The sequence below is a fragment of the Mobula birostris genome, chromosome 14 (assembly GCF_030028105.1).
Source record: "Mobula birostris isolate sMobBir1 chromosome 14, sMobBir1.hap1, whole genome shotgun sequence".
Classification (NCBI taxonomy): Eukaryota; Metazoa; Chordata; class Chondrichthyes; order Myliobatiformes; family Myliobatidae; genus Mobula; species Mobula birostris.
Genome location: NC_092383.1, coordinates 88,047,100 through 88,290,892, shown reverse-complemented (window position 1 = coordinate 88,290,892; position 243,793 = coordinate 88,047,100). Strand labels below are relative to the sequence as shown.

The following is a 243,793-nucleotide window of genomic DNA, read 5'->3' as shown; positions in this document are numbered from 1 at the left end:
AGCTGCATAACACAAAGGGGCAGAAAACGCTGGTGGGAGTTGTGTACAGGCCACCTAACAGTAGTGAGGTTGGGGATGGCATTAAACAGGAAATTAGAAATGTGTGCAATAAAGGAACAGCAGTTATAATGGGTGACTTCAATCTACATATAGATTGGGTGAACCAAATTGGTAAGGGTGCTGAGGAAGAGAATTTCTTGGAATGTATGCGGGATAGTTTTCTGAACGAACATGTCGAGAAACCAACTAGAGAGCAGGCCATTCTAGATTGGATATTGAGCAATGAGGAAGGGTTAATTAGCAATCTTGTCGTGAGAGGCCCCTTGGGTAAGAGTGACCATAATATGGTGGAATTCTTCATTAAGATGGAGAGTGACACAGTTAATTCAGAAACAAAGGTTCTGAACTTAAAGAAGGGTAACTTTGAAGGTATGAGACGTGAATTAGCTAAGATAGACTGGCAAATGATACTTAAAGGGTTGACGGTGGATATGCAATGGCAAGCATTTAAATATCATATAGATGAACTACAACAATTGTTCATCCCAGTTTGGCAAAAGAATAAACCAGGGAAGGTAGTGCACCCGTGGCTGACAAGGGAAATTAGGGATAGTATCAATTCCAAGGAAGAAACATACAAATTAGCCAGAAAAAGCGGCTCACCTGAGGACTGGGAGAAATTCAGAGTCCAGCAGAGGAGGACAAAGGGCTTAATTAGGAAAGGGAAAAAAGATTATGAGAGAAAACTGGCAGGGAACATAAAAACTGACTGTAAAAGCTTTTATAGATATGTGAAAAGAAAAAGATTGGTTAAGACAAATGTAGGTCCCTTACAGTCAGAAACAGGTGAATTGATTATGGGGAACAAGGACATGGCAGACCAATTGAATAACTACTTTGGTTCTGACTTCACTAAGGAGGACATAAATAATCTTCCGGAAATAGTAGAGGACCGAGGGTCTAGTGAGATAGAGGAACTGAGGGAAATACATGTTAGTAGGGAAGTGGTGTTAGGTAAATTGAAGGGATTAAAGGCAGATAAATCCCCAGGGCCAGACGGTCTGCATCCCAGAGTGCTTAAGGAAGTAGCCCAAGAAATAGTGGATGCATTAGTGATAATTTTTCAAAACTCTTTAGATTTTGGACTAGTTCCTGAGGATTGGAGGGTGGCTAATGTAACCCCGCTTTTTAAAAAAGGAGGGAGAGAGAAACCGGGGAATTATAGACTGGTTAGCCTGACATCAGTGGTGGGGAAAATGCTAGAGTGTTATCAAAGATGTGATAACAGCGCATTCGGAAAGCGGTGAAATCATCGGACAAAGTCAGCATGGATTTGTGAAAGGAAAATCATGTCTGACGAATCTCATAGAATTTTTTTGATGATGTAACTAGTAGAGTGGATAGGGGAGAACCAGTGGATGTGATATATTTGGATTTTTAAAAGGCTTTTGACAAGGTCCCACACAGGAGATCAGTGTGCAAACTTAAAGCACACGGTATTGGGGGTATGGTATTGATGTGGATAGAGAATTGGTTGGCAGACAGGAAGCAAAGAGTGGGAATAAACGGGACCTTTTCAGAATGGCAGGCAGTGACTAGTGGGGTACCGCAAGGTTCAGTGCTGGGACCCCAGTTGTTTACAATATATATTAATGACTTAGATGAGGGAATTAAATGCAGCATCTCCAAGTTTGCGGATGACACGAAGCTGGGTGGCAGTGTTAGCTGTGAGGAGGATGCTAAGAGGATGCAGGTTGACTTGGATAGGTTAGGTGAGTGGGCAAATTCATGGCAGATGCAATTTAATGTGGATAAATGTGAAGTTATCCACTTTGGTGGCAAAAACAGGAAAACAGATTATTATCTGAATGGTGGCCGATTAGGAAAAGGGGAGGTGCGACGAGACCTGGGTGTCATTATACACCAGTCATTGAAAGTGGGCATGCAGGTACAGCAGGCAGTGAAAAAGGCGAATGGTATGCTGGCATTCATAGCAAGAGGATTCGAGTACAGGAGCAGGGAGGTACTACTGTAGTTGTACGAGGCTTTGGTGAGACCACACCTGGGGTATTGAGTGCAGTTTTGGTCCCCTAATCTGAGGAAAGACATTCTTGCCATAGAGAAAGTACAAAGAAGGTTCACCAGATTGATTCCTGGGATGGCAGGACTTTCATATGATGAAAGTCTGGATCGACTAGGCTTATACTCGCTGGAATTTAGAAGATTGAGGGGGGATCTGATTGAGATGTATAAAATCCTAAAGGGATTGGACAGGCTAGATGCAGGAAGATTGTTCCCGATGTTGGGAAAGTCCAGAACGAGGGGTCACAGTTTGAGGATAAAGGGGAAGCCTTTTAGGACCGAGATGAGGAAAAACTTCTTCACACAGAGAGTGGTGAATCTGTGGAATTCTCTGCCACAGGAAACAGTTGAGGCCAGTTCATTGGCTATATTTAAGAGGGAGTTAGATATGGCCCTTGTGGCTAAAGGAATCAGGGGGTATGGAGGGAAGGCAGGTACAGGGTTCTGAGTTGGACAATCAGCCATGATCATACTGAATGGTGGTGTATGCTCGAAGGGCCGAATGGCCTACTCCTGCACCTATTTTCTGTTTCTCATCCCTTTTCTCTCTCTCACCTTATCTCCTTGCTTGTCCATTCCCTCTCTGTGGTGCTACTTCTCCCTTTTTCTTTCTTCCATGGCTTTATGCCTCTTTCACCAATCCACCTCCCAGCCCTTGGCTTCACCCTTCCCCCTCCCAGTTTCATCTATCACCTTGTGTTCCTCTCTCCCCTTCCCGCACATTCTAAACCTACTCCTCAGCTTTTTCTCTCTGGACCTGCTGAAGGGTCTCGGCCCAGAACGTCGACAGTTCGCTGTCTTTTCCATAGGAGCTGTCAAGCCTGCTGAGTTCCTCGGGGGGCGGGGGGAAGAGAGAGTGGAGAGAGAGAGTGAGAAAGAATGAGAGAGAGAGAAAGAATGAGAGAGAGAGAGAGAGTGTCGTCATCCCCCGTGCTGGCCTGTTCCTTTTAAACTCGACCGTTCCTCGCAGAGGTTTTTAAGTAGCCTCGCTCCGCTTGAACGGATCGTCTCACAATATCTCGTCGCCAGTGTTTGGTGTTACAACTGTAAAACATTAGCCTAATTGAAAGAATGAGGGAACGTGGGTCGGACTTTGTCTCAGCGAGGCTATCACGTGATATCATGATGACGCCTGCAACTCACGTATTTATACAAAACCCCTAATGAATTATTTAAACAAACAAGAACGTTTAATTAACCAATATACATACAAGATTGCTCAAATGTTATCGAAATATCACATACACAGCATAATGGATAAAAATGTCACCGGGAACGCCCCGAACCCGAGGCAAACTATAAAACTGGCTCGGAGAGGCGAGTTGGGCTCGGAGACTTTATTTGGCTACGAGAGGAGGCGGCTGTCGTTGGTGGAGCGCGGCTCTTGGTTTCGATCTTGCTCTCCGGCTCCGAGAGTGTACATTTGCGATCATGGTGATGACACTGGGCTATTGGGACATCCGCGGGGTAAGGAACAGAAAAAATACGGCAGCTTCTATTGTCCCACGCACACTGAGAACGCCGGAGGAACTCGGCAAGTCAGGCAGCAGCAGCTATGGAGTCTCCATTTCGGGCCGAGACCCTTCATCGGGACTGGAAAAGAAATGGGGGCAGCAATCGAAATAAGAAGTAGGGGGTTGAGGAGGGAGAGTACAAGCAGGCGGGCAGGGGGTGGGGGAAGGTGGACGAATTCGGTGGAGAAAGTGTGGGAAGTTAGAAAAATGCATGTTCATAGTTCGGGGTGACATAGGATACGAAGTTCACCCAGCATTTTGTGTATTCTGCTCAAGGCTTCCAGCATCTGCAGGATCTCTCGGGTGTGCATTGTCCTGGACCACTGCCTGCCGATCTCTTTGGGCTCTTTGTCTTTTCTCGCTCTCACTTCTCGCTTTAGCGCGCCAATTATTTTGTTTTCGTGCAGAACTTTTCCCTAAATCAGCATTTTCCTTCCTTGCTTTTGTTTGGCTAAAACTTGCAATAATGTGTTTTTATTTTAAAAAAAATAAAAGGCGATTGTGGTTTTTCTGCCTTTATCGTTTGAATTTCGGGAGGAATCCTACAAGCTTGCACCCTGAAACAAGAGAAAATCTGCACATGCTAGAGATCGAGGCCACACACACACAAAACGCTGGAGGAACTCGGCAGGCCAGGCAGCATCTATGGAAATGAGTAAACAGTCGACGTTTTGGGGGGAGACCCTTCATCAGGACTGGAGAATAAGAAGGTGGGAGAAGAGAAGGGAGGTGATAGGTGAAACGGGGGTGGGGAGGGGAAGGGGTGAAGACCTTGGAAATTGGTAAAAAAAGATACAGAGCTGGAGAAGGGGAGAAGACAGAAGGCCATGGAAGGAAAAGAAGGGAAGAAACACCAGAGGAAGGTGACAGGCAGGTAGGGAGATGAGGTGAGAGTGGGGAATGGTGAAGGAGAGGTGGGGAGGGGCATTACAGGAAGTTTGGGAAATCCGTGTTCATGCCATCAGGTTGGAGGCTACCCAGCCAGAATATAAGATGTTGCCCCTCCAACCCTGAATGTGGCCTCTTTGCAACAGTAGAGGAGGCTGTGGACCGACATGTCAGAATGGGACCCATACGACATGTAGCCTTTTTGCCAGCTATGTGGAACAGTATATGTTCCAAGGCCAAGTTGTTGTCACTCCCCAACTTTTCGGTGATTCCACTGGTTCTGCTTCCTGCATCTGTGCCAAGCTCCTGGACTTCATCAAGTTTGCCTCCAACTTCCACCCTACCTGAAATTTACCTGGTCCATTTCTGACACTTTCCTCCCCTTTCTCAATCTCTCTGTCTCTGGAGACAGCTTATCTACTCATGTCTATTATAAACCCACTGACTCTCACGGCACCAGGACTATACCACTTCCCACCCTGTTACCTGTAAAAATGCCATCCCCTTCTCTCAATTCCTCCATCTCTGCTACATCTGCTCTCAGGATGAGGCTTTTCATTCTTGAAAAGACGTTCTCCTCCTGCAAAGAAAAGAACTTGCCTTCCTCCACTGTCAATGCCGCCCTCAACAGCATTTCTTCCTGTTTTCGCAGTCTACTCCCACCCCATCCTCCTGCCATCCACCAGGGATAGGGTTCCTGTTGCCCTCACATACCACCCCACCAGCCTCTGTGTCCAGCACATAATTCTCCACAGCTACTGCCATCTCCAACGTGATCCCAGCACCAAGCATATCTTTCCTCCTCCTCTCCCCCCCCCACTTTCTGCTATCCATAGGGTTCACTCCCTACACTGTTCTCCCATCAGTTCGTCCCTCCCCACTGATCTCCCTCCTGGCACTTACCCTTGCAAGCTGAACAAGTGCTACACCTTCTCCTTTACTAGCATTCAGTCCTTCCTGGTGAAGTGATACTTCACCTGTTAGTATGTTGGGGGTCACCTACTGTATCCGGTGCCCCTGGTGTGGCCTCCTGTATATCGATGAGATCTGACATAGATTGGGAGACTGCTGCACCGAGCACCTACACTCAGCCAGAAAAAAGCGGGATCCCCTCGCTAGATGCTGCTTGACCTGCTGAGTTCCGCCAGCATTTTGTGTGTGTGCGTGTTGCAGGTGCTGGAAATCCAGAGCAGAATCTCTTGTGTTATACACACCCCTATTTACCCCCACCCCAATGATTTGCCTTGAGGTGGTGTTAACTTTTCTCTCTGATCTCCTACAACCTATAAAAGTTGGGTTGCACCTGTGAGGAATTTTGTGTGGTTCTTAGAATCGGGTTTATTATCACTGAAATATGTCATGAAGTTTGTTGCTTTGTGGTAGCAGTACAGTGCAGTATGAACATTTACTACAAGTTACAATAAGAAATATTAACATTAAAAAAATTAAACAATGAATAAGTAGTGTAAAGAGAGTAAAGCAGTGATGTAGTGTCCATGAGTTGATGGACTCCACAGAAATCTGTTGGCGGAGAGGAAGAAGTTATTCCTAAACGGTTGAGTGTACCTTCAGGCTCGTGTACCTCCTCCCTGATGGTAGCAATGAGAAGAGGGCATGGTCTAAATGTTGGGGGTCTTTAATGATGAGTGCTGCTGCCTTGTGGCATTGACCTTATTACAGGAGGGTGTGGAGGCTTGGTAAGCCATGCAGAGGAGATCATCAGGATGCTGCCTGGATTGGAGGAGGCTGGACAAACCTGTTTTTTTTTCTGTCTGGTGTGTCTGAGGCAGATGGGTGAACTGTTAGAAGTTTACAAGATTGAGAGACAGAGATGAGGCGGATGGAATCTTTTTGCCAGGGTAGAAATGTCAAACATGCTAGGACATGTAGTTAAGGTAGAAGGGGAAATGTTGATGGGATGTGTGGAGTGAGGCTTTACAGAGAATGGTAGGTGCCTGGAAGGGGCTGCTGAATTGTGGTGAAGGCAGATACGATAGTGGTGTTTGAGGCTTTTTGATCGCTACATGAATATGCAGCCAATGGAGTTGGTATGTTTCATGTGCAGGTAGAGGAACTTGGTTTCCTTCAGCCTTGATTTTCAGTGTAGACCTTGTGGATGGAGACCTGTTCAATGTAGACCTTCTGTTGTTCCAATGTTGTCCACCTTATGGTTGATGACAGAAGCCCATAGAAGAACGGATTTGGAACCTGAAACATTGACAGTTGCATTCCCTCCACCGATGCTGGTGAATTCATTGAGATCCTGCAGCAGAATGTTTGTTTTTAGGCATTCCAGCACTTCCACTTTCTGTGCCCTGCTATTAAAATTCATCAAGTTTTGGTATCTGCCTGTTTGTTCTAACAGTAGCTTTCTGTCCTAACTTGTTCTGTTGTTTTCCATCTCCAACTGCAACGTTTTTTGGCGCGTGCACATGGAAACGTGTAGTGAAATGTGTCGTTTGTGTCAATGGCCAACACAATCTGTGGAACATTCACAAAATGCTGGAGGAACTCAGCAGGCCAGGCAGCAACTGTGGGGTGGTGGGTGGGGAATAAAAAAGTACAGTCGACATCTTGGGCTGAAACCCCTCGACAGGACTAGAGTGTTGGTGGCACCCCACAAATGCCACCGTACTTCTGGTGCCAACGTAGCATGCTCACAACTCACTAACCCTAGCCCTTTGCTCTTCAGAATGTAGCAGGAGACTAGAGTCCTGCAGTTACAGGGGAGAGTATGCTATAAAGTGTCGTGTCAGCCGTTACAATACTGTGCTGCCTCGCCACAAAGTTCTAAAACTTCAGGAGAGCACACTAGTGCAGTTCTGATCGCTTGACTTGTTCACCACAGACAGCGGTGGGAATGGAACCCGGGTCACTGGCGCTCTAAAACGTTGTGCTACTGTGCAACCCAATAATTGTTACCTTGAGTAACTTCGGGATGCACCCCATTACAGATATCCCCTTTGGTCCTTCTGTAACTTGTGCTTGTCTTCTGATGATAGGTCGTCGCCCTGAAGTACTAGCTTTGTTTCTCCCTCTGAGGGAGCTGCTTAGCCTGCTGAGCATTTCCGGCAGGTGTCTGTAACAGAATATGTGCACTGGGGGAGGGGGGTAGGAGTGGGAGTAGTATTGTTCTTACTATCAGCCCTGTGTGCTGAGGGAAGTGGGAGCCATGGTTCTGCTTTTTTAAGGACTGATTTTTGTGCATGAACTGTTCTGAGCACTTCCTCATCTGCTTAACCTGCACTTGTCTTCTGTCTTTTCCCCCCATGACTGCTGTGGCAGTTGGGACCTTCTGATTTTTTTTCTCCTTTTCCATTGTGTTAATTACTACCACGCTAAGGTCTGTGAACAGAAGGGATTGAGACTTGCATTTATATTGCATCTTGATTCTAAAAACACACTTCAGCCAATGTAGTGAAGCTGTTGCTGCAGAGCATGTGTGTGTCTCTTGTAGTTCCATAGTGTGGCTCTTTGCTTTCAATTCATCCACTGTCTTCTGTTTTTGATTCTTTTTCTTCTGATTTTGTTTCACTGAACTGATTCCACAACCTGTGGACTCATTTTCAAGGATGCTACAATTCACGTTCTCTGTATTTTCTTTTTGATTGACTGCCGGTTATACCACCCGCATTTAGGGTCCTCCATCACTATTTCCTCTTGGTCATCTTCTCCATTGGCCCCAGCTGTGGTTCAGGGTCCTTATTTCTGCCTCCACGGTAGGGCGCCAAGTTGTCTTTGGACTCCTGTGTTTCCTCCGCTCTTCAGGGATCTGTACGTCCCGGCTGGAGACTTGGGAATACCGTCACACACAGATATAGAAGGATTTTTCATTGCTGTTTCTGTAGTACTTACGTTTGACCAGTCAGGTTGTTAGTGCTGAGCTGAACCTGGAGGACCGGTGGACCACTCTTAGTCTGGCCTCTACCCTTTGACATGTTTGGCGTGGTGACCCCACCAAGAGCCCTGACTCCAGCTATCACAGCTCTTTGCACCATTGAGGTGCGGTTGTAGTCCTCTTGGCAGATCATTTATTTGCTTTTTTTTTGTATTTGCACAGTTTGTCTTTTGTACATTGGATTGTCACTCTTAGTATGTAGTTTGTCGCTGATTCTATTATACTAATCTGTTCTACTGTGGATGTTTGCATGAAAGTGAATCTCGGTAGTAAATGGTGAGATACGTACTTCGACAATACACTTACTTTAAACTTTGAACTTTGATTCTTTCTCTCTTCCATGGTTTGGTGCTATACATACAAAAAAAAACTTTTTTTTATTTGGAAATTTATTATCTGCTTTTTTGCTCATGGTTTATTTTGTGAAGGCTGCTAGCTTTTTCCTGTAGAACTGGAATTTCCATCTGTTGGAATTTCTGTATGTTAGCGGTACCATCAAATTGAATTGAATTGACTTTATTTCTTACATCCTTCACGTACATGAGTAAAAATCTTTACATTATGTCTCCATCTAAATGTGCAATCATAGTAATTTATAATAAATAGAACAGTGAAGGTAATATAATGTACACTCAAGACAGCATGAGTTCATCAGTCTGATGGCCTGGTGGAAGAAGCTGTCCTGAAGCCTGTTGGCCCTGGCTTTTATGCTACGGTACTGCTTCATGCATGGTAGCAGCTGGAATAGACTGGTTAGGATGGCTTGGGTCTCCAATGATCCTACGGGCCCTTTTTACACACCTGGCCTTGTAAGTGCCCTGAAGCTTACAACTACAGATGCGCTGGGCTGTCCGTACCACTCTCTTCAGAGTCCTGCGATTAAGGGAGGTACAGTTCCCATATCAAGCAGTGATGCAGCCAGTCAGGATGCTCTTAATTGTGCCCCTGTTCTGTTCTGTTCAACAACAGATGGTGCAATCCGGGTCATATTACGATCGAGGGACATGTTTGTAGACAGGATATTGAACTTTTTACTGTTGGACTTCGGCCATATTCCACCGAGATACAACACTGGGCGGCACGGGGGGGTCGTTCCTGCCTGTGGCCATCGAACGTGCAGCTCCTCCCGTGGAGGGTCAGGCACCCTGAGCCAGTAGACTGGTCCTGGACTTTTTTCCATCTGGCATAGTTTGCATTTTGTTGTTTGATTGTCTGTGGTTTTTGTATTGCTATATTTATGCTCTATTCTTGGTTGGTGCGGCTGTAACGAAACCCAATTTCTCTCGGGATCAATAAAGTGTATCTACCTATCTAGAAAGTTCTTAGGATTTAGGGGCCCATAAACGAACTTCCTCAACTGTCTGAGGTGAATGAGGTCCTATTGCGCCTTTTTCACCGCACAGCTGGTGTGTACAGACCCCGTGAGGTCCTCGGTGATGTGGATGCCGAGGAACTTGAAGCTGTTTACCCTCTCAACCCCAGATCCATTGATGTCATTAGGGGTTAGCCTGTCTCCATTCCTCCTGTAATCTGTTACTCTCTGTTCTACTTTTTATCACAATGTTCCAAGAACAAGAAGTATTATTAAGCATGACTTGAATTGTGTCTACAGTGTTGATCAAGAAGATAAAAATATACACTGCTTACATGTCCTGTGAACAGAGAAAAGGAGTCCTTCAAAGTATGGAACATGGTATATTAAAGCACAGTACAGGCCATTGGACCCACAATACTGTACTGACCTTATAACCTACTCTTAAGATCAATCAATTAATCAACTCTTAAGATCCTCCTACATAGCCCTCCATTTTTCTATAGCTCATGTCCCTAATGTGTTTGCCTCAGCCACAATTTGGCAGCACGTTCCATGTACCCCCTCACTCTTGAGTAAAAACAACCTTGCGTCTGCATTCCCACCTTGCTCCCCCCAGCACTATCATAATTTTGTGCTGTGCTATATGATGTGGGTGATATCCATGACCATGATTGTGCTTGGCAAATTTTTCTACAGAAGTGTTTCCACTAGTGGAAGATTGTAGGACCAGAGGGCATAGACTTGGAATACAAGGATGTCCCTTTAGGACCGAGATGAGGAGGAATTTTTTTAGCCAGAGGGTGGTTAATCTGTGGAATTCAGTGCCACAGACAGCTGTGGAGGCCAAGTCATCAGGTATATTTAAAACAGAGGTTGATAGGTTCTTGATTAGTAAGGGTATCAAAGGTTACAGGGAGAAGGCAGGAGAATGGGGTTGAGACAAAGTAAATCTTGATTATTTGATGGTGGAGCAGCCTCACTGGACCAAATTGTCTAATTCTGCTCCTATGTCTTCTATTGAAACATCCTTTGACCTAACTTGTCAATGCCAACCAAGTCATTTCTCTGAGATAGTTACATTTGCCTGCTTTGGCCCATGGAAGGTAGTCAGCTTTATGTGGGCGAGGGTGGGGATTGGTTAATTATCCTTTCTAATAGGATTGGTGATAAAATGATCCTCCTTGGATTACTTACTGTTGCCTTTCTTTGACATAGCTCCTATACGGAAATTCCTGAGAGCACTATATTGCAAGATCGACTCCAGGCTCCTTTCTTGCTGTGCTTTGGGACTTTGGGTTAGAGGGTGCGCTACATTTCTTAAGTATTAATTGTCAATTCTTGTGAATAAATAAGAACACTAGGATGGAGTTGAGTTTATTTTGGGTGTCTATCCATTCCTCTTTTCCTTCAGTCGATCATTTTTTAAAAATTCCCTTTTTAGCTTTTCATTCCTGATGCCCTCCAGCTGAGGAATCAGAATCAGGTTTATTATCACTGGCATGTGCTGTGAAATTTGTTAACTCAGCAGCAGCAGTTCAATGCAATACATAATATAGAAGAAGAAGAAGAAAAAAGTAATAATAATGATAAATAAGTAAATTAATTGCAGTGTATATATATTGAGTAGATTAAAAATCATGCAAAAAAGAGAAATAATATATTTTTAAAAAAATGAGGTAACGTTCACTGGTTCAATGCCCATTTAGGAATCGAAAGGCAGAGGGGAAGAAGCTGTTCCTGAATCGCTGAGCGTGTACCTTCAGGCTTCTGTACCTCCTACCTGTTGGTAACAGTCAGAAAAGGGCATGCCCTGGTTGCTGGAGGTCCTTAATAATAGACACTGGCTTTCTGAGACGCTGCTTCTTGAAAACATCCTGGGCACTTTGTAGGCTAGTACCCAAGATGGAGCTGATTAAATTTACGACCCTTTGCAGCTGCTTCTGCTCCTGTGCAGTAGCCTACCCGCCCTCACCCCCGCCCCCCCATACCAGACAGTGATGCAGCCTGTCAGAGTGCTCTCCACGGTACATCTATAGAAGTTTTTGAGTATACTTCATGTCACATACCGGTGATAATAAACCTGATGCTGATTATGTATTCGTTGACATACCAAATCTCTCCAAGCTCCTAATGAAGTATAGTAGCTGTCTTGCCTTCTTTATAACTGCATCGATATGTTGGGACCAGGTTAGGTCCTTGGAGATCTTGACACCCAGGAACTTGAAACTGCTCACTCTCTCCACCTCTGATCCCTCTGAGGATTAGTATGTGTTCCTTTGTCTTATCCCGAAGTCTTACTGACGTTGAGTGCCAGGGTGTTGATACTAAAAGTTTCTTCAGATACATAAAGTATAAAAGAGAGATGAGAGTGGATATCAGACTGCTGGAAAATGATGCTGGAGAAACAGTAATGGGGGACGAGGAAATGTCAGAAGAACTGAATAACTATTTTGCATCAGTCTTCACTGTGGAAGGCACTAGCAGTATGGTCGTAGTTCCAAGTGTCGGGGCACAAAGTGTGTGAAGTTACCATTACCAGAGAGAAGGTTTTTGGGAAACTGAACAGTCTAAAAGTAGATGAGCTTCCTGGACCAGATGGTGTATACGCCAGGGGTAAGAGGTAGCTGAGGAAATTATGGAGGCATTGGTAATGATCTGTCAAGAATCACTAGATTTCAGGATAGTTCTAGAAGACTGAAAAATTGCAAATATCACTACACTCTTCAAGAAGAGATAGAAGCAGAAGAAAGGAAACTATAGGCCAGTTAGTTCTGACCTCAGTGGTTAGGAAGATGTTGAAGTCAATTGCTGAGGATGAGGTCTCAGGGTACTTGGAGGCACATGGTAAAATAGGCCGTAGTCAGCATGGTTTCCACAAGGGGAAATCTTGCCTAATAAATCTGTTGGAATCATTTGAAGAAATAACAAGCAGGATAGACTAAGGGGAATTGGTTGATGTTGTATACTTGGGTTTTCAGAAGGCCTTTGAGAAGGTGCCACACATGAGGCTGCTTAACAAGCTATGAGCCTGTGGTATTAGGAAAGATTCTAGCATGGATAAAGCAGTAGCAGATTGGCAAGAGACAAAGAGTAGGAATAAAAGCTGCCGGTGACTAGTGGTGTTCTACGGTGGGATTGATTCTTTTTACGTTATATGTCTATGATTTAGATGATGGAATTGATAGCTTTGTAAAGTTTGCAGATGATATAATGATGGGTGGAAGGGCAGGTGGTTTTAGAAACATTTGAAATATAGAAAACCTGCAGCACAATACAGGCCCTTTGGCCTACAAAGCTGTGCCGAACATGTCCTTACCTTAGAACTACCTAGGCTTACCCAGTGCCATCCATTTTTGAGGAAGTAGAGAGGCTGCAGAAGGACTTGGACAGATTTGGAGAATGGGCAAAGAAATGGCAGATGGAAACAGTGTTGGGAAGTGTATGGTCATGCACTTCGGCTGAAGAAATGAAAGGGTTGGCTATTTTCTAAATTGGAGAGAAAATACAAGAAACTGAGGTGCGTAGGGATTTGGGAGTCTTTGTGCAGGATACCCTCAAGGTTAATTTGCAGGTTGAGTCTGTGGTGAGGAAGATAAATGCAACGTTAGCATTCATTTCAAGAGGACTAGAATATAAAAGCAAGGATGCAATGTTGAGACTTTTTAAAGGACTGGTGAGGCCTCACTTGGAGTACTGTGAGCAGTTTTGGGCCCCTTAACTTAGAAAGGATGTGCTGAAACAGGAGAGGGTTCAAAGGAGGTTCACGCAAATGATTCCGGGATTGAATGGCTTGTCACATGAAGAGCGTGTGGTGGCTCTGTAACAGTATTCACTGGAATTCGGAAGAATGAGAGGTGACCTATTTGAAACCCATCGACTGGTGAAAGGTCTTGATAGAGTGGAAGTGGAGAGGATGTTTCCTTGTTTCCTATGATGGGAGAGTCTAAAGGCTGATTTATACTTGTGCGTCAGATCGACGCCTCAGGTACGGCATAGCCGCAAACCCTACACAGTGCCTATGGAGATCCCTATGCCGTAGCCTGACGCACACCTCTCTCAAAATGTAACTACGCATCGCAGCAACGCAGACTGCAACAACTGTGATTGGTCCACCTGGTAGCATCGCATTTCCTCCTACGCTGCAATAGCTTCCCATTGGGCGACTGAGGGGTAGGGAAGGAACTCTGGCTGCAACGCTTTCCATAAAGCTTTATAGACCTCTGAAATTATGGAGGACACATTTCGCTTTTACGAAAAAGGACACTCACTTTAAACTTATTTACGCTGAGAAAGACTACCATGACCATGAAGCCTTGCACGGGCAGGTGTGTGCGCATGTGCGAGATGCCCAAATTGCAGAGCGACGCAGACACACCAACGCAAAGTATAAATGCTCACAATGCGCCTCTTGTGTAGGCTACGGCGTCGAGTTGACGCACAAGTATAAATCAGCCTTAAGACCAGGGACACAGCCTCAGAATAGAAGAGAGTCCTTTTAGAATGGAGATGAGGAATTTCTTTGGCCAGAGAGTGGTGAATCTGGAAATCGCTGCCACAGGCTGCTGTGGAGGCCAAGTCTTTATGTATCTTTAAGGCAGAGGTTGATTGATTCTTGATTGGTCAGGGCATGAAGAAATACGGGGAGAAGGCAGGAGGAGATAGGGGCTGGGAGGAAAAATAGATCAGCCATGATGAAATGGTGGAGCAGACTCGATGGGCAAATGGCCTAATTCTGCTCCTGTGTCTTATGGTCTTGCGTGCTGGTGATATTGATTCTGGTGCGATTATTGACTGGCTGCGTCATGGTCTGGTATGGAAACACCACCAACCTTGAATGGAAAATCCTACAAAAAGTAGTGGAAACAGCCCAGTCCATCATGGATAAATCCCACCCTACCACTGAGTCCATTTCCATAGAGCATAGTCACAGGAAATCAGTATCCCTCAGGGACCCCTCCACCCAGTCCATGCTCTCTTCTTGCTGCTGCCATCAGGAAGAAGTTGCAGGAGCCTCAGGACCCACACCACCAGATTAAGGAACCGTTATTACCCCTCAACCATCAGGCTCTTGAACCGGGGGTGGGGGGGAGTAAACTTCACTCAATTTCACTTGCCCCATCACTGAACTGTTCCCACAACTTATGGACTCACTTTCAAGGACTTTTCATCTCATGTTCTCTCTTTTTTAAAAATTATTGCTTATTTATTTATTATCATTTTTTTTCTTATCTATTTACGCAGTTGGCCTTTGCACACTGGTTGTCCACCCTGTTGGATGCAGTCATTGATTCTATTGTGTTTCTTTAATTTAATGTGTCTGCCCAAAATGAAATGAGTTTCAGGGTTAGGGTTGTATGTGGTGACATATGTACCTTGATAATAATTTCAGTCTGAGTTTTTGAACTTTGTTCTCTCCCCATTGAAGGGACCCTGACCTGAAGCACTAACTCTTTCCCCTTCCCCACAGACACTGCCCTGGTTTTAGGGATAGATTTCCCCACTACTGGGCAGCATTTCTGTTATGGAAATCCATTACTGGCTGGGGAAGTTGAATACAATTGACTCATTAGGTTGGCACAGTGGTGTAGCGGTTAGCTACACAGCCAGTGATAATGTTCAATTCTGGCCACTGTCTGTCAGGCGTTTTTACAACCTCCCTGTGACTGAGCGGTTTTCCTCATGGTGTTCCCATTTCCTCCCACATTCCAAAGACCTGCAGCTTAACTGGTCACATGAGTCTAATTGGATAGAGTAGGCTCCTTCAAGTTCAAAGTCAATTTATTGTCAAAATACATATTTGTCACCATATACTACCTTGACATTAATTTTCTTGCAGGCATTTACTGTAGAACAGAGAAATACAATCAAATCAAACAAATGAGGGGAAAAGAACAAAAGGTTACATAGAAATAAAGCAACACACACAAAGTGCTGGAAGAACTTAGCAGGCCAGGCAGCATCTGTGGCAAAGAGTAAACAGTTGTCCTGAAGAAGGGTCTCGGCCCAAAATGTCGACTGATGAGAGAGGGAGAGAGAGAGGGAGAGAGAGAGAGAGAGAGAGATATATAGATATTCCTGAAGAATAAAGGTTCTGACTCTCCACCCTATCTACAGTACTGTGTAAGGCAGGGGTCCCCAACTAATATATATATATATAGTTGGGGACCCCTGCCTTACACAGTACTGTAGATAGGGTGGAGAGTCAGAATCTTTATTCTTCAGGATAGAATCCTATAGGCCACAGCTTTAAATTGAGGCGTAAAGTTTAAATGAGACTTATCAGCTGTTTTTAAACGGAGTCGCAAATGCCTGTAAACACACTGCAAGAGGCTGTGGTGGAAGCAGATATTGTACAATAGTGGCATTTAAAAGCACTTACATGGGTACATGAATTTGTGGGGAATGGACAGATTTGAAACATTGGCAGGCAGACCGTTTAGTTTTAATTTGGCATAGTTGTCAACAAGCATTGTGGATTAAAATGCCCTGCCCTCAGTTCGAAGGCAAACTCACAAGTGCAAACAGTACTGACACCTACATAGATACCTCTGGAGTTACCACACAGTATAGCAAACCTCTTCACAGCAAAACCTAGCTGTTACATAAATATATAGCAGAGGGTGAGTTTTAAATGGAGTTGGAGCAAAGGATGTTGGGAATGGTGCAGGTGGGACACCACAAGAGGTGTGGGGACAGGTGACAGAGGTGTACCATGGGAAAATGGTGGTGTGGGTGCAGACACCCTCAGCCCTGAGCAGGCAAGGTCATTTGATTCAAAACAATTGGTTTGTTGATCATTACAGAACGTTTCTCTGGTCTTTCCCTCTCTTTTCCCCTGTCCCTTCCCCTTTTCCGAACAGATTCCACTCTCTCTGCCCCCTTCCCACTCTCAGTCCACAATAGAGACCCACATCAGAATCAGGTTTATCATCACTCACGTATGTCATGATTGTTTTTTTTTGTGCAGCGGTTCACTGCAATACATAGAATTACCACAGTACTGTGCAAAAGTCTTAGGCACCCTAGACATATATACATAGTCATAGACATATTTTATTGATCTCGGGGGAAATACCTAGACTTTTGCACAGCATCGTATACCTTTCATAATTTTATTAATGAGCTAATGGGTGGCAGCTGTAAGTGAGGCTCAACCAAAAAGAGTCACTAAAGTTGAGTAATTTTCTACATTACAACCTTTTTGTAACAAAACATACAACACAATGCAGTCCCTTTGTACCAAAAGGTTGGGCTGACCTTTAAACCTTCTCCAAGATCAATTTAACCCTTCCCTCATACATAACCCTCCAGTTTTCTTCCAGCCATGTGCTTACCTAAGAATTTCTTCTATGTCTCTAATATACCCGCCTCTATCACCACTCCCGAGAGTGCATTTTTGCAAACATAACTACCTTTGACATCCCTCCTAATCATCTAATGATCTTAAAAGTATGTCCTCTCCTGTTAGCCATTACAATTAATGACATGTTCTGAATCTGTCACAGCTGGCTCATCCAATCCGCTTGCTCTTGGAATACACCGGGACAGCTTATGAAGAGAAGCTCTATTCCTGTGGAGATGGTAAGTGTGTGCCTATATGTGTGAGGGGGGATGGGGAGAGGGAGACTGACTGCAATCGGATTTCTGCTTAACGATAACTAAAATGTTTCAGGACTCATTTGTGTAGCTTTTTCAGCCACTAGGTTTTGGTTTGTTGTAGAGTGTTGCAGCAAAGAAACTGCCCAAAGAACCAATCCCAGGTATTGAGCACCCATTTACGTTAATCCCATTTTATTTTTTCTGTTAACTTCTTCTCCGCCCCCCCCCCCCCCCCAATACTCCAAAGTGCCACACACAAAATGCTGGAGGAACTCAGCAGGTCAGGTAGCATCAATGGAAACAAACAAACAGTTGACGTTTCAGGCCAAGACCTTTCATCAGGACTGGAAAGGAAGGGGGAAGACTCCAGAACTAAAATGTGGAGGGAGGGGAAGGAGGGCAAGCTAAAAGGTGATGAGAAAAACCAGGTTGGTGAGGGAGGGGGTTGAAGCAAGAAGTTGGGAGGTGGGAAAGGGCTGAAGAAGTAATCTGATAGAGTGGATCATGGCAGAGAGGAAGCAGAAGTTTTTCTGGGAGAGATGCCAGGCAGATGAGTAGAAGAGATGAGGGGCCTGAGTGGGGAAATGAAGAGGGAAGGAAAAGGAAAAATGTAACTGGAAGTTGGAGAAATCGATGTTCAGACCATCAGTTTGGAGGCTACCCAGATGGAATATGAGGTGTGGCTCCTCCATCCTGAGAGTGTCCTCATTGCGGCAGAAGAGGAGGCTATGGACAGACTTGTTGGAACAGGAATGGGAATAGGAATTGAAATGGTTGGCTACTGAGAAATTCTGCTATTTGTCAATGGAGTTGAGGTGCTCGACAAAGCAATCTCCTAATCTTCGTCAGTTTGCACCAATCCCACAAGCCAACAGTGGTGCAGAAATTGACTGCTTAAAATTTTAAGATGTCTGTTTCCACAGGAACTTCAGTATAAATTATACTAATGGTATTGCACATCCAGTGTTATACACTCCGTGTCCACTTTATTAGGCTGGCAAATGCAAATATCTAATCAACTAAATATGCACACATTAATAACGGTCAGTTATTGTTCAGACAAACATCAGAAAGTGGAAGAAATATGACCCAAGTGATGTTAGAGCCGTAGAACACCACAGTACAGAAACGGGCCCTTCAGCCTAACCATTCTGTGCTGAAGTATTTAAAATGCCTAGTCCCATCGGTCCGCACCCAGACCATAGCCCTCCATACCCTTCCCATCCACCTGCCTAACTAAACTTCTCTTAAATGTTGACATCGTAATTGCATTCACCACTTACGCTGGCAGTTCGTTCTACGATCTCGCCATCCTCTGTGCCTCTTGTTCCCTTTAAACACTTCACCTTTCTCCCGTAACCTAGGACTTCTACTTGTGTTCTCACCCAATCTCAGTGGGAAAAAGTCTGCTTGCATTTACCCTATCTATACCCCTCATAATTTTATATACCTCTATCAAATCTCCTCACAATCTTTTATGTTCTAGGAAATAAAGTCCTAACCTATTTGATCTTTTGTTATAACTGGGTCCCCCAGTCCCGGCAGCATCCTCTAAAATTCCAAAAGATTACGGATCTATATCTTTTGTTCTACCACACTCCTCGGTGTCCTACCGTTCACTGTGTAAGACCTCCCCTGGTTGGTCCTACCAAAGTGCATCATCTCACACTTGTCTGCATTAGATTCCATCTGCCATTTTTCAGCCCTTTTTCCAGCTGATCCAGATTCCCCTGCAAGCCTTGATAGCCTTCCTTGCTGTCCACTACACCCCCTCTTGGTGTCATCTGCAAATTTGCTGATCCAGTTGACCACATTATCATCCAGATCGTTGATATAGATGACAAGTAAGAACGAATAGCATCAATCCCTGCGGCACACTACTAGTCACGGGCCTCCAGTTGTAGAGGTGGCTTCTCCTGCGAGGCCAATGTCTAATCCAATTTACTACCTCATTCTGAGCATCAAGTCACTGAACCTTCTTGGCCAATCTTCCAAGTAGACCTTGTCAATTGCCTTGGTGGAGTCCATATACCCAACATTCACTGTTTGCCTTCAGCAACTTTTTTGGTAACATCCTCCAAACTTCTAGGATTGTTCAGACATGACCTACCATGCACAAAGCCGTGATGGTGGAATGATTGGTGCCAGCTGGGGTGTTTTGAGTCTTTCAGAAGTTGCTGATCTTGATCTTGGATTTTTCATGCACAACGGTCTCCAGAGGTTACAGAGAGTGGTGCAAAATAAAAACAGTGAGCGACAGTTCTGTGGGCTGAAGTGTCTTGTTAGTGAGAGGCATCAGAGGAGAATGGACGGTGTTTCAAGCTGACAGGAAGGCAGCAGAAACTCGTAACCATGCGTTACAACAGTGGTGTGCATAAGAGCATTTGTAAATGCACAACAGGTCAAACCTTGAACCTGCAGCTGCAGAAGACTATGAGCATGCACTCAATGGCCACTTTATTAGGCAGAGAAGGTGCCTACCACTGCGTGCAAACATTACCTCCATGACCACCTTGCTGCCTTTGAAACCTGGGAGAGGAGAAGAGCAGCGGGGTATTATTTGTGCATCTTTCCAATTCAGAAATGCAATTTTTAGTATAAATGTTGTTTCCTTTTTCCTCTGTTTGACTTGCTCAGTTACTTGGACAATGGTTTGTAATACATTTTTGGAAACATGACAATGTCTATCTTTTTCTCCAAGCTCCAAATTACGACAAGAGCACCTGGCTTAATGTAAAGACGAAGCTCGGACTTGACTTCCCGAACGTAAGTGACGACACCCGTCCCCACCTTCATTGTCTTTTGTACCTTGGATGCCGGAGGTCCGTCCTGGGGTTGAGGACTGTGTAAGTGGGAGGATCGGGGGGAAAGGAAGCGTCTTTTTTTTAACTTTGTTGTTTTGTCTCTCGTGTTGTGTTATTGTCGTTGCTGCTTGTGTTCTGCTGAACATTGTGGAGATGCTCTGTTACCAGAATAGGTGGTGACACCTGGCAGGCTGCCCTCTTCCCCCTGAACAGCCTTGGGTTGTGTTGGATAACACAAACAACCCATTTCACATGTGATAAATAAATCAATCTCAGTCTAAACTTCTTCAAGCTTCCTTGCATAAACTTGATTGGATTTTAAAAAATTATAATTTTATCTTTGCACCATTTGTTGAAATCAGTTTTGTCCATTGTATGTTGCTCGTCACCACACTGGATTTAGCGATGCACCGTGGTGCTGCTCTGGTGAATTTTCTGGACAACTGTACTCTATTTAATATCCAGGCACACTTTTACTTTAAAACGTTACGCAGTGGTGGAATAAATCTTCTAGTCAAGCTGAGGCATTTTAGGGTATTAGACTGCATCTGGAGAATTGGTGAGCTGATTTGAACCCCTTATCTAAGGAGGGATGTGCTGGCGTTGGAGGAGGTTTACATGAATGATCCCAGGAATGAAAGGGTTAACATTTGAGGAATGTTTGTCTCTGGGCCTGTACTTGCTGGAGTTTAGAAGAATGAAGGGGAATCCCATTGATACCTATCAAATACTGAAAGGTGCAAGTAGAGTGGATGTGGACAGGATGTTTGCTATAGTGGGGAAGTGTGTATGTGTGTGTGTGTGTGTGTATATACCATCTGTGTGTGTGTGTGTGTGTATATATATATATATATATATATATATATATATATATATATTATTGCACATAAAGTAGTGCTAGGTGATGTGGATGTAGTGGTGAGTGGCATCCTGAGGAAAATCACTCAAAAAGGTGTTGACGGCCCAAGGGAAGTAACTGTTTTTGAGTCTGGTGGTCCTGGTGTGGATGCTGCTTAGCTTGATGGGAGTGGGACAAACAGTCCGTGAATGGGTGGGTGGAATCCTCATTCTGTTCCTGGCCCATTTGCGGCACCTTCCTGCTTGTATGTCCCTAGTGGCAGGTAGTCTGGTGCTGGTGATGTGTTCAGCAGTTTTGACTCCACATTGTAGAGCCCTCCTGTCTGTGACAGTGTAGTTTCTTTACCACACAGTGATGCAGCATGTTATGATGCTCTCTACTGTGCACCTGTAGATGGGCATGAGTACTGTTGTGCATAGTCTAGCTCTCTTCAGCCTCCTCAGAAGATGAGAAGCTTTCCCGTGCTTTCCCGATTGTGTAGGATGCACTCTGAGACTATGCTGCAGGTGTACCAAAGTATTTTATGGCAGCTTACATGAAATCAGAGGGTATCTCTGCCATCTGCTCTCTAGAAGCTGGGCAAACGAGGCAGGTTTGAGGAGAGACATGGGACGGAAGTTCAGAGCTTGAAACACTGGTAGCTGAGTTTTGTGGATTGTTAGTGTGCTCAAACAGACAGACTGTTAACTCAGCCATCTCCACCATGGGCACTAGCCTCCCTGCCACGAAGGAATGGTGAACGGTGGTTGCATTACTGTGTGGTAGGGAGGTGCCAGTGCACAGGACCGGGAAAAAGCTGCAGAGGGTTGTAAACTTAGCCAGCTCTATCATGGGCACCAGCCTCCGCATCACTGAGGGCATCTTCAATAGGTAGTATCTCAAGAAGACAGAATCCATCAATAAGGACCAAGACCATCTTGGACGTGCCCTTTTCTTATTGCTACCATCAGCAAGGAGGTACAGGAGCCTGAAAACACACACTCAGCATTTTGGGAACAGCTTCTTCTCCACTGACATCAGATTTCTGAATGGTCTATGAGCGTTACGTCACCATTTTTGCTCTTTTTTTGCAATACTAGTGTGTGGTGTGTATACTGTATGGTATATATGGATATACAGTGCCTACAGTACTATGCAAAAGTCTCGTATAGCTAGGGTCCCTAAGACTTTTGCACAGTACTGTATTTGTCGACATGGAGTGAAGAACCAATTTATAAATTTGTTGGGAGCGAGGGTAGAGTGCCACATGAAGGGTGTGGGACAGGTGGCAGAGAAGGAGTGCTGGGGTGGAGGGTGACTTTGGTGCAAACACACCCAGCCCTAAGATGCCAGGCAAGATCATTTGATTCTAAGCAATTGGTTTATTGATCATTACAGTTGTGTCTCTGGTGCTTTCCGCTCCTTTGCCTGTCCCTGCCCCCTTCCCACTTCCAGTCCACAACAGAGACCCATAGCAGAATTAGTTTTATCATCATTCACATGTCATGAAATTTTTTTTGTGTGGCAGCAGTACAGTACAATACATAAAATTACTACAGTACTGTGCAAAACTCTTAAGCACCCTAGCTGTTTCCTTGTGGCAAAGACTTTTGCACAGTACTGTGTGTGTGTGTGTGGTAATTGATAGTATTTTATGTATTGCAACGTACTGCTGCAAAATATCAATTTTCATGACGTGTCAGTGATACTGAACCTGATTCTGAGCATGCCCGAGCAATGGCACAGTAAAATTGAGTAAAATGTCACATGCTTTTCTGTACACATTCTGAACCCATTCTGACCTTGTGTGCTTCTCTTTTCAGCTTCCTTATTTGATCGATGGAGAAACAAAGATCACGCAGAGTAACGCCATCCTGCGGTACATTGCAAGGAAACACAATCTTGGTAAAATCGGTCTCCTTGGCAATCTCAAACACTTGCTGTCTGACCACTGTTCTAATAGCTCAAATTGGGATTCACCCTAATTCAAATCCCTCTGAGCACTCACTTATTAGAGTTGTAGAGCACTACAGAACAGAAGTGAGCCTTTCAGCCCCTCTAGTCTGTGCTGAACTGTTATTCTCTATAGTTACATCAACCCGGACCTAAGCCCTCCCATCGATGAACTTATTTAAACTTCTCTTAAATGTTAAAATCATAGCTGCATCTTCCACTTCCATTGGCATCTCGTTCCACACTCTCACCACCCTTAGAGTAAAGACATTCCCCCTCAGGTTCCCCTTAAGTGATTCAGCTTTCACCTTTCGACTGTGATTTCTAGTTCTAGTCTCGCCCAACCTCATTGGAAAAGCCTCCCTATCCCTGTCATAATTTTGTATACCTCTATCAAATCTCTCATTCTCCTACACGCCAGGGAGTCAAGTTCTAACCTGTTCAGCCATTCCCTATAACTCAGGTCTTCTTCAAGTCCTGGCAATGTCCTTATAAATTTTAATTTTACTACCCTTATAAACACATGTGCTTACTTTGAAGTTGGGTGAAAGCAGAGCGCGATTTTAGTCCTGGAGTAGGTTATATTTGTATAATGAAGAAAATAAGTGGAAAATCTCTGTTGGAATATGGAGTTCTGTAGAGGAGCTGCACAGTGTGATAACCGCTGCTTCTTGACCTACCCCTTCTCCCTTTTAACACCAATAATAAATAGCCATGGGAAAGTACAGCACAGAAACGTGCCCTTCAGCCCATCTAGTTCATGACATGCCGAAACATTTAAACTGCCTACTCCTGTCGAGCTGCACTGGCACAATAACTCTCATACCCCTACTATCCATTTACCTATTGAAACTTAAACATTGAAAACAAGCTTGCATGCACCAGTTGTGTTGCCAGCTCGTTCCACACTCTTAATCTCTGAGTGAAGAAGTTTTCCCTTTAAATTTTTCACCTTTCACTCTTTACCCACGACCTGGTTGTAGTTCCGCCCAACTCAGTGGAAAACACCTGTTTGCATTTACTCGATCTATACCTCTCATAATTTTGTATATCCCTGTCAAATCTCCTCTCAATCTTCTATGTTCCAAGGATGAGGAGCTTTTTCTTTTAAAGAACGGTACAGAAGAACCTCAGTGGTTCAAGAAACTGGCTCACTACTGCCACCGCCTGGAGTAGTTGGGTATGGACAAGGTGCTGCTCACCACTCCTCCCCAGCCCTCCCTGAAGTAATCATTGTACAGGTCCTCTCCAGGTTTCGGCAGAGTTCCATGCCCCTCCCTCTGACACAGCCCATTCCCCTCCAATTTCTTTCATCCATGGACCTATCGATGAGTCCTCTATCTCGTTGCTTCATCCTCGTTAATAGGCATTTCCCAATCTGGAAATAACTCGGAAAATGTGTAGCTCAGGTGGTTGATGGTCGGCTGAAGTTGTTTCCGATCTTGGCAATACATTTGCAAGTGGATTTCCAAGATCAGGGAATAACTGAACCCAACCATTCCCCTATTTCATTACATCATTATCATCATCATATGACATGGTCAGTCATGGTCCTATGACTATGGAACTGGTTTGAATTGCCACCTTCTGGGCAGTGTCTTTACAAGATGGGTGACCCCAGCCAATATCAATACTCTTCAGAGATTGTCTGCCTGGCATCAGAAGTCGCATAAGCAGGACTCGTACAACCGGTTGCTCATCCCCCATCTGCTCCAGTGGCTTCACGTGACCCTGATCAGGGTGGGGCTGGGCACGTTGCCTGTTGGTGACCTGCAGGATAGTGGAGGGAAGGAGCGGCTTACAGCTGCTTTGGTAGAGATGTCTCTCATTACACCCATTTATGTTTAATCCTCATTAATTGACATTCCACCACTATTTCATTATATCCAGCATTAATCTACTTTCCACTACTTTGTTACATATCTATTCAGTTTTTTCCTCATTATAGTAAAGTCCACTATTTCCTAATTGGTAAGAAATCATCATTACTATACTCAGAGGTACCTTTGTATAGTTAACAGCCTCAAACAACAGCCCAACAATGCAGCCCAGGCACTTGCCACCCTGGGAAGAAGGCGATGCCTGTCCACTTTGTCTATGCCTCAAAATCTTGTGCATGTCTTTCAAGTCGTCTCTCGCCCTCTTTCGCTGCGAAGAGAAAAGCCCTAGCTCGCTCAACCTTTCTACATAAGACTTGTTCTATTAAATCAGACAGCATCTTGGTTTATCTCCCCTGCACCCTCTCTAAAGCTTTCACATCTTTCCTATAACGGAGTGATCAGAATTGAACAGAATATTCCAGGTGTGGTTTCATCAGGGTTTTACAGAGCTGCAACATTACCTCCTGGGTCTTCAACTCAATACCCTGACTGACAAAGATCAACACACGATTCACCTTAACCACTCAGTTGTCTTAGCTCTGAAGGGATCTATAAGTTCCAGGGTTCTTCTGTTCCTCCACACTGCTGCGAGTCCTGTCATTAACCTTGTACTCTACCTTCAAGTTTGACCATCCGACATATTTGGCTACACACTTTCTGACTGAAGTGCCAAATATAGTTCAATAGGTTTCAAATAGTACATTTAATTTAATATACAATATACATCGTGAAATTCTTTTACTTCGCAAACATCCACGAAAACAGAGGAGTGTCCAAAAAGTGTTAGAACCCCAAAGTCCCCCCAGCTCCCCCACCCACGCATAAGCAGCAACAAAGCAACGATTCCCCCCCACCCCCACCAGCATAAAAAGCATTGGCACCCCCCACGAGCACTCAAGCATGCAGCAAAACATCAGTAAAGACACAGGCTTTTAGTACGGCAGACTCTCCCTCCCCCTATTAGGGAAAAAGAGTTGTACCCATTTCAGTGAGAGGGAGACGTAACAAAACAACTCACTAATTTATGGTGTTAAAGCCTGTTGCATCACTTTTTCCAGGCTCTGTGCCTCTGGGCACATGGCCAGCAGCAAACCCACTGTTTCCGATCTTCTTTGTTCTCCCACAGTGCATCAGTCGCCTGCAACGGCACCAGCCTTGAATCCACCCACCTCCAGACCCACGAAAATCCATTGCCCTGAAGGCGCGTTAGTCTTCTAGGCCGTGACCTTGGCATTTCGAAAGCGGCCAGTTGTGAGACCCTGAGAGTGGGTCCCATTCCCGCAAAGAACCGAAGTCAGAGTGTAACTCCAGGTCAGGGGCTTCAAAAGAACCTTGAAAGAGGGGAAAAAAGAGATATCAAAGATAGAAATACAGCTGTTTCCGACAATGCACGCAAAGGAGTCGCCGTTTAGTGCCATCGTCACTCAGCTCTGCCTCTGAACCTCTCAGCCCAGCTTTGCATCTTATCAGTGTCCCATTGTAGCCTACCTTCTACACTATCTACAACACCAGGAAACTCTCCTGAAAGCTCACTAACCTACTTTCCAGTTCCTTATCCAAGTCCTTTATAGAGCAGAGGTCCCAGAATACATTCCTGACCTCCAGCCTGAATACACACTATCTACTGCTGCCCTCTGCCTTCTGTGGGCTAGCTAGTTTTGAATCCATACCGCTAAGTTTCCAAGGGATCCGTAAGTCGTAGGAGTAGAATTGGGCTCTTTGGCCCATTGAGTCTGCTCCACCATTCCATCTTGTTTGATTTATTATCCAGGGACACCTTGAATTTCGAGGTTGTGTCCTCTGTTCCAGGACTCTCCTCTGTTCCAGGACTCCCCCACTGAGAAACAACCTTTCTGGATGAATGTAAGCTGGTGAGGACCTGTCTTTGCTGCAGTCTGGTGTGAACTCCTGGCATTCTTTCACTTGGATCTAAATGTCTGTGTTCTTTTGTGCAGTTGGTGAGACTGACGCAGAGAAAGTTCGTGTCGATCTGATGGAAAACCAAGCGATGGATTTCCGCATGGCTATTGTTCGATTGTGTTACAACCCCGACTATGTGAGTCCGGCACCGGTGCTGATAAGTCAATACATTGCTGTTTTGTTTACGCAGGGCAGAAGGGGAAGCTCAATTGTATTAAATGCATGCCTTCAAAAGTGTAGGGCTGTGCTACAGCGAAAAACTTTGCCATGCTGGGTTTTGAATCAGGAATGTGTCCTGTTTCAAGATTCAAGGTTGTTTAATGTCATTTCCAGTACACAAGTGTAAAGGAAAATGAAATAATTGTTACTCTGGATCAGATGCAGGACAGTAATAAAAAATAAATATAATACAGTGGATTCTGGTTAATTGGGAAACACTGTGACCAGGTCATTTTGGCCCAATTAAGCGGGTGGTCCAATAGGCAAAGTTTTATGGAAATAGTTAAACAGCAGTTTGTCTTTTCTTTTTTTAAAAAAAAAAGTACCTTTTAAACTAAGTAACAAATGATGTATTTAAATGAAAATGTAGCATGGCTAAGGGATTGAAACATCAATGAGTGGTGGTCCCTGGTTGAGAATCCTGCAGCCAACCTCAGGGGCGCTGCCGGCCCCGGGGGGTGCAGCCGGCCTCGGGGGCCGCTGCCGGGGGCTGTGGCCGGCAGCACTGCCAACCAGGAAACAACATCTTCCCGTCAATTTCAATGAAAAACAGAACAAATTAGAATGCTCCCAAAACTACCACAATACTACATAAATCATGAGTATTAGTTCCTCATAGTTATCGACAGAAGAATTCATTTTGTACACACTGACTTGTTCTTTTGATTGACTGAACAGAATCAGTGAAGATAATGGACTGTCTTCAAACAATGCTTTTGACAATTGCATCCTCCAAGTCTTCATTTTAATTGTAACAGTCAAGATTATTACTGATACTTTTAAATTCTTTGTAGTTCTTTTCTAACTTGTTGAAGTAGCGAAAGTGTTTCATTTTCGCTCCCAGCCATTTCTGGTGCCTCCAAGCCTGAATGCTTGAGACCGCGGTGAGCAGAACTGCTCTGAATTGTCTTGCTGTTTATTACTTGCCAACTATCAGCAATAAAAATGCTGCTTTCTTAACACAAACACATAAACAAAGTTATTTAAAAAAACTGTTTGCTCCAAGCACAGTGCAGTGTCTAAGGGCCACTACTGAAGCTCGTTAGGAAATGTTCAGCAACAGGGTAGCCTAATTGAGGCAAGTGGTAGTGTCCCAAATAAAGAAAAGGGAATCCCAGCTATTTTATGTTCTTGTTCTTTAACGGTTGTTCCAAATAAGCAGCTGTCCTGATTGACAAATGGCCCAATTAACCAGAATCCGCTGTACGTGACACAGGAGAATCTGTACATAAAGTGAACGACAGGAAATGAGAAAGTGGTGGTGGGGGGTGTGGGTTAACGGGTGGAGGTGTTGATCAGCCTTGCTGCTTGGTGAAGGTAACCCACACAAACTCAGCAGGCCAGGCAGCATCTATGGGGGGAAGGAGAAAAAAAAAGTACGGTTGATGTTTCGGGCTGAAACCTTTCGGCAGGACTGGAGGAGAAAAAGCTGAGGAGTAGATTTAAAAGGTGGGAGGGAGAGGAGAGAGAACCACCAGGAGGTGATAGGTGAAACCTGGAGGGGGAGGGAGGAAGTAAAGAGCTGGGAAGTTGATTGGTGAGAGAGGGAAAAGGGAATGGGAACTGGAGAAGGGTGGGGTGGAGGGGGGGGATCATTACCAGAAGTTTAAGAGATCGATGTCCGTGCCATGAGGTTGGAGGCAACCCAAATGGAATACAAGGTGTCGTTCCTCCAGCCTAAGTTGCCTCATCACGATAGTGGAGGAGGCCATCGATTGGACGTATTGGAATTGGAATTGGGTGGCTACTGGGAGATCCCACTTGTTCTGGCAGACGGAGCATAGATGCTCAGCGAGGCAGTCTCCCAATCTATGCTGGGTCTTACCGATGTCCAGGAGGCCACACCGGGAGCATCGAACACAGTAAATGACCCCAACAGGTTTGCAGGTGAAGTGTTGCCTCACCTGGAAGGACTGTTTAGGGCCTTGGGTGTTAGGGAGGAGGTGTGGGGGCAGGTGTGGCTCTTGTTCCACTTGAAAGGATAAGTGCCAGGAGGGAGATCAGTGGGGAGAGACGAATGGACAAGGGAGTCACGTCGGGAGTGATTACTGCAGAAAGTGGGAAGAGGGAAAGATGTGCTTGGTGTTGGGATCCCGCTGGATGTGGCAGACGTTTCAGAGAATTATAGGCTGGACAGGCTGGTGGGGTGATAGCTGAGGACAAGAGGAACCCTCTCCCTGGTAGGGTGGCGGGAGAACTCTGACCTTGGTGAAAGTAATTGTCTTTGAATCTGGTGGTCCTGGTGTGGATGCTGCATAGTCCTTCCAATCAGGCAATGTTGTGAGTGGGAAATAAGGACCCTTAATAATGAGGGTTGTTCCGTGGACGATTCTTCCGCACTCAAAAGTAATTAAGTTAACAATTTTGGACATTGTTGCTTTTGAATGACCCTTGTATGATAAGTGCAATTAGAAGAGTTTGTTTTAAATAGGGCTTGGGAAAAGTGCTGGGCCTTTGAAGGAGCTGTGGTTTAAAATGCCTCATTTGCAGTGATCCTATAAATTGATCCTCTTTATCCAAGCATGTGAAATTCAATGGGGATTGAGGTTTCTAATTCGGCAGTAGACAGGAATTGACTAATTGATCATAAACACAGGAGTTTCTGCAGGTGCTGGAAACCCAGAGGAGCGCACACAGCAATACACACACAATGCTGGGGGAACTCAGCAGGCTAGACAGCATCTATGGAAAAGAGTACAGTCCACGTTCCGGGCTGAGACCCGAAGGGTCCTGTTGACCCTTCCGTAGATGCTGCCTGACCTGCTGAGTTCCTCCAGCATTATGTGTGTGTTGACTAGAAGTTTGTATTTGACAAGGTTTGATTGTGAAATTCTGTTTGGCTGCGTTTGGTAGCAGTTCTCGGTCTTGTGTGGTCCTGGGGTTTTGCAGTGTTAGTGGCTGTGTGTTGGCAGTGAGAGAAAGGCCCTAATCCAGCCCTGCCCTCCCCGGCCTCTAAAAGGCATGGAGACACAGGAGTAACAAGCGAACTGGGAGAATTCAGCGGCTCAAGCAGCATCTGTTGAAGAAAGGAACCACTGGTGTTTCGGTTTGAAAACCTACATTGGGGTTCTTTCCTTCCACAGATGCTGCCTGAACAACTGAGTTCCTCTGAGGGGCATCTTCACTTTATCCTGCAGTACCAGTTGCAACAGTAGGTGGCACTCTTCGAGGTCCTTATAGTGACAAAGGGCCACCAGTTTTTGGGACCCAGACGATCCCAACCTGGGATTCACGGATCCCTCTGTTAATGGTAGGGGTCCACGGCATAAAAAAAAAATTGGGAACCCCTGCCTTAACCCATCAGGTCCAGGATAAAAAAAACTAAAAAGGGGAATAAGATGGAGTTGGTACCGAAAGGGGGAGAAAAGAAATTGGATTCTTTATAATAGTAATTGTTTTTCTAAAATCTATAATATGGGCAATTAGTAGCCTAAATTTAACTAATTTATGAGGGAAAGGTTAAGTGAGCTAGGGCTATTTTCATTGGAATGAAGGAGAATGAGAGGTGACTTGATAGACAATGGACAATAGGTGCAGGAGCAGGCCATTCAGCCCTTCGAGCCAGCACCACCATTCACTGTGATCATGGCTGATCATCCACAATCAGTACCCTTTTCCTGCCTTCTCCCCATATCCCTTCACTTCGCTATCTTTAAGAGCCCTATCTAACTCTTTCTTGAAAGAATCCAGAGAATTGGCCTCCACTGCCTTCTGAGGCAGTGGTGTTCATGATAAAGAGGCATAGATAGTGGAGAGTCAGAGACTTTTTCCCGGGGTGGAAATGTCGGACTTCAAGGTGATTGGAGGAATGCATAGGGGGAGATGACTGAGGCAGGTATTTTATATATACAGAGGGTGGTTTACACTTGGAAGTTACAGCCGGGGTGGCGGTAGAGGTAGATATATTAGGGAGATTTCAGAGATTCTTAGATAGGCACTTGGATGAAAGAAAAATTGAGGGCAGTGTGGGAGGGAAGGGTTATATTGATCATGGAGTTGGTTAAGTGGTCAACACAACATCATTGGGCTAAGGGCCTGTACTGAACTGTACTGTTCTATACTCTGTCCTAACTTGTTTTAGTATAAATGAATTGTAATGCAGAAAATTACTCGTACTTTCTCAAGTACACTGGTTGCTAAGCAACACCCTTGGGTAGACTAAAGAGCCAACACTCATCAATGGGTTTGGACAATTATGAGAGGCAGATAAAGGGTAGACAGAATCTTTTCTCCCCCCCAGGGTAGAACACTAAAAGGCGTAGCTTTTATATTGTGTGTGAGAGAGAGAATCAGATTTATAACGTTTTTTATAGACTGGTTGATTTCATCTTGGAATAGGTTAAATGGTAAATGCAACTTCATAGGCTTAAGGGCCTATGCTGTGCTTAGTGTTGTATGTTCTGTTTCATGTCTTTAAGTACCAGAGAGGTCAAATGTACTCCTGAAGCAGCATCTACAGGATATAAGAACCAAATCTATTTGCCGCTGTGAAGGAAAGGGGATCTGGGTTGTTACAACTGGATTATTGTTCCTCTATACCATAATCTTCACTGTTGGTTGATCATTCGCTGCTGTCCGATAGTTTATCACAGTGTTTGGGAGAGACTGTGGAGTTGCAAGTTTTTTTTTTATATATAGTCATGATGCCATTGATTATTTAACTTCTATGAAATGTCCTGGTTACTGCAATAACAAAGGAGCTTCTTGTGGACTACAGGAGGAATGGAGACAAGCTAACCCCTATTGACATCAGTGGAGCTGGGGTTGAGAGGTGAACAGCTTTAAGTTCCTCGGCATACACATCACTGAGGATCTTGTGTGGCCTGTACATAACTGGCTGTGTGGTGAAAAAAGCACAACAGCCTCTTTCACCTCAGACAGTTGAAGATCGGTGGTGCACAAATGGAACAGGTCAAAAGCTTTAAGTTCCTCGGGGTCAATATCACAAATGACCTGACTTGGTCCAACCAAACAGAGTCCACTGCCAAGAAGGCCCACCAGTGCCTTTACTTCCTGAGAAAGCTCAGGGAATTTGGCCTGTCCCCTAAAACCCTCACTAATTTTTATAGATGCACGGTAGAAAGCATTCTTCTAGGGTGCATCACAACCTGGTGTGGTAGTTGTCCTGTCCAAGACCAGAAGAAGCTGCAGAAGATCGTGAGCACAGCCCAGCACATCACACAAACCAATCTTCCGTCCTTGGACTCAGTTTACACCGCACGCTGTCGGAGCAGTGCTGCCAGGATAATCAAGGACATGACCTACCCAGCCAGCACACTTTTCATCCCTCTTCCCCCCAGGAGAAGGCTTAGGAGTTTTAAGACCCGTATGGCCAGATTTGAGAACAGCTTCTTTCCAACTGTGATAAGACTGCTGAGCGGATCCTGACCCGGATCTGGGCCGTACCCTCCAAATATCCGGACCTGCCTCTCAGTTTTTTTGCACTACCTTACTTTCCCTTTTCTGTTTATGATTTATAACTTTAGTTTTTAATTTATGATCGATTTGTACTCCAGGGAGCGGGAAGCGCAGAATCAAATATCGCTGTGTTGATTGTACGCTCTAGTATCAATTGTTTGGTGACAATAAAGTATAAAGATGTTTGGTATGGGCGCCCAAATCCTAAGAACTTTCTACAGGGGCACAATTGAGATCATCCTGACTGGCTGCATCACTGCCTGGTATGGGAACTGTACTTCCCTCAATCACAGGACTCTACAGAGAGTGGTGCGGACAGCCCAGTGCATCTGTAGATGTGAACTTCCCACTGTTCAGGCCATTTACAGAGACAGGTGCGTAAAAAGGGCCTGAGGGATCACTGGGGACCCAAGTCACCCCAATCACAATCTATTCCAGCTGCTACCATCCGGGAAAAGGTACCGCCGCGTTAAAGCCGGGACCAACAGGCTCCGGGATAGCTTCTTCCACCAGGCCATCGGACTGATTAATTCATGCTGATACAACTGTATTTCTATGTTGTATTGACTATCCTGTTGTACATACTATTTATTATAAATTGCACACGTAGACGGATGTAATGTAAAGGTTTTTACTCTTCATATATATGAAGGATGCAAGTAATAAAGTCAATTTGATTTGATAACTGTCTAAGAATGTCCCTCAGGACTTTCATCTCAACCAGCCTATTGGCTGCTTGGTGGTATAATACTCCTTCTTTGCCAGTAAAGTTCTTGTATTGTGTTTTGAGAGGAGCCTTCTGTATAAGTGCAAGTTATTTGACCCTGAGTATTTGGTCTATGGAGAAACACACAAAATGTTGGAGGAACTCAGCAGGTCAGGTAGCATCAATGGAGGGAGATACACAGAAGATGTTATCAGGTCGGCATGCTTCATCAGGACTGAAAGGTCAACCAATAGTTTTCCTCCACAGATGCGGCCTGACCTGCTGAGTGCCCAAGGCTTTCCTCTGTGTTGCTCAAGATTCCCAGCATCTGCAGAAACTTTTTTGAGTCTCTGTGGTCTATTGAGAGGACTGGCTAACGCCATGGTAACACTTGCAGTTGTTAGTATCCCCAGAAGGTGGTGCCATTGCAAGGAATTTTTAAAAATTTTAAAAATTTTTTTAAATTTTTATTTTTTTTTGTTGCAAGGAGTTGTTCCATAAAATAACAATTGAAACTTCCTAGCTGGGTAGTAGAATGTTTCCTCCAGTTGACTATTTCTTTATTTCTTACATCCTTCACACACACATGGGGAGTAAAAATCTTTACATTATGTCTTTATCTGAATGTGTAATGTGCAAATTATTGCAAATTTCTATATGTACAAAGATATACAACAGAACAGTCAATATAGCTTAGAAATATAATTGTATCAGTGTAAATTAATCAGTCTGATGGCCTGGTGGAAGAAGCTGACACGGAGCCTGTTGGTCCTGGCTTTAATGCTGTGGTACTGTTTCCCAGATGGTAGCAGCTAGAGCTGTTTGTGGTCAGGGTGACTCGGGTCCCCAATGATCCTTCGGGCCCTTTTTACACACCTGTTGCTGTAAATGTCCTGAAAAGTGGTAAGTTCACATCTACAGATGCACTGGGCTGTCCGCACTACTCTCTGCTGAGTCCTGTGATTGAGGGAGGTACAGTTCCCATACCAGGCAGTGATGCAGCCAGTCAGGATGCTCTCAGTTGTGCCCCTGTAGTGCTTAGGATCTGGGGACTTGTGCCAAGCTTTTTCAACCGTCTGAGGTGAAAGAGGCGTTGTTGTGCTTTTTCACCAATCAGCCAGTATGTACAGACTAAGAGAGGTCCTCAGTAATGTGTATGCCAAGGAACCTGAAGCTGTTCACCCTCTCATCCCCAGACCCATTCACATCAATAGGGGTTAGCCTGTTTCCATTCCTCCTGTAGTCCACAACCAGCTCCTTTGTTTTTGTGACATTGAGGGAGAGGTTGTTTTCTTGACATCACGGTGTCAGGGTGATGACTTCTCTGTAGGCTGCCTCGTTATTATTTGAGTTAAGGCCAATCAATGTAGTGTCGTCAGCAAATTTAATTAGCAGATTGGAGCTATTAGCAGATGGTGCTATATCTATGTTTCTCTGTTAAACAACACTCCCAACCCAACCACCTGGCTGGTGCTGTTCGGACGAGAGTGTTCTTGGTTATCGGGCAGCAAGTGATACAAATCTTCTCTTTTTTCTTACAAAAAGAACTAAAATGCCGAATAGAGTTGTACTACAGACCCAACCCCCCCCCCCCAACCAATGGCCACTAGTACATTATGGAACTGATGTGAGAGCAGATTAGGGAAAGTTGTAAAAACAACAGGGTTGTTGCAGTGGGTGACTTCAACTTGCCTATTGCAGACTGCGTCCTTCATTTTGCTAAAGACACAATTTGTTGCAAGGATATTAAATCAATGTTGAGATAATCCAACGAGGGGCCATACCGGACCTGATGTTGCATGATGAGATTGGCCAGATGACACAACATTACAGTGGGCGAACAACTGGGGGACAAGGAATTACCACTCCTTGGGTTTTAAAGTAGCTATAAATAAGAATAAGTATGAACCTTGCAAGAAAGTCTTAAATTGGAGTGGGGCAAATTACAAGAGTATTGGGCATGAATTAGGGAGAATAAATTGGGAATGGCTATATTTAAGCCAGTTCACATCTGACACGTGGATTGTAATTAAAGAACAACTGCACAGAGTACAGGACGGGTATGTTTCAGCAAGAAGGGAGAACAGTACTGGCAAGGTAAGAGAACCTTGGATGTTGAGAGAGTTTATGAATTTAATCAAGAAAAGAGAAAAGTATGTAAGGTTTAGGGAGCTAAACTCAAACAGAACCCTTAAGGATTTTATGAAGAGACCAGAAAGTGCTCCGTAAGGGGGTTGGGTAAGCCAAGAAGATTGATGGCAAGTAGGATTAAAGAGAATTCCAAGGCATTTTATTGCAGATACATCGTGCATAGGGAGTGGATAGGACCACTAGAGGATAATGAAGGAAATGTGCTTGGAGGCAGAGGTTGTGGGTGAGGTCCTGAATGAATACTTTGCATCAGTATTTACGGACCTGGAGGATGGGGAGATCCGTGTTGAATGTACTAATTTGCTACGACATTTCATGATAAAGAAGAGGGTAGTGTGGGGTCTCTTGGAGTGGCTAAGTCCTCTGACTCTGATGGGATAGACTTCAGGCTAATGAAGAGTCCATAGATGAGATTGCTGGGGCCTTGACCAATATCTTCTTGTCCTCTCCAGCCACAGGCAAGGTCGTGGAGGACTGTCAAGTGGCGAATGTTCTATTATTCAAGAAGGGAACTAGGGAAAATCCTGGAAACCACAGAACAGTGAATCTCATGTTAGTGCTAGGGATAGCATTTATGAGCATTTGGAAAATCATGGATTGATCAGTCAGTCTACCATTGTGCAGGGCAAGTCGTGTCTTGCCAACTTGAATTTTTCAAGAATGTGAGGAAGGGGATTGAAGGTAAAAATGTAGGTGTTTTCTGCAAAGATTTTAGTAAGGTATTCAATGTTATGGAATGCTCATCCAGAAGGTTAAGATGCATGGGATCCATGGTGAATTGACTGCTTGGATCCAGAATTGGCTTGCTCATAGAAGAGAAGATGGAGGTCGAAGGGAGTTATTCTAGCTGGAGGTCTGAGATTAGCGGTGCTCTGCAAGGATTTGTACTGGAAACTCTGCTGCTTGTAATATACAAGTCTGCAGATGATGCAAAGCTATGTGGTGGTGTGGATGGTGTAGAACAGTGGTCCCCAACCACTGGGCCGCAAGGATGTGCTACCAGGCCGCGAGGAAACGATATGATTTGGTGATATGAAACGATATGAGTCAGCTGCACCTTTCCTCATTCCTTGTCACACACTGTAGAACTTGAACACCACCCCCCCCCCCCCCACCCCGACGGTCGGCAGCCAGTCTGCAAGAATATCGTCAATATTAACCAAAAAAGGTGGGGACCCCTGGTGTAGAAGACTGGCAAAGAATACACGGTTTATGGATCATTTGCAGATGTGAGTGGAAAAATGTTAGATGGAATTTAACCCAGCCAGATGTGAAGTGTTGCACCTAGGTAGGTGAAATGTAAAGGGGCAGTACACTATTAATGTTAACGATTACTAGTGACAATGAGCAGAGGGGTCTTGGAGTCCCAAGTTCTCAGCTCCTTGAAAGTAGCTACATAAGTTGATAGGGTGGTAAAGAAGGCATTTGACATGCTTGCTTTTATTAGTTGAGGAACTGAGTTCGAGTCAGGAAGTGCTGGTAGCTAGAGTTTTACAGAGTCTCTTATCCATTTCTGCTCACCACATTATTTAGGAGAGGGCTTTGGAGAGGAAGCAGACAAAGTTTCCCAGGATTCTGCCTGGATTAGAGGGAATGAGGAGAGGCTGGACAAACTTCGTTTGTTTTCTCTGGAATAGCTGAGGGAAGATCTCATAAAGCTGCAGTTCCCAACCTGGGATCCACTGACCCCTTGATTATGGTGGGGATCCATGGTATAAAAAAAGGGGTGGAAAACCCCTGTCAGAGGTTTAAAAGATTGAGAAGCATAGAAGAAGTAGACAGACAGTATTTTAATCTCAGGGTCAATATGTTTAATGCTTGAGGCATTTAAGGTGAGAGAGGATAAATTCAAAGGAGGTTTTTACATGGAAGTGCTGGGTGCTTGGGATGGTGGCCGATTCAAATATGATAAGGGTATTCAAGATGCTCTTCAGTAGCCACCTGAATGGGTAGGAACCAGATGGTTATGGACATTATGTAGAGAGAAGGGATTAGTTTAGTTGGTTACTTATTTAATTTGTTTGACACAACACTGTGGGCAGCACTGTCTGTTCCTGTGCTGAACTGTTGTATGTTCTATCAAATAATTACTTAAGCTCTTCCTGTGCTACCTTGACGACTGCATTGGTGCTGCTTCATGCACCCATGACGAGCTTGTCAATTTCATCAACTTTGCCTCCATCTTTCACCCTGCACTTAAATTCACTTGGTCCATTTCTGACAGCTCCCTCCCATTTCTTGATCTTTCTTCGCCATCTCTAGAGACAAACTGTAAAACCTACCGATTCCTGCGGCTATCTTGACTATACGTCTTCCCACCTTGAAGCCTGTAAAAACGCTGTTCCATTTTCTCAGTTCCTTCGTCTCCACTGCATCTGTTCCCAGGATGAGGCTTTCCTTGCGAGGACAACAGAGAAAGAGGTTTTCCTTCCTCCACCATTGACGCTGCCCTCACCCGCATCTCCTCCATTTCCCAGATATCTGCCCTCACTCCATCTTCACACCGCCGTAACAGGGATAGAGTTCCTCTTGAACTTTCCTACCACCCCATGAGCCTCCATGTCCAACATATCATTCTCTTCAACTTTGACCATCTCCAGCAGGATCTCACGATGAAACATACCATCACTCTAATGCTTTCTGCTGGCATTGCTTCCTCTGTTATTTCCTGATTTCCCTCTTGGCACATATCCCTGCAAGTGACAGCTGCCCATTCACCACCTCCATTACATCCATTCAGGGGCCCCCAACAGTCCTTCCAGATGAGGCAACATTTCACCTGCGAATCTGTTGAGGTTGTCAATTGTATCTGGTGCTCCTGATGTAGCCCCCTCTACGTTGGTGAGACGCAATGTAAATTGGGGAAATGCTTTGTCAATCACCCCTGCTCCGCCCAGCAAAAGCAGAGTTTCCTGGTGGCCAATAATTTTTGTTCCCATCTCCAGGCCCGTTCTGACACACCGGGTCGTGGCCTCCTCTGGGTGGAGGAGCAGCCCCTCAAATTCCATCTGTGTAGCCTCCAACCTGATCGAATGAGCACTGACACGAGGAAAGGTGCAGATGCTGGAAGTTCAAGCAACACCCAAAAAATACTGGTGAACGCAGCAGGCCAGGCAGCATCTCTAGGAAGAGGTACAGTCGACGTTTCGGGCTGGGACCCTTGATAAACATTGATTTTTTGTTTTTCTTTTTCAATTCCTCCTTCCCTCTGCTTCCATTCCCCAGTCTGGTCTCTTACCTCTCCTCTCCTGCCTGTCACCTCCCCCGGTGCCCCTCCTTCCCTTTCTCCTATGGTTCACTCTCCTTTCCTGTCAGGTTACTTCTTCTCCAGCTCTTTATCTTTCCAACTCATCCTGGCTTCACCTATCACCTTCCAACTTGTCCTCCTTCCCCTCTCTTTTCCCATCTCCCATTTTCTTATTCTGGCATCTTCCCCCTTCCTTTCCACTCTGGGGCTGGGGGGGGGGGCGGGGGGTAATGTTCTCAGCCCGAACGTCGACTATTTTGTTCATTTCCATGGATACTGCCTGAACTGGTGAGTTCCACCATCATTTCGTGTGTGTTGCCCTTCACAATGATGAGACCTCTAGCCTCTCTTCCTTTCTGTTAACACAGTCTGTTACTTGTTCACGGGTTCTCATTGTGAGAGATCCCCTGACGTAAATGAGCAGGAATCAAATGCAAGTTGTGACTTGAACTGGCTCGATCTTTTACAAAATGTACCATCAGAGTTACGACTTTGCAAGTGCAACGAGCAATGAATAAGGTTCAAGGTTCAAATTAATTTGATTACCAAAGCACATTCATGTCGCCATATACCACCTTGAAATTCATTTTCTTGCAGGCATCACAATAGAACAGAAAAAATTACTGTAGAATTAGTGGAAAAACTACACACAAAGACTGACAAACAACCAAAGTGTAAAAGAAGACAAACTGTATAAATACAAATAAAAATAATAAATAATAATGATATTCATCAGTCCTGATGAAGGGTCTTGGCCCAAACTGTTGATTCTTTATTTTCTATAATCGATACTGCCTGACCGCCAGCATTTTGTGTGTTACTCTGATTTACAGCATTTGCAGTATTCCTTGTGCTAATTATTATTGAGAACATGAGTTGTAGAATCCTTGAAAGTGAGTCGGTAGGTTGTGGAATCAGTTTGGTGTTGAGGTGAGTGATGGTACTCTTTCAGGTTTAGGAGCCTGCTGGTTGAAGAGGAATAATTATTCCTGAACCTCTTGGTGTGGAACCTGAAGCTCCTGTACCTCTGGCTGGAAGGGTAATAACTACCAACTTCAAACCCCAAATTTGTTTACTACTTAAAATGCCACTTGATATACAGTACTGTGCAAAAGTCTTAGTAACATGTATGTAGCTAAGGTGCATAAGACTTTGCATAGTACTGTAGTAATTCTATGTATTGCATTGTACTGCTGGCACAAAAGAAACATGATATACAGTTGCAAGAAGTTGTTTGTGAAACCTTTGCAGTTACCTGGTTTTCTGCATTAATTACTCGGATCACATTTTATGAGCGATTATTGCAGAAAACCTGACGATTGCAAAGGGTTCGCAAACTTTTTCTTGCAACTGTATGTGAGTGATCATGATCCTGATTCAGATATGGGTCTGTATGGATTGAGTGGGATGGAGGGAAGGGACTGGGAAGCACCAGAGAGACATTCTGTAATGATCAATAAACCAATTGTTTAGAATCAAATGACCTTGCTGGTTGTCTCAGGATTGGGTGTATCTGCAACTGTGCCAGCCCCCTGCTCTGGCACTCCTTCTCTGCCACCTGTCCCAACCCCTCTCATGATGCCCCACCCTCGCCATTCTCAGTATCCTTTGCTGTGACCAGATTTACAACCTTGCTCTTCTTCACTTTGACACGCACAGGACTGTGCAAGAACCTTCAGCAGCCTAGATACAGCATGTGCCTAAGACTTTTGCACAGTACTGTAAAATGAGATTGAGGAAAACAAATTTTATTGTTGGCTTTTGATCGTGAAACTTGGCCGTCTCTATTATAAGCTACTTGATGACAGTGCAAAGGTGCTATTTGTTGTGAGTACAGAGCATTATAGATTGTGACAGTTTTCTGATGTGATTGATGCAGGAAAAACTGAAGCCTGATTACTTGAAGAATCTGCCAGATGTATTGAAGCAGTTCTCCGATTTCCTGGGGGAAAGGTCATGGTTTGCAGGTGACAAGGTAGGTTTCTGTTTGGGCTGATGTTGCATTAACCATGGTGGGACATGTTCTCACTATTTTCATAGAGTTGTAGAGCTTAGAAAGAGGCCATTCAGCCCATTGTGTTTATGGTGACCATTTTGGCCTCTTGCACTAATCCTGCTCACCTTCAATAAAACTGTGCCATTGATACCTTGCCTGTTTCTGGGGCCTGTCTAAAAGCTTTGGAAATCATGGTAATTGTATTAGATTTCTCCAACAGCTCTGAGGGTGTGTTCCAGGTATTTCCACCACTACCCGTAAGGAGTCTGTACGTTCTCCCAGGTTTCCTCTGGATGCCCTGGTTTCCTCCCACATTGCAGAGACATGCCAGTTGGTAGGTTAATTGGTCATTGTAAGTTGTCCCATGATTAGGCTAGGGTTAAATTGAGGGAATTGCTGGGCAGTGTGACTCGAAGGGTTGGAGCTGCCTATTCTGTACTGGATCTCCAAATAAATAAACTAAATATCGACTGTCATGTGCTTAAAATAAAGAAGTATTTTTAGAGAGAGTTTTGTTTTTCAATATGGTAACAGGCCCTTCCATCCCATGAGCCCACGCTGCCTAGTTACTCATGAGCAATTAACCCTCTAACCTGTAGATCTTTGAACTGTGAGGATACTGGAGCACCTGAGGAAATGCAAGCAGTCATGGGGAGAACGTCCTTAAAGGCACAGTAGTAATTGGCGGTTAGTGTAATGCTATAACAGCACCAGCTACCTGGGTTTAATTTCCACCACCCACATCCCCTGTAAAACTTCTGCCTCCAGGTCTATGCTCTTAGTTTCTGCTATTCCTACCATGGAGGCAAAATGTCTCTCTTTACCTTGTATACTTTGTCCAGGCTTTCTGTAGTGGCTAATCTAGGGCATAGCAAAGTTGTAGAAACTTGGATTCTGTGTTGAAGTAAAATATATAGTTTTATGGCACAGAAACAGGCCATTTGGCCCATCTTGACCATGCTCCTCATGCTTATTTACATTAAACCCATTTATTTAGAGAGACAGCGTGGAATAGGCCCTTCCGGCCCAACGAGCCGCTCTGCCCAACAATCCAACTATCCCAGCAAGTGGCCAAAGCACTACACTTGCCCATTTCCTCCACTCGGCCCTAAACAGTCCTTCCAGGTGAGGCAACACTTCACCTGCGAATCTGCTGCGGCAGTCCGTTGTTCCCAGTGTGGCCTGTACATCGGTAGGCACATTGTAAATTGGGGGACTGCTTCATTGAGCACCTCCGTTCCATCTGCCAAAAGTGGAGCTTGTTTAATTGCTTTCCCATTCTCGTTCTGGCATGTTGGTCCATGGCCTCCTCTTGTGCCAGGATGAGACCGCTCTCAGGATGGAGGAGCAACATCTTTTTCCATCTGGGGGGCCTCCAACCTGATGGCATGGATATCTATTTCTACTTCCAGTTTAAAAAAAAAACACTGTTCCATCCCCTTCCCCTCTTCTATTTCCCCACTCTGGCCTCTTGCCTCTTTTCACTTGCCTATCACCTCTCCTGGGTCCCCTTTTCTCCTATGGTCCAATGTCTTCTATCAAATACCTTCCTCTCCATCCCTTTACCTTTCCTATCCACCTGGCTTCACCATTCACTTTCTAGCTATCCTCCTCACCAACCCCCGCCCAACCCTCTCAACATTTTATTCTGGCATCTTCCCTCTTCCTTTCCACTCCTGATGAAGGATCTCTGGCTGAAACATTGGCTGTTTATTCATTTCCATAGATCCTGCCGGCCCTGAGTTTGTCCAACATTTTCTGTGTGTTGCTTTATATTTAACACTAGCATAATTAGTAGCAAGACAATTTACAATAACCAATTATCTTACTAACCAGAGGATCTTTGGTCTGTTGAAGGAAACCCACATGCTCATGGGAAGGCCGTACAAACTTACAGAGGATGCTGGAATTGAACTCTGAACTCTGACCCCAGCTGTAATAGCATTGTGCTAACCACTACACCTTCTAATCCAAGGCTATTCAAGAATTTGTCTAGATACTGCTTAAATATGGTGGAGATATCTGCCTCCTGGGCGCAGAACATATCAAAATTCCAACCATCCTCTGTGTGAAAGAATTCCTCCTCAGATAGCCTAAAAAATTACTATCTTGTACCTTAGTTTTATCTCTTGTCCTAGAGGTAAAAGATTTTTCAGACCTATTCACCTCATAATTTTATTTACTTTTTTAATCAGAGTATTCCTAGGCCATTTCTGCTTCAGGTAAAAAGAAAATACAACTCCAACTTCTACTTGTGACTGATGTTACGTACCCCATAACTGGGTTGCCAAACCAGCAGAAATGGATCACTCAGTTGGAGTCTGGATTACTAGAACTAAGAAAGTTTTATTAAAGAAACAAGCAACACAGTACTCTAATCAAAAGGATAATAAATGCAACAGTTCAGCAATGATAAACACACATGTACACAGAATTAAGATAACAGGATCAATCAAGCTCTATCGTTGTCTAGGGGTAAATGACCAGTTTCAAAGTGATGCAAAGTTCAGTTCAATTTAGTTCAGTTCAGTTCGCAGACAGTGGGGGGAAGGAGAGAGAGAGCAAAACGGTTGAATATTCAAAACGGCTTCCACACAGACCTTCGCAGTCAGCTTTCGGGCGAGTCCTTTGTGATGTCATCTGAGGTCACTGACCGTGACCCCTCCATTTCCCGATACGATCGTTTCTCTGCGGTGAACCTGGCACCCAGGCAAGGGTGGACACACACCAGGTTCCTGCCGATTGTGCCTTTCTACGCTGTGCGTCTATGGCTTGTCCCGCGACCAGCCGTCCAAAACTTCCCACCGACTTGTGAGAGACGCACCGCTTCCAGGGTCTCGTTACCGCGGGGTGTTGTGTGTGTGTCTTGCCTTAGCGAACCTGTCCCTTTTTATCCCCCGGCTGGGGTATCGCCTGTCCATCACTTCAAACAGTTCAGGGTTCAAAGGGGGAGCCGATCTTGACAGCTCTCCTTCCGTTACTCTCTCCCGTCCCTTCATTAACATCTCCAAATGCTGCTTCATTGTTTTCCTTATCTCTCTCTCTCTCCTGAAGACAGGTGGCAGACCAACTGCTGATCCCACTGGTGCCAGCACAGGACAGCTAACATCTTAATCTATGTGTATTCTCGTCACACTGAAATACCAATCCAGGCAGGCAATGTCCAGGCGGATCTCCTCTGAACTCTCTTCAGCCCAACACCTCTTTCTGACAGTATTGTGACCAGAACTGCACACTATACTCCAATTCGTTGCCTGACCTCTTGACTATTGCTGGCATTTAATATTTTTGGACTTTGCAAGGTCTTACAAGGTTATGTGACCAATATTTTGTGATCATACATTGGTGTTGAGCCACTATTGGAGAAAGAAACTTTAGTCTGTATGCACTGCCTGTCTCTTTAATCAAACAATGTGCAGGTCATTTTAGTTTTTGCTTTCTGTTATCAGATCACTTTTGTGGATTTTGTGATGTACGATCTCCTTGATGAACATCGTGTGTTTGAATCCAAGTGCTTGGATGACCATAAGAACTTGAAGGAATTTATCTCCCGCTTTGAGGTAAGAGCTGTCAGTTAAGGCGAAATATATATATTTTTTTAAGTCTTCCTAGTGCGCAATGAAAATTGAGTCAACCAAAAGCACCAGCATGGACACAATGGGCAGAAGGACCCATTGCTGTGCCGTAACCTGCTTTAATTAATTGCAACAGCTCTTGTATAAACATATAAATGTTTTCCATAACTTTTTTATTTGTTACACATTCGCTGAATATGAGTTTAATTTTATTTTTTAACCTTACTGTAACTTACATCAGAATTGGGGGTTGTGGAACTGTTGAGCTGATGATCATTGAAGACCTTCCAAACAAAATTCCTAGTCATACGTGTGTGAGCATGGAAGTGCAGGGCAGGAGTGAGATGTGAACGAGTATTAAACAGTCACACCAACTCTGGAAGTGACTCTTTCATGGATGAAAACCAGTGCAGAGACAGTCTTTGAGCAATCATGGAGAGGGTTATTAGTTAATTTCAAGGTCTGTGTACATTCCAAAAAGCACAAAATCCTGTGTGGTGTGATATTAAAAGAAGCTAATAAATGAGCCGAAGACCTGGGGGCAGCTTTACAGCACCAGTGTCCTGGGTTCAATTTCTGCCGTGGTCTGCAAGAAGTTTGTACATTCTCCCCGTGACTGTGTGGGTTTCCTCTGGGTGTTCTGGTTTCCTCCCATGTTCCAAAGACATGCAGAGTGGTAGGTTAATTGTTGACAAGGGTGTAAGTAGGCAGCACAGGTTAACTGGGCCAGAAGGGCCTGCTACCATGCTCTATCTCTTAAATAGAATAAATAATATTAAAGGTGTCCGCTGCTGAAAGCCCAGCGGTGGGGTGTGCATCAGGAAGTTTTAGATTCAGACATTTTGACTACATTCAAAAATAGTTCTGGTGTTCAAAGAATGCAGACTTTTCGAAACGGTGATTTTAATCTAGGCCTATTCTTCATTTTTTTAATAACACTATTCCATCAATCATATTTATCCCTCGAATGATATTTTTGTATTCAGTTATGGGATATGGGGAAGAGGCAGAGGTATTAAGTTGAGTCAAAGGTCATTGTGATCTTTGAAGGTAGGATAGTCACAGCAGGTAACACCCTCTTCCTGTTTTCAATTGCTTTTTAATTTTAATTATTGGTTTAGCTGTACATTTTAATCTTGTATTTCCTATTTTTTAGTCATAGCATTTGTATTAATTCTTCCCAAATATATTTTTGCAGGCTTTGGAGAAAGTTGCAGCCTATATGAAATCTGACCGCTATATGAAAGGCCCATTCAATAACAAGATGGCCTTGTGGGGCAACAAGTAGAGAAAGATCTTGGACTTTCTACCAGATCCTTAAAATGTACATGAGTTTTTCAGCTCCAATAAAGAATGAAATGAGATAGTAAAATTTGGGATTATTTGTCTCTGTTCCTTTTTCTAATCTGCACAAAATTATCTCGGACCAATACTTTATTACATTTTTGTCGCCAAGCAATTGATACTAGAGCGTACAATCATCACAGCGATATTTGATTCTGCGCTTCGCGCTCCCTGGAGTACAAATTGATAGTAAATATAATAATTTAAATTATAAATCATAAATAGAAAAGGGAAAGTAAGGTAGTGGTAAAAAAACCGAGGGGCAGGTCTGGATATTTGGAGCGCTGCAAGTACCAGTACTTAAGAGACGTAATGGGATGAAATTAAGAGCAAGTCTGCACCACTTGGATGCTGTTGGGTGTAAACCAGGGCAATCTCTCTACTTTTCAAGTTAAGTAGTGGAAGTACAAACTATTAGGGGTGAGGTAAGAGGGGTGGCATGGTAGCATAGCGGTTAGTGCGTTGCTTTACGGTGCCAGCTAGCGATCAGCGGTTGGGGTTCAATTCCTACCACTGCCTGTAGTGAGTTTATACGTTCTCCCTGTGACTGCTTAGGCTCTCTCTGGTAGCTCCAGCTTCCTCCCACAGTCCAAAGATGTGGATTAGTGAATTGTGAGCATGTTATGCTGGGTCTGGAAGCGTGGCAACGCTTGCAAGTTGCCAGCCACAGTCACTCTATGTTTCAATATACAGTTCATGTGATAAATCAAGCTAACCCTTTTTTAAAAAAAAAAATCTTTTTTTAATAGATATCAAGGCAGCATTTGATTAAGTGTGATATCAAGAACCTCTGGTAAAACACAATGTGGTTGTTAGAGGCCAGTCACACTAGCCTGAAGAGTTCCTCAAAGCACAGTCCTCAGCCATCCGTCTTCCTCTGCCAGTATAATGCCGTCCACTTCAGAGATTTCGTTGATATTCCATTGTATTTCTTTGTGCTCAGACCCCAACTTGAATGAGCACAGCAGCCTACCTTTAAAAGAGTCCTCTTGGAAATCCAAGTCTTTAGCCTGAGGAAGCTTGAGGGAAGCAAAACTGGATTCTCTCCCATTCTATCCCCACCAAACACCCCCTGACTTTAAGCAACAAGCCCTCCTCTACTCCCATGCATGTGCAAATACAAAAAATGCCCCCTTTCCTTAGCTTACTGCCCATTTCAACCGTGTTCCCCCCCCACCTTAGTCAGGAGGGAGGGAACGTCGACTCAGACCATGAGAGGCCTGCATTGGGCATTTTCATGCCTTACAAGGCGCAGATTGGAAGTCTGTGTGGGGCGCCACTCCTCGCACAGACACTAGTGCAGTGTGTGGTTAAGAGCCTTGCTCAAGGACACAAACACGCCGCCACAGCTGAGGCTTGAACTAGCGACCTTCAGATCACTAGACGAACGCCTTAACCACTTGGCTACATGCCCTACACCTTAGTCAAATCATGCAATAAAATCTGGCATACCCTCCCACTCTTAAGATAAATGATTAATAAGGATATATTGCAAGAAAGGCAAGTGAAGTTAGATCAGGTTAGTGAAGGTGTATACCATTTCAGAGTGGCAGGGTCCAATGACACTGTCTCCAGTAATGAGATTGACAAACACAGGAGGGGTGATTTTCCCACTGCCCCCATCCACTTCTGCTGTGGATGGGGTTAAAATGATGAGGCAGCTGAAGATAGTTGGCAGAGGACTGAGGAACTCTTCATGGTAGTGGGACTGACCTCTAACAACCACAGCCATCTTCCTTTGACTTCAGACAATTTGAGTATTTCCCATTGACTTTCATTTACTGAAGCTTCTTTATGCCACGCTCAGTCAAGTGCTGCCTTGTGTAGTAGCAGCCCCTCTTGTCTCATCCCTGATGTTCAGTTCCTTTGGAATATTTTAGGACCAAGGCTGGAGCTGAGTGATTGTGGTGAAATCTGGCATCAGTGAGAAAGTTATTTACCAAATGGCACTACTGGTTAAACTGTCAATACTTGACAGATGATTTGGCATTATTAGGATTGAAATGGGAAATTATTGGGCATTTTTCAGTGTCTCTAATCATTACCAGTGTTGAAAATGTACTGGGATAGCCTAACTAATGGCAAGGTTAGTGACCAGGACTGCACTTGGTGGCCACTTCAGTTCATAAAGGAGTATAATCTGGAGTGGTCTTCTGTTTTAGCCCATCCACTTCAAAGATCAATGTGATGTGCGTTCCGAAATGCTCCTCTGCACACCAGTGTTGTAACTCGTGGTTATTTGAGTTGCCGTCGCTTTCCTGTCAGCATGAACCAGTCTGGCCAATATCCCCTGAACCCTCTCATTACCAAGCCCACACAACCCCCGCTCTCTTGGATGTATTTTTCTTTAACACACCATTGTCTGTAAAGTCTAGATGAAAATCCCAGGAGATCAGTTTCTGAGATTGCCAAACCACCCTTTCTGGCACCAACAATCAGTGCATGGTCAGAGTAACTTTGATCACATTTCTTCCCCATTATGATGCTTGGTCTAAAACACAACTGATTCTCTTGACCATGTATGTCTGCATGCTCTTATGCATTGAGTTGCTGCCACATGATTGGATGATTAAATATTTGCATTAATGAGTATGTGCATAGGTGTACTTAAAGTAGCCACTGAGTATATAATCAAGATGAGGTCTGCTACTGTAGCAATCACTGCATCCATTACTCTGGGAATCATGGAGTGAATCGAATTGGTTGAAGACTTGATTTCTCTGGCAGTTAGGATCTCAGGAAGAAGACGAGACTGATCACCCACTCAATACTAATGGATCAGCATTTCAGCTTCCTTTAGCGTTGTTGATGGAGATGTTGAAGTTCTTGAGCTGCCTTCTCTCATTTAACTGATTAATTGTCCATAAGATACTGGAGTAGAATTGGCCCATCAAGTCCACTCCACCATTTGATCCTGGCTGATTGCTTTCCCTCTCACCCCATTCTCCTGCCTTCTCTCCATAATCCTTGACACTCTTGCTAATCAAGAATCTATCAACCTCTGGTTTAAATGACTTGACCTCTACAGTTATCTGTGGCCATGCTTTCTGCAGATCCACTACACCCTGGCTAAAGAAATGCCTTCTCGTCTCTGTTCCAATGGGATATCCTTCTATTCCGAGGCTGTGTCCTCTGGGCCTAGGCTTTCCCACTTTTGGAAACAACCTTACCTCCACTTTATCTAGGCCTTTCAATAGTTGGTTGGTTTCAATGAGATCCTCCTTTCATGTTTTAAAAGTAAACTGAGTCTGCTTAAGCACTTGTGGGTAGAGAGGGACAGGCTAGTCTGCAGCTTTTAAAGAATGAAACGTTATACCTGACTGAGCTCTTGATGTCTCACTGGATTAAGTCTTCAAAAGCTCAAAGTAAATATGTCACCATATCCAACCCTGAGATTCATTTTCTTGTGGACATACTCAATTAAGCTATAGAGTAATAACCATAACCAAATCCTGACTGGCTACATCACTGCCTGGTATGGGAACTGTACTTCCCTCAATCGCGGGGCTCTGCAGAGAGTGGTGCGGACAGCCCAGCGCATCTGTAGATGTGAACTTCCCACTATTTAGGACATTTACAAAGACAGGTATGTAAAAAGGGCCCGAAAAATCACTGGGGACCCGAGTCACCCCAACCACAAACTGTTCTAGCTGCTACCATCCAGAAAATGGTACCACAGCCTAAAAGCCAGGACCAACCAGCTCGGGGACAGCTTCTTCCACCAGGCCATCAGACTGCTTAATTCATGCTGACACAACTGTATTTCTGTTATATTGACTATTCCGTTGTACATAATATTTATTATAAATTGCACATTTAGACAGAGATGTAATGTAAAGCTTTTTACTCATGAATATTAAGGATGTAAGTAATAAAGTCAATTCAGTTCAATAAAAGACCACCCAACTTGGGTATGCAACCAGAGGCAGAAGAGAACAAACTGTCCAAATACAAAAACAAATAATAAATCAGTAATAAATATCGAGAACATGAGATAAAGATCTTTGAAAGTGATTCCATTGGTTGTGGGAACAGTTCAAAGATGAGGCAAGTGAAGCTGAATGAAATTGTTCCCTTTGGTTTAAGTGCCTGCTGGACTTCACATTGAGCATGTTTTACTTGAGTGGCCTTTGTGGAAACTTATGCTGACGTTTATTCTCCTGTGTACTGAGGTAGTGAAAAACTTTTTTTGCATACTGTTCACACAAATTAATACATTGCAACAATGGATTGAGGCATTAAATCATAAGCACAACAGATTTTGCAGATACTGAAAATCCAGAGTAACACACAAAATGCTGGAGGAACTCAGCAGGTCAGGCAGCATCTATGGAGAAGGGTCTCAACCTGAAACATTGACTGCTTCGTCCTTCCCATAGATGCTGCCTGACCCGCTGTGTACATACATCTATTGATGCTTCTGGACACATCTTCAGTGATGTTCCTGGAATCATCGGGTGTTTCAGGTCTTTCAACATCATACAACCTCCTCCAGGTGACCCAGCCGGGGCTGATCAGACCCCAGCTTGTGTCCAGATGGCTGGCTACTTATGACTCCATGGCTCCCCTCTTTTGAGCCACAGCCATCTTGAGGCCCTCTCTGCCGCATCAGTGGTACTGCAGATGGCTCTCCTCTTCCTCTCTCCCTCGATGCCCAAAATGCTGAAGGCTCTAACTGAAGAACGGGCTACGAATCCCCTACATCCAACCTCCACTGGGAGACACCTTGCAATTGTTGTCATGGCTTGCAGCTTCCTATCAACCCCTCCCTTTGCCGTTGCCTCCAGAATTTAGTTAACATCTTCATCAAACTGCTTCCACAGTGAAGTCATGTTAGCTGCAGGCCATTTGATCCGCCTCCTGTTAGACTTCATGTTAGAAGGATTAATTTGCAACACTTGGAGGTTCCGGGCACTATGGGGTGACTCCGGGCCTGGCCCCTCCTTCGTCTCACCAGGTTGGACACCTGCACGTTGTGCTGCTCCTGCTACTGCCAAACACTTCATCCTCGCTTGGTGGATCTTCAAGCCGTGATCGTTCTTGCAGATTTTGCCACATGCACACTGCTTCCTCATCGTCGTTTGTTCATTGCCTGGGTCTGATGTCGTTGTGTCCATCCGACTGGGGTGCTCATCCTTCCCCTCTCTCAGGCACCCTTGGGGGTATCTTTCCCTTAGATTCATTGTAGCTTTTGTGGGGGTCCTCCTCTCAGAGGACACAGATTGGGTCGCCAGCCTGTTCTGCCCCGGTTGCTGTCTCTCCGGGCTGTCACTCCAGTCGTCACCACTCTTTCCGTGGTTGTCACCTGAGTTCCTCCAGCATTTTGTGCGTGTTGAATTGAGGTAGAACAATAACAGAATGCAGAATAAATTGCAACAGCTGCAGAGAAAGTGCACCACAGGCAGACAATAAAGTGCAAGCAAACAAGAGGTAGATTGTGAGGTCAGGGGTCCATCTTTTCATAGTAGGGAACTGTTCAATTACCTTGTTACAGCCTCCTTTAGGCTGGTGGCATATGCTTTCAGGTTTTTACATCCGACCGATGTGAATGACTGGCCTGGGTGGGATCTTGATTATGTCGACATTGCTTTATTATTGTCACATATACCAAGTTGTAGCGAAAATCTTGTCTTGCATATTGTTCATGCAGATTGAATTATTACACAGTACTTTGAGGTAGAACAAGGTAAAACAATAACTGAACAGAATGAAGTGCGAGATCATAATGAGGTAGATTGCCAGGTCAAGAATCCAGCTTATCGTACAAGGTCTGTTCAAGAGTTTGATAGAAGCTACCATGACTACAGAGGCTCAGCAGGGAAAGTGTCTTCTGTCAGTGGGTGCATTTGGGCTGAACCTCTCATTGCTGATAAAATGCTTGGAACCAATAAACAATGACAAGAAGTAGATAATGCAAAACATTGACTGAAGGTAACTTTATATTTAGTAAATAGTTTATTACTGGGAAAAATACTAGTAGTTATCATCAACGTCCACCGTGAACATTAAAATAAAACAACTAATTTCCCCTCTTCGAAATGTTTTTCTCCCTCTCTCAAGGTTGCAAACCGAGGGGCAACTTCCTGGAGGGGCGGGGCTTACGCGTAAACGTCAGTCGTGCACTGCTGGCACGGCTGGTCACGTCAAGTTAGGGCACGTACGGAGGCGGTGCTCGGCTGCGGTCAGCGGAGTTTTGGTCGCCGCCTTCGAGAACCCTCACTCGGAGCCGGTCGCGGTAGATAGAGGCATGGCAGAGCTTTTGAAGAAAGGATTCCCTGAACCGGTGGAGGGGAAAGGCGTGAAGGAGGGGCTGAAGGCCAAGGAAGTGAAGGAGAACGCCAACGCGGAGAGGGCGCAGAGCGAGGACAAGACCAAGGGGGGCATGGACAAGTTCTCTCTCAACGCCGAGGGTCAGAAGCAGCCGAATCCGGTTGTCTTCAACAACGACAGTGGCGTCGTGGCGTCGCACAAACCGGTAAAGAAGGTGAGTCGCAGGGGAGGGGGAAAGATTAGAGGCAATGATCATCCTGACGATGCCTTGCGGGAGTTGTAGTCTTTCAGCCAGAGTTGTCAGTTAGTCATGTTAGATGAGGACTACAAGTTCCAGGGTGCGTTGCTTGGTGGCGCATGCGTACTCTGTCACGGTCTGTCCTTGGCTTCCCCCTACCCCTCACGCTTGTGGGCTGTGATTATTCTTCCGCCCACCTTTCCCCTACCCACCGCACTCGTTTACCCACCTTCCCCTTCCCAATGTCTGCCTCCAAACACCGATCTCTGCCCACTGTTCTCTGTCTGCCACTACTCCTTACCCCTGCTCACCGCACCCGTTCACTCACCTTCCCCTTTTTACTGCCAACCTCCACCAGCCTACCTCTGCCCACCACTCTCCTCGTCTCCTCGTCACACCCCTCCACACGCCGCATCTGTCTGCCACTTTTCTTCTCCACCCACTACCCCCTCTCTGTCCACCTCACCCCTCCATCCATCCCCGCCACCTCCAACACACTCCTTTCTCTGAACAAAAGGTCACTTTCTGGCGTATTTCACATCCCAGATTTCTTAGCTTGTCTCCTTTCTTGCTCTTTTAGCTGTTAAAGGCACCCTGTAACTTGCTGCTTTGCTTTTGTCTTTCTAAATGAAATAAAACTGGATATTACGATGAGAAATATTGCATAGATTTTTTCTTATTTACCTACTTGATTTTCAGTCCACCTTGAAAAAGTGATGAAAGAATGAAAATTCCCTAGTGCGATATTTCTGTCTGTGTTACATTTGTGTTTTTGTTTGGCTCAGGTTCTCGCCAGTTTTGCTTTATGTAAAAGAAAAAAATAACTGTTGAATTTATTAGCACACTATATGATATTATTTGGCCTTGTTTCAGTTTCATTAATCAGGAATCTTGCAATAATTCTGTCATCTCTTAGCTTGAGAAAAGGTAGTCGTAAATTCAGACAGCACCTGGAAGTTTCAAGTTTAGTTGTCATTCAACCGTACATGAATATAGCCAAATGAAATAGCGTTGCTTGTGGGCCAAGGTGCAAAACGGTCATACACAGTACAAGGCCCATATAACAAATATATATGGTGGCAGTAAACATAACAGTCATATAAAACGTATAAAATATAGAAATGCCCTTTGGCCAAGTGGGTCTCCAACCATCAAGAACCCATTTACAGTAATGTTACAACAGTCCCATTTTATTCTCTGCACATTCCTATCAACCTTTGATTGTACATTCACCTATGCACTACTGACAATTTGCATTGGCCAATTAACTTAACAGTCAGCATCTCTGGGATCTAGCAGGAAGACAGAACATTCAAGGGAAACCTGGGGCAGAGAGAATGTGCATACTCCAAACACCAAGCACCAGAGATTGGATCAAATTGTCCTAGTCAATATAACAAAAGCAAGGCACTGAATGTACTCAGGTCAGGTCATGTCTGTGGGAAGAGAAACAGAGTTCACTTCCTTGAGGTGAATGCTCTTACTGGAGCATTCCAATAATCAGGAGTATCTTATCGGGAGTTTTTATAATTTCCTCAGAATTTTTTAAGCATTGAATAAACTTTTAAAATTTCAAAGTCACTTATAGTTACTATTTTGACTTTTAGAATGCCAGCCTTTATTTATCATTGTAAATATTGACCTTTAAGGCTGAAGTAATTTTTGAAGGATTAGTGATGTTGTATTGGATTTGGGAATAAGGTTTACAGCTGATGATTGAACAGTGAGGAATATTAATTCAATGTGAGTGGTGTTCTGTTGTAGTCACAGCAGCACTTGGTGTGTCCTTTAATGTGAAGGCTGTTTGTACCGAAAGTACTGTGCTCAAAAAGTCTATGAATTCTGTATTAGCACTTAGTGTCCCAGCTATATAATAACCAAAGCAAGGAGAGCATTCCAAACATCGTTCAAATGTGGTATTTCTGGGGGGAGAAAGCTACTGAGAATTAATTAACCTTTAAGCTTGTGATAATTGATAATTTGTTACAACTATTGGATTTTGAATCCTGTACATAAAGGAAGTTGATATTAGTGTTAATGGTTGGTTATAACTTAAAATGCAATTTTAAAAGAGCTATTTAAAATACATATTTATGTTTCAGATAGATAAAGGTTGTCTTCCTGTAGAACTTAAAAGCATTCAAGTTGGTCTGAATTTCTTTTTGATTTCAGTTAACAGTGGTTTAAAAAAAATCTTGCATTTTCAAGTTCAATTTTATTGTCATTCATCACATACAGCCGAATGAATCAGAATCAGGTTTATTATCACCGGGATGTGATGTGAAATTTGTTAACTTAGTAGCAGCTGCAACACATAATCTAGCAGAGAGGAAAAAAATAAATAAAATAAAACATAAGTAAACAAGTAGATCAATTATGTATATTGAATAGATTTTTAAAATGTGCAAAAACAGAAATACTGTATATTTTTTTAAAAAAAGGTGATGTAGTGTCCAAAGCATCAGTGTCCATTCCTCCGGACCAATGTGCACAACACAGTATGTAGAACTGATACACAACATATAAGCTAATGTTATCACAAATAAATTAACAAATAATAAGGTGCATTTTTGACGCAATTCAAAAAAAACAGTATACGCTCCTGGCACTTCATTTGTGATGAGAACTGGGTGGTGACAGGTAATTCAGTACACTCATGTCCTGGAGGAAGAAGCTGATTTCCATTCTAACAGTCGTTCTATTGGTGTATTGATATACTAAAGCCCTCTGAATAAGTTCAGACAATTGGCACCAAAACACACTGATGTATTGGGATGATAGGGCAGGAAGAAAACAGGGTGATCCAGAGAGGAAATTCAACAGCATAGCCATTCAAAAGCTTTAAGTTCCTCAGGGTCAGTATCACAAATGACCTGACTTGGTCCAACCAAGCAGAGTCCACTGCCAAGAAGGCCCATCAGTGCCTTTACTTCCTGAGAAAACTAAAGAAATTTGGCCTGTCCCCTAAAACCCTCACTAATTTTTATAGATGCACCGTAGAAAGCGTTCTTCTAGGGTGCATCACAACCTGATATGGAAGTTGTCCTGTCCAAGACCGGAAGAAGCTGCAGAAGATCGTGAACACGGCGCAGCACATCACACAAACCAATCTTCCGTCCTTGGACTCACTTTACACCGCACGCTGTCAGAGCAGTGCTGCCAGGATAATCAAGGACACGACCCACCCAGCCAACACACTTTTCATCCCTCTTCCCTCCAGGAGAAGGCTCAGGAGCTTGAAGACTCATAGGGCCAGAGTTGGGATCAGCTTCTTTCCAACTGTGATAAGACTGCTGAACGGATCCTGACCCGGATCTGGGCCAACCCCTCCAAATATCTGGACCTGCCTCTCGGTTTTTTTTTTGCATTACCTTACTTTCCGTTTTTCTATTTTCTATTTATGATTTATAATTTAAATTTTTAATATTTACTATTGATTTATAATCCAGGGAGCGGGAAGCGCAGAATCAAATATCGCTGTGATGAATGTACGCCCTAGTATCAATTGTTTGGTGACAATGAAGTATGAAGTATTGTCAGCTGCTGTGGAACAATTATGTTCAAGAGGCTGGAATAGAGGAACACAGAAAGCTGGAGGCACTGCAGGAATATGCAAAAGATTAGTAAATTCTGACCTGTTGATATTTAAAATAAGAAAGAATATATGAAATGTGGCTTAGCCGGTCACAGAGTTAGGTTACTGAACAGATGGTGATAGGACAGTGTTGGATGTTGTCATCAGAATATCAGAAGTACTTGAGAGTTTGAAGAATGGAAAATAGTAGTTGTATTATTTTGCTGTTGCTTACCAATTTCTATCCCTTTTGCGATCCAGTACTGATTAGTTGTACCCTCTTTTCCTAGTTAATGATGTGTGCATTGAGGATTTTCTTGGACCATGCTTTATTTACTCTGCTGTTGGGGCCTCAAGAAGTGAACCAGTCTCAGGTGTTGAACTTGCAGAACTCGAAAAGAAAGTTTGCATGTGTTGTCTGTAGATAATTATTGAGCAAAGATTTAATTACATCAAAAAGTTGGTTACCCTGAATGTTATTTTTAAAGATAGCATGAATTCTGTGTTAACATTTACTGTCTCAGATATTTTAAAATGTACTAACTGAAAAATGCAAGGAGGACATTTTAGCCAAAAACATAAATATATTATTGGGTGGCATTCTGACAGGCTGCATCACTGTCTGGTATGGGGGGGGTGCGGGCTACTGCACAGGACCAAAAGAAGCTGCAGAGGATAGTAAATTTTGTCAGCTCCATCTTGGGTACTAGTCTACAAATTACCCAGGACATCTTCAGGGAGCGGCGTCTCAGAAAGGCAGCATCCATGATTAAGGACCTCCAGCACCCAGGGCATGCCCTTTTCTCACTGTTACCATCAGGTAGGAGGTACAGAAGCCTGAAGGCACACACTCAGTGATTCAGGAACATTCCCCTCTGCCATCCAATTCCTAAATGGACATTGAACCCTTGGACACTACCTCACTTTTTAAATATATATTATTTATGTTTTTTGCACAATTTTTAATCTATTCAATATACATGTACTGTAATTGATCTATTTATTATTATGTTTTTCTTCTATATTATGTATTGCATTGAACCACTGCTGCTAAGTTAACAAATTTCACGTTACATGCCGGTGATAATAAATCTGATTCTGGTAATAGCAGACAGCATGATTATCAATGATCCTCTGCTTATTCTTCGACTTTCGGTTCAGAAATCCTCAGCTGTAGCTTGATGATCTCTTTTAACACATTTCCTCTATGTTCAAAGTATGTATCTGTTACACAACCTTGAGATTTGTCTCCTAACAGACAGCCATAAAATAAAGAAACCCAAACGAACCCATGAGTAAAGAAGACCGTCAAACACCTTAAGTGCAGAGGAAAAGAAAACAAATCATGCAAACAATAAACAAGGAAATATCTCTCTGAACTGAAGTCCACAAAGAGAGTCTGTCCACAGACCCTTAGTTTAACACAGAGCCTAGTAAACATTGTGGAGCAGTGAGCTGAACCAGCCTGTCCCTCACCTTGGGCCCTGACACCCTGACCTTCCTAAATCGTTCTCCAAATATCAGTTGCTTTGATATGCGCGAGCTTGGACTCATGCCACCTCGATTCGGCCTATATCTGACCTTTCCAATTGGGCCCGGTGCTAAAATTAATTGAACCCGCGAGCCTTCCTCGCTTTCGGCGACAGGCCGCGTCGAACTGCCTCCAAGTCCAAAGGGAAGTTGCATGCTATTGTTTGTGATGATCAGATATTAGAAAGTATGATTAACAAAGTATTTAGTTGTTTACTTTGTTTCATTGGCCTCCAGCCAGATGTTGCTGAGATTCACCAGTGCCAGCTTAGTTCCCAGAGATGTGGCGTATTATTGGATTTAGTGTAGCATTGTTTTGCCTCGAGTTGGGTGGGGTGATAAGGGCAGGAGGTGTAATCTTGCCCATGTTAGTTAAGTCTCTCCCCCCCCCACCCCCACCCCCCCACTTTCTTTCCAGTCCTGGTGAAGGGTCTTGACCGGAAACACCAACTGTTTATTTTCTTTCTATAAATGCTCCCTGACGAGTTGAGTTCCTTCAGCATCTTGTGTGTATTGCTTAACATTAATTGTGCCACACATACTGTAGAATTACATACAACAGTACTGCACAAGAACAGGACCTTCGGCCTATGATGTCTTTGGTAAACATGCCAAGTTAACTAAATCTCTTCGGTCTGCATAGGATCCATATCCCCCATTCCCTGATGTTCTAATTGTCTCTAAAACACCACTACCGTGTCTGCTTCCACCAACAGCCCTGTGTAAACACCTTGCAGCAACTTTCAATTTGTTCCTCTAGTGTTTGACATTTTTACTATGGGAGAAGACTTTGACCCTCCATCTATCAAGTCTGCCCACAGAGCGACAAGAATTCCATGTGATAATCCAAATGCAGTTTGACTAATACCTACAGTGTGACTTTCTGGCTCGGTGCCCCGACCGATGGAGGCAAGCATATCATACCTAGAAACATAGAAAATAGGTGCAGGAGTAGGCCATTCAGCCCTTCACCTTTACCACCCAATCTGCTGGTGTTGCCTCTTTCAGAGAGCTCACCCACTCCTCTGTGAGTACGATGCCACTGGTTTATAGAAACCATGAGGATTGCTGAAGAGAAAGAACCTTGCATTTGTAAGCATAAGAATACTGTTTGAAATTTATATACAATGTTATTTCACCATAGTTCACCTTGTAGACAGTTTTAGAAGTGTCAAATGAGTCTCCTTTCCAGTGCCGACATCTAGTCTATTCCAGAGAGTTTGAAATTCACTTCAACAAATTAATAAGGCACTATGGTGATGTTTAATAGAAATCTCAGTATTCTGATCCTATGAGTGGAATAAGGGTCATGCTAACAATAGTTATGAAAACTTCAAGATAAAATTCACTGAGGTAAATGCAATAATAAACTTGGGTTCTCAAAGACAAGTTTTAGATGATTAACCCCAGCCTTTAAAACACTGAATGGTAAACCTTTTACGGACTCAAAAGCATGATTGACGAGCGATATTCTTTACCGCATAACTGAGGTCATCTTGTGCATTCCATTTAATTGTGGTGTAGGAGGAGGACTTTTGAACATATTGGCAAATCAGAGGACCTCCTTGAAGTTCAGCTCTTGGACTTGGAACAGGTGGAGTTGGTTGCTTTGGCAAACTGCCTGTCCCGTGACTTTCTCCAGGAACACTGAAGTACAGACAAAGTACGCATGGTGATTGCACATTATTTTACATAGCTTATCAAGAACTGCAGTTAATACTGTACAGCTTTTAAATAATTAATACATTCGTTAAATTGGTTTGTTAAATTTCAAAAGTGTTATCAGATTATGTATACATTATGCAACCTTGAGATTTAGATTAGATTAGATTATGAGGACACACGGTCCTCTTTTATTGTCATTTAGTAATGCATGCATTAAGAAGTGATACAATTTGTTCCTCCAGAATGATATCACAGAAACACAAGACAAACCAAGACTAAAAAAAAACTGACAAAACCCACATAATTATAACATATAGTTACAACAGTGCAAAGCAATACCATAACTTGATGAACAACAGAGCATGGGCATGGTAAAAATAAGTCTCAACGTCTCTTGAAAGTTCCATCATCTCACGCAGATGGTTGAAGGGAGAAACTCTCCCTGCCATGAGCTTCCAGCGCTGCAAACTTGCCGATGCAGCATCCTGGAAGCACCCGACCACAGTCCAACTCTTGAGTCCGTCCGAACTTGGAGCCTCCGACCAGCCCTCCGACACTGAGCACCATCTCTGCCAAGCGCTTCGACCCCGGCAATAGGCAAAGTGGAGGATTTGGGACCTTCCCCTCTGGAGATTCTCGATTGCACAGTAGCAGCGGCAGCGAAGCAGGCATTTCAGAAGTTTCTCCACATGTTCCTCCGTGCTTCTCACGGCTGTCTCCATCAAATCAGGATGGTGCAGAGCCCCTATTTAACAAATACGATATCAATTCGGATTGGCCGCGCACTGCGTCACGCCGCCATCTTCTCCTCCCCTCCTCCTTGGAGATTTGTCTCCAAGTGAAACAGAACCCCCCCCAGAAAAAATAAAAACACCCAATGTGCAGTGAAAAAAAATCATGCAAATGATAAACACAAGCAAATAGCATTCAGAACTGAAGTCTTGTCCATAGACCCTAAGTTCAGAGCAGCAAACTGAACCAGCCCACCCCTCACCTCACGCCCCAACACACTGACCTTTTCAATCTGGCCTGGCGCTTAAATCGTCCAAACATCAGGTTTATTTGCTTCAGTACGCTCTGGGATCTGGACCTCGCCACCTCAGTTCGGCCTGTTCCTGACGCTTCCGATTCGGTCCAGTGCTTGAGTCATCCAAACATCAGGTTATTCGCTTCGGTACGCTGTGTGATTCAACATTATTGTCACATGTATCAAGGTCAGTGGGGGAAAAAAAACTGTTGCTTATTGTCCATACAGAAAATTTCAAGGCAATGGTGCAAGGTAAACCAGTAACAGAATACAAAATAAAGTGTAACGGATAGGAAGTGCAGGTAGACAATAAGATGCGAGACCATTACAAGGTAGATCGTGAGGTCAGGAGTCTTCTTTGCCTTCCATTACTTTTATTAGTTGTCTGTTTGGAAACATATACTTTTGTTTGGCAATGGACATTCCAGTGTCTGCATATGGTGACACATCGTCAATTCATGCTGTTTATTTTAAATAAAAGACCTTAACAGTCTGCTATGGCGTTGATTTGGAGAATAAATTTAAAGTATAACTCTCAGAGGCAATTGGAGCATGGAAAATCATTTTGACAAGGATGCATAAATGCAAACATTTAAATGCTGAAAATCCAGACGCACACATACATAAATGCTGAAAATCCAGACGCACACATACATGGACATGGACACTCCAGATGCTGCCTGACCTGTTGTATGTGTTACTGCACAGGTGTGTTTGGGTTTCAATCTGTCTATTGTGTTGCTAGGATAATTTCAATGGAAAGTAATAAATGTGGATCAAAGTTTGATAAGAACTGAGGCAGCAATGTTTGCAGTCTTGAATAGGAAACCTGGTCTCTTGCTATTGAATGTCAAAAGCCCAAAATTAAATTGACTAACTTTATTTAAAAATGTGCATTTACAGACAAAAGCAATTTGATTTATACAAGTGATGTGCAAGATTTGTTTCCAGGAAACAAATCATCCCACTCTTCCCTTATTTTCCACTTTGACCTTTTACCACTTCTCACCTGCCTATTACTTACCCCTGGGTCTCCTCCTCCTTCCCTTTCTCCTGTGGTCCACTCTTCTCTCCTATCAGATTCCTCCTTCTCCAGCCTTGGCCTTTCCTATTCCTGGCTTCACCTATCACCTTCCAGCTAGCCTCCTTCCCCAACCTCTCCCCCCCCCCCCCCACCTTTTTATTCTGGTATCTTTCCCCTTCCTTCTCAGTCCTGAAGAAGAGTGTCAGTCCGAAATGTTGACTATTCATTTCCACTGATGCTGCCTGAGCTGCTGAGTTCCTCCAGCATTTTGTGTGTGTTGCTCTGGATTTCCAGCACCTGCAGATTTTCTCATGTTAGTGATTGCAGGATATCTGGTCATTGTGCCACTATCTCTTCTGACTCTATAATGAGTCTTGTGCTTAATCCATACAAAGCAGAGGAACTTGAATTATTTTGGGGATTCGTGTTCCCAGTAGGGACCTTTAAAGTTGCTAATGGCTTATTCACATTGAGAAGCATAGTGTTGATTCAGAAGGAAACCTAGTTCACAATAATAATGAACTTCTGCATGTGGTGCTGGAGGTTTTGAGCTGTCTGTGATGCAGTTAAATAAAGCTGTGATCCTCCTGCGGTAAATCTTTCTTTTACTCTGAAATTCCATTGGGCACTGAGTCGGAATTCCAGCAATATCTATGCTGTAGCTGCAGCATTGGCATCAAACATTACAGCGTAATGCACCAGTTTGATTCTATTTTCTGGTCATCATTTGGATAATTTTATTTTGGTGCAAAATTCAGTGGCAGGTTGCAAACAAAAAAATAATCAAATCTCTGAAAACAGGAAAAAGGTTAGCACCTGAGAGAATCTGATATTTGCACAGTTCTTAAACTGGAGGTTTGAAGATGATATCAATCAGTTCAATGTAATGAATGTGTAATAAGGTGCAGAGTTATGCATTTGCTGGGAGTGCTGCAGTGCAGCCATTCTTGTTATTAAAGGCAAAGGTGATTCAGGAGGGGAAAAGGGTCTTCCACACTCAATTCACTAATGTTTGTGACATTAATGTGGAGGGAAGGAAAATTGTTTTGATTGTTCGTGATTAGGAATTTACTCAGGATTCAAGTGTGGATTAATTCTGTTCAATATTTCATGAATTTACATAAATTTTTATTACGATCACAGTGGGAACATTCTATTGATAAGCTTGATGTTACTGAACAAAGTGGCAAAAGTAATTTTTCCTCTTTGCGGTTGATCTTGTGTAAGAGGAAGGAATTCAAGTGTACCTGCATTGAATGAGTGTTTTGTGTCAAGGTGACCTGGTCAGTAGTATTTAATATTCACAAAGTCCTGCCTGTTGTCAAGTTTGACATGGCATCCTTGCAGTTACAATGAAATTCACTGTATTTACGAAAGTTGAATAAGCTTTGAATTTGAGCTCTAGCCCTTTGATTACCGTGTTACATACAAGTGCAGTGATATGGTTTATCAAATGATGAGGTGATTGCTCTGGTAATCTTCCCTTTATTTCATACAAGGCCTCTCATTTTTTTTTATTTTCTGAAGGCTGACCTCACTGGCAATTGATAATCTTGTCAGTAAACCCATTGCTTGCATTAAGCACTAGAGAGCTGATATAAACATTCACAGCCTCAGTTTCAATAATTCTTCTCGCCCAAGGTTTTGAAGGGCATTTCCCCATAATATGACGGATTTTCAATTCCTGCAGTTCAAACCTGAATCTTTATTGAGCTTGACGTCAAATGGTGACTTCTCATATTGAGGAACAGATGCATCCTTCTCAATTCAGCTCCAGATCTAGAAAACAGAAGGCATTTTATTTATGGGCACCATGGTAGCATCGCTGTTAGTGTAAATTTATTGCAGCAGCAGTTAACTCTGCCACTCTGTAAGGAGTTTGTGCATTCTCCCCTTATCTACTTTTCAAAAACCAATGGGTTAGTTAATTGGTCACAAGGATGTAATTGGGTGATGCAGGCTCGTTAGGATGGTAGAACCTATTACCATGCTCTTGTGTGTGCTTAGCCCCTTGCTCTACTCACTTTATACTTACTTTGATAAGGCTAAGTACAGCTCCAATGCCACATTTAAGTTTGCCGATGGCACCACTGTGGTTGGCCAGATCAAAGGCGATGAGGAATCAGCATACAGGAGAGAGACTGAAAATCAGGCTGAAAGGTGCTACAACAACCACCTTTCACTCAACATCAGCAAAACCAAAGAGCTGATTATTGACTTCAGGAGCAGGAAAACCGCAGGTCCATGAGACAGACATCAGGGGATAAGATGTGGAGGGGGTCTGCAACTTTAAATTCCTTGGCATTATCATTTCAGGATCTTCCTGGAACCAGTACACAAGTGGTACTACAAAGAAGGTATGGCTGCACCTCTACGTTGTTGTGACGTTTGTAAAGGTTCAACATGCTATCTAAAACTTTGACAAACTTCTATGAATGCATGGTGGAGAGACTATTGATTGGTTACAACACAGCTTGGCATGGAAACACCAATATCCTTGAAATTAAAAGCCAGTCCATCACCATTGAGCACATTTACAAGGCTGCTGTCCCAGGAAAACAGCATTCATCGTCAAGGACCCCCGCTCTCCAGGCCATGTTCCCTTGCTGATGCCATCAGGAAGAAGGTACCCTTACCATCAGGTTCAGAAACAGTTATTAACCCTCAAACATCAGGTTCTCAAACCAGAGTGGGTAACTTCACTCATCCCAACACTGAACTGATCCCATAACCTATGGACTCACTTTCAAGGTCTCTACAACTTGTTTCTCAATATTTATTACCTATTTATTCTTATTCTTTTTTTTTTCTTTTTGTCACTTGCACATTGGTTGTTTGTCTTCGTTTCGTTTTATGCAGCTTATCACTGATTCTATTGTGGTTCTTTGAATTTACTGTGATGCCTGCAAAGAGAAAGGAAGATTATGTGGGAGGGAAGGGTTAGATTAGTTTTAGAGTAAGTTAAATGGTTTGCACAACATTGTGGGCCAGAAGGCCTGTACTCCGCTGTACAATTCTGTTATATGTAACAGTCCATCTGTGACTACTGACCCCAGTAGAACACTTCATTATGGAGTTAGAACAAACATTTTTATCTTTGTTTCTGTGTTCAAGCAGTAAGTTTCAGACATGAAAGTCACAATTCCCAGTAGTAACATGTCTCACCTTGAGATTATACATCACAAAAAAAAAATAATGCTTGCAAACAACTGGAAAATATAGGCTCTGATCAAGGGTCTCGGCCCGAAACATTAACTGTACTCTTTTCCATAGATTTTGCCTGGCCTGCTGAGTTCCTCCAACGTTTTGTGTGTGTTGCTTTGGAAAATACAGGATTCAACCCCTTCTTTAATATGCTGTTACTTGGGTGTTTAATGCTATGGTTGTAAAAATACCGCACAAATTAAGAATGAGGTAGCTTCCTTTTTAGAAGGCTTCCAAGACTTTAAATACAAACATGCATTTTAAATCAATTTAAATATTCATGGTTGAAACATAAATATTAAACATCAAAAAATGGTTAAATGAACATTGTACTGTCTAATGTTTTAGATCTCAATAGTAGGACTGGGAATTTATTAGATATTGTTCAACTGTCCATAGTTGATCAACAAGACTGAAATGATTTCCAGTTATCATAACTGAGAAGCCAGACTTGCTATCTTAGGGCACGTATAAATGGTGGACAGTTTGTCTTCAGGGCTTTGTACTTTTTCAGCATGGATGTACACAAAAACATTCTTATTAAAGCCATTAATTCATTGAAAAATCTGCACTAAACTTGACACAGACATTAGACACAGTGCTCCCTGAGAATCGTTATGAAATTGCGTATGTGGAAGTTTAGTGATTTCAAATGTTGACTAAAAATACAGTCTAAAGCAACCAGCACCATGATAATCTTAACTGAATTACAAATTCCAATCTTTATTAAATTAAGTAGAAAAATTTTAATAATGATAAACTAGGATCTGGAGCTTGTGTAGTTTGCATGCTGTGAAAAGATCTGAAAATGGCCTGGCACTAGTTGCTAAAATTAAATTTGAGTAACTTAGGGAGCGCAATGCAGTGTGTTTATTAAATTGTTTCACATCTGTTAAAGTGTGTGATATAGTTGACCTAATCATTAGTTTTCTTTCAGTTTTATTTTTCTCCTTGTATCATATTGATTATTTTGTATCGGATTTGCTCCTGTGTGAAAGGACATCTGGGGGATGAGAAGTGACTTGATAGAGGAGTACAAGATGAGTGGATTACCAAATACTTTTTCCCAGGACGGAAATGGCTAATAATTTTAGGGGGATTGGAGGAAAGTATGGGGGGAGGGGATGTGAGATGTAGTGTTTTTTTTTTAAGAGAGTGGTGGGTCCCTGGAATGCCCTGCCAGGGGTGATGGTAGAGGCAGATACATTAGGAGCATTTAAGAAACACTCGCATAGGTACTGCTATATATGGGTTAGATTAATAGCGGCACAATATTGAGAGCTGAAGGACTGTGCTGGAGTGTTTTGTTCTATGACATGAGATGATACAGAAGAGCAACTTTAATTATGTTAATTATATCACTGTAATGGAACAAACTAGCCATCAAGGACAATGAAGGATTTGATAGCCATATTTTTTTTGTGTGTGAAATGTTATCACTGCAGCAGGCTACACCCTTTTGATAAAGAAATTCTCAAATACTATTTAGTCCAAGGTTAAAAAAATATACAGCAATAGCATTGTGACATTTCAGTCTAAACCTGTTAATCTTTGATTGACATTTATCTGGTGAGTCTATGGATAAAATCCAATGCAAATGTTTGATGGCTTTGTTTCTACATTTCCCTTTTCTTTCCCATATTTCCCTTTATGGTCACATTGTTTTGGATGAAATTTTCTGCTTGAAGTGTGAAAAGGAATATTTTTTTCTTTGTATTCAGCAGACCATGTACTTGTACTCATAGCTCCTTGTGTTCCACTAAACGGTTCACTGAGCAGTTCAATGGAATATGGGGGCCTCCGAGTAGGCGGGCTGGTGCAGGTGGTATTTGGCAAGCTTGACTTCAGTCAGGGCATTAAGAAAAGAAGTTAGGATGTCATGTTTTTAATTTTATTTTTTAATTGAGATACTGCGTGGAGTAGACCCCTCTGGCTCTTCAAGCTGTGCCGCCCAGCAACCCTTCATTTAACCTAGTCTAATCCCGGGACAATTTACAATGATCAATTAACCTACTAACCAGTACGCCTTTGGACTGGGGGGAGAAAACGGAGCACTCAGAGAAATCCCACTCATTCTACAGGGAAGATGTGCAGATTCCTTGCACAGTCATGGGGAGAAGGTACAAACTTCATTCAGGCAGTGGGGAGAAATGAACCTGAGTTGCTGGTACTGTAAAGTGTTGGGCAACCACTACGTTGTGATTGTACAAGATGTTAGTGATACTGGCTCTGAAGCATTATGTACAGAAATCGTTCATCTGGAAAGAATGCAAAGATGTACAAGCACAAACTCAAGAGATTTTGGAGATGTTGGAAATCTTGAGCAACACACAATGTGTTGGAGGTACTTGGCAAGCCAGACAGCATCTATCAAAGGGAATAAACATGAGACCCTTCATCAGAACTGGAAATGGAAGGGGCAGAATAAAGGTGGGGGAGGTGGTGGAGTACAAGATGGCAGGTGATAGACCAGGTGAAGCTAACAGTAGCTGTTTGGAGTTGGAAGGGTGATGAAAGAAGCTAGGAGGTAATAAGTGAAAGGGGTAAAGGGCTGAAGAAGGGGGAATCTGATAGAGGACAGTGGACAGGAGGAGGAGAGGCACCAGAGGTACAGTAGGTGATGGCCAGCTGAGAAAAGAGGGGTGAGAGTGCAGTTGGAATGGAAAAAGAGAGAGGGGGAATAATTACTGGAAATTACAAAAATCCATGTTCATGCCGTCGGGTTGGAGGGTACCCAGATAGAATATGCTCTTCCAACCTGAGATTGGCCTTATTGTGGCACTAAAGGAGCCACTGACTGACATATCAGAATGGGTGTGGAATTAGGAAGATAACTTCCATGTCAAGGTGCAATATATCACATAATTATATAGATTTCAGTAGAGTAATGGGAAGTCAAATTGAAATGGTTTGCCGCTGGGAGATCTTGCCATTTGCGCTGGAGAGAATGAACGTGCTTGACAGAGTGGTGCCACAACCTGCATGTGGCCTCATGGATGTTTTCTTCCCCCTTCTCAGTTTGCTTCGTCGCACCAGCAGTTTGTGTTGTTAAAGATTTATAATGATGCTGCCAGACTCGAGGGCCTGAGTAATAGGGAGTGGTTGGGCAGGCTAGAACGTTATCTTTTGGAGTGTAGGAGATTGAGGGGTGTCTATAAGGTTTATAAATAAAGTTAACACACATCAACACACACAAAATGCTGGAGGAACTTAGCAGTCCAGGCAGCACCAGAGTGGAAATTATAGAAATCAGGTTGGAGGCTATCCAAATAGGATATGGACCCCTCCAGACTGAATGAAGGGTCTCAGCCTGAAACGTCGACTGTTTACTCTTTTCCGTAGATGCTGCCTGGCCTGCTGAGCTCCTCCAGCATTTTGTGTGCATTGCTTGGATTTCCAGCATCTGCAGATTTTCTTGTCTAAGTTAACACACAGTGTGTTTTTCTTAGAGAAGGGGAGCTAAAAATCTAGAGACCATAGGCTTAAGGTGAGAAGCAAAAGGTTTCAAAGGGACCTTTGACCATTCAGAGGGTGGTGCATATATGGAATGAGTTGCCAGATAAAGGGTTAAGACAGGTGTGATAAAGATATTTAAAAGACATCTTGATAAGTGCATGTCAGGAAGGAGTTGGAGCAGGGCTTTCCAACCTGGGGTCTATGCACCCCTTGCTTAATGGTATTGGTCCATGGCATAAGAAAGTTTGGAAATCCCTGGTTTAGAGGGTTAAGGCTAATGGGACAAAATGCTTAGAGAACTTAGCAGGTCGGGCAACATCCAAGGAGGGAAATAACAGTCGAGTTTTCAGGCTGAGACCCTCCATCAGTACTGTAAAGGCATCCGTTAGTCTTGCGAGACCATGGATCTGCGCCTGGAAAGTCTTCACTCTCCAGGGCGCAGGCCTGGGCAAAGTTGTATGGAAGACCAGCGGTTGCCCATGCTGCAAGTCTCCCCTCTCCACGACACCAATGTTGTCCAAGGGAAGGGCATTAGGACCCATACAGCTTGGCACCAGTGTTGTCGCAGAGCAATGTGTGATTAAGTGCCTTGCTCAAGGAATCAGTACTGATGAAAGCTGTTCCTGCCGTTGAGCACACTTACTCAGTGCGCTCTTCCAGGGAAGCAGCATCTGTCAAGGACCCTCACCCCCTAGGCCACGCTCTCTTCTTGCTGCTGCCATCAGGAAGAAGGTGCAGGAGCCTCAGGACCAACGTCATCAGGTTCAGGAGTAGTTATTACCCCTCAACCATATGAAGTAGAAGTAGAGGGGATAACTTCATTTGCCCATCACTAAACTGTTCCTACAACTTATGGACTTCCAAGGACTCTTAATCTCATGTTCTTGTTATTTATTGCTTATTTATTATTATTAATTTTCTTTTGTATTTGCACATTTTGTTGTCTTTTGCACATTGGTTGTTCGTACATCCTGTTAGGTACGATCCTTCAGTGACTATGTTGTGTTGCTTGGATTTATTGAGTATGCCTGCAAGAAAACAAATCTTAGGATTGTATATGGTGACATATTTATTTTGATATTTTACTTCCTACAGCATTTTGTTTGTTGCTCATGATTAGCAGCATTGGCAGAACTTCTTGTGCCCAATGTGTAAAGCAGATGGACATTAGGAAAGATCAGTGCAGAGGGAGTGTGTGAATCATTTGAAAATGCAGGTGGAAGAAAACTTTGGAGTAGATGTCTGAAGGCAGAGTTAAATATCTGGCTAGAGCCATGTAACAGGAACCAAACTGAGCAAGAAGAGGAACTGCTATCTCTTGTTTGTTATACTCTTTAAAAACATTCCTGATTTTTACACTCTGTAGCCAGACGAATTCTTAAAGTGCTCGGTTTCGAATTTGTTGTCATTCCTGGGTAACTTGCTGCAAGTTATTGTATGGTAATCTGTGCAGTATGGTGAGTTATCGTGCATACAAAGTTCAAAGTAAGTTTATTACCAGCATTCAGTACATGTACATCTCAAAATACTACCCTGAGATTCATTTTCTTGTGGGTATTCATAGTAAATACAAAGAAACATAATAGAGTCGATGAAAGACTGCACACAAAAAAAGACAGACAAGCAACCAATGTGCAAAAGACAACAAACTGCAAATATAAAAAAGAAGAGAGTGGAGGGAAAAGTTCCAAAATATTCAACAATAAATAAGCAATAAATATTGAACGTGATTTGTAGTTTCCTTAAAAGTGAGTCCATAGAATCTGTACCATGCTGAGTGTAGTCTATTTTATCATGTACCTCCAAATACCCGAAATTTCATTCTTTACAATCAACTCCAACATCTTTCCAACCACTGAAATCAAGCTAATTGGCCTAAAATTTTCTTTCTTTTGCCTCCCTCCCTTAAAGAGTGGAGTGACATTTGCAATTTTCTAGTCCTCTGGAACCATTCCAGAACCTAGTGATTCTTGAAAGATCATTTACTAATGTGTCCACATTCTGTTTAGCTACTTTCAGAATTCTGGTGACTTATTTACCTTTAGATTTCATAACTTCTCAAGTACCTTCTCTTTAGTATTAACACCTACACTCAATTCTGACCCCCCCCCCCAACACTCTTGCATTTCAGGCATTCTACAGGTGTCTTCAGTGAAGACTGATGCAAAATACTCAAGTTTGCCCTCCATTTCTTTGTCTCCCATTACTACCTCCCCGCGTCATTTTCCTGTGGTCCAATATCCACTTGTCTCTTTTTTTTTACTCTTTATATATCTTTAAAAACTTTTTGTATCGTTTATATTATTAACTAGCTTACCTTCATTTTCATCTTATCTTTCTTTATGGCTTTTTTAGTTGCATTTTGTTAGCCTTTAAAAGCTTCCCAATCCTCTACTTTCCCACTAATTTCCTGCAGTATTATATACCCTCCCTTTTGCTCTTATGCTGCCTTTGACTTCCCTTGTCAGCCAGGGTTGCTCCCTTTAGAATACTTGTCTTTGGGATGTATCTTTCCTGCACCTTCTGAATTTGCCCCTAAAACACCAGCCCTTGCTGTTATGCCGTCATCCCTGCTAGTGTCCCCATCCAATCAAATTTGGCTAGTTCCTTTCTCATTCCTCTAAATCTTTTACTCCACTGTAATACTGATACAATCCGATTTTAGCTTCATAGTTTCTTGGAAGGCAGAATTATTTCAATTTCTCAACAGCCTTTCCTAGTCAGGAGGACTGGGCTAAAGGTGCATGAATTCCTTTCTTTGAGAAACTGAATTAAGTGGGTGAGTCAAGGTTTTAGAATTTTTTTCCAAGTATCTGTTATTTTTAATTTACTGTTATTTTGACCACAATGGTGCTTTTGTAAAGGTTAACGTCTTTGTCCTCCAATGCATGAGAAATTACGAATATTGCTTACTTAACCTGACAATAGGATGCTGCAAGGTTACATCTGATTCTTTTTTTCTTGTACAGTTTCTTCTGCTTTTGTATGGTTGGTAGTTATAAATGAAATTGATGCCAGATTTGCAGAGCTAATGAACCTTGGCAAAGTTGAGTGATTAATCTTAAGATCATTTTAGAGCAGTCAGCATAGGTTTGTTCAAAGTGGAACCCTTTAATTTTTTTCTTGATGCTCTTGAGAAAACTGCTCCACATAGCAAGCAAATTTCAGCAGTGTGGGGAGAACCAACCTGCATGCCTTCACTCTGCAATGCGTTTTGGTTGTTCTGATGTTCCGCATTATTGAATCAGAGTGACACGAATACTTGCATTAGTTTGAGGATAGAAACAGTTGCACAGACGTCACTCATTAATTCAGTTCTTGCCATTGTTGCCTGCTCTGTTAAACTCGGTAATGAACCTCGCAATGTTTGAAATGATTACTGTTATTCAGTTGTTTCGTAGTTGGGTAGGAATATTTGCTGTGACCACAGTAAAAGGATAGGGAATGGGATTTGCTGAATTGCTATTGCTGAGAACCAGCATAGATTCAAAGGCCCAAATGGCCTTTATCTGTCATGTTACTATTTTACAACACTTGTTGCATTTCAATCTTGGACAAGGACTATTCAGAATTCCCAGAACTTGCAGAATGAATGAACCTTGGCACAGATGAGTGATCAATCTTAAAATTATTTTAGAGCAATCAGCATAGATTAGCTTGGAATGCAACTCATTTTTTTTCCCTAAGCACTCTGAGGAGAACTGCTCCTTACAGCAAGCAAATTTCAACTGTTTGGGGAGAACAAACCCATGTGCCTTCAATCCAAGATGAGTGATTTCAGATTTCCCAGTGCTTACCCCTGAGAGAGAGAGTTTTTCAGTGTTACATTGGAAGATTCCAGTGTCCCATTAAGCACTTCCTCCTTGCATTTTTAGCTAGCTTAGTTGATACTTCATTCATCTACCGTGAGGAAGTTGTCAAAATACTTTCTCCATCCATTCTATTTATAGTCCTTCACTCCCTATAATGCCTTGGCAACTGTGACAGCAGTTCATCTTGAGAGAGTGAAATATTTTACAAATTGTGGCATAATTTCTTGTCTTTGCTTGGTACAAAGTCAAAAGAAGTGTGTGTCTTCCATGCAACATCTCTGCTGGACAGAATAACGTGCCTTTTAGCCTTAGAGTCTTACTGATTTGGGCATACTTAATTGTCATTGCACTGAGACCTTGAAGGAACAAATGATATCTGTTGATGTGTAGATGTAAGCTTTTAGCTTATCCTTTCATGATTCCTTTGTGCTGATGTATCCAGTGAAACTCTGATAGTTGGGAACCCTTGGAATTTTGGTGACGTGCAGATTTTCAGGACTATTGGATGTTATTTTAATTCACTCACTGAAACACTTGTTTTCAGACATTGCACAGCAGTATGATAAATTTTCCTGTGAACTCGTTGAGTTTCAGGGGGGCATATGGGAAACAAATCCCAGTGTGATAAAGGGACTGTCCAAATGGGGCCCTGGTGGACCAATATTTTCAAACAACAGAACAGCTGGCTCCCAGAGATTTTTACTGCGTTCGGATGCAGGCCGCACTTCCTCGTACAAGAAATTTTTCTATCAAACTTTTCTGTTCATTTTTTGTTAGTGAAAATTTTGTTAATGTCACGTATTGCAAGCCAGTGATAAGATGGTGAATTTCCTTGGTTGCTGCTGCAGACTGTACCCTAGGAAGACTGTGTCGCTGTGCCCTCCCTTGTCCTCCATCTCCCTCTTTCATTGGATCCCCAAGCAATAATGGTTAGCCTGTTTCACGGGTTTGTTTTTGAGCTTTGAACTTTGGCTGCAATTTAGTTAATGCAGTAAAGTTGGAAGTATGAATGGTAGGCATTTATACTCTGCAAGAAAGAGTCACTGAGACCAACCATCTATGGTCTGTGGATTTGTTCCACCTGTTTCATATGCTCTGCGTTGACCAACTGCAGCTAGTGCTATTTACTTAGAACATAGCACAGTACAGGCCCTCTGACTAACCATGTTGCGTTGACCTTTTAGCCTACTCCAAAATCAAACTAACCCCTCCTATGTAGCCCTCCACTTTTCTGTCATCCATATGTCTATCCAAGAGTCTCTTAAATGTCTCTTAATATATTTTCCTCTACCAACAGCCCTTGCTGCACATTCTATGTGCCCATCATTTTGTGTAAATAAATAAATAAACTTGCCTCAGGTATCCACATCATAATTTTTCTCCAATCACCTTAAAATTATGCTCCCCTTGTATTAGCCATTTCAGCCCGGGGGGGGTGGGGGTGGTAAAAGTCTCTGGTTCTCCATTCATTAATTACAATAGTTTTTTAAAATTGCATTTCCAAATGGAAATATGAACATAATGAACCTTTTAATGTTACTTTTATCTGTGCTTGTGATTTATTTTTCTAACCAAGAGGGTGGTTATTTTAAATGCTTTAGGTAGTTTAGGTAGTTATTAGTGTGGGCACGTGGCCAAGTGGTTAAGGCATTGGACTAGCAACCTGAAGGTCGTGAGTTTGAGCCCCAGCCGAGGCAACGTGTTGTTTCCTTGAGCAAGGCACTTAATCACACATTGCTCTGTGACGACACCGGTGCCAAGCTGTATGGGTCCTAATGCCCTTCCCTTGGACAACATCGGTGTCGTGGAGAGAGGAGACTTGCAGCATGGGCAACTGCTGGTCTTCCATACAACCTTGCCCAGGCCTGCGCCCTGGAGAGTGAAGAATTTCCAGGCGCAGATCCATGGTCTCGCAAGACTAACGGAAGCCTTTAATTTAGGTAGTTATTGAAGTTGTATCGTTTATTTGTTATAGAACTGGAAGATTATGTATGCAAAATGATGGGGCTTTGGATAGTTATTCCTGTTCTTTCCTTTTCACATCACAAGTTTAGTGCTGCAATCATGCCTCAAACACATTGTTTTCTTATGCTTAAAGCAGAGGGTCACAAATCAATTCAAAATCTTAACCAATCTCAGACTATATCAAAGATTGTATATATGTGTATAAGGAGTACAGAATGCTCTGTGGACTGAAGGATTCCGTTCTGTCGTATGTCAATATAAACAAGATTATTGACAACTAATTAATTTGCAGAATTTCTTGCTTCTTGCCTCACCTTGTTTTTCTTTTCCTTTACGAATGATGACATTGATTAGAAATTGGCAGGCTTAGCTGTAATTTTTCGAGTGGAATGATAGGGTTGGATTGTCATTTGCCCCTGCAATGTCCTGTTTCTGCCATTGTCACTTTGCCATTTCCTGATGCTGCCTTGCTTTTGAGATCTTCGGTTGTCCATTAAGGAAATCTTGAGGCGTGACTTCCTTGGCACGGTGCACATGCTCCAATTCTTCCTAGATTTCCTTGAGGGGTGCTTTGAAATACTTTGAAAAGTAAGTTGTGAGATGTCATTGGCTTTGTTGATACCCTCTGGGAAAGGGAGGAGGGGTAAGACATCAGATGGACAAGCATTTGACTCCTGGCGTTCTTCTGCATTGGAATGTGCAGGATAGCAAGTTTTGACTTGCTGGTGTGCACTCTGTAACTGGCTCGCAGTTCCCCATGGAGCTGCCAGGGTGGCTGATGGTGCAATTCAGCCCATTACGTGCGTAACGTGTCTTACTGAGAACATCTTGCAGAATAGAACAATTTGATCTGCATGTGTTGTTTCATGGTAATAAGCGCAATCAACCCAAGCAAAGACAAAGAAGCACATTTTTGTTTGAAATACGCAGCATTCAATATAAGGAAAAAAGGCAATTCAGACTTTAAAAAGGATAGGTTTAAACCTCTGCTCCTAGGCACAGCAGTTGTCCTGGATTTGACTTGGAGAAGCGAGAGAATGGTGATTGTGCTTAAGGATTCAGGCAAGATACTTCTCAAGTGTAGTGAATGAATGTTGGTGCCTGCCAATGACATATTTCTGGCATTGACATTAATTTCTTGCAGACAATATGTCAGAAAGATATATTAACTTAATTTGTCATGTACATCGAAACATTTGCAGTGAACTGGGTTGTTTGCATCAAATCTGTGAGAATTGTGCTGAGTTGCCAGCACTGGAGGCCACGTTTATGGCACTAACGTAGCATGCCCACAACTTTCGAACCTTAACTTTGTGTCTTTGGAATGTGAGAGGAAACTGGAGCACCTGAGGGAAACCTATGCTGTTGCAGGGAGAACATAAACTCCTTTAAAGCAGTGGCGGGTATCAAACCCCGACTGGTGATTGCTTGTGCTGTCAAGTGATGCTTTGCCACCGTGCTGCCCCACAGAAGAAATGTAGGAGTGAGGTGATTGTGTCAAAGGACTTCATTGCTTTGTGTATGCGGGTGACAGTAAAGTTATAGGTATGAACGGCCAGCTCTTATCCTAAGGGTCACTGATTCCAACTGCCTGGTGAATAAATGGTTAGCGGATTTGTTCGAGCTGTTTCTTTCACTCTACATTGATCTAAGTAAATTTTCAGCCACAGCTTCCATGGCAAGGTGTCACTGTGTCCTTGATTTCCTTGAGGGATACTTTGAAATTCTTGCTCCATCCTTCTCTTGAACAGTTGATGTAATCATGTCAGGAAGGTTTGTTTTGGGGGTATTAATCAATCATTCAGAATTGTAAACGCTCTGAAATTTTTTGAAAAGGTAATTGCATTTAATGTCAGAATTGCCAATGCACTGTTTAATTTTCAAAATTTAGTTGTTCTGAACTTCAAAAGCAGCCACACTTTTTTTTAAAAAGTCTGATGTCTCGCACAAATGTAGTTTTCTCTGTAGTATTGATGCAAAATTTAATTGATCCCCAAAGATACCTGAGTACATTGAATGCTGTCATTTGATTTGCTTGTCAAAAGGCTAAATAAACACGCTTGCCAAGTCAGCTCCATGGTCATTAACTGGCAGATAGATTGAGGGGTGGGTAAAGAGAAGTCAGACCTATTCTTCACTCACCAGTGCTGGGCACCTGCGTTTGTTGACTGCTGATTTTGCAACCCTTCTCTCTCTCTCCACCCCCCCCCGCCCCACACACACACACAGTTCCAATAATTTCAGTAGAGGCAAACCTATGAAGTTGAATACAACTGGCAGTCAATGTTTTAGTAACCCAAGATAATTTCTCCTTAGCATCTGGTGGAGTGGGGAGAGGGGAATTGCAAGGTCAGGGACGTTTTAATCCAGTGACATATGCCAATTATAATCCAGATCTTTATTAAATTCCTGATGCAAGGTCAGAATATCTGAAATGTCACCTGTCTCCCTTGGCAGATGCTGCTGAGCAGAATATTTCAGATATTCTTTGTGTACGTTTTGGATTTTTGGTAGTTTTACTAAAAGTATGCCTTCTAGTTCAATGAAAAACTGTGCATAAATGATTATAGCATCTCAGATGCAAAACTGGTCTGTCTTCAATGACAGCGATGTCTTTGCTTTACCATCTGCAGTTAATCACTACTTTGATCCTAGTATTAAAATTACAATGAAACAGATACCATTACAAACACAATGCTGGAGGAACTCTCAGATCAGGCAACATCTATGGCGAGGAATGAAAAGTTGAACTGACGAAGGGTCTTGGGCCGAGACGTCGATGTTCAATCCTCTCCATGGATGCTGTCTGACCTGCTAAGTCCCTCCAGCATTTTGTGTTTGTTCCTGTGGATCTCCAGCATCTGCAAAATCTCTTATGTTTGCCATTCAATGTCTCGGCACTCAGTAAGTATCAATGTATGAAATATCATTGTTTCTTGGGAAGTGCCACTGTATTATGCATTATCAAACATGTTTTGTAATGAAAATGTGCCAGATTTTGTTGGACCTAGTCTGCAACCTTTGATTTTTCACTACCCCCCCCCCCCGCCCACACTCCACATCCAGCCTAAGGCTCTGTCATGTGATTGCAGTGGCTGTGGACAGAACATTAGATGCACCCACAGGCCACCCTGACGCACTTCTGACACTTCATGCTTACAGACCTTGTTACTCTTTCCCAAATATCTGATAATCAGAGTTTTAGAAACAAGTGAAAAAATATTTAGAATTATGAAAATGAATTCAAATTACATTGGCTAAATCTATTTTAAGTAAATCATTTGTTAAAGTAAAAAAAAATTGCATGGCATTTATAATGGTGGTTGGGAACCTTTTGCTGAATGAAGTTAACACAAAATGCTGGAGGAACTCATCAGGTCAGGCAGCATCGATGGAAAGAAATAGAGAGTTGAAGTTTCATGCCAAGATTCTTCATTTCTTTCCAAAGATGTTGCCTTGGCCTGCTGAGTTCCTCCAGCATTTTATGTGTGCTACTCTGAAACTGCAGCATCTGCAGAACGTCTTGTGTTGATGAGTGAGGCTTAGCAAGGTGAACCAACAGTGGGCGAATTGGCCAAATAGAAAGCTTACTTGACCCCTTCCTTAGTTTGGTGGGTTGTGGAATGCAGTTGGACTGGTTGGTACACTCTGGGGAAAGGGAGGAGGGAGAAAGACATGGTCAGATGGACAAGTATCTGGCTTCTAGTGCTCTTCTGCAACGGAATGTGCAGAATTGCAAGTTTGGAACTTGCTGAGCTGCACTCTGTAACTGGCTAGCAATTCCCCATGGCTGGGCTGACGGTGCAATTAAGCCCATTTGCTGCGTCTTAGAGAGAGCAGCTGGCAGAATAGACAATTTGACCTGCACATAGTGTTTCGTGGTAATATGCACGATCACCTCAAACAAAGAAAAGGAGCACATTTTTGTCTGAAAGACACAAGCTCAATGGGGGGGGGGGTGGGGAGGGAAGAGAAAGAGAGCAAACAATGCAATTCAGACTTAAAGGATAGATTTAAACCTCTGGATCTTGCCATAACTGTTGTCCTACATGAAGAAAGAGAATGTTGATTGTGATTAAAGCTTCAAGCAAGGTGGATTCCTCTCAAGTGTAGTGAATGTTAGGTGAATGCCAATGACAAATTTGTTTTCCATTTTATGACATTAAAATTGTGTTTTTTTTTTGCAGACCTGTATTTCACAAAGATAGATTAGCTTTATTTGTCACGTGTACATCAAAACACACAGTGAAATGCATCCTTTGCATCAAATCAAATCGGTAAGGCTTGTGCTATGCAGCCCGCAAGTGTCACCATAGCCTGGCTACAACTTGCCAACCTTAACTCGTACGTCTTTGGAATGTAGAAGAAAACTGCTTACAGAAGTGGCGGAAATCAAACCCCAACCAGTGATCCCTGGCACAGTAAAGCAATGTGTTAACCTTTTCTCTACTGTGCCAAGAAAAAAATATAGGAGTGTGTGTAGGGTTTTGTGGATGCTGGTGACTTAAGTTAAGCCAGTTGTAATCCTTGAAAACAACTCACGTGGTGATTTTTCTTTGCAAAATACAAAGTTGTGTTATCTGCATGTGCATCAAGAAATGAGTTGAAAATAGTTTTTCATAAATTCCACAAGAGCAAATTTTATTCTGTGCAACTAATTTTGGGCTGTGATTTGTGAACAAGGGCGAATGAATTCCTGTTATCAGGACCCCTGTACTTTAAAAATTCCCATCATTTAAGGTTTTACATCAAATTTGTGCACTTCCTTCTAGAGTGCAGACACATTCATAATCTTCCTTTATAGCTATCACGTAAAATGTTAACCCATTATCGTTTAAATTGGTGAGTGGAGGAAGTGTTTTGTAATAGTGGAAAACCTTCAAGTTGTTCCAAGTTAAATTGTTATTGTAGTTCCTGATAAACTACCTTTTATTCAAGAGCAAAATAATTTGTTCTGCTGTGCTAGTCCATCCTGTTTGTCTTGCTTATTCATCCTTTTGCTCCCCCTTGCCCTTTTCCACATCTTTTATTTTGCAGAATCATTCAAAGTTTGCAGCAACGCAGAGGCCATTTGGCTTGTATTGCCTGTGCTGTTAAATTTTAATTTTGGGAGATTAATTACTCAGTGCTGGAAAAAGTTCAACAGCAAGGGTTCTTACTTATTTTAACCCCTTACTGATGTGTACACCAATAATCATTTTTGCATCCATTTGTTATTTTTGTGACTTTACTGCCTGACATAATATCTTTGCATAGTTATGGAGGCCCTCTCTCACTGCATATGCACTCAGTGGCCAGTTTATTAGGTACAGGAGTGGATGTCAGTTTGGTCTTCTGCTGTATCCCATCCACTTCTAGGTTCAATGCGTTGTGCATTCAGAAATGCTCTTCTACGCACCACTATTGTAACGTGTGGTTATTTGAGCTATTGACATTTTCCTGTCAGTTTGAACCAGTCTGCCCATTCTCCTCAGACCTCTCTCATTAGAAAGGCATTGTCACTCACAGATCCTCTGCTCACTGGGTATTTTTTTATTTTAATTTTTTGCACCATTCTCTGTAAACTAGAGACTGTTATGTGTGAAAATTCTAGGAGAACAGCAGTTTCTGAGATTCTCAAACCACCCTGTCTGGCACCAACAATCATTCCACAGTCAAAGTCACTTAGATCACATATCTTCCCCATTCTGATGATTGTTTATCTGAACAACAACTGAGCCTCTTGACCACATCTGCATGCTTTTATGCATTGAGTTGCTGCCACATGATTGGCTGGTTAGATATTTGCATGGACGAGCAGGTGTTCAAGTGCACCTAATAAAGTGGCCATTCCTCTCCATCCTAACTCAATACTAATCCCACTTGCCTGCTGTTTACCCTCTGTACTTTGCTCTTTCAAGTGCCCGCGGGTGCCTCTTAAATGTTGGTACTGCTCCTCCTCCAAAACCACTTCTGGCAACTCATTGCAGATACCAACTACTGTGTGAAAACATTACCCCTCAGATCCCCTTTAACTCTGCTCCCTCTCAACTTAAACTTCATGCCCTACAATTGGAAATAGACACTGACCAGCTATCTTCTGTCTCTCATAATTTTGTATACCTCAATCATGTTTTTGTCAACCTCCTTTGCCTCACGGAAAATGTGCTTAGTCTCTCCAATCTCTTCTCGTTACTCAATCCAGGCAACATCCATATGAATTTTTTTGACACCCTCTAATATTCACATCCTCCTTGTACTGAATTTTGATGTTTGGTACTGAGCACTTGGCAGTGACTTGAAATACTCTTCACAGTTCAAAACCATCTTGCCTTGTATGAAGGAATAAACTTCCTGATCCTCAAATGTAGCTGCACTCTTCCTTGCTTTTGCTTTGTGCTTTTCCCTAAATTGTTGTACACAGGATCACTATTGGCAAGAACAGAACAAGTATTAACAGCTTAGCAAAAGAAAGATCAAAATATGTGTGTTTAGGCAGTGTGGTATAGTAGTTACAATGCCGAGTAAGTATATTTGGGGTTGATTGCAAGGATGACAGAACGGTGATAATTTCCCTTGTATTTCTTCTGGTTATCCCCATTTCATTCCACTTTATCATGGTTTTGTGTTCCTTCCCTTGCTGGTGAAGTACTTCTCTTTATTATTTGACTATACAGTATATGTAGTGGTGTCTGTATATACCACTAAAATTGTTCTTGTGAAGGGTAAAATTTTCAATGATTCTGTAACTTGTGTTCTCAGTAGTACTTATTTTTTTTAAATTACAGTTTACCTTTTGTACGTTGGTTAGTTGTCAGTTTGTTCATAGTTTTCATAAATTCCAGAATTATAGAAATTATATTTCTATAATTTCCTGTAAATGCCTGCAAAAAGGATATGGTATTGTAGTGACATATTTTGCTAATAAAGTTACTTTGACTCTGAATGGGTTTAAAGTCGAACCTAGTGTAGCTGCTTAATTCAAGTTTTGTTTCTTCCTGCGTCATTTAGTAACCTCATCTGACTGATCCTATATGGTCCATTATGCTCTTTGACCTACTTCATTGTTGATTTCCAGGGAATTATTTCGTACGATCATCCAGAGTCTGCAGAATTTGAATGGAAACTTTAACCTCTCCCGTGAAAGGGGAACCAAGTGCCAATCTTTCTAACAGCCTTGCAAACAGAATGTTTCTGGTTTAGAAGTAGTTATCTGATTTGCACAAGCTGCCCTTTTACTTCTGCAATCAGGAAACAATATCTTGAGAGCCAGGAGGTCAGGGTTGGGGGGAGGAGGGGAGACAATGTTTCTAAAAGCTGAAGCAACACACACAAAGTGCTGGAGAAACTCAGAAGGTCAGGCAGCATCTTTTGGAGAGGAATAAACATTTGACGTTTTGGGCCGAGACCCTTAACCAGAACCGGTAAAGGGGGCAGAGGCTAGAATTAGGTGGGTTGAGGGGAAGGAGTACAAGTTGGAAGGTGATAGGTGAGACCAGGTAAGGGGCAAGGTGCGCGGAGGAGAGGAGAAGAAGCGGAGAGGTGATAGGTGGAAGAAGTGCTGAAGAAGGAATCTGATAGAGATTAGCTGACCATGAAAGAAAAGGAATGAGAAGGGGCCAGAGGGGGATGATGAGCAGGTGAGGACAAAGGAAAGGGTAAAAGAGGAGGCTACCCAGATAGAATAGGAGGTATTGCTCCTCCAACTTGATTCCGGTTTCAGCATCTGAATGGGACGATGTGAGCTAATGTTTGCCTATTAATTATTTACAACGTGATTGCCTTGGAATCAAAGTGTAATACAGTGTAGAAATAGGGGCCGTGGACAATTCTGATTTGACGGAGAATGGACGTGAAAGCACAGAGGAACATCTGGAGAAATTTCTGAAACGTTTGTTCGCTGCTGTCGCTACTGCATGGTCAGGAATCTTTCGGAGGGTAGGCCTCAAAATCCCCGGCTTTGCCTGCTGTTGGCGACTGAGGTTGAGATCGAATCGTTTGGACAGAGATGGCGCTCAGTACTCGGTGTCGGAGAGCTGATCAGAGCTCGAAGTTTTCGGATGACTCAGAGTCGGACTGTGGGCAGCATGGCAGGGAGAGTTTTTCTTCCTTCTCTTGTTTGCGTGAGATGTGGGACATTTGAGAGACTTTGAACTTTTACTGTGCTCATGGACTTTTTCATCAGGTTTATGGTATTGTTGCACTGTTGTAACTATATGTTATAATTATGTGTTTTTGTCAGTTTTTTCAGTCTTGGTTTGTCCTGTGTTTTGTGATATCACACCGGAGGAAATATTGTATCATTTCTTCATGCATGCATTACTGAATGACAATAAGAGGACTACGTGTCTTCATAATCTGAAAAAACAGGACCCTCAGGCCAACCTGTCCATGCTTACCATCTAAAATATTCCTTATGGCCATATCCCTTTAAACCTTCCATTACTGTACCTGGAAAGCACCTTGTAAATGTGGTTGTACCGGCCTCAATCATTTCCTGCTGCTGTCTGTAAGGAGTTTGTACGTTCTCCCTGTGACCATGTGGGTTTCCTCGGGGAGCTCCGGTTTCCTCCCACAGTCCAAAGACATACCGGATGGTCGATTAATTGGTCATTGTAAATTGTCCTGTGATTAGGCTGGGTTAAATAGTTGGGTTGCTGTGTGGCACAGCTGGAAGGGCCTATTCCACACTGCATCTGAGTAAATAAAAGGATTTCCTCTGGCAGCTAGTTCCATGTAGCCTGAAAAAAGTTGTCCCCTCGGGTCCCTTTTATGTCTCAGCTGAAATCTATGCTTTTTAGCATTTGATTCCTTTCCCTGGGAAAAATACCGTGCATTCGCCCTATCCATGTACCTCAATGAGATCACCCTTCAGTTGCTTATGTTCTGCCCAACTGGACATTTGATCTGGTTCTGTGGCTAATAGTGTTGAATGTATACAAGAGCATATCTCTAACTTGCACCATGCAGCTTACTCCTTAACATTTATGTTGGCTTTTTGTATTATGGGCATCCCAGGTAAAGAACGGATGTCCCTCAATTGATTTTTCATGCAAGTTGAAAAATACACAACAATCACTAGGTGTAACCATAACTCTATAATATTGTAATGAATAGTATTAAAATCATTGATTCCATAACCTGTGAACTCCTTTTCAAGGACTCTACAACTCGTGTTCTCAGTATTATATACTTCTTTATTTATTGCACAGTTTGTCTTTTGCATATTGGTTTTTGTGTGTAGTTTTCCATTGATTCTGTTTTTCTGTTCTACTCTGAATGCCTGTAAGAAAATGAATCTCAGTAGTATATGGTGACATATATGTATTTTAATAAATTTGCTTTGAATTTGGAGAAAGAACAGTTATTCAAGGAGAAAGAGAAGAAACTAATTCAGCCATTTTACAAACAAACACTGGAAATAAATGGGGCTGTTATAGAAGTTTGTATGTAGGGGTGTCAGTAAGTTAGCGACATTTATAACCCATAGAATGGCCTTTACCTGAATCTTTAAATGCATCTGTATTTTAAGTACTTCTGTGCCTTTGCAGTTCATTTTTCTTTAAACACGTGCTGTTTTATGCATGCATGGTGACTACTTCCTGAATGTGACCATTTTATTAAATGGATTTCCTTTCACAGATGCTAATTTTTATACAGATTATGGTGTGACATGCTCTATTTTCATCGTGTCTGCCCTCACTTAATGTTAAATTGTCAATAATATTAAAAAGGATAAAATCAAAAGAGACTTGAAACGAATTCCAGCAATGTGCATATAATTCTACTAAAAGCTTAATATTCAAAAACAGAAGCAGCATAAATGATTATTCAGAACTGCATTTTAATTTATTTATGCATTTATTTACTTTTTGAAAAAAGAGCTCTGACTTTTATTATTTTTCAGTGCTGTGGTTACTTACAAGAATTATGTTCCCTCTCTCTGATTCTCCTTCATTATGTGCGGTTTCGTATGACATGGGCGATCATGGTTTACGTGACCACGATTGTTGGCAAATTTTTCTACAGAAGCTGTTTGCCATTGCCGCCTTCTGGGCAGTGTCTTTACAAGATGGGTGACCCCAGCCAATATCAATGCTCTCCAGTGATTGTCTGCGTGCCGTCAGTGGTCACATAACCAGGGCTCATGCTGTGTATCAGCTGCTCTTACGGCCACTCACCAGCTGTTCCCACGGCTTCACGAGATCCTGCTCTGGGGGGGCGGGGGGCGGTGCTAAGCAGGTGCTGCACCTTGCCCAAGGGAAGGAACGCCTCACACCTCCTTTGGTAGAGACGATTCTCCACCCCATTGCCTCTATGATTAGGCTTCCTAGTTAATAGAGATGTATTACAATGCACATTCAGCTTCAGATTAACGTATCTCATTAAAAACAAGCCATCAAGTTTTACAGTTTAGCAAATATCTAACCTCTGATCAATTTTTCAGCTTGTGGGAGTCGGGGTGCAGAAGGCCTGTAGTAATGTAAGAATCTATTTGATGGAATTTTTGCAGCGTATTTTGTTTCATGAAAAGTGCTGCCATGCACCGCTATTTTCAAAGAAAAAATAGAAGAGCACTTTTTAATATGAGCTGCTCTTTGGGTTGTGGGCAATCAAACAGGAACACACTGCAGTTGCGCAAGATATCAGCTGCTGTCTACTTGAGGAAGTTTTGGGTTTCACTTTGACGTTATCATCTCTGTGAATCTTATTAATTATCCATCCTCAGGCAGGTTTTTGGCTGTGATATCGCCTTGGGTATCCAAGATCCTGTGATGGTTTGTGCTTATTGGTTGCTGTATCCAGTAAACTAAAAGCTCAAATTACCAGCCTTATTTCCAGGTAGTGAGAGATACTAAAACTGTGACAAAGCACATGATTATTGTCAACTTCCAGGCTGAATGTTAGAATTATCTGCTAATCTATTATTATCTACTAATAATAACCTGATGAAGGGTCTTGGCCTGAAACATTCACTGTTCATTCCTTTCCATAGATATTGTCTGACCTGCTGAGTTCCTCCAGCATTTAGTGTGGTATTCTGGATTGTCAGCATCTGCAGAATCTCTTGTATTTATTATATGCTAAAAATTACAATTTACTTTGAGTCTCAGCTGTTGTATTAAAGGCTCACTTTTAACATTTAAGAAAAACTTGGACATGGATAAGAGGTGTATGGAAGGATATGGTCCAGATGCAGGTCAGTGGGGCTAGGCAGAAAAATGGTTCAGCACAGCCAAGGAAGGCCAAAAGGCCTGTTTCTGTGCTGTAATGTTCTATGGTTCTATAGTTCCAAGTTTCACGGAAATAGTTAAAAAGTTATTAAAAAGACAAACTGAAGTTTAACTGAGTAACAGATTATGTATTTAAATGAAATGCAGAACAAATTAGAGCACCAATGCTACCATAAAATGTACTATAAAACTGTGTATTAGCTCCTAATAGTTATTGACGGAGGAATCAGAATCAGGTTTTTTATCACCGGCATGTGTCGTGAAATTTCTTAACTTAGCAGCAGCAGTTCAATGCAATACATAATATAGAATAAATTAATTAATTATAGTGTAAGTATATTGAATAGATTAAAAATCATGTAAAAAACAGAAATAATATATATTTAATAAGTGAGGTAGTGTTCAAGGGTTCAATGTCCATTTAGGAATCGGATGGCAGAGGTGAAGAAGCTGTTCCTGAATTGCTGAGTGTGTTCCTTCAGGCTTCTATGCCTCCTACCTGATGGTAACAGTGAGAAAAGGGCATACCCTGGGTGCTGGAGGTCCTTAATGAATGCTGCCTTTCTGAGACACCCCTCCTTGACGATGTCCTGGGTACTTTGTAGGATTACGCCTAAGATGGAGCCAACTAAATTTACAACCCTCTGCAGCTTTTTCGGTTCTGTGCAGTAGCAGCCCCCCCCCCCCGCCATACCAGACAGTGATGCAGCCTGTCAGAATGCTTTCCACGGTACATCTGTAGAAGTTTTTGAGTGTATTTTTTGACATACCAAATCTCTTCAAACTCCTAATGAAGTATAGCTGCTGTCTTGCCTTCTTTATAACTCTATCGATATGTTGGGACCAGGTTAGGTCCTCAGAGGTCTTGAGATCTTGCACCCAGGAACTTGAAACTGCTCACTCTCCACTTCTGATCCTTCTATGAGGCTTGGTTTGTGTTACTTCGTCTTGCCCTTCCTGACGTCCACAATCAGCTCTTTCTTCTTACTGACGTTGAGTGCCAAGTTGTTGCTGTGACACCACTCTACTAGTTGGCATATCTCACTCCCGTATGCTTTCCCATCACCACCTGCCAACAATGGTTGTATCATCAGCAAATTTATAGATGGTATTTGAGCTATGCCTAGCCACACAGTCATGAGTATAGCGAGAGTAGAGTAGTGGGCTAAGCACACATCCCTGAGGTGCACCAGTGTTGATCATCAGCGAGGAGGAGATGTTATCTGAGTAGGAGTTCAGTCTAGTCATGACCAACCTCTAAAAAAGCATTTCATCACTGCAGATGTGAGTGCTACTGGGCGATAGTCATTAAGACTACTCACATTATTCTTCTTAGGCACTGAATTAATTGTTGCCTTTTTGAAGCAAGTGGGAACTTCTGCCCATAGCAGTGAGAGGTTAAAATGTCTTTAAGTACTCCCGCCAGTTGATTGGCACAGGTATTCGGAACATTACCAGGTACTCCATCGGGAACTTCCGCCTTGCGAAGGGTTCACTGTCTTTAAAGACAGCCTAACATCGGCCTTTGAGACAGATCACAGGGTCATTAGGTGCAGCAGGGATCTTCACAGCTATAGTTATATTCTCCCTTTCGAAGCAGGCATAGTAGGCGTTGAGTTCATCTGGTAGTGAAATAGCACTGCCATTCATGCTGTTGGGTTTTGTTTTGTAGGAAGTAATATCTTGCAAACTCTGCCAGAGTTGTTGTACATCCAATGTCACCTCCAACCTCATTCAAAATTGCCTCTTTGCCCTTGAAATAGCCCACCGCAAATCATACCTGGTTTTCTGGTACAGGCCTGGGTTGCCAGACTTGGATGCCATAGATCTAGCCTTCAGCAGACAATGTACCTCCTGGTTCATCCACGGCTTTTGGTCTGGGAATTCATTCATTGTATGCTGCTGTGTATGGGGTGTCCAGGGAGGGGTGCCACCTCTCATGAAAGCTTGTATACATTCTGGGGCAACTGACTCCTTTTTGATTCCCACCAGAAACTCAGCTCTTATCTGTGGCTCCAAGCAGCTGTTTGCATGTGATAGCAGCCACACCCCTATACACCATTTCGACAGGTGGGCTAAACCAGGTGAGGGTAGCTGGTGAAGTAGGGACGTGCATGCGAAGTCACCTCTGACGGAATGGGTGGATGAAATCAACAATGAAATCCAATAGCCAAGAAGGTGGTTCTGCACCACTTCGTGGAGTGCAAAGGACATGATAAGGCACAGAAGACATCATGGTTATCCACTGCAACCAAGGAAGACCCCAGTTTGTGACTAGTCAAATGACACTAGACCCGAACTTCCAAGGTTGAGGGAGTGGAACTGCCCCAGTGCACTTTAAAACTCTCCCATGAGGGTTTCACTGTCATCGTTGGATATGATAGACAACCAACAAACTGACACATTCATTTGATCAACAGTAAATGAACAAAATTGGTGCAGACACGCAGTGCTAATAATGGACTGCCTTCATGCAGTGCCTTGGATGATTGCATCCTCCAAATCTTCATTTTCGTTGCAACATTCAAGATGATTGTAAATACTTTCAAATTCTTTGTAGGTCCTAACTTGTTAAAGTAATGAAATCATTTCATTTTCACTCTTGGCAGTTTCTGGCACTTCCATGTGAATGTTTGAAACTCATTGAGCGAAACAATTCTGAATTGTCTTGCTTCTTATTTCTTGCCATCAGAGGCAAAAATCACTTTTTGAACAGAAACTCATAAGCAACGTTTTGAACTAAGCACGATGTACTATCAAACAGCCACACAGGTTTATGCAGTTGATGCTAGTTAGAAACGGTTTGGCAACAGTCTTCTGACCCATTAAGTGGCATAGTGTCTGTCCCAACTAATCAAAGTGAATCCTGGCTATTTTCTTGATTAGCTTTTGTACTTTAAGAGTAGTCCCAAATAAGCGGCTGCCCCGATTAACCAACGGCCCAATTAACAGGAATTCACTGTACTATCCAAAGTTTGTGAGAGAGACAGGCCATAAGTTAATTATATCACATCCTTAAGTTCCCAGTGTACTTAGTAATAGTACACCAAAAACTGTTTCATTGTGTTGAAGATTGCCTTCAATGTCTTGGAGTTTTTTTTTTGTTTACCTTTTAAATGTGATTATTGTACCTGCATTGACCAGTTCTGTTGGCAGTTCATGCCGTATACACACCACCCTATTGGCTTAAAACACTAGATAGGGGCCCATTGTGTACGTAAGCTAGAAAGATCAAGGTGGTCTGTTTTTCATGGTTTACAAGTAATTCGTGTTTATAGGTAGTAATTATTTTAATATCTAGTTTGACTTAAGAATCCTACCTTCTCTTGTAATAAACTTGTGCTAAAATTGCAGTCCTTAATAGGTCATTGCTTGGAGCAGAATTACTCCTCTACCTCAGAGCAGAATTATTAGTATCACGGCTAAAAAGTTTTCACTGTGTGATTCATGCAAATTGTTTAATGTCAGCAAGGTGGCTGTTGGAATTAAGTGTAAGCCTCCTTCAAAAAGCCTTCAAATGACTCAGCAGGTGTATGTGCATGGTATTCTGAGTTACAAGTCCTGGCTGGAAAGTTTGTTTTCAAAAAGATGACCTTCAAAGATTTTGGTAAGCTCAAGTGCATGCAGACTTTTTTCAATCTGCTCTATTTACCCTTTCATGTTTGCTGTGTGTACTCATGAGTGATGTGGAATGTCCTTACTTCTGCGAACACATTTCTGGTGTCAAATTAGCAATATAATGTGGTTAAGGATATTTGACAAAGGTGATCTCTGTCAGAGAAGAGCATGTTGCCTAAATGATTTTGCAAACGATCTCTTTCTCATTGGTGACATACTTTGGCCTGGCCTTCTGTCACAAGCCATAGGATAACTTTGAATCTGCAAACACGAGAAAATCTGCAGATGCTGGAATTTCAAGCAACACTCACAAAATGCTGGTGGACGCAGCAGGCCAGGCAGCATCTATAGGATGGGTCGAGACCTTCCGTCAGGACTAATGGAAAAAAGAGATAGTAAGAGATTTGAAAGTGGGAGGGGGAGGGGGAGACCCGAAATGATAGGAGAAGACGGGGGGTGTGGGATGGAGCTAAAAGCTGGGAAGTTGATTGGCAAAAGGGATACAAGGCTGGAGAAGGAGGAGTATCATGGGGCGGAAGGCTTTGGAAGAAAGAAAGGAGGAGGGAAGCACCAGAGGAAGATGGAGAACAGGCAAGTAGTTATTGTGAGGGGGGGGGTGAGAGAGAGAGAGAAATAAATAATAAATTAGGGATGGGGTAAGAAGGGAAGGAGAGGCATTAACAGAAGTTAGAGAAATCAATGTTCATGCCATCAGGTTGGAGGCTACCCAGACGGAATATAAGGTGTTGTTCCTCCAACCTGAGTGTGGCTGCATCTCGACAGTAGAGGAGGCCATGGATTGACATATCAGAATGGGAATGGGATGTGGAATTAAAATGTGTGGCCACTGGGAGATCCTGCTTCCTGTGGTGGACAGAGCGTAGGTGTTCAGCGAAGCAGTCTCCCAATCTGCGTCGGGTCTCACCAATATATAGAAGGCCACACCGGGAGCATTGGACGCAGTATATCACCCCAACTGACTCACAGGTGAAGTGTTGCTTCACCTGGAAGGACTGTCTGGGGCCCTGAATGGTGATGAGGGAGGAAGTGTAAAGGCATGTGTAGGACTTGTTCCGCTTACAAGGATAAGTGCCAGGAGGGAGATTGGTGGGAAGGGATAGGGGGGACGAATGGACAAAGGAGTTGCATAGGGAGCGATCCCAGCGGAAAGCAGAAAGTGTGGCGGGGGGAAAGATGTGCTTAGTGGTGGGATCCCGTTGGAGATGGCTGAAGTTACGGAGAATTATATGTTGGACACGGAGGCTGGTGGGGTGGTAGGTGAGGACAAGGGGAACCCTATTCCTAGTGGGGTGGTGGGAGGATGGAGTGAGAACAAATGTGCATGAAATGGGAGAGATGCGTTTGAGGGCAGAGTTGATGGTGGGGGAAGGGAAGCCCCTTTCTTTAAAAAAGGAAGACATCTCCTTTGTCCTGGAATGAAAAGACTCATTCTGAGAGCAGATGCAGCGGAGACGGGGGAATTGAGAGAAGGGGATGGCATTTTTACAAGTAACAGGGTGGGAAGAGGAATAGTCCTGGTAGCTGTGAGAGTCCGTGGGCTTATAGTAGACTTCAGTAGATAAAGCTGTCTCCAGAGATAGAGACAGAAAGATCAAGAAAAGGGAGGGTTGTGTTGGAAATGGACCAGGTAAATTTGAGGGCATGGTGGAAGTTGGAGGCAAAGTCGATGAAGTCAACAAGCTCAGCATACGTGCAGGAAGTAGTGCCAATGCAGTCGTCGATGTAGCGAAGGAAAAGTGGGGGACGGATACCAGTATAGGCTTGGAACATGGACTGTTCCACATAGCCAACAAAAAGGCTTTAAATCACAGCTTTAGGGCCGATACCCTTTGACAGATGTACCCTAGGCAGGGATTGGTTTAATTGGGCATCTTCAACTCAGTTTGGTACAACTTAGTTGGACCATAGGGTCTGCTCCTATGCTGTATGTTCAATTAAAGCAGAGGTTTTCACCTGTGATGACAGATATAGAATAAAAAAATAGCAGAATTTTGCTTCTGAACTTCTGCTGTGAAATATGGATAAAGCCTAATAAAGGTCTTTTTATCATCATAATTCAGGGAGTTGTATTAACCTTGTATCCATTTGAAAGCCCATTAGTATCTTGATAATTTTGGATGTCAGAAGCTTTCAAGAAATTTCACAATCAGTTAATATGAAGGCGCTTTTGTGTATGCCTCTGGAAGGTTATGAGAAATCAAGTCAGGTGACTCAATCTATTTAACACAAAGTTTACTCAACGCTGTGGGTGGGGGTTAGACAATTCAGTTCTTAGGAAGTGCGTTGACTGTGAAACAGAATTTTATGAAAAAATACAACACCAGTGGGGCACTGAAGCAAGAGGGATGTCTCAGAAGCATATTGAGGTACAGTTTCAGTTTTCTTTCACAATTTTAACATTTAATATTTTTAAGGCTCAAGGCAATCTTGAGCAGAAGTTGTCACTTAATTTACAAGGTGACATGCTTTTCACTTGAAAACCTATTGGAGGGATTTGCTTTGAATAGTGTAGATATACATAAATTGTGGCTCTGGTTTCAAATAGGTGGTTGTATAAAAGGTGCAAATATTGTAAGGTATTGAGTTAACATATCCTCATCCCACTACTTAATTAGGTTAAAAACAGTTACTGAATTCTCACGGTGAGATCTCTCAAAATGAAATCAGTCCTTCATATGGAGCTGGGCTTTCTTGGTTTTGGTTCCCAGTCTCCTGTATTAGATTACAGGATGTGGGCCTCATCGGCAAAGCCTCCATTATCATCCATACAAAGTTCTGTTTGAAATGATTATATTGAGGTAATTTCAGAGGATAGGCACAGTTTTGTTGGTATAACCTTGTAATATAGGGTGTTCTGGGGAAGGAGAATAGATATTCTTGCCTAAAGAACTCTGGTGAATCAAGCAAACTTTCAGTAGCACTCCTGTGGTTCCATAGACACATTTTCTTTTGTTCTATGTTAACTGAATAAGTTAATTGAATTTAAATTTTGTAGAATCTGTGGTGGGACATCAGTCATATTTCCGGAAGAGTAGCCCAGTCGTCTGGATTATTAACCTTGTTAATAAAGCCACTGGTGCCTTCACTGGGTCAGCAGCTCCTCATTTCTTAGCAGTACTGTGGCAAGACCTGCCAAGCTACCTCATCTAGTTCTTATTGAGATTTATGTGTTCACACTGAGTGAAATGTGAATTCGATCAGAGATTCTCTTCCACCCCAAAGAATCACTTGAAGAGCACCTGGAGGGCGGGGGGGGGGGGGTGGGGTTGAGAATCTAATATCCTGTGCGATGTGTAGCTTTCAGAGTATGAACATACTAAAAATGTAATTGCAGTTTCTTTTCTCTGTACTACTTTCCTTATCTGCCTCTAGTAATTTATGTACTGCGTGTTAAAATGGATAAATAGGTGACAGGCAATTGAAGAATGAGAGGTTGTGAGTCGTGCATGAAGTTGAACAGGACCTCAGCTTATTAGTGTCATCTTAAGGCAAACCTAAAGTTAGTCATGATTGGAGAACTCATTGAAATGTGATTCAACGGATACTGAATGGTATTTTTAAAAGTGTGTTGGATGTATTGAATCATAAAACTGGTAAGCACATGCGAAGGTGTGCAGGTAACATGGAGGGCTAGGTCAAGACTATTGTCAGATAATTTTTCACAGAGAGGAATGGTTATCCAATTAAGTAGTGATATGATGGGGATGCAAGCTATGAATGCATGCTTAACATTTTAGGAACAGCTTCTTCCCCTCTACCATCAGATTTCTGAATGATCTGTGGATACTATCTCACTATTTTGCTCCCTTTGGGCACTATTTATTTGTATTTCTTGTTGTAACTTAGTTTTCTAAATGTATTGTGTGGTACTGATGCCACAAAGCAAGAAATTGCATGACCTATGCCAGTAATAATAAACCTGATTCTGAGAGGCATTGCTTTCTGGTATTTATCTTATTTAGGTCTGCCACTGCAGATGAATTGAACACAGGTGTAGTCTGTTCCTGCAGTAGCTATGAATAGGGAGGTGTTAGAAGAGAGAGGATAGTGATGGTTAGGGGTAGGGGGTTGCCTTGCGCCTGAATGTGGGAGTGCTGATAACCATTTGTTCAATAGTGAAGATGGTGACTAATGAAAATACAATGCAATTAAAAGCTCCAGTTTTCCTTCCCTATGATGGAGGATTGAACTGTGAGAGGGTGGAACACAGCTCCACCAACACAGAAGGGTCTGTTTGTGAAGGAACTGCAGGCGAATATTCAGTTGGGGGAAAAAGTAAAATCTCTGTCGATTTGATATAATGTACCTTTCAAAGGTTTTGAAAAGAGTGTCTGCATAGCTGGAGACAAACTTGAACCAGGAAGCTGTTAGCAACATCTTGCACGTTAACAGGGTAAAACCTCTGAGGACACTTCATACAGGTGATACTGAGCAAAATCTAACACTGAAACATGGAAGGAAATACTTGCAAGTTAGTGTAAAACTATAGCTCCACCATGGACAGTCCCAAGCCCAGCAGTAAATGGAGCAGAATTGGGCATGGGGCTAGCGACCCCATCCCCTCAAAAATCAGAGAGCGCCACAGGAATGCCAACAGAAGCTCCAAAGACCTCATCCCTGGGAGAGGAAGGACCTTTGCCCAGAAGATGTATGAAGTAGTGTGATGATAGGGCTGGTCAACCTTAAATCCAGGACTGAGGACTGTGGTGAGCTGCTGTTGGCGATTAATGCCCCACTAGGGGCGATGGGTTTAAAAAAGAAATAAACTTATGGTAATTGAGGAAAGATTTAAGGACCATTTTACTTCCTTTTAAAGCAGCATAGGCTTGAAGGAATTATGGAACTTAAGGCTTAGACAAGTGAAGAAACTGCTTTTGGAAGAGCAAAGGAAGTCATCATCATTGTGTGCCATGTTGTATGACATAAATGATTCATGATCTCATGACCAGGATTGTTTGGCAAATTTTTCCTACAGTGGTTTGCCATTACCACCTTCTGGGCAGTATCTTTACAAGACAGGTGACCCCAGACATTATCAATACTCTTCAGAGATTGTCTGCCTGACGTCAGTGGTCGCATAACCAGGACTTGTGATATGCACCAGCTGCTCATATGACCATCCACTACCTGCTCCCATGCCTTCTCGTGACCCTGATTTTGGAAGTGGGGGGGTGTCTAAGCGTGTGCTATACCTTGCCTGAGGGTGACCTGCAGGCTACCAGAAGGATGGAGAACTTTACACCTCCTTTAATAGAGACGTATCTCCACACCGCCACCCAAGCCGAGGAAGTAGGGAATGTATAGGTTGGTAGAATTGGAGCAACATTTAGTGGTGTGTGTATGAAGAAATGTGCTAAATATAGGGAGAATTTAAAGATAAGATTTTGAAAGTTGCTGTATCAAAGTATAAACCAGCAAGGATTGGGGTGATGAGTGAAAAAGGCTTGGTCCAAGTCAGCTCCATCCAAGCTTTGGGTGGGTTTAAGTCTACCTAAGGCAGAATGTGGGCTGCTGACCTGGGTGAATTGGAGAAAGCAGCAGCAGTCGAGATGCGACAGGGTTGTGGCGCTGAAGTTGAAGTCTTGCTGATGGAACAAACGTGGTCATGAACTCATCTTGTGTCAAATGTGATAAGCCAAAGTTCAAAGTCATTAATATTAAACTGTGGACACTTGTGAAGTGAACAAGAGATGAATACCAGCTAAAATTAAATAAATTTAATTGATCTGAGCTCTTGTCACTATTTATACTTAATACTTTTAATAGTCAGAAACAAGTAGTCGCTTCCCTCTTCCATTGACAGTGTGGGTGGACAGGCTGATCCAATGCACAATGAAGGTAAGAATAAAAATCTGGAGGAGGAGAGAGAATCAGTAAGACTTTGGTGCTGCTGTTTTGTTAATACAGTAGTGTAAATTACCAATTAACAAAGAAATGTTTACACTGTAACAACCACCACACTGCTAAATCTGAATTGTGAATAAAGTTTCCTGCTCAAGAACACAGGATGGGTGGGCACAGAATAGCCATGAGCTCATAATTCATATATATAATAGTTTCATGCCCATAATCTTATTTTGTGTGAGGGAAAATATCCTGAGGAGTTTGTGTCCTTTTCTGGGAAAAGGAAATATAAAACTATGGTGTGGTGTTTGATTTGGGCTTTAGCTTGAACCACAAAATCCATCAATAAAGATGTAGAAGCATTTTTCTTTAATTGAAATTTAAGGTTTGGAAGCTGCACCTTTGACTTGCTAGGCTGTTACTGGTGTTTTCCAGGTAGGCAGTGACTTTTGCATTTGTGTAGCTTAAACGTTTTGAATTTATACAGTTTTGTTCAGTTTTGTGGTTCACAATCTCAGCTGGAATGTAAGATATATCAGAGGTAATTCTTGTAACATCTTTGTCTTAATTTGCTAATCCATGACATTTGGCAAGTTGTCACAAGTGCTTGGGACATTTCCAGGTGGGATATAGGCAAAGCAAGTCTTGTAATAGATTTTAATTTGGAATGCACAGTCATCTTCTTTGGCTAGGATTCAGACTGATGTCTGCAGTCTTGCTATTTGAAATAACCACTTCAATTATGTTTTGTATAGAGGCATTCAGTGACCTGCAATATTGAACCAGAAACACATTAAAACATCACCATGACAGTGAGAAATTTAAATAATCTTGAGTTTAAAAAAAACAAATCTATCAATGATGGAGAGCAAGATTAAAATATACATCTATGATTCACTTTTATCCTTCAGGGAAAGAAGTAAGTTGTCCTTCATTTTTCTTCATATGTTACCCCAGACCCACGTTTGATTGAGTAAAATCGTCTCTTACTTCAAGGGCAATTAGAAATTGTCAATAGACACTGACCTCAGTGAAGTCTGTATTTGATGAACAAATAATGAAAGTGAAGTACTTGTTTTAAAATAGTTTGCTTGTGAAAGTAGACTTGGTATATATGTGAATGTGACTTCTGACACCCTTTTCTGGGTTGGTAGTGCTAACTCTGTCCGAAACCTGCGAGGAGCAAGCTGGTAGAAGTAATTGCATTTCAGTATTAACCATAATAGAACTATTGAACTGAGGAGTGAATGAATGTCAGTTCGTCCATTTTATACAGTAAAGCTTTGTGTATTACTGTCTGAAGATGAGTGTGGAGAGGAAGTGTTTCAGCTGCAGCACAGAAATAGGTCCTTCAATCCATCACATTCATGCAATCATTTTGTCCATCTGCTGAAATCCTACTTGGCCACATTAGGACCATTTCCTTCAATGCTTTGTTTATTTACGTGTCTGCTTAAATGCCCCTTAAAAGTAATAATTGCACCTGATTCCACAGCTTTCAGTTATCTACCACTCTGTCTTGGTGGTGGTAGAATAATTTGCAGAAGGATATGATTGAATACAGACAAATAAAGTTGACATTGATGGGGCAGAAAGTTCAGCAGGACGTGAAGGATGGGACGATGTGGCCTAATGGATAAGGGGTCTAATTTTGGTGTTCAGTGGGAGGTTATCAGAAGATTGCAGGTTCAAGTCCTGTCACAGTCGTAATGGATGACTGTGTTGTATCACTAAATAAAATAATTTTTTTTAAAAGTGGAGGACAACGTAGGAAGGAAGGGTTAGATTGATCTTAGAGTAATTTAAATGGTCGACAAAACATTGTGGGCTGAAGGACCTGTACTGTGCTGTAATAGTCATAGTCATACTTTATTGATCTCGGGGGAAATTGGTTTCTACACTGAAATTATGCTTTAACACTCCTCCTCACCTTAAGCATATGCCCTCTTGTTTTTGATGCCTCTTGCATGAGGAGAATATCTTTGGCAATCAGCCCTATATTGCACCTTACATACTTTTGTCCCATTTCCAATCAGCCTGCTTTGTTCCAGGGTTAATAAGCTGCTCGATCCAATCTCTCCTCATAACTAAATCCTCAGATCCGGGCAGCATCCTGGTGAATCTCTGCACTCCAGCGCAATCATATCCGAAAATGTAACAACAGGATTGATACAGCCTAACCAGTATTTTGTAAAAATTGCATCATAATGTCCCAACTCAGATATTCTGTACTGTGACCTGTGAAGTCAAGCAAGCCATGTACCATCTTACAAATCAACTGCTTTGTCTCTTTCGAGGAATGATGGAATTGGACCCCTGGGAATCTTAGTACCCTACCAATTACTCCTAATTCACTTCCCAAAATGTATCACCTCACATTTGCTGGGATTAAATTCCATATGCCAATACTGGGCCCAATTTAACATAATATACACTCATTGTTCATTCTATTAAGTACACCTCATGAAGGGAAATATCTAATTAGCCAATCATATGGCAGCAACTCAATGCATAAAAGCATGCAGACATGGTCAAGAGGTTCAGTTGTTCAGACCAAACATCAGAATGGGGAAAAAATGGGATCTAAGTGACCGTGGAATGATTGTTGGTGCCAGATTTAGTGGTTTGAGTATCTCAAGAATTGCTGATTTCCTGGGATTTTCACACACAGTTAGTCTCTAGAGTTTGTGGAGAATGGTGTGAGAAATATAAACCATTTCTGTGAGTAGCTGTACTCTGGGTGAAGATGCCTTCTTAATAAGATAGGTCAGAAGAAAAAGGGCCAGTCTGTTTCAAGCTGACAGTAGCTCATATAACCATGCACAGTGATGTGGAGAAGAGCATCTCTGAATGCACAACACATTTGACCTTGAAGTGGATGGGCTACATCAGCAGAATACTACACCAGGTTCCAATCCTGCACCTAAAGTGGCTCCTGAATGTATGCCTTGCTGTCACAGACTTCCAATCAGAAAAATTTCCTTTTTTCACTCCCCCCCCCAACCTTCCGTCACCAGGTCAGTTTTGGATACAGTTAGTCAGCTTTCCCTGGAGCCCATTTGCATTAATCATCTGGTCCAGCCTATCCAGGGGAGGAAACTTGTCAAAATTCTTACTGGTCTACAAGACACTATCTACTGTTCTGCTTTCATTGTTGTCCTTTGCAACGACCTCAAAAACCTCAGTTAAATTAACGAGGCGTAATTTTCCCCCCAGAAAGCCATGCTGACTCTCCCTAATCAGTCCCTGCCTTTCCAAATGTACTAAACCTTATGCCTTAAATGTCCTTCAACTTCCCGACCACTAGCTGGGCTCACCGGGCTCTCCTACCCTGACTTACCTTTGTTGTAGTTTCTTTAGTAAAGGAACAAAATGAGGTTTCCTCCAGTTGTCTTGTACTCCATCTGTCTAATAAAGACACAAATATTCCAGTCAGGACTGCACCCCCCCCCCCCCCCCCCCCCAGCTGTGATCTCCTCCCATGTTTCCATGTTCTAACTCAGGAGTCAGCAACCTTTTTACTTCTGTGGGCTGGATTGCATATTAATGGGTGGATGGTAGGCCAGATAAATGCCATAAAAAACCTGAAATATCGGGATTATCCATTTAAATACACCTAGTTATGTTTTGCCTCAAATTAATGAATAATGCATGCTAGAAAATCATTTGTGCTTAACCCAGGGTGCCAATTAGTAATCAAAACTCAGGGTTAGTTGCAATTTATTTCAATCAAGGCATCTTTTGAATCAATTACTGTATAAGGACTCAAAGAATCTTTAAACATAAACCGTATGAACATGATGCATTGAATGGTGGTAAATTAAGTATAATAAATAAAGAAAATTTTAATGCAAACAGTCGATAAATCAGTGTGAAACTTGATGCTGTTTGTTGCTTGAAAGCTTCTCAATATTGGCTGTCAGACTTGTTGATACCAAGAGCAAGACATTATCCAGATGGGCATCAGTCAACTTTGTTCTCAAATGGTTCCTGGTGTGCTTCATTTTTGAAAATAATTGCTCACACAGATAAGTGCTGCCAAACAATGATGCCATCTTTTTTGCATGGTCCATATTCTTTGACAAACTCTCCATCTGTACAAGGCTTCATCTTACCTGCAATACGTTTTGAGACTTCGTAGCTGGCACGGGTATTTCCTTTGTCTTCACTGCTTTCCTTGGCAAAAAATGATGTTTGTTTTCCGAAATTAGCCTTCATTCGCTCAACTTCATCTTTCCTTGTTTGCCCAGTAAACTTGTTAAAATTTACACTATGGCGGATCTCGTAACGTCGCCTGATATTTGCCACGTTCTTCCAGCAACATTTTCTAGGCAAATGAATCAAACTGCTTTCCCAGCTTGCTCGATGAAGAAGTAATCTAGTGTCCAAGTGTCTTGGAAATTTCGGCACTCACTGTCTACCTTCCTGCATTTTGCATTCATTGCCACTGGAATTTTTTTCTTCAATTTTATTTCGAAACACGAGTTATTCACAAGTATCGTAGCACATGTAAATATCTGGATATTTAGCGTGGATCTGTTGTTAGAACACAGTGACGCTGTTTCTGATAACAAATTTGAATATTTGAATGATCCCATCTGAAAATCTGCGTGTGCACGGAGAGCATCTAATACATATAAGGTAGTCTGCCTTCCCATCATTTGTATATACCAGTGTTTGGTTTGGAACAAAACGGAACTTGGGGCCAGTGTAACAAGACGCCATGCATGTCCATCAGTGTGGTTGTGTGAAACACTCAGAATAAGGAAAAATCGCTCGCGGGCCGGATAAGCACAGAATCCCAATATTTGCTGGCGGGCTGGTCAAATACCTTCGCCTACCCCTGTTCTAACCTCCTAAATCAGGATTTCATTTTAAAACTGTTGGGTGGGGGGTATATACACAGTTGTGTATATACTTGGTGCGAGTTACTAAGGATCGGGCCACCAGTTAAACATCTTTGACTTTGTTGACTTTGATTAAAGTAATGTTTTATGAGAATAGATTAGAATTACCTCTTTGCAGTAAATCTGTACTGATGGGAACATGAATTCTAAGAGATGAAGTGACCATTCTGATGTTTGGTAACATTTTGATAATCTTTCTCATGTTAAGATTATTATATTTAAAACTTCATGGTTTGTTTAGTCCAGATAATGGACAAATTGGTCGTTATAATCTGCCTTTTAACAACTGATTTGTGCATGTCTTGGAAATCTGAAATAAAACTAGAGAATGCCAGAAACACTACGGTCTGTGGAAAGAGCAATGCTTAATATTTTGAGTTTGGAACCCTTCATCTAAACTGGCTATTACTGCACTGAAAACAACTTTTGCCAGATCCATTGTTTTTCTACTTCCTTCTGCTCAATAATATTAAATTTCAAATCAAAGAGGCTTAGTTCTGCCAAATTATTTCCAACAATGAGTGCTGGCCCACTAGACTTTTACCTGCTGTAAACTGCATTTCTACACCCCTCACTAGAGAAAGGAAGTTACGCCAGTAAATCCAAATCTGTTCTCTCACAGTTGACATAAAGACTAGATGAGTTTCCGTTATAGAAAGATGGATTGAACATTAAATACTGGATACTTGAGGTATCGGTATTCCAGACTTCAGATGTTTTTGCTGCCAAAGATTTTTGTAGTTTTCAATAAACCTGCGATGGAGTCTCTGTTACCTGGAAAATGCAAGAGACGCACATCCTGTGCAAGGCTGATTATTGAATTGTTACACTGCAGGCAATCGCTGTATAAGTAGAGACTAGTTAGTCTTATCCCTCTGCTTGTCTGTTGTATTCTTGTAAGTAACTAATTCCACTTTGAACATCACAGTTGAAACGGCCTCCTTGACCTATGAATTGTGGAGTGTTGCTACCTGTCCTGTAATTTTTTTAAATTGGAATTTTTGCTACTTATTCTAAATCTGCTTCCTCTTTGAACCTTCTGCTGTAAAAGCTTGGAGTTACTGGGTTTATCTTTGACCATTTTATATTTGAAGAGTGGCCTGGCACTTGTGCTAGTCCAGGGCTCTGATGAACCAAATCCTCCACCCCATCCCCATTCCACAGCCAACACTTGCCCATAAGTAAACCTGGATGTGTTGGCCATAATTTCAAATTTTTCAGTTGTTGATTCTTTGTTATGTACAACTGCCTGTAAACTATGGTGGAGAATTCAGAGCTGATGCATTTCAGAATCAGCTTTATTATCACTGATATATGTCTTGAAATTGTTTGTTTTGTGGCAGCAATACAGCACAATAGATAAAAATTACTATAAATTCATCATCACTATGTGCCATGTTGTATGAAGTAGGCAATCGTGGTCCTGTGACCATGATTGTTTTTGGCAAATTTTTCAACAGAAGTGGTTTGTCATTGCTGCCTTCTGGGCAGTGTCTTTACAAGAAAGGTGACCCCAGCCATTTTCAATATTCTTCAGAGATTGCCTAGCGTAGGTGGTCGCATAAACAGGACTTGTGATACGCACCATCTCCTTTAGAAAAAGACTTGTTCCCATTCCACTACCTATATGTAAATCATATAAACCATATAAGTATATAAAATATGTAAAAAAATATATAGTTCATCAGTTCATTGTCCATTCAATGATAGCAGAGGGGAAGAGATGACTGTTGGGTGCATATGATTGTTTCTTTGTGTTTTTTCACTGTGGAGAATGGTAATCAGACATTCATCATTCCTAGGCTGTCTTGTTAAGTTTGCAAGATGAGAAAGATGGTGAAGTGTCTCCCTATCCCTACGTGTTTTTGCAATGATCTATATTTGTTGTTTTGTTTATTTTTTAGAGATACAGCATGGCACAAAGAGCATGCAGCACCGAATTATGCATGTGACCAATTAACCTGCTAACCTGTACGTTTCTTTTGGAATGGAATTCCTGGAGGAAGCCCACGTGGTCATGGGGAGAATGTATAAACTCCTTACAGACAGTGGTGGAATTGAACCCTGCTGGCTGATGCCATAATAGGGTTATGCAAACCACTATGCTACTCTGATGTCCCATCTTTTGCCTCAGCTGTCGCACTGGTTTTTCCTTTTATTTACATAAATGCATTTTTTTTGTAGCAAATCCAGTTCGCAGATGAAAAACAGGAGTTCAGCAAGTTCCCCACCAAAACTGGCCGGCGGTCTCTGTCGCGATCCATCTCTCAGTCTTCCACAGACAGTTACAGCTCAGGTAGGAGCTCATTGTTGTGCCTTCAGATGTCTTTTCATGCTTTTTCCTGTCTTAAATCATACACCATGGACTTTAGTTTGCAGACTGATATAATACTTTGAAACTGTTCAAATGTAGCAAAGCTTCAATGATCTGGTTTTTCTTTGAACATCCTGCATGTGCATAATTTGTTATCTCATTTCCTGTTTCTACAAGCCTCTGAGGTTCTGGTGCTATCAATTTGTTTTCTTTCAGCGGCTTCCTATACGGATAGTTCAGACGATGAGACGTCGCCCAGGGACAAACAGCAAACTAACTCGAAGAATAGCAGTGACTTTTGTGTAAAGAACATCAAGCAGGCAGAGTTCGGACGCAGAGAAATTGAAATTGCAGAGCAAGGTACGATAGGGCAGAGATTACGATGGGTGCAGCAGAAGCTTAACCTTTAAGAAATCTTATCTGACAATGTGAAAAGTACACAATCACAATTTTAGGGGTTGCCGAAAGTCCTTCAGAGATATAAATATTATACAGGATAAGATATGTGTTGCCTTCCCTTGCTGTTTCACTTGCTGCTCTTTCACCTTCGGAGTAATGCAGAAGTCAGGTGCTGCTGATAAATAAATAAATCTGAATCTTTGAGAGTAGTAAAATCTGTGGAATTCTTTGACTCGAGAAGCAGTTGAGACTACCTCATTTTATATTGGACGCACAATTTCGCAGAGCAAGAGAATTAGAATTATGGTGGAAGGTCAGGTACAGTGCCAATAAAAAGTATTTACCTCCCTTGGAAGATTTTCATGTTTTATTGTTTTACAACATTGAATCACAGTGGATTTAATTTGGCTTTTTGACACTAGTCAACAGAAAAAGACACTTTCATGTCAAAGTGAAAATGGATCTCTACAAAGCGATCTAAATTAATTACAAATGTGCAATCAATTATTTTGAGTTTTATAAATACTCACCCCCTTTAATATGACACACCAAATCATCACTGGTACAGCTAAGTGGTTTTAGAAGTCTCATACTTAGTTAAATGGAGATCTGTCTTTGGAGTCCTGTGTGCAGACAAGGTGTTTCAATTGAATGTAGTAAAAATACACCTGTACCTGGAAGGTCCTACTGCTGGTGAGTCAGTGTCCTTGCAAAAACTGCACCACGAAGACAAAAGAACAATCTAAGCAATTCTGTGAAAAGGTTATGGAAAAGCACAAGTCAGGAGATGGATACAAGAAAATTTCCAAGTCATTGAATATCCTTTGGAGCACAGTTAAGTCAATCATCAAGAAATTAAAAAAAAAATGGCACAGCTGTAAATCTGCCTAGAGCAGGATATCCTCAAAAACTGAGTGACCATGCAAGAAGCGGGTAAGTGAAGGAGGCCTCCAAGACATCTCAGACAGCTCTGGAGAAGTAACAAGCTTTAGTTGTTGAGATGGGAGAGACTGTGCATATGAGAACTGTTGCCCAGGTGCTTCACCAGTCGCAGCTTTATGGGAGGGTGGCAAAGAGAAAGCCACCGTTGGGGGGAAAAAAAACATGCATGAAATCTTGGCTAAAGTTTGCCAGAAGGCATGTGTGAGACTCTGAAGTCAACTGGAAGAAAGTTTATGGTCTGATGAAACCAAAATTGGGCTTTTTGGCCATCAGATTAAATGCTATGTTTTGCGTAAGACAAAAAACCACACATCATCAAAAATACACTATCCCTACCGGGAAGCATGGTGGTGGCTGCATCATGCTGTGGGAATGCTTCACTGGAGCAGGCCCTGGAAAGCTTGTGAAGGTAGAGGGTAAAATGAATGCAGCAAAATACAAGGAAATCCTGATCCAGTCAGCAAGAGAACTGTGACTTGGGAGAAGATTTGATTTCCATGAAGACAATGACTCCAAGCATAAGCCAAAGGTGCACAGGAATGGCTTAAAAACAGCGTTTATGGCCTGGAGTAGCCCAGTCAGAGTTCAGACCTCAACCCAATTGAGAACTTGAGGCTTGAATTGAAAAGGGCTGTTCACTCATGACTCTCATCCAATCTGACAGAGTATGAGCAGCTTTTTAAAGAAGAATGGCGAAAAATTTGCAGTGTACAGATGTACATAGAGATGCATCCACACAGACTCAAGGCTGTAATTGCTGCCAAAGGTGCATTTACTAAAAACTGACTTGAAGATGTTGAATACTTATGGAATCAATTATTTTGTGTTTTATATTTGTAATTAATTTAGATCACTTTGTAGAGATCTGTTTTCATTTTGACATGAAAGTCTTTTTCTGTAGATGGTGTCAAAAAAGCCAAATAAAATCCACTGTGATTCAATGTTGTTAAAAAAAACATGAAAACTTCCGGGGGGGGTGGGGGGTGAATATCTTTTAATAGGTGCTGTAGATGGAACTAAGTCCACGGCCAGATCAACCTTGATGTTTTTGAATGGCAGAACAGGCTCGATGGGTCAGATGACCTATTCCTGCTCCTATTTCTTATGTTCTTATTAAAAAGTAATAACATTATGGGCTCAATTGAATTGGTAATTAATCTCCAATCTGGAATTAGCCTAATGTCTTCTACCACTACTGCCTAGAAGAGCAGAATTAAACTTCCACAGCATGCTGACTTATTTGCATTTGAGTGGGGTTTGAATGGTTTGGAAAGCTTTTCTATTTGAGTGAGGTGCTGACTTTCCAATTTCCACATGTCTATCCATCTGAAGAGAACGTTTTTAATTGGCCTTAATGAGCTCAGAATGATAAAGCAGCTCACAATCAGCTGGTAAATTAATGGGGGGGGGTGGGATGTAGCAGTTAGCATAACATCATTACAGCGATAACAAATCAGGTTCAATTCCAACCGCTGTCTAAGAAGTTTGTAAGTTTTCCCTGCGACCGTGTGGGTTTCCTCTGGGTGCTCCAGTTTCCCTCCCACATTCCAAAGACATATGGTTTAGGAGGTTAATTGGTGACATGGGTGTTATTGGGCAGTGCAGGCTTATTAGGCCAAAAGGGCCAGTTACCTGTATCTAAATAAATAAAATAAAAACTGTTGTTATTAGATTAGATTCAACTTCATTGTCATTGTGCCGAGTACAGATACAAAGCCAATGAAATGCAGTTAGCATCTAACCAGAAATGCAAAGAATAGCGTTATTTCCAAAATAACTGCAAATAAAAAGCAAGTGCTACAGCGCACAAATATAAAAGTACTGAGACAGTACAATACGGATGCAATACTGCTTAGTGCCGTGATGTGAGGTTCAGCAGGGTCACAAGCTCTTCCTGTGCTTGCTGGTGCGGGAGCGGAGGCTCCTGTAGCGCCTATCGGTTGGGAGGAGAGCAAAAAGTCCATGGTTAGGATGAGATGCATCCATGATAATGCTTTTCGCCCTGCCCAGGCAGCGTTTATAGTAGATGTTCTCAATGGTTGGCAATTGGGTGCCGATAATCTGCTGGGCAGTTTTCACCGCACGCTGGAGTGCTTTCCGGTCTGATACAGGACAATTGCCATACCACACTGAGATGCAGTTGGCAAGTATGCTCTCAATAGTACAGCAGTAAAAGTCCGTTAGTATCCTGGGACAGAGGTGAGCTTTCTTGATGCTCCGCAGGAAATAAAGGCGCTGTTGCGCCTTTTTGACCAGGATGGAGGAGTTTAGGGACCAAGTGAGATCCTCGGAAATGTGGACACCAAGGAATTCTGGTTATGCTTCTGGTATCTCAAGTGTTACAATAGTTCTGAGTGGGAAGATCCAATGAAATCAGGTAGCAACAATTCCATTGCCGATTTATATGCCAGAAGTTTGCAAATAGACATATTCACGTCACAGTGAAAAATCATTTGTGCTGACTAATTTAATTGTGGAGAAAATATGTCAAATTATTTTGTTACTTGGTAAATTGGATTATTATTGTCACTTGCACCAAGGAACAGTGCAAAACTTGCATGTCATACACTTGGGTCAAACCATTACAATACTGCCTTGGCCCCATGGGGATGCTGTTTCGTTTGGCTGTATTCATGTGTCTGGTTGAATAACAATTCAACTTGAACTTGCAGTGTACAGCGTGAAACAATGAGAGTGCAGAATAAAGTATAGATCAAAATCAGATTTATAAGCGCTGATATGTCATTAAATTTGTTACTTTGCGGCAGCAGTACAGTGCAATAAATAAAATATGTAAATTATAATAAATATATTTAAACATTAAACAATGCAAAAAGTACTTTCCTGTCCTGATATTTAGAAATAAATATATAGTTTGTAAAAGTTATCAATGTCCGCAAAAATAAACCCTAGAACACTTTGCTGAACATATTTTTTTGGATTTGTTTGTTAATGTCAGGTGCTTGTTGAGGAAAGCCCAAACCAAGAGCATCTCTCATTAAAAAGAAAAGTTGCATTTGATCTGAGATGGGGTCAACCACAGCATTTCTGTCAAAGCGGATTTCATTGTGGAAGAAGTAACTGGCATACTTTTGCGTATTTGTTCAGGAAGAGTCCAAAAAAATTGAAAATTAGATGTATTGTAATTCTCATAAATGCTGCTGCCCAAGAACCTCGTGGTACACTAAAGCAGTTGAACATGGGATGGTGCATTAACTGTGGGTGCCATTTGTGTCCAAGCAATATTTTGTACATTATCAGTCACTAGCTGACTTCAAAGAGCTTAATACTTAAAGCTTCATAATGTGGTTATTTCCCACAGGACCTCAATAGTACATTGAATCTTGGTGGTAGAATTAGGTTCAACTTTTTTTGACTTGTCAGCCAAATGCTTTGTAAGCAAGTAGCAGAATTTGTTGTCTTGCAGAGCTCTTTGTCTTTTTGTAAAACATCATGGGGACAGTCCTCATTAGAACTAGAGCATACTGATGATGAGAGAGGGGTTGCTGGAGATACCGGGTTAGACACTTATCCTTAGGCACTTGTGCTAAATGCATGGCAGAAAGTGGCTGAATATTGTAATCCGAAATTCGGGGTCTGATGACTTCAGTGGATTTGAATTCTGAAAGGAAGTGTAACGTGCAGTTGCTACCACATTACACATTCTTGGCAGCCAGCCACAGATGCATTTCTATCCCATTGTCCTTTGAATGACGCTGAAGGTCAAATGATTCTAGCACTGTTTCTGAAGTGGTGCAGTCACCCGAGTGTTCTGACTACAAATTCATCCGTCAAAGAATGCCACCAAAATAAGTTGGCTGGCCATTTATCTTGGCAGCTGATTGTGAGAACTTGCTGAAAGTAATTTGTCTGAGAGATTTTCTGTGGGAATTATGCTTCAAATGCCAATAATTAGCAGTAAAGTTCATGGGGATGTCCTAACAATGTAAAAGATGCTATCTAGGTTTTTTTTTGAAGTCTGCACCTGGATTGAGGATAAAAATAAGGTGCTTTTATACCTGCATGTCATATTTTCAACACTGGCCTAAACAGAATTATTGGAAACTGAAAGAATATAAGAAAACATATTGTGTTGACTCATAATCTGTTTTGCTTTTTTTAAAAAGAGATGTCAGCTCTTGTTGCACTCAGGAAACGAGCTCAGGGTGAAAAACCACTAGCTGGAGCTAAAATTGTCGGCTGTACCCACATCACTGCCCAAACAGCGGTAAGCAATGTGCATAAATAGTGGCATTTTAAGTCAGTGACCTTAAGGGTAGCTCTTTCAGCTTGTTTGCCGAGAGAATGAGCATTTGGAATTCTCTACCCCAGAGATTTGTGGAAGTGGATTCATTACACATATTCAAGGAAAAGTTTGCCAGACATTTGAAATGTAGGAGAGTATTTGGGTGTCGTGACTGGGAGAGAATGGTGCAACATTGGATCAACCTTAACTCTAGAACCATGAAGCAAGCTTTGAGAGGCTGATTGACCTACCCATGTTTCATATATTGCTGAGCTGATGCATTTCACAATACAAATGGAAGAACCCCTCAGTTATATCAAAGTGTTGATTATTTATTTGCAAGGCCCAGGGAGAGTTTACTTGAGAATTACATTCTTTAGAAGCTGCAGACTAGCCTGTATCTCTGCCCAGAAATGCTCAAACTGATACCGCTTGCTTTTAAAACCTTATAGAACGACGAACAAATCTTATTGAAAGGCCTAGCTGGAGTGGTTGTGCACAGGATGTTTCCAATAGTGGGAGAGTCTAGGATCAGAGGGCACAGCCTCAGAATAGAGGGACATCCCTTTAGAATAGAGATGAAGAATTTATTTAACCAGAGGGTTGTGAATCTGTGGAATTCATTGCCACTGACGGTTGTGAACACCAAATCATCGGGTATATTTAAAGCAGAGACAGATAGGTTCTTGATTAGTAAGGGTATCAAAGGTTACAGGGAGAAGGCAGGAGATTGAGATTGGGAGGGAAGATAAATCAGCCATGGGCCAATGGACTAATTCTGCTCCCATGTCTTATGGTTTTATGGTCTTATGGATGCTTTGATGTTGAAAATAATGGACTGCATTATCTGCAGCCATAAACAATCCAAAATTAGTCAGTGCTGTCAGAGGTAGAAAAAAAATTCGCTTAAAGAAATTGAATGTGAATGATAGAAGTTTAGAAAATTTATTACTCTGAAATATAGGGTAGGCAGTCAGAATCTTTCTCCTCAAAGCAGCAATGTCAATACTGGAGGGCATGGCTTCTGGCACTGGGGAGATAAAATTTAAGGGTGATTTATGTGGCAGGTTTATCTACACAGAGTGTAGTTGGTGCCTAGTAAGTGCTGCTAGGTGTGTTGGTGGAAGCAGGTACATGGTATTTAAAAAGTTTTTAGATGGGCACATGCATTTTCAGGAAGTGGATTGATGTGGATCATGTGCAGGCAGAAAGTTTTGATTTAATTAGTTTGGCATGAACATCATGGGCCAAAGGACCTGATCCAACACTCTACTGTTCTATGTAATTCTCTGTGTGGCACAATTAATATTAGCTGCTTTCTTATGTGCATGTTGCAGGTCCTAATTGAAACTCTGGGAGCTCTTGGAGCACAGTGTCGCTGGGCTGCCTGTAACATCTACTCCACCCAGAATGAAGTTGCAGCTGCGCTTGCTGAGGCTGGTATGTTCATGTTTTAATTACACATTAGATCACACTTCAGTATTTTTCTTTTTATGCTGCCAACTTGTACATGCCTCATTACATCTCATGCTGTTTTTTCAGTCTGTAAACAGTGCCAGCTAAAGGTAGATTTGGTTCTAACTTGGCTTCTTGTCAAATTTCAGCACTTGCTCTTTTCTGAAGATATTAATATCAATTGCTGAAATATAGAGTCAGTGGAAACTCTGTGCCATCTCCATTCCAGTGGCCATTTTTCACATGGCTCTTTTCCATGAGTTCTGGTGGTGACTCAACCATAATTCTGTATCTGTGGTGGACAGACTTCTGAATTCAGAATCAGGTTTATATTGCTGTCATGTTGTAAAATGTGTTATGAGGCAGCAGTGCAGTGCAATCCATTAAAAAAAAACTGTAAATTACAATAAAAAAAATTCAATTAAGTCGTGCAAGAAGGACGGCACAGTAGCGTAGTGGTTAGCACAACGCTTTACCATACCAGCAACGCGGGTTCAATTCCCGCCGCCATCTGTAAGGAGTTTGTATGTTCTCCCCATGACTGCATGAATTTCCTCCAAGTGCTCTGGTTTTCTCCCACACTCCAAACACTTACCCGGTTGGTTAATCCGTCATTGTCCCATGATTAGCCTAGGATAAAATCAGGTGATTGCTGGGCAGTGTGGCTCAGCTCGAGGGACCTATTCCAAGCTGTATCTCAATAAATAAATAAATTAGAGAGCAAAAGTAATGAGTAATACAAAATGCTGGAGGATTCTTTGGTGAGACCACACCTGGAATATTGTGTGCTGTTTTGATCCCCTAATCTGAGGAAAGACATTCTTGCCATAGAGGGAGTACAAAGGAGGTTCACCAGATTGATTCCTGGGATGGCAGGACTTTCATATGATGAAAGACTGGATCGACAAGGCTTGTACTCGCTGGAATTTAGAAGATTGAGGGGGGATCTTATTGAAACATATAAAATTCTAAAGGGATTGGACAGGCTAGATGCAGGAAGATTGTTCCCGATGTTGGGGAAGTCCAGAACGAGGCGTCACAGTTTAAGTATAAAGAGGAAGCCTTTTAGGACCGAGATTAGGAAAAACTTCTTCACACAGAGAGTGGTGAATCTGTGGAATTCTCTGCCACAGGAAACAGTTGAGGCCAGTTCATTGGCTATATTTAAGAGGGAGTTAGATATGGCCCTTGTGGCTACGGGGATCAGGGGGTATGGAGAGAAGGCAGGTACAGGGTTCTGAGTTGGATGATCAGCCATGATCATACTGAATCCAGGCTCGAAGGGCCGAATGGTCTACTCCTGCACCTATTTTCTGTTATCCCAGGACATCATGCAGCATCTATGGATAGGAACAAACAGTTGACATTTCGGGCCAAGACCCTTCATCGGGTCCTGATATGAATCTCAGTTGGAGGGTATTTGTTTAAGTTGCCAAGACTTACCACTGAGATAATCTTCGCTTGTTTTTTTTAAATACCCTTCCCATCCAATAGTCATTCAGAAAGGAGGCAAATTTAAAATGACGTTGTTACCGGTTGTGCAAGATCTACAAGAAACAGTTGTAGCACCTGTTAAGGTCAATGCAAAATCACCTACCTGAGTTCTGAATTTGCACAGGTTCCTGTTCCCGTACATTCTATAATAGCCCAAAGAAATACTCCTGTTGTCAAACAAGGAACGTAGGTATTCAGGTGCCCCTATGAAATTAGCAGTCAGTAAAATGTCATATTCCAAGTTTTGCCAGTCTTATTGCTGACGAGTTTGAAATGTCCAACACTTCAGGTAAATTTAATGTCTCATTTTGTTTTTACAGCTGCACAGAGCATTTATGCTTGCACGTAGAATTAGAATTCAAGTTTGTTATCACTGACACACACATAAAATGCTGGAGGAACTCAGCAGTCCAGGCTGCATCTATGGGGAAAAAGTACAGTCGACGTTTCCGGCTGAGACCAGTCCTGATAAAGGTGTTGCTTGGATTTCCAGCGTCTGCAGATTTTCTCTAGTTTGTTATCACTGGTGTGTGTTATGGAGCTTGTTACTCTGAGGCAGCAGTACAGTGCCATACATAAGAATTATAAGTTACAGTAAGAATATATAAAAATATAGGTAGTACAAAAAGCGAAATAATGAGGTAGTGTTTGTGGACTGTTGAGAAATCTGGCAGAAGGGTTAAAGCTGTTCTTATAACATCAAGTGTGCAACTTCAAGCTCCTGTACCTCCTCCCTGATAGTAGTAATGTGTAGAGGGCATGTTCTGAATGGTAAGGGTTCTTCATGTTGGATGCCACTCTCCACGGTACTTCTGTAGAAATTTGCTGGAGCTTTTGGTGAAGCACCAGATCTCCTTGAACTTCTAATGAAGTATAGCCACTGGCATTCCTCCTTCATAATTGCATCAGTATGTTGGGTCCAGGATAGATCGTCAGAGATGCTGCTCACCCTTTCCACTGCTGACCCCTAGATGAAGACTGGTGGGTGTTCTCCTGATTTTCCCTTCCTGAAGTCAATGTTAGATTATGAGAAAACTCAGTCCTCTTTTATTGTCATTTAGAAATGCATACATGCATTAAGAAATAATACAATGTTTCTCTGGAGTGATATCACCAAAAACAGGACAAACAAAAGACTAACATTGACAGAACCACATAATTATAACATATAGTTACAGCAGTGCAAAGCAATACCATAATTTGATGAAGAACAAACCACGGGCATGGTAAAAAAAAGTCTCAACGTCCCCGAGTCGATCGACTCCTGAGTCCCCGATAGCAGGCAGCAAAAGGGAGAAACTCTCTGCCATAAACCTCCAGGCACCGTCAACTTGCCGATGTCTTGGAAGCAGCCGACCACAGCCGACACCGAGTCCGTCCGTCCGAAAGCTTCGAGCTTCCGACCAGCCTCTCCTATACAGCCTCCCGAGCACCATCCTCTCCTGAGCGCCTTTGACCTCTCCCCGGCCGCTGAAACACGCAAAGCCGAGGATTTCGGGGCCTTCAGCTTCGGAGATTCCAGTTACCACAGAGTAGCAGCGGCAGTGAAGGGAGCATTTCAGAAGTTTTCCAGATGTTCCTCCGTACTCTCACGTCCGTCTCCATCAAATCAGAATTGTGCACGGTCCCCTACTTGACAGATTCCAGATATTCATCACCGAAGTGGCCACGTGCACTGCGTCACGCCGCCATCTTCTTCTCCTATTCAGTGCACCCTGATTTTTATTTGTACCTACAACACAGTCATGTTAACAATTTCAGCGAACAGCTATGTCATAGTAAATCTATAATCCAATTGTGCCCAGCATGAAAATGTGATTCCTGTGAGTCTTAATGCTTTATTGGGCCTGCAGGGGCTAGTATGCAATAAGCAACATCCATTGACTGAGATGATTGAGACTTAGAATTGTTTTCCTTTGGCAGAAAGTGAGGTACCCTATTTTTGAGGGTGTGAATAGGATTAGTTAACCTATGGTCTGAGTTCCAGCAACAAGCAGCAGCACTGGAAATTTTCCTGGGAATCAGACCAGACTGCCACTTGCTAGGGGAGGAAGAAAGATGGAAAATAAATGACTTCAGTGCATTTCTTCAAGCAGGAATGTTACGTTTCTGAACATAATCCTGAAAGGTAGAACTTTATTCCAATGAATGTTAGAGTTGTTGGCAAATGGGATGAAAAGACTTGGGAGCAGCATTAGGCCAATCAGTCCATTGAGTCTTCTCCAGCATTCAATCATGGGTGATTTATTTTCTCTTACAACCTCATTCCCCTGCCTTTTCCCCGTAAGCTTTGACACCTTTACTATACCTCCGCTTTTAAGTTTCATCATGAAAACAAACCTTCCCTCAGATCATGGCATTCTATGCTGAGAGTACTTTAGCAATCATACAATACTGCTTCTATTTACACTGCTTATAAAAAGTATAAAAAGGATTTAATTTGGCTTTTTTGACACTGATCAGCAGAAAAAAATGCTTTTGTGTCAAAGTGAAAGCAGATCCCTACCAAGTGATCTAAATTAATTACAAATATAAAACACAAAATAATTGATAGCATAAGTATTCACCCCTTCAGGTCACTATTTAGTAGATGCACCTTTGGCAGCAATTGCAGCCTTGAATCTGTGTGGATAGGTCTCTATCTGCTTTGCACATCTGGACACTGCCCTTTTTCCTCATTCTTCTTTATAGAACTGCTTAAACTCTGTCAGATTGCATGGGAATTGTGAGTGAACAGCCCTTTTCAAGCTGGGCTACAAATTCTCAATTGGATTGAGGACTGTACGCTGATTCGGCCGCTCCAGGACGTTAACTTTGTTGTTTTAAGCCATTCCTGTGTAGCTTTGGCTTTATGCTTGGGGTTATTGTCTTGCTGGAAAACAAGTCTTCTCCCGAGTTGCAGTTCTCTTGCTGACTGGATCAGGATTTCCTTGTATTTTGCTGCATTCATTTTACCCTCTACCTTCACAAGCCTTCCAGGGCCTGCTGCAGTGAAGCATTCCCACAGCATGATGCAGCCACCACCATGCTTCACTGTAGGGATAGTGTATTTTTGAAAACAAATCTCCCAAGTTGAAGTTCTCTTGCAGACAGCATCAGGTTTTCATCCAGGATTTCCTTGTATTTTGCTGCACTAGTTTTACCCTTCACAAACCTTCCACGGCCTGCTGTAGTGAAGCATCCCCACAACATGATGTAGCCACCACCACCATGTTTCATGGTAGGGATGCTGTGTGTTTGATGAAGTGTGGCATAGAGTTTAGTCTGATGGGCAAAAAACTCAATTTTGGTTTCATCAGACCATAGAATCTTCTAGCTGACTTAAGGATCTCCCGCATGCCTTCTAGCAAACTCTAACCAAGATTTCATGTGAGTTTTTTTTTCCAACAGTGGCTTTCTCTTTGCCACTCTCCCATAAAGCTGTGACTGGTGAAGCACCCAAGCAACAGTTATTGTATGTGCAGTCTCTCTTATTTCAGCTACTGAAGCTTGTAACTCTTCAGAGTTGTCATAGATCTCTCGGTGGCCTCCCCTCACGGTCATTCAGTTTTTGAGGCTGGTCTACATTAGGCAGATTTGCAGCTGTGCCATATTTTTTCCATTTCTTGATGGTTTACTTAACTGTACTCCAAGGGATAGTCAGTGACTTGGAAATTTTCTTGTATCCATCTCCTGTCTTGTGCTTTTCAATAACCTTTTCATGGAGTTTCTTGGAATTTTCTTTTGCCTTCGTGGTGTAGTTTTTGCCAGGATACTGACTCACCAGCATTTGGACCTTCCAGATACAGGTGTATTTTTACCACCAATCAATTGAAATACCTTGACTGCACACAGGTCTCCAAAAACAGATCTCCATTTAACTCACTATGTGTCTTCTAAACTAATTGGCTGCACCAGTGATGATTTGGTGTGTCTTATTAAGGGGGGGGGGGTTGAATACTTACACAATCAATTAGTTTGTGTTTTGTGTTTGTAATTAATTTACACCATGACATGAGAGCCTTGTTCTGTTGTTCAGTGTCAAAATAAGCCAAATGAAAATCATTGTGATTCAATGTTTTAAATAATAAAACATTATTTCCAGAGGGGGGGGGGGATTACTTTTTATAGGCACTATAGCTGTAGCTAGTGACATTTTAGAAACAAATTGTGTCCATGAACACTGAAATTTGTCGCAGTCAGGAAACTTTAAACTACATTTTGACGTAGGAGTAGAATCATGTCATTTGGGCCATCAAGTCTGTTCCACCTTTCCATCATGGCTAATTTATTACCCCTCTTAATCCCATTCTCCTGCCTTCTCTCTGTAACCTTTGGCTGACTAATCAAGAACCTATTAACCTCCATTTGAAATATACCCAGCGACTTGGCCTCCTCTGCTTTCTATGGCAATCAATTCCAGATTCACCAGCCTACTGCCTAAAGAAATTTCTCCTCATTTCTATTCTAAAGGGACGTCCTTCTATTCTGAGGCTGTGCTTATTCAGTTATGATAAAGTTATCACTGCTTTTTCCGCCCCGATGCCTTGTGCATGGGTAGTTTATGTAATCTTGTTTATAGTGATTCGAGTCCCAGCCGAGGGAATGTGTTGTGTCCTTGAGCAAGGCACTTAATCACACATTGCTCTGCGGCGACACCGGTGCCAAGCTGTATGGGTCCTAATGCCCTTCCCTTGGACAACATTGGTGTCGTGGAGAGGAGAGACTTGTAGCATGGGCAACTGCCGGTCTTCCATACAACCTTGCCCAGGCCTGCGCCCTGGCGAGTGAAGACTTTTCCAGGCGCAGATCCATGGTCTCGCAAGACTAACGGATGCCTTTACTATTGTTTGAATGCTTTAAAACCAACCTCACAACTGCTTTGCCCAAGACCATGAACAATTGTAGAAGGTTGTGAACACAACCCATTCTATCATGAAAACCGGCTTAAACCAGCCTCTCTTCTGTTGATTCTGTCCATGCTTCCTGCTGCCTCAAGGAAACAGCCATCTGCTTCCAGGAACGCTCCCATCCCGGCCCATTCCCTCTTCTCCCCTCTTGCATTGGACGGAAGGTATGAAGTACCTGATAGGATGAACCACAAGACCCAAAAACACCTCCTATCCCAATGTTTTCAGACTTGAACGGACTTTTCATACACCAAAAGATGAACTCTTGGTCTAATTTACCTGAGCGTGGCCCTTGCATTTTATTTGTGTACCTTTAATTAGGTATACCATCATTTGACTGGATGGCACACTAAACAAAACCTTTCAATTTATCTTGGTATATGCGGTAATAATGAGCCAATAACAGGTTTAAATGGACGTCAGAATCTAGTTATGTGGTTTAAGTAGAGAGTTTATTGTGAGTAAAAGTTTAAGTAGGCTAAGTTTCTAATGCAAACTGTATCTTTTTTCCATCTAATGAATGGCTGTTAAATGAAACTGGCAAAAAGAGACTTTCACCTATAGTTTTTCTAATAAGTCTTTAAGGATTTGAAAACAACTGGTTTTCCTTAAGAGATTGTTATCCAAGAGTTTTCTTGTGGTATTTAATAATGGAGTTTATTACTTTGCTGCAATTGAACATTTTTAAAATTTATCACCTTGTTTTAAAATGAACTGTTCAGTTCTGGATTCTAAGTTGAAATAATTCATAAACTTGCTGTTAAATCAGGCTGGGTTATTCATTAGTGACTACTGGGACTGGATGAAAGGATTTTAAAACTTTTCACCCTCAGCCTCTCCATACCTCTTTGGCTCAATAAGACTACAAGAAACAAGAGCAGAATTAGGCTATTTGGCCCATTAAGTCTATCGTCAAATATTGTAGATATATTAAGAGGAATGTATGGTACTGGTAAAAGTACGGTTTATAATAATTCCTTGCTGTGAGAAATTTCAAAGTTGCTTGTGCATACATTTTGTGTTTCTATAATGTCATTGGCTATGGGCAAATGAAAGCAGAACAGTAAGGTTACTAAAATACTCCCATCCCTAACAGGTGTATGTAACAAGTAACAACCAAGACGATGTTAGTCCTGACTAAGGGTCTCAGCCTGAAACATCGACTGTACCTCTTCCTATAGATGCTGCCTGGGCTGCTGCGTTCACCAGCATTTTTTGTGTGTGTTCCCATCCATGACCTGAGCCTTCCCTATCTGCCCACTGAATGTTGTGGTCATGATTCATAGTGTTCTCTTCCCCCTCACAGCAGTTTGTTCTTGGCAAATCAGCTTGAAACTCCTTACTTTTGCTCTTGAACTCTGTATCCAGCCTTTAATCCTCTTTAAGCTTGTTAAAGTTCAAAGCTATCTTTCACCAAATTGTTTTTTTTTCTTCAATCCCCTCCAGGATTTGCTGTGTTTGCTTGGAAGGGCGAGTCAGAAGATGATTTCTGGTGGTGCATCGATTGCTGTGTGAACATGAACGGCTGGCAACCAAATATGGTAAATGAGCCACTTAGAGGGTGGTCAGTATTGGTACCTTGGTCATTCTCCTCCAAACCATTCCATCCACCTACAACTCCGTTTAGGACCATCGCTCTTAAATTCCTTCCTTTTTAACAGTGTTTTTATCTTTAATCAGCTCCACAATCAAAGGAAGCAGTTGTTCCTTGTACAACCTTAATTGTGCTTGGCAAATGATAATTTGATGATTATGGCAATCCTTAAATTAGACCACATGTTGGAAATAGTCCCAGAACTTGAAAGCTCTTGTAGCAGCCAATGATGTCCATCAATCCTGGTTTGAAAGGATTTTATATGATATGTCACTCACTTTTATGCACTGTAGATTGTACGGTTGAGTGAAGCGTAACCAATTTTTAACATAGAATTGTCATTATCTTTGTACCCTGGGGATCTTTCGCTATATTTATAATGACTGTTGCCTTCTTACATTAAGACTTACTTTCTTGAACAATTTTTTGTAATGCAGAGGTTAAAAATGAAGGTGCTTTGTACCTCCATTGAGTAGATTTGTATGAAGCACTGCCACAAGAAAGCAACATCCATCATCAAGGACCCCCCACCACCTAGGCATGTTCTCTTCTCACAATGACCAGGAGGTACAAAATCCTTGGGCCTCACATCACCAGATTCGGGACCAGTTATTATCCTACATCCATCTGGCTCCTGAACCACCTTGGATAACTTCATTCACCACTACTCTGGACTGATTCTACAACCTACACACTCACTTTCAAAGACTTGTTACAATTTGTCTTTGCACTGTTTGTCATCTTTTGCACATTTGTAGATTTTTGTCGATGCATAGTTTTTCATAAAATTCCATTGTAATTTTTCCCAGTAAATGCCTGCAAGAAAATTACTATCAAGGTGGTATATGGTAACTTGTACGTACCTTGATAATAAATTTACTTTGAAGCTTCAACTTGATGCTATGGAGTTACTACTTTTCAGCTGCCAGCAGCATTTTCTTGCAAGAGTTCAAGCCACAAATTGGGGCTATTTCTGTACTCAGAATCCAGAGCTTTAAAGTAAATTATATATTATTGCCCAAACCTTAACCAGTGTTAGGAGCGGCTGAGTGGGAAGCTTTCTAGTTCAGAATGACAACTTTGCATACAAGGGACTTCGTCTTTATTTTGTAGTAATTGTTGTCTTGTTTAAAAATGTGTATAATCTTCAAACCTTCACTTGCACCCCATTCAAGGCCGCTTCAACTCATGTTCTCAGATTATTTATTTACTTATTATTACTATTATTTGTTTTGTATTTGCAGTTTGTCTTTTACACTGATTGTTTTTTAATCGTTTTGTGTAGGTTTTTTAATAGATTCTACTGTGAATACCCACAAGGAAATGAAATTTCTTGTAGTATATACTTGGATAATAAATTTACTTTGAATGTTGATTCCACCCCAGGCAAACTCTGGAAAGGGAACAAAAGTTTGGAGGCTTATGTTTCTTTATAGCAGGGAATAAGCAAAGTGACTACTGTATAATGCAGGGGTTGGGACAAGTTCAACAGCTACATTACAACTAATTTTACAACCCACCTTCATACAGCAGTTTCCCTGGCATCCACACCCATTTGGATTCATAGTGTACCGCAGAACCATGCCAGTACTGTTTGCCTGTGTTTGGCCCATATTTCTCTGAACCTCTTCTGTCCAAGTACATGTCTTTTAAATATTGTAACTGTATCCAGCACTACTGACTTTTTCCGTATACTCGGCATCCTCTGAGGGGAAAGTTTTCCTTCGGGTTACTTTTAAATCTTTCAGTTAGTCCTGACGAAGGGTCTCAACCTGAAACGTCAACTGTACCTCTTCCTATAGATCAGCGGTCCCCAACCACTGGTCCGCGGACCGGTACCGGGCCGCAAAGCATGTACTACCAGGCCGCGAGAAAACGATATGATTTGGCGATATGAGTCAGCTGCACCTTTCCTCATCCCCTGTCACGCCCCCGTTGAGCTTGAACGCATGCGAGGTCATTACCCGCGCGTCATCCGTGTCAGCGCGGGAAGGAGATCAACTCCTCGAGCTTGCAAATGACAACAGGCTGAAAAGTATGTTTGGCATAACATCTCTGCCGGCATTCTAGATCAAAGTCAAGGCTAAATATCCTGAGATAGCCATGAAAGCACGGAAAACGTTGCTTCCATTTCCAACATATCTCTGCAATAAATGCAACGAAAACTACATTGCGGAATAGACTGGACATAAGGAACCCCCTTCGAGTATCGCTGTCTCCCATCACCCCTCGATAGGACCATCTTGTTGCAGGAAAACAAGCCCAGGGCTCCCACTGATTCAGCGATATTGGTGTGTTGCAATGATTTTATATGTTCATATGGGGAAAATATGTGCTGTGTGTTTAATATCCAAACGTTACTTAAAATGTTATGATGCTATTGACTTATATAACCATATAACAATTACAGCACGGAAACAGGACATCTCTGCCCTTCTAGCCCGTGCCGCACGCTACTCTCACCTAATCCCACCGACCTGCACTCAGCCCATAACCCTCCATTCCTTTCCTGTCCATATACCTATCCAATTTTTCTTTAAATGATAATATCGAACCTGCCTCTACCACTTCTACTGGAAGTTTGTTCAACGCTTACTTCAAGCTCCCCTGTCCTCCCCTGATAATTGACTTATCACTATATTCATGCGAGGAAAATATGCGCTGTGTGTTTAATATTAAATTCATTAGATAAACCCTTTTAGAAACGGAATTGAGTGTATTAGCCACTTATCACCTATATTCCAGTTGTCATTAACTCCCCTCACCCTCCCCCCCTGAACAGAATCGCCAAAAACGATTTGTAGAAAAAAATCGGCAGGTAAACGCATGCGCACTGGTGCCCACGCAAGGCTTCATGGTCATTGTAGTCTTTTTCAGGGTAAACACAACGTATTTGACTGCTACTCTTGTCCGTTGGCAACCCTACCCCCCCCCCCCGCCCCGGGTTGGCCGGTCCGCAAGAATATTGTCAATATGAAACCAGTCCGCAGTGCAAAAAAGGTTGGGGATCCCTGCTATAAATGCTGCCTGGCCTGCTGCATTCACCAGCATTTTTTGTATGCGTTGCTTGAAATTCCAGTATCTGCAGATTTCCTCATGTTTGCGTACTTTTAAATCTTTCTCCTTTTATCTTAAATCTATACCCTTTATTTTTATACTCTGCTCCTCCAACCCCTCAGGATTTTGTAAACCTCTAAGGTCACCCTTAATTTTCCTATGCTTCAGGGAAAAGTATCTCCTTATGACTCAAACCCTTCAGTCCCAGTGACATCCTCATGAACCTAGTCTGCCCTCTTTCCAGCTGAATAATGTCCTCTCTGAAACTGGGCCCTGGTTTCTGTAACCCACATTTACAATTCAACAGATCTCCAGCACTGGTCCTCATTCAGAATCTCCTCAGAACCAGCACTATTATCCTGAGGTCCGTTTCATTCTGCTGGGATCATTGCTGCCTCCCTGTGGCCATTCAATGAAAATTCAGTCTTTCAGCAAACACTAACTCTTCCCTGGGTTAGTGTGTTTATTAGAGGTTATGCTTATTCATGTAAAAAAAATGTAGAGAAAGTTAAGTGATATTTTGGAATCTTATATTTGTTATACAATTTATTTTTTGATTCTAACTACTGTATTCTGTATACATCGCTTTTCATTTAAAAATGTAAGATGCTTTAAAATGGCCACTCAATTACAAAAGATAGAATTTTCATTGATTGTGGCCTCTGTATCTATGGTGCAGGTTATGAAAAAATTGCATCCTGAGAACAATATTATGCAGTAACTTATTATAGCTTGTATAACCATTAACATTTCCAAAATTGTCAATGGCAAAGAAGTCGATTACAGAGAAGAGTGACCTTGAAGATAATGCCAGTTTATATTTGGAGAACATCTTATCTTAGAGAATTGTTTTGTGGGATCCAAATAGAGCCTTGTTAATGATCACCTTGGGAAATAAGGCGTGGAAAATTTAACTTTTCCTTCTCCGCTCTATCACTTAACCTTGAGATAATTGTGCTCATTAAGCTAACTTAGTGATACCCAAGCAAGGTCTAGTAATGTCAGAAGTTGAGCAAGTTTTTATTATGAGCTGGTCTCAAATAATAATTCTAGACTACAAAAGCAAAAAAACTATAAACTTAGAAGTATATGAGTTATGAGTTGGCTACTTGACCCCTCAATTTTGTTCTGCTGCTCAAGTAAGTCATTGCTGAGTGAAGTTGCATCTCTTGGATTAAACTGATTAACCCTTTAAGGCAGACGAGGGATTGTTCACCACACTAATTACCTCCAATTGTAAAGAACTTAGCATTGTGCACACTTGGAGATGAGGAGTGGCATCTTTGCTCAACATTATCAGCACTGAAACCAGTTGGGTGCAGGTGAATGCACAATCACTTACTTTTGACCTTATTAGCTGCTAAATTGATGTCTGCATTGGTGCAGCTTAATGCACCCATGCTGAACTTGTCAATTTCATCTACTTTGCTTCCAACTTCCACCCTGCCCTTAAATTCACTTGGTTCACTTCTGATACATCCCTTCCCTTTCTTTCTCTGTCTCTGGAGACAAACTGTTTAACAGCATCTTTTAAACCTACGGATTCCCAGGTTATCTTGACTATACCTCTTCCCACTTTGTCTCCTGTAAAAATCCTGTTCCATTTTCTCAGTACCTTTGTCACTACCACATCTACTCCAAGACTGAGGCCTTCCTCTCCAGAACATCAGAAATGTCCTCCTTCAGAGACCAGGGTTTCCCTTCCTCCACCATTTGATGCTGCACTCACCTGCATCTCCTCCATTTCCTGGACGTTTGCACTCACACCATCTTCCCACCGCCTTAACAAGGGTAGTGTTCCACTTGTCCTCACCTACCACTCTCAGCCTCCACATCCAACACATCATTTGCCACTATTTCTGCCACCCTCAACGGGATCCTTTACTGCTTTGCGCAGGGATCACTTCCTCCGTGATTCCCTTGTTCATCCTGCCCACTGATTTCTGTCCTGGTACATATCCCTGCAAGATGGCGGAGTGCTACACCTGCCCATTCACCACCTCCCTCACCTCCATTCTGGGCCCCAAACAGTCCTTCCAGTTGAGGCAAAACTTTACTTGCAAATCTGTTAGGGTCTTCTATTGTATCTGGTGCTCCTGATGCAGTCTCATCTACATTGGTGAGACCTGACACAGACTGGGGGAAACTCTGCTCTATCTGCCAAAAGCTGAATTTCCCAGTGGCCAGCCATTTTAATTCCTAACCTCATTCCTGTCCCATGGCACCTCGGGGTGGAGGAGCAAATCCTCATATTCTGTCTAGGTAGCCTCCAACCTGATGACATGAACATTGTTTTCTCCTTCCAGTATTTTTCCCCTCCCTGTTACCACTTTTTCTACTCCCCACTCTAGGCTTTTCTCACCCCCCCCCCCCCCAGGGCACTTTTCCTCCTTGCTTTTCTCCCTTGGCCCATTCTCCTCTCCTATCATATTTCTTCTCCAGGCCTTCAGCTTTTTCACTCACCTGACTTTAACTGTCACCTTCTAACTGGTCCTCGTTCCCCTCCACTCACTTTATTCTTCAACTTCCTCACAGACAGGACCCAGGCTATAAAAATAGGGGACAAGCTCTCCTCTACAATCACTCTGAGCACCGGTGCCCCACAAGGCTGTGTACTCAGCCCCCAGCTGTACTCACTGTACACCCATGATTGTGTAGCCAAGTTTCCATCGAACTCAATATATAAGTTTGCTGATGACACAACAATTGTAGGCCGTATCTTGGGTAATGATGAGTTTGAGTACAGAGAGGAAATTAAGAACCTGGTGGCATGGTGCGAAGACAATAACCCATCCCTCAATGTCAGCAAGACGAAAGAATTGGTTGTTGACTTCAGAAGGAGTAGTGGACGGCACGACCCAATTTACATCGGTGGTGCGCAAGTGGAACAGGTCAAAAGCTTCAAGTTCCTCGGGGTCAATATCACAAATGACCTGGCTTGGTCCAACCAAGCAGAGTTCACTGCCTAGAAGGCCCACCAGTGCCTTTACTTCCTGAGAAAATTGAAGAAATTTGGCCTGTCCCTAAAACTCCCACTAATTTTTATAGATGCACCGTAGAAAGCATTCTTCTAGGGTGCATCACAACCTGGTATGGAAGTTGTCCTGTCCAAGACCGAAAGAAGCTGCAGAAGATCGTGAACATGGCGCAGCACATCACACAAACCAGTCTTTCGTCCATGGACTCAGTTTACACCGCATGCTGTCGGAGCAGTGCTGCCAGGATAATCAAGGACATGACCCACCCAGCCAACACACTTTTTGTCCCTCTTCCCTCCGGGAGAAGGCTCAGGAGCTTGAAGACTCTTACGGCAAGATTTGGGAACAGCTTCTTTCCAACTGTGATAAGACTGCTGAACGGATCCTGACCCGGATCTGGGCCGTACCCTCCAAATATCCTGACCTGTCTCTCGGTTTTTTTGCACTACCTTACTTTCCATTTTTGTATTTTCTATTTATGATTTATAATTTAAAATTTTAATATTTACAAATTTTTACTATTTTTAATATTTGTAATCCAGGGAGCGGAAAGCGCAGAATCAAATATCGCTATGATGATTGTACATTCTAGTATCAATTGTTTGGCGACAATAAAGTATAAGTATAAAGTATTCTGGCATCGTCCCTCTTCCTTCGAGGTCCTGAAGAAGGGTCTTGCCTCGAAACATTGCCCCATTCATTTCCATAGATGCTGCCTGACTTGCTGAGTTCCTCGAGCTTTGTGTGTGTGTGTTCGTTCTGGATTTCCAGCATCTAGAATCTCATGTGTTCCTGATTACAGTTGACGTTTTTACTGACTGCATTCTCATACAGAGCCATGGTATCTCTGGCTTTCATTACTCGTAGAGACCCGGCTGCTATCATTCAAGTTTTCACTAGGGAGCACCTTGTTCCTTGTACCTGTTAGTTCAATCCTCACTGAATCTGTCACCTCAGTAAGTTCAACCAGAGCCAGCAAATGTACAAAAGCCCTCCCCACCACTGAGCACAGCAACATCCATCTTCAAGGACCCCCACCATTCAGGAAATCATGCTGTCTTCTCGCTGCTGTCATCGGAAGGAGGTCTCACACTATCAGGTTCAGGAACAGTTATTACCCCTCAACCATCAGGCTCCTGAACCACCATGGATAACTTCAGTCACCTCAACACTGAACTGATTCTACAACCAATGGACTCACTTTCAGAGAATCTACAACTGAAGTTCTCTATATTATTTATTTATTCTTTGTTTTTTTGTTGTATTTGAACAGGTTGTCTTCTTTTGCAAATTGGTTGTTTTTCATTCTCTGTGTATGATCTTTTTCCCCAATGATTCTGTTGTATTTCTCTGTTCTACTGTGAATGCCTGCAAGAAAATTAATCTCATGGTAATTTATGGTGACATATATGTACTCTGATTTACTTTGAACTTTGAATGGCAATCACCTATTTTGGAGAATTCTAGTTTTAGATTCTTCCATGAAAGGGAGAAGGTAGTAATTGTAATGCAATGGGAATCACTGTCAAGGTTATATATCTAGTGTGAAAGCTTAAGTGGTTTTGCCTTGTGGCTTCCATTACTTGGGGCTGGTGGGGGGTTGGTGAAGTTAAGATGATTAAATATGTTGTCAGTGTACCAGATTATTGGCAAAGTTGATGGTGTTTTTTCTCTCTTTTTGCTTCCTTCTAGATTCTGGATGATGGTGGAGATTTGACTCACTGGGTGTATAAAAAATATCCCAATGTGTTTAAGAAGATCAGAGGAATTGTAGAGGAAAGTGTAACAGGCGTTCACAGGTGGGAATAACTGAGATAAAAACATTCAATTTGGGTGACACAGCAGAGACCTGTAAGAATGTAGTTCAGTTCCCACCACGGACTTTATGGAGTTTGCGTGCTATCTCCATGAGCACATGGGTGACTTCTGGGTGCTCTTGTTTCCTCTGGTATTCCAAGAGGTACTGGTTGGAGTTAGCATGCCCACAACTAACTTGGTTGGCAGTGGAAACATGGTGCCACTTGTGGGACTGCCCAGCACCATCCGCGCTGATTTGATTTGACACAAATGACTCATTTCACTATATGCTTGAAGTGCACATGACAAATAGAGTTAATCTTTAATAAATAAAACTTGAATTTGCAGGGGTGTGCTCCACCAGACAAGAGACCTGTAGCAGCTTCAGAGTAGTGAAAATACATAAGCTATGTTGCACAATTTAATTAGGTGTCAGTCCAGGACGTGCTTTCATGTTAACATTATACTACTAGCATGCATTGTAAGTTAGAAACATGGTCTTGAATTAAATTTTTTTTTTTGTCTTATTAATTGCAGATTATATCAGTTGTCCAAAGCAGGCAAGCTCTGTGTCCCAGCCATGAATGTAAATGACTCTGTTACTAAACAAAAGTTTGATAATCTCTACTGCTGCAGAGAATCCATCTTAGATGGGTAAGGTTGTAACAATTTTGTTTGGATATCTTGCATTTTACTGGTACAATTTGGAGAAACTGCTTCCTAAATTTCATTAGCAATTGCTTATATCTTACAAATTGATGCACAATGCAAAATTTTGCCAATTTTAACTACTCTTATGAGGTTGTAGCACACGTATTTCACTCTTTCGTATACAGGATGTAAAATCAAATCAAATCAAGTTTAATTATCATTCAAACCATGCATAGATACAGCTGAACGTGACAGAGTTCTGGGGCCAGGGTGTAAAACATTCAAAATAACAAGCAAACATTCAAAAATAATGAGTAACATAATTCAAAATATCTAGTAAAGAAGCATATTCACTTGAGGAAATAAAACTTGTATCGTCCAAAGACCGTGAGGGACAATGTTCACCAATGGATGGTACATTCTCCCAGCAGTGTACAGTTGCGCACAATCCAGCCTGTCATTACACTGCTCGAACACAGGAGGGCAGCACCGATTGATGAGCTCAGGCCCCAGCTGAGCTCAAGCACGCTATAGCATTTCTGTTGGTCTGCAGTAGCAGGCAAGCCTGAGGCTTAAGGTCTAATTGTCACTACAACTGAAGCTACACAGCTCCTATGTTGACTGTCCCTCCACAAGACAAGGGTAACAGGCCTGCGGCAACTCACATAATCTTTGTCCACAGAGTCTTGTGAATGCAAGTGAAATGTCCAAGACAATTTCCCACAGTTATACTGCACCAACACTGATGCTTCCGAGTAGTGGGCTTCAACATGGTCTGCAGCCAGGTAGCTCCTCTGTACCCAAACCGGTTCCTCTGATCAATGAGCAGCTCACTGATGGAGTACCCCTGCAGTACCCAATGTTTGTGAAGTAGAATTATCTTTGGATGGTAAACATATTTTTCAAAGCGAAAGGCACCTTTGGTTGGCCCCCAAGAAGCTGCTTTGTTTGCACGCTCCACCATCTTACCGGAAGTATGTATAGGCTCAATTGTAGCAAGAACCAGACCTCAAGTCTCAGGCGTGCCTGCTGCAGTTGAGAGGATCTTGCTGTTGATGCCTCAGCTAAGCAACCATTGCATGTTTACCATTAATACATCCATGGAATATCTTTAGGGTTAGGGTATCCAAGCATATCTTTCCAAGAAGAACTACTCAAGCTCCTGGTTCAATATGTGTTTTGCAGTATCAATGAATCCTTCTGTAAGGATAGTTACTTATCTTTGTTTTAGTCCTTAAGACTTAAAGCAGACTTATCAATCTTATTTTGATTACGTTAGCTTTGCTCTTCTTGTAAAACTTATAATCAGTAAATCTCGTGTTCCGTTCTAGGTTGAAGCGAACAACCGATGTCATGTTTGGTGGAAAGCAAGTTATTGTCTGTGGATATGGAGAGGTAATGTCACAACAACGACCTCAAGTAGAAACTTTTTGCACAAAAGATCTTTTATTTACCTATGAGTTTGTGACTTGAACCTTGAATATTTCATTCCAGTTTATTCCAAGTCAGTAACCATGCACAAACACCAGTAAATGTCTGACTCATAAGCCATTCTGAAACTCATTACTGCCTGAGTGTTGATCGAGATTCTGTCACTGTTGTTGGATCTGCTTCTCATGAATGCAAAGAGAATTAACTTCTCAACAATATAATATTATGAATGATTATTTCCTGGTAGTAAAAGTGATCAGTTTTTACAGAAGTATTAAACAAAAACAAATGTATGTATTACATTTCCCTGTACTTCTGCAAGTGTGATAGTGAAATTACCTGATTAGTTATTTTGTTAAAAATGTGCGTGAAGGATTTATGCTTACTCAGTCTGCCTCATTTTTGATACCACCTTGCAAATGAGGAGGCTTTAGCAATACCTAATATTTCTCTTGGGTGGCGGGGTGAAGATACATTTCTACTAAAGGAGGTGTAAGGCGCTCCTTCCCTCCACTAGCCTGCAGGTCACCCTTGGGCAAGGTGTAGCACCTGCTTAGCTGCCCCCCCCCCCCCCCGATGAGGATCATGGGAGCAGGTGATGGATGGTCGTATGGCCGGTTCATATCACAAGTCCTGGTTATGTGAATACTGATGCCAGTGAGACAGTCTCTGAAGAGTATTGATAGTGGCTGGGGTCACCCTTCTTGTAAAGACTCTACCCAGAAGAAGGCAATGGCAAGCCACTTCTGTAGAAAAATTTGCCAAGGACAATCATGGTCTTGGAAAGACCATGATCGCCCACGTCATACAGCACATCTTCTGGTCAAAGTGGCACCTGTGTACAGTGCTCCTTCAATACACATCTGGATAGATCATGAAACCATACATTTCATTTCTTTTATGTTTGTTTTTCATCTTGAATATGATTCTGGACCTGTTGGAGCTTGTGATTTGCACTTTGGAGATCGTTTTGGTGTTTCAGCACTCTGCAGTCTCTGAGGGGATTCCAGGAGGCAGAAGCAGCGTGCAAGAGCCTCGTAGCAAGAAGGCTGCGAGCCGTTGTATGACTCCATTTCACAAATTAAAGCGGCGAGGTAGATTGAGACACTTGCTGCCTGCCTTTTTGTTGATGGTGGATCACTCTGCTGCTGGAAAGGGGAAACAGTTTTTTTTATCGCTAGTGAGATCACCCCCCTGCCGGTGAGGGGAAACAGCCTTTTTATCACCGGTGAGGTATCCCCCCTGCTGGAGAGGGGAGACAGCCTTTTTATCTCCGGTGAGATATCCCTCCTGCTGGAGAGGGGAGACAGCCTTTTTATTGCTGGTGAGGTCGCCCTGCTACAGAGAGGGAGAAATTTGCCCAGATTTTCTGCATTTTGGATGTGGACTTGGACTGTGGACTGTTTTTCAGTCTTATGGTTCTTTTGTATTCTGCGTTTTTCAACCAACCTTTCTCAGTTTTTTTTGTATGCAGAAGAGGGGGATTTGGGGGTCAATGTGCCTGCTCCATTTTTGTTCGTTTTTTGTGCGGGGGGAGGGATTTGGGGCTTGATAATCATGCAGCCGCTCCTTTCTTTCTTGGTTTTGTGGCTACCTGGAGAAGAAACGTTTCAGAGGTGTATACTTTGGTAGTAAATGAACCTTTTAAAACTTTGAACAGCGCATAACGATCGAATATTTCTCTTGTGGAAGAGACATTTTCCACTTCTGTGTACCCTAATTTATCTGGAGAGCACTTGTGTAACATCCCTGTCCATTTCCAGATGGCTTAGAATGATACTTTAGTGAAAATGATTTGTCGTTGGCCGTAGCAAACTAGTCAGGTCACCAGCAGTAGAAAGTGATTACACAGAGAACCTTAACATGGTGGCAAGAATTTTGCTACTGGTTTTATATTTTAGAGGAAGAAAAAGTAATATTAGTAACCCTGAATTTGGTAAAATCAGATCATAAGAAATAAAGAATATACATTTAGTTCAAGAAATGGGTTAGTGTTTAGAGTGTGAAGCTCTGTTACATTTTTTAAAATTAGAAGTACCAGCTTGTCTTCATCCTGGTGTCTGTAACGGGAGCCTAAGTTTCCTTGAGCTGCTCCCATGGTCCAAAGACGCACTGGTTAGTAGTTTAATTGGTCATTGTAAATTGTCCTGTGATTAGGCTAGGGTTAAATAGGTGGATTGCTAGGCAGAGTGGCTTGTTAGGCTGAAAGGGCATGTTCTGCGCTGTGTCTCGAAATAAAATAAAAGTAATAGATGAATAGTAGAGGATTCTGCATATGTCAGGATGAAGGGAGGTGGAAGGTTATCTGGTGCAACACAAACTCTGGGATAGACCACTTGGCTGAGCCTTCTGTATTCACACTACTTGGGTAGTTCCCAAGGGTTGAGGATGAGTTGCTTGAGCCAAAGTTCTGAGGTGGATAAAGAGTCCTGCACAGGATCCATAGACACTACCACAAAAACAGAACTTAATGGGGCTTAAGCAACACACATAAAAGTTGCTGGTGAACGCAGCAGGCCAGGCAGCATCTCTAGGAAGAGGTACAGTCGACGTTTCAGGCCGAGACCCTTCGTCAGGACTAACTGAAAGAAAAGCTAGTAAGAGATTTGAAAGGGGGAGGGGGAGATCCGAAATGATAGGAGAAGACAGGAGGGGGAGGGATGGAGCCAAGAGCTGGACAGGTGATTGGCAAAAGGGATATGAGAGGATCATGGGACAGGAGGCCTCAGGAGAAAGAAAAGGGGGAGGGGGAAGCCCAGAGGATGGGCAAGGGGTATAGTAAGAGGGACAGAGGGAGAAAAAGGAGAGAGAGAGAGAGAGAGAGAGAGAGAGAGAGAGAGAGAGAGAGAGAAAGAATATGTGTATATAAATAAATAATGATGGCATGAACATTGACTTCTCAAACTTCCGCTAATGCCCCACCTCCCCCTTGTACACCATCCGTTCTTTATTTATATACACACATTCTTCGTCTCTCTCCCCTTTTTCTTCCTCTGTCCTTCTCATTATACCCCTTGCCCATCCTCTGGGTTTCCCCCCCCTTTCTCCCTAGGCCTCCTGTCCCATGATCCTCTCATATTCCTTTTGCTAATCAACTGTCCAGCTCTTGGCTCTATCCCTCCCCCTCCTGTCTTCTCCTATCATTTCGGATGTCCCCCTCCCCCTCCCATTTTCAAATCTCTTACTAGCTCTTCTTTCAGTTGGTCCTGACGACGGATCTCGGCCCGAAACGTCGACTGTACCTTTTCCTAGAGATGCTGCCTAGCCTGCTGCGTTCACCAGCAACTTTTATGTGTGTTGCTTGAAATTCCAGCATCTGCAGAATTCCTGTTGTTTGCGTTAATGGGGCTTAATGTTGGATTCACTTCAGAATCAGAATCAGGTTTATTATCACCGGCATGTGATGTGAAATTAGCAGCAGCAGTTCAGTGCAGAGAGAGAGAGAGAGAGAGAAAAAATAATAAAATAAAGCATAATAATAAATTAACAAGTAAATCAATTATGTATATTGAATAGATCAAAAAAAGAACATTGACAACAGTTTGCCTGTCCTACCAGTAGACTTTGGACAATTTTGTTGGTACCTCTCCTTGATTTGCCTACTGTAAATTGTCCATGTCTCCATTTCACATTGGAGGCAGGAGCTCACTGCATGTTGGTAAAGTATGAGTAGGCAATGGGATTGGGATCCTGATCTTTAAAAATACCTTGGCTAAAGAGTGGAATACTTCACTGACACAAATTTCACCGTCTCTGTCTTGGTGTTTGCTCCTGACATGCATGGTAAGTTCCACGACCAGAGTTTCATCCTTTATCTTGATTGGTGGAGGTTAAAATATAGTAATGTTGGAGCAGAATCATATTGGCCCTGGGCCTCTTTCTTCTGAATGCTTCATATGAGACCCATCTTCTTTCAGTAGAGAGTCATGATGGTTTGGAGCTCATCTAAGAGCAGACGAGTATGCAAGCAGAGCTGGTGTGACCCTGATTATTTTGGAGTCATAGTGAGGAAGGCTGACTTGTGTTCCTGCTTGTTCTGTAGACCAACAAGATCTGTGCTGGAGTGCAATTATCGATAAAGTGGAAGCATTGCAGCAAGGACTATTGGCGGGTGTTGGGAAGAGTTGTGACAATCCTTGACTGACTGCATTAACACGAGATTCTGCGGATGCTGGAAATCCAGCAAAAAATTGCTGGAGCTACTCAGCAGGTCAGGCAGCATCTGTGGAGAGGAATGAACAGTTGTGGTTTGAGCCAAGACCTTGGCCTGAAATGTCAATTGTTTATTCCTCTCCTTAGTGCTGCATGGCCTGCTGAGTTCCTCCAGCATTTTGTATACTCCTCTAGATGGACTCAAATTGCATTGGGATTTATATTGACATTGGTCAGCCAATTGCAACACTCAAGCAATTTATGTTTCATTTCACATTTTTAAACCTTTTCTGTTCTTTAACAATGACTGTAAGTTTTCTTTTTTGAGGCCATTTGGTGTAAATCAAGGGTAAAAACTCATGGTCAAAATAAAGTCTACATGAAGAAAAAGGTAATAGTATTTTTAATGTTTTCGTAGGTTGGCAAAGGCTGCTGTGCAGCTCTGAAGGCTCTTGGTGCTATAGTGTACGTGACAGAGATTGATCCAATTTGTGCTCTGCAAGCTTGGTAAGTTGACTTTTCATTGTAGCTCCTGGTCCCATCTTTAGTATCTTGGCTGGGGGATGTAGGGAGACAGAGGAGTTGTGGTTTCTGCAGTCTTTAAGATAAAAGTGATTGTTTTGGTAACGCGTATCTGCTGGTACAAATGTTTTGTCTTGTATTGTACTATTTATACCACTTTTTGCTTTGTTTTCCTGAGAATTGTTATATTTTATGTTGAACATTTAATTTAGCATTACTGGTAAAGGTTATCTTGGATTACATATCTGCATTTAAATTAGAAGATCATTGTGGGGCTCAAGTATTTGGAACTTCAGTACTTTTTATCTGTATCTACATTAACCATTAATAACAGCAAGCATTTTTATTCTAAAACTCATGGGAAATGTATTTCAAAGTCTTAATGAACTTTGCCATGAAAAAGCTGAATTTATTATGTTACTATTATTTTCATTTGGATTCGTGGTGTTTTTGAGTGTATTCAGCTAACTATTTAATGCCGGTGGGCAGTGAGACCAAACCACATCAAAGCTGAAGACTATCTTGTCCATGTCCAAAGTTGGTGCTTTAGTATTTCTGGAAAGGAATAAATAGCCAATATTTTGGGTCCTGATAAAGGGTATTGGCCCAAAAGTCGACTCTTTATAACTTTCCAGAGATGTTGCCTGACCTTCCGAGTTCCTCTAGCATCTTGTGTTTCTCTGGATTTCTAGTTTCTACAGAATCTCTTGCTGTCTGGTACTACCAGTAGGATCGACTTAAGATGCTTTATGTTCTGTATAAAATAACAACACACAAGTTTGAACTCTTCAAAGTTGAAAGTAAATTTATTATCAAAGTACGTGTATATCACCATATACAACCCTGAGATTCAATTTCTTGTGGGCATGCTCAATAAGTCTGTAGAATAATAACCATAACTATCAATGAAAGACTGTCCAACTTGGCCATTGAACCAGAGTGGAGAAGGCAACAAACTGTGCAAATACAATAAGAAAGAAATAATAATAATAAATGAACAATAAGTATTGAGAACATGAGATAGATTCGTGAAAGCAAGTCCATTGGTTGTAGGAACATTTCAGTGTTTCGGCAAGTGAAGTTTTTACCTCTGGTTCAAGTGCATGATGGTTGAGGGGTAACAACTGTTCCTGAACCTAGTGGTGAGAGTCCTGAGGCTCCTGTCCCTTCTTCCTGATGGTAGCAACTTGTGTACGAAGTTAGCTACTTACGTGCTAAGTAAAATGTATGAATTGCAAGACCCACTAATTTAACACAGAGGATCTTCTGCCTGCTCTCAGAAGTGAAAGGACCTCCAAGACAACTTCCATCTCTAAGATGATACTTGGCTTGTGTTTGCTCTGCAGCTGAGAAAGCAGAGCACTGATGGTCATTATTTTGAGCTTTTGGATATAGTGTGAGGATGAAAAAATGGAGCTTGTGGTGTACATCAAGGGCAGAAGTAAACTAGACCACACTTTCTTTCCCACTGGGGGAAGAAATGCACAGAACTCAAATTCTCTTGCAGCCAATCACGTACTTGTGTAAGCACTGCAATGTAACTTGGGTTTCCTTTTGGATTCTTTATCCATGTTGCAATTCCTTGTCTCTGCCTTTAACCTTTGGTCTTCATCTGCAGCTCCCCTGGGTGGGGAGGGAGGTGTGAGGAATTTCCCCATCGATTGTTTTCCTGTTTATGATTCTCTGTCATCATTTTTGAGGAGAGGGTTATGGTGAGAAGTGACTGACCTTAGAGACCATGTGACCTATAATCACTTGGCCTGTGTGCTGGAGGCATTTGTGATTGGTTGCATTGCACCCCATTAGGAACTGGTGACTGTGGGAGGAAAGGAGGGAATTGCCTCCCATCAAAAGCAAAGTAAATATAAAGATTAGCTTTATTTGTCACATGTACATTGAAACGTACAGGAAGTGTGTTGTTTGCGTCAATGACCAACACAGTCTGAGGATCGTGCTGGGGACAGCCCGTAAGTGGTGCCATGATTCCAGTGCCAACATAGAATGCCCACAACTTACTAACCTTAACCTTATATGTCTTTGGGATGTGGGAGGAAGTGAACGCAGTCAGAGGAAACCCACACAGTCACGGAGAATGTATAAACCCCTTACAGACAGTAGGAGGAATTAAAACCAGATTTGCGGTGACTGGGGCTGTAAAGTGATTGCACTAACCACTATGCTACCATACCATCCTAAATCATTAAACTATCACTGAATCACTAAACAAAACAAGAATCATTATCACTTTTCTCTGGCAAAATTGCATTGATAATCTCTTGAATTTATATGAAGTAGAATAATTGGAAACAATCTGTCTGTTCTGACTTACGAACGTATAAGTTTGCTCCACAATGGTGTTAAATCATCTGTCAGGTGACTGGTAGAATCCTGGAGTCACTGAGGGATATAGTACAGAAAAATGCCCACTGAGTCCATGCTGACCAGCAACCGTGCACTTGTGCTAATCCTGTATTAAATCCCATGCTTTAAATTCTGCCCACATTCCAACATTATCATCAACTCCTCCCAGATCCTCCCCACTCCCCTTCAAACTAGGGGCAATTTAACCTATCAGTCCATGCATTTTTGGAAGCCAGAGCACCAGAGGGTGTCACTGTTTGTCAATGTTTGAAGTCTATATAGACAGCACCAAATGTCAGAGTTGAAACCAGATGTCTGACTGCACTTGCTGCCCTTGTGCTCATTATACTGGAGGAAGCTAAGGTTTCTCACTTTGCAGTTAGTATAATGAGTCTTCACAAGGTTTGTTGGAACAGATGGGTCCGTAAGTAGTTATCCTTGTGTCAAAAGCAGTCAAACCAAGACACTGAATGCATTTTCATCATCAAAATGTGTTTTCTTATCTAGTATGGATGGGTTTCGTGTGATGAAACTGACTGAAGTCATACGACAAGGAGATCTGATCATTACCTGCACAGGTACTGGAGGGATACACGTGTCTTTTTCAGCATAGATAATATCTTAATTAACAGTTTGGGTGATTGTCAATATTCCATTCAAATGGGAAAGGCATACGATAAGGAATGCTTAAAAATCTCTAAGTTCTGATGAAGGGTCTTGGCCTGAAACGTCGACTGTTTGCTCTTTTCCATTGACGCTGCCTGGCCTGTGAGTTCCTCCAGCATTTTGTGTGTATTACTACATACAACGTAAAGTTTGTAATATTTGAAGTTGTGGCAGGATGTGTCTAATATTACTTTTATTAATACTAAATGTTGTGTTTAAATGCTGAAATTGAGAGACTCCTATATTTGATTTCTGGTAAGTTTGAATAAAATTGGGATTTTGGTTCAGGTCCATTGAAACAATTCCAGTGGAGACATCCTTCTGTCAAAAGGCATAAAAGATCAAATGAGAAATTTGAAAAAACAGAATAATGTCATTTTATTTTTTAGTTTTCACTTCTTACATAACGTTTTCTGTTATGCTGCTGAAACTGAAACATCTTAGGCACTTTTTGCTCTTGTCATGATTAATGGCACTTGTAGGCAAATTGACCTGTCAACCACTTTTATATCATCATAAATTAATTTGATGTGTTTTCTCTTGTACATCCTGCCATGATTGGACAAACTTGTACAAATTGCTTTGTATCTTAAATTTTAGTTTGAAATATAATAGCATTTAAATCTGGAGGTACTCAATGGGTCGACCAGCATCTGTAGATGGGGTGGGGGGAGAAAGGGGCAAAGAATTGTTGATGTTTCAGGTCAGAACACTGCAGGTGGGATCCTGCCACTAATCCACCAATCACTTTGGACTCAGTCCACCCATTCCCTCTGTCTCCTGTCTCACCATTCCCCTCTCCTCTGCTGGCCATCTTCCCTCCTTTCTGTTCTGATGCAGGATTTTGACTGAAAACTTCAACATATCCTTCCCCTCCTCAGATGCTGCTTGACCTGCTTAGTTCTTACAGCGAATTGTTTGCTGCTGCCTATTGCAGCATCTGCAATTTCTTGTCTCTGCATATAGTTGTACAGTATTTTGAGATCAATCTTTTCCCTTTCTAGGTAACAAGAACGTTGTTACCAGAGAGCTACTTGACCGAATGAAAAATGGTTGCATTGTCTGCAATATGGGTCATTCCAACACAGAAATTGACGTGGTAAGGAAATGCTTATCACAAAACTAAAAGATGAAGAAAGAAACCTGAACTTTCAAAGCAAGTGTGCAAGACTGCCATACTTAACTCATCACCCCTACTAGGTAATTGGCCACTGAGAGCAACTCGCCAGAGTGCTCTGTCCTGGCCAGTCCCTCAAGCTGTCTCTAGGTTTAGCCTATCAAAGATCTCTCCCGTATCACAGATGAAGCCTCCAGAGCATCTGTTGGCGTTTCTGTAGCACTATTTTTATGGGATGGGGTTGCTAGCCCCTTCCTCTTGCAGCCTGGCTTTGGACCATCCATGACGTGGTTAAAGTGTGCTGGAAATGGTGATTTAAATAAATAGTTCCTGTTCAACAGCAAAGTCCATCTTTTTATGGTTATTCTGTGGCCCCTTCTATGTCACGGTTCAATACTTTAATAACTTTTTCAGAAGCCTAAAAACAAGTTACCATATGCTACATTTGTTTGTAAAGGTTCGAAAGAGTTTACTGAAATGGGAAAATATTGAACAAAATATGAATTAATTTTGTTACTAATTGAACAGCTCCAAATGAAAATCACTAGATTTCCATCATTGCTTATTTTTGGAGATCTCTAAGTATTTAAACATGTTTTTCTTCATGACTCTCCTGCCACAGGCTAGCCTGCGTACACCTGAACTAACCTGGGAACGCGTGAGGTCTCAAGTTGATCACGTGATCTGGCCGGATGGGAAGCGTGTTGTACTTTTAGCTGAGGTTTGTAAGTTTCATTCTGCTTATAGTCTGTGAATGTGAACAAGAGTAACATCTCTGCAACGTTAAAAACCTTGTGAAGTACTCTGTGGAGGAACCAGATGGTATACTTATTTACCTTGCTTCCAAAAGCGGTAATTAGTTTTAAGTTGTATCATCTATGATATCAGTTTTCTTTTAGCTTATTGCTCTATTCATTTTGTAAAACAAAAAAAAACAAATACTGCCTGTCCGAAATGGCACCAAAGTAATCCCATAAACGCCAAAATTTAGTTGCCTTATTAATTACCTCTTTAGACCAGCAGAATATTCTTGAGAAAGATAACATTGTGTTGAGCTTGAATGCTACAGGGTTCTTGGGCAATCCGGGTCGAAATCACATTTATTATCACCAAATTGTATGTCATGAGATTTGTGTTTTTGCAGCTGCAGTACAGTGCAAAGATGTAAAATTACCATAAAATGCAAAAATAGTGCAAAGGAAAGGGATAGTAAGGTAGAGTTTATGGACAGCCTGTTCAGGTGGAGAGGAAGAAGCTGCTTATGAATCACTGAGTATGGATCTTCAGGCTCCTGTGTCTGGTGGTAGCGAGGCGAGGGCAGGTCCCGCATGTTTGGTGTCCTTGGGGTTGGGGAGCGCTCCTTTGAGGCGCTGTCTGTTGAAGATGTGACTCCTGCGATCGTGTGCATTGCCAGTCAGGGTACTCCCCATCAATGGTGGAACGCTAAGAATACGAACTGAAGGAGCAAATTTGATTGTTATCTCTCGGAGTTTTATTGAGACAGTTAAGGATGAAATTTGTGCTTTTGGTTCAATATTCTTGGATAATGGGAACCTGCATTTGTTATAAGACCATAAGACATAGGAGCTGAATTAGGTCATTTGGCCCATCGAGACTGCTCCACATTTCAATCACAGCTAATTTATTTCCTCTCTCAACCCCATTCTCCCACCTTCTCCCTATAACCAGCTGGCCTCAGCCATCTGTGGCAATGAATTCCACAGATTCATCACCCTCTGGCTAAAGAAATTCTTCCTCATCTCTGTTCTAAAGGGGTGCCCTTCTATTCTGAGTCTGTGTCCTCTGGTCCTAGACTCACCCACGGTAAGAAACATCCTCCCACATCCACTCTTACCTAAGCTTTTCAGTATTTGATAGGTTTCAATGAGATTTTGGTGTAGTAATTTCTGGGCATTAAGTTATTGATGGAAAAAAACTGACTGGCCAGGTTGCGCCTCCAACTGTGCAGAAAAAATGTTTAGCTTATGCAGCAAGGGGTATAAGGTAATGGGGAAGTAATGGTGTGGTGTGATTAGCTGTAGACTGCTGCAGCAGTTCAGGAACTTGCTTGAGCCCATTCTCCCTACTGGAGTTTTGGCCACTGACAGCAGCTTAGCAGAATCCTCTGTTTTGGGCCAGTCTTTCAAGTAGTCTTCTGGGCAAAGATCCTTCCTCTCCCAGGGATGAGTTCTGTGGAGCTTTTGTTGGCATTTTTGGAGGGCTCTGGGTCTTTAAGAGATGGGGTTGCTAGCCCCATGCACAACCCTCCTCCTTTCTCAGCCAGGCTTGGAACTGCCCATGGCGGAGTTCAGTGCTCAACCCTAGTTTCACTTTGAGCTTTGAGCTCCTGTTTCTATATTGGCCTCTGTGTTACAAGCTTAACCACCTTAACACTAAAAAAAACTATTTAACTGGCAATGATGAGCAATTCAAAATGTCAACTTAATAATTTACCATTATGTTTGGTTCAGGGTCGTCTTCTCAACTTGAGCTGTTCAACTGTGCCTACGTTTGTGCTTTCCATCACAGCAACGACTCAGGTAAGGGAATGGATGGGTCAACAGTGTGGGTACTTGTAATAAGAACAATGGATCCTACAGATGCTGGACATCCAAAGCAACACACACACAATGCTGGAGGAACTCAGCAGGTCAGGCAGCACCTGTGGAAAAGAGTGAACATTTGTTGTATTGGGCTAAAACCCTTCATCAGGACTGGAAAGGAAGGGGGAAGAAGCCGGAATAAAGCGGCTGTGGGGTGGGGAAGGAGTACAAGCTGGCAGATGATGGGTGAGACCAGGTGAAGAGGAAAAGAAGCTGGGTGGGGGAGGGGGGAAGAAATAAGAAGCTCGGAGGTGATGGGTGGAAACAGTAAAGGCTGAAGAAGGAGGTACCTGAAAGGAAATGACAGTGGATCATGGGAGAAAAGGAAGGCACCAGAGGGAGGTGGTGGGCAGTTGAGAGGAGAGGAGAAGGGGAAAAGAGGATAATTGTAATGGAGAATTGAAAAAGAGAAGAGGAAGCTGGAGAAATGGTTGTTCATGCCATCAGTTTAAAGGAAATTCAGATGGAAAATAAACTGCTGCTCCTCCAATCTGAGAGTGACCTCATCGTGGTAGTAGAGGAGCCCATGGACCAACGTGTCAGAATGGGAATGGGATGTCAACTTGAAATGGGTCATGGTACTTGTAACATTCTGTGTCAGAGTTCAATATAACAAGATATCTCTCTGGTGCCATCTCTCTAACTTTTTCATTTGTTTTGCTTATGATGATGTTGTCATGAGCTTTAAAACCAGCCAGATTCATTCATCTCATGGACCACATTTCTGGTTAGAGATGATGAGCAAAGATCCCTGATGTATTATGTAGAAAAAGACGTAAACAGAAACTCATTTAACAGCTGCTGAGATGGGACTATTCAAATGAACATTGGTTAAACAGGCAGGTCTCTGTTCGCTTGACGCAAGATCTCTGGTTGCAGCTAGGAAGCCAGTAAATTACTTTAAGGGATAAAGCTTAAATATGAACAACAAAACTTGTCATATTTAATAAAAGGTGAAACTCCTAAGAAAATAAATGTTTTTATGTAAACCCTACCGACTACATACTAGTGATTTGAACTGACTTTTGTGTAGGCACTGGCTCTGATTGAGCTCTACAACGCTCCGGAGGGCCGCTACAAACAAGATGTGTATCTTCTGCCCAAGAAGATGGGTAAGTGGTGATGTCCTTGCCTTTTCATGAAGAGGAGTGAGAAGTGTGGCATAGTGTAGAACTGTGATGGGACAAAGATCATGAAGTCTCCAATGTTGTTCCTTGGTGACTATTTCAGTTAATAGCTAAGAAATGTGTGCCAAAAAAAAAATCAGTTGTCCAATACCCAGCACTTGTGTCTAAATCTTGTGTCTCTACAGATGAGTATGTTGCCAGTTTGCACCTGCCAACTTTTGATGCCCATTTGACAGAATTGACTGATGATCAGGCAAAATATCTTGGCCTGAACAAAAATGGACCTTTCAAACCTAATTATTACAGGTACAGTTTAGTAACCATTGTAATAGGTATGTTGCATCTCTGTTTAATTTCTGATCCTTGGGGTTCTTCCAGGAGTCAAGAATGATGAGAAGTCTTAATTCCAAGATTTCAGTTTATTTTAAAGTGCAAATGAACAATGAAATACTAAGCAAACTAAATAAAGAACTGAAGAATGATGCTAAGAGGAGAATTAATGCTAAGAGGTGTAAAACAAAAAAAAGATAGTGTTTCTGAAAAATCTATCACTCTTATAGATAAGACATTCCTTAGATAGTGATGAATTAATTAATAGGCTACATAATTAAAACAATTACATCACGTGGGTAATACTTGGCCAATGAAAAATGTGAAAGGTGATAAACCATTAGTTTAGCTGCTATACTGCTTTCTGCCAGTGAGTGTGAAAAATACATGAGTGTGTTATAAAGTACAAACCTTATAAAAAGTATTATTTTAAAAAAAACTGGTTTCCAACAGGTACACTGGTACATCTACTCATTATTGCAAATATTTAATCAGCCGATTATGTGACAGCAACTCGATGCATAAAAGCATGCAGACATGCTCAAAAGGTCCACTGTTGTTCAGCCCAAACATCAGAATGGGGAAGAAATATGATCTAAGTGACTGACCGTGGAATGATTGTTGGTGTCAGAATGGGTGGTTTGAGTATCTCAGAAACTACTGATCTCCTGCAATTTTCATGCACGACGGTCTCTAGAGTTTAGAGAATAGTGGGAGAAACCAAAAAACATTCTGTGGGCATAAATGCCATGTTAATGAGAGAGAGGTCAGAGGAGAATGGCCAGACATGTTCAAGCTGATATGAAGGCACTCTTAACTCAAGTAACCACACGTTACGACACGGTGTGCAGAAGAACATCTCTGAACGCACAGCATGCTGGACCTTGAAGTGGATGCACTACAGCAGCAGAAGACCGTGAACATACGCTCGGTGGTTGCTTTATTAGGTACAGTACCGAATAAAATGGCTACTGAGTGTATAGTTGACTTTGCCATCAATGCATTAACAGCTTGATGTTTATTAAGTGAAGGCAGAGAAACACTGATTTCCTGTGGGTGCTCCAGTTTCCCCTCTCGACTACGGTTTCCTCCCATGTTCCAAAGACAGACAGATTAATAGGTTAATTCATCATATGCACAGGCGCCTGTAACTTGATAAATAAAAGTTCTGAGAGTGAGATACCATTGAATGTCTTTGACAATACTTGCCTTTTATTATTGGCGTAATTCAGATATTTCTGGTGTGAAATTGGATCATTAAAATGTATCCATTTTATGGCATTCAGCATGGCAGTTTAATCACTGCAGTCTAGAAAAATTACGCCATTCTGAATTTCCACTGTCCATAGGAGAAATTCCTGTCCATGTAGGTAAAGCAGTAGTGTCTAATGGATATATGACTAATGTATTGTGTACAGTAATCAAACCGAGGTCATAGGTTTTATGTGGGCTCATCATCTCTTGGAGGATGTAATTCAGTCTTTGAAATTGAAAGTGATACTTCATTAACTTCCTCATCTTCAGCAAGTGTTGCTTTTATTGCACTCTTTCACATGACTAACCCATTTCAGGTTTGTATGTTTTTTTTAAAATAACACATTACCTCACACTTACTAGTTCTGAACTTCATGTACTCTTTCCCCATCTTATTAATGACTCTTTGCAATTTCCTTCAGTTTCCTGAAGATTAAGTGTCTTTCTATAACCTGAGTTCATTCATTCACAAAATGTGGGTGTTACTAGCAAAGCAACGTCTTGTAACTCTCCAAGTGTGCAATTTTCTTCTCTCTGCCTACATCAGTTTCTCAAATTTCCCTTTAGTCCAATTAAGCCCCTCTCCAAGTTGCAGTATGGACTTTTAACTCAGTACATTAGCACCGGACAGTACAGCACATGAACTGGCTCTTGCGCCCAGAATGTCACTGCTAAACTATAATGCCAAATGAAATGAATTCCATCTAACTGCACGTGATCTATATTCTTCCAATATTTCATGCCCATGTGTCTGTCTTAATGCTTTTAATCTCTGCTTCCACCACCAATCCTGGCAGTGTATTCCAGCACCAGACACTCTGTGTATTTTAAAAAAAACTGTCCCTTAAACTTCCCTGCTCTCTGCTTAAAGCTGGCTGTGCCCTCCAGCATCTAACATTTCTGTCTGAGGAAAGACATTCTGACTCTCTTACCGTATCTGCTTCTCATAATTTTATAACTTCTACCTGGTCACCCTCAGTCTCTGACATACGAGAAAAAACAGTCTATAGTTGTCCAACCCTCCCTATAGCCAAGTCTAATCCATCAATGCTCCCAAGGGTTCTGCCAATTACTGTGCATGATCCCCTTACAATTGACAAAGTGCAGCGCCTCACATTTAGCTGGATTAAACTCTATCCATCATTTCTCTTGTAGCAGGCAATATGGACAAAATTACAAAAATTAATTAAGGCCCTCCATTAGTCGAGGTTGACCGTGGATGTAGCATCCTAGCTGTCTACGTGATGCACAGGCCAGGGCATTACAATATGGAGAGCAAGCTGTTGCTCATGTAACAGGCTCCCCCTCTCCCCCTTTCCACACGGCTGATGAATCCAAAGGAACTACAGAGACCAATACAGTTTGGCACCAGCGGTGTTGCATGAGTTGCTGGTCATTGTTGAACTCAGTGTAAAACTGCCTTAGGGACTCCTGCTCTGGAGTTTTCCTTGGCGTTTACTCCCAAAGCCTTCGCCGTGAGTAGGTATAGCCACAAGGCAGCTGAGATTTGAGATAAGTGTTTTCCTTCTCCTAGATGAGCTGCCAACCACAGATGATGAGCCCCGTTTGCCCAAAGTGACTAGTTTTAAGGTGCCAGTAACCTGCCTTTGCCCCTTCTCCTCTCTGTAGAATTGGTTCCGTTGGGTTTAATAGCCAAGCCACTTGTGTAGGCTAGGAGTGTGACTTGGTTTTCAGAGGCTATTTGAGATTAATAGTTAGTGGGAGCTTATCTCCAGTATCTTCCCTGACTATGGCAACCTTAAGGAGCCAGAAAAATTAATATTGATGTATTAATTGATGAAGTTTTAGAAGGTGCTAGAGAAATAAATAGAAAATATAGTTAAAGATGTTCTATATGTAGTAAAGCATTATTTAAAGATAAAGATTAGAGATTAGCATTATTTGTCACATGTACATTAAAACATTGTGAAATGTTTCAACTGCGTCAAATCAAATCAGCGAGGATTGTGCTGGGCAGTCCATAAATGTTGCCACGTACATGTCACCATAGCATGCCCACAAATCACTGACCCTAAGCTTATGTCTTTGGAATGTGGGAGGAAAGCAGAGCATCAGGAGGAAACGCTGCAATAGCATTACGCTAACCATGACGCTACCGTGCCATTAGGTGGATCCTTAGCCCTGATCTGATTTGTCATTGTCCCACTGTCGTCGTCGTGGCTATCCCTCGAGGTCGAGGATGATGGTCTTCGTTCTGTTGATCTATTTATGGGCTCTCAAGTGGCTTATGAGTCCAATCTTGGCTTTGAAAGTTCTTCCACATTCACGACAGGTAGTTCCAGATGGCAGATTAGGCTTTGGTTGCTGCTGCCTCTCTTTACATTTTCTTCTCTTTTCTTTTAATTCTGCACGTCTGTTGGCTTCAAAAGTTGCTGTTCCTTCTTGGATGATGGCTTGCCAGCGTTTCCTGTCCTTGGCATTGGTTTCCCAATTGTTGATGTCGATGTTACATTTCTTCATGTTGGCTTTTAAGACGTCTTTGAATCTCTTCTGTTGTCCACCTCTTTTACCTTTGCCTTCTTTGAGCTGGGAGTAGAAGATTTGTTTTGGCAGATGTTCGTCTTTCATTGAAACTTGGATTTACGATCAATTCCAAGAAGACTCAGATCATCTACCAACCACCACCAACTTGAGACAAATCGGATAGAACCATCAATTCAACCTTTTTTTAGATTTTTAGATTATGAAGACACGCAGTTCTTGTCATTTAGTAATGCATGCATTAAGAAATGATACAATATTTCCTCCGGTGTGATATCACAAAACACAGGACAGACCAAGACTGAAAAAAACTAACAAAACCACATAATTATAACGTATAGTTACAACCGTGCAACAATACCATAACTTGATGAAGAAGTCCATGAGCACAGTAAAAGTTCAAAGTCTCTCAAATGTCCCACATCTCACGCAGATGGGAGAAGGAAGAAAAACTCTCCTTGCCATACCCGACCACGGTATGACTCTGAGTTATCCGAAAACTTAGAGCTCTGATCAGCTCTTCAACACCGAGTACTGAGCGCCATCTCTATCTGAACAATTCGACCTCCATCTTGGTCGCCAACAGCAGGCAAAGCCGGGGATTTTGAGGTCTTCCCTGTGAAAGATTCCCGACCGCGCAGTAACGACAGCAGCGAACGAGCGTTTCAGAAATTTTTCCAGATGTTCCTCTGTGCTTTCATGTCCGTCTCCATCAAATCAGAATTGTCCACGGCCCCTATTTAACGGATACGATATCATTTTTCACCGGAGGGCTGCGCAAAACTTGGCAAAATAACCCTGGAAAACGTGGACCACTTTCTGTATCTTGGAATTCACCTCTCCTCCAATGTTGACCTTAGTGACGAGATCCAACATCGTCTTAGTATAGTCATAGTCATACTTTATTGATCCCGAGGGAAATCACAGTTGCCCCAACGAAGAATGGAGTATAAATATAGCAATATAAAACCATAATTAAATAGTAATATGTAAATTATGCCAGAAAATAAGTACAGAACCAGCCTATTGGCTCAGGGTATCTGACCCTCCAAGGGAGGAGTTGTAAAGTTTGATGGCCACAGGCAGGAATGACTTCCTGTGATGCTCAGTGATGTTTAAATGCGCTGGAACAGCTTTTGGATGTCTCTGAACAAGAGTCTTTCATGATCGTGACATCTGAACAGGCACCAAGATGTTAGTGTACAAAGCAGTGGTAATCCCAACGCTCCTGTATGCATCAGAAACCTGGGCAATGTACCGACGACATCTGAAGGCACTTGAAAAGTTCCATCAACGCTGTCCCACCAGATTAAGTGGTTGATTAAGTGGTTAAGTGTTGGATTAAGTGGTTGTGGTTACATTGTTCCTGCCATCGGTTCAGTTTTGACCTCAGATATTATCTTTACTGTTATTCTGCATGAGATAATCTAACCACATGGCAGGAAATGGGTTTGTGGGCTCTGTGGTTAGGTTGCACGCTGCCTTTACTGACTAAGCCATCAGGGGGAGCTCTTTACACACATTTAACATGGTGCTTAAACACTAGAGATTCTGCAGTTGCTGGAAATATTGAGCAACACACAAAACGCTGGAGGAATTCAGCAAGTCAGGCAGAATTTATGGATGGAAGTAAGCAGTTTGTTTTGGGCTGGGACCTCTGCCTCAAACGTTGACTGTTTATTCCCCTCAGATGCCTCGGACTTGATGAATTCCTCCCCTCCAGCATTTTGTGTGTGTGTGTGTTGCATAACACTATATATACTACACTCCACACAAGGTGTAATTTGCCATTTTACGGTTTGTGGCTGGTGTAGTCATTCTGAAATCCTAGTAAGAATTTCAATCACTTCATTTATTATCTTGCAGCTTCTTCCTCAGGTTTGCATGGATGTTAACATCTGTGGCAGATCAGTGTTGAAACTAGTGTCCAGTAATCAACATATTTATTATCACAGAGATATGTCGTAAAATTTGTTTTGCAGCAGCAGTACAGTGCAATACATAAGATTATAATAAGTTAATAAGAGGTATAAAAAAAAGTTAGTGCAAACACTTTTTTTGGACTGAAAAGCTTGAGAATGTAGATATTAAGGAAGAGGATGTGCTGGAGCTTCTGGAAAGCTTCAAGTTGGATAAGTCGCCAGGTCCGGATGAGAGTACCCTAGGCTACTGTCGGAAGCGAGGGAGGAGATTGCTGAGCCTCTGGCAATGATCTTTGTATCATCAATGAGGATGGGAGAGGTTCCAGAGGATTGGAGGGTTGCAGATGTTGCTCCCTTCTTCAGGAAAGGAAGTAGAGATATCCCAGGAAATTATAGGCCAGTGAGTCTTATTTCAGTGGTTGGTAAGTTGATGGAGAAGATTCTGAGAGGCAGGATTTATGAACATTTGGAGAGGCATAATATGATTCGGAATAATCAGCATGGCTTTGTCAAAGGCAGGTCATGCCTTACGAGCCTGACTGAATTTTTTTGAGGATGTGACTAAGCACATTGATGACGATAGAGCTGTAGATGTAGTGTATATGGATTTTAGCAAGACATTTGATAAAGTACCCCACACAAGGCTTATTGAAAAAGTAAGGAGGCATGGGATCCAAGGGGACATTGCTTTGTGGATCCAGAACTGGCTTGCCCACAGAAGGAAAAGAGTGGTTGTAGATGGGTCATCTTCTGCATGGAGGCCGGTGACGAGTGGTGTGCCTTAGGGATCTGTTCTGGGACCCCTACTCTTTGTGATTTTTATAAATGACCTGGATGAGGAAGTGGAGGGTTGGGTTAGTAAATTTGCTGATGACACAAAGGTTGGGGGTGTTGTGGATAGTATGGAGGGCTGTCAGGTTACAATGGGACATTGATAGAATGCAAAACTGGGCTGAGAAATGGCAGATGGAGTTCAACCCAGATAAGCGTGAGGTGGTTCATTTTGGTAGGTCAAATATGATGGCAGAATATAGTATTAATGGTAAGACTCTTGGCAGTGTGGAGGATCAGAGGGACCTTGGGGTCCGAGTCCATAGAACACTCAAAGCAGCTGCGCAGGTTGACTCTGGTTAAGAAGGCATACGGTGTATTGGCCTTCATCAATCGTGGGATTGAGTTTAAGAGCTGAGTGGTAATGTTGCAGCTATATAGGACCCTGATCAGACCCCACTTGGAGTACTGTGCTCAATTCTGGTCACCTCACTTCAGGAAAGACATGGAGACCATAGAAAGGGTGCAGAGGAGATTTGCAAGGATGTTGCCTGGATTGGGGAGCATGCCTTATGAGAATAGGTTGAGTGTACTTGGCCTTTTCTCCTTGGAGCAACGGAGGATGAGAGGTGACTTGATAGAGGTGTACAAGAGAATGAGAGGTATTGAGCGTGTGGATAATCGGAAGCTTTTTCCCAGGGCTGAAATGGCTAGCACGAGAGGGCATAGTTTTAAGGTGTTTGGAAGTAGGTACAGAGGAGATGTCAGGAGTAAGTTTTTTACGCAGAGAGTGGTGAGTGCACAGAATGGGCTGCCAGCGGCGGCGGAAACGATAGGGTCTTTTAAGAGACTCCTGGATGGATACATGGAGCTTAGAAAAATAGAGGGCTATGGGTAAGGTCTAGGTAGTTCTAGGGCAGGGACATGTTCGGCACAGTCATGTGGGCAGAAGGACCTGTATTGTGCTGTATGTTTTCTTTGTTTCTAAAAAGAGAGCAGAGAGCAAATGTCCATGGATTGTTGCAATCTCTGACGGTAGAGGGGAAGAAGCCTTTCCTAAAACATTGAGTGTGTGCCTTTAGACTCCTGTACTTCCTCCTAGATGTTAGTCATGAGAAGAGGGCATGTCCTGGGTGGTGGAGATCCTTATTGATGGATGCCACCATATTGAGTTAAGGAAACCCCCAGCGTGTTGATATTACAAAAATATGAAGTAACACGTTAGTTGCCCCTTGAGCATTGTACCTGCCTTTCTTTACATTGCCTGCCACAGAGCCATGGGTAATGGTTCTTAATGAAATATTGGTAGTGTACAGGTTGACATATTGGAACACCTACCTGTGAAGGGTGTGACCCATACTTGTCTTGGACTGAAACAATGCAAATCATTGGAACGGAAGAGAATCTTCTAATGCATAACATTTATTTTCTTCTCCCTTCAGGTATTAGGTGGACCAGAATTCAAATGATTGAAATCAGGATCAAGTTGTCCAAAGCCTCAGTAGAAGAATGCAGAGTAGGAGCCAGCCCAGATGTTTAAATGCTCCCTAAATGTATTTGAAGAGCATTTCTGCACATCTGGGCATCATTTCTTTAACAGCCTGGTCTTTTGCTTGTATTTTCCTTTCTATTCTAATTTTAAATGTTTTGATTTCTAATTTACTGCCGAGAGATACAACTGTCTTACCACGTTGTGACAGACTGTCTCCATGAAATCACTTGAACTTGTATATGATTGTACTGTAATAATTTAAAAAATATCTTTGTTTGCTCTGTATCTTATTAGTTTTAATCCACAACTTGAGCTTAAAGCTCAGTTTGATCTTTTCCAGAGGATGTTCTTGTTTTTACTATGTTTTTAAAAATCTGTTCATGGTGGCCATTGAATCCTATTGATGATTGCCAGCATAGTTGAACGATACTCGTGTGTTCTCCGGAACCAGCGCTGACTGTAATAAATGATGAGCATCAAGTTTTAAACCCGATTCAGTCCTAAAGCAGCTGTAAATATCACCGTGTTACCAAAACAAAATGTTTTGTTGGAAAGTTTCAGTTTGCTTCCCTTTCTCCATGTAGTGCTACCCTTGTCTGCTTTAATATATCGGCACCATTAAATACTACACTTCAGATTGTGAATCATTACCTATCAGGTGAGGAAAATTAAAGCTTGCATCTGTTGACTCAATTGGGAAAATAATTTTGAAGCGTCACTATTCTAATTCTGGTCAGTTATATTTTGACAAAATCAAACTAGAATAAGATTTGTGCCATATGGAGTTTGTGGCCTCTGGATGAGTCCTGATGGCTTCCTGTTCCACAAACACACACAACATTTCAGTGATTATGTACCGCTTGTGATGGAGTTTATATATATAAAAAAAAATCTTGGTGCATTTGCAGGACCATTAGCCAAGCACTAGATTCTTGTGGTAACCTCTAAATACTGTGGGTTTGATGTGTTTGAGCCTGAGGTTGTATATCCAACAGTGGGACCAGAAAGTACTTTCACTTTTCACTCCAGTTACATAAAAATATCTATATTTTAAAAGAATAATAAAGAATTTAAAGATCATTATATAAACATGAAAAATGTTTTAAATCAAAAATGCCTCTGTTGTCTTATGTGGCTTTGCCTGGATGAGAGTGATCATGGTCTACAATGCTGCAAATTTATATGGATGCATGAGAAAGAAACTTTCACACCCGTAACTCTTGTTCATTTAGTTAAGTTTAATTATAGAAAATGGAGGGAGGATTGTCTCGGAAATGTAAGGATTGTGCTGTTAGTTTTGGTACATCACTAAGCGTAACATTTATTATAGTGTAAATGTCAGAATGAGCTATTTGTGAAGAGAGAAAGTGTTAATGTTTAAGTCTGATGTTTCATTACAGCTAGGAAAAGTTGCAGAGAAAGAGAGGAGGACAGAATGAACGATAGGGAAGGTTTGTGATGAGATGAAGATCAGATTGAATGCTGCAGTGGTGGTGATGCTCACTGAAAGGGCTGATGAACAGGAAATGCAGGGCAGGTAGGAATTGTTCATTCATTTTGTGCTGTGGGCGATCACTGTCCTTCCATGATCATGATTGCTCTTTGGCAAATGTTTCTACAGAAGTGTTTTGCCGTTGCCTTCTGGGCTGTGTCTTTACAAGACCGGTGACCCCAGCTATTACTAATACTCTTCAGAATTGTCTGCCTGGTGTCAGTGGTGGCATAACCAGGACTTGTGATGTACACCAGCTGCTCATATGACCACCTGTCACCTGCTCCCATGGCTTCATGTGACCCTAATCAGAGCCAGTGGGGGGCGGGGTGGTTGGCTAAGCAGGTGCTACACCTTGCCCAAGGGTGACCTACAGGCTAGCGGAGGGAAGGAGCACCTTACAATCTCTGACACCCTTACTAATCAAGAATCTATCAACCTCCACTTTAAATATACCCTATCACTTAGACTCTACTGCTGTCTGTGAATTCCAAGGATTCACCAGCCTCTGGCGAAAGAAATTCCTCATCACCTTTGTTCTAAAGGGACATCCTTGTATTCTGAGGCTGTGCCATCCTCTGTTCTGAAGGGATATCCTTGTATTCTGAGGCTGTGCCTACCATCCTCTGTTGACCCTTCTGACATAATGCTCTTTGTTTTGGACTTGAGCCTGTCACAACCAGATATTGCTTCCTGTTTCATACAAATAATTACCCACATGACAATCTACCAGCTAGCAATCAAACTCAGATCAATTATATATTGATGTATAATGTTTGGTCACTGCTAATGCAATCAAAGTCATGTGGTTAAATAATTATATATACTAATTAATGTTAATACATAGGCAGAGATAAGATTTAGTTGTAAGTTAATATTTTCAAGCTTTCATGAAGGCCAGAAGTTCACTTAAGTGGGTGTTTTACATTTACGTGATTTATTTACATTTACAATTAGTGATAATCAGCATGATTAGCTACTGTTTATATTATTTGATAATGTAAGGTCTGTATATTAACTCCTGAATGTGGCAATTTGTGTGTTAAAGTCACAATATTAAAGAGGCCTCAAGCTGTGGATTTTGTAAGCATACCAAAAACAAAGCAAAACTGCCTTCCTGTTGACCATAATTGCAGGCTACTAATCTCAAAAGCTGTATATCCTTTGCTTATGAAATCATTGTTCTCAGGGTAGTTCTTTAAATGTGACTAGAAATGATCAAATAGATATATTAATCTGAGTAAAATGTTTAAAATTGCAACAGCCATCGAGTACAGAGCAGAGACAAGCCCATTAACCCAACCTGTCCATGCCTCCCCAGATGTCCATTTGAGCTTGTCATATTTGCCTGTGTTTGGCTCATATCTCTCAGCCCTTTTATATCCATGTACCTGAATAAATGTTTTTTAAACCTGCCTCTACAGCTTCTGACAGCTTGTTCCACATGCCCACCATTCACTGTAAGATATAGGAGCAGAAGTAGGCCATTCGGCCCATTGAGTTTGCTCTGCCATTCGGTCATGGGCTGATCCAATTCTTTCAGTCACCCCACTCCCCTGCCTTCTCTCCATATCCTTTGAAGCCCTAGCTAATCAAGAACCTATCTATGTCTGTCTTAAATGACTTGGCCTCCACAGTCACTCGTGGGAACAAATTCCACAGACTTACCACCCTCTGACTAAAGGTCGCTGCTCTTAAATCTTTCTCCTTTCCCCTTAAATCCATGCAGTCTAGTTTCAGACTCTCCTACCCTGACAAAAAGACCATTACTGGCTACTTTGCCTGCACCCCTCATGATTTTGTATAGCTCAATAAAAGGCATAATTTATAACCTATGCAGGAAGTTGAGTTGAATGTCTGTCTTAGATATATGTAATTATTTTTAAGGTTCATTGTATTATTCTTTCCTGGGTTATATTATTCACCTATTACACAGGTAAATGCAAAGTAAACATTCGAAGTAATCAGAAGTACATTAGTTCTGATGAACGTTATAACCTTTTATAACTTTATTGCATTTTTAACTTCCGCTTTCCATTAGAAAAGGCAACATTAAAATAAGCGCTGAAGTCTGAACAAATCAATTATCTAATTTTCAAATTAGCTAAAGTTAATTAAAGCCCAAGGGTTAATTTACCAAGTGTCCACTTAACTTTTTAAAAACTTTTACGTGCCACTTTAAAAAAAAATCAGACCAGATTCAGCTACCACAGCTATTGTGGTTAACAAACCACTACTTAACATTAATCTCTCTTTGAAGCCAGTATCTGGTTAAGCTATTGATATTGGTTTTACACGTGGTAAAACAACCGCAGAGAAAGGGAACTACTGATTTGACCACTGTGGTTGCCACAAACCACGATGTGCAAATAAACCCCCAGCCACACTTTCTACATTTGCAGTAGTCAGCTTTTGTACTCGGCCGGAACTTGAAACACACATTTATATATAAATACTAGACAACGGGGTGACCCGTTGCGGCACCCTTTGAGAGAAAGGGAGTGCAGTCTGATGTGATGTGCTTTGGAAATTAAAGAAAAACCCAGTTTATTAAAGAAGAAAGACGCGTAGCAAGACATATAGCTCCTCCTCGTTTAACGAAGGACACTTTTGATGACAGCATTTCTGGTTGATCTGCCACCCTTCAAGAATATTCTAACGTTTTCATTTCTTTCTCCCCGGCTTAAAGCCACATACAACTGATCATGCTGGAGTACCGGTTTCTCCAGATAAATCAATGCATTCCCCATGGTTTGGCCTTGCACCTTATGTATAGTCATAGCAAAGAATGACTGTATCGGAAACCGGCTCTGCTGAAGAGGGACATCTTCCTCTTCTGATAAATTGAGAGTAATTCCTGGGATCATGACAATGTCATTTTTGAACGCACCAATGTTTATCTTTGCTACGATAGAATTGTCGTGCAGTTCTTCCACCATCATTTGCGTTCCATTGCAAAGCCTCGGTGGATCCAAGTTCCTCATTGAAATGATGGGAGATCACCTTTTCAATTTGAGTTTATGTGGTGGCAATGCAGAGAGTTCGACCGAATCAAGGAATTCCATCAGGAGGTGCTGCTGAGGCTGGCTGTGCGCATGCGTCATGGTGTCGCGTCGCCGTTTCCAAGCTGGAATCGGCTCGGGTTGTGGAGAGCAGGGCCTGTTGATTGACGAAGTGAGCAATTTTATACGAATATATAACCCTGAACTTTGCGTTCTGTAAGTTAGTGCATTTTAAGTCGATTTAGTCAAAAAAAAAGTGCCGCTGTAATGCACCGTTTGGGCTAATTGGAGGTCACAAACAGAGCATGAGAATTTTAGTAGTATATAGATGTGTCTCTCGCAAATTTCAGCTGTCATATAAAGTCAAAGTAAATTTAATATCAAAGTATGTCTATGTTACCATATACTACCTTGAGATTCATTTTGTTGCAAACAGGAAAATAAAGAAGTACACTTGAATTTATAAAAAAGCTATCTATAAACACTGATAAACAATCAAAGTGCAAAAGAAGACAAATGTGTAAATAAAAAATAAATACAGAGAACATGAATTGTAGAGTTGATTTGGTAGGTTGTGGGCTCAGTTCAGAGTTGTGAATGACGTTGTCCGTGCTGGTTCAGGAGCCTGATGGCCGAACGGTAATCACTGTTCTTGAACATGATGCAGGACTGCATAGAAATAGGTCCTTTGGCCCATCTAGTCAATCCTGACCAAGTAGCATACCTCAGCTGGTCCCATCTGCTCAAATTCGGGCAGCCCAGTCAGCAGTGGGAGCAGGCCACAGCCACGAAGTTCCCTGCAGGTCGGCGACACTTGCTTAAAAGTACAGAAGGGACAAACGGGCGGCCGTTGTTGAGAGTAGGCTGGTGGTGACTGTAGGAGTGTCAGGTTTTGATTCAAAGGAGGCTTCTGCTCAAAAGAGGCATTGGCTGTGGGTAAGCTTCTGTTAAGTTCTCTTTTTTCCCTCTCTCTTATTGTACCTAATGTAGTAAATGGCTGTTGTGTTTTTCATGCTGGATGTTGGATGCTGGGTCTCCCAGGGAACCACATCTGCATGATGCATCCAGCTGCAGCTCCTTGAAGACTGTGTTCAAGATCTGGAACAGCGACTGGATGACCTTCGGTTTGTACAGAAGAGTGAGGAGATCATTGATCAGAGTTATAGGGAAATAGTCATCCTTAAGTTGCAGGAGGTGAGTAGCTGGGTGACTGTCAGGAGAAATGGAAATGTGAATAGGCAGTTAGTGCAGAGCTCCCCCGCGGTCATTCCCCCCAATAATAAGTATACCACTTTGGATACCATTGTGGGGGATGACCTCCCAGGGGAATTCCACAGAGACTGAGTTACTGACACCGAGCATAGGTCTGTGGTTCAGAAGGGAAAGGGGGAAAAGAGGAGAGCAGTAGTGATAGGGGCTCAATAGTCAGGGGAACAGACAGGAGATTCTCTGGATGTGAACGGGACACCTGAATGGTATGTTGCCTCCCAGGTGCCAGGATCAAGTTCGTCTTGGGTTGTGTCCACAACATTTTGGAGAGGGTGGGAGAGCGGACAGATGTCTTCGTACATATTGGTACCAATGACATAGGAAAGAAAAGCAAAGAGGTCATGCAAATAAGAATTTAAAGAGCTAGGTAGAAATCTGAAAAGCAGGACCTCCAGGGTAGTAAGTTTTGGATTGTTGCCTGTGCCACACGCCAGTGAGGGTAGAAACAGGATTTGGCAGGATAATGCGTGGCTGAAAAGCTGGTGCAGGGGGCAGGGGGATCTCTTCTGGGCGAGGTATGACCTGTTCAAAAGTGACGGGTTGCACCGGAACCTGAGGGGGACCAATATTCTTGCGGGCAGGTTTGTTAGAGCTGTTGGGGAGGTCTCAAACGAATTTGGCAGGATGGTGGGAACCAGAGTGAAGAGAACTCAGGATGGGACGGGTGGTAAAAAAGCAAAGATGGTGTGCAGTCAGACTGTCAGGGTGGGCGGGCAGATGATAGGGAAAAAAATGCAACCAGCAGTGAGAGTATCAGTGCATTAGGAATGCAGAACCAAAAAGGGTAGCAAATATAGTACTTAAAGTTCTATATATCAATGCATGGAGTATAAGAAATAAGGTGGATGACCTTGGTGCACTCTTTTGATTGTCAGGTATGATGTTGTGGCCATCACTGAATCGTGGCTGAAGGATGGTTGTAGTTGGGAGCTGAATGTCCAAGATGGTAGTCAGAGGGTGGTGTGGCTCTGCTGGTAAAGAGTGGTATCAAATCACTAGAAAGATGTGACATAGGATCAGAAGATATTGGATCCTTGTGGGTTGAGTTAAGAAACTGCAAGGGTAAAAGGATCCTGATGACAGTTATATACAGGCCTCCCAACAGTAGCTGGGATGTGAACCACAGATTACAACGGGAAATAGAAAAGGCATATCAAAAGGGTAATTTTATGATAGTCATGGGAGATTTCAGTATGTGCGTTGATTGGGAAAATCAAGTTGATAATCGATCTCAAGAGATCTCAATTGCTATGAGATGGCTTTTAGAGCAGTTTGTCGTTAAGCCCACTAGGCAATTAGTGATACTGGAGGTGATTATGGAGCTTAAGGTAAAAGAACCCCAAGGAGGCAGTGATCACAATATGATTGAGTTCAACTTGAAATTTGATAGGGAGAAAGTAAAGTCTGATTTAGCAGTATTCCAGTGGAGTAAAGAAATTTACAATGGTATGAGAGAGGAGTTGGCCAAAGTAAGTTGGAAGGAGATGCTGGCAGGGATGACAGCAGAGCAGCAATGGTGTGAGTTTCTGGGAAAAAATGAGGAAGGTACAAAAGAAATGTACTCAAATGGCAAAATAGTATAACCATGGCTGACAAGGGAAGTCAAAGCTGATATAAAAACAAAAGAAAGGGCATACAACAAAGCAAAAATTAGTGGGAAGATAGAAGATTGGTAAACTTCTAAAAACCTACGGAGAGCAACTAAAAGAATCATTAGGAGGGAAAAGATGAAATATGAAAGCAAGCTAGCAAACAATATTGAAGTGGATAGTAAAAGCTTTTTCAAGTATGTAAAAAAAAAAGAGAGATAAGAGTGGATAATAGGACCTCTAGAAAATGAGGCCGGAGAAATAATACCGGGGAACAAGGGGATGGCAGATGTGCTAAATAAGTATTTTGCATCAGTCTTCACTGTGGAAGACACTAGCAGTGTGCCAGATATTGAAGGGTGCAAGGGAAGAGAAGTGAGTGCAGTTACTCTTACAAGGGAGAAGATGCTCAAAAAGCTGAAAGACCTAAAGGTGCATAAGTCACCTGGACCAGATGAACTGCATGCTAGGGTTCTGAAAGAGGTAGCGGTAGAGATTGTGGAAGCATTAGTAATAATCTTTCAAAAATCATTGGACTCTGGCATAGTGCCAGAGGACTGGAAAATTGCAAATGTCATTCCACTCTTCAAAAAGGAGGATGTAGCAGAAAGGAAATTATAGACCAGTTAGCCTGACCTCAGTGATTGGGAAGATGTTGAAGTCAATTGTTAAGGATGAGGTTGTGGAGTACTTGGTGACACAGGACAAGATAGGACAAAGTTAGCATGGTTTCCTTAAGGGGACATCTTGCCTGACAAATCTGTTGGAATTCTTTGAGGAGATTACAAGTAGGATGGATAAAGGGAATGCAATGGATGCTGTATATTTGGACTTTCAGAAGACCTTTGATAAGGTGTCACACATGAGGCTGCTCACCACGTTAAGAGGCCATGGTATTACAGGAAAGTTACTGGCATGGTTAGAGCATTGGCTGATCAGTAGGAGGCAGCAAGTGGGAATAAAAGGATCCTTTTCTGGTTGGATGCCTGAGACTAGTGTGTTCCAAAGGGGTCGTCAGTGTTGGGACTGTTTCCTTTTAAGCTGTATATCAATGATTTAGATGATGGGATTGGTGGCTTTGTTGCCAAGTTGCAGATGATACGAAGATTGGTGGAGGGGCAGGAAGTGTTGAGGAAGCAGGTAGGCTGTAGGAGGACTTAGACAGATTAGCAGAATGGACAAGAAAGTAGCAAATGAAATACAGTGTTGGAAAATACATAGTCATGCACTTTGGTAGAAGAAATAAATACAGACTATTTTCCAACTGGGGAGAAAATCCAAAAATCTGAGCCGCAAAGGGACTAGGGAGCCCTTGTGCAGGACAAGCTGACGGTTAACTTGCAGGTGGAGTCAGTGGGGAGGAACGCAAATTTCAAGAGGTTTATAATACAAGAGCAGGGATGAGATGCTGAGGCATTATAAGGCACTGGTGAGGTCTTACCTTGAGTATTGTGAATAGTTCTGGGCTCCCCATCTAAGTAAAGATGTGCTGTCATTGGAGAGGGTTCAGCAGAGGTTCTCAAGGGTGATTCCAGGAATGAAAGGGTTATCATACGAGGAGCGTTTGATGACTCTGGGTCTGTACTCATTGGAATTTAGAAGGATAAGGAGGGATCTCACTGAGACATTTCAAATGTTGAAAGGCCTAGACAGAGTAGATGTGGAAAGGATGTTTTCCATGGTGGGGGAGTCTAGGATAAGAGGGCACAGCCTCAGGATAGAGGGGCATCCATTTAAAACAGGGATGCAGAGAAATTTCTTTAGCTAGAGAATGGTGAATTTGTGAAATTTATTACCACAGACAGCTGTGAAGGCCAGGTTGTTGGGTGTATTTAAGGCAGAGCTTGATAGGTTCTTGATCTGACATGGCACCAAAGGTTACGGGGAGAAGGCTGGGGAGTGGGACTGACGAGGGGGAGAAAGGATCAGCCCATCACCTGATGGGCTAAATGGCCCAATTTTACTCCTATGTCTTATGGTCTAATGGAATTTGGCCATGTCCCTCTGAAGCTTTCCTATCCATAGACCTGTCAAAATATCTTTAAAACATTTTAATAGTTTCTTCCTCTACCATTTCCTTTGGCAGTTCATTTCACATATGCATCACCCTGGAAAAAGATGCCCCGCAAGTCCCCATTAAATTTCTCTGCTTACCTTAAAATCTTTGCCTCTAGTTTTAAACTCTTCACAGGGAAAATGGACTGTGACCATTCCATAAGACATAGGAGCAGAATACTTCCCCATTTCATCATGGCCGGTCCATTTCCCTCCCAATCCCATTCTGCCTTCTCGCCGTAGCCTTTCACACCCAGACTACTGAAGAACCTACCAGCCTCTGCCTTAAATGCATCCAGTGACCTGGCTTCCACAATCACCTGTGACAATAAATTCCACAGATTCACCACCCTCTAGTTCTAAATTGATGTCCCTCTATTTTGAGGTTGTGCCCTCTGGTCCTAGACTCCCCAGCAACTGAAGCATCCTTTCCACATCCACTCTATCTGGGCCTTTCCCTTTATCTAGGCTCTAGTGATATACATGAGGTCAAACCTCAGCCTCCTTCAGAGCAGGTTAGGATAGCGGTTGGCTTGCCACTTTACAACATCAACTGCAAGACTGGGGTTCAATTCCCACAGCTGTCTGCAAGGAGTTTGTATGCTCTCCACATGACCACATAGGTTTCCTCTGGAAGCTCCGGTTGCCTCCCACGTTTCAAAGACCGAGTGCTAGTGAGTTGTGGGCATGATATGTTGGCTCAGGAAGCATAGCAGTGCTTGTGAGCTGTCCAGCATAATCCTTGCTGATCTGTTTGAATGCAATGTATTTCACTATATGTTTCAATGGACATGTGACAAATAAAGCTAATATTTATTTATTTATTTTTTAAAAAGTCCCAGTCTGTCCAGCTCTCCTTATAACTTGTGCCCTTCAAACAGAGAATCATCTTTACTGCATCCTTATTACTCAGAACATTGAGGTAGTAAGTCAGAAAGTTTATCAACTTTCAAAACCCTCCCAATATTGTAATTCAGCTGCAACATGTTTTTTTTGCCACATTGCCTTTCAGTCTGTGCACATTATATGACCATGCATTACAAGGCTTATTGAAAATGAAGTCACCCATTTCAGAATTGAACTGTTCCCACCAAGTAAAAATACTAATGATTATTGTTTCCAATTCATTTCAAGGTTGTTTAATGTCATTTTCCACAGGGGTAAAGAGAATGAAATAGTTGTTACTGACTGAGTAGTGTAATAATAACAATAATCTCTCACTTGATGTCAGTAAGACCAAGGAACTGATTGTAGACCAGGAGAGGGAAACCAGAGATCCAGGAGCCAGTCCTCATCGGAGGATCGGGGTGGAGAGGGTCGGAAAATTTAAATTCCTGGGTGTCACGATCTCAGAGGACCTGTCCTGGATTCATCATATAAATATAATTGCAGAGAAAACACGACAATGCCTCTGGTTCCTCAGGAGTCTGTGGAGATTCAGTATGTCATCAAAAACCTTGGCAAACTTCTATAGATGTGTGGTGGACAGTGTGCTGACTGGCTGCATTGTGGCCTGGTATGGGAACACCAGTGCCTTTGAATAGAAAATCCTATGAAAGATGGTGGATTCGGCCCAGTACATCACGGGTAAAACCCTCCCAACTGTTGAGCACATCTACATGAAACATTGCTGTAGAAAAGCAACACCCATCATCAAAGATCCTCACCACCCAGACCATGCCCTTTTCTTGCTTTTACCATCAGGTAGAAGGTACAGATGCCTCAGGACTCACACTACCAGTTTCAAAAACAGTTACTACCCTTCAACCATCAGGCTCTTGAGCAAAAGGGGATAACTACACTCATTCTACTTCTGGTGTTTCCACAATCAATGGTCTCACTTTAAGGACTCTTTATCTTGTTATTTCATGCTCTCGTTATTTATTGCTAATTATTTATATTTGCATTTGCACAGTTTGTTGTCGATTGATCCTGTTTACAGATACTGTTCTATAGATTTGCTAAGTATGCCCACAGAAAGAGAATTGCAGCATTGCATGTGGTGACGTGTGTAATCTGATAATACATTTTTACTTTGAATGCAGCACAAAAACAGAATAAGGTGTAGAACATAATAATGCTGAAACGATATATATACATTGATTATATGTGCAAACAACGTGATGCTAGGCATAGTAGGGTCTGTACATAAGGTGACTCTGACAGGGAATGATAAAGTAGTGATGGTTGGGGATGTGGAGGGTTGGGTTAGTGGGCGGAGGTGTTGATCAGCCTAACTGCTTGGAAAAAGTAACTGTTTTTGAGTCTGTGGTGCGAGTGTCTTTCAAGAGCATAACCAACTTGCACAAGATATGAGTGCTTTAGCATGGAGGAGACTATAATGAGACTTTTGCAATTAGAACATCCTTGAAAGTAGATGCAGTCAACACATAAATCAACTCTATGTCCTTCGCACTATCAGAGTCTAAGGAATGGATGTCCCCATCTCCAGTTTGCTATTGTTCATTTACATGGTTCACGATATACTTGTACCTCAATGTAGGTACTTAGCTGCCTGAAGGGGGCGCTGCATGGCAACAGTTTGGTGAAAAATGCATTTCGCACGATTGTCTTCAGTCAGAACATTGAATGCAGAGTTGGCACATCACGTTACAATGTCAGTAGTGAGACAATACTTGGGGTATTGCAAATGGTTCCGGTTGCCTAGACAGAAGGAGGATGTCATTAAGTAGAAAAAAAAGATGAGATTGTTATCAAAACTGCAGGGCTGTGCAAATTAAATTTGAAGTCTTGAAGGTATCGGCTGTCACAACAGCAGAAGTCCAGATTTTTCCTTTAGTATTTGAAACAGTTCTTTCTGTGAACTTTGAAAACAAGAGATTCTGCAGATGATGGAAAACTTGAGCAACATACAAAATGCTGGAGGAACTCAGCAAGTCAGGCACATTTATGGAGGGGAATGAGCTAACGTTTTGGGCTGAGACACTTAATCAGGGCAGGGTGAGAATAAGAATAGGAGACAAGGGGTAGCAGTACAAGCTAGCAGCTGATAAGTGAGACCAGGTGAGGGGGAACTGCATGGGTGAGAGGAGGTGGGATAATGGGAGAAACCGGGAGGTGATAGATGGAAGTGATGAAGAGCCGAAGAGGGAATCTGATAGGAGAGGATGGGCATTCCAAGCAGAACTGTGAGAGACTGGAAAGTCTTGGAAAAGTTTTCTGTCTTCTTCAGAAGATAACTTGCACTTGGTTCTGTGTATCCAATCCCTCAGTCCTTCTAGCTATACGGCAGTCCTTTTTCCGAAAACTTACTTGGTAAGTACCTTTCCACCTAGGCAAAGAAGATCTTTTTTAAAATTTGTTTTTACGTACATAATCTCCAGGATTAAAGGAATGGGCGTTTTCCTCTCCCGGTTGAGGTAATGCGCCTGTTTGTGATTTAATCGTATTGCTTCTCCCAACATTTTGACAAATTCAGTCATTTTCTCGTTGGTCCAGACCAGTGCTGTTTGTGCATTTGATAAGGGCGGGGGGAGAGGGTTCGAGACCCCGTTAGCACAGGCCTTCCCATCAATACCTCTAAGGGAGTCAATTTAGTTGTCCGGCTCACCTGATTTCTTAGAGTGTATAATGCTATGGGAAGAGCCCCAGGCCATTTCAATCCAGTTTCCTGACATACGGAAGGTAATATTCTCAGGTACATCCTAACGGCTGACCCAATTCTTAATTAATTTACCTGTAAAATGTGTCCCAATATTACTTTTGAGTTTGTATGGAACCCCAAATCTGGGAATGATTTCCTTCATGAATGACTACAGATCGTGTATCAATTTTTCTAGTGGGAAACGCCTCAACTCACTTGGAGAACATGTCTACTATCACTAATAAATAGTTATAACCTCCACTGCCAGGTACGTACACATGTAAATTGGCAAGTGGCGCTTTCGCGGCTGACAAATGATCAAATTTAGCGGGTGACTTCCCCCTACTGTTTTCTGCCGAATCTCACAGTTTTACACATACCTGTCCCGCAATTAACACTAGTCCGATTGCAAAGCATTGTTGATGTGTGATACCGCCGATTCCTTTTCTGGGGTCCCGTCTTGGGCAGAAATTAAATCTCGCTGGTTTGTGGCAGGAGTACATTGCACCCGCATAGGTACTGGCATGTCCTTTCCTGCATTAGCGGCTTCTTTAGCAGCTGCGTCCGCAGCAGCATCTTCTTAGTAATGGGGTCTCAAGCAGTAGTGTGAGCTTCGCACTTCATGACAGCATTTTGCTTTGGCAACTGCACTGCTTGTAGCATTTTTTTTATATCTGAGATACACAGGCTGAATGGGTCCACCCGCAGACGTAATGAAACTCTGATGTTGCCATAGCGATCCAAAATCCAAAACCACCCCGAAGGCATACCTCGAGTCTGTATAGATAACTGTGTATCCCCCGCGTTAGAGCAAAAAGCTCCGCCGCCTGAGCAGAAGTCCCTTGGGGAAGAGTTTGTACCTCTAAAGTTTCAAAGGCAGTCGCTATCACACAGCCTGTCTGTAGACTGTGATCTTCAGGCTAGCAAGAAATGCTGTCGGTAAAGAGTGTTAACTCTGGGTTGAGAAGCGGTTCAGTGGAGACGTAGCAATCTCTACTACTTTTACACATTCGTGGCGTTCTGACGATTCCGTCATAGGAACTAGGGCGGCCGGGTTGATTGCGGGTGTCCTTTTAAAAGCCAATTTCGACTTGTTAAGTAACATGGCATCATATCCCGTGCAACGGGCGGTGGTGAAATGTTGCGAGGCTGCTGTGATGAGGAACAACATTACAACATGAGATGTCAGTGCCGTACAGGCATGGTCTAATATTAACGGTGCAGCCTTCTCGGCTACTACCGCTGTCGCAGCCACCGCCCTTAAACATCCTGGCGTTCCTTTAATCACCAGAGGCAATAGGGTGGAATATCACGCCACTGGTCTTCGTAAGCCACCATGTTCTTGGGTTTATACTGTACTTGCAAAACTCTCCTTTTCATTCACATGCTGCTAGAGCGGTTTGTTGTAATCGGGCAATCCTCAGTCCATTGTATTGTATCAGATGCATCTTGTTTACTGCGGCTCGGAGGGGGGCGTCGTAGATGCGGTATTCAGGTACCCGATGTCGGCAGTAATTCGTTATTTCCAGGAAAGGCATCATCTCTTGGTAGCAGGTCTGGAAGACTGCACAATGGCAGTCACACGCTCCGGCCCCAATCGACGGGTTCCTTTGTGCAGTGCATACCCCAGATATGTTCCAGTAGGCCGGCGGAGTTGTAGCTTTGGCAAGGAGGATCTATGTCCTCTGGCAGCCAAATGATTCAACACTGCCACAGTGTGTTCTCTACAATCCACTAGTGTCTGTGGGGCCAACAACAAATCGTCTGCATGTTGTAAAATTATACTGCCTCCGGGCAGTAGGAAATTTGCCGGATCTTCACGAACAGCGGCAGCGTAGACAGCTGGACTTTCTGCATAACCCTGTCAATGTGTACTGCTGTCCATTACCTGTGAAGGCAATCAGATACTGACAGTCCTCATGCAGTGGCATAGAGAAAAAGGCAGAGCACGTACCAATTACTGTCCGCAAACAGGAATCCGAAGGGATGGAGGCCAGTGCCCGGAACCACCAGTGAAGTGGGCTGCACTATCCGATCCCGAACAAACCGCACCTCATTCGGCCTCCCTGGTTTGGGGATGGGTAATATCAGCGTGTTGCAAGGGCTTTGAGTTCATCGCAGAACCACTTGTGACGGTAGCGTCTTTATGACAGGTTTAATGCCGCTTCCGGAGATAGGCGACATTGTCTGATGGATGGTCGTCGGATATTTCGTCATCTGACGAGTTACCTGATGTGGAGCTACGGATTTCACTAATTCTACAGGATTAGCAGGGCCGCACTTTAGGCAGGGCTAGGCTGGGCTGCAGAGAGGTCCAAAATAGGCAGCTATCATCATGGCGGACAAAAAAAAAATACGAGAGTGGAGCGCAGAAAAGAAAACGAAACAATAAAAAGAGGACCGTGAGAAAGAAGCATTAAAAAAGACATTGACAGAATTTTTTAAACTTGTTCTCGATGATACAGCAGTACCATCGCTCTTGTCACAGTCTGAGACCGGTGGACAACAGCTAGCACCAGCGTTAGCACAGGACCACCGTCCTTGCCACTGTCAGCAGCTAACGTTGAAGAGGGAGAGAGCATGACTTTGGGATTCCCGACGTCAGAGGCCTCCGAACAACCAAGTCGGGCCGCCATTAAGGTTAACGTTACCGCTACTGAGGATCGTTACAGCTCTGATCCTGCTCGCCAGGGAAAGGAAACGTTAGATGATTCAGTCCGAGCGTACTGGGCTAAGAAAGGGCCGGAGTCCTGCCAGAATAAGGATGTGGATATCAAAGCTTCAGAACGAGTATACAAACAGCAGAGACGTTTTTTCTCCAAATTTCACTTCAAACGCAAGCTGGTAAATGGTGAGTACATAACAAGGCGATGGCTCTTATATTCCCCTTCCACCGGCCGTGTGTGTTGTTTTGCATGCCGCATCTTCAGTGATGGTGACTGTCAGTCCATCTTCGAAACTGGCTTTAGCGACTGGAAACATGCCGCTGAGTGCATAGGAGAGCATGAAAATAGCGAACACCACAGGAAAACGATACCGACCTGTGTTACACTAGCGTCTGACAGCGGAAGAATGGAACTGCAAAAACAGTTCGAGTCAGAGTGTGTCTACTGGACCGACGTATTGAGAGGAGTGGTGGCGGTGGTGAAGTTTTTGGTCGAGAGGGGACTCGCTATCCGAGGCTCCAGTGACATATTTGGCAGGCCTGGTAACGGCAACTATATGGGCATTCTAGAGGTAATAGGTGAGTTTGGCCCGTTTTTGAAGGAGCACATACAGAAATTTGGAAATGCAGGATCAGGCACCTCTTCATATCTTTCACCTAAAACATGTGAGGAGTTTATTGAGCTCATGAGCGATCGAGTTCTGTCAGAGATCGTCAGTGAAATCAAAATGGCCAGAGACTTTTCTATTAGCATCGATTCAAGCACAGATGTTGCACACGTAGATCAGCTCACATTCATTTTACGTTATGTGTCAACTGATGAAAACATTCAGGAGCGATTCTTACGATTTCTACCCATTGAGAGGCACGCAGGGAAGGCTTTATGTGAGTCAGTGCTCAAAGTTTTAGGAGAGAGGAATATTGACATAAGCAACTGCAGGGGGCAGTGCTGTGACAATGCTGCAAATATGTCCTGTGCATACAAAGGCTTACAATTCCGCATCAAGGAAATCAGTCCACTTGCTGAGTGGGTTCCATGTGCAGCACACACATTGAATCTCGTTGGAATCCACAGTGTCAACTGTTGTGTTGAAACAGCTGAATTTTCAACTTCTGCTCCAAGTCAGCTTCTAGGTGGAAGGTGGTGACCGCAGGACTTCAGCCCAATGTGAACAAACGCATTGAAACTCTAAACTCTCTCTCTAATACTAGATGGGCTGCTCAATCCTGAAGCCACACAGGCATTGTGCGGAAATTATTAAAAATTCGTTAAAGAGTATTGCAGATGACATTAATCAGAATGTGGCAACTAGAAATGAAGCAAGGTCACTATACAAAAAAATGGACAAGCTTGAGATAGCTTTTCTGATCAAATTGTGGCATTGCATTCTGCAGCACTTTGAAAGTGCAAGTGTTGCATTGCAAGCTGTAAATCTAGACCTGTGTAATGCTGTGGATTTGGTGAGATCACTACGGAGATACATAGCAAGCTTGCATGAACAATTTGATATTTTTGAGACCCCAAGCTAAAACTACGTCTCCAGCAGTCTCACAAATGTACAAAGAAGACACCCAACGACAAAGAAAACGTAAAGCCTTTCTGGGTGAATCCACAACACCTGATATTGGCTTGTCAGCTAGAGAAAAATTCTCAGCTACTGTTTTTTTGGTTGTGATGGATAGATTACTTGCAGAAATTGATTGCTGATTTGCATCATATAATGACCTTAAAAACACATTTGGCATCCTAAACAATATCTCTTCTCTCTCTGTACAAGATCTGCGCAAGAGAGCATCTGATCTCTAAAGCTGATATTCAGCTGACCTGGAGTTAGACTTTGTGGAGGAGATTGTCCATTTCAGGGATATTTCGTCCACAACAGAGCTTTTATGCTTTCTCAGAGAAAAAAAAACTTGCAGGTCATCTTCCCAAATGTAAGCATTGCTTTGAGGCTTTACCTGACTCTCCCTGTCACAAATGCAAGTGGTGAGCTATCTTTCTCCAAGCTCAAGCTAGTGAAGAATAGGCTCAGATCCACAATGGGACAGGACAGGCTGAATCATCTTACTCTGATGTCACCTGAAAGTGATCTTGTTTGGAAACTGGATTTTAGAGATCTGATCAAGCACTTTGCTGCGAAGAAATCCAGAAGAACTAGGCTTTAATTTTGAAAAACTTTGAAACTATCTAGGCTTGTGTGTCAGTGCTGTTCCTGTTTTTGTGGCAATAGGCCAATAGTTGACAGTTTACCAACCTAGTAAGTAATAAGTGGTCTTTACTCTGCAAGCCACACAACACAGCAAAAGGTTAGTATGGGCTAGATCTCATTTTTCAAAAAGATTGTTGGAGTATTGTCAAGTTTCCTAGTTTGCCACAGTGCCACCTCTCTTGGCCTTTTTGTCTCTCATTTCCATTTTACTTTCTCAGAACACACAGTTGAAAAAAATACCCAGATAAAAATGCTTTGGTATTGTTTGAGAAATAAGGTTTATGGTATGTGCAGCAATAGCTAAATAAAGATTTAAGATTGGGTACATCATACTTCATCTCCCTCATAACTTTACTAAGCCAACTAAGCCTAGGTCAATTTTTGAGTGCTTTAGATGCTGTCCTTCAAACTAAGAATCTGCATTACTTTCTGTCCTCCCTCTTAAGGCCTGTAAGTTTATAGCCTACGTATTGTACTGAACCAATGTCTTGGTTCACAGCTTTGATATTTAGACCAGCACGACCTTTGCTCTTGTTCTTGCCTTTTTTTGCTTGGTACAGCAGCATTTTACGGTGTCGGCACGGGCCCATCAGGGCCTCCAGCCCAGAGGCCACTGGCCCACTAAATTTGGCCCTGATGATTTGTGTAGGGGGACCTTGTCTATGGAACTCACAGTTGATATGTCACGGAGTTACTAGTTTTACCCCTATATTTGGTCCATTACAAGCCAACCCTCCTGTCTTCGTGTCAATTTGCTTGGCTTCTATAATCGTTACCAGGATCTGGATCCCTGAGGGTCGCAGTACAATGTAGTGCAGTTACTAGTTTACAAGTTCTGACCAGATTATCCAAGATTCCCCCCACTGTAATGTCGACTTCTATTTGCTGCCACAGCCAATCTTCCCAGGGCGTTTCCCGCCCCAGTCTACCAGCTGTAAAGAGCAGCCGGAATTTCTGATTGTTCAGTTTTATGTAGCATTACAGTGTGGAGCTCAGGTAATCTATTCTCAGGGATTTCACGATACAGTCCTTCCAGGATACAATGAATAATGGCTTTTAGTTTAGAATGCCAAGCAAATTAACAGGTGCGTTCTCTGCTATAACAAATGTTTCATCAATCAAATTTTCCCTATCTTTATTTCAGCTGACTGGGACAGGAGTTCTATCATAGGAACTCTGGCTATCTCTACAGTCTTAATACTTTTAACTGGGCTGAAAAGTGGCAGATGGAATTCAACCCAGATAAGTGTGAAGTGGTTCATTTCAGTAGGTCAAATTTGAAGACAGAATATAGTATTAGTTGTAAGACTCTTGGCAGTGTGGAGGATCAGCGAGATCTGGGAGTCCGTGTCCAATAGGACACTCAAAGCTGCTGTGCAAGTTGACATTGTTGGTAAGAAGGTGTATGGTGTGTTGGCCTTCATCAACCATGGGACTGAGTTCAAGAGCCGTGAGGTAATGTTACAGCTATATAAGACCTTAGTTAAACTACAGTTGGGGTACTGTGTTCAGTTCTGGTCACCTCACTACAGGAAGGATATGGATACTATAGAGAAAGTGCAGAGGAGATTTACAAGGATGTTGCCTGGACTGGAGAGCATGCCTTATGAGAATAGGTTGAGTGAACTTGGCCTTTTCTCCTTGGAGTGACGGAGGATGAGAGGTGACCTGATAGAGGTGTATAAGATGATGAGAGGCATTGATTGTGTGGAAAGCTTTTCCCTCAGGGCTGAAATGGCTGACACAATGGGGCATAGTTTTAAGGTGCTTCGAAGTAGGTACAAGGGGGATGTCAGAGGTAGGTTTTTCACACAGAGTGGTGGGTGCATGGAATGCACAGCCAGTGACGGTGGTAGAGGCAGATGCAATAGGATCTTGTAAGAGTCTCTTAGATGGGTACATGGAGCTTAGAAAAATAGGTGGCTATGCAGTAGGGAAATTCTAGGCAGTTTCTAGAGTAGGTTACATGGTCGGCACAACATTGTAGGCCGAAGGGCCTGTAATGTGCTGAAGATTTCTGTGTTTTCATGTTTACTGCCTTTTGGTAATGCCACTTCAGATTGGTCAATTTTCAGCATGTGCTACGTCTGGTCGGAGACAATTTATAGATGTTTGCACTGCAAGTGGGTTTTCCTGCTAGGGGTGTGACGAAAGTACACATAGACTAAGATGTTGACTGTCCTGTGCTATCACCAGTGGGATCAACAGTTGATCTGCCACCTATCTTCAGGAGAGAGATAAGTAAGACAATGGAGCAGCATTTGGAAATGTTAATGAAGAGACGAGAGAGTTTAACGGAAGGAGACACCGGTCTGAGATTGTCAAGACCGGCTCCTTTTTGAACCCTGAACTGTTTGAAGTGATGGACAGACGATACCCCAACGGGGGGGGGGGGGGATAAAAAGGGACAGGTTCGCTAAGGCAACAGACACCACACGAGACACCACTCACGACACCACGAGGTATCGAGACCCTGGAAGCGGTGCGCCCCCACAGGTCGGGAGTTTTGGAGGGCTGGTCGCGGGACCAGCCATAGATGCACAGGGTGGAAAGATTCGGTCGGCGGGAACCTGGTGTGTGTGTCCACCCTTGCCTGGGTGCCGGGTTCACCGCAGAGGAACGATCGTATCTGAAAACGGAGGGGTCACAGTCGGTGACCTCAGAAGACATCACAAAGGGCTCGCCGGAAAGCTAACTGCGGGAAATATCAAAGATCTGTTGAATCCGATTTGAATATCAGCATTCGCGCGCTCTCTCTCTCTCTCTCTCTCTTTCTCTCTCTCTCTCTCTCTCTCTCTCTTTCTCTCTCTCTCTCTCTCTCTCTCTCCCTCCCTCCCTCCCTCCAATAGCACAACAACGATTGCTGTGAACTGAACTAAACTGAACTCTGTCACTTGTGATTGAACATTTTACCCCTAGACTGCGATAGAGCTCTATTGATCCTATTATCCTAGTTCTGTGTACATGTGTGTTTATTCAGTGCTAACCTGTTGCATTTATATCCTTACTATTAGAGTACTGTGTTGCTTATTTCTTTAATAACACTTTCTTAGTTCCAGTAATCCAGACTCCAACTGAGTGATCCATTTCTGCTGGTTTGGCAACCCAGTTACGGGGTACGTAACATAAGTGGGGTTCTCGTCTGCGATTTTGAACGCTAAATTTGAGACGGGGTAAATTGATTGGGTTAAAAATTCTCGAAAGAAAGAAAAGGCAAACAGCAGAAATGGAGGCGGAGGAATTTCTAAAGGCGCCGACCTTGGAGGCATTAGAGGATGCCAGGAAAGCAGAATTGGCAGCTGTGGCCAAACGGTTGAATCTTGTTAAGGGGAAGTCGACAATGAGGAGAGAGGAGATGCACAGAGCTATCGTAGAGCACTATGTATCTAAAGATGTGTTTCCCCAAGGGAAGCTAGAGGTGATATCTATTGGAAAACCTAGTGGAGACGCAGTACAGGTGCAGCTTGAAAAACTGAGACTCAAGCATGAGTTCCGGGTACAGCAGCTAGAACACGAAGAGAAAGAGAAACAGAACGGCAGGAGAGAGAGAGAGAGAAGCAGTTCGAACGGCAGGAGAAAGAGAAAGAGAGGCAGTTGGAGCGAGAGGAGAAACAGAGGGAAAGGGAATTCGAGCTGGAAAGGTTAAAGATAAGGGCAGAACAGGAGCCCATGCCGAACCAAGGTGGAGGGTTCAGGGCGACCCAGGAGGTTAGGCTGGTTCCCCCATTTGATGATACCGATGTGGATCGGTACTTTCTCCATTTCGAAAAAGTTGCTGCAAGTCAGGACTGACCGAGGGATAAGTGGGCTGTTTTGCTTCAGAGTGTACTGAAAGTGAAAGCCCAAGAAGCTTACTCAGCTTTGTCCGCGGAAGATGCCCAGAGGTATGAGGTGGTGAAAGAGGCCATTCTCAGTATTTATGAGTTGGTCCCGGAGGCATACCAGCAGAGGTTCCGGAATGCGAGGAAGCAGTGGGACCGCACGTATTTAGAGTTTGCCCGTGAGATGCAGACATATTGTGAGCGTTGGTGCACCTCGAAGGGGGTAAATGGGGATTATGACAGACTGCTACAGCTGATCCCGATTGAGCAGTTTAAAGGTTGTGTCCCTGAAGGTATGAGACCCTACCTAGATGAGAAAGAGGCAGCCACGTTAGCCGCAACTGCTAAGTTAGTGGACGAGTACGCGTTGATGCATAAAGTGAAGTTTGCCCCGAGTAAAGGCTACCAGAAGGGTAGTCGGGACGGTGGGGAGAGTCCACCAGAAAAGTCAGTAAGTAAGCCGGGGACTAGTGAGAAGGATAAGGTAGACCGGGAGCAGTCTAGGAGGAAGTCTCCTGGGGTTGTCTGTTATAATTGTGGGAAAGTCGGACACTTTGCGTCCAGGTGCTTTGCCCCAAAGAAGGAGATGGGGAAAGGAAAAACGGCGATTTCAACTGGCTGTATTGAGCTGGTGAACAAACCGCTAGGAGAGGAAAGGTCTGCCAAAGTTCAGGAAGGGACAAGAGGTTTATCTTGGCCGGATGGGTGTCGGTGAAGGAGGGGTTAAACCCAGTTCCTGTGCGGATCTGGAGAGACACGGGAGCGTGTCAGTCATTGATATTAAAGGGTATGTTAGACTTTAGTTCAGAGACCCAGACTGGGAAAGTCAGGGTCATAAAAGGCATTGGACAAGGGACTGAGGCAGTCCCTTTGCACCAGATACACCTACAAAGCAACTTGGTCTCTGGACTAGTCATGATCGGGGTGAGGCCCAAATTACTGATGAAAGGCATGGAAGTCTTGCTCGGTAATGACCTCGCCGGGGGAATTGTGTTCTCAGCGGTGAGACTGACAGGTCAGCCTGCCAGCATTGAGGCCCTGCCCATGGACTCACAGGTTCATCCCGTTTGCGCAATGACTCAGCGTGTGGCCAGAAAGACTGCCGAAGTAAATTTAACTGAGACGTTTCTACCAGCCTTGTACCAGGAGGAGGTAGAAAGTGAAAAGGAGGAGTGTAGTGAAACAGGAGGAAGTGAGGGAGCTGAGGCAGGCTTAGTATTAGCCAGGAAGGATTTTGTACAGGCGCAGGAGCGAGACGAGGAGGTGATGGTTTCGGCGGAGACAGCCCTCTCTGAAGCAGGATTAAAAAGAGAGCCAGTAGGCTATTGTGTGGAGGAGGGAGTGCTATGGAAGAAAGGGAGACCAAGTACCATACCCACAGATGAGGAATGGGGGATGGTGCCAAAAATTTATGGGGATGAGATTCTTAACCTGGCCCACAAGATACCCCTTGGTGGACATTTTGGGGAGAGGGAAACAGTCGGCGGAATCATGAAAGAGGTTTACTGGCTGCACAGGAGGAAGGATGTTATTGACTATTGCAGACGTGAGTTAACACAGTTAGAGGCTATTAGCATGTTAAAAGCCCATCACGATCAGAGAACAGATCTAGCTGGTGATATCATGAAAATTAATGAGGCTAAGGTGCCACCTGCTAAGGGGAGGACCCATTTTGTAAAGTTAAGTGTGGTGCCGACCAGATGGGAGATGCCTATTGTTTTGACCCGTTTTGCTGATAATATCTCTCACCTAACCCCCGAACAAAGCGGGCCATTGATAAAGCTAATTAACCGGCACGCGCACGTAGGTCTAGCTGTCCCGAGGCGATGCAAAGCGCTGGGACATGGAGCTGTTGTCACCTCAGGTCAGCCTAGTGAGCAACACCCCTATAGAATGATTAATTCAGTGACAAACGGGCTAAAGAACACAGAAGTGTATATTGGCAATGTAGTGGTCTGGAATGACACCTGGGAAAAGCACATTGTGGCACTGTTTAAACGGCTGCCTGAAGCCAGCCTGACAGTAAACCTCGCAAAGAGTGAATTCAGCCATGAAAAAGTCACTTATCTGGGATTTGTGGTAGGACAGGGGCAGCTGGCTCCGATGCAGGCTAAGGTGCGGGCTATCGCTGAAGTCCCCACCCCGACAGACAAGAGAGCCCTGAGAAGGTTCTTGGAGATGGTGGGGTACTATCGGAAGTTTTGTAGAAAAAAAACAACTTTGCGGATAGTACCCACCCTCATACTAAGCCCTTGCCAAAGAATGCTAAATTGGTATGGGACAACCCTTGTTATCTGTGTCTGGGGCGAAAACCACTGAGAAGTGACGCTGATCACAATTCATTAGTGTTTTCGGCCACTATGAAGTCTGCTAAGTTGGAGCCTGGTTTGAGAGGATTATTAAAATAACACGTATAAAAGGAACAGAAAATGTGATTGCTGACTGTCTGTCAGGTGCTGACAACTTAAAATTCTCTGTATTAGCCAAATAGCTGATGAAGATGTATATTTGTGTGTATCTAATAATGTATTCATGGTTATAATTTTTACCACGGTAAAAAGCCTTAAAGGGGAGGGGTGTGACGAAAGTACACATAGACTAAGATGTTGACTGTCCTGTGCTATCACCAGTGGGATCAACAGTTGATCTGCCACCTGTCTTCAGGAGAGAGATAAGTAAGACAATGGAGCAACATTTGGAAATGTTAATGAAGAGATGAGAGAGATTAACGGAAGGAGACACCGGTCTGAGATTGTCAAGACCGGCTCCTTTTTGAACCCTGAACTGTTTGAAGTGATGGACAGGCGATACCCCAACAGGGGGGATAAAAAGGGACAGGTTCGCTAAGGCAACGGACACCACACGAGACACCACTCACGACACCATGAGGTATCGAGACCCTGGAAGCGGTGCGCCCCCACGGGTCGGTGGGAGTTTTGGAGGGCTGGTTGCGGGACCAGCCATAGACGCACAGGGTGGAAAGGTACGGTCGGCGGGAACCTGGTGTGTGTGTCCACCCTTGCCTGGGTGCCGGGTTCACCGCAGAGGAATGATCGTATCTGAAAACAGAGGGGTCACAGTCGGTGACCTCAGAAGACATTACAAAGGGCTCGCCCGAAAGCTAACTGCGAGAAATATCAAAGGTCTGTTGAATCCGATTTGAATATCAGCATTCGCTCTCTCTCTCTCTCTCTCTCTTCAACGGCACAACAACGATTGCTGCGAACTGAACTAAACTGAACTCTGTCACTTGTGATTGAACATTTTACCCCTAGACTGCGATAGAGTTTGATTGATCCTATTATCCTAGTTCTGTGTACATGTGTGTTTATTCAGTGCTAACCTGTTGCATTTATATCCTTACTATTAGAGTACTGTGTTGCTTATTTCTTTAATAAAACTTTATTAGTTCCAGTAATCCAGACTCCAACTGAGTGATCCATTTCTGCTGGTTTGGCAACCCAGTTACGGGGTACGTAACAGGGGTATCCCTGCACTAGATCCCAAGTATCTTTAAAACAGGCAGTAAAATTAGTCTCCCCCTCCTTCTTTTGCTGACATTAAGTTACTTCTCCAAAGTCATTGTGTTGCCTAGTGTGAGAGATTGGCATCTTTTGCTCTGTTCAGCTAATATTTACAATTCTTACAGGTAATACTTACAATCCCTTTTCCCCTATGGTTGGCCAACCAGTTACTGTGGTCCCTTCTTCTGCTCCACCTCTTATTCTTCTTCTCAGACTCAGGGGTGGTCACTGGCCGGTGTGGGACAGCTCTGGCACCCGCGTCCGGTCTTGACTCATCTTCCTCGAGCGAGTCTCACGGATGGGCCTGCCTTTTCCCAGTGTTGACTCTTATCCTCTTGAGCGAGCCTCATGGGTGGATTCAGAACCCCGTCTCATAGGGATCCCATCCTTGTGGCCAAATTACTGTTAAAGAACTTACTGTAAAAGAATTTCATCATCAGTTTACTGTGAGAGACTTTATTTTGTTAGGGAACATAAATAATGACACAGACCTTGTTATAAGGTTAACCCTTTAACACGTGATCATGGGGAGCCATTGTCTTACGACTCCACCAATGTTTGGACAATAGCCAGTAGTTAAACATACTTGGTCAGCGATTTCAAGAAGCACTTGTTAGTATCAGCAAGTCTACCAATGTCACCACCTATACACAAAATTAGAAATGCATGTCTACATTTAGTTCCTCTAACTGCTACTTGCTAGACAATCTAGGGAAAAGGTTAACCACACCTCAGTCAGCCATGATCTATACAGATTTCCCCCACCATCTGAAGGTAGAGCGTTCCTATGAAACGGTTTGTAAGCCGAAATGTCGTAAAGCGAAGAAGCAATTACCAATTATTTACATGGGAAAATTTTGTGAGCGTTCACAGACCCAAAAATAGAAACATAGAAAATAGGTGCAGGAGTAGGCCTTTCGGCCCTTCGAGCCTGCACTGCCATTCATTATGATCATGGCTGATCATCCAACTCAGAACCCCATACCTGCCCTCTCCCCATACCCCCTGATCCCTTTAGCCACAAGGGCCTTATCTAACTCCCTCTTAAATATAGCCAATGAACCAGCCTCAACTGTTTCCTGCGGCAGAGAATTCCACAGATTCACCATTCTCTGTGTGAAGAAGTTTTTCTTCATCTCAGTCCTAAAAGGCCTCCCCTTTACCCTCCAACTATGATCCCTCGTTCTGGACTTCCCCAACATCGGGAACAATCTTCCTGCATCTAGCCTGTTCAATCCCTTTAGAATTTTATACGTTTCATCACCTCTGATCTGGGCCGACAATTACGTGCTAGGTGGCACCTAATTAATTAGCATGTTTATTTCTGCTTTTTTCTTAAAGATGTGCTGTGTGCCTCCCAGCTACCGCTGCGTTTTTCGCGAATCAGTACAGTATCTGTCCGGGGCCCGGGGATTGGGGTGGTGGGACGCGGGGGTGTCATCTCGTCGTCGATCAGGGCAGGCAACTCATCTTCTCCTATGACTGCCTGCCTCGATGTCGAAGGTCGAGGTTCATCGTCTTCTGTGGCTGGTGTGGAAGGCTTGTTTGACTGCTGAGCCTCACACATTTTTCTATCATACAGTTGTTTGTAAGCACTCAAACCATCCTGCAAATATCCCCTAAACCTACATACCCTTTCAAAATTAAAGTCGTACTTTATCATTGCAGCGAAAATCTCACGCAGTTGCTTCACTTTCTGCATTCGGTTTGGATTGTTATCCTTTCCTCTTCCAATTGCATCAGCTCCTCATCTATCAGTTCTTGGTCATGGGATGCCAAAACCTCTTCAACATCATCTTCATCAACTTCCACAAGCCAAACTCACTTTGTCCTTGCTTCGTTCACCACAATCGAAACGCTTAATTATGTCTAGTTTTTCGCTAAGTGTAACACCCTTACAAGCTCTTTCAGGCTTTTCCGACACCTTAGAACACATCTTGCTAACGGCGGCTCAATGCAACGGGGTTCAGCAATGCTGTTCCAAATCTGGGGCAGAGCGGCTGCTCAGGGCACGCGCTGCCTTTTATCGTGCGCTGATTTTTTATTGCGTGCTGCCTTTCTTCGTAACAGTGAAAACACCTTCTGAAAGCGAAAACAGGGTACTAATGTAGGTCTTTCGTAACAGTGAGGTTTCGTAAAGGGAACGTTCGAAAAGCAGGGGACACCTGTATCTAGCTATTGTTAGCTCACACAGCAAGGCAGCATCTGCATTTTATCTTTAGCCGTCATGACCCAAGTCTTTTAAGCAATACTTAGCTTGTTAAGCTTGACAACAAACTTTAATTTTCTTAATTTTCTTCCGCAAGGACACATAGTTTCTCAGGATGGAGAGGCTATGCCAAGACCCAAGAAAGTCAGGGCTCTGCCTTCATTCATTGCATTCTGTGGGTACTACCAGAGATTTGTGAAGGGCTACCCCAGAGCAAGCCCCCTTTGAATCAATCTGCACGATTACAGATTGTCAGGTATGATGTTGTGGCCATCACTGAATTGTGGCTGAAGGATGGCTGTAGTTGGGAGCTGAACGTTCAAGGTTACATGTTGTATCAGAGGTATAAGAAGGTTGGCAGAGGGGGTGACGTGGCTCTATTGGTAAAGAATGGCATCAAATCAGTAGAAAGATGTGACATAGGATTGGAAAATGTTAAGTCCTTGTGAGTTGAGTTAAGAAACTGCAAGGGCAAAGGGACCCTAATGGCAGTTATATACAGGCCTCCCAACAGCAGCTGGGATGCGAACCACAGATTACAACGGGAAATAGAAAAAGCGTGTCAAAAGGGCAATGTTATGATATTTGTGGGAAATTCCAACATGCAGGTCAATTGGGAAAATCAGGCTGGTAATGGATCTCAAGAGAGTGAGTTTGTTGAATGCCTATGAGATGGCTTTTTAGAACATTTTGTCGTTGAATCTACTAGGGGATCAGCTATACTAGATTAGGTGTTATCTAATGAACCGGAAGTGATTAGGAAGCTTGAGGTAAAAGTACCCTTAAGAGGCAATGATCAAAATATGATTGAGTTCAACTTGAAATTTGATAGGAAGAAGGTAAAGTCTGATGTAGCAGTATTTCAGTGGAGTAAAGGAAATGACAGTGGTATGAGAAAGGAGTTGGCCAAAGTAAATTGGAAGGAGATGCTGGCAGGGATAACAGCAGCACAGCAATCGTGTGAATTTCTAGGAAAAATGAGAAAGGTGCAGAATAGTTGTATTCCAAAAACAAAGAAATACTGAAATGGCAAAATAATACAACCATGGCTGACAAGGGAAGTCAAAGCTAATGTAAAAGCAAAAGAGAGGGCATACAACAAAGTAAAAAAATTATTGGAAAGTTAGAGGATTGGGAAGCTTTTAAAAACCTACAGAGAGCAACTGAAAGAGTAATTAGGAGGGAACCGATGAAATATGAAAGTAGGCCAGCAAACAATATCAAAGTGGATTTTAAAAGATTTTTCAAATAAGTAAAAAATAAAAGAGAGATGTGAGTGGGTATAGGACTCTTTAGAAAATGAGGCCAGAGAAATAATAACGGGGAAAAGGAGATGGCAGATAAACCAAATGAGTCTTCACGGTGGAAGACACTAGCAGTTTGCCAGATGTTGAAGGGTGTGTGGGAAGAGAAGTGAGTGCAGTTACTATTACAAGGGAGAAGGTGCTCAAAAAGCTGAAAGACCTAAGGGTACGTAAGTCACCTGGGCCAGATGAACTGCACCCTAGGATTCTAAAAGGTAGCGGTAGAGATTGTGGAGGCATTTTAGTAACAATCTTTCAAAAATCATTAGACTCTGGCGTGGTGCCAGAGGAGTGGAAAACTGTAAATGTCACTCCACTTTTTAACAAAGGAGGAAGGCAGCAGAAAGGAAATTATAGACCTTTTAGCCTGACCTCAGTGGTTGGGAAGATGTTGGAGTCAATTGTTAAGGATGAGGTTGTGGTGTACTTGGTGACACAGGACAAGATAGGAAAAAGAGACCATGGATTCCTTAACAGAAAATCTTGTCTGAAAAGCCTTTTGGAAATCTTTGAGGAAATTACATGTAGGATAGATAAAGGGGATACAATGGATATTGTATATTTGGACTTTCAGAAGGTCTTTGACAAGGTGCCACACATGAGGCTGCTTACCAAGTTAAGAGCCCATGATATTACAGGAAAGTTAATGGCATGGTTAGAGCATTGGCTGATCGGTAGGAGGCAGCGAGTAGAAATAAAAGGATCCTTTTTTGGTTGGCTGTCTGAGACTAGTGGTGTTCAGCAGGGGTCAGTGTTGTGTTTTATGTGTGTATCAATAATTTAGATGATGGAATAGATGTCTTTGTTGCCAAGTTGCAGATGATATGAAGATTGGTGGTGGGGCAGGTAGTGTTGAGGAAACAGATCGGCTGTAGGAGGACTTAGACAGATTACCAGAATGGACAAGAAAGTAGCAAATGAAATACAATGTTGGAAAATGCATTGTCATGCAGAAATAAATATGCAGATGATTTTCTAACTGGGGAGAAAATCCAAAAATCTGAAATGCAAAGGGACTAGGGAGTCCTTGTGCAGAACAACCCAAAGGTTAACTTGCAGGTCTAATTGGTGGTGAGGAAGGCAAATGTAATGTTAGCATTCATTTCAAGAAGTCAAGAATACAAGAGCAGATGAGATGCTGAGGCTTTATAAGGTACTGGTGAGGCCTCACCTTGAGTATTTGAACTGTTTTGGTCTTCTCATCTACAAAAAGGTGTGCTGGCATTGGAGAGCATTCAGAGGAGTTTTCACAAGGATGATCCTGGGAATGAAAGCGTTATCATATGAGGAATGCTTGATATCTCTGGGTCTCTACTCCCTGGAATTCAAAAGGAAAAGAAATGATCTCATTGAAACCTTTTGAATGTTGAAAGGCCTAGATATGGTAGATGTGGAAAAGATGTTTTGCATGGTGGGACAGTCTAGGACAAGAGAGCACAGCCTCAGTTTATGGGGGCATCCATTTATAACAGAGATGCAGAGAAATTCCTTTAGCCAGAGGGCGGTGAACTTGTGGAATTTATTACCACAGGCAACCGTGGAGGCCAGGTTGTTGGGTGTATTTAAGGCAGAGCTTGGTAGGTTTTTGTTTGGACATGGCATCAAAGGTTAAGGGGAGAAGGGCAGGAAGTGTGGCTGAGGAGGGGATAAAAAAGGATCAGAAATGATTGAATGGTGGAGCAGACTCGATGGGCCAAATGGCTTAATAATGCTCCTGTGTCTTATGGTCTTATGATCTTACTCTTGTGTGGTTACCCTCTCTGAGTGAAGAAAGAAAGGAGAACAAAGGGAGAAGCCAAAGTTTTTCTTAGACCTTCGGAGACTTTTGTGCAAAGTTGGGATGCAAATGAGAAGATGTATTTCAGCTGTTGAAAGAGTCGCTAACTAAAGCACCTGTGCTTGCCTTTGCAAAACCCCAGTTGCTGTCTGTACTGAACACGGACACAAGCCGTGAAGGATTAGGCGGCATTTTAAATCAAGACCAAGGTAAAGGGCTGTGTCCTGTTGCTTTCACCAGCTGGAGTCTGTTGCTATCTGAGTGGAACTACCCTGTGCACAAATTGGAGCTCCTGGCATTGAAGTGGGCAGTGGTAGACAAATTAAATAACTATCTATACGGTCCCAAGTTCGAGGTGAGGACTAACAACAATCCACTGACTTATATTTTGCCTTTGGCAAAGCTGAATGCCACATGCCATTGCTGGTTGGCAGCGTTGTCTGTTTATGATTTCAGCCATAAGTATTGGCCAGGACGTCAGACTATTGATGCCGCTGTGTTGTCATGATGCTCTCATGAGATGCCGGCAATGGAGGGAGGATAGGAGGACATTCCTGCCTCTGGTGTTAAAGCAATGTGCCAGTTTTCCACAATTGGAAAATCAGGGCAAAGTTTACGGCCTGATAGAGTTGTTGATCGTTTGGGAGCTTCTAGCCATGCCATTCCACAGGCATATTGCAACGTGACCATGCTGAATACGAAACGGTTGCCCACCTTGCGTCCGGCTGAATTAGCACTAGCACAACAAGATGACCCTTGTATAGGTGGCATCTGATCATCTGTTGTCAAAGGGCATATGGCTCAAGATGAGAAAACAAAACATGCTACTGTACCCCTAGTGATGAGGGAATGCGACAAACTCGAGTTGTGGCGCAAAATTCTACACACGCTTACATCTCCTCCAAGCAGAACTCATCGTTCACAATTGGTTTTGCCTGAGAAGTACTGGGAGATTGTACTGAGCTCACTTCATGTTGATTCAAATCATCTGGGGTTTGCCAAGATCTAAGGATCGGTCCAAGGTTGGTTCTGTCGGCCACGGTTGAAGCCTGAAGTTGGAGATTACTGTAAGTCATGTGTAACCCTCCGGCTCGGCCAGCACATGTTCATCTAGGGGAAGACAACTTCTGGTCCTGCCAAACTGAGGAATCTCGTTTGTGTGGATGCTGCATGATGTGTTGCCCGCACCGCAAAATATCAGATAGTACACCATATGCAATTAAATGACTGAATATAGGGTTAGTAAAGAAAATAAAAAGAAAAGGGCCCATTTTAAGAGAAAAGTCAAAAGTGCACATTGGAGCTCACAAATACGGCCATTCCTCAACCATCGACCTCCTCCGAGTGTCGCCGACCTTCGGACCCTCCCTCCCGGTCCACTCCATCCAGTGGTCTCCCAGCTCTCTCCACGCATTCCCTCTCTTCCTTCTTCTCCTCTCGCCGACCAAAAGACCATGAAAATCTCTTCCAGACTCACAGGAAATAACATTTCTCTCATTGTGATGGAGTGAAGGGATAGGTAAGTGGGGGTATAGACTAAGAACAATGATGAACTGATGATCAATCACCTTGTAGGTGCCTTAGCTTACTGTAATGGACAGTCAAAAAGAAGCTTTACCCAGCAACCGGTGACTTGGCCCCAGTTTAATTCGATGATATTGCAGTGCCTCCCCGAGGACGTGTCCAAGGCTATTAGAACTGATACGGACTGGCCCGACAAGGAACAAGCAGGCCATGAAAAGGGCAGTTGAGCATTTTTGGAGTCGCGGTAGGGATTCCAAGCCAACCAGAGTAAAGCATAAAATTGTGCAGCCTATACATCCGGTGGTCCCTAATCCCGCTACGATTTTAAGCAACATTCCACCAGACTCCCAAGTTTTTACAACAGTAGATCCGCAGCATGCATTTTTTTGCAATACTCCTTGCTCCTGAGTCACAGCACCTTTTTGCATTTACCTTTCAAGACCAGCAGTGCACTTGAACTAGGTTACCCCAAGGGTTCGTGCACTCCCCCACCATTTTCTCACAGATATTGCATAGGCAGCTTAGAGATTTACAGTTTCCTGGGTGCTCTACGGTAATACAGTACATAGATGGTCTCCTACTGGCCAGCCCGTCAGAAACCTCAAACGTGCAGGACACCGATACACTTCTGAATGCTCTGCATTCATGGGGATACGTGATCCCGCCCCGAAAAGTAAAGACAGCCCAGAGGCAAGTGAGATTTCTGAGAACCCTTTTGAGTGGGACCGAAAGGCAGCTCAACCCAGAAAGGGTAACCCCAATCCTTGCAACCCCCCTGCCAACAACGCCGAAAGCCGTGCGTGCTTTCCTTGGTCTGGTAAACTTCTGTGGACAGTGGATTCCTAATGTTGCTCTGTATACAAAACATTTGAGTCCTCTGGCTTCCAGTGCGCTTAAGGGGCCCCTAGAGCTAATTGAGCAACAGAATTCCTTTGAGGAATTGAAAAAATCCCTCTCGAGAGCGCCGGCTCTCGGCCGCCCGCTCTATGACCGTCCGTTCCAGCTTTCTGTGAATGTTTTCGATGGCTGCGCCACTGCAGTGCTCACTCAGATTCATGGGGACAGACGAAGGCCTGTGGCCTATTATTCCACTAAGTTAGACCCCATAGCGCAGGGATTACCCCCCTGCTCGCAGATGCTCCCGGCCATTTACTCCCTAGTTACGGCTGCTTCCTACATCACCCTCCAACAGCCAGTTACAGTGTATTCGTCCCATACCATTGTATCCCTGCTGACCTCCCACCAGACCCAACATCTTACTCAGGCCGGACTAAGTCGCTATGAAATAGCAATATTTAGTAACCCACTCCTCACCTTTGCATACTGTAATGCCATCAACCCCGCTACACCTTTAGAGACGGGACCTGTTGAGTTGACTGAGGCTCCTCATGACTGTCTGCTACGGAACCATTTCCTCACCTCACCGCGCCCCGACCTCTCAGATGCAGCTATTCTAGGGGCCACAGCTCACTCTGTATGTGGATGGCAGTTCTGCAGTCTCTGAGACAGGGGAGCACCTCTGCGGCTACGCCGTTGTCGACGACGACCACACGCTTGAGAGTGGCGCTCTCCAGCCCCCAGTTTCTGCCCAAAAGGCAGAGCTTTCTGTTTTCATACGTGCCTGCATCTTAGCCAAGGACAAAAAGGCCGATGTCTATACAGATTCCCGCTAAGCATTTGGGGTGGCCCATGACTTTGGACAGTTCTGGGCGCAACGAGGGTTCCTCACTTCCTCCGGAACCCCCATCCAGAATGCCACGTATATAAGGAACCTCCTCCAGGCCAAACTCCTTCCTGAAAAATTAGCCATCGTTAAATGTTCGTCTCATCTAAAAGACGAATCTGCAGTGACTAAAGGAAATAACAGGGCCGATTTGGCAGCCAAGCAGGCTGCGCAGGAGGCAACTGCTATAGTTTTAACTGCAGAGCGATTGGCCTTCACCCTGACTAAAACACAACGAGAGCCGGGCACTCCAGACAGGGCTACAGTTCAGAAACTCCAGGGGGACGCCCCGATTCAGAAAAGCAACTTTGGAAGACACACGGATGTACGCATTCGGTGTCCACGGGCCTCTGGCATACCCCAGTTGGCCAAGTTTGTATTCCTGATGCATTGCTGCCTATGGACACCCACCTTGGCAAGGGTGGGGTGGGAATGAGTAATATTTTGCTCCACACATGGTGGCACCCCAGGCTGGAGGAAGCTGCTGCAGCAAAAATACAAGCCTGTTTGATTTTCCAAAAGACAAACGCGGGAAAGGGAGTAAAGTGTGCCCCAGGGCAAACCCTCTTGCCAAGTGGCCCTTTTGAATGTATTCAGCTTGATTTTATCAAACTACCGCGCATACACTGTTACAGGCATTGTTTAGTGATCGTAGACGTGTTCAGTAAATGGATTGAAGCCTTTCCAACCACCAATAATAAGGCTTCTACGGTGGTAAAATTGATGCTTACAGAGATTATACCGAGATTCGGAGTACCCAGACAAATAAGTTCGGATAATGGCCCCCACTTTGTAGGAAATATAAATAAAGAGCTCTGTGAGGTGCTGCACATTGAACCGCAGTCTCAGTGCGCTTACCAGCGGAAGGCTGCAGGAACAGTGGAACGGGCCAACGGCACCCTGAAAAACAAGCTGTCTAAGTTAATGTCCGAAACCGGACTGAGTTGGCTGAAGGTCCTTCCGCTGGCTTTATACCATATGAGAATTACCCCACATTCCACTACAGGGGTATCTGCAGCTAAAATTGTTTATGGGTGCCCTGAAAGGACCCCATGGGACCTGACATGCAGCCTCCCACACAAATTGATCTAAATGTCATGGGGGACGAATTGCAGAAGTACTTTCGCCAACTAACATCCTCTCTAAAGTTTCTTCACTCCCAGGTACAGAATACCCGAAAGGAGCCTGGAGGTCAGGGAACGGAGTGGCTGGAGCTGAAAATTGGAGATTCGGTACTGATCAGGGATTGGGAGTGCTCCAAGCTTGGACCCCGGTGGAAAGGGCCATTCCAGATACTACTGCAAACCCCTTAAGGTTCAAGGGCACAGCCGCTGGATCCACCTAAGTGATTGCAAACAATGGGCTTCACAAGTGGACTAAAGACTATTATTGGATTTTTCACTGTTATAATTGCCCCCACGGTATTAAGCCTGGAGGACAATTTATTTTATAAGACTCATATGTGTCTGCATGTTAACTGTACTGCATGTTATCCTTTGGTACAAATCTGCAGAAGCATTGCTTGTTGCTAAACCATCAGGGCTAAATTGGGTGGAACATGATTTAATAATGGAGGGTAAATCATTCTGCAGAGAATGTAAGGGGATAAGCAGAAAGTTTAAAAGCGGGGTCAGGGGGAAGTGTCTTAGAGAGTGGGTGGTGAGACTACTGGCGAGGGCGTCGGGGATTATCCCTTCTGTTTTGCAGGAGAAGTGGGAGGGGTGTGTCCTTGTCAGGGTTCCCCTGGAGATACCTTGCCTGAAGAAGCATAGTCCGGACCGCCGATGTAGGATAAACCAGGAAATATTCTCTTGCGAATGTATCCATGAACAATGCATGCCCCTCTTTAAGGGAATTCAGTATGTACAGTATGTGGATATTGCAATGGGACTTATGAGTCGGCAGGTTCAGAGACTTTTGAATACTCCTCCCTGTATCCACAGGAGCACTTGGGGTATGATAAAATAGTGAGCTATGAAAATACCTGTTACCGGGCCTGGACAGGATATGTGTTATTGTTCAGCGGTACCGATACTACAGCTACCACCACTCTGCCTAACCTCCTTGCAGTAGGAATGATTGGACCACTTTTTGTTCCCTGCCCTCAAGTTGCCCACGTTCGAGGGCGACTGACAGCTCGAGCCGTGAGTAAGGAATTCTGTGCTGACTGGAGGAATCCTGTTACTCTGGGCTATGGGTTTCTGAGCACTCTCCCTCTAGGGGGTTCAGCAGGAACCATAGCTGCGAAGAACCACAACTACCTCATTTGTGGGCTGGCGGCATTGGGGAACAGCACAATGGAAGGTCTGGCTGTTAACAGAGAACTGGTGGAGTTGCGACACTACGCACAGCAGACCAGGTGTGCTGTGGATTATCTGTTGGCCCAACAGGGAGGGGTAAGCGCCGTAGTCGGATACAAATCTATCACCCATGTTACTGATGAATCATACAATGTGGCCCATGCTATTCAGTCTATTAAGAAACAACTGGATGATTTCAGGCAAGGTTCAGGGAAGGGGGATGGCTGGTTGGGATGGTTGCAGGGAGGATCATGGGGGTCTTATTTACTGTATGGGCTGATTATTCTCATTGTTATAATTATTGCTTGCTGTGTGATAATGACCTGCTTGAATGCTGGCTGCCGACTTTGCACGGAAAGACTGATGATGCCCTTCTCGACCGCCATTTGATTGGGTATCATGGTATGATAAAAGGGGGGAATGATGGAGTAAAGGGGTAGGTAAATAGAGGTATAGACTAAGAACAATGATTAACCAATGATCAATCACCTTGTGGGCACCTTAGTTTACTGTTTTGGACAGTCAAAAAGAATCTTTACCCAGCAACCGGTGACGTACTAGTCATTGTTCTCTAGAGATAGGCAAAGGTTCAAATAAGGAACTATCTGATCATGCAGAAGCATCTCAAGGTATAGCTAGATATGGGAAGAATAGTGTAAGGGCTAAGAAGTTCTAGAGAAAAGGGAAGGGTGTCCACATGAGGAACTGATGGGTTAGCTTTGGCTTAAAATAATTATAACTAACTAACCAATGATTATTTTCCATCTAATTGTATCTTAATATGTGATGGAAATGATTCTAATATTGTCTAAACTTGTAATGGTAAGACTTCCTGCTACCTGATCAATGTTATAAGTTGTGGAGAACTGTGTAATTCGGGGGCAGTGTCTGGACTGGCTCTTTTGGGAGACCAGTCTGTAACTTCCCCCATAGCATGTGATGAGTAAAGAATAAAGGTTTGAAAAAGAATTACGTGTGTTGGTGTAATTGTGGTACGATTGTCTTTGCATCAGTCGATCCAGTACGACAATTGGATACCCCCCCCGACATTCCAAGCCCTGTTATCTCCAGTCATAACCCAAACATTGCTGCTACAGAGAAACCATTACATTAGCAGTGAAACCTTACAGTGGATTACACGTGCATCTATTGTATTCAGAGAAAGAGTCTACAAAGCACGGGACCACTCGATTTAGTGTGTATGGATTTCCTTTCCACAGAGCCTGATTCTAGTAACGTTGCGAATACCTTGATCATCACAGACCACTACACCAGATATGCTCAAGCATCCCCACAAGGGATCAGAGGCCATCCACAATTATGGGAGAAATATTTCAATCAATATGGCTAACGGAGAATGATACACCGTGATCAGGGAAAGGATTTTGAGAGTTGGCTCTTATATGAGTTACCGAGGATGCTTGGAATCAAGCAGTCAAGGATTACGCCACATGATCCTCAAGGTGATCCTCGGTCTGAAAGTTTCAACAAGACATTGCCAACCATGCTTGGAACTCCGGATTCCAACAAAAAGAGCAGGTGGAGTCAGCAGTTGGTCATTTGGTACACTGCTACAACTGTCCTCAGAATGAAGCCACTGGCTACGTTCCGTATTATTTGATGTTCGGACACGAACCGAGATTACCTGTGGATCTTTGCTTTGGAACTGCCAGTGAGGATTTGCTGCAGAAGATGTATCTCAATTATGTGTCTGATATGAGGAAAGAACTGCAAAGGCTTATGAGCAGGCAATGGTTTCAGCCACCAAACAAAACCAAGGGGGAAAAAAGAGATATGATTAAAAGATCAAGTTCTCTCAACTGATGCCTGGAGACAGAGATCTAATAAGAAATCTGGGACTAACAAGGGAAGCATAAGCTCGGTTATTTCCTGATGAATGATAACTTTTGCATGGGGCAGTATTTATACAGCATTCACCATAACTTTCGTTCCCTCAGTGGAACATTCCAACCTTCCTCTTTGGTTGAACCTGAACCATACCAACACTGGACATGTGTTGCTTATTGGAGACGGACGTTTCACCGTTGCCCATGCATTGCTGAGTCCTGAGACTGTTCACCAGGGATAGTTAATGAGCCCGATTTGTTATGAGCCATGGTGAGAGCGTTATCTATGTATTAAAAGAATTAAATAAGTAGGGCAAAAAGAGAGCAAAAAAAGTGACTTAATGGGGTGGTTCATTGGTTGCTTAGAAATCTGACGGCAGAGGGGAAAAAGCGGCTCCTAAAATGTTGAGTGTGAGTCTTATTAGGGCCCTTGTACCTCCTCCCTGACCGTAGCAAAGAGAAGAGGGCACGTCTTGGGTGGGGAGGGTCCTTAATGTTAGATGCAGCCTTTTTGAGGCATCACCTTTTGAAGGTGTCCATCAATTCTGGGGAGGCTGGTGCCCATAATGGAGCTGGATGAGTTTGCAACCCTTTGCAGCTTTTTCCAATCCTCCCCCCCATCATCCGAACCAGTTGGACCTTCTAGGTTCCTTCATTTTGTATGTGTGCTGCTTTGCAGAATCTCTTGTGTTTATGGTTTGTTTTTCTGTCTGCAGGTTCTTACATTTAACTTCACAATTTTCATAGGAAGTAGAGGCCACCATTGTCCAATAGAGTAGATAAAGATGTGTTAAGACTGACAATTTTTAATACTGGGGAGCATGGTAGCACAGTGGCTGGCACACTTCATAGTACCAGTGACCAGGGTCCAATTCCTACTGCTGCCTGTAAGGATAAACATGAGAAGGTCTGCAGATGCTGAAAATCCACACACAAAGTGCTGGAGTAACTCAGCAGGTCAGGCAGCATCGATGGAAATGAATAAACAGTCGATGTTGTGGGCCCAGACTCTTCTTCAGGATCGAGAAGGAAGGGGAAGGTGTCTGTAAGGAGTTTGTACCTTCTCCCTGTGACTGTGTGGATTTCCTCCAGGTGCTCCCACATTCCAAAGATGTACCGGTCGGTAGGTTAATTGGTCAAAGTAAATTGTCCTGCGACTAGGCTGGGGTTCAATTGGGAGATTGCTGGGAGGTGCGGCTTGCACTGGAAGTGTCTATTCTGGGCTGTATCTCAACCAATCAATAAATAAATAATAAATAGATAGATAAATAAATATATTTAAATAATAGTAAATAATAGGCAAACAAACGAACTAACAAATAAATAAATAAGTCTACTTTCATTCTTTATGGCACTGACCCTTCTGATCCCTTTGAGGTTGTGTAAGCTGAAATTTGGACCCTGTAGAATTTTTTTCAGCACTGCCGCAAGTACTTTGTGCATTTCTGATCCAGAGGTAATAAAGAACAGTGGTTATTCCTTCTAGTCAGGACCCCTTTTGGATCGGGTCAAGAAGAGCGGCGTGGGAGCTGAATTCTGAAGGAAGGCAGTTTTTTAAAAAAAAACTTCTTCCAGTGCAAGAAGGACAAGTCTGCGCAGGCGTGTGACGTAGACAGGACAGCACAGAGAGTTTAAAAAGGAGACCACCCTATACAGCGGGCAGCGGAGTGAGTGGTAGCAGAGTGTAGGGCTTTGGCTTCGACGGGCTTCGGCGGTAACGGGAAGAGGCAAGAGCGAGGCACCAACTCTCTCTTTTCCCCTTGGTTAATCGGCCTGGACAGACAGGAACATCAGGGCTCACACAGCTAACAGTATGAGCTAACGGTTTAAAAAGTTCATCTGTTTGGCGAGGTAAGTGGGTGAGTAGACTTATTATTCTTGTTTCATTCCAGTACAATTAGATAGCATGCCTGCAGGGTTAGTGCTTTGCTCAGGGTGTCAGATGTGGGAATTCTGGGAGACCTCCAGCCTCCCTGATGACCACATCTGTGCCAGGTTCACCGAGATGCAGCTCCTCAGAGACTGTGTTGGAGATCTGGAGCTGCAGCTTGATTACCTACTGCTTATTAGGGAAAGTGAAGAGGTGATAGGAGCTACAAGGAGGTAGTCATCCCTAGGCTACAGGGGTCAGAAAACTGGGTGACTGTCAGGAGAGGGAAGGAAAATGCCTGGAGAGTGGAGAGCACACCTGTGGCTGTTCCCCTCAGCAACAAGTATCTTGTTCTAGATGCTGTTGAGGGGGCTGACCTGACAGGGGACGCCCATGGTGACCGGGTCTCTGACACTGAGCCTGGCACTGTTGTGCAGGAGGGAAGGAGGGAGAAGAGGAATGTGGTGGTCATAGGGGATTCCATAGTCAGGGGAACAGACAGGAGATTCTGTGAGCCTGATAGAGATACCCACATGGTGTGTTGCCTCCCAGGTGCCAGGGTACGGGATGTCTCGGGTTGGGTCCAGAATATTCTGAAGGGAGAGGGCGAGCAGCCAGTTGTCTTGGTACATGTTGGTACCAATGACATAGATAGGACAAAGGAGGAGGTCCTAAAGAGAGATTTCTGGGAGTTAGGAAGGAAGCTGAGAAGCAGGACCTCCAGGGTAGTAATCTCGGGATTGCTACCTGTGCCATGTGCTAGCGAGGGCAAGAATAGTAGGATCAGGCAGATGAATGCGTGGCTGAGAGACTGGTGCAGGGGGCAGGGCTTCAGATTCTTGGATCATTGGGATCAATTCTGGGGGCAAGTATGACCTGTTCAAAATGGACGGGTTACACCTGAACCCGAAGGGGACCAAAATCCTGGCGGGAAGGTTTAATAGAGCTGTTAGGGAGGGTTTAAACTAATTTGGCAGTGGGATGGGAACCGGAATGATAGAGCGGAGGAAGGGGAAAACAGAAATAAATCTAAGATAGTGAGCAGTAACGATGTCAGGAAAGACAGGCAGGTGATGGGGCAAATTTGCAGCTATTGGGATGAGCTGCAGTGCAATCAAAGCAAAAAGTACCAAATACTGATCTTAAGGTGTTGTACTTAAATGCACGCAGCATAAGGAATAGGGTGGATGATCTTGTCGTACAGCTACAGATTGGCAGGTATGATATTGTGGCCATCACTGAGATGTGGCTAAAGGATGCATGTCTCTGGGAGCTGAACATCCAAGGATACACGGTGTATTGGAAGGATAGGCAGGTAGACAGAGAGGGAGGAGTGGCTTTATTGGTAAGAAATGATATCAAATCATTAGAAAGAGGTGACATAGGATCGGAAGGTGCAGAATCTTTATGGGTTGAGCTAAGAAATCGCAGGGGTAAAAGGACCCTGATGGCAGTGCTATACAGGCCTCCAAACAGCTGCAGGGATGTGGACTACCAATTACAATAGGAAATAGAAAAGGCTTGTCAGAAGGGCAGTGTTATGATAATTGTGGGGGATTTTAACATGCGAGTGGATTGGGAAAATCAGGTTGACACTGGATCTCAAGAGAGAGAATTTGTAGAATGTCTGCGAGATGGCTTTTTAGAACAGCTTGTTGTTGAGCCCACTAGGGGATCGGCTGTACTGGACTGGGTATTGTGTAATGAACCGGAGGTGATTAGAGAGATTGAGGTGAAGGAACCCTGAGGAGACAGTGATCATAACATGATTGAGTTCACTGTGAAATTTGAAAAAGAGAAGCCAAAATCTGATGTGTCGGTATTTCAGTGGAGTAAAGGAAATTACAGTGACATGAGAGAGGAACTGGCCAAAGTTGACTGGAAAGGGACACTAGCAGGAAGGATGGCAGAGCAGCAGTGGCTGGAGTTTATGCGAGAAGTGAGGAAGGTGCAAGACAGATATATTCCAAAAAAGAAGAAATTTTCAAATGGGAAAGGGATGCAACCGTGGCTGACAAGAGAAGCCAAAGCCAAAGTTAAAGCAAAGGAGAGGGCATACAAAGAAGCAAAAATTAGTGGGACGACAGAGGATTAGGAAGTTTTTAAAAGCTTACAAGAGGAAACTAAGAAGTTCATTAAGAGGGAAAAGATGAACTATGAAAGGAGGCCAGCAAATAATATCAAAGAGGATACTCAAAAGTTTTTTCAAGTAAATAAAGAGTAAAAGACAGGTGAAAGTAGATATAGGACCAATAGAAAATGATGCAGGAGAAATTGTAATGGGAGATAAGGAGATGGTGGAGGAACTGAATGAGTATTTTGCATCAGTCTTCACTGAGGAAGACATCAGCAGTATACTGGACACTTAAGGGTGGCAGGGAAGAGAAGTGTGCGCAGTCACAATTACTACAGAGAAAGTACTCAAGAAGCTGAATAGTCTAAGGGTAGATAAATCTCACGGACCAGATGGAATACACCCTCGTGTTCTGAAGGAAGTAGCTGTGGAGATTGCGGAGGCATTAGCAATGATCTTTCAAAAGTCGATAGATTCTGGCATGGTTCCGGAGGACTGGAAGATTGCAAATGTCACTCCGCTATTTAAGAAGGGGGCAAGGAGGCAAAAAGGAAATTATAGACCTGTTAGCTTGACATCGGTGGTTGGGAAGTTGTTGGAGTCGATTATCAAGGATGAGGTTACGGAGTACTTGGAGGCATATGACAAGATAGGCAAAACTCAGCATGGTTTCTTTAAAGGAAAATCCTGCCTGACAAACCTATTACAATTTTTTGAGGAAATTACAAGTAGGCTAGACAAGGGAGATGCAGTGGATGTTGTATATTTGGATTTTCAGAAGGCCTTTGACAAGGTGCCACACATGAGGCTGCTTAACAAGATAAGAGCCCATGGAATTATGGGAAAGTTACATACGTGGGTAGAGCGTTGGCTGATTGGCAGGAAACAGAGAGTGGGAATAAAGGAATCCTATTCTGGTTGGCTGCTGGTTACCAGTGGTGTTCCACAGGGGTCCGTGTTGGGGCCGCTTCTTTTTAGGTTGTACATCAACAATTTGGATTATGGAATAGATGGCTTTGTGGCTAAATTTGCTGATGATACAAAGTTAGGTGGAGGGGCCGGTAGTGCTGAGGAAACAGAGAGTCTGCAGAGAGACTTGGATAGATTGGAAGAATGGGCAAAGAAGTGGCAAATGAAATACAAAGTTTGAAAGTGTATGGTTTTGCACTTTGGCAGAAGAAATAAATGGGCAGACTATTATTTAAATGGGGAGAGAATTCAAAGTTCTGAGATGCAATGGGACTTGGGAGTCCTTGTGCAGGACACCCTTAAGATTAACCTCCAGGTTGAGTCGGTGGTGAAGAAAGCGAATGCAATGTTGGCATTCATTTCTAGAGGAATACAGTACAGGAGCAAGGATGTGATTATGAGGCTCTATACGGTGCTGGTAAGACCTCACTTGGAGTACTGCGGGCAGTTTTGGGCTCCTTATTTAAGAAAGGATGTGATGACTTTGGAGAGGCTACAGAGAAGATTCACTAGAATGACTCCAGGAATGAGAGGGTTAACATATGAGGAACATTTGTCTGCTCTTGGACTGTATTCCTTGGAGTTTAGAAGAATGAGGGGGGACCTCATGAAACATTTCAAATGTTGAAAGGCATGGACAGAGTAGAAGTGGCAAAGATGTTTCCCATGATGGGGGAGTCTAGTATGAGAGGGCATGACTTAGGGATTGAAGGGTGCCCATTCAGAACAGAGATGCGAAGAAATTTTTTTAGGGATTTGTTGCCACAGGTAGCAGTGGAGGCCAAGTCATTGGGCGTATTTAAGGCAGAGATTGATAGGTATCTGAGTAGCCAGAGAATCGAAGGTTATGGTGAGAAGGTGGGGAGTGGGACTAAATGGGAAAATGGATCAGCTCATGATAAAATGGTGGAGCAGACTCGATGGGCCGAATGGCCGACTTCTGCTTCTTTGTCTTATGGTCTTTGACGATGGGGAATTTGGAGTATTGATGGGGAACTGAAGTATTTTCAGGAACTCCATGGGTTCTGTAAATTCAAGAGAAGGTGACTCATTAAATCCTTATTTTTATTTTTAGAACTGTCAGAGTGAATCTTGGTAATGGAAGTCTTCAGCATTAGTATCAGAAGATACAGAGATTGATAACTGGAGATGAAGGAAAAAGAAAGCCGTTTACCATTTTGTTAGGATTTGCTGAAAAGGCAAATTGCCAAAATAAGTGAGTTAATTAATCCTATTGGTAATTTTCTTAAGAGTTCTTGTCTTGTTCTGATTTACCTGCCCAAATCCAAGGATTAACATCAGAGTGGATTGGGTAGGTCTTTCAGCTTGCCCTCACCCCCATGTATCAATTCCTGTTTTTCCTCTCCATATATTTCAGAGAATTATGTCTATTCCGATGACTGAACTTTAATTTCTTCTTTTTGCTCTTGTTACTATGCGTTCAGAGTTAAACTGCCACATGACAGCAAAGACATGTCCAAGGGTGTGCTTTGCAACCATATTTACTGAAAGTGAAGTGACGAAGGGTTATTTCAAAGCCTTGTCATGAGTCAGGAGAACTGTAGCAGGATGAATGAGACAAGGGCAGTTTCCTGTGACAGTAATGGATGAAGGAGACAAGGTAGATACCTGTGATTATAACTCAGCCACTGTAGGACATGGTTGAGCAGAGACCAAGCAATTCCAAAAATTAAAGGGTACAAAAGGATATGTCCTTTGGTGGGCGGAGTCTAGGACCATAGGGCACACCTCAAAATAAAGGGACATCTATTTAGAACAGAGATGAGGAGGAATTTCCTGAGCCAGGGGGTGGTGAAACAGTCAATGATTCAGGCTGAGACTCTTCTTCAGGACTGAGCACAGTCTTTAGGACTGTAAAGGTGCAAATACCTGAAACCAGGCTCAAGGACAGATTCTATCAAATTGTTGCAAGGTATTGAAAGTAACCCTCTCATGATAAGATGATCATATCTCATTATTTATTTTTATTTTCAATGATTTAGAAATTCAACTCAGAACGGGCCCTTCCAGCCCAATGGGCTACACTTCCCAGCAATCCACCAGTTTAAGTTAGAAGGCATGGGATCCAGGGAAGTTTGGCCAGGTGGATTCAGAATTGGCTTGCCTGAAGAAGGCAGAGGGTCATGGTGGAGGAAGTACATTCAGACTGGAGGATTGTGACTAATGGTGACCCACAAGGATCTGTTCTGTGACCTCTACTTTTTGTGATTTTTATTAACGACCTGGATGTGGGGGTGGAAGGGTGGGTTGGCAAGTTTGCAGACGTCACAAAGGTTGGTGGTGTTGTAGATAGTGTAGAGGATTGTCAAAGATTGCAGAGAGACATAGATAGGATGCAGAAGTGGGCTGAGAAGTGGCAGATGGAGTTCAACCCGGAGAAGTGTGAAGTGGTACACTTTGGAAGGACAAACTCCCAGGCAGAGTACAAAGTAAATGACAGGATACTTGGTAGTGTGGAGGAGCAGAGTGATCGGGGGGTACATGTCCACAGATACCCGAAAGTTGCCTCACGGGTGGATAGGGTAGTTAAGAAAGTTTATGGGGTGTTAGCTTTCATAAGTTGAGGGATAGAGTTTAAGAGTCACGATGTAATGATGCAGCTCTATAAAACTCTGGTTAGGCCACACTTGGAGCACTGTGTCCAGTTTTGGTCACCTCACTATAGGAAGGATGTGGAAGCATTGGAAAGGGTACAGAGAAGATTTACCAGGATGCTGCCTGGTTTAGAAAGTATGCATTATGATCAGAGATTAAGGGAGCTAGGGCTTTACTCTTTGGAGAGAAGGAGGATGAGAGGAGACATGATAGAGGTGTACAAGATAATAAGAGGAATAGATAGAGTGGATAGCCAGCGCCTCTTCCCCAGGGCACCACTGCTCAATACAATAGGACATGGCTTTAAGGTAAGGGGTGGGAAGTTCAAGGGGGATATTAGAGGAAGGTTTTTTGCTGAGACAGTGGTTGGTGTGTGGAATGCACTGCCTGAGTCAGTGGTGGAGGCAGATACACTAGTGAAGTTTAAGAGACTACTAGACAGGTATATGGAGGAATTTAAGGTAGGGGCTTATATGGCGGCAGGTTTTGGGGGTCGGCACAACATTGTAGGCCGAAGGGTCTGTACTGTGCTGTACTATTCTATGTTCTATGTTCTAACTCTAGCCCACCCGCAGGTCATTTTACAATGATCAATTAGATTAGATTAGATTATGAGGACACGCAGTGCTCTTTTATTGTCATTTAGTAATGCATGCATTAAGAAATGGTACAATGTTTTTCCAGAATGATATCACAGAAACAGATGACAAACCGACTTAAAAACTAACAAAAACCACATAATTATAACATATAGTTACAACAGAGCAAAGCAATACCGTAATTTGATAAGAACCGACCATGGCACGGTAAAAGTCTCAAAGTCTCTTGAAAGTCCCATCATCTCATGCAGACGGTAAACCTCCATCGCCACCAACTTGCCGATGCACCATACTGGAAGCATCTGACCACAGTCTGACTCTGAGTCCTTCTGAAAACTCCGAGCCTCCGACCAGCTCTCCGACACTGAGCACCGAGCACCACCTCTGCCGAGCGCTTCGACCCCGGCCCCGGCAACAGGCAATAGGCAAAGCCAAGGATTTGGGACCTTCCCCTCCGGAGATTCTCGATCGCACAGTAGCAGCGGCAGCGAAGCAGGCATTTCAGAAGTTTCTCCAGGTGTTGTTCCGTGCTCCTCACGGCTGTCTCCATCAAATCTGGATTGTGCATGGCCCCTTAGTTAGCACATACGATATTCATTCGGAACGGCTGCACGCACTACGTTGCGCCGCCATCTTCTCCCCCCTCCAATTAACCTACTGACATGCCTTTGGACTGTGCAAGGAAACCGGAGCACCCAGAGGAAAGCCATGGGGCGCACGGGGAGAACGTACAAACTCCTTACAGATAGCACCATGCTGTAGTAGCTACACTACTGTGCCTCTCTCTATGGCCACACACCTTATTGTTTCCCTGCACTGAACTTCTTCTGTCACTGTAACACTTTATTCTGCATTCTGTTATTGCTTCTCCCTTTGTGCTACCACAATGTTCCAATGTAATGAAATGATCTGTATGGATGGCATGCAAAACAATGTATTTCACTGTACTTTGGTTATAGGATATAGGAGCAGATTTTGGCCATTTGGCCCATCAAGTCTGTTCTACCATTTCATCATGGCTGATCTATTTTTCCTCCCAGCCACAGTCTCCTGCCTTCTCCCCATATCCCTTCATGCCCTGACCAATCAAGAATTGGTCAATCTCTGCCTTAAGTATACGTAAATTCTTGGTTTCCACAACCACCTGTGGCAAAGGAATTCCAGAGATTCATCACTCTTAAGCTAAAGAAATTCCTTCTTATCATTCTGAAAGGATGCCCCTCTATTCTGAGGCATTGTTCTCTGGTTATAGACTCTCCCACCATAGGAAACATCCTCTCCACATCCAGTCTATCGAGGCCTTTCAACATTTGATAGATTTCAATTAGGTCACCCCTTATTGTTCTAAATTTCAGTGAATATAGGTCCAGAGCCATCAAACGCTCTTTCAGTGGGTGAACAGTGACCACAACTCCTTAACTTTTAAGCTAGCTATAGATAAAAATAGATGTGGTCTTTGTGGGAGGCTTTTAGATTGGAGTAGGGCAAACTATGAGGGCATTAGGCAGGAACTAAGGAGCGTTAATTGGGAACACCTTTTCTCTAGCAAGTCCACATCGGACATGTGAAGGGTGTTTAAAGATCAATTGCACAAAGTACAGGAAAGGTATGTTGCTGTTAGAAGGAAGGATGGGAATGGAAAGGTAAGAGAAACTTGGATGTCCAGAGAGCTGATGAATTTAGTCAATAAGAAAAAGGACATATATATGTAAAGCTTTGGAAGTTAGGATCAAAAAAGTGCACGAGGAGTATGAAGAAGTCAGAAAAGAACTAAACAAGAGAATTAGGAAATCCAGGAGGGGCCATGAAAAGTCCTTGGCAAGTCGGATTAAGGTGAATCTATACATGTATCAAGAGCAAGAGATTTCCGAAGATTTTCCTGTCCTTCCCACTCCCATTTGAAATGTCCATCTTCTCCACAGTTATAACAGCAAATACTGGTTACCTCTATGGTTAAGGGGCTCCGCTCAATAGCAGCCCTTGCCTTGGTATGGCCCACCAGTGGGTTAGGCTTCCTATCGGCCTTGTCATGCTTGGTGGCAGCACCAACCAATATCATTCAAAATAGCCTGGCCCTCAGATCTTTCACGGCATCCTGCAAAACCCCCGCTTCTGTGGCACCAGGGGTTGCTTTAGCAACAGAGGCTACTACCAAGGACTGTGCCTTGCTGATGGAGGATTTCAAGCGACATTTGGAAGGTGATGTGTGCTTTCACAGAGACTGACGGTCCAGCGCATGAGTTAAAGATAACTTCAAGATGAGCTCCAACTTATGTGCTCATTTGACTATTTAATTATGATGGCTCCTTTTTTTTTCTTTTCTCTAATAACTGTTTGGTTAGGACAACATTTGTAAATATACTTTCATTACAACTGTATGCAGAATACGGTCTGTTATTTCTTGCTGATGAGCAATTGCATGTCAGCGGTAAGTTACACAGTATTCGTACAGATCAAGGTTCAGATGGGCGAGACATCACAACCTTGGGTTTGGCGGGACCCAAGTCATATTGACCCTAGACGTATGGAGTCTGAGGATAGTGGTTTTCTCACTACTGTGTCCGGTAGCTGTGAGCAAGGGGCTAATGAGCCGCATCTCTGGAGATGCCCGATAAAAAGGGTTTCATTCTGGGGGCTCATCCGGGATTTATTTCATTGAAAATTGTGTAATTGCTGTAAGAATTGATCAAGTGGTTTTGTGTTTAAGCTGTGTTAAACTATTGTCTGGGAAAGTGATTAAGATACAGGGTTATGGAAGCCGCAGGCTTAAGTATTGGTGCGATTCAAAGAGATTGCCCGTAGGTAATGCTTGTGTTCTGAGTGGGGTAGATATTTGCAGCTCAGATGAATTGTTGATTAGGGTATTAAGTACCATTAAATTATTAGGGAAAGCTATGATCATGAAGTGGCAATTTGACCAAACAAAGTGGAAAGATGTGGTGTTAGTTCAGACACTAGTGCTGACGTAACAAGAGTGGATCTGCCTGTTACTATTGGGGTCCCAGGAGGGATGGGACTATGGGCCATCCATACTTTCAGAGAAGGGTGGAGCGTAGACAAGGGTGCTGAATTGGAAGTCAAGTTTCCCGTAGGTGAAGGTGGAGACTTTAAAGAAAAGTTGCTCTCGTTTCTGCAGAGTGAGGAGCAGGAGTTGTCTGATGTGAAATGTCTAATGAGTCCTTCAGTGGCTGATTTAAATTCTGAGCTAACGTTGGTTATTACTTCACTGGTTGATAAATGCAGAAGTGTATCTGCAGAGAGCCAAAGTTATTGTAGGCTGGCAGTGTCCTCTGTGGTCAAGCCCACACCCGATGGGGAAGAAGCCAGTGAGGCTTGGGCTGAGCAGACATCACAGTTACTGAATGAATGGCAGTGCTCAGATAATATGAAAAAACTAAGACTAGTAGAGAGCTTAAAGGGGCCGGCAGTAGATATAGTGAGGTTCTTCAAGGCAGAAAATCCATTGGCCATGTTAGCTAATTATCTGCAAGTAATGGAAGATGCTTTTGGCACTGCTGAAAGTGCAGCCAATCTCAGGATGAATTTTGGCACACATTTCAGGAGGAAGGAGAGAAGTTGAATGCCTAAATTTTCAGGTTGGAGAAGCTACTGCACTGTTTGTGCCACAAAGGGGGCATTCAGCTGCTTGAGAGACATTTCTTCTAACCCGTGATGTGATTGCTCTACATATTTGAATGACCCACAAGATGCGCCCTCCTCCATCTTTTACCAAGATACTCAGAGAGCAGGAAAACATATGGAGGACCAATCCAGAAGCTTAAGATGCATGAGGTCCATGGCGAATTGTCTGTTTAGATTCAGAACTGGCTTGTGTATAGAGGACAGAGGGTAGTGGTTGAAGGAACTTGTTCGAGCTGGAGGTCTGTAGTTAATGGTGTTCCACAGGGATCTGTGCTGGGCCCTCTGCTGTTTGTGATGTATACAAATGAACTGCAAGAAAATGTAGATGGATGGGTTAGAAAGTTTGCTACCAAGATTGTTGGAGTTGTGGATAGTGTAGAGGACTGGCAAAAAATACAGCACAATATAGATTAGTTGCTGATATGGGCAGAGAAATGGCAGATGGAGTTTAACCCAAATAAATGTGAGGTGTTGCAGCTTGGTAGGGCAAATGTAAGGAGACAGTATGCTGTTGAAGGCAAGACGCCTAACAGTGTTGCCGAGCAGAGAGATCTTGGGATCCACCTTCATAGCTCCGTGAAAGTGATTACACAGGTCGATAAGGTTGTTAAGAAGGCTTATGGAATGCTTGCTTTAATTAGTCAAGGCACTGAGTTCAAAAGTTGAGAGGTTATGTTGCAGCTTTATAAAACTCTGATGAAGCCACATCTGGAGTATAGCATACAGTTCTGGTTGCCCCACTATAAGAAGAATGTTGAGGCTTTGGAGAGGGTGCAGAAGAGGTTTACCAGCATGCTGCCTGGTTTAGAGGGTATGTGCTATCATGAGAGGCTGGATAAACTTAGGTTGTTTTCTCTGAAGTGCCGGAGGCTGAGGGGAGATCTGATAGACACTTAAGTCTGATTTATACTTCTGCATCAACTCGATGCCGTCACCTATGCAAGTGACCGACACACATTGTGAGTATTTATACTTGTGCGTTGGTGTGTCTGCGTCGCTCTGCAATTCGGGTACATCGCACATCCGCACACACCTGCCCACGCAAGGCTTCATGGTCATGGTAGTCTTTCTCAGGGTAAGTAAATTTAATGGGAATGTCTTTTTTCACAAAAGCAAAACGTCCCCTCCATAATCTCAGAGGTCTGTAAAGCTTGATGGAAAGCATTGCAGCCAGAGTTCCTTCCCTGCCCTTCAGTTGCCCAATGGGAAGCTATTGCAGCATAGGAGGAAATGTGATGCTACCAAGTGGACTAATCACAGCTGTTGCGTTCTGTGTTGCCGCAACACGTAGTTACATTTTGGGAGAGGTGTGCGTCAGGCTCTGGTGTAGGGATCCGCATTGGGTTTGCGTAGGGTTTGTGGCGACGCAGTACTTACAGCGTCCAGCTGACGCAGAAGTATAAATTAGGCTTTAGATAGAAGGTCTATTTCCTATGGTAGAAATGCCTAATACTAAAGGGTATGCACTGAAGGTGAGAGGGGGTAGGTTCAAGGGAGATGTGAGGGGTAAGTTTTTGACTCAAAGAGTCATGGATGCCTGGAATGTGCTGCCTGGGTATGGTGGTAGAGACAAATACATTAGAAGCTGTTAGGAGATGTTTGGATAGGCACATGGATGTAAAGACAACAGAGGGATATGGCATGGTGTAGGTAGGAGGGATTAGTGTTTGAGTGCTTTTGATTTGCTTCTTAGCTGGTTGTTCCTGTGCTGTACTGTCCTATGTTCTATGATGAGTCGCTCAATCCTAGAATAACTTTTGTGAACCTCCTTAGAACCCTCTCCAGTGACAGCACATCTTTTCTAAGATAACAGGCCCAAAACCTCTCATGATACTCCAAGTGAGGCCTCACCAGTGGTTTATAAAGCCTCAACATTATATCCTTGCTTTTATGTTCTAGTCCTCTTGAAATTAACATTGCATTTGCCTTCCTCACCACTGACTCAATCTGCAAATTAACCTTTAGGGGATCCTGTACAAAGACTCCCGAGTCCCTTTGCGCCTCAGATTTTGAATTTTCTTTCCATTTAGAAAATAGTCTTCCCTTTTATTTCTTCAACCAAAGTGCATGACCATACACTTTCTGACAACGTATTTCATCTGCCGTTTCTTTGCCCATTCTCCTAATCTGTCTAAGTCCTTCTGTAGCCTCTATACTTCCTCAAAATTGTCCGCCCCTCCACCCATCTATGTATCATCTGCAAACTTTGCAACAAAGCCATAAATTCCATCATAGTAGTCATTGACAAATAATGTAAAAAAAATCTGTCCCAACACAGACCCCTGTGTAACACCACTAATCACCGGCAGCCAATCAGAAAAGGATCCCTTTTTTTCCCACTTTTTGCCTCCTGCCAATCAGCCACTGCTTTATCCATGCTTTTTTTTTGTAATACCATGGGCTCTTAACTTGTTAAGCAGCCTCATGTGCGGCAAAGGGCTTCTGAAAATCCAAGTATGCAACATCAACTGATTCTCCCTTGCCTATCTTGCTTCTTATTTCTTCAAAGAATTTCAACAGATTTGTCAGGCACGATTTTCCCTTAAGGAAACCATACTAACTATGACCTGTTTTATCACGTGCCTCAAAGTACCCCAAAACCACATCCTTAACAATCGACTCTAACATCTTCCCGGCAACTGAGGTCAGACTGACGGGTATAATTTCATTTCTTTTGCTTCTCTCTCTTCTTGAAGAGTGGAGTGACATTTACGATTTTTCAGTCTTCTGGAACCATTCCAGAATCAAGTGATTCTTGAAAGATAAGGTAAGGAGGAGGAGAAGATGGCGGCATGACGGCAGCGCGCACGGCCACTTCGGTGGTGATGTCTGTTATCTGTCAAGTAGGGGACTGTGCACAATTTTGATTTGATGGAGACGGACATGAGAGTACAGAGGAACATCTGGAAAACTTCTGAAATGCCCGCTTCGGTGCCGCTGCTACTGTGTGGTAACCGGAATCTCCGGAGCTGAAGGCCCCGAAATCCTCGGCTTTGCGTGTTTCAGCGACCGGGGTGAGGTCGAAGGCGCTCAGCAGAATATGGCGCTCAGGAGGCTGTATCGGAGGGGCTGGTCGGAGGCTCGAAGTTTTCGGATGGACGGACTCAGTGTTGGCTGTGGTCGGCTGCTTCCAAGGCATTGGCAAACTGACGGTGCCTAAAGGTTTATGGCAGGGAGTTTCTCCCTTTTGCCGCCTGCTATTGGGGACTCGGGAGTCGATCGACTCGGGGACTTTTGAGACTTTATTTACTGTGCCCACGGTTTGTTCTTCATCAAATTATGGTATTGCTTTGCACTGCTGTAACTATATGTTATAATTATGTGGTTCTGTCAGCGTTAGTCTTTGGTTTGTCCTGTTTTCTGTGATATCACTCCAGAGAAACATTGTATCATTTCTTAATGCATGTATGCATTTCTAAATGACAATAAAAGAGGACTGAGTGTTCTCATAATCTAATCATTACTAGTGCCTCACAATCTCTTCAGCCACCTCTTTCAGAACCCTAGGGTGTACACCATCTGGTCCAGGTGACTTATCTGCCTTCAAACCTTCCAATTTCTCAGAACCTTCTCCCTAGTAATGGCAACTTCACACACTTCTGACCTCTGACACTCTTGAACTTACAGCATATTACTAATGTCTTCCACGGTGAAGACTGATGTAAAATACTTATTCAGTTCACCCACTATTTCCTTGTCCCCCATTACTACCTCTCCAGCATCGTTTTCCAGCAGTCCAATATCCACTTTCGCCTCTCTTTTACACTTTACGTATCTGAAGAAACTTTTGGTATCCTGTTTAGTATTTGGCTGCCTTATTTCCATATTCCATCTTTTCCTTCTTAATGATTTTTTAGTTGCTTTCTGTTGGTTTTTAAAAGCTTGCCAATCCTCTAATTTCCCACTAATATTTGCTTTATTATATGCCCTCAAAAAATGGTGTTTTCCTTGGCCTTCATACACCAAAATTAGTGACAGTGGATCATGAAGACCAAGAAGGACTCTGCTTTAACTGGGACACCCGCTGAGATTCTGGTGCAGGCAAACAGAAAGCAGGCTTGACAATTTTTAGAACTGTTGTTCTCTTCTGATAATTCCATAAACAAACATATCAAAATAGATGTCATCTACAAACCTCTAAGAGCCAAAGAAATGCAAGCCAATAGAATTCAAAGGTCAACTGAAGGGGTAGCCAATTAGGACTGAGGCAAGCAAATTGGTGTGGGGGGGGTGGTGCTATATAAATGCGAGCACTGCCAGAGAGAAATACCAACAACTGCACACTGAGAATATCTCCTTGATTGGTGATGAAACATCTACAAGTTAATTACCAAGCTCAGCAAACACCACAATATCAAAAGCCCCAACCAGAGCTACCAATATTCACCACCATCCTAAACTGAGCCACTGTCCAATTCCATTGTAATTAATTTACCATTTACTCCTGGCATAAGTCATTTTGCTTGTCTGTTGTTAATTTACACACCTTAAATCTCGAGGCTGCACAGTCCTGTGTCAGTCTCATCATTATCAGAATTTTCATCAATGGCATGCAGATTAGTACTCTTTTTGACACTGCAGCTTGTATTTTTAGCTTTTTGTCTGGCCTGTGTGGACTATTATTGTTGACTGCCTGACATACTCTTTGTATGTGTCCTACTTTGTTGCATTTTCTGCAAGTTTCACCTTTAAATTTGCATAGTCTGGTGTATGTGAGCCCCAGCTACAATGGTGACACAACTTGTTTGGCCTGGCTGATTTCTGTTTAGATTTTGCAATTTTGTTCACGCTCACTTTCATTCCTGAACGCAACTCAATTGCCTCTCTGTCCATTGTTTCGATTGATACAGTGATTTCAACTTCATTTTTAAATGAAAGCTGTGCTTCAGTTAGGAGCTGTTTTTGAATGCTTTCTTGTAAGATCCCACAAACTAAATGATCTCTCAGTGCATTATTAAGTCCATCAATGAAATGACAATGCTCAGGCAATTTCTTCAATTCAGCCATGTAAGCTGAAATGGACTCTCCTTTTTGATCCTACTTATGGAACCTAAATTATTATTGTGTATAGTATTATTCTGTACTTTATTATTATTTCTAAGTGTGTTTTTAAATGTTGCTGTTGTAACAAAATAATTTCCCACTTGGGATCAATAAAGTACTGATTATTATTAAAACATTCTGTAATCAACAATGGCTTTGGTTCTAAATGTTCCTACATTACTTTGACAATATCAGTAAGGCTCATTTCTGCTGCTTTGGGTGGAGCAGTTAAACTTCAAAGTGAACTGTACGCCTTTAAACCAAATGCACTCAGCAAAACTGACCCTTGTTTCTCATTGGCTATTTCATTTGCTTTAAAATACTGTTCAGTTAGCACAGTATACATGAGCCAGTTATCTTTTGTGCAAGCAAACAGGCCAATCTTTCAGATGTTGGCAGCCATTTCTGCTTTTTTAAAATGATTATTATCACCCTATACTCACTCTTTACAAACCCGTGAATTCTTCTGTTTATTGCCTATTTTCTAATGTGATAGTTTCTAAATGTGCTGGACTGTTTTTCACTCACTGTTCCTTGCTGTGTATTTCTTTGAACTCAAAAGTTTCGCTGACATTTTTTTTGAACTCAAACATCTTATTCTGCTTCAATAGGTCAGTAGTCATCTTGGGATGTTTTGATTTGTAACTTCAAAACATTCATTCAAAGGAGGACATAGGGGTCCAAAATGTGAGTCTAACTTTGCGTTTTACCTTAAGCAAAGCACAAGCATTATCATATGGTAACATGATAATGTATGCAATTTATGTAATTTTACATACAACTATACTGAATTGTATAAATGACAGAATGCTTAATGAAACAATATATTTACAAGGTTACCCAAAGATTATTGAAATATTACATATACTACATACACCTGCAAAAGTTCAAGAGAATCAGGCATCTAAGAAAGTGCTGATATGCTTCCTAGATCAACACATCAGTTTTGAGGGATCAGGTGATACAGATGCTTAAGGACTTGAAGCTGTCCCTACATTTCTACATCAGTTTAGTTGAGGAGGATGGGTTGTGCTTGCTCACTACCCCCTTGCTTCCTTAGGTCAACAACCAGCTCTTACATTTCCCAACACATAGGCAATCCCAGTTTGCTACTGAAGATGACTTTCACCCATAGGGGCATTGTTACTGAACAAGATGGATATTAGTCAGTGATATGTGGACATGGGGAACTTGTTTGCTCTCTTGTTTGTCCAATAATTAGTATTTTAGAGGATGAAATTGATGAGATTAGTAAATCCAGGGTGAGGAATTGTTGGAAGATGTTATAAAAGGTTTCACTTAATAATGTTGATAGATCTGTTGTTAACTTGATCACAGAGAAGGATAAAAGGTCAGCACAACATTGTGAGCCAAAGGGCCTGAATTATGCTGTACTATTCTATGTTCAGATGGGTGAGTCCTGAAGAAGGGTCTCAGCCCGAACTGTTGACTTTTTATTCATTTCCATAGATGCTGCTTGACCTGCTGATTTCCTGCAGCATGTTGTGTGTGTTTTTCTGGGCATGGTGGTGGAATGGTTAGTAAAACCCTTTACAGTACCAGTGATCCAGGTTTAATTCCCACCACTATCTGTAAGGAGTTTGTATGTTCTCCCCACGACCACATGGGTTTTCTTTGGGTGATCCGGTTTCCTCCCACAGTTGGTAGGTTAGTTGGTCTTTGTAAATTGTCTCGTGATAAGGCTAGGGTTAAAGAGGCAGCTGCTGGGCAGCGCAGCCTGAAGGGTCAGAAGAGCCCGTTCCACGCTGTATCTCTGTAAAATAACAATTTCCAGCATCTGCAGAACCTCTTGTGGAACTGAACTGCTGCTATCTACTAGACTATGCAGGGAATGAAATGATAATAGTCATTTATTCTGTCTTGCAGGAAGGTGGAGAACAGTGAAAAAAAACAGTGACTATTCCTATTAATGTAGAACCTTTAATGCACCAAGAATATACCAAAGGTTACATATGAGTATTATCAATCAAAGAGAATGATGAATACACCACCTTCCTGGAGGTACAGTATTTGCATATGAGGGCAGTAGGGCAGATGATGAAAAGCTGGGTGAAAGTCCTAGTTCTTCAAGACAGAAAGGTAGGGAGATTAATTTTCAGGGTGTGCAAAAGACTAGAATTGGGGGAGGTCAGAGATCTTGGAGGGTTGTAGAGCAGGATGAGCAAAGAGGTGGGAGAGACTGAGGTTAATGAGGCAAAATAAAGATGGGAACTTTAACTTGTAACACTTGATCAAGAGGCAGTACGCATCAGTGAGGCAGGGTGAGAGGGGCACGGTGTAGTTAGGATATCTCACACCAAGTGCTGGAGAAACTGAGCAGGTCAGGCAGATTTGAACAATCGATGTTTCAGATTGAGACCCTTTAGTAGAACTGGAAAGGAAGGAGGCAGAAGCCAGAATAAAAAGGTGGGGATAGAGGGAGGAACACAAGCTGGCAGGAAATAGATTAATTCAGATAGATGAATGATGTGAGAAGCTGGTATCAGCCCTTTGCCCCTTTCACTATTATCTACCAGCTTCTCACATCATTCCCTTTTCTACTCCCTGCTCCACCTCACCTCCTCACCTAGATTCACCTTTCACCTGCCAGCTTGCGCTTCTATCCCCCTCCCACCCTGTTATTCTGACTTCTGTCCTCTTCCTTTCCAGTCCTGATGAAGGATGTCAGGTGGAAATGTTTACCGTTTATTCCTTTCCATCGATGCTGCCTGACCAACAGCAGCTGAGATACTAGAAGCATTTTGCTCTGTAGTTTCAGTGTCTGGAGTCTTCCTAGTGCAAGTTAGGACATGGTTAACAGAGATGTGGATGACCTCAAATTTTTGGAGTTCAATGAAAGATAAGCAAAGATTAAAGCCCTGGTATATTTTGGTGTTCACTAGATCTTGTGCAAATTCTCTTTACTTGTTATTCATTAATTAAAAATAACTTGAAGTTTCTGTAATGCAAATATTTATAAGAATGATCTTAACTTAAGACAATATTTCTAGAATACTGAGTGGTGCAGTATTTGCACTAGGATCTAAATAACAGGACAGAATATTCTACTGATTCTGATGAATGGATTTTGACATCTCCATTTTGTTCTTCCAGATCCTTCATATTGGAATAAATTGTCGAACTTCCTTCGGTCTGAGCAGAAGGCTGAATGGTGACAGCAGAATAGGTAACAGTATCTTCAGCTTCTTTATCGAACTAAAATAAATAAGTCAATTAGTCATTTAAATGCAAAGGTAAAGTACTCTTGAAATCTGAGATTTGGACAGGGAATACAGGAAATGTTCAACAGGTCAGGCCGCAGGTGTGGAGAAAGAAACAGATTCAAAGGGTTGTATTGTTCTTGAGCCAGCCCATGCCTAGTGTTTGGTTTCTGGTAGATCACTGCAGCCACTTTAAGAATGTGTGGCCACAGGATTCCCAAAACCTTGGAGCAGTCTCCATCTTGGTCTCTCTAAATCCAAGAAGGGCTGCACCCTAGGGAGCAGTAAGGAACAGAGGGACCTCAGAATACAAACCCAAAGATCCTTGACGGTGGTAGAAAAAGGTTAATAACATGGTTAAGAATGCATATGGGATAGCGGCTTTCATTAGTCAGGGGCAACCTTCCCTCTAATCTGTAATGACCAGTGTGCGCAAAAATCTTGTGCTGTGCTGTTCTTTGCCCAGTAACAACAACATGTGAACAGTGTATTATTGATTCAATAATTTCTTCAGTAAAAAAACAGTATAATTAAGCCAGCTCTAAAACCAAAAGACAAACCACTGCAAACTCCCCATTGTCAACACCGTCCACATCAGAAACCGGAAAAGGAAATGTGAATGTGTACGATCGTGAAATATCCTTAACATGCCAACGAGGTGGAGGGTGCACACAGTCTAACTTCCTTTGTGTGTTGGTAGCAAAAGACGTGTGCGTGCACACTTCAGAGGGAACATTGGTCAGGGGCATAAACAAGAGCAGCAAGGTCATGCTCCAATCTCATAAAACATTGGTCAGATCCCAGCTCAAATACTGTGTGAAGTTCCAGCCAGCAAGGATGACGGTACTGGAGAGAGTGCAGAGGAGATTCACCAGGATGTATTGTATTGGTTTATTATTGTCATATGCATCAAGACATAGTGGGAGGCTTGTCTCACATACCATTTATACTGATCAAATCATTACCGAGTGCCGTGGATGACTGCTGTTCCTCACTGCTTTCTAGGATGTGGCCAGTCATAGATTCAGGGAGACCAAGACAAAGACTGCACCAAGGTGTTTGGAGTCCCGGAGGCACATGCACTCAAAGTGGCTGCAGTGATCTACCAGATTTGTCGCACTGTGTGATGTACTGAGGCTGTGGGCCTGCTCTGGCTGCCCCGGGCTTCGTGTCTAAGGGCTCACTTTCATTCTGAATGCTGTTGCTGGCTTCTATTTACGTGATTTGTGTTTTTTCCTCTCTCTCTCTCTCTGCACGTTGGGTGCTAGTCCTTTTTTAATGGGTTCTTTTGGGTTTCTCGTTTTGTGGCTGCCTGTAAGGAGATGCACCTCAAGGCTGTATAATGTATACCTACTTTGATAGTAAATGTTCTTTGATCTTTGAAGCAAAACACTTGGTATGAAATGGATTAATTACAACACAAACCTTTGATCCTGTTTCTGTACATTGAGGTGAACAAGGTAAAACAGGACATTGCCTGGAAATGAGAAGTTCATTGGATAATCGAAGAACAGAAACATAGGGCAGTCATAGCATAAGAGGAGGCCATTCTGCCCAACAGGTCCATCCTCGTTCCTGGCACTGCAATTATATTTCCCCATAGTCCTGTAAGTAACATTTAGTCATAGTCATACTTTATTGATCCCAGGGGAAATTGGGGTGGGGTAGAGGGGGGATGGGGTGGGGTAGAGGGGGGACGGGGTGGGGCCCAAGATCTAACCAGGAAACTGCAGAGTTGATCCTCTCCTTGCTCACTGTTCACATACAGTCCTTTTAGCAGATGACAGCTTGGAGGAGCAACACATTGTATTCCGTCTGGATAGTCTCCAATCTGATGGCATGAACATCAATTTCTTCCCCCCTTTCCTCTTCCATTCTTCATTCTGGCTCCCCTCTTACCCGCTCTCTTCTCTTCACATGCCTTTCACCTCTCCTCTGGTTTTCCTCCTCTATCCCTTCCTTCCATGATCCACTCTCCTCTCATCAGATTTCTTCTTCCTCAGTCCTTTACCCTTTCCACTTATCACCTCCCAGCTTCTCCCTTCATCCTCCCTTCCCCACCCACCTACCTTCCTAGCTTCACTTATCACCTGCGAGCTTGAACTCCTCCCCCTCCCCCCAACCTTCATATTTTGGCTTCTTCCCCCTTCCGTTCAAGTCACGGTGAAGGACCTCAGTGATATATTCCTCTCCATAGATGCTGCCTGACCTGCTGAGTTCCAACAATAGACAATAGGTGCAGGAGTAGGCCATTCAGCCCTTCGAGCCAGCACCAGCATTCACGGTGATCATGGCTGATCATCCACAATCAGTATCCAGTTCCTGCCTTATCCCCATAACCTTTGATTCCGCTATCTTTAAGAGCTCTATCCATCTCTTTCTTGAAAGCATCCAGAGACTTGGCCTCCACAGCCTTCTGGAGCAGAGCATTCCATATATCCACCACTCTCTGGGTGAAAAAGGTTTTCCACAACTCCGTTCTAAATGGCCTACCCCTAATTCTTAAACTGTGGCCTCTGATTCTGGACTCACCCATCAGCGGGAACATGCTTCCTGCATCCAGCGTGCCCAATCCCTTAATAATCTTATATGTTCCAATAAGATCCCCTCTCAGCCTTCTAAATTCCAGAGTATACAAGCCCAGTCGCTCCAATCTATCGACATATGACCGTCCTGCCATCCCGGGAATTAACCTTGTGAACCTACGCTGCACTCCCTCAATAGCAAGAATGTCCTTCCTCAAATTTGGAGACCAAAACTGCACACAGCACTCCAGGTATGGTCTCACCAGGGCCCTGTACAGCTATGGAAGGACCTCTTTGGTCTTATACTCAATTCCCCAGAAGGCCAGCATGCCATTAGCTTTCTTCACTGCCTGCTGTACTTGCATGCTTGCTTTCAGTGACTGATGTACAAGAGCACCTAGATCTCATTGTGCTTCCCCTTTTCCTAACTTGACTCCATTTAAATAATAATCTGCCTTCCCGTTCTTACCACCAAAGTGGATAACCTCACATTTATCCACATTAAACTGCATCTGCCCACTCACCCAGCCTGTCCAAGTCACCCTGCATTCTCATAACATCCTCCTCACATTTCACACTGCCACCCAGCTTTGTGTCATCGGCAAATTTGCTAATGTTACTGTTAATTCCCTCATCTAAATCACTAATATATATTGTAAACAGCTGCGGTCCCAGCACTGAACCCTGCGGTACCCCACTGGTCACCGCCTGCCATTCCGAAAGGGACCTGTTAATCGCTACTCTTTGTTTTCTGTCAGCCAGCCAATTTTCAATCCTTGTCAGTACTCTGCCAATACCATGTGCCCTAATTTTGCCCACTAATCTCCTATGTGGGACTTTATCAACATTTCGTGTGTGATATCTACCCAATAAAATGTCTTTTCAAAATTATATTCCCATCTGAGGGAAATGGTGCAGGAATAGTTGAAGCAATTACTTTGGAGTGTTTTTAATTTGTTAAAGAAATTATGTATCATGCTAAGAATTCAAAAAGAGCAGCAATATACCATAATTTCATATTACTCTGCATTCTCACCTTGGCTGTAGTAGAAGTTTCTGGGTTCCTGTTAGTATCTGCAAAAGAAAAAAAATCTAAAAATACCATTTAACAAGAAGGAAAATGTTCTCATATTTCCCCCCACCCCCTGTAGCTGGTTTGCTCCACTTTACTTCTACCTTTATGAGCTTTATGTAGGTCAGCAGAAAGGGTCATTGGCTGCAACCTAGCATCACTGCTGGACTTGTTTGTGTCTAGGACAAAGAAGTGGGCAGGAAGAAGAAGTCATTGCAGACACTACCCACCCTACACGCCACCTTTTCCAAAAGCTCCCTTTTCTGGAAAGTGCTATACAGCTATTGAAACAAAACCTTTACTCCATCCTATAAGTTTACCCTCCCAGTTAGTTAACTGGACCAACCATTCTACTCAGCACCCCTCACCATTCTCTATCTATTCTGCCCCGCCCCCACCCGAACCCGAACTAAAATGGTATTTTTGTAGTGTAAATACAGAACATGCTGGTATTCATGCAAATTTATTCCATATCTCCAACTTCGTTTTTAGATAAGTGTTTATAGTTTGTAATTTTTGAATATAGTTTTTGTTGTTGCACCAGCCAACACAGCAAGTTCCTAATCCGCGTACATGTATATGGCGAATAAAGTCGATTCTCAAGGTGCATTGAAACATCAAGGCATACAGAGAAATACACACAAAAAGCTGGAGGAATCTGAGAGGAGAGGAGCGTGGACCTTGGGAGAAAGGGAAGAAGGAGGGGCACCAGGGGGAGGTGATAGGCGGGTGAGGAGAAGAGGTAAGAGGCCTGCACAGGGAATAGAAGAAAAGGGAAGGGGGGGAAAGAAAAAATTACCAGAAGGGGAAATTGACGTTCATGTCATCAGGTTAGAAAGTACCCAGATGGAATATAAGGGATTGTTCCTCCACCCTGAGGGTGGCCTCATCGTGGCACATGAGGAGAACATGGACTGATGTTTCGGAAAGGGAATGGGGATGGGGATGGGAATTAAATTGGTTGGCCTCTGGGAAATTCCACTTTGGCAGATAGAGCAGAGGTGTTTGACAAAGAGGTTCCCTCCCCTAATTTGCACCAGTGTAGAGGAGGCCACATTGGGAGCACCAGATACAATAGATTCGAAATGTTGCCTCATCTGGAGGGATGTTTGTGGCTCTGAATGGAGGTAAGGGAGGAGGTGAATAGGCAGGTGTAGCATTTCTGTTGCTTGCTAGGAGAAAGACTAGTGGGGAATCATGGAAGGAGCGATCTCTGTTGAAAGCGTAGAGCGATGGGGAGGTAAAGGTGTATTTGGTGGTAGGATACCAGTGAAGATGGCAAAAGTTGTGGAGAATGATGTGTTGAATGCCAAGATTCATGGGGTGGTAGGTGAGGACAAGATGAATTCCATCACTGTCAAGGCGGTGGGAAAATGGTCTGAGTGTGGAAGTCTGAAAAATGGAGGGGATGTGTGCGAGGGCTGCATCAATGGTGGAGGAATGGAAACCTCCTTGAAGAAAGATGACATCTCTGATGCCCTGGAAAGGAAAGCCTCATCCTGCTAGACAAAGGGACTGAGAAAGAGGAATAGCATTTTTTACAGTAGAAACTTTGAAATGGGAATAACATTCTGCTCTGTTTGCATCAATGACCAACACAGTCCAAGGACGTGCTGGGCCAGCCCACATTTTGAAGCGCCAGTCAAAGTAATTGCTTTAGTTTCTCACCTTTCTGCTTTTCCTGCTCAACCACACACAAGGACTCAAACTTACTACAGGAAGCTGCAGCTGCTTGCTACTTTCTTGTCTTATGATAGGAAAACCACTTCCCATCAAGTGTAACACAACACTGAGCTGATTCCGGTAGATATGGTTTTGAAACCCACCACTGAAACTTCAACAACAAACTAGGCTGACGTGCCTGTACACCACCAAACGAGAACTCCAGTGAAGGAAGTGGTAATTTTTGGATGACACAATAAACTGAAGCTTTATTTGATTTTGTAAGTTTCCATACAAGGGTCATTGGCAGTATATCAAAGCTCAAGGTAAATATGTCAAATCATTTTCTTGCGGGCACGCTCAACAAATCCGACAATCATAATAGAATCAATAAAAAGACCACACCAACAGGGCAGACAACCAATGTGCAAACGACAAGCTATGCAAGCACAAAAGAAAATTAATAAAAATAATAAATAAATAAGCGATAAATATCAAGATTATGAGATGAAGAGTCCTTAAAAGTGAGTCCATAGGCTGTGTGAACAGTTCAGTGATGGGGCGAGTGACGTTATCCCCCTTTGGTTCAAGTGCCTGATGATTGAGGGTTGATAGCTGTTCTTGAACCTGGTGGTCTGAGCCCGAAGGCTCTTGTACCTTCTTCTGATGGCAGCAGTGTTAAGAGAGCATGACCTGGGTGTTGGGAGTCCCTGATGATGAATGCTGGTTTCCCGCGACAATGCTCCATGTAGATGTGCTGAGTGGAGGGGAGATGTTTAGGTGCAACTTCATGCGTCCCGGCCAATATTTAGCCTTCCGCCACCGGCCTCTTAACATATTGTGCACGTTTTCTGTACCAATGTTGGCTGCTGTGAATCCAAGATCCATCGCACCTTTCAGGTGCAGCCTTAGGATCACGATAGCCAGCATCTGCCTCAAGAAAACAACTGTGTGCCAATTTTTGAGAAGCAGGGAGGTATCAAAATCAACATCAGGTTTATTATTCTATCCACGGCCTCCTCTACCGTAAAGATGAAGCCACACTCAGGTTGGAGGAACATCTTATATTCTGTCTGGGTAGCCTCCAACCTGATGGCATGAACATTGACTTCTCTAACTTCCATTAATGTCCCACCTTCCCCTCGTACCCCATCTGTTATTTATTTATTTATTTATTTATTATATATTCTTATTTTTCTCTCTCTCCTTTTTCTCCCTCTGACTATATCCCTTGCCCTTCCTCTGGGCTTCCCCCCTTCCCCTTTCCTTCTCCCTAGGCCTCCTGTCCCATGATCCTCTCATTTCCCCTTTGCCAATCACCTGTCCAGCTCCTGGCTCCATCCCTCCCCCTCCTGTCTTCTCCTATCACTTCGGATCTCTCCCCCCCCCCACTTTCAAATCTCTTACTAGCTCTTCTTTCAGTCAGTCCTGACGAAGGGTCTCAGCCTGAAACGTCAACTGTACCTCTTCCTATAGATGCTGCCTGGCCTGCTGCGTTCACCAGCAACTTTGATGTGTGTTGCTTGAAATTCCAGCATCTGCAGATTTCCTCATGTTTGTACTTTGAAATTTGTTGCTTTGCAGCAGCACTGCATAAAAATTACTATAAATCACAATAAGAAATTGATATTTAAAGAGAGAGAAAAATGGTGAAGTAGTGCTGTTGGGTTCACTGTCTACTCAAAAATCCTTTGGTGGAGGGGAAGTAGCTGTTCTTAAAATGTTGAGTTTAAAACTATCCTCAATGTCCAGGAAATGATTACCTCTCAATCCAGATCTGAGAGAGGTTGCTTCTGTTTAGTCACAGGAGATTTCCGTAGGCACAAGAGATTTTGACTCAAAAGATTCCGCGGATGCTGGAGATTTTGAGCAGCACGCACAAAATGCTGGTCAGGTAACATCTATGGAGAGGAATAAAAATCCTGCTGAGGGGTCTCGACCTGAAACATCGACTGTTTGTTCCCCTCTATTGAAGCTGTCTGACCTGCTGAGTTCCTCTAGCATTTTGCATGTGTAGATTGTTTTTGACATTTTGTCACTGTTGTGGCTGTCAAGTTGGGCACTAGTAGCTGTGTTAACTGCCAGATAATCTGTTTTGCATGCTGTTGACTGAGAGAATTTCATGGCTCTACCACAACGCTGCCAAGTGATCCCTTACATCTACAGATCCTTCCCAGGATTCTCCACTAAAGGATGATGGGAAGTGACACAGTAGTGTACAAGGTGATGAGAGGCATAGACCGTGTGGATAGCCAGAGACTTTTTCCCAGAGTCGGAAATGGCTAATACAAGGGAACATAATTTTATTGTCATTGTTGGAAAGGCAGGATAGGAGAGAAAGGGGTGCTGGTGGAGGCAGATACATTAGGGATCTGCAAGAAGCTCATAGATCGGCACATGGAAGATAAAAAAAATGGAGGGCTATGTAGGAGGGAAGGGTTATATTGATCTTAGACTAGTTTAAAAGATTGGCATAATATCATGGGTTGAAGGGTCTATACTGTGCCATATGAATCCATGTCCTGTGATATGACAGGGTTCAGTTCCTGTGTAGTGTTTGCAACCCGAACTGTTCGCAAATCCAAAATGTGGCCACAAAGCGAGTTCCCATATAACAGAGGAGCCTGCAGCCTTGCCGCAGCCTGCATCTCCATCCCTTTCCATCCCACAGGTCTCCCATTCATATATATGGTCTGCACATAACTTGGGCGTTTGCAACCTGGGCTGGAGAGAAGCAATTTAGCTCTCCCATCACTCTGCGTCAGAGCACCAGCCTTGCCTTCTGGGATTTGAACTCAGGTGTGAAATTTGATTACTCCACACCGCCATCCCCACCTCCGAGCTTTGATCCAGAGTTGACTACGCTCCCCAATGACCCTGGCAACCGATACTTTCCATTGGATTCCAATATATTATTGTGCCATCACACACAACAGCTGCTGTTCTATCATCATTCTGACCATGGAAGGAATATTTTGTGGGTTACTTACTTGCAGGAGTGACTATTTTCTGAGGTCTTCTCCTTTTCTTTATAAGTAGAACTATCAGAAGTAAGACCAATAGTCCCAACAGAAGTGGAAGCAAAATGTACCATATCTTTGGGCCGCTGCTAAAAAATAAGATAAATTAAATGAGATTGAGGCTTTGTACAATTGACAGACCAAGGAGAAGTTCGAGTTAAGTTTAAGCCTGCCATTCAACTGTACACATTTAGACCACCAAACAAAACAAAGATTTCTCCGGACCGAGGCGTACACGCAGTACATATCACTCACACACAACACATGAAGCGATATCACCACAAATAAATGAACAAATGATAAGGTCCAACACGTAATGGATCGAACCAGAGGGAGGATTCAATCTTGAATGCTGAGAGCTGCCTCACAAGAACAAGGGGTGATCTCTTGTACTAAGTTGTCATGGTTTCTTCAATAGGACCTCACAAACTGACGTTCACCTACAATACTGGATACCCCAACTGCACCTGGGTGGTCCAGAGGTTGAAGGTCTGTGAGTCTGGGTCAAGGACTGGAGGTCAGAGGTTGGATGCTCGTTTGGCGGTGCTCCATGCCAATGTACTTAAAGAGGGGATGAGAAAGGTGGTAGGCTTTGTGATAGACTGGGCTGTGTCCACCACTTTCTGCAGTCCCCGCCATCCCTTGGTGTTTCCATAGCAGTCAGGATAATATCCACTGTGCATCTATAGACGTTTCTCAAACTCTTTGGTAACATGCTGAACCTACACAAATTTCTGAGGAAGTAGAGGCATGTTGTATCTTCTTTGTGATGTTACTTACCCAGGACAGATCCTCTGGTAGGTTAACGCCAAGGAATTTTAAGCCACTGACCCTATGCACCTCTATTCTCCTAACGAGGACTGGTTCATGGAACATAGAACAGCACAGGAACAGGCCTTTTGGTGCACAATGCTGTGCTGAAATAACTAAATTAGTAATCAAAAGGCTAACTGAACTAATCCCTTCTGCCTACACAATGTTGATATCCTTCCTGTTCCTCACATCTATGTGCCCATCTAAAGGTCTCCTAAAGGACCCCAATGTGTCTGCCTCTTCCCCCACTCCAGGCAACACATTCTAGGCACCCATCACTCTCTGCGGTAAAAAAACTTGCCGCTCACATCTCCTTTGAAATTACTACCCTCATCTGAAATGCATGCCCTTCGGTATTGGACATTTCCACCCTGAAAAAATGATACCGTCTCCCCCATCTATGCCTCTCATAATATTATAAACCTCTATCAGATCTCCCCGCAACCTCCACTGCTCCAGAGAAAACAGCTCAAGTTTGTCTAATCTCTTGTTGTAGCTCATACCATCTAATCAAAGCAGCATTCTGGTAGAACTCTTCTGCACCCACTCCGAAGCCTTGACGCACTTCCTATAATGGGGTGGCCAGAAATGGATGCAATATTGCAGATGCAGCCTAATTAGAGTTTTACAAAGCTGCAACACAACTTCCTGACTTTTGAAGTCAATGTCACAACTAACAAAGGCAAGCATGCCATATGCCTTCTTAACCACGCTATCGACCTGTGTAGCCATTTTCAGGGAGCTGTGAATTTGGATCCCAAGATTCTTCTTCTCCGCAACACTGTTAAGGGTCTTACCCTTCGCAGTGTGCTGCCTCTTAAGACAGAGGAACAGAATGAGATCATTTGGCCCATCGAGTCCGCTCCACCATTCCATCATGGCTGATTTATTATTCCACTCCATCCCATTTTCTTGCTTTTTCCCTGTAACATTTGAAGCCCTGTCTAAAGAAAAACCTATCAAGCTTTAGATATACCTACCTGAGCATTAAGTGTACTCAATGACTTGGCCTCCACAGTCACATGTGGCAATGAATTCTGCAAATTCACCACTCTCTGGCTAAAAAAAAATTCTTCCTCATCTCTGTTCTAAATGGATGTCCCTCTATTCTGAGGCCATGCCCTCTGGTCTTGGACTCACTCACTCGTCCTCTCCAGATCTACTCTATCTAGCCCTTTCAATATTTGATAGGTTTCAATGAGAATCCCCCTTCATTCTTCTAAATTCCGAGTAAAGACCCAGAGCCATCAAATGCTCTATATACAGTATGTTAACCCTTCATTCTGGAATCATTTTTATGAACCTCCTCTGGCCCTCTCCAAAGCCAACACATCTTTTCATAGATAAGGGGCCCAATTTACTTACAAACCTCTGTATGTTCCAACCAATGCCTTATAAATCCTCAACATTACATTTTTGTTCTTATATTCTAATCCTCTTGAAAGGAATGTGAACATTGCATTTGCCTTCCTCACCACTGACTCAACCTGCAAGCTAACCTTTAGGGAATCCCACACAAGAACTTCTAATTCCTTTTGCACTTCTGTTTATTTGAAATTTCTCCTCATTTAGAAATGTAGAAATAGTCTCTCCATTTAGAAATAGGCTTTGCCTTTATTCCTTGAACTGAAGTGCATGACTATACACTTCCCTAAATATCCATATACTCTGTCACTCCTTTGCCCATTCTCCCAATTTTTCTTCTGCCTCTCTCTCTTCTTAAAGACTGGATTCACATTTGTAATTTTCCAGTCCTCTAGAACTATTCTAGGATCAAGTGATTCTTAAAAGATCATTACTAATGCTTATGCAATCTCTTCAGCCACCTCCATCAGAACCCTGGGGTGTATTCCATCTGGTTCAAGTGATTTATCTACCTTCAAACCTTTCAGCTTTCCAAGCACCTTCTGCTTGATAACTGCTACTACATTGACCCTCTCGAATTTCTGGCATACTGTTAGTGTCTTCCACAGTGAAGACTGACGCAAAAGTTTGTCTGCCATTACGTTGTTCCCCATTACTACCTCTCCAGCATCATTTTCCAGAAGTCTAATATTCACTCTTTCCTCTCTTTTACTCTTTATATATCTGAAAAAACTTGGTATCCTTTTTTATATTATTGGCTAGCTTTCCTTCATGTTTCATCTTTTCTCTCCTTATGGCTTCTTAGTTGCCTTCTGATTGCTTTAAAAGGTTCCCAATCCCCTAACTTCCCACTAACTTTTGCTGAATTATATGTTCTCCATTTTCTACTCACGCTGCCTTGGACTTCCCTTGTCAGTCATGATTGCCTCATCCTCCCTTTAGAATACTTCTTCATCGTTGGAATGCATCTATTCTGTGCTTTCTGAATTGCCCCCAGAAACTCCAGTCAGTGCCGTTCTTCTGATATCCCTGCTGGTGTCCTCTTTCAATAAAATTTGGCCAGGTCCTCTCTGATACCTCTGTAATTCCTTTTACTCAACTGAAATACTAATACATCTAACTTTATCTTCTCTGTCTCAAATTGCAGGATGAATTCTATCATATTATGATCACTGCCTTCCAAGGGTTCCTTTACCTTTAGCTCCCTAATCAAATCTGGTTCATGACACAGCTTCCAATCCTGAATTGCCTTTCCCCTAGTGGGGTCAACCACAAGCTGCTCTAAAAATCAACAAATTCCCTCTCTTAGGACCCAACACCAACCTGATTTTTCCAATTAATCAGCATATTGAAATCCTCCATGACTATCATAAGATTGCCATTTGAACATGACTTTTCTATCTCCCATTGTAACTTGTATCCCGCATTCTGCCCAATGTTCAGAAGTCTGTATATAACTTCTGTCAGGGTCTTTATACCCTGCAGTTTCTTTTAAGAGACTCTTAGATAGGGACATGAAGCTTAGAAAAATAGAGGGCTATGTGGTAGGGAAATTGTAGGCAGTTTCTAGAGTAGGTTACATGGTCAGGACACCAGTGCGGGCCGAAGTGCCTGTAATGTGCTGTAGATTTCTATGTTTCTATGTTAATTCTACCCTTAAGGATTCTACACCTTTCAATCATATGTCACTTCTTTCTAAAGATTAGATTTCACTTCTTTTTTTACCAACAGAGCCACCCCACCCCTCTGCCTACCTTCCTTTTCTTTCAATATAATGTGTATCTTTGGATGTTAAGCTCCAACTATGATCGTCTTTCAGCCATGACTCAGAGATGCCCACACCATCATACCAACCAATCTCTAATTACACTTTGAGTTTTCTCACCTTATTCTGTATACTGCGTGCATTCAAATATAACACTTCTGTGTAACACCTGTATCTAGAGATTCTTAAAAGATCATTACTAATGATCTTCAATTATGGGTTCAACTAAGGGTCCTGTATTCATTACCCTTTTCTATTTTGTTCCCGTTTTACACTTTAACACAACACAGTAATTGCAATGTTGCCCCTATCATCTGTCTGTTCTTCCTTAAGTCTCACTACACATTATATCTACCTGTATACCAACTGTCCAATCCTCAACCCTATCACTCCAGTTCACATTTCCACTGGCAAGCGAGTTTAAATACTTCCCAACAGTTGTAGCAAACATACCCACATGGATATTAGTCTCCCTTGAATTCAGATGAAACCATTCCTTTTTGTACAGGTTATACCATTCCCCAGAAGAGATCCCGCTGATCCAACAAATCTGAAATCCTGCCTCCTGCACCACTTCCTCAGCCACTCATTCATCTGCCAAATCTTGCTATTCTTACCCTCACAGGTGTGTAGCACAGGCAGCAGTCCAGAGGTTACTACCCTGGAGATCATGCTTTTCACCTTTTAACTCTCTATATTCTCTCTTCAGGACCTCCTCCCATTTCCTCACTATGTCATTGGTACTAATATGTACCACAGCTTCTGGCTGCTCACCCTCCCCATTTAGAATATTGTGGGTCTGATCCGAGACATCCCTGACTGTGGCACTGGGAGGCACAATCCATCTGGGTGTCTTTTTTATGTCTGCGGAACCTCCTGTATGCTCTGCTGACTATGGAATTCCCTGTCATTACTGCACTCCTCTCCTTTACATTTGATCAGCAAGGTGCAACACTGCACAGTTGTCCGGGTTAAACTCCATCTGCGATTTGTCCACTCTTATCTGCAACTGAAAGCATTCATGGACTTTTGGCTTCTTCCTGCTGCTGCTGATAATCAGCTCTTTGGTTTTCTGAGGTTGAGTGAGAGATTGTTGCCCTGGCACCACTCAACCAGATTTTCAGTCACCCTTCTATAAGCCAATTCGTCATCACTTTTGATCCGGCCAACAACCAGTTGTGAGGTTTGTAAGCTTATAAATGGTAAGAGAGCCTTACCTAGCCAAGCTCTCATAAGTGAAAAGTGAGTAGAGCAGGGGATAAGCATCCTCAGACAAGGGGAAATCTACAAGAGCCAATCAGCCTTCCACCAACTCGTAGGTCTTCAGGAGGTGGGAATCAACCGGAGCACATCAGGTGAAGACAAGGAAGACTCCACACAGAAAGCAATGAAGATCAGGAGTAGATCCAGGTTGGTGGAGCTGTAAGTCCACAACTGTCCGAGCTGCCCCATTGTGCTGCTCCCAATACCTGACGTCCTGTGGCATAATTGTGATGGTGAGCTAAGAGAGGAATCTTAGTCTGCACGGGATATTTGAGTTGAAGGGCAGGTTTCCATGCCATATTAATCTCTGATACTATGATATCTCCAACTGACATATTATTTTCCTCTAACCTTTATGTTGATCAAATTAAATGAAATGTATGATGCCGATTAGAGACACTTGTATTACAGCAGAATTATCAAACTGTGATCTTAATCAGTCAATAGTTATTAATTTGAAGATGACAGTTGAAATCTCACCTTTTGTTGTCTTTAAAATCTTCTGGTGTTTCTGGGGTGAGATGTTAAAATAAACACGTTAAACCAAATGATAATCAATTACAGCACAAAATAACTTTAATCTTTGTCAACCTATAGGTTGGCATTGTGGTGGAGCAGCAGAACATTCAGATCTATTTACTGCATATGCTGTGCATCGAAACAGACAGTGAAATGCATCGTTTTCATTAACAAGCAGCACCCTGCAGGATGTGCTGAGAGCCAGCCCACAAGTGTTGCCACACATTCTGGCTCCAGTACATGACACCCCCAATGTTCAGCAGAACAACACAGGACACAACAAGCAAACAAGCAGCACATAAAGCAGGTCAGAAACGCGCAACATCAACAGCAATATTATTTTGTGCTGGAGCAGGTGTGAAACTCTGAATCGCTTATTATTTCTGCTTCTTAGCTCCTTAAGTCAACTTACCTAGATCAAGAAGCAAGGGGTGATACAACACGGAAACAGACCCTTCAGCATGCAGTCAGGTCCTATTTAATTCTCCCTCTCTTTTCCATCAATTCATTCTAAATTCTTACAAGGGGAATTTTACAACAGCCAGTTAAACTTCCACCTTCCCCTAAGGCTTTGGGATGCAGGAGGAAACCAGACCAATTGAAGGAAATAAGGCAAAGGCAAGGAAAGCTCCACACAGAAAGCACCAGAGATCAGGATTAAATCCAGGTTGATGGAGCTGTGAGTTCACAGCTGACGAGTCGCACCATTGTGCTGCTCCCAACTGATGAAGTTCATCGAACGTAGACCATCAAACAGTACAGCACAGTACAGGCCCTTCAGCCACGAAGCGGCCAACATAATCTCTGACCCTTCCATCCCTGGTCATTCTTGCTTCTCTCCTCTCCCATCAGGCAGAAGATGTAACAGGTTCTGAGCATGTACTACCAGGCTCAAGGACAGTTTTTATTCTGCTATTATCAAACCCTTGAGCAGACCTCCTGTACACTAAATGATGAACACTTGATCTCTCAATCTACCTCATCATGGCCCTTGTAATTTGTCTTGACTACATTTCCTTTGTGACTAATACTACGTTCTGATTTCTTTTACAGCCTTGATGTGCTTATGTTTGGAATGATCTGCCTGGATCGTGCATAAACTATGTTTTTCACTGTCTCTTGGCACACATGACAATACCAATACCGATAATAAACCAATGTCAATCTCAAGAGTCTAGATGCAAGTGAAAGAATCAGTATGGAATTTCATAAGCAAAGATCAATAAGAAGACAAAAAAGATTCTGCAGATGCTGGAAATAATTAGTAATGAACACAAACTGGAGGATCTCAGCGGATCCCTCTCTGGAGGGAAATAAACAGTTCATGTTTCATGCTAATACCCTTCACCAGTCCCAATGAAGCAACTTGGCTGGAAAAGTTGACACTTTCTTCCTGTCCACAGCTGCTGCCTGACCTGCTGAGTTCCTTCAGCATCTTGTGTGTGAAGATGAGGAAGAAGATAGAATTTAACCAAAAAGTGGTGAGCAGTCTGGACACAAAATAGGGAAAACCGAGAAGTATGAGGAGAAGGAAGGTGGGTAGAAATAGAATGGAGGAAGATATTAGACAGTGAGATTATAGGAACACAATTACACCATTTGGCCCATCAAGTCTTCTCCACCATGCTATCACGATTATTACCCTTCCCAACACCATACTCCTGCTTTCTCCCCATTACCTTTGACAACCAAGAACCTCCACTTTAAATATACCCAGTGATTTGGTCTCCACAGTCATCCGAGAGAAAGTATTCCAACTAGCTAAAGAAACTACTCCTCATCTCTGTTCCAAAGTGGCATCCCTCTATGGAGTAGAAAGTCTGTAAAGACTGAAAATTTGCATGTTCGTAAGCACCAAATCACAGAAATTTTAGGTTGATTCGTACCTTCAGAAATCTCCAGCATTTTAATCTGCACAATCTCAAAGTTAAACGTGTTTGTTGCTCCACACCAGTACTCTCCTTTATCTCCTTCGTTGGTCTGCTTTATAGTGACAGCAAATTCAGTGGAAGTGTTTACGATGATTGCTGGGTTTCTGCTGATGTATCCAGTGCTAGCTATCACACTGCACCTATTTACAGAGATTACTTTACACAAGAATTTCTTGTGTGATTTAAATCGCTGCTCATAGTGGCAGTGTAGGCTGGTGGCATTTTGCATCACACCCTTCACCGTGATATTGTCTGCTGTCCATGAACCTGCTGGTAAATGAGAAAAGGAAGAAATGAGAGGTCTAATGTAGTGGGAATCATGCTGACAGAACCTTCGGTGCTACAGTTAGCTGGGGCTGTGTGGGAGGACTACTGACCATGGATGGGAGGGACCCCAGTAGAACAGGCCTTGCCAAGCCTAAGAGATAATGCAAAAAGTTACGAAGGCTAAAAGAAAGCATGGAATTGCTCCAGCAGACAAGCTGAAGGAGAATCGTAAGGGAATCTACAGGTATGCTAAGAGCAAAAGAATTGCAAGGGACAGAATTGGTCCTCTGGAAGACCAGAATGTTAATCCACGTGTGGAGCCAAAACAGATGGGGAAGATTTTAAATGTATTTGCACCTGTATTTTCTTGGGAGACAGATATAGAGTTTATAGAAGTGAGGCAAAGCAGGATCAGCTTCATAAACCCTGTACAGATTACAGAGGAGGAGGTGTTTGCTACTCTTTGTCAAATCAGGGTGGATTTTTCTCTACAGCCTGACTAAGTGTTCCCTCAGACCCTGTGGGAGGGAAGTGCAGAAATTGCAAGGGCCCCAGCAGAGATACTTAAAACATCTTTAGTGACAGGAGAGTTACTGTACGATTGTGGGACAGCCAATATTGTTTCACTGTTTAAAAAAGGCTTTAAACAGAAACCTGTAAATTATAGGCTGGTGTGCCTGTCGTCAGTTGTGGGAAAGTTATTGGAAGGTATTCTCAGAGACCAGATATATAAGTATTTGTATAGATATGGACTGGTTAATGATAGTCAGCATGGCTTAGTGCGTGGTAGGTCATGTCTAACCAATCTTACGGAATTTTTTGAGGAAGATAACAGGAAAGTGGATGAAGACGAGTCAGCGGATGTTATCTACGTGGACTTTAGTAAGGCATTTGTTAAGGTCCTGCGTGAGAAGCTGGTGAAGGTGGTCCATCGCTCGGCATGCTGGGACCGATCTAGAATGGTAGGGTATTGAGGAGTGTGGTGGACAAAGTGATCTGGGAATACAAGTTCATGATTCATTGAAAGTGGTGTCACAGTCAGATAGGACCATAAAGAAAGCTCTTGACACTTTGGCCTTCAGAAATCAAAGTATTGAGTCCCCAACATGGGATGTTATGTTGAAGTTGTATAAGATTTTGGTGAGGCCTAATTTGGAGTATTGTGTACAGTTTTGGTCATCTACCTATAGGAAAATTGTAAACAAGGTTGGAAAGAGTGCAGAGAAAATTCACAAGGATATTGCTGGGTCTGGAGGACCTGAGTTATAAGGGAAGATTGAATAGGTTCGCACTGTATTTTTTAAAGAATGTAGAAGATTGAGAGGAGATTTGATAAGGGTACACAAAATTAGGAGGGGTATGGATGGGGTAAATGCAAGCAAGCTCCTTCCACTGAGGTTGGGTGGGACTACAACCATGGTTAAGTGTAAAAGGTGAGAACATTAAGGGGATCATGAGGGGAATCTTCTTCACTCAGAGAGTCATGAGAGTGTGGAATGAGCTGCCAGCACAAGTAGTTCAGGTGATTTCAATACTAAAGAGAAGTTTGAATAGGTGCATGGATAGTAGGGATATGGAGGGCTATGGTCCCGGTGCAGATTGATGGAAGTAGGCAGATTAAATGGTTTTGTCATCATCTAGATGGAGCAAAGGACCTGTTTCTGTGCTGTATTTCTCTATGACTCTATGATGTACAGTCTTGGGCACATGTAAAAAAATCCTGTAAAGCAAAGATACTAAAAAAATTAATGAAATGAAAATATTATAAATACCAAAAAAATTACAAAAAGTGAAATTAAATCAATATTTGGTGTGACCACACCTTGCCTTTAAAGCTGCATCAGTTCTCTTATAGGCACGGTCATGCAACTTTATAAGGAAATCGATTAGTGGGTTCTTCCAAGGATCTTGGAGAACTTGCTACAGTTCTTCTGAAAGACTTTGGCTGTTTCAGTTGCTTCTGTCTCTCCAGGTAATCCCAGACAGCCTCAAGATCATGGCTCTTTGGAGGCCATACCATCAATTGCAGAACTCCTTGTTCTTATTTTTTGCTGGAGAAAGTTCTTTATGATCTTGGCCGTGTGTTTGGGGTCATTGGCGTGTTGCAGATGTTGGGACTGATCAGACAACTCCCTGATGGATGAGAATTTGCTTGTGCTTCTCAACATTGAAGATTCCAGTAATTCTGATCAGACCATCAAATCTATTTGCAGAAATGTAGCTGCAATCCTGCAGGGAACCCCTGCCATGCCACTGTTGACTGCAAACACTCATCCATGTAGCATTCTCTAGCTCTTCTACAGACAAACTGCCTCCTGTCTGAGTCAAAAGTTTCAAATTTTGATCATCAGTCCAGAGCACTGGCTGCCAGTGTTCAGCACCCCAGTCTATGAGTTTCTATGTCCATGGGCGACTCTCTTGGCTTTGTTTCCAAAGTGGAGGAATAGCTTTTTGGCAGCAACTCTTCCATGAAGACCACCTGACAATATTACCCCGGACTATAGAGGGGTGTACTTGGGTTCCAGTTGATTCTGCAAGTTTAGAGCTGATAGCAGTGCTGGACTTCTTCCAGTTTTGAATGGATGTCAGTTTGATGTATCTCACATCTGCTGCACTCAGATTCCGTAGCTGACCACTTCATTTCTGGTCCTCAGCCTTGCTTGTTTCTTTGTGCATCTTCAGAAGACTTGGACAACACTTCTTGAAACTTCCATCTGCCATGAACTTTCTGCTTGAGAGAAACCTTAGTGATGGAAGATATTGCACTGTGTCTTGATGCTATGCTCACTCTTGCCATGGTGTAAGAATTGATGATTTGAAGCTTAAACTGCCACATCTACCACACACTCACCTTTTAGTTTGTTTGTCCTTTGCCCAGTTTGATTCCTTCTACACCCATTGCTGTTTCAGCTGATCAGTTTTGTTCATTCAACTCATTATGTTATTGATCATTAGCACCTGTTTGTCATCTTTGTTTAATCATGCACTAGACTATATGCCTACAAAGTAATCAAGTTTTATTTGAAAAGTCGCCCAATACTTAATATGTTACTTTCTTTAACAAAATCCAAAAATTTCTCTGTAACATTTAATTTTTTTTGGGAGAATGTATGTTGGGAAATTTAAACTTGCTCTTTTCTACTGACACACTACGTAGAAGACAAATGTTAAACATCTAAAACAAACTTTATATAAAAAAGCAAAATGTTCTAATTTTGCTCCTGTGTCTGATAGTCTTACGGAAGACCGGAGTCAGAAATTGTTTCCACTCTCTCTTCCCTTGTTTACATGCTGTATACAACCCTGTGCCAAATCCATCAGGAAGGATGAGAGCAGGAAGAGGGGTGACATTGCCAGGCAGTTCGGACACACATTTCAAAATCTCCCTGTAACTGGACAAAGCTGCAATCATCTGCTTAGATCCCCAGTCAGCTCGCAGATTGATCAGCATCTGTAACTGCTCTGATTTGGCATCCTGGGTTAGATTGAACCACAGGAAGAGCGAGATCATGCTCTTCGGTAACTGGCACAACCTATCCAATGACCCCTTCGCTGTCAGGCTGGACTACCTGAGCTGCTGAGTTCCTTCAGCATATTGTGTTCAGTGTAACCAATTTACTAATTTCTGTATCAACAAACCTTCCACTTCTCTCTCATTCCTGATGCAGGGTCAATCTGACTTGCACCTTTCACATCTACAGTTGCTAAGTGGCCTCCTCAGTTCTTCCCGTGTTTCATGTCTTGTTTCAGTGTCTGGAATCTGTTGTCTCTTCTGTCTTCTCTGATAACACTTTGGGAAGTGAAGGTTACATCATGATCAATGCATTCATTATGGGACGACAGTCCAGCTGGTACCCTGACTTAAGCCTAAGCCTTACCTGCGGTAACCTTCAGCATTACAATGTCTGATATGTCAATATATTTTCCGTCTAAACGTCCACACCAGTATATCCCTGAATCACTCTCCATAAGTTGTCTTGTGGTTACAACAATAGATCTTGTGTGTCTTCTGATTGATATTCTTGGATGGTAACTGTATTTCTCCGTATCCATTACTGGACTGCATCTCCTTTGATTGTTTGTTTTACACCAAACTATGGTTCCCCATTTCTCTACAGGTGAACATCGCACTGTGACTGTTTCTCCCACTCCTGCTCGTACCACCATTGTGTGATCTCGTGCCAACGATTCTGTCAGTAAAATTAAAGTAAAAAAATTAATTTTTATTGATTGATTTTGTTTTATTTACAGTAACAGGCCCTACTGGCCCAATGAGCCCGCGCAGCCGAATTGTACACGTGATCAATTGACCTACGAACTTGTATGTCTTTAGAACGTGGAATGAAACCAGAGCACGTGGAGGAAACCTAGTGATCACAAGGACGATGTACAAATGCTTTACCGACAGCATTGGGAATTGAACCTGGATCGCTAGTGCTGTAATAGTGATACGTAGAATATAGAATAGTACAGCACAGTGGAGACAGTGGCGAAATTGAACCTGGATTGCTAGCATTGTAATAGCATTGCATCGCACATAGAACACTACAGTACCATACAGATCCTTTGGCCCACCATGTTGTGCCAAGCTTTTAATCTACTCTAAGATCAATCTAACCCTACGCAGCTCTCCATGTTTTCCCTATCATCAATGTGTCTATCTGAGAGTTTCTTAAATGTCTTTTATGTACCTGCTCTACTATCAACCCTAGCAGGGCATTCCATGCAACACTCACTTTATGTTTAAAAATAATCTACCCCTGACGGCCCCCCTATTCCTTCCACCAATAATCTTAAAATTCTGCCCCTTGTATCAGCCAATTCAGCACTGGGAAGAAGTCTGCAACTGTCCACTTGATCAATGCCTCTTATCATCTTGTACACCTCTATCATGTCACCTCTCATCATCCTTCAGTCCAAAGCGAAGAGCCCTGACTCTTGAGGGTCAAGGGGGACCTTGGGGTTCAAATCCATACATCCCTCAAGGTCGCTGCACAGGCTGATAGGATAGTTAAGAAGGCCTTTTGAGATGCTAGGCTTCATTAATAGGGGGACTGAGTTCAAAAGTAGAGAGGTCATGTTGCAACTCTACAAATCTCTAGTGAGATCACACTTAGAGTATTGTGTTCATTTCTGGTCACCTCATTATAGGAAGGATGTGGAAGCTATGGAGAGGGTGCAGAGGAGATTTACCAGGATGTTACCTGGATTGGAAAACAAGTCTTATGAGGCAAGGTTAGCAGAGCTGCGACTTTTCTCTTTGGGGCGTAAAAGGAAGAGAGAGGATTTGATAGAGGTCTACAAGATTATGAGAGGCATAGATGGGGTGGACAGTCAGTACCTGTTTCCCAGTGCACGATAAACAAACACCAGAGTGCATATGTACAAAATTAAGGGAGGGAAGTTTGGCAGAGACATCAGGGGTAAGTTTTTTTATACAGAGGGTTGTGGGTGCCTGGAATAACAAGCCAGGGATGGTGATGGAGGCTAAAACATTAGGGGTATATAAGTGCCTCTTGGACAGGCACATAGATGAAAGAAAAATAGAGGGTTACGGGTAGTGTGGGTTTAGTAATTTTTTTAGGAATATATGGGTTGGCACAACATCGAGGGCCGAAGGGCCTGTACTGTGCTGTAGTATTCTAGTGTCTAGTGACTCGCTCGACCCATCTTTGTACAACATGTCTAATCCAGGCAGGAGCCTGGTAAATCTCCACGAACCATAACACTACCATGCTGATAATTTATAGAATCTCAAAAAAGTATTTCCATAAACACGTTTCATGTAACTTAATCTCTGTTCCTTTCTCCAGGTCAATGGCTAATTATTATTACAACATAAAATGAAGCCATTTCAGCCCTATGGGTCTATGCAGTTTCATTCCCCACCAGTCCTTACAAAGAGCTGCTATAGACTAGATGGACCAAATAGTCTCCCACCATACCAAACCCAGTCTATAATCTCATTTTCTGACATGATGGCCCTCAGTTCTTAAAGGACTAGACAGTCATTAGTGCATTGCCTATTGTGGAAGTTTGCAATGCACAAATTGACTGTTGGGTTGTCTGCACAACTTTGCACTTCAAAAGTACTTTGTTGTTTGTGAAGTGTGTTGTGGAATTTTCACAGACCTGTAGATCAAGAACCATAGAAACAGGTCCTTCAGCTCACTGAGTCTGTGCAGACCATAAAACACTCACTTCCATGAATCCCTTTCTCTTCTCCTCACACTCCCATCAACACCCCCTGGATACTCAGCTACAATTTACCATGGACAATTATCCTGCCACGCTGTACATCTTTGGGATGTGGGACGGTGGGGTAATTCGAACACCCGGAGGAAACCCACACAGGCAGAAATACCACGCCAAAGCAATGGAGGACAGATTGGGCCAAAACCAAACCCTCTGTGCTGCATGTACTCCATAGAATTTCTTTGCTAAATCCTCCCCCACAACTTTGTCTCAACTCACTACACCTCGTATTGAAAAGTAAAATTGATTGTCACCTTTCCTGATCCCTGTTGCTTATTCTCAGCGGTAGTGTTTCATCACGTGTCTGGTTAGCATTAACAATTTTTAAGGTTATATGTAACTAGATGCTATAGTTCAACATATGTGAAAAGAAAGTCTTACTTGAGATGACAGAGAGCAATAGCAGAGCAGCAAACAGCATTGTTCCAGTGATGGTTCTCAGTTTCCAGTGACTGTGTCCACAATATGCTCTTCCTCTTTTTTTTAAAAAGAGATGTCGTGGATTGCACCATTTCCTCTTAAATTAGCAAATAGCTTTGCAATGTGATACAGAAAAAGGGAGATTAACAAATGTCCTTTTTCAGATGCTACTGTGTATATTGTTACAAGTTTCCAGTTTGGGGAAACAGGAAGATGACTCTTAACTGAATATAAGTCCACACAGAGGAAAGAGGAGCTGCTAAAAAAACAGCATTACCTTCACCCTACACAAAGTGCTGTAAGAATTCAACAGACCAGGCAGCATCCATGGAAAAGAGTAAAAAGTTGATGTTTCAGGCCCTTCATCCAGACTCAAGGTTAAGGGTCTCTTTTGTATGGATGCTGCCTGGCCCGCTGAGTTCCTCCAACATTTTGCGTGAGTTGCTTGGATTTCCAGCATCTGCATGTTTTCTCTTATTTGTGGTTCTCTTCATCCTTACTGTTTCAGTGGCAGGATGGACAATATTCAGCATCTGAGTCACTGCTATCCGGAAGGAGGTACAGTAGCCTTGGGTCCCACACCACCAGGTTCAGGAACAGTAATGAATGCTCAACCATCAGGCTCCTGAACCAGTGTGGATAACTTCACTCACCACAACACTGAACTATTCCACAACCTACTGATTCACTTTCAAGGACTTTACAACCCATACTTTCAATAATATTTATTTTTCAAGGACTTTGCAAACTATGTTCTCTCTATCCATTCTTTTATTTATATATTTTTTATTTGCACAGTTTGTCTTTATATGCACATTGGTTGTTTGTCTTTGTGTGTAGTCTTTTATTGACTCTATTGTGGTGTTTCTTTGTATTTACTGCAAATGCCTGCAAGAAAATGAATCTCAGGATGGGAAATGGTGACCTATTCATACTTTGATCATAAATTTACATTGAACTTTGATATATTGCAAAGATGGAACTGAAGCAGGACATATGACTCACAGTATGTCGTCAACTATCAGTAACCCTGACATCTTCTTGTTGACAGCCGGCACAGATGAATTTCGGGGGGATGTATGCTTGACCCACTGCTCTATTCTCTCTAGGCTTGTGTATGTGGCTAGGCACATACATCAGTAAATTTGCAGACTACGCTACTGTTGATGTGACTTGATAGAGGTGTACATGATGATAAGAGACATAGATCGAGTATCCACAAGTGTTCTCCACTCCCCTGAGCCAGCCTACCAATCGCTGAAATATCATGTTAAATTGTATTACACGCAACACACAGAAAAGTTGCTGGTGAATGCAGCAGGCCAGGCAGCATCTCTAGGAAGAGGTACACTGAAGAATTTTAAATCTCTTTGCGTTTTTAAATTTTACTAGTTTATGAAAACCGTCTGAGTTCCCTCTGATGTTACCTCCATCAGAGGTAACATCAAAAACTTTAAGTTTTCTTGTTATGCTTTACGACATCCATCACTGCCATTTTCTATCCTTTGTGCATTCCTTTTGCACTCTGCTCCAAAGATGAGGAGACCTATCCCAGTTGCAGTCCAATTACACTGGGTGTATCTTATGAATTTTGGGCTACTGATCATGAAAATCACCATGAAATTTCCCTATCATGCACCATTTTTTAATAAACTTTTGCTTATTACTTCAATTCATAATTCAAGTCAATTAGAATGTTGCCTGCAATATAAGCTGGAAAGTTTCCTCTCTTGTCCAGGCATGCTTGGGTGGCACAGCTACTGCATGGCAGGACAATCCCAGCATCTGCAGATTATTTTGTGTTTAGTTTTAGACAGATGCTTCCCAGAATAACTGATGCCAAGACTAAGGAAAGCATTTTTGTTGGTCCACAAATCAGACAGATCATCAATGACAGGAAATTTGAAGAATTTCTAGTGGGACCGGAGAAAATCACATGGAAGGCATTCAAGGAATTTGTTGAAATTTTTCTCGGCATCGACAGAGCACCAAGCCACATGCAGCTGGTTGAAAGCATGCTTCAAGTATATAAAACCATGAAATGTAACATGTCACTAAAGATGCACTTTCTGCATTCCCATTTAGACTCCTTCCCTGCAAATCTTGGCGCTGTTAGTGACGAGCATGGTGAAAGGTTTCACCAGGACATTGCGGTCACGGAGAAAAGATACCAGGGCAACTGAAATCCATCAATGCTGGCGAATTATTGTTGAACTCTTAAGCAAGAAGCCTAAGACACTGAGTACAAATGAAAATCATTAACGAAATATTTTTAACTTTGTTGAACTATTGCAAAGCATCAGCACTATTATGCAATTAAACACATTATATTCAATTAGATTATGAGGACACTCAGTCCTCGTTTATTGTCATTTAGAAATGCATGCATTAAAAAATGATACAATGTTCCGCCAGTATGATATCACAGAAACACAAGACAGACCAAGACTAAAGCTGACAAAAACCACATAATTATAACATACAGTTACAACAGTGCAGAGCAATATCGTAATTTGATAAGAGCAGACCATGGGCACGGTAAAAACAAGTCTCAAAGTCCCAATGCCCCAACATCTCACGCAGACAGTAGAAGGGAGAAACTCTCCCTGCCATGAGCTTCCAGCGCTGCAAACTTGCCAATGTAGTATTCTGGAAGCACCTGACCACAGTCCGACTCTGAGTCCGTCCGAAAACTTTGAGCCTCTGACCAGCGCTCCGACACCGAGCACCATCTCTGCCGAGCACTTTGACCCCACCCTGGCCGCCGAGCAACAAGCAAAGCCGAGGATTTGGGGCCTTCCCATCCGGAGATTTCGGATCACACAGTAGCGGTGACAGCGAAACAGAAACAGGCATTTCAAAAGTTTCACCAGATGTTCCTCCATGCTCTCACGTCTGCCTTCATCAAATCAGAATTGTGCACGGCATCCTACTTGACAGATAACAGATACCATCACCTGAGAGGCCACGAGCGCTACATCGCGCTGCCAGCTTCTCCTCCTCCAATAAAAGTTAACTTGTTGTTTCTCCAAATTCCTATGTGATACAAGTAGTCTGAAATTACATTTGTGTTCATCTTCAAGCAGTGTATAATAAACAAAAAAAATTCTGAGGAAGCAACACTTTTGAAAAAGTTTGTTGTCCAGTGTCATCATTCCTCCATCAATATCACTAAAACAGATTTTCGGGTTGTAAGACCATAAGACATAATGCAGAATTAGGCCATTCAGCCCATCGAGTAGGCTCCACCATTCAACATGTTTATTTATTATCCTTTCCAACCTATTTTCCTCCTTTCTCCCCTAACCTTTGACACCCTTACTAATCAAAAACCTTTCAACTTGCACTTTAAATATACCCAGTGACTTGGTCCCTGGAACTACTTGTTCTAAGGCTATTAAAAGGCCTCCTACTACAATAAGAAGGACTCTGGATTTCACAGTTCCACCATCCTCTGGCTAAAGAAATTCCTCCTCATATCCATTCGAAATGAATGTCCCTCAATTCTGAGGCTGTGCCCTCTGGTCTGAGACACCCCATTATAAAAAAACAAATCTTCTAAACTTCAGTGAATAGAGATGCATAGACATCAATTGCTCCTCATGTATTAGAAACATGGAAATATAGAAACCCTACAGCACAATACAGGCCCTTCGGCCCACAAAGCTGTGCCAAGCATGTCCTTACCTTAGAAATTACCTAGGGTTATCCATAGCCCTCTATTTTCCTGAGCTCCATTTATCTGTCCAGGAGTCTCTTGAAAGACCCTATTGTATCCACCTCCACCACCATCGCAGGCAGCCCATTGCACGCATATTAACTCTTTGATTCCTGGGATAATTCTCATCAACCCTCTCTAATGCCACCACAACCTTAGATAAAGTGCTCAATTCTTGGTCTTTATTGAAGTTTGTGGGAGCTTGCTGTGTGCATGTTTGCTGTTGAGTTTCTTGTGTTACAGCAATGACAACACATCAAAAGTATTTTATCTGTGAACTATCTTAGTAACATTCTGAAAGGGATGTGGAAGGCACAATAGAAATAAAAATCTTAATCTTCCTTCATCATTTCATTTCATTCATTGATGGCTTCTCATGGAGTAGAACTCTGCTGGGAATTAAAATTGCAAGTGAACTCAACCATGGCCAGTCTGATCTCCATCTAAACTCAGAAGAAAATATTTACTCACCTGATCAGGAAGCATTTCAAGAAAATTGGAGGGCAAACCTGATAGGCTGTGCGATATCAGTTCTGACAAAAAACAAAAGACATCACACTGACACATATCATGCAGATCGTATCAAGTACAACCAAGCCTAATCCGAACCCATAAACACAAAAGATGTCTCAGATGCTGGAGATCCAGAACAACACACACAAAAAGTTAGAGGAACAAAGCAGATTAGGCAGCATCTATGAAGAGGAATAAAGGATGTTTCAGGCGAGACCATTCATGAATCCTGATGAAGGGTGTAGTTCTGAAATGTCTCTTTATTCTTCTCCATAGATGCTGCCTGACCTGCTGAGTTGATCCAGCATTTTGCTAAGACTAACGCAAATATTTTAGTAGCAAATACACCAACTCGACTTGAACCTAGCTTATATAGTCAGGTATGCATCAAGTAGGCATACACTGATCTGGAATTCCAATCTTTATCTCCTTGTCATTATCAGCTTTTAATAATGCATTAAAACTCATCATTTTAAACAAAATTAATTGTTTCCCATCAGGTCCTTGCTCCTTTGTCTTACAACCAGCTTTGCATCACTGCTTTTCAGTGAAGAACAACCACTTTATAATTTAGTAGCTGCGTGCTGTCTATCCGTGTATACGGATATACAAACTTGAATTCACAGTGAGTAACATTACTGAAGAGAAATTCAGTATTCCAGTGATGGGTCTTTGGATTCTGAAGAGAGCATCACCAATTTGTACTGGTCGCCCATTCCTACCGCAGTCCAAGGATGTGCTGGGGGCAGCCTGGAGGTCACACCATATATCCGGCACCAACATTGCGTGCCCACAATTTACAAGCCCTAACTCGTACATCTATGAACTGTGGGAGGAAGCTGGAGCACCCAGAGGAAACCCAAGTGGTCATGGGGAAAACATATAAACTCCTTACTGACAGCGGCAGGAATTGAAAGCAGATCACTGGCATCATACAGTGTTACACAAATTGCTACATGCAATGTCAACATTCATGTCAAGAGGACTGGAATATAAAAGCAAGGATGTAATGTTGAGACTTTATAAAGCACTGGTGAGGCCTCACTTGGCGTAATGTGAGCCCCTTATCCTCAAAAGGATGTGCTGAAATTGTAGAGGGTTCTAAGGTGGTTCACGAAAATGATTCCAGGATTGACCAGCTTGCTATAAGGTAAAGATTTTTACTCCTCATGTATGTGAAGGAAGTAAGAAATAAAGTGAACTCAATTCATATGAAGAGTGTTTGATGGCTCAGGGCCCGTATTCACTGGAATTCAGAAGAATGAGGGGTGACCTAATTGAACTCTATCGAATATTTAAAGGCCTCGACAGAGTTGATGTGAAGAGGATGTTTCCTACACTAGGAGCATCTAAGACCAGAAGTTACAGCCTTAGAATAGAGGGGTGTTCATTTAGAATGAGGATGAGCAGGAAATTCTTTAGCCAGAGGGTGGTGAATCTGTGGAATTGTTGCCACAGGTAGAGGTTGATAGATTCTTGATAGGTCAGGGCATGAAGAAATATAGGGAGAAGGCAGGAGATTGAGGCTGAGAGGAATAATGGATCAGCCATGATGAAATGGGAGAGCAATCTTGATGGGCCAAATGGCTTAATCCTGCCCTTATGGTTTTAGATGCTGAAATTAGTCTTATGGTTTTGTTATCGTGCTGCCCTTCACGCTAGAGTGTCACTCTTCACTTGGTGCCCTTGTTGACACCAAAGAATTTAAAACTCCAGGCCCTCTCTATTTCTGTTCTATTGAGACTGGCTCATAGACCTCAAGCTTCTATCTCCTGGGCTGGGTCTCTCACTTCCTCACAAATTAACAAATATCCTTGCAACACAGCATAGAATACAAGGCATTGACATACACCCTGCTTCACAGCTTGCTGTGGTCATGTTAACCACGTTCCATTTTGAGCACATTAACTGTTGCTGACTGATGCTTGACTGTTCATCTGAAAGTCAGCACATTCACAGAGAAAGGATGCTGCACACAACAGGAACTAACTCAGAGGCTTGAACTGCAAACATAATTTTTCAATTCATTATTCAAAATTTATTTTCCATATTCACCTCTATTAAAGTGGAAGAAAGCTTTTAGGTGCTAAACACATAAAATTGATGCTTGTGCAGCTGGTATTTTGGATATTTTGTGTAGTCCTCTGGCAGTTGTGCAAGAAAAATAGAGGGCTATGGGTATCCCTAGGTAATTTCTAAAGTATGTACATGTTCGGCACAGCATTGTGGGCCGAAGAGCCTGTATTGTGCTGTAGGTTTTCTATGTTTCTATGTGGTGGTGATTATAAAACTACCTGTGGCATCGTGAAGGACAGATTGAAAGGGCCATGCACATTGTTGCAGATCTGGAGTTACGTTTGGATAAGATTCGATGCTGAAATTAGTTTTGTTATTGTCACATGTACCGAGGCATTGTGAAAAAAAGACTTTCTTTTGCATTCCATCTGCACAGGTCATTTCATTCATGCATTGCATTGAGGGAATGAAACGCTTTATCATTTTGCAGAATAACTCATTACAGTTCCAGAGAAAGTGCAGTGCAGACAGAGAAGTGGAAGGCAACAGTGAGGATCTTGCTGACAATGTGTGGTTGCTGGAGAACAAAACTGGAGGATCTGAGGACAAGACTGCTGAGATGAGAAAAATCTCAATTGTTTGTTGTATCGTAACTCGGACAGGCCAGCTGCAGCAGTCAGGCCAGAGGATTTACGATTTACAGAATGGACCGAAGTGTGGACTTACGTAAGGCAAAGGGTGGAGGCGTGCGTTTGATGGTCAGTTCTTGTCAGTGCTCTGACGTGGCGATTCTGTCGAACAAGTGTATTCTCGTCTTGGAACACCTGAAGACCAATTGCAGAGCAACCTATAGGTTTCCCCCGCCATCTGAAGGTAGAGCGTTCCGATGAAACGGTTTGTTAGCTGAAATGTCGTAAAGTGAAGAAGCAATTACCATTTATTTATATGGGAAAATTTTGAGAGCGTTCGCAGACCCAAAAATAACCTACCAAATCATGCCAAATAACACATAAAACCTAAAATAACAGTAACATATTGTAAAAGCAGGAACGATATGATACAGCCTATATAAAGTAGAAATACTTCTCTGCAACGATTGCCTGCACAGATCTCCGTAGCGAAAATCTCACGCAAGCTCTGTTGGCATAAACGTATTCTCCAGTAACCTTTAAACTATGAAGCTGCCAAATCTACCAAGTAACACGTAAAAATACACAGCCTATATAAAGTAGAAATAATGTATGTATAGTGTAGTATTGGAATTGGGAAAACAGCGCCAAGCACACTGATGATGGTGTGTTAGACTGAGTCGTTGCAGGCTGGGTGGTGCAGTGGCCCCCACCCTCCGGGCTGCCGACCAGATACATTGCCGTGAAGCACGCAGGGGTCCAGTGGTAGCCAGGAGGCACACAGCACATCTTTAAGAAAAAAGCCGAAATAAACATGCTAATTAATTAGGTGCTACCCGGCCCGTAAATGTCAGCGCGGATCAGAGGCGATTGCCGATTGCATCGCCTCTGATCTGGGCCGACAATTACGAGTCGGCAGCACCTAATTAACTAGCATGTCTATTTCGGCTTTTTTCTTAAAGATGTGCTGTGTGCCTCCTGCCACCGTTGGCTTCTTCGCGAATCGGTACAGTATCTGTCCGGGGCCCGGGTGTTGGGGTGGTGGGACGGGGGGGGTGTCATCTTATCGTCGATCAGGGCAGGCGGCTCATCATCTCCTATGACTGCCCGCCTCGATGTCAAAGGTTGAGGTTTGTCGTCTGCTGTGGAAGGCTTGCTTGACTGCTGAGCCTCGAGCATTTTTCTATCATACAGTTGTTTGTAAGCACTCAACCCATCCTGCAAATATCCCCCAAACCTACGTACCCTTTCAAAATTAAAGTCGTACTTTATCATTGCGGCAAAAATCTCACACAATTGCTTCACTTTCTGCATTCGGTTTTGATTGTTATCCTTTCCTTTCCTCTTCCAATTGCATCAGCTCTTCATCTATCAGTTCTTGGTCATGGGATGCCAAAACCTCTTCAACATCATCTTCGTCAACTTCCACAAGCCAAACTCACTTTGTCCTTGCTTCGTTCACCACGATTGAAACGCTTAATTATTTCTAGCTTTATGCTAAGTGTAACACCCTTATGAGCTCTTTCAGGCTTTTCTGACACCTTAGAACTCATCTTGCTAATAGCTGCTCAATGCAACGTGTTTAAGCAATGTCATTCCAAATCCAGGGCAGAGCGTCTGCTCGGGGTGTGTGCTGCCCTTTATCGCGCACTGCCTTTCTTCGTAACAGTGAAAACACCTTCTGAAAGTGAAAATAGGGTACTAATGTAGGTCTTTCGTAACAGTGAGGTTTTGTAAAGCGAATATTCAAAAAGCGGGGGACACCTGTATTTGCTTTGGAAGTTATCATCTGTGATCCTGACAGCAGCTCATGCACCACCGGTGGCCGACGATAAGCAAGCATTCACAACACTGCATGTGTCTGCAGACAAGAAGCAGCCCATCCTGACACATTTCCAATTGTAGCTGGAGACTTCAACCAGCCCTGTTTGAAGAATACCCTGCTCAGTTACCGCCACCATATAATCTGTAGCACTAGAGGTCCCTACATTCTGGACCGCTGCTGCAGTATGTTAATGAATGCCTGCTGTTTCTTGCCCAGACTGCATTTTAGTAAATTGGATCACTTGCCTGTCCTCTTCCTCGCTGTATACACAGGCAGAGCCTAAAATGCAAGGCTCCAGAGAGAAAAAAATGTAACAAATCAGGTAGATGATCTTGTTGCACTGTTGTAGATTGTCAGGTATGGTGTTGTGACTGATTGATAAGAGATTGCAGCGAATGGGAATAAAAGGATCCTTTTCTGGTTGGCTGCCTAAGACTAGTGATGTTCAGCAGGGGTTGCTGTTGGCACTGCTTTCTATGCAGTATATCAATGATTTAGATGATGGAATAGGTGGCTTTTTGCCAAGATTGCAGGTGATACGAAGACTGGCGTAGGGGCAGGTAGTGTTGAGGAAGTAGATAGGCTACAGAAGGACTAGACAGATTAGGAGAATGGGCAAGAGAGTGGGAAATGAAATACAATGTTGGAAAATGCATGGTCACACACTTTGCTGGAAGAAATAAATATGCAGACTATTTTCTAAATGGGGAGAAAATCCAAAAATCTGAGATGCAAAGGGACTTTGGAGTCCTTGTGCAGAACAACCTAAAGGTTGAGTTGGTGGTGAGGAAGGCAAATGCAATGTTAGCATTCATTTCAAGAGGTCTAGAATACAAGAGAAGGAATGTGATGCTGTGGCTTTATAAGGCACTGGTGAATCCTCACTTTGAGTATTGTGAACAGTTTTGGGCTCCTCATCTACAAAAGGATGTGCTGGCATTGGAGGTGGTTCAGAGGAGATTCACAAGAATGATTCTGGGAATGAAAGGGTTATCATACAAGGAATGTTTGATAGCTGTGGGTCTGTACTTGCTCGGATTTAGAAGGATGAGGGGAAATCTGATTGGAACCTTTCGAATGTTGAAAGGCCTAGACAGTAGATATGGATGGGATGTTTCCCATGGTGGGGGAGCCTAGGAATAGAGGGTACTTCCTCAGGATAGAGGCGCATCTATTTAAAACAAAAATGTGGAGAAATTTTTGATGGTGTATTTGTGGAATTTATTACCACAGGCAGCTGTGGAGGCCAGGTTGTTGGGTGTAATTAAGGTAGAGCTTGAAAGGTGAATGGACATGGCATCAAAGGTTTTGGGAAGAAGGCTGGGTATTGGGGCTGAGGAGGGGAATAAAGGATTAGCCATGATTTCTACTGCTGAGGTAACTTACTTTAGCAGTTTTCTAAAAAGCTGGTAAGATTGTGTCCTTCTGGTTAAGTGTTTTGGCTTTGGCTAAAGATAAGGAGCAATGTTGTCCAATTTAGAAATGTTGTATCAACCAATCAGGATTGCGGGATTTAGTGAAGGTTCTAGAGAGCTGAGCAGAAAGCGATTTCTGAAGGACAGTAGTCTTGTTTGGGGTCCATCAGGGTGGGAACTACAAAGCGGCACAGAAGGGAAGATGCCTCAGAAAGCTGTTGGAAGCATTCCTCCCCGTTGCAAGAAGTGCTTTGCGCAGATGAATGGCTCCAAAGGGAAAAGGCCAATACTCATAAGAGAGCCAGTTCATTTGAGATGGTCTTTGAGGGAAATATGGACGATGGCAGTTGCTTTCACGAAGCCTGTTGGTCCAGCGCGAGTGAAGTGATACACCCTCGACTACTCCAGAAATGAGTTCCAATGTTAATGTGAACATTGGACTGGTTTAACTGTAATGAGCCTTTTTCTTTTTTTTAAACTGTAAATTTGGTAAATATACTTTCTTTATAATTTCATGCTGGTGTACGATCTGTTATTTCTGGGTATGAGCAGTATTTATACACTCATTCATTCAAATTGGTGTTCCTTTAATTGGAACATCCCAGCGGTCCTGTTTGGTTGAACACCAAATCATACAGACCCTAGACGTATATTGCTTACGAAAGGCAGACTTCTCACCGCTGAGTCATGTGGCTGTTTTTTTTTTAGCATGTTACACCAGACAGTCAGCCGTTCTTGTCTGGCGCGTGGTGTCAGGATTGGTCTCCTTTCACATTAACTGGGTTACGATATGAGCATTCCTGTCTCGACCTTTTTTTTTTTTTTATGAGGCCGAGTGGCTAGCTTGACGTTCAACCCGGCATGGATGGAAAGCCCGCTTGGGGGCTGGCCCGACTTGGATTCGAACTCGGGAGCCTGTTAGAAGAATGTGATATCAGGATGTGGCTGTTAGCAGAATTAGATAACATGCCAAGTTGGTGCACGAGCCCCAGTGAGAGGGTTACATTTGTGGGGTGCTCGTCCCAGATGTCGGACACTGTGTGAATGCTGTTTTAGGATAGATTAAGCGGTTCATTTGTGTATTTAAGCTGGTGTTGGGGGAAGTGACGTGTGTCGTAATTAAGTTACTTTAATATGGCTGTTCTGGGGATTAAGATTTGCTGCGATTTGAAGAGGTTATCCATAAGTAATGCTTGTATTCTGAGTGGCATATATATTCAAATTCCAAATGAACTGCTACTGAGGGTGCTGAGTTCTGTAAAAGTACTTGGAAAAGTTACGCCGATTGAATGGCATTTTGTCCAATCAGCTGGTAAGGATATCATGATAGACCAGGCTACCAGTGACATGACTGATGTTGAGCTTTCCAATAGGATAGGGACACCTGGAGGGGTGGGGCCATGGGCAGTCCATAGTTTTAGAGAAGGTGGGAATGTAGCTGAGGGTGAAGACTTTAAGGATAAGTTGTTCTCGCTCTGTGAAGTGAGTGAAAGGAGTTGGCTGATGTGAGAAGTCTATCAAGTTCTCCAGCAGTTGATTTAAGCTCTGAGTTGGTTTTGCCTGTTACAGCACTGGTTGATGAATGCCAAAGTGTACTTGTGGAGAGCAAAAGTTATCGTAGGCTTAGAATGTTCTCTGGAGTTAAGCCCACACCCCATGGGAAAGACGACCATGAGGCTTGGGCTGAGCAGATCTCAGTGACTGGTTTTATGGCAGTGCTCAGATAGTTTAGTTTCAGATTAGTAGAGAGTTTAAAGGTTCCGGTGGGTGATATAGTGAAGTTTCCTAAAGGCAGAAAACCCATTAGCCACTTCATCTAATTCCCTGCAAGATCTGGAAGATGCTTTTGGCACAGCTGAAAGTGCAGATGATCTTAGGATGAACTTCCAGGAGGAAGGGGAGTTGTTGTCTGCCTACCTTTTCAGGTTGGATAAACTGTGGCCGTGTTTGTGCCAGAAAGGGGGCATTGTACTGCCTGTAGGAGATTGCTCAAGGGTGGAGCAAGTTGAGGAGGGCATGCAGTCACATGACATGATCGCTTTATGTGTTCCAATAACTCAAAAGCTGAACCCTCCTCCGTCTTTTACTGAGTTACACAGAGAAGTTAGAGTGGAGGAAAACGTGGTTGAGAAGTGGAGTATTTCCAAAAGCAGAGTAGTGTCTTCAGTGGTAGCCTCTGCTGTTAAAAGGGCCCCAGATGCCACAAAGGTAGAGCTTTTGAGGAATGAGGTGAAAACTCTTCAAGCTGAGCTGACTCAATGGATGCCTGCTAATGTGTCAGCTAAATGTGACGCGTCTGTTGCGACAAACCTGTAGGATGTGTGAAGCAGAGGAATGCTGCTGAAAAGGGCCTTTGACTGGAGAGGCAACTGGACTTTTCTGTTACAGCAGTGGAGAAGGTGGATATTTCAAGCGAGACTGTGAGTGATGGGAAAATCTTCGAAGAGTAAGTCAGCAGCAGTTAATCAAAGAGGGACGAAACTACAGAGGGACCCAGTAAAGGAATGTGCTGGCACCTCAGAGAGAATACATTCCAATCAGTGTATCAAGGCAAATATTAAAGCACAAAACACTGTTCCCGATGATTTAGTGGGATCAAGCTCTGATGTATCCATATAGATCAAAAGTATTTATGTTAGAGCCATACTGGACACTGGTTCTCAAATTACATCACTTTAGAGATCCTTCAACAAGCAGTATTTGATGCAATTACCATTGACACCACTCAGTTCCGTTGAGATTTTGGGGCTTAGTACTGATGATTACCTGAATGATGGTTACTTATCATTGAAAGTTCAATTTTCAGAAGCAGGTGTTGGAGTAACTGAGGCTTTTGATATCCCTGTGTCAGTCTGCCAGGATCTGGTTAATAAAGGGGAAGTTTCCATTGTTGTGGGAACAATTACTCCAATTGTGAGAAGGCTCATGGGAGCGTGCAGAAAGACAGATGGACAGAATTTTTTGAAAACCGTGTCCATTCACCCTGTGTTCAGAGCTGCTTTTGATAAAGTGCAATTTCCTCCTAAGCGGAATGATGAGCATGAATGAGTAACTGTGTCATAAACCCAGTCCAAACCTGGCATGTTACGTCCTGAAGAGCTAGCTGGAGCAACTGGAAACCCCAAGTTCCCCGGAATGCCTGACGTGAGACTCTCCTGATGGATGCTGTAGAGGATCACGAAGAAGAGTCACGCTCACCTGCTGGAGTGCTAGTGAGACGTGAACTGCAGAGACCTTCGGCTGTCTATGCAAACAGGATGAGAGGCATCTTTTCCCTGCAATGGGATTGTCTAGTTTTCCAGTGAGAAAACCAGTAGAGAAACATTCTTCTGCTTTGGGAAAGTTAGCAGCAAAGTCATTCAACTTTGGTGACTTCCCAGTACCCGAGGAATGGAAAAGGAGAATATCTGAGAGAATGCTGAAGCTCAAAGTTGTTTTATCTACTCATGAGTTTGGTGGTGGTTGCTCCAAGTGTACTCACCACACTGTTATAGTGACGGAGGACACCCCATTCCAAGAGAGGTCTCACTGTTTAGCACCAACGGAGGTTGAATATGTTCAGCAGCCCCAGTAGTGCCTGTAAAAGCCCTCAGTACAGTGAGATCTTTCACTGCTTAAGTCAATTCACAAAGGGCTTTGCCCTGTTCTGCGACCACTTTAAGGACGTCATCTAGTGTGACAGACTTAGATTACCGAGCTTTAAGAATCAAGCACTGTGCCTGGCCATTGCTACACTTCTGACTTTCCAGACCTTGTATTTCCCAGGGGTTCTTCTACGAGCCACAGACGAGCCTCCTCTCTCACTTCTATCATTGAGGACTCAGGGTGGCCCCGCACGAATCTGTGGAGCTCCCTTCTGAGGGAAGGATCCCTAATCCCCTCTATAAATTGATCTCTTAGCACCACCTTCTTATCGGTCACGGCATCGGGGAAGTGCTTCAGTATCAAGTTAAGAGCTTGGGCTAGGGCATGTGAAAACTCTCTTACATCTTCACGCTCAAGCTGTTTGCGACCGTAGAAGCTATGCCACAGCTGGGGTGTACGACGCTTGTCTCTAAAAGCTTCCCTGAGACGGGTGAACAAGTCATTAGCGCGGTCTTCCCCAGCATCACTGCGCATACGTGCTTCCTGTAAGGCTGCACCCCTGAGCATGGACATAACAAGGTCATAATGATCATGGTCAGACTGACCTCTACTATGAAGTGCACATTGTACTTCTTCAATGAAGTCATCAACAGACTTCTTCAATGAAGTCATCAACAGACCTCCCATCTTTCTCAACATCCCCCGTAAATGGAACAATATGTCATTCTCTTGGGACATATACATAGGACCTTTTGCTTAATTTATCAATGGTTGCCATGGCTTCATCAAACCTAGTACGCAATTCCGTAATTTGCTCATTCAAATCAAGTTCAACTGGTGTGTCCTCTGAGTGTGACATAGTAAAACCGCAAACCTTTACAGTTCACACAACAAGCCTGCAAAGGGGAGCTGCTGCTGTCCTTCGCTGCAAACGCGATGGCTCCACGGCCCGCAGTTCCCGGGGTGCACGTCACCGCTCTGCGTCCTGACGTCAGTCGCTGACGTCCCGGCCCGTTCCCGAGACCCCGCCCCGCTCTGCACGAGCAACAGGCGCTCTCTCCTTCCGCCCGATGGGAACTCGGTCCTGTCTTCATCACTGCTGTATTAGGTATTGTATATTGTACTGCATACAACAATCGGAGACTCTCTAAACTGGCTTGGAATTAACCCCACTCCTGGTACCAGATTTTGTAGCCTGGGGAAAAGCACACACTCAGGACAACAAAGATGTTTTTGGGTTTTAATTCCTTTATCTGGTTTAGATGTTTAAGTGCCAGAAGAGGGTCGCGAAACAAAATGAACGAATGAGTTCTTGCCATTACAGTCTCAGTTTAACTTTCGATTCACACCCTTGTGTATGGACAGAATTGCATATGCAGTATAAAAATACCAGTACTAATACGGTAGAGGCAATCCTGAAGGAACATAACACAAACAACATTAGAATCCCACTCACCCTGCATCTTATACATAACAGCAAAAAAATGTAAGCGAATACATCTCATCCAAGACGTACACACGTGCTGATCTCCGAACAGAGACTAAACATTCACGTTGCGCGGTTGCATGCACAATCAGTCCTGATTCAATAAAGTTAGACAAAAGGTACACTTTGGCACAACTTTTACAAGGTATTGCCTGGTAATTACAGGGAGATTGACCTACTTGGCTGGTGAGGAACTTCGCCCAAGCCACGCAATCCAGCCTTGAGTCACTTACTCGAGAAAATCTAAAGCATCCACATGTAAAACATGTCAAACTACCAGTATTCTTGATCTGCCAACAAGCATAAACGAATTCACATGGATATTGTCAATTAATGCTCACCTTTCCTCACTACGCCCAGCCTCAGAGGAACCCAATTCCAACATCCGACCACATCTTCAGCAGAAAGCAAAATGGTCTCCCCATTATCCCCCGCGTGTGTAATAACATCTCTGTCTCCCTTAAAGGCACAGACAAATATTCTAGCATTACCCGGATGGATACCTAAGTACACTTTTAACAATACTGAATAAGATCCGACGATTACCCGGTTACATTAATAACGGTTCAATAAGTTCCAAAGTCATGAGAATGTGACTATTTTTGTGATGGGGGGAGGGGTGGGGAGAGTGTAATTCTCTAGTTAAAATTTCTACTGCTATGCTGAGTGGAACTTATTTTAGCAGTATTTTGAAAGAGCAGTGTGTGCTGCTGGTAAGAGCATTTTAGCTTCAGCTAAAGGCAAGGAACCATGTTTTCCAAGATAGGATTGTTGTGTCAGCCAATCAGGATTGTGGGATGTAAAGAAGGTTCTAGAGAACAGTGTGGGAAGAGATTTCTGAATCTGGTTTGGGGTCCTTTAGGGCTGGAGCTGTGGAGAGGGTCAGGAGGGAAGATGCTGCAAAGTGCCTTCGGAAGGAGAGTCCCCATTGGAAGAAGTGCTTTGTACAGATGAATAGCTCGAAGGAGTAAGGGCCAATACTCCTGAGAGATTTGGTTT

General features: G+C 42.9%; 3 protein-coding genes and 1 long non-coding RNA gene across 6 annotated transcripts; 2 read left to right on the top strand and 2 right to left on the bottom strand.

The window, feature by feature from the left end:
* The first annotated feature begins 3,384 nt into the window (after positions 1-3,384).
* LOC140210069 (glutathione S-transferase Mu 3-like) lies at positions 3,385-45,375 on the top strand. The gene is made up of 8 exons (XM_072278851.1): positions 3,385-3,549; positions 17,203-17,278; positions 19,998-20,062; positions 22,762-22,843; positions 26,727-26,827; positions 40,312-40,407; positions 43,878-43,988; positions 45,202-45,375. The coding sequence occupies exons 1-8, from the start codon at positions 3,514-3,516 to the stop codon at positions 45,289-45,291; spliced, it is 657 nt and encodes a 218-aa protein (XP_072134952.1). The 5' UTR covers positions 3,385-3,513; the 3' UTR covers positions 45,292-45,375.
* A 6,116-nt stretch (positions 45,376-51,491) lies between these two features.
* On the top strand, positions 51,492-147,895 carry LOC140210065 (S-adenosylhomocysteine hydrolase-like protein 1). Its single transcript, XM_072278841.1, has 17 exons — positions 51,492-51,831; positions 100,900-101,011; positions 101,246-101,389; positions 106,498-106,598; positions 107,954-108,056; positions 115,901-115,995; positions 123,776-123,882; positions 124,418-124,534; positions 125,863-125,926; positions 130,533-130,621; positions 133,505-133,575; positions 134,668-134,762; positions 135,403-135,501; positions 137,252-137,320; positions 138,417-138,495; positions 138,696-138,816; positions 146,732-147,895. Exons 1-17 carry the CDS (start codon positions 51,595-51,597, stop codon positions 146,736-146,738), a joined length of 1,710 nt encoding a protein of 569 aa, XP_072134942.1. The 5' UTR covers positions 51,492-51,594; the 3' UTR covers positions 146,739-147,895.
* Positions 147,896-202,320: 54,425 nt separating this feature from the next.
* LOC140210066 (polymeric immunoglobulin receptor-like) lies at positions 202,321-227,653 on the bottom strand. 3 transcript variants are annotated; one of them, XM_072278842.1, is made up of 7 exons: positions 227,569-227,653; positions 224,811-225,122; positions 220,621-220,935; positions 218,696-218,726; positions 212,980-213,098; positions 208,292-208,329; positions 202,321-204,725 (listed from the first exon to the last, which is right to left on the bottom strand). In XM_072278842.1, the coding sequence occupies exons 1-7, from the start codon at positions 227,606-227,608 to the stop codon at positions 204,546-204,548; spliced, it is 1,035 nt and encodes a 344-aa protein (XP_072134943.1). In that variant the 5' UTR covers positions 227,609-227,653; the 3' UTR covers positions 202,321-204,545. The 3 variants fall into 3 exon arrangements, with proteins under 3 accessions (XP_072134943.1, XP_072134944.1, XP_072134945.1); XM_072278843.1 differs by having other exon boundaries at positions 212,980-213,095; XM_072278844.1 differs by having other exon boundaries at positions 220,621-220,932.
* Positions 227,654-229,970: 2,317 nt separating this feature from the next.
* On the bottom strand, positions 229,971-234,819 carry LOC140210068 (uncharacterized). Its single transcript, XR_011889147.1, has 3 exons — positions 234,581-234,819; positions 231,797-231,858; positions 229,971-230,643 (listed from the first exon to the last, which is right to left on the bottom strand). It is a non-coding gene; the product is annotated as an uncharacterized lncRNA (long non-coding RNA).
* Between the last annotated feature and the right edge of the window lie 8,974 nt (positions 234,820-243,793).

What these genes read in the sequence shown, in the direction of transcription:
- LOC140210069 (XM_072278851.1), top strand. Translation starts at nt 3,514, where the DNA reads ATGGTGATGACACTGGGCTATTGGGACATCCGCGGG. An exon ending in TCGGACTTGACTTCCCGAAC is followed by an intron (nt 20,063 to 22,761) that starts GTAAGTGACGAC and finishes TTCTCTTTTCAG; the next exon opens with CTTCCTTATTTGATCGATGG. An exon ending in AATTTATCTCCCGCTTTGAG is followed by an intron (nt 43,989 to 45,201) that starts GTAAGAGCTGTC and finishes ATATTTTTGCAG; the next exon opens with GCTTTGGAGAAAGTTGCAGC.
- LOC140210065 (XM_072278841.1), top strand. Translation starts at nt 51,595, where the DNA reads ATGGCAGAGCTTTTGAAGAAAGGATTCCCTGAACCGGTGGAGGGGAAA. An exon ending in CGCACAAACCGGTAAAGAAG is followed by an intron (nt 51,832 to 100,899) that starts GTGAGTCGCAGG and finishes TTTTTTTTGTAG; the next exon opens with CAAATCCAGTTCGCAGATGA. An exon ending in TCTTCTGCCCAAGAAGATGG is followed by an intron (nt 138,496 to 138,695) that starts GTAAGTGGTGAT and finishes GTGTCTCTACAG; the next exon opens with ATGAGTATGTTGCCAGTTTG.
- LOC140210066 (XM_072278842.1), bottom strand. Translation starts at nt 227,608, where the DNA reads ATGCTGTTTGCTGCTCTGCTATTGCTCTCTGTCATCTCAA. An exon ending in ATTGCTCTCTGTCATCTCAA is followed by an intron (nt 225,123 to 227,568) that starts GTAAGACTTTCT and finishes TTTTACTGACAG; the next exon opens with AATCGTTGGCACGAGATCAC. An exon ending in GATTTTAAAGACAACAAAAG is followed by an intron (nt 213,099 to 218,695) that starts GTGAGATTTCAA and finishes CTTATTTTTTAG; the next exon opens with CAGCGGCCCAAAGATATGGT.